At 35.1% G+C, this 288,358-nt stretch overlaps 5 protein-coding genes and 7 long non-coding RNA genes across 22 annotated transcripts; 5 read left to right on the top strand and 7 right to left on the bottom strand.

The window, feature by feature from the left end:
- Positions 1-12,974: 12,974 nt before the first annotated feature.
- Positions 12,975-17,678, bottom strand: LOC114261650 (uncharacterized). Its single transcript, XM_082886042.1, has 6 exons — positions 15,729-17,678; positions 14,952-15,598; positions 14,531-14,692; positions 13,861-14,424; positions 13,682-13,780; positions 12,975-13,454 (listed from the first exon to the last, which is right to left on the bottom strand). Exons 4-6 carry the CDS (start codon positions 14,131-14,133, stop codon positions 13,140-13,142), a joined length of 687 nt encoding a protein of 228 aa, XP_082742168.1. The 5' UTR covers positions 14,134-14,424; positions 14,531-14,692; positions 14,952-15,598; positions 15,729-17,678; the 3' UTR covers positions 12,975-13,139.
- Positions 17,679-45,368: 27,690 nt separating this feature from the next.
- LOC145798468 (uncharacterized) lies at positions 45,369-47,485 on the bottom strand. The gene is made up of 3 exons (XR_014339344.1): positions 47,363-47,485; positions 46,393-46,446; positions 45,369-45,627 (listed from the first exon to the last, which is right to left on the bottom strand). It is a non-coding gene; the product is annotated as an uncharacterized LOC145798468 (long non-coding RNA).
- Positions 47,486-62,253: 14,768 nt separating this feature from the next.
- Positions 62,254-73,669, bottom strand: LOC114261648 (uncharacterized). Its single transcript, XR_003629021.2, has 4 exons — positions 73,422-73,669; positions 72,422-72,557; positions 71,707-71,872; positions 62,254-63,169 (listed from the first exon to the last, which is right to left on the bottom strand). It is a non-coding gene; the product is annotated as an uncharacterized LOC114261648 (long non-coding RNA).
- Positions 73,670-89,499: 15,830 nt separating this feature from the next.
- On the top strand, positions 89,500-91,536 carry LOC114261647 (uncharacterized). The gene is made up of 3 exons (XR_003629020.2): positions 89,500-89,563; positions 90,024-90,266; positions 90,827-91,536. It is a non-coding gene; the product is annotated as an uncharacterized LOC114261647 (long non-coding RNA).
- A 15,393-nt stretch (positions 91,537-106,929) lies between these two features.
- LOC114319559 (uncharacterized) lies at positions 106,930-114,770 on the bottom strand. 4 transcript variants are annotated; one of them, XM_028266582.2, is made up of 6 exons: positions 114,581-114,770; positions 113,400-113,540; positions 112,558-113,037; positions 111,240-111,389; positions 108,709-109,151; positions 106,930-107,812 (listed from the first exon to the last, which is right to left on the bottom strand). In XM_028266582.2, the coding sequence occupies exons 4-6, from the start codon at positions 111,262-111,264 to the stop codon at positions 107,198-107,200; spliced, it is 1,083 nt and encodes a 360-aa protein (XP_028122383.2). In that variant the 5' UTR covers positions 111,265-111,389; positions 112,558-113,037; positions 113,400-113,540; positions 114,581-114,770; the 3' UTR covers positions 106,930-107,197. The 4 variants fall into 4 exon arrangements, with proteins under 4 accessions (XP_028122383.2, XP_082742157.1, XP_082742156.1 ...); XM_082886031.1 differs by lacking the exon at positions 114,581-114,770 and adding an exon at positions 113,790-114,138; XM_082886030.1 differs by lacking the exon at positions 114,581-114,770 and having other exon boundaries at positions 113,400-114,138.
- Positions 114,771-127,514: 12,744 nt separating this feature from the next.
- LOC145799025 (uncharacterized) lies at positions 127,515-129,548 on the top strand. The gene is made up of 3 exons (XR_014341012.1): positions 127,515-127,578; positions 128,039-128,281; positions 128,842-129,548. It is a non-coding gene; the product is annotated as an uncharacterized LOC145799025 (long non-coding RNA).
- Positions 129,549-144,901: 15,353 nt separating this feature from the next.
- LOC145798465 (uncharacterized) lies at positions 144,902-152,742 on the bottom strand. 4 transcript variants are annotated; one of them, XM_082886039.1, is made up of 6 exons: positions 152,553-152,742; positions 151,372-151,512; positions 150,530-151,009; positions 149,212-149,361; positions 146,681-147,123; positions 144,902-145,784 (listed from the first exon to the last, which is right to left on the bottom strand). In XM_082886039.1, exons 4-6 carry the CDS (start codon positions 149,234-149,236, stop codon positions 145,170-145,172), a joined length of 1,083 nt encoding a protein of 360 aa, XP_082742165.1. In that variant the 5' UTR covers positions 149,237-149,361; positions 150,530-151,009; positions 151,372-151,512; positions 152,553-152,742; the 3' UTR covers positions 144,902-145,169. The 4 variants fall into 4 exon arrangements, with proteins under 4 accessions (XP_082742165.1, XP_082742164.1, XP_082742163.1 ...); XM_082886038.1 differs by lacking the exon at positions 152,553-152,742 and adding an exon at positions 151,762-152,110; XM_082886037.1 differs by lacking the exon at positions 152,553-152,742 and having other exon boundaries at positions 151,372-152,110.
- A 12,749-nt stretch (positions 152,743-165,491) lies between these two features.
- On the top strand, positions 165,492-167,526 carry LOC145799024 (uncharacterized). The gene is made up of 3 exons (XR_014341011.1): positions 165,492-165,555; positions 166,016-166,258; positions 166,819-167,526. It is a non-coding gene; the product is annotated as an uncharacterized LOC145799024 (long non-coding RNA).
- Positions 167,527-182,878: 15,352 nt separating this feature from the next.
- Positions 182,879-277,920, bottom strand: LOC114261586 (uncharacterized). Of its 5 annotated transcripts, XM_082886035.1 has the most exons (6): positions 277,709-277,917; positions 277,350-277,490; positions 276,511-276,990; positions 187,189-187,338; positions 184,658-185,100; positions 182,879-183,761 (listed from the first exon to the last, which is right to left on the bottom strand). In XM_082886035.1, the coding sequence occupies exons 2-6, from the start codon at positions 277,450-277,452 to the stop codon at positions 183,147-183,149; spliced, it is 1,791 nt and encodes a 596-aa protein (XP_082742161.1). In that variant the 5' UTR covers positions 277,453-277,490; positions 277,709-277,917; the 3' UTR covers positions 182,879-183,146. The 5 variants fall into 5 exon arrangements, with proteins under 5 accessions (XP_082742161.1, XP_082742159.1, XP_082742162.1 ...); XM_082886033.1 differs by having other exon boundaries at positions 277,350-277,920; XM_082886036.1 differs by lacking the exon at positions 277,350-277,490 and having other exon boundaries at positions 277,709-277,893.
- Positions 231,478-233,298, bottom strand: LOC114319539 (uncharacterized). The gene is made up of 2 exons (XM_028266563.2): positions 233,092-233,298; positions 231,478-232,601 (listed from the first exon to the last, which is right to left on the bottom strand). Exon 2 carries the CDS (start codon positions 232,566-232,568, stop codon positions 231,615-231,617), a length of 954 nt encoding a protein of 317 aa, XP_028122364.2. The 5' UTR covers positions 232,569-232,601; positions 233,092-233,298; the 3' UTR covers positions 231,478-231,614.
- On the top strand, positions 258,195-267,845 carry LOC145798464 (uncharacterized). Its single transcript, XR_014339340.1, has 2 exons — positions 258,195-258,287; positions 267,523-267,845. It is a non-coding gene; the product is annotated as an uncharacterized LOC145798464 (long non-coding RNA).
- Positions 263,464-265,277, top strand: LOC145798463 (uncharacterized). Its single transcript, XR_014339339.1, has 2 exons — positions 263,464-263,579; positions 265,064-265,277. It is a non-coding gene; the product is annotated as an uncharacterized LOC145798463 (long non-coding RNA).
- Positions 277,921-288,358: the final 10,438 nt, after the last annotated feature.

Below are 288,358 nucleotides of genomic sequence, written 5' to 3'. Positions count from 1 at the left end.
TGGAGGCAGTAACCAAAGCCAAGGACATTTTTTCTAGCAATGGGTAATTTTGTTCCGCGCCTCTGAGAGTCCGACTGATGTAGTAGACCGGTTGTTGGACAAAGCTGTCTTCCCTAATGAGTGCTGCACTGCGGTGTTTGACACGGCTAAATAGAGGAAAAGGGGTTCGCCCGTGATTGCCTGAGAAAGTAGGGGGGATGGCCATGCACTGTTTCAACTGCTGAAAGGCCTCTTCGGATTCAGCCGTCCACGCAAAAGTTTGCCGAAGAACTTTGAAAAAGGGGAGACACTTGTCCGTTGTACGGGAAATGAAGCGGTTAAGGGCTGCAACTCGGCCAGTAAGCCTCTGAACCTCCTTAACCGTTCTAGGTGACTGTATTTCAATTAAGGCCTTGATCTTTTCGGGGTTATCCTCGATGCCCTGCTGACTGACCATGAAGCCCAAGAACTTCCCAGATCCTACGCCGAAGGCGTATTTCTCCGAATTAAGCTTCATTTGATGCTTTCGTAGGGTGGTGAAGGTCTCTCGCATGTCAGCCAGATGATCAATGGAGAGCCTACTCTTGACTAGCATGTTGTCGACATACACTTCCATGTTCCGGCCTATCTGGTGATGAAAGACGGCATTGATCAACCGTTGGTAAGTGGCTCCAGCATTTTTCAACCCAAATGGCATCACACGGTAATGGTAGGTCTCCCAGTCGGTGATGAAGGAGGTGTGTTCCTAGTCAGACGGGTGCATCAGAATTTGGTTGTATCCAGAGAAGGCATCCATGAAGCTGAGCATTTGATGACCGGCCATGGCGTAAACCAGCAGATCTATGCGAGGAAGATGATAGCTGTCTTTGGGGCAAGCTCGGTTAAGGTCGGAGTAGTTGACACAGAGTCGCCATTTACCATTGTTTTTACGAACCAGAACCACATTCGACAACCATCTAGGGTAGTCCACATTTGTGATAAACTGTGCCTCAAGGTGCTTTTCTACTTCAGAAGCAATAAGGTTATTGCGCTCCAGGTGAAAGATGCCCTGCTTCTGGCGGATGGTCAGAAATGAGGCTCAATGCTAAGACGGTGGGTGATGATGGAGGGGTCAATACCTGGCATGTCAGAGTGGGTCCAAGAAAAAACGTTGTTATGCTCAATCAGGAGGGCGGTGAGGTCGGCCTTGGCCTGAGAGGATAGTTGGCTGCCGATCTTGGCAGTTTTTGCCAGGTTGGTGGGATCGATGAGGACCTCGACGAGCTCTTCCACAGGTTCCCCTCTAACCAGCTCGTCCTCGTCTTTGACGTCGAGTCCTTCAATGATCATAGCCTCCTTGAGCTTGACTTCTTTAAGTGAGGCGACATAACATTCTCTGGCCACTGTCTGCTCGCCCCTCACTGTGCTGACCCCAAGATCAGTGGAGAACTTGATGGCAAGATGAAAAGTGGACGTGATAGCTTGGAAGGCGTTTAGGGTGGTGCGGCCAAGGATGATGTTGTAAGTAGAGGGGCAGTCGACAACAAGGAATGTGAGTAATTTTGTGGTCTGCCGCGGGTATTGGCCGATTATGATGGGAAGGTCGATGGAGGTCACCTGGTCTCCAGTGAAACCGACCAATGGGGTTTGGAGAGGAGACAGACTTTCCTCCCCTATCTTGAGCTGGCGAAAGGCATTTAGGAAAATGATGTCGGAAGAACTACTGTTGTCAACGAGAACCCGTCTGACTTTGTAGTTGGAGAGAGGGGCAGAGATGGTGAGATGGTCGTCATGAGGGTAATGGATGCCTATGCAGTCAGCCTCTGTGAAGGTGATGGGCTTCATCTACTGTTTGGGCTGTTTGGAAGGGCGGTCCAACGTGGCAACTTCTTTGTCTGAACCCTGCCATATTTTTCTGAGTTATGCCTGCTGGGCTGAGCGGGATAGTCCTCCACAAGCAAGCCCGCCAGCAATAACTTTGATTTCTCCAACAGATGGGGCGGGGTTACCTTGTGCTCGGGGTTGTTATGGAGGGCGATCATGGCCAGGGTTAGGTTATGCTGGTTGCCGGAGAGGAGTGCACCGGCGGTTGTTTCTGATGGGTTCGGTCCTTTGCCTTTGCTGAGGGCAGGTGTCCGTGAACCGACTGAGATGTCCCTGGCGTATCAAGCCCTTGACCTAATCTTTGAGGTTGACACACTCCTCAGTATTATGACCGTGGTCCTGGTAAAAACGGCAATATTTGGACTGGTCTCGTCGATTGGAAGGAGAACGTGATGGTTGGGGCCATTTCAGGGGGTAGTCTCGTTGGATCTGATTGAGGACTCGCTCCATGGGAGAATTGAGGGGTGTGTATCGTTCGAACCGGCCGAGCGGTCGGGCCGGTGCCGACCGGTCGACTCTGGGGGGTCGGTCGGTATATTGAGGTGTTTGGCTATTGTATTGGGTGTTTTTGGTTTCTGAGTCCTTTTTTTTCTCTCTGGGGGTCGGGTTTTTGGCTGTAGGGTCCTGGTGAGCGGCTAGGGAATCTTCTGCATTCATGTATTTTTGAGCTTTGGAAAGAAGGGTTGCCATGGAGGTTGGGGGTTTTTTGAGAGGGAGAAAAGGAACTCAGATGATCATAGGCCGGCCATGAATACCGTAAGGATGACCTTGTCATTGTTTTCTGCCACCTACAGGGCTTCGGTGTTGAAGCAGGTGACAAAGCTGCGCAGCGACTCCCCCTCAGTTTGACGGATGTTGAGGAGCTGGGTTCCCAGACGCCGTTGGCGCTGGGCTCCAATGAAATGGTTGAGAAAGGAGTCACTGAAATACTGGAAAGTGGAGACATAGTCTGTTGGCAGTTGACTAAACCAGAGTCGACCTGACCCCTTGAGTGTCACGAGGAAAGCCCGACACATGGTTTCATCGGGGATCATGAGGGTCTGGTAGGTCTCCAAGTGATCGACTGGGTCTGTTGTACCGTCAAAAGAGTCGATGGTAGGCATTTTGAACTTAGGCGATTGAGGTTTGTCCCGGATAGAGGCAACGAATGGTGAGTTGGCTGTGGTGGATGGTTTATTCAGTATGTTCTGCAGGACTCCTTGGAGCTGGAGCTTCATGGCTCGGAGTTCTGCATCCTAGAAAGGGACGTTCTCACCGCCGGAAGGGAACGGGGGTTGGACACTGCTGGCCTCTCCCTCGGGGGTGGGTGCATGGACTGATGGATGTGGGGCCTGGGGTGGTAGGTTCATATTCGGGGGGTGGTCGTAACCCCTCCAAGTTGGGGGGATGGGGCTGCTGGATAGTGTGGCTCAGGGCTCGTTCTTGGTAGGGTGGGATATCTGGAGGTGTTGGAGGAGGCATATGAGGGTTTCTTTGGAGTAGAGCAATAATCAAGGCTTGGTTTTGCTCGGCTAGGCGGTTAATGCTGTTGGTGAGCTCGGTGAAATACTGTGGTGGGTTGTTTGGATTGGGAGGGTCGGCTTGGTGGTCGGCAACATTGTGGTGAGAAGCCATGGATCTAGTCATAACCATACACCTTGGTAGGTGGTAGGAAAGGGTTATTGGGATAGGGTCTCCGGCGACAATGAGCACAACTGGTGTATGGAGTTAAGCTTTTTCCACAGACGGCGCCAACTGATAATACTGCGGGTTTCAGATGGAACGGGTCGGATTGATCCACGCTTCCCAAACTGGTATTCGGGTGACCAAGCCCACAGAGGAACCTGCACAAGAGTTCAACGGGGAAAGGGGAGTCTCCCAGTGAACCCTCCGACGAGCAAGTTAGAAAGAGAAGTGGAATGTAGAGATATATTAGAGATAGAAAGCTTAAACTTTTTCTTGTCTTTGACGTCTGCTTATATCCTCTGGTAATCATTTCGTTGTCCCTTCCGACCTGTCACCTTGGCCGAAAGTCTATGCTCTAGCTTACCTTGTTCATGGTGAAGGCGTTCTGTCCCGACAGAGAGGGGTTATCGCAATAAATGCTATAAGGGGCTTCATTAATGGCCATATGCAGTGGCAATAACTTTGCAGATCTTTGTCTGGTTATGTGACTTGCCATTCTCTTGCCATGTGTATTGATGTCATTGTTTCTTATTGCTACGTGGGGCTTCAGCAATGCTGGGCTTTAGTATTTGAGTTCTGTACTGGGCCCTAAATGGTGGGCTATAATCTTTATGGCCTTACCCATGTCATATCCTATTCTCAATTTTTTTTTATTTAGTAGAATTAATAAAAAAAAAGAAATTCCTAATTACTCTCGTACACAATAATAAAATTATTTAAATTGTTAATTGAAATATACTTCCGACGGCACTAAAAACTGTTAATTGACTTAATGATTCGTTAATTAAAGAGTTCATTCGGTATTCGATTAGAAAGTTGAAGAGACGAAATATAATTTTCAGAATCATATGGAGCAATATGTAAAGAAAATCTGGGGGAATGTATTCGTAATTTATCCAAGATGTTTGGTTGAGTTTTGTTTTCTAAAAATTTTTTCAAAAACTTGTTTGCTGAAAATAAATGGAACTCATTTCAAAAATATATTTTTTGGTATTTACTTTTGTCAAAATAAGTTATGCAAATATGATCAAATAATCAAGAGAAAAACTTTTCACAACTAAAAAAAAAAGTCCAATTAGTACACATTAATGTGTATTTGAGAGGAAAAAATTGAGTATACACCTAATTTTTGGTATAGTACATAAAGTGATTGCTTCGAGATTTGAACCCATAACATCAAGGTTATTAGGTCAATATTTTACCGTCGAACCAATGGTGACTCCTAAAAACTTTTTGCAACTAAGATGCAAAATTTATAGCATGTTTGGATTGAGTGATTTGAAAAAAAAAAATGAAAGAAATTAGATTTTATTTTTTTTTAGTCCTATTCATCTATTTGGATTACAAAAGAGGAGATGGAAAGAAATTGAGACAAATTCTTTTTAAATCAATCAAAAAATGCAGAGATTGAGAAAAAAAAGAAATGAGATCATAAGCTAACTTTTTATAATATCAAAATTGGTTGTCCCCGTACTAAAATAGACTGTATTAAAGGAGAATAATCAGTTTAAATATGTAAGTCACATACAGATTAATTGTATTAGACCAAACTATAAAAACACCCCAAAACATCATTGATTACATAAAAATAATGAGATCAATGTTGGAAAATAATGATTTTTTTTTTGTGATTTTAATGCAAAATTAAAATGCGTCTCAACCACTGGTTGATGTGGGTTCAAGTGGATATAGATTCTTTGTAGTAATATCTTTACACTATAAAAAAGAATAACAAAAATCATTAAAAATTGAATGAGAAATTGTCTCATAAAGTTAGTCTCATAAATAAGATGTTAAAGAGATGTAACCACCTATCTTACATAGATTATAGAGGAGATCATTAATAAATATTTAAATCCCTTGTTTAGCCTAAGGGTGTAAGTAGGGGTGTACGCAGTGCAATTTGAGTGCTTTGAGAGTAAAATTATAAATCAAATGGCGCATTAGATGATTGATAAATTGCGGGTTGAGTCGTTTTGGACGGATTGGCAGATTGAAGAATATTCTAAGGAATTATCAAGTCTTTGCATGATATATAAAATTAATTTGCATAATATTTTTCATATGTATAACACAAACTAATTTTACATAATATTTTTCATATATATAAGTAATAATATTTTGTAATAAATTTCACATCTTGAATGTTTTTCACACTCATTTTTATTTTGATATTTTATTATAGGTTAAAAAAAATATATATGTATTAACTATAGCGAAGCAAAGCGGTTTCGAAGGTGCATTATAATTTTTAAAGTTTGAACTATAGTTAACAGATAGATCGGTACAATTTTAGTAGATTAGCCAGTATTTTACACAGCCTTGGGTGTAAGTCCTTTGAGATAAGGTAGATTATAAATTTTAAAATTTAAACTGCGATTAACGGATAATGCGGTATAAATCGGTGTCGTTTTAATAGATTAAGCGATATTTTATACAATTCTAAATGTAAAACCTTTGAAATATCTAAACTTTCTGAACGAAGAGAGTTATGGACGTTTCATAAATTCCCTCAAAAATTCCTCCACAAAGTATATTCAATGGTCTTCTCTAGCGGATTTCTAGAGACTTTCCAAACTAATTGTCGTCAATTTTGAACTATGTTCATGCATTCTTATTTCTAGGAGCTTTCTAACCTAATTGTCGCATTCTGTTAGAAAATAAAATAATAAAAGTGATCCATGCTATCTTATTGGTCTTCTTTTGGATATTTTAAACCATTTGTCATTTTCTCTAATGTTTCATCCTTGTATGTTCATTGGTGTTCCATTTGGAAAGCCTTTAAATTTTAACTTTAGTTCTTACTTGAAGCTAATAATCTCAATAATTGGACAGTCATACCTAGTGAAGGTACATTCTTCAAGTTTTTCCACTTGACTATTTTATTTACACCTATATGGAATTTGTGAGTGTAAATGATTTTATTCACATTATAACAACTCGGCTCACCAATAATAAATGAGTAAATATTAATCGTTGTCATGTTTAAACAGTATTTGAATTTGTAATACCAAATGTGAATGATTAATATAAAGTTGAAGATTTTGTAATTTAAATTAGTAAATTATTAGTAAGATGGAGTTAAATATTAGGATAAATTACAAATATACCTTCTGAGATTTGCTTAAAATATAAATTGTACCTTATGAGTTGAAAAATTACAAATACCCCTCTATCAGAATTTTTTATTTAACAGAATTAATTAAAAAAATAAAATTCATAGTTACTGAATATGAGGCAATAGTAAAAACAATGATATAGAGATCCATCACCATCCAAGCAAAGCTAACGTGGTGGTAGATGCACTGAGCCGAAGGACGACCAGAAGTTTGGTGTGTACTCTTGTTTCCCGCCAGCTCAATGGATTGCTCGCCTACATAACCTTGGAACCTACCTCGATTGAAGAAATTAGAGCATGCCAATGTAAATATAAACTTTTAAAGAAAAAGTACGAGGAGCAAAGGAGTACACCTGATCCTGATTTCACTATAAGCAATGGGATACTAAAATTTCGAAATCGAATTTGCGTACCCGACATTCCGGAACTCAAGAAGAAGATATTGGTGGAAGCTCATAACTCAAGGTTTCTAGTCCACCTTGGCAACACAAAGATGTACCATGATCTGAAAGAACATTACTGGTGGACAAGGATCAAAAGAGACATAGCAAGCCATGTCTCCAAATACCTGCATTGTTAGCGTGTTAAAGCAGAACATCAGAGATCTGCAGGAATGCTGCAACCACTCCCTATTCCTGAATGGAAATGGGAGCACATTACCATGGACTTTGTGGTCGGGTTGTCTCAGTTAGTCTCAAAGAATGATGCAATATGGGTTGACATGTCTGGAATCGATCCCGAGACTGTACAACACTGGATCCCTCTTGACCCTGAGGCCCGACCTGTCAAGTAGAAGTTCCGGAGAATACGCCTGGATTGGGCTTTGAAGATCAAGGAAGAGGTCACCAAGCAGATAGATGCAGGGTTCTTGCTAGTATCTAAGTATCCTACTTGGTTAGCCAACATTGTTCCAGTGTCGAAAAAAGATGGCAGAATTCGGGTGTGTGTGGATTTCAGAGATCTAAACAAAACTAGTCCGAAGGACGACTTTCCTCTATCGCATATCGACGAATTAGTGGACTTCGCCGCGGGCCATGCTTTGCTCTCCTTTATGGACGGGTTTTTCGGGTACAACCAGATCTTGATGGCACTCGAGGATAGGGAGAAGACTGCTTTCACTACGCCGTAGGATACCTACTATTACAGGGTGATGCTGTTCGGTCTGAAAAATGCTGGGGCTACTTATCAACGGGCTGTGACTATGATCTTGCATGATATGATCCACAAAGAGGTTGAGGTGTACGTGGACGACATGATTGTCAAGTCCAAGGAAAGAGAAGGCCACTACACCACCTTGAAGAAATTTTTCCAACGGATCAGAGAATATCGATTGTGACTGAATCCTCAGAAATGCACTTTCGGTGTTACAGCAAGGAAAATGCTGGGGTTCTTGATTACACAAAGGGGCATCGGAGTCGATCCTTCCAAAATCAAGGCCATCTTAGAAATGCCACCACCAAGGACTAAAAAGTAGGTGCAAGGCTTTCTGGGTAAAGTGCAATTCATAAGACGGTTTATTGCAAAATTAACCTTAACTTGTGAACCACTGTTTGGTCTCCTGAAAAAAGGAAAGAAATTCCAATGGGATGACCGATGCCAGGTTGCTTTTGAGCAGATCAAACAGTATCTACAGAACCCACCCGTGTTGTCACCGCAAGAGCCGAGGAAGCCGTTGATTTTTTATCTGTCAGTAACCGACACGACAATGGGTTGCATGCTTGCAAAGGAATCTAAGGATATAGTGGAGAATGCCATATATTACCTAAGCAAGAAGATGCTGGAATATGAGACCCGTTACACTCCGCTTGAGAAGGCTTGTTTAGCCTTGGTATAAGCTACCAAGAAGTTAAGGCACTACCTGTTAGCTCACTCCGTAATTCTGGTTTCGATATTAGATCCCATCAAATATCTCTTCGAGAAACCAGCACTTACGAGTAGGCTAGCCTGTTGGTTGTTTCTTCTCTCCGAATTCGACTTGAAATATGTGACGCGCAAGTCTGTGAAGGGGAGAGCGGTAGCGGAGTTCCTAGCTGATCACGCAGTGGAGGGAGACGAAGCAGTAGAGTATTTGTTTCTAGATGAGGCCATTCTGCAGGTCGAAGAAGAGATTTGGACCATGTACTTTGACGGAGCATCTAATCAGTATGGGTATGGGATAGGAGTGTTGCTGATAGTGCCCAACAATTCCCACATACCTTTAGCTTTCAAACTTTGGTTCAAGGTATCAAACAACGAAGTAGAATACGAGGCATGTATCGCTGGCTTGGAAGCCGCCTTGGAAATAGGGGCAAAACGGTTGGATGTCATAGGGGACTCGAACTTGGTTGTGTCTCAAGCGAAAGGAGACTAGAAGGTTAAAGAAGAAAGGATGAAAACCCATCACCAAACGTTGGACGTTCTGATTCCTAGGTTTGAAAAGCTAACCTTCACGCATTTGTTAAGAGAGAGCAATAGGTTCACAAACGCTTTATTAACTCTATCTTCCATGATAGACATCCCTTTGGGAGTCCGGATGCATCTAATCATTATTGAACAGAGGTATGTGCTGGCCTACGAGTTGATCGCTACAATAGATGAAGTACAAGATCAAAACCCCTGGTACCATGACATTTGGAACTTCTTGGAAAATGAGGCTTATCCACTAGGGGCAAATGCCAAAGATAAAAGGGCAATAAGGCGAATGGCTGCTCAGTTTATCATCTGTGGGGTTAAATTGTACAAACGGGGTCATCTGGGAATGCATGAACGATGTGTTGGTGAAGAAGAGTCAAAGCGCCTAATGGAGGCCATCCACGGAGGAGAGTGCGGAGCGCACATGAGCGGGGTAATGCTAGCTCAGAAAATTCTCAAAGAGGGTTACTATTGGTCAACCATGGAGGAGGATTGTATTGGTTTTTTCTGTGATGCCACAAATGCTAGATCCATGCAAATCGCATGAATATCCTGCTGTCGAAGCTGTACAACATGACTTCGCCGTGGCTATTTTCAGTCTGGGGAATTGATGTTATTGGGGCAGTTACTCCGAAGGGGTCAAACGGGCATGAGTATATCTTGGTGGCAATAGACTATTTTACAAAATGGGTCGAGGCCCAATCCTACGCGGTGCTGAAAGCATCGTATGTAGCCAAGTTCATCAGGAATAATATCATCTGTCGCTATGGGGTCCTGAATGAGATCATTTCGGACATTGGTTTCCACTTCAAGAAAAAAGTGATTGACTTATTGGAGAAATACAACGTAACTTTTCATAAGCCATCCACATATCGGCCGTATACCAACGGAGCTGTTGAGGCCGCCAACAAGAACATCAAGCACATTCTACAGAAAATGGTGGAAACCTATAGGGACTGGCCAGATAAGTTGCCATTTGCTCTTTGGGGCTACAGGACATCAATTCGAACATCTACTGGGGCAACTCTGTATTCTCTAGTTTATGGGATGGAGGTTATTTTTCCGATTGAAGTTGAAGCTCTGTCGCTACGAGTTATGGCTGAGTGCCAGATAGTAGAAGCAGATTGGCAACAGAGTAAGTTTGAAGAACTAATGTTGTTCGATGAGAGGAGGCTGAAAGAACTGTACCACGTCCAAGGTTATCAACGAAGGATTGCCAGGGCTTTCAACAAGAAAGTTAAGTCCAGGAATCTGAAAAAAGGGGATCTGGTGCTCAAAGACAACCGAGTTCCCATCCATGACCCTATGGGCAAGTTCAAACCCAATTGGACTGGTCCTTACATCATCAAATCTATTTGGTCGGGTGGAGCTGTCATTCTTATGGGCTTAGATGGCCTCGAGTTCTCCCAACCAATCAACATGGACAAGTTAAAGAAATACTATCCTTAAGAGGCTTGCTAGGCCGAAAACCTGAAAGGGCGACCTAGGCAAAAATTAGAGCACAAAAAATTTGAAATAAGAAAAACTGAGCTCGCAAGGTTAAAAATCCAAAAAGGGTGGCCTTGACAAAAGTTAGAGTGCAAAAGGAGTGTTAATACCCGAGTGAACTTGAACTGAACTACGTAAGGCTTGATTCCCATCTTTGGGATATGTAGGCAACTTCATTCTGAAGTCCAGCCATAAACACTTCTAAATTAGTTGTGTCCATGAGATTGTTCTAGTCATCTTTGTCTTTTTTACATTCAAGAGTTCGGTTGTAATCTCCAGTGCAGTGCAGTGCAGTGCTATTCAAACAAGGGGCAACTTTTTAGTTATTGGATTCAGGGTTGTACATCTCAAGGATAGATTTTGGGTGTGTCCAGTTGTGATCCTTATCGAAAATGGTTTTGAAAAGTTTTAATAAAAGTAGATTTTGTTCAAATTAATCTTTTTACAACTTAGATCATTTTTGGACCAAATGGAAAACTTTCAGTACCCACAACCTTCAATTTCATTGATTTCAATACAGAGTTCTCTGACTCTTGATACAAATCGAAGTTGTTTTTTATTACATTCAAAGGAAAACTTGAAAGTACAGATCAAAGCAATAAACTCGGGGCATAGTTGAGTCAGGTGTTCTTCCATCCCCTCCCAGAGCTTGTGGAAGCTTCAGATGCTAAAGAAGGCTCAGTTTGCGCCTCATTTTCAAACCAAGCTATGCATTCGCCAGAAAGAGCGCAACTGAAATTGGGGAGGGGAGCCAGAAGTTCTCTTGTTCTCCATGCGGTGGGATATCGAGCTAGCTGTGTACCTCAGATTGGAAATGAAGTCTGGTACTCTACCCCCTCTTTTGGACAAGTCTGGTCGTGTTCGAACTGGCGCCGGAACCGGAAGGGAAAATAGAAGACACAGTATGTCAAGCCAATCAACTGAATGCCAGGCTATCGGGACATGCTATAGCTCGTCTCAGGCAGATCAAACCAGGGGCAATGCCAAACAATGTCAACAGCAGACCTATTGCACATCCAGTGGCACCACTACCCCTTGTTTGGGAAACCAACTAGCCGTGGGCGAAAGAAATAGCCGCGCGTTGAATATGCTGGGTAAGAGTCCACTACTTTCAACCTATCCAAGAGCCATATTTGGGGAGGGATGAAAAATAAGAGAGAATAAAGAATGTAGAGGTGTACGTAGAGAGAAAACTGAGAAAAGGGTTTTAAGAGAAAAACAGAGCATGAGGGCCGAGTGATGTGAGAAACACATGTGAGAAGGATGAGAAACATAACCTATAAGAGTAGTGGACTTCCTGCGAACTTGGTTGTCTCCTGGCGATGGAAAGCATCCAAACCCATTAAAATCTCGACTAGTGTCAAGCCGATGCAGCTCTTGCCCTCCTTCAAGCCTTGGGCAACTTCGATCAAGTGAATGCTAGACCCTCCGAAGCCAGGGACAAGCAGAAAATGAGCCAACATGCATAAGCAGAGGGCATGCTGCCGAAAACTTTGCCAAAGACGGTCACTGCGGTTACCGGTATCAGAAAATTTGGTGAATGAGATTGGGAATGTCCAACTCCCCGTTGCGAACCAAAGATCGGGCATCGTGTAAAGTGAGCCCACACATCCGTTCTAAAGCTTGGATATGGCCAAAATGTGACTGGGGCAAGATTTCCTCGTCACTCCGGGATTCCATCAAAACTTGAAACTCTTCGATTATTGGTCATATCTCTTGTCCCCTAAAGCTAAAAACATGCGTAACCGGGTTCCAACATCTAACCGCGACATGAAGGAACGGAAAACATAGTGGAGTATGACTTAGCAGGAATAGTGCATTTATCCCGAAATCTCAAAAATTCAGCTTTTCTGAGCCATCTAAATTCGCAATCCAATCGGAGAGTTTTTCGGTGAAGAATGGTTCCATTTGAAGCAAAAACAGAGCTGGAATGAAGAAACTACGTAGTCCTAACTTTTGTAGAAGATAAGGCACTGAGTGGAAGCCAGGTGGCAACAACCTGGAGACTCCCTGCATTACTGGCTGACCGACCAGTTAAGGTAGCTGACTGGCCACCTTAGTGGCCGATAATCATCACTAAGTGGCCGACAGCCACTGTTTGTCTTCAGCAGAATGTCTTTGGCCTTCCTATGTGTTGACAATGCTGAGAACCTGTGTTTTGTTCTACTCTGGATGCGTTCTGCTATTTTGTTTTAGTAGTTTTGTTGAGTCGCTCTCAAGTTTGTTTCAATTTGTTTACCGAGTTGTTGTAATTTGCTTATCGAGTTGTATTTGTTTCGTTTATTGAGTAGTTGTTTTGTTTATCGAGTTAGTTGTTCTTTGAGTTGTTTTACTCTGTTTGTTATGGTTTGGTTGGTTCATTACTTGACTAAGCAATTGTTAAGACAATGTACAAATATTTAATTTTCATCAAATCCAGTTTTTGTGTAAAATGGTGCAATGCGATGCTCAGAATGTAAAATACAACATGTTTTCATCAAAAAGGATGTTTTTATTCCAATCATGGTTTCTTTTTACAAAGAGTACAAGTTTTAAAGAAAATAAAACTGCCTAAGGCTGTACAATGTGCTAACACTACTAGCAAAAAAAAAAAAGAGAAACAAAGCAAAAAGCATCTAAATCAGTGCCACCTATCTCAAGATCGAGAGGCCCTCTTCGTCCTCTTCCTGGGCATGGACTCGGAGCTATCGCCATCGGCGCCACTGTCTGAATCTGAGCGGGAGCCTGAACCAGAGCTGCCTCCGCTCCCATCCTCAGAGCCCTCCTCAGGATCTTCACCACCTTCAGAACCCAAGCCGGTGCCGTCGTTTTCACCCTCAGATGACCCTGACTGGGGACTTGTTGGCTTCTCGTCCTCACTAGTCTCATCATCGTCATCGCGTATGATAAGCTCCCGACGTCTCCCTGTTGCTGGGGAAGGCTCTGATGGTCCTGTCTGTAGATGTGTGACCTGAAATGGCAGTTTGAATATATCAGCCATAGTATGTGTATCAGATGCAAGTATGGTGTGCATAATGAGTACATGCAGAAGTCAAATATAGTATGTGAATGTAATGTGTCAGGTGTGATCTATACATGCAGTGTATAAGTGTGGTGTAGGGAAATGTTCAGTTGAGATGTCAGTTTCAGTATATCAGCAGAAATATGATAACTGAAATGCAAGAAAACTGAAATTACCTGAATGCCGTGGGAGCCAAGCATCATCTCCCTCCTCAAGATCATGCCCTCGAATGAGGCCAACACCTCGAGTAACCCCTCGACATACCCGATGGAGGACTGCAAATACAAGTTGAAATGATCAGTGAATGAATGAATGTCTGAGTATTTGAGCGATAAATGAAAGCTGTAATGCATACCGATGGTGAATTGGGTGTCCTGACATATCTGTGACTAGGCAACGGAGGCTCAATCGGGATCTGATAAGGTACTCCGGAGTACCGCCAACCTGTCAGCTCAGTCGGAAGATCTGGCCATCCAAAACTCTGCCTAACATGGGGTATCCCTCGAGCCCTACCCCTCGGTGCTTGGGCCTTGCTTGTCGAAGGGGCATCTGTTGCTCGGGCCTTGCTCGACGGAGGAATATCAGGTGCCCTCCTCGTGTGAGCATGAACACCTATCAACGGAGGCATGAGGTACGTCTAGAGATAAGTCGTATAATCCCCCTCCCCAATGAAGAGGTCTGCATCTTCACCCCACATGAAGTCAATGATATCCTGAGGGGAGAGACTCTCTGTGGCTCGCATGGAAGGTGGAGATAGTAAGGGAATCGACTGTAATGGTAGACCCAGCGCCTAGTGCATGAAGCGCTCGCCTAGAAACCAGACTCGGCCTACTGGCCCCTCAAGCAGGAGTCGATATCGGGAAGCGCCCCAAGCTCCGGCAAACTAAAACCTGACACCCTTTGGCATCATCACTCAGGGCTGCCATGCGATTTGAAGACAGCAAATGCATAGATTGATGAGTTGCCATTAGATATGTAAAATGAATTGATGCTGAAAACAGAAAGAACTGTGAGTTTCGAATTACCTCTATCGCCCTCATTGTGTCGAACTACTGGCGAAGGAATAAGAGGGTCTCCCGGGTCCTCGGCTAGCACCGACCGTCGTATCGATGCGAGTATGGCACCTCAAGAGGTGTCTCAACCTCCGGCTCGGGAGCAAGCGCTGGGAAATATGTGTACACCCATAGCTGTACGAAGCAAGATAGTAGTAGTGAGAATACAGATAAACACAGATAATGTGGAAAGCAGAGTATGTGTGCAATGTCCAGAAAATGCAGAATGCAAAGAATACAGAACACAGAAAATGCAGAAAGCGAAGTGTGTAGTGCAATGTATAGAAAGTACAAATACAGAGATTAGACTATGTGTGTGTAGTGTGCAGTGTGCGGTGTGTGCAGTGTACAGAAAGTGCAAAGCAGAAAGCACAGCAGAAAATGTAAAGCATACCTCCCAGGCTCTCCAATAGCTGCCAACTCTATTCCTGCTCCTGCAGGAGGTTGAGCTCATGTAGCAGTATAGGGTAGCGAGGCCGGCGCCACCCTAATCATAATGCTGAACCTGAGATAGGTCCACTAAGGCGCTCAAAAGATATAGCCCGACTGTGGTCGCCTTGTCGGCGAACAAGGTAGTGTCGAAGAGGAACATCAGGAAACCTCGGGCATACTGCTCGGTCCCCTCTACAGTCGCTGGGTCTGTCCCTCTGAAGTGGTCTGCGAACCAGGAGTATCGGACCATCCCTAATCAGAAGATAGGCGGGTGTGCTCCCAGCAAATAGGTCTAGCAGCCTCCCACTCACCCATATTGGAGTCGTATGGGATCGGCTGGCCTCCCACCTTAAGGCCCGTTAACATGGCAAAATTATATGGGGTCATCGTCATATCCCCGGTGGAAGACAAATGGAAGGAGTTAGTGGTATCCCACCATCTTTCTACTAGTGTGCCCAAGAGAGTCTTGCTCACCATGAGATGCGACAGCCCCATGCAGAACAAACCGAACCCCGCCTCATCGATGATCTGGCGAACGCCGTCGGGGAGGTCCATATACCACTCTCTCCTTGTGGTGGACCCATATCCGCGGGTAAAACAGGAGTTTACCTATGTTCAGAATGAGTAGAAATACAGTGTGTGAATGTGTTCAGAATGAGTAGATGAAATACAGTGCAAAAGTGTGAGCTATACAAGAAATGTAAAGTACATCGCAGAAATGTAAGAATGTAGTACATACCTCGGAGGCACCTTGGGACAAGTGAGACTTTGGCTCTCGCAGCAGGAGATTTGCTGGTGTGTGTCATGCAAATCCGCTGAAGTGACGGATTGTCGGTACCTCTCCGGATTGAAAGGTCGCACTCTAGGCGGCAATGGTATGGACTCAGGCTCTCCCTCCATCCCAGGAGAACCCCCGTCATGTGAAACGTCGTCTGCCATCTGGAAAGAAGGTGAGAAAGCAGGCGACGATGAGCAAAATAGGTGAAAAGTGCCAAAAGTCAACGAAAGTCAACTCTCGGAGAGAGAAAATGGGAGAAAAAGTCAAAGCTCGGGAAAAAGCGCCAAACTCGAGATAAACTTGAAGGAAACAACCTCAAGTGGTGAAAATGGAGAAAAAAGCTCCGAAAACAAATTTCAATTGGTTTAAAATAGAGGAAACCGAAAGGTTTTAGCGAATCAACTTCGCGAGGGGCTTTGGAAAACGAGTGTAAAGCACGAATCTAGGAGGAAAAAGTGTCTAGGGATGAAGAGGAGAGAATTTCGGCACTGTAGGTGTGAAGAAATGTGATTTGGGAATGTGTTTTTAAAGATCTCCATGCAAAAAGACCGAAATAGCCCAGAATTATCACAACTGGTCGACTGGCCAGTTTTTGTGGCTGACCGGCCACTTAGGTGGCCGACAGAATTTTCAGGTTGCCGACATAGCTTCAGGGTGGCCGGCAGGTGTTCAGTGTTCTCCCTGTGTGTTTTTATGCTATTTTGTGTCCTTGTCTCTCAAGAAAGTGTAAGAAAAGTTCACTTTTCAACTCCAAGTGTCTCTGTGGAAGTTTCAACTCATGTCTTCAATGCATGACTCATTGTCAGCCGGCATGAACGAGGTGTATCCTTTTGAAATACATTGTAATTCCTCCGAGAGGTAAATCTGAGGTTGCAACTGAATTGGCCTTGTTAAGACGCGCATTTCTTTATTCAGTGTTTTGCATTTAACATGCTATTGATGTTGCATTGAATACGCATTGTTGTTGTGCACAGAATATGTATGTTGTGTTGCATTGCACTACACATGTTCTCATGTTTGCAAAGAATATGCATGTTACATTGTATTGCATTGTACATGCCCTTACATTCGCATAGAAAATGTCCGTACCTGTTGCATTGAACATGCATTTGGTGTTGCATAGAACATGCTCCATGTTTCGTTGCATAGAATATGCTTCTGTTTTCTTCCTCGCATGATGTGCAGGAAGAATGCCTCTGAGCGTTGTGTCGTGGTTATTCGTCTTGCATAGAATATGCATTCTTATTGTATTGTACCTGTCAAAGTTTCTTTCTTATGCAGGCACGATATTATATGTACGGTTTATTCAAAGTTGGTGCAACCAAACGATATTGTATGTGCGGTTCATTCAAAGCTGGTGTAACTAGACGATATTATATGTTCGGTTTATTCAGAAGAACTTCAAGTAAGATCATTCCTGTCCTTGGAGCCCCCTTTTGGTTAGAAACACTCGGGTATGCCCGGTGTTTACATCACTCATTTGTTTTGGTTAGAAACACTTGGGTTATGTGCCCGATGTTTATACCTTGTGTTGGTTAGAAGCATTGGGTTGTGTGCCTAATGTTTATACTACTCCTTGTTTTGGTTAGAAACACTTGGGTTTTGTGCCTGATGTTTATACCTTGTTTTGGTTAGAAGCATTGGGTTGTGTGCTTGATGTTTATACCACTCCTTGTTTTGGTTAGAAACACTTAGGTTGTGTGCCCAATGTTTATACCTTGTTTTGGTTAGAAGCATTGGGTCGTGTGCCCGACGTTTGTACCTTGTTTTTTGTTAGAAACACTCGGGTATGCCTGGTGTTTATACTACTCCCCTCTTTGGTTAGAAGCATTGGGTCGTGTGCTCGATGTTTATCTCTTGCTTTGGTTAGAAACATTGCGTTGTGTGCCCGATGTTTATACTACCCTTCTGGTTAGGAGCGTTTGGAATGTGTTTCGACACTTATACCACTTTGTTTTGGTTAGAAACATTGGGTTGTGTGCCCGATGTTTATACCACCATTCTGGCTAGAAGCGTTTGGAACGTGTTTCAACACTTATACCACTCTATTTTGGTTAGAAACATTGGAACGTGCTTTGATGTTTATACCACCCTCTGGTGTTTGCACCGCTCTCTTTTCCCTCTCGCGCGTGGCGCGTTAGGACGCTTTGGTTAAATGCATCTGGACAGATTCCAATGCTTATACTGCTCTTTGTTTTGGTTGCATAATGGTTGGATGTGTTTCGCCTGTTATCACTGTTTTCTGTGATTCGAAGCCTTAGGATGTGTTCCTAGGTTCACACCATCTCACTCCTCGCGTGTGCCACGTGTTGGGATCTTGTTTGCCGTCTCGGGTGTGTCCGACGGTTGTGGTTCTTTACCTTTCTCTCATGATGCGTAGTTAAGCTTGCATAATTTTCTTACATCCTTTCTGCATGAAATGTGGTTTGGTTCATGTTTACTCGCTTATGTACGAGTTTGCTATAGCGTTTCTTTGCATAACATTTGCATCTAGATGTTTCATTACAGCCCTCATTGCATCATCATAAGTTATGTTCTGTATTGTGCATATCATTTGCATCTTGCCCCAGAACTACGCTGGTTTAATTCCTTTCAAAGGGATATGTAGGCAGCCTGCGGGCGCAATCGTTCTTTGTTTTGTTTGCTTGTTTTTCTGAGTCTTCGGCCTTGTCAAAAATGGGTCGTCTTTAGGTTTTGACATTCACTCCCGTCATTTCATGACTTCTGAGTTCTGTCAAAGAGGGCAACTATAGACACCCCATTTTGGACTGACCTCAAGACTTAGACGTCATCATTTGTACACTCGATGATTGTGCTTGTTCGTGCTTGTTTTGAGTGCCTGAAGTTCTCGGTGGAATGCCTTGTCTTTGAGCCTCTAAACCCTTTTTGTTTTGTGCTTGTTTTTGGGCCAAACCTTGCTGCCTCTTGCCTGGAGGGGGGAAGGGCCTTGTCGGCCACTTTTTAGCCTTGTCGGCCACTTAAAGTGGTCGGTCGGCTAGGTGAGGTGGCCAGCCGGCCACCTAAAGTGGCCAACAGCCATTTTTCTCATTTTTTAGATATTTTCTTAGCCAGCTGTGCCAGCTGTTGTTCACTGAATGCCATCTCCATACACGTGTATGGAGGGATGAATGCAAGTCTTTGGCTTGGATTTCTATATAATGGGGGGTCTCTCCTCCATTTGAAGAGGTTAGATAATTTGTAAGCAAATTTCCTCTCTCTCTCTCTAGAATTCTCTCTCTCTCTCTCTCCCTATTTTGTGCTTGAAAGTGAGAATTCTCTACACTTTTGCACTAAGACCCTTAACAACCAAACATCTTCATCTTAAAGCTGAGGTTCTTTGAGCTTAGTTTGAGCTCCTAAGGGTGGTTTAAGCTCAGAATTGTGACTTATTTTGTGTTGTGCTTCAAGAGGTAAAGACTTACCTTGTAGGGTTTGTTTTAGTCAATTGAATTGCCATTTTTTACACTATTTTTGGCCTGGTTTTCAACTACAAAAAACTCTGATTTTTGTGCCTTACCATGTTGGTTTGAGGTCATTTTGTGCAAAGGGGTAGCCCACCATTCTTGTTGCCTAATTGTGAAGCTTCTTACATCATCTTTTAGCATATTCAAGCCAAACCTTTTGGCCCTTTAAACCACTAAAATTCAGAGTTATTTTAGTGGTAAAAAGTATGTTTTGAAGTCCAAAAATGGAGGGGGTTGCCTCTCCTCCTTGTGTCTCACTTGCATGCCTAGTTAGCATCCTATGGTAGCATGTTTTTATGGCTTAACCTAGCTTAATTCAGGCATGTTTTAGGCTCTGATTTGGCATGATTTAGCTCTGTTTTGGGCTGCTTTGATTATATGAACCATGTTTTACATAGTTGTAGTGCAAATGCCTTCACTATTTTAGTGTTTTAGGCCCCTAAACATGTTTTGCTTGAGATGATTGCATGTTGTAGTGTCATTTAGCATATAATTTCAATGTATATAGCTCTGTCACATGATCATTTATTTCGCTCTTTTATTGCTTTTGAGAGTTGTGTCTTGAGTCTTGTTTGCAAGCTAGCATGTGAGCATGTTTTTTAAGCACTTTATACCTCAATCTCAGCATGTTTTAGCCACTGTTTTGGCATATTTTAGCTCTGTCCAAAGTTGGTTTAGTTAATTGAGCTTTGTATTGCATGCCTATGGTGTTATGATCTTCACTAGCTTAATGAGTTAGGCTCTTAAACATGTTATGCATGTGTTGCTTGCATGATTTAGTGTCATTTTGCATGCCATTTCAGCACTGAAATACCTGTCACCTCCCTTATTTCTTCACTTTTCCATTTTCTTTGAGGTTGGTTAGCGTTAAGGTTCTGTTTAAGCTTGAGATTGAGACTTGTGCTTAATAGTTTTAATCCTCTTTTGAGGGTTTCTACTAACTAACGGCATGATCTCTCTCATGTCTTAAGTCATCCTTTGGTTAACCCTTCTCTCATTAGAGGACAATCACCTTGGAGTTAACCGGTTAAAAAATGATTTGGTAATGTAAAATGTGTAAACAAAATGAACCAAGTAAAACTTGAGCAAGTTAAGCATGTTGTATTGCATTGCATGTGTTTGGATCGGATGTTAATCCAAACACAAGAAAAATGGGACGTTTCATACTCAAAGTGATACACTACTAGAAAAAACACTTTCCGTGACGAACATGTTTGGTCGCGAAAAGTACCATATTTGGTCGCTAAAACCTTTTCGCGACCAAAATATGTTGGTCGCGAGTTGGTCGCTAAAGCCTCGTCACAGATAGTTTTCTGCGACCAAAAAAGCCTTTGGTCGCTAAAAGTGACCATTCGCGACCAACTTTTTTGGTCGCGAAAAGTCCAATTCATATTACCCAAAAGTAAACTTTTAGCGACCAAAGATAAGTTGGTCGCCAAAAGTCAGCGCCTTGACCCAAAAAAAATAATTCTTTTGTGCTCCCTGGGACTTGAACTCCTGACCAAGGAGTCACCATGCACCCAATCCACTCTGCCACTCTGCCAATAACATACTTATTGTTCTTATTTGACAAAAAAAATATATAACCCATAAAAATTGGGTTATATATTATTTTATAAAACTTTTAATGCCTAAATAGAAAAATAGCATGTAATTACTGTAGTATCATTTTTTTTTTAATTTATCCCGCCATAACTTTCCACGACCAACTTTTTTTTTGGTCGCCAAAGGGTAATCTTCCGCGACAAAAAAAGCCTCTGGTCGCCAATAGTAGACTTTTCGCGGCCAACTTTTTTTTTTGGTCGCCAAAAGGTGATCTTCCGCGACCAAAAAAGCCTTTGGTCGCCAATAACATACTTTCCGCGACCAACTTTTTTTTTTGGTCGCCAAAGGGTAATCTTCCGCGACCAAAAAAGCCTTTGGTCGCCAATAGTATACTTTCCGCGACCAACTTTTTTTTTTGGTCGCCAAAGGGTATACTTTCCGTGACCAACTTTTTTTTTAGTCGCCAAAAGTGGATCTTCCGCGACCAAAAAAGCCTTTGGTCGCCAATAGTATACTTTCCGCGACCAACTTTTTTTTTTGGTCGCCAAAAGGTGATTTTCCGCGACCAAAAAATTGTGGTCGCCAAAAGTTAAATTTTAGTCGCAGAAAGTCGACTATTTGCGACCAAAAAAAATAGGTGGTCGCCAAAAGTGTTTTTTCTTGTAGTGATAAAACGTGCCACTTTTCTTAGTCACCGTCACCCTTGATCATGCATGATAGAGTGGTGGTCCTTTGAGTCTTATTTGTGCATTCATTAAGCTTATACAAGCTTGACTCTTTGGCCATCATGCATTGAAAATACTTGATTGGTGGCTTGAGAGCCAAGTGTCATACTCCTTTGAGCTTGAGAAATGATAAGGAGGGTGGCAATACTTACATTTCTTGAAAAATGCATTGCTTTGCCTCTGTTGCTCTCTGTTGCAGCAAAAATAGAAGTCCAGAAAAGGGGTGGTCGATCGGCCACTTAGACTAGCCGACCGGCCAGTTAAGATGACCGACAGCCACTTTTTGTGGCCAACCGGCCACCAGTCAATTTTTGTGCAAATGTGTTCCTGTGTTGGAGTAGAGGCAATCTGGAAGTTGGTACAGTGTCCAGAGATCAAGGCAAGTGCAAACAGAGGCAGCCGATGGATTTTTTAGAGGAAGCCAACCGAGCATACATGTCTCCCTCATCTTCGAGGCCATTTACTTGCTTTGTTTAAATTGCTTTAGTTAGTTAGTGTAGCTAATTATTCGATTCAAGTGTTGTATTTAATTAGCTTAACATAGCTAATTATTCAATTGTGTTGTAATAATTAGTTAACTAGAATAGTTAATTAGTTTCGTTTTGTAATAATTAGCTTAGCTTAGTATAGCTTGACTTATTCATTCGGACCCTCCATCGTGAGGGCACAATGTTGTAATAAGTGTGCATGCGTGTGTGCATGTCTTCTAACCCCACGTCTTTCTCCTTTTTATTTAACCGCTTTCAATGGTTAGATTAGGAGCATTTTCAATTAGCATGCCTTATGCTTGCATGTTTGCATCATTCATTTGTATTGCATACACCAAGGCTCAGCGCATCATTCAAACTGGATCGTCATTTTTAATTCAATACTTTTTTGATACGTGTTTCAAAGCATGTTATCAAATTGTATCATATGCCATATTAGTAGCCAAGCCTATTAATTGCATCATTGCATGTGTTGCATTAGGCATTTTGTATACTTAGGATCATGCATTGTTTCTAACTAGCTTTTGTTTTGGCTTGGAGTACTCGGTAAGTTTTACGCTTTAGTATACTTACATGAGTGTGAGTGATGCCATGTTTCGCATGCTTGCCATGAGGCTATTTGCTTATATACTAAACTGAATGAATGCCTGTGGATGAAAGCTTTGTTGTTTGAATTGGAACAATTCAACGAATGTGTGTTTTAAGCCCACTTTGCGAAGTGGCAAATCATGTTTTAAAGCCCATTATGTTTGATGGCAAATCCGCGCTTTAGCCCACTTGAGAGTGGCAAATTCAAACTATTTTCGAAAGCAAACATGAGTTGAATTCGTTCCAAGTCTTGCGACTTAGTCTATACTTACTTGTGTGCGTCACATAGTAAAGTTGGCTAACAATTGGAATAAGAACACATGTGTTTATAAAACAACATATCATGATAGTAGAGGCCGATCTTTGATCGGGCAAGCGGGGGTGCTCATTTCAGGACCTTCCCCTCTCGTACCCAACTTCTCGAGCCGAGGCAACTTTGGTGATGACGGACACGTGGCCTTTGGCACGAGTCAGAGTTTCCTAAATTTCTCAAAACAAAATATTTAGGTGGCGACTCCGTAATCTGGAAAAGCAGTCCAGTTTTGGTATTATTTGATTCAAAATCAATTTTCCAAAATGATTTTCCGGATTGGACTCTTTGCTGTTTATCAGTCTCACATTGCACTTTATGAGATTAGATTTAGAACCGTGACATGAGTCCGAACTGTAGGAGCAATTCGAGCTCTCCGAAAGGGGGCGCGACGAAAGTCGAGTCTACAGGCACCAACTTGTTACGGGATGTAGGATAAGCTATGCTGTCATTCTCGCTGCTCGAAATTCGGATAAGCAGTGTCGATCTCCTCAGTCGTATCAATTGGGAGGCCATTCAGCTCGAAAAGAAGTGTGAGCAAGTTGGCAAATGGCAGGGGCTAAGTCAGGTTCTGCATAGGTTAAGGTTGAATGGCCTCCTGCAGAAATTTGTGCATATGCATCTAGATCACGTGCTCAAGCAATACCTGATAACCATGTTGATAACCGTGTAGGACCCGAACAATCTCCATTCGACGCTCAGCTTTATGCCCAAGTGAAAGGGCATTCTTATGTATCACTAAGCCAATGAATAATAAGCGGCCAGGTAGCTTGCTCTGGCCTCAAACACGTGTAACATGCGTCACCATAGGTCCTTAGGAAGTGCTTTTGGATAAGGTGGTGTATGGGTTGTCGACCCTTAACTTCCGGCAAGAGCTGGTGGTACGACTTGGAAAAGAACCCTAACACTTGGGCAATCATGGATTCTGTGATGCTGACAATGTGGGCATCAATAATGGACAGAAGTCCTACACTAGTGAGCAACTCGTACATGTTTTGGTAGAAGAGCCGTACCAAATGAGGATAAGTGGGCACTGTCACAGTGCAAACACCCAACAGTTGTTGGAGGTGGAGCTGCTCAACAGCCCAAGAGGTGACTGGGTCATTCTAAAAATAGTTGATGTTGAACTGTGTAAGCTTGTGAAGCGGGCTTGAAGCCCGCTCTGGTCGTGGCAACTCAACCGGTGGTGGTGGCAAGGCTGGTGGTGACGGTGGCACCAAGGAGGACGAATCTTTGGCCTTTTTGGAGGCCCGGGTAGATATCCATCGACTCATGTCCTGCACACACCAAAAACATACACATATACCCCTGGAACTAGCATGAGAATAAAGTAAGATATTAAAGCACAAGTCTGCCCACTGATGTACCACATGCAATTCTTAGTATTTTTCTTTTTCTTTTTCTTTTTTCTCTTTTTTTTTTTGTAATAAATGAAACCTAAAATAAAATTAAATAAATAAATAAATAAAGAACTAAACTAGACATATGCATGTAAGTTAAACTAGTTACTCAACTATGGTATAATAAAACACATTAACATTTTATTTAAATAGCTAATGACTAAACAAATAAAAATGAACTACACTAACAAGTAATGAATTAAACTAACAAGTAAAATATGAAATAATAGAATAAATAAACTAAATAAATAAATAAATAAATAAATAAATAAACAACCTATGAAATAAAAAGAATTAGAAAAGCTAAGCATTAGTATTTTTTTTTCTTTTTTTGGTGGGCCTCACGTGCGCCGGAGATGGCTGCATGTGCAGTGGTCGTTTTCTTGGCTACCCAGAATTTTTTTATTTTTATTTTTTATTTTAAGGATGAACAATGAATCTCTATTAAACTATTCCTAAACCTCACTACAAGAGAAGATTGAAAGAAGAAATACAAAGTTTAAACAAAAAGGAGGATGCACCTTGAGTTGGTGAAGAGAAAGAAAGAATGGAGATTCGCCAGAAAAAATGGTGGTCGTCGGAGATCTGCCGGATGGAGAGAAAAGGGCTGCCGGTGGTGAGGTGGTGGTGAGGAAGAAGGAGGGAATGTTAAGAGTTGAAGGGTTTGTGATGGTGGGGTGTGATGGGTTTGTGGGGTTATGGAGTGTAGAGAGAGAGAGAGAGAGAGAGAGAGAGAGAGAGAGAAAGAAAGATAGAGAGGGAAGAAGATGAGAGGTAGAGGTAGAGGTAGAGAGAGAGAGAGAGAGAAAATCTATAACAAAGAAATCTTTTTTTTTGTTGATAAATAAAATGGATAAAATAAAAATAATAATAAAGAAATCTGAAATTTTTTTTTTTAATATCGACGTCCTGCTGCACGTGCAAGAGTGCATGCTGCATGTGCGGAAGCACACCTGCACCACGTCGCCGCACCTGCATATAAAGCAGGTGGTGCAATTGTTTCAGAAAATTTCCCGCACATGCAAGACCCAGGCAGTACATGCGGCGACTGTGCCGCACCACCTCGCGCACCCGCATTTAAAGCAGTAACAAATTTGTGGATTGGAGTTTTTGCCGCACATGCGATGGGTTGTGCCGCACGTGCGGGATTTGTTTTTTTTTTTAAAACCCCAATTGCAATCCAAAAATTTTTCAAACCAATTCTACCTTCATCGTACATTTGAAATAAAAATAGCATTCCGAAAATATCTAAATGTTCAACAAATGTATAATCTTCATGCGAAAACCACGGGTACTATTTTTCTCCCTAACAATGTTTGTAACTTTTCCTATTCTCTAACAAGGTGACAGACTAGGTTGATTTGGTATCTAGAATCAAGGCGCATAAAGCTAACTCAACCGATGGGGCTGCCATACAAAGTTCAAGCTGGGGTGGTTTTGAAGCAATCTCTACACCATTGGGTATTTAAACCAGATTTTAGTCTCGGAAATTTCAAACCTTTGCATTCTAGGCTTTGCTGTTTGAACTCTAATTTCTACCGTCTCAGTTGGTCTCCTAAGAACTCACCACAAACATAGTTAGGTGGCTATACCAGACCATCAAATGTTGTTCGGGCACGACTAACACCAAAGGAATTACACCTTTAGAGGATTTAAAGTCTCCTAGACGTCAAATAAAGCACAACAAGAATAAAGAAAAATAGAACAGAATAGAAAGGAAAGAAAAGAGAACAAGACATCAATCTCTCAATCAGAGTAAAAAGGGTTCATCAAAGCAATGGACTCAATCATATCCTCATTCCCAATCCCCTCTATATACGGCTTCAGTCTTTCTCTATTCACTTTAAAAGTGTGGCCATTTCTTGGATCTTGCACCTCAACGGCACCATGAATAAATGCCTCTACAATCACAAAGGGACCATCCCATCTTGATCTAAGCTTACCCGGAAAGCATCTTAATTTTGAGTTAAAAAGCCATACTTTTTGGCTGGGTTCAAAAGATTTTCTATTAATGTGCTTATCATAGAATTCCTTAGTCCAAGCTTTAAAAACTTTCAAACTCTCATATGCATCATTTTGAATTTCCTCCAACTCATTGAGTTATAATTTCCAATTGAGCCTAGTCGCGGCCATGTCGAAGTTAAACTTCTTTATGGCCCACAACGCTAAGTACTCAAGTTCAACCGGGAGGTGGCAAGCTTTGCCAAACACCACCTTATATGGCGACATCCCAATAGGTGTCTTATAAGCAATGCGATAGGCTCATAATGCATCAAATGTTTTGACCAATCTTTCCTATCTGGCCTCCTCGTTTTCTCCATTATGTGTTTCACCTCCCTATTAGATACCTCTACTTGGCCACTAGTTTAACTGTGGTAAGGAGTGCCAACTTTATGAGTGATAGAATATTTCTTAACTACCGACTCAAAGAACCGGTTACAAAAATGTGTACCCTGATCACTTATTATGGCTCTAGGAAACACAAAACGACTAAAGATATTTTCATGCAAAAATTTTATCACTACTTTATGGTCGTTTGTTTGCGTAGCTATCGCCTCTACCCACTTAGAAACATAATCTACTACCAAGAGAATATACGCAAACTTGAATGACGACAAGAAAGGGCCCATAAAATCAATCCCCCAAACATCAAAAATCTCTACCACAAGAATAGGGGACATTGGCATCATATCACGACGAGATATTGAACCCATTTGCTGACAGTGAAAACAAGTTCTACAAAATTGATGGGCATCCTTAAAAATGGTAGGCCAATAAAACCCGCTTTGTAAAACCTTGGCGGCCGTTTTATGCCCACTAAAATAACCGCCACATGCACAAGAATGACAAAATGCAAGAATGCTATGCACCTCACTCTTCAGCATACACCGTCAGATCACTTGGTTGGAGCAATATTTAAACAACTCTAGATCTTCCAAAGATAATACTTGATCTACGAAAAGAATTGGTCTTTGTCTTGCTTAGACCAATTTTTAGGAACTTGTCCAATGGCCAAGTAATTCGTAATATGTGCAAACCACGGGGGGCTTGCTCGTGACACCACAGGAAGTTGTTTGTCTAGGAACGAATCATGCAAAGTTAAAGGGTCACTAGTATACTCAACAAGGACTTGGAAGAGGTGATCTGCCACCACATTCTCAAATCCTTTCTTATCTCGGATCTTTAGGTCAAATTTCTGAAGCAACAAAATCTATCTAAGGTTTGGTCTCTTTCTTTGATAGTAAATACCGCAAAGCGGCATGATCAGTGAAGACTATGACTTTGGAACCTATGAAATAGGACCGAAATTTATCTAAGGCAAAAACCACAGCTAGCAACTCTTTCTTAATGGTAGTGTAATTCAATTGTGCATCTGAGAGAGTACAACTAGCATAGTATATAGCATAGGGTGCCCTATTGACCCTTCAACCCAACACAGCCCCAACTTAATTTGAGGTATTACACATGATTTCAAAGAGAAGCGACCAATACGGTGATTTCATGATTGGGGCGGTAGTAAGGGCCACTCTTAGTGTTTCAAAGGCTTTCAAACATGCCTCATCAAAGATAAAAAGTGCATCCTTAGCAAGTAAACTACATAACGGACATGATATTTTACTAAAGTCTTTGATGAATCTACGACAAAAACCTGCATGCCCTAAGAAAGATCGGACTTGATGCACAGAAGTGGGTGGAGGAAGGCCTGCAATGAGGTCAACTTTAGCTTTGTCTACCTTTATACCTCGAGAGGACACAATGTGTCCGTACACTATACCCTCACGAACCATAAAATGGCTCCTCTCCCAACTCAAAATCAGGTTTGCCTTAGGACATTGTTCCAACACTCTAGTCAAATTGCTAAGGCATTCCTCAAAAGACGGTTCAAACACCGAAAAGTCATCCATGAAAATCTCTAGAAATTTCTCTAACATATCAGAGAAAATGGCCATCATACATCGTTGAAAAGTTGCCGGTGCATTACATAGCCCAAAGGGCTTGCGCTTGTAGGCAAAAGTGTCAAAAGGGCAAGTGAACGTGGTCTTCTTTTGGTCAGCGGGGTACACCGGGAATTAATTATACCCTGAGTAGCCATCAAGAAAACAATAAAAACCCCACCTCGTTAACCTCTCAAGAATTTGATCAATAAATGGCAAAGGAAAATGGTCATTCCTAGTCATGGAATTCAATCTCCTATAATCAATATACACTCACCACCCAGTAGTGGTTCATGTGGGAACTAACTCTCCTTGCTCATTCTCTATAACAGTGATGCCTGATTTCTTAGGCATCACTTGTGTGGGACTCACCCACTTGCTATCCGAGATGGGGTATATAATACCCGCATCTAGCAATTTCAACACCTCTTTTTTCACAACCTCTTTCATGTTAGGATTAAGCCTCCGTTGCATTTCACGAGAAAGTTTGATGTCCTCCTCTAGATGTAAATAATGCATGAACATGGAGGGATCAATCCCTTTCAAATCAGCCACCGACCACCCTATAGTACTTCGATGTGCCATAAGAACACTCATTAATTGACTTTCCTCATCTACAGTTAAGTCAGATACAATGATGACAAGCAAAGTATCCTTTGGCCCTAAAATGTATACTTGGGTGTGGCCGGGAGTGGTTTCAACTCAAGTATAGGTGGTGTGACTAGAGATGGTATGGCAAGCTCTTTAGACAGCAGAGGAATAGACTCAAACCGGGTTTTTCATGGGGGGAAATTCGGTGTAGAAGAAGAATTAAGTAAGACATTCACCTCCTTAATTGATCCATCAATATCAAAATCTTCGAACCCAAAATGAGCTAGACAAGCCTCTAGAAGGTCCTCTACAAGAATGGAGGGTAAAGCCTCCTTTACAATCCCATCCACAACATCCATAAATAAACACTCCTCTCTTTCATGGGGTTGTTGGAATGCTTCGAAAACATTGAGTTTCGCTTGCATATTTCCAAATGAAACATCCATAACCCCAATACGACAATTTATGCATGCATTAGCTGTAGCCAAGAAAGGTCGGCCTAAGAACACCTGGATTTGTTTCGTAGAGCTTACTACTGGTTCCATATCTAAAACCACAAAATCAACAAGAAAATAAAACCTATCGACCTTTGCTAGCATATCTTCAATCATGCCACGTGGCACTTTGAGGGACTAGTTAGCCAACTGGAGTGTAACAATAGTAGGCTTCAACTCGCCAAGCCCGAATTCTTTGTACACAGAGTACGACAGCAAATTGACACTAGCCCTTAAATCTAACAAGGTCATATCAATGAAATGATCCCCTATAATGCATGCAATGGTTGGGGCACCCGAGTCTTTAAGCTTAGGGGGTGTGTCACTCAATAAAATAGAGCGTACTTGCTCCGTGAGTATGATGTTTTGGGACACGTGTGTCTTAGATTTGCACTTTTATGTACAAAGGTCTTTCAAAAATTTAGCATATGAGGGTACTTACTTAATCGCCTCCAACAAGGAGAGGTTGATTTTCACCTGTTTAAAGGCCTCCATCATCGCTTCCATGGATGTTGTCTTCTTATTAAAAGGGGTCGGTGTATCAAGGCATTGAATAAAGGGTGTCTTAGGCACATATGGTGCTTTAGGCTCATGCGAAGTGTTAGGGACTAAGTCATCCCCCTTAGGTGTTTCTCCCTCACCCTTGGCCTCTTTGGGTTTACCACCATGGTCACCTTTCTTAGCCTTAGTTACATCAGATGCAACTGACTGAGGCTCTAACTCCTTCTCACTTCTCAAGCTAATCACCGTTTGCACCTGTTCATGGTGCTTTCCATTCCCACTCAACCCCTTTGCCCCATATTAACCCTTAGGGTTAGCCACAGTCTGACTCGGTAATTTTCTTTCCTCTCTCCTATTCATGTTGTTAGCCATTTGACCCAGTTGGGCCTCTAGCTTGGCAATGGAGTGAGTATAGGAGTGAACTACTAGTGCTAATCCCTTAAGTTCTGAAAAAACTTCCAACACCTGAGTCTCAAAGGTAGAATTGCCTTGAGGAACAAGTGGGGGTTGTGGTTGCCGGTAAGGTAATGGTGGTCGGTGGGAAGATTGGTTAGCAAAATTATCAAAATTCTGCCTTGGTGGTGGAGGATTGTAAGAAGTGCCTTGTGAAGGAGGTCTCTATGAAAAACTAGGGTGATTTCTCTATCCCAAATTGTATGTGTTGGAATATGGGTCATTACCCGGGTTGGAGAATCCTTGAGCTGCATTTACATGTGCTTGGACTAATTTTGGAAATTATGATGCCGAAGGGCACTCATTCAAGTCATGAACAAGACTCGCACAAATAGCACATGCCTCGTGAAATTGAGGCTAATCTTGTTATGTTGGGGCATGTCCCGCAACTAATAATTGGTCCATTTATGGGATAATGCCTCTACTTGTTAGGCTAACTCTAGGTTTTTTCCTACCTTATAAATGCCCCTCTTTTCAAGGCTCTAACTATCGGTTGCCGAACTTGCTGGGCTACGAAGGCATGGTGAAGGGAATTATCACTTAAGTTCTCAAATAATTGCCATGTCTCAGCATCATTTTAGACATGAATGTCTGACCACAAGAAGAATCCACCATTTGGCGGTGAGGCTCAGTTAAGCCATAGTAAAAGGTCTGAACAAATTGCCAATTAGGCACTTGGTGGTGGGGACACTGTTGGAGAAGGTTACGAAATCTTTCCCATGTTTCATGAAATTGCTCACCAACAATTTGAGCAAAATTGGTGATGGCTCGCCTAAGTTGGTTGGTCTTACCAATGGGAAAGTACTTCTCTAAAAACTTCTGCTATAATTGGTCCCATGTTATGACAGAATTAGTAGGTAAGGAGTTCAGCCAATGTTTGGCTTTATCCTTCAGTGAAAATGGGAACAGTCACAATATTAGGGCCTCATTGGTAAAATTCAGGATCCTAAATATAGAGCAAATTTCCATAAATTCATGCAGATGTTTATAAGGGTCATCATGAGCTAGTCCATGGAATGATGGGAGAATTTGGATGGTGCTAGACTTAATCTTATAATGGGCAGTAATGGTATCGGGGTAACTGGATGCATGATGGTATAATGTATATGCAGTGGGTGTGAAGTAATCCTTAAGGGTCCGGTTAGGCCCATTTAGGCCATTCAGGTTCGCCATCTCTAATGGCTCGAAGTATGGATATGGATATTCAAGCCTAGAAACACGGGCAAAGTCTCTAAATTTCCCAAAAGTCATTTCTAGTTCAAGGTCCAAACTCCATGATTCAGGGCGACAAGAACGGCGCCCATTCATACACTACTCATACACACACACTAAGTTCCGACTCTTGTGCACTAAGTTATGAAAGTAAAATACCAAAGAAGAAAATACTCACAGCGATTTAACAAAAACACTTTACTCGTCTTACGGGTGCTTGACGTGTAGACGATGTCCCTAATTTCCACTTAAGCTCTCTATTTTTAGCACTTTGATGCTTTGCTGCAGAGTATTTGTTTTTCTTTTTTTAAAAAAAAAGCACTTTGGTGCTGAGTTTTATTTTTAAATCTCGGTTGTGCTCCGCTTGCACTTCGGTGATTGCTCCATTTGCAAACACTCTGCATACTTAGCAATACTAAAATATAAAATCCTAAACTAAAAATTAAAATAAGAATATAACTTTAAATTAATTAGTTTCGCCAGAAGTCCTCGGCGACAGTGCCAAAATTTGATGGGTTGTTTCACGGACCAAAAATAAATACTAAACTATACCGAGTTCTTTAGAATAATGGTAAGTCCAGGTATCGATCTACAGGGATAAATGGGAAATTAAACTAATTTAATTGTTAAATTCCTAAATTAATTTTGATGAACGAAATGGTTGTTCATAACTTAATAATAATTAAATTAAACAAAGCGAATAAACTAGCAATTATAATAAAAGATGAAGTTACTGATTTTGAGAAAAACCTAGGGTAATGAATTCACCACTAGTTACATAAATAAGGCTTCAATTTGAGACTCAATTATGTTACGGTTCGAACTACATAATACTTCATAACTACAAGCTTGAAGTATTTATCAAGAAAATTAACACGTTCAATGTATAGGCACAAACCATCTCAAGTAGTAAGAGTCGTTCGCTCTAAATTAGGGTATTAACACGACTTGTCCCTCGTAGTATGGCCCGTCTCATACCTTAAACATGAAATAGTAGAAAACTATTTGTAACATGCCCGGGGGGTACCCGTGCAAGTTAAACAGTTTGGACTCCCTTAATCTCTTTGATCTAGTTTCATGAGTGCAATGTGAAACGTAGATGAGAGTCCACATTTGACAACTTTTAGAAAAATCCATTTTATTGCAAAAATATTTTCCAGAAATAGACTACGTCATCAGATCTCAAAGTCGCCACCTAATATTTTTGAAAAATTAGGAAACCCGTGACTCGTGCCGAGGTCACTGTTTGTCGTAACCAAAGATGCTTGGCTCAGAACCTTAGGTATGAGAGGGAAAGGTCAATAATGAGCACCCCCGCTAACCCGATCAAAGATCGACCTCTACTAAACCATGATATGGATTTTATTTTCTTTATATGCTCATGTTCTGATTATTTGATAAATCCTCAAAACTTATTATGTGAAGCATACAAGGTATAGACTAGTTTACTCAAATTGGAACAATTCGATTTCATATTTGTTTTTCAAAAAGGGTTTGAATTTGCCACCTCAAGTGGACTTACAGTTTGTGAATTTGCCACCACAAAGTGGGCTTAAACGTACATTCATCGAATTATTCCAATTCAAGCAACAAGCCTTCATCCACAAACATTCAAACAGTTATATCAAGTAAGCAAATAGCCTCATGGTAGGATGCTAAACATAATAAGAAAATCACATACAAATGGGATGCTAAAACATAAAAACTCACAGATTTACCGACGTCCCTTGAATAGCTACAAAACAAAATTAGTAAAATATGTATGATCCTATATATACAATCCTAATGCAATACATGCACAAAAATGTTCCTAAAGATCCGACTTCTAAAATATAACATGCGAAATATTGCAAAACATGTGATAATGCACAAAACCATGGGATAATCAATTAAAGCATAACGATGCAAATTTAGCCGAATCTTAATGTATGGAACATGGATGTAAAGTATGGATATGCATGGCATGTCAGATATATACATATGTACAATTATGAAAAGCGATTAAAGAATGAGTGGGAAAGAAGCGGGGTGGAGGAATTATTACAACACTTTTATATATTACAAGTCCAAATGAGAGAGAGGAGAGAATAATAAAATAAAACAAAACCTCACAAACACTCAAAAATAAAAATAAATAAATAAATAAGATCTCAAGCTCTCCCAGATGGTTCGGTTGTTAACGGTTTATTGTTTGACTTTGGTTTATGATTCTGGCCGTCGGATATGACCGCCCCAGCTCTATGATCATCCTACTGAAATTTCATGTCGGAGATGGCAGAGTTAATGCGGTCCATGGCCAATGCAGGTGTCAAGACAGTGGGAAAGGTGCGAGTTTCAGTGGTTCCAATGGAGGAGCAGCTCCAAGGTCACCTTAGCAATCATGCGTGGACAGTGAACAAAATTGATGTCTTTGATTAGAGAAATGGAGTGAAGAATGTCCAATAGAGAGTGGTGGGGTAGAGATGGTGCACTTCATTGATTCCAGGTCCATGAACCTTGCAGTGCAGCTCCCTGTGCTCACAGCCATCACAAGAGAGAGAGAGAGAGAGAGAGAGAGAGAGAGAGATTTTGGTGAGTGAATCAATAAGGAGATTGGTTATGCATGGAGAGCCGTCCTATGTATGTGTGTCTGTTGCTCTCTCCTCAGGACAACTTGCAACATGATCCTTATTTAGAGCAAAGGCACTGCCAGCTCGGCATAGCATTGCCCTGCAATCACCAGCATTAGCAACAAAAAAAAAAAGCTTATTTCTGACTATAAGAGCCACGATGGTTGTGCAACCAGGACGCCAGTCTTTCTGAATAACTCCCTTAGATTTACGATGGGAATCCAAGCCATTCCTGAATGCAACATCTGTCTAGACAAATGCTTTTAGTAATGCATCGGGCGGATTTTTTTTATGGAACCAAGACTTAGCAAAACTCCTTGTAGAGCTCGAGCAGAAAACTCAGCAGTTGCTGCACCTCGATGACCATCAACGGTTCTAAACACATGAATATCCTTCTCACAATCACTATCAGATTCAAGCCCTATTTCGTCTTCTATATCTAGGGCATCATTAGGTGGCTTAAACCTTGATGGAGGAGGGGGATTGGTGCGAGACGGCTAAGGCACCAGCGAAGGCGAGACAGTAGAGCTGCAGAACAGAGATTAGAGAGAGAGAGATTGAAGGCCAAGAAGCCAGCAAGGTTGAGGAATGGGTCTGGTTTTTGTGGTGTTGGTTGATGGCTTCTTCCCTCGAACAGCAGCAGCGTCCATGGCAGTTTTGAAGAGATTTGCTTGCATGTGATGGAGAGAGAGAGAGAGAGAGAGAGAGAGTCAGCTTTTTTTGGTGTATGCGTGTTTGGTATGCATGGTGAGTGTTGTGTGTGTGTTGTGTGCCGTGTGTGTGTTCAGCTCCAACCCAAAACTGCCGAGAGAGTGAGAGAGCCCGAGAGCAGATGCATGTGTGTATGCGTGTGATCTCTTCATCTCCGAACCAGTTCATGCCAGAGAGAGAGAGACCAGGTGCAGAGAGAGAGAGATATCATGCATCTCTTGTGTATATGAGCTGGCCTGTGGTCTGTGTGAATCGTGTGCATGTGTGTGCCTGGTGAATCGACTGTGTGTGTGTGTGGTGTGTAGCAGTGTGTCGTGTGTGATGTGTAGCAGTGTGTCGTGTGTGTGTGTGTATGAGGCTCTGTGTGTATGCTCAACTTCTCCTCTCAAAATGCAACCCGAGAGAGAGATAAGAGAGTGTGAGTGCGAGTGTGAGTGTGTGCCGTGTGTGTGTGTCTGCTGTGTGTGTGTTCCTCCCTTTTTCCACCCATGAGCCAGACTGTCCAAATTTTTTATTATTTTTCTTCTAGAGAGAGAGCCCGACCTTCAATGATATATTCCATTTCTTTTATTAATACCAAAGGTTAGGTATGATGAAATTTTTTTTATAATTATTAAATATTATAAAAAAAAAATTATGTAAATAATTATGAAAGGTTTGTGACATTACATTTAAAATAAAACATTACACATTAATCAAAGTAATTCAAGAATCATAAATTTTTCATAATTACTTTCATAAAAAAAATTTCATGATCCCTGTCTTTTTCTTTTCATTAATATTGTCCTCAGTACCATGACCCCCCTTTCTCTTTAGAGAAAAGTTAGGGATAATAAAAAAAAATTCATAAAAATAATTATGAAATAATTATGATTCTTAAATTATCTTGATTAATATATGATATTTTATTCTAAGCGTAATTTAAGGATTATAAAATTTTCATGATTATTTTCATAAAAGGTTTTTATGATACCTAATATTACTGTTACAACAATGCTAGATATCATGAAAAACTTTTCATGAAAATAATCATAAAAACTTTGTGATCCTTAAATTACACTTAAAATAAAATACAACACATTAATCAAGATAATTCAAAAATCATAAATTTTTCATGTACATTTTCATAAAAAAAATTTCATAATTCCAAACTTTTATGTTGCTGTTATCTTTATCATGCTATCTCTCTTTAAAACAAATATTCTCCACCCAATGACCATAATCATCTCCTCTATAATATATTCCACTACCAAAACATCATCATGCTGGCCATACACGCCCTGTTTAAAAAGAAAATCACCACCACCCAATTTTTTTTATTTTTTATTTTATATTCCTTATACCCCAGCACAAAAACATTTTAATCATCTCTCCCTCTCAAAATATTCTTGGTCACCCTTTTTTTTTTTTTTAATTATCAAAAACCATGCTCCCTCTGTGAGCTGTACAAAACACACATATACACCCCCACCTGGCCGAGCCTCTCTTTTTTCGTTTTTTTCACAAACAAAACATCATCTCTCATCCCTCCATCCAAAATTTCTTTTACTTCTCCCCAAAAATACCCTAACAATACCATATATTTCTTCTTCTTCTTTTTTTTTATTGTTTTTTTTTTTTTTGTTTTGATAAAAACACCTAAAATTATATACACACATAAAATTATAAAATATTATAAAATACTATAAATTAATAATTTGGCCAAAATAAGTAAGGTTTGGGATTAAAGCTAGAATTTGATTTTTCGGTTGGAAAATTTATAAAATAGCATATTCCAATTTTAATCATGGGTGTTTCAAAGAAAGTGTCCAAGTCTTAAAGTCAGTCAAAATGGAGTGTCTACACTATTGTATAAAAAGCATTCAACAATCACAGAAAACATAATACTCGAAGAAATAATGAAAAATTATATTTGAAACTTCTTAAACACCATACAATTTGTTCAAACCTTTATTGTAATGACCCGACCCTCTTATATGCTTTAGACTTTTAATTAAGACGTAATTATATGTATTGCCATGGAATTTTATATGAATTTATGTTTAATTGTGTGAATTTTATATGTTCATGACATCATATCTGTCGGTTATGGGAAAATCTGTTGGAATTAAGACATTTGGATTAGGAATAGAGAGCCTTAGAGGCGCGATAACTCAAAATTGACTTTACAGCTTTGATTAACATGATTTTTAAGCCATAATGTGAATTTTTGTAAAAAATTGATTCGTAAAAAATTAAATTGATTTAATTGGGCCCAATTCTCAATTAAGTTTATTTAGACTCATGACTTACGCAAGTTGATAGCTATAAGAATCTTAGAGGGCTTAGAATCAAAATAAAAAAAATATCTCTCGGAGGAAAGAAAGGAAGAGAAGAGAAAGAGAAAGAGAGAAATGGCAAATCAACTAAGAGCTTGGTGGATTTGAGGGAGAGTTCAAGGATTGGAACTCAAAGTAAGTGTAAAGCAACTTAATTACTCTAAAACTACCCTTAATTGATTGTTCTCAAGTATTTGAAGGAAGCTTTTCACTCTTATAAATTAGGGTTTTGGATTTGATTGAGAGGATACCCATAAGACTCACCAATTTTCATTGTATTTGCTTAATTCGAGGGTTAAATGTTAAAGTATGGGTTTACTTTGAGATAGCTTAAGGAGATTCATCTTCCAATCTCCAAGTTTTGCATATTATGGTCCTTCTATGTTGTATCTCTTTTCTATAGGTTTGCATCTCTTGTAGTTCACTATGAAAGGGACAAAAAGAAATATGATCAAATTGTATAAATTCCCTTTACATGAGTTATGAGTTAATTACTTATGAAATTCATGTTTAGTATGTTCACATGTTGTGGTGATGAAGGAATTTTTCTTATAATTTAGCCTTGAGATGCCTTTGGAAAGTTGAATTTTTGTTGAACTTCGGACTACTCAAAACAGAGCCTACGATCGCACATATGGGGCCCATGGCCGTACGTGCAGGACACAGCTGCACGTATGGAAAACAGGGGAGCCTGAAGATTGCATTCTAAAATAAAAACACGTGTGGCGCATCTTCCCGCACGTGCGGCTAGAGAGGAAGGATTCTGTTGACTTCTTTCACCCCTCTTGACCCTATAAATGTGTTAAAATGTCCATTTGATTCTTCTGTAATATTGATAATTAAACAGAACTTAACGAATCGAATCGTAAATAAAGAAGAAAAGACTAAGGAAGAAGGAAGTACTTACAAATGTGTGTTATGTGTAGGTCACCTACCGGAAGAGGCTGTCATACAACCACCCCACAGTGAGTAATAGTAGTGTAAAGTTATGTTTTGCTTATTTCTATGATCATGCTTTTATTTGTGAATAACATATGTTATCATACGGCCATGTGATTGGAATTAATTGAGAGAATTGCACAATGTCACTACCATGGACTCAAGGTCATCGACAACTTCATAATAAAGGTGGGCCCAAGGCCGTTATAATGTGAATTGTTTATGATTTATGACATACGACTCTAAGGCTGGAATAGATGGAGATATGGCGATGTTCCATCTACTTTGTAACGATATGGATCACATGTGACCAATGGCGCTAAGGCCAAGGGAGATGGGGACATGTCGATGCTCCATCTACCCTATATTGCTCTAGACAGCTGTTGCTTTGTTGAGCTCCGAGCTATTCCGTACTGCATTAGGCCTATGGCCATTTTGTATTCTATGTGGGCCTGAGGCCGTTCTGTATTAAATTATGGGCCCGAGGCCATTTTGATGTATGCTTATAGAAGAGGCCATCTCCTAGTTTACATATAGTCTCTAACTCTTATGTTTATTCACTTGCCTTCTCTACATTGCTGTTATTCATTGAGCCTTGCTCACTCCGTGTTTATGACTGTGTGTGTAGGTGATCAACCAGGAAGACAACCCTAGGTCAGCTTCAGGAGCCTTTTTTGCTGAACCTGTTTTGTCAAGTTGCCCGATTGGACTTTTATTTTATGATCAGGACCTTTTTGGTTTAATTTTGGAAGTCTCATATGTATAATGGCATGTTTTGCTAGTCTTCTGTGACTTGTCTTAGTTTGTTATTAATACTTAGCCTTTGGGTTGCTACCCTTTGTATATAAACATACATGTGTGGACTCGATGTATATAAATGGTATATAATGTGTCATGATCTTGGCATGTAGACACAACTCAATGGTTGTTTTATTTTGATATTATATTTACTTCCGTTCAGGCCCCGCAGGGAATATAGTTATGGAAGTTTAACTTCGAGGCTTAATTTCAGGCCAGTCATGCCTAAACTTTTAGGGGCAAGTTTAGGTTGTGACATTTACATAATCAAAAAACAAAGAGAAAACCCTATTTACTTGGCTAGGGTTTCATCAAAATCCTAGAAAGAGAAGCCTAGCCACTCATGGATGAGTGAGAAGAGGTAGATGGAGAAGAAGTCACCATGGGAGACATCCTTTACACTTCAAGTTTCTTTCTATTCAAAACCCTAGCCTCCCTTTGACTTGGAAAAATATCAGAACCCTCATCCAGCCTATGTTCTATATTTTTATACCTCTAGCCTTTTCCAATAGGTTCAAAATAGCAGGCTCATGTCTCGAGGTACGGCCGCACATGCAGAAATTTTCACCGCACGTGCGGCGAAGGTTCAACACGTGTGGGAATGGGCCTCCGTAAGTGTGGGAAGCACTTTTCTCTACAAGTTTTACATTTGTGCTCATTTTATGCTCCCACTATGTACAACCTAATTGACATTTAACACGTATAAAATATATAGTTTTACAAACAAGTAAGTTAAGAGATCCTAATTAACGGCTTCAATGTTGTACAATTTGGCCTCAATCAGGGATGTAAATCTTTTGTAACTCTTTTGGGATATAACTGTTAACTAACTATGAAGCATCAAATGTCACTATGAAGCATTGATATTTGAACTTGTTTATATACGTCTGAAGCACGCATAATTGGGACACATGTTTTGGGATTTGTCATGCTTTCATTCCAAGGGAAAACTAGTACAAGCTTGTTGTCTTACACTTAAATAGAACAGGGTTTACATATTTCATTACACAAAAACTACCACAAGTTTGTCATACTAGGATATCCTTGCATTGCATAACCCATAGAACAATCTTTACATATGATAAGTGGTTACTTCATAATGGCAACAAATAGGGCAAACAACTTATGACTAAACTTATGATTATCAATAGCATCATATATTCTTGGTTATCTTCAAGTACTTGCACTCTTGTATACACATCCTTGAAATTGCCTTGAGGTAGCGGCCTTTGAACAGTATCAATACTTTCATCAATTGAGTTAATAGGTTTGCACCAATCCCAGAATATGCATTTTCTTTCTGTACATGCATAGTACAACTTTTCTTTATTTTTTTTTCTTTCAGATTGTGTCACTTACCTTTTGACCACAAAGACATGTTTTGCTTCTATATGTCAGTATGTTTCTTCAATTGTTCGATAATGTCATACCACTGTACTTGTGTATGCATACAAATATATGTATATATATGTAAATACATAGTTCACCCAAAAACAAAAAATACATAGAACTAAGAGAGAGAAGAGAGAGAGCTCACATGAAATCTTCATCCATGTCAAGCAAGGTTGTAGAGAGAGAGAGAGAGAGAGAGAGAGAGAGAGAGAGTTTGGAGGTGTCACGACCCAAACCCGCTCCTATGGGTTTAGCACCGTAACCGGCCAGTAATCCGTGATTACCAAAGGCCTGCTTAACAGTAAAGACAATAATACAGAGTAAGGGGCTGGCGGAAGCCAAAACAGTAAATAAAAGGTGTCCAATGAGCTGTGACATGTTGAATGCAAAAATACTTTCCTGAACATATTCACATTCAAAACCAAAACAGTATATACATACATCATATACAGACATTCAGGTTAGGGACCAAATCTCTAACATAACAGTACAGTACAAGTCTCAACATTGATTACAGAACAGGGGCAAAAGGGGAAATCTAAAACACCCCAAACCAGCCTTAGCTTTGACGCACTCGGAACCTCGAAGTGAGGCACAATGGTTGGCTCTGACAAAACGGGAGCTTAGCCTGACGCTCCTAGCATCGGTCCAGTGCTTGGACACCTACATATATATATATATATATATATATATAAACAGTGAGTTAAAGCCCAGTGAATAATAGTTATGTAAAGAGGTTAAGAATGAATGTCCTTTCAGTAATTAAACAGTCATATCAGTCGTTTAGAAACCATAGCAGTCATATGTAGTACATCCCATAGCAAAACAGTACAGTAGGTCTTAATAGACCGAACAGTCAGTTGATGGCCATCATAACAGTAACAGTAGTGGTTCCAAACTTGGGAACCGATAAAAATTTCTGTGACAGTAGCAGTAACAGTATAGTAACAGGAAGTTGCTAAGGATGCCACGAATACAGTTTACAAATAGGACAAACATTCGTTCATTAAACAATAACGTTTCAGTAAACAGAACAGTTGATCATTCAGAAAATATTCATAATTGAACATATCTTTACAACATTGTTACTCACAGAGCACTGAGCTATAAGCAGCTAATGAGCGTCCTCGGATACCAACCCTACATAGTTACATAACAAACACACACTAAGTTACACACTTGGGAATCAACAACTTAGTCCCTATCTTGACTCGGTGTGGTTCTATATCAATATCCTCATTAAGATGCCTTAAACATCGCCTAGGAATGCCTAGGATGGAACGATGATGCAAAGATGCACTTTAAAACACTTTTCAAAATTTTCAGAAAACAAGGGTCTCGCTCGAGCGTGGCTTTCTACGCTCGAGCGGACATGCAGACAAAGGATCTCCGCTCTAGCGTGACTTCCTTCGCTCGAGCGGACTGTAGACTTCATGAAAAGTACTGGATGCATGCAATTCATGCTCGACGGACGCTCGACCTCCGCTTGAGCGTGAGACTCAGGTCCTCTCTCGAGCGTGAACTCTCTCGCTTGAGCAGACTGTAAAACACAAAAACTTCTGGGTACATGCATTTCATGCTCGAGCGCAACTGTAACAACCCTCGTTACTGTTTACTGAATAACCACCGATTACCGTTAAACTGGACTGATTATGACTGATGATTGAACTGATTAAAAGTACTGAACCGACTGACTGGAATTGAAACTGAATTAGCCAAGTATATCTATTGTGTTGCATATTCTATCTGTTTGATTGATTGATTAATTATCTGTTCATCTCTTTGTGTTTAAACCGCTAATTGAAGGCCTTATCGACGGCCGAATTAGAAACCGATTGGTGTCCTATGATCCTCATAATTAATGTGATTTTATGGTATAATTATTTGAAAACTGATTAGGTATGATTAAATTAGATTAAATATTGATAAAATACAGAGTTGGCCTTAATTACAACCTTGCCCTTGAGTGGGCCACTACCTATACACTTTTGAGTTCATTACACTTGAGCCAAAAACGTTTACCTCAGCCTTCTTCCTTGCCTTGCCGACTAGAGAGAGACTAGATGAGAGAATTGAGTTCATTTTGTTGAATTGGCTTGAATTGCTTGGTGTATTGCTTGCTAATTGAAGTGTGGATTGCTAAATTGAACCCCTAGACTTGCATTCAAGGAACTTAGGTATGAATTTCACCTTCTCATTCTTGTGTTTGAACTAATTCTTGCATGGTCCATGTTAAATTGTAGAGCTAAGTCATGTTTTAGTTCATACATGTTGATATAGAGCATAATTCATGCTTGCATGTGTTCTTGGTTGAATTTGGAGTTGAGTTCATGGCAAAATAGTGCATGCATGTCCATAATTTTGTAATGGTCCATGTTTTCAACTTGTTTTTGGATCAATTGGCTCCTTAGAGCATCAAATTGGAGCTTCAAAATGGTTTGAATTCATGCATGTTTGCATGTTCATCTTGTGCTTGAAAAATGGTTTAAATTGAGTTTGAATTAAACACCCTTGGGCTTTGATTTCTTAAAATTGAGCTTTGAAACATGTTATTCTATGTGTTTATAAATGTTTTCCAGAAAATGGGCCCAAGAGGATCGGTTTTGATGCATTTGAATGCGAGTTTGAGCTTGGAGGTGCAATCTGGAATTCCCAGATTCTGCACTTCCGCTCGAGCGGGGGAAGTGCCGCTCGAGCGTGGAATCCGAGCATCCAGTATCTCTGCACTGTTTTACAGTCCGCTCGAGCGGAGGATTGGGCGCTCGAGCGGAGTCATGTCTCAAGCTTGAGCGGGCGTCGAGCGGAGATTTCACCCATCCAGTACTTTTACAGTACGCTCGAGCAGGAAAGTTGACGCTCGAGCGTGTACCTTTGTCACATGACCGCTCGAGCGGGGAAACCTGCGCTCGAGCGGGACCCTATTTTCTGAAAATCTTGAAACAGTCTTCTGATCACATCTTTGCATCCTCATTCCATTCTAGGCATTCTTAGGCCTAGTTTAAGACATCCTGTTGAAGATAGATGTAGAACACACCGAGGCATTAGGGGTTAAATTATGTTATCTCCCAACTGTGTAGCTTAGTGTGTGTTCAATCTGTTAACTGTGTAAGGTTGGCGACTGGGGAGGCACGCTCTAGCATACTGTAACCCAAACTCTGTGAGTAACAACTGTGTAAAGATATGTTCAAAATTATTATCTTCTGAACAATTGAACTGCACTGCTTTCTGAACTGCTACTGTTAATTGAATGAATGTATGTCCTCTATTCTGAACTGTATTGTGGCATCCTTAGCAACTACTGTTACTGACTGTTACTGTTACAGAGATCTCTGTTGATTCCCTCGTGGAACCACTACTGTTTACTGATTGATGGCCATCATTTACTGTTCGGTCTTTTAAGACCTACTGTTTACTGTACTGTTATGCCAATGGATGTACCACATATGAATGTACTGACTGAAATACTGATTTAATGGACTGTTTTCATTACTGTAAGGACATTCATTCTTAAACCCTTTACGCATCATGCTATTCACTGGGCTTTAGCTCACTGTTTATATATATATGTAGGTGCTCAGCCGCCAGATCGGAGCTAGGAGCGTGGGTTAGACTCCAGTTTTGTCAAGCCAGCCTTTGTGCCTCACTGCGAGGTTCTGAGCCTATCGTGTTAAGGCTTCGAGGTGTTTTACAATTCCCCCTTCTGTACCGTCTACTGTTCTGTATAGACTGAATGTTTACTGTACTGTTATCAAGGGATTAGGTCCCTGTACTGTGTGACTGTAAATTATTGTATAGACTGTACTGTTGTATGTATGAATGCATGAAAAATCTTTTTGGCATGCAGACTGTCATAGCTCAATGGACATTATTTATTTACTGTATTGGCTTCCGCCAGGCCCTGTACTCTGTTTTATTATTCTACTGTTCTACAGGCCTTCGGTAATCTCGGATTACTGGCCGGTTACGGTGCTAAACCCATAAGGCCGGGTTTGGGTCGTGACAGAGTGGTATCAGAGCAATAATTAACCACGAGTTATACCGCACACACGTGTCCAAATGAGCTATAGGGTGTCCTAGAAAAGTAATTAGGGCATATCATGAACTTGAAAAGTGTGTGGCTATGTTATGACTGAATACATGTTGATGTGATAACTGTCTAAATATGCAACTGTTTATGTTACAATTTATAACTGTTATAACTGCTTATAGTGAAATGGACAATGCAAATGAACCTGAATCCTCATCTACTGAGGCAAGAATGGAAAGAATGATAGAACTGATAACCGCTAGACTTGAACAACAACATAACCAACAGCCCCCACCTCCTCCTCCTCCGGTACAGCCGGAACCTAATGCGAATGTGAATGATGGGGATATTATTGCTCTCACCCATAAATTCAGCAAGATGAAACCGCCGTCCTTTCAGGGAGGACTGGAACCGCTAAAGGCTGAAGCTTGGGTGCTTGAAACAGAAAAACTATTTGAGGTGTTCCCGTGCTCAGAAGCGAATAAAGTATTGCTAGCTACCTTCACCCTACAAGAAGAAGCTAGAAGGTAGTGGATGTTGATCCGCGATACAAATACTGTTATGACTTGGGCTCAGTTCAAGGAGTCCTTCTTTGAAAAGTATTTCCCTCAGTGTGTCAGGGATAGAAAAGTGACTGAATTTGAACAGCTGAAGCAGGGCACAATGTCCGTTGCGGAATATGAGACGAAATTCACCGAGCTTGCTAGATATGCACCGCATATGGTGGATACTGAATATAAGAAGGCCAGGAAGTTTGAAGGCGGCCTTTATGTTGCAATTCTCGACAGAATCAATGTTTTGAAGCTACCGAACTATGTAAATGTTCTTGACCGAGCCTTGATGGCTGAATCAAACATTGAAGCACTGAAAACTGAAACACCAACGTCGGAATGGCGTAGTAAGAGGCAGGGTTTCAAATTCAAGAAAGGCAAGCACAACCCGGCCAACAAGAAACAGAATACGGGGTCGACAACTAGCCCCAGCCAAGGGAGTGGTTGTCACACCCCAAATCCGGGCACGACCGGCCGTGGCCCACAGGGACTTAGCCCAAGGCACACGTAAGCCTAAACACGAATCCAATCACATTGAACAACTGAACAATAGTCCAATAATAAATAACCAAAACTCAATCCAGACATGCCACAATTATAAACGGCAAAATCAACCGTAATCAAAAGCCATCCAAACTTATGGGATATAAACAACCCACATATCAAAAATAATCGTAAATGAACTTCGATAAGAATAAATATAAATATGCACAAACTTGACATAACACTCTAAACTAAAGGAATGCCCTAGAGGTCCATGCAATTGAGTCCCCGCTACGCCATGAGTCCACTCTAAGTCCTTCTAACACCTGGAAATGGTAAACAACTAAGTCAGCTGATAGCTCAGTGAGTAGCAACATGGATAGTAAATACAATTTTGAAAACAGGGTTCAATTCCAAAATAAGATATATATCACAGAAACTAGATTGGCATACAGTTTGGTAAATACAATCTGTTTCAAAAAGAAGGTTCCACAATTCAACACTTAAAATACTCATGTCTCGCAAGAACATGATAAACGACATTTTTCACTTAAAACAGATTATAACATGAACACCAATAATTTTCTGGGTACCAATAAAAACAAATAATCTGCCACACATTTCTCAGGCTATAAGCCCCGTTGGATCCAATACCGAACTAAGAGTCATCCTCAGGGTGGCACCTGGGCCTTTTCTCAAAGACGATCCGATTGAAGGTCACCTAGTTGTTTTTAAAGGTCTGTTCCTTACAATCGTTGAGCACTAGAGTCATCACGGCCCAACCCGGATCTGTTCCCTAGCGGCCAGAGTCACCACACACAGTGGAATAATTTCCCTGGACTAAATACACACATGGTCCCAATAATCAATACACATCAGTTTCGTAAAACATGGTAGTTCATCATTATAAACATGAGACCAAAACAAATAATTTACAGTATGCCAAGTTCACACATGTTTCAAAAATAATTTGATTCAATTGATAATATAATAATTTATCAAAACAGTTTAATCATGAAACAACAATTTAATTTTCCAACAGTTCAGGGTAGGGGAACATTTATAAAAATATGTAGCATGAAACTACTCACCTGAAAACGAAATAATATAATCCTCGTATAGAGTGTAAAAGTCCAACTAGTGCCCTAAACCAAGTATAAAAACTACACGTCACAACTAATTTAAAAATACTAAAAAAAATAGGAACTAAGTAACCTCAAACTAAAACGCGCTAACACGGCTCAACCCAACTCACCGTTACTCTTAAATATTACCTAAGTTCATATTCTTCAAGGTCCAAAATCACCCAAGACATAGATTCCGATCGAAACTTAACTAAAAATAACTTTAAGATGAAACAGTGTTTTAAACAAGTTTTCCCAATCTATTCGCTAACTTTGAAAATTACAAAACCCACTCCACGCTATTCGAAAAATTCCAATAACCTCCAGATATAATCTAATATATCTTAAGTTTTAAACCCAATTGGTTTCACTTGATTTGCTTATCAAAATAATTTTCTACAATTTATTATATCCAAACAGGTTGTTTTCTGCAGCACTTTAAAGAAATTGACGGTTCTCTTAATATACACGAGCAATCAATGCAAGGCCAAAAAATTATGAAACTAGACTCGTAACCGGTTCTAATGACACTAATTTGATAATTTTTGGATTTATACCCAAAGAGAACAACAATCCCGAATTTACTGTTTCGGACTGGTTTCCTGGACAGATTTGAATACCTCAATTTATATGGATTTCGACTCCCAAAAATTATGAAAAAATTCAAATATGCAATTCAATGTGTATTTGATCTACTGTAAAAATTTCAGATTAAAATTCATCCGTTTGATATGGTTTCTTGATTTTTGAAGTTAGCGATTATGTGCAGAATTTTTTGGACTAAGATTCACACCGATTCTTTATACATGAATTTAACTCCTTAGATTTCTTAACAGCATATATATATACACAAAATGCATACACCTACAATCTCTCCATCAATGAATTAAATAACAATATTATTAGGATAAAGAACAAAGAAAGAAGAGAAGAAAACCTAGGAAGCCACACAGCACAACACACCCAAAGCTCTCCTTCTTGGCTACAACAATAATCTTGATGATTGAAAAACCCCTCTCTTTTCTTCATAAACCCACGGCTGCTAGGGTTGCTAGTGTTGTGGAAAACAATTATAACAAGAGTTAGAGTTTGTGTTTATTTTATTTTATACTAGTGGTGGGCACACTTAGGTCAAATAGATAGATAAATATACAAAATACATATATAAGTTACATGTAACTCAAATGTTAAGAGCCTAACTTATTAATTTTATGGTCTAGAGTTCAAGTCACACCCTCTTCTCTAATTTTTTTTTTAATAATAAATCTTGCTTCTAAATCAATGACTTTTACCATAAATTTATTTTATGTTTAAAAATTAATTAAAGATCCTCCAATAATATTTAATTTGCACCTTAGAATTCACCACCAAAATATTTGAGATTGTAATATTATTATTTAATTATTTACTTAATTTTTATATTTGGGTTCTCACAGTGGTTTCATACCACCCTGTTCTGAGTGTGGCAAGAAGCACAAAGGGGTCTGCTACAAAATATCTGGAGCCTGCTACAGGTGTGGTAAGGTGGGCCACATGGTTAAAGACTGCCCCTCAGCGCCACAAGCCAGTAGTAAAGCTGCACCAAGCGCAGCAGCATCAACTGTAGCACCAAAGCCTAACCCCAAAGCTACTGGGAAAGAGCCCATGAGGCAGGGCAGAGTGTTCGCCCTAGTACCGGGAGACGTGCAAACTACAGAGACCGTTGTGTCAGGTATCCTCTCTATCTGTACACAAAATGCATATGTATTGATTGATTCGGGGTCTACACATTCTTATGTATCGCATGCTTTCTCACGGAAATTGAATAGACCCTTAGAACCCATGAACTATCTGCTAGCCGTATCATCACCTGTAGGAGGATCCATGACATGTGCTTATATGTACCCCGCATGTGAAATCATTGTTGGGGATATGCATCTGTTTATTGATTTACTACCATTAAACATTGATCATTTTGATGTAATATTGGGGATGGATTGGTTACAAAAATATCATGCCACTATTGATTGTGTGACCAAGCAAGTTGTTTTCCGTCCACCTAGTTTGCCTGAATTCGTGTTTAATGGGAGTGGAGTAGTACCTCCTCCGTATTTGATTTCGTCGGTGAAAGCTGTTAAATTAATTAGAAAGGGGTGCAGAGGATATCTATGTTCTGTGTTGACTGTGTCTACTGACGATAGTGTTAAAACTGATGTGAATTGCATTCCTATAGTCAGGGAATTCCCAGATGTATTTCCAGATGATCTGCCAGGGGATTTGATTGACAGGGAGATTGAATTTACCGTTGATGTGATTCCGGGTACACAGCCGATATCAAAAGCTCCTTACAGAATGGCTCCAACTGAACTGAAAGAATTGAAAGTGCAACTGCAGGAACTGCTGGATAAGAAGTTTATCAGGCCTAGCACTTCACCGTGGGGCGCTCCTGTTTTGTTTGTAAAGAAGAAAGATGGCTCATTGAGATTGTGTATAGATTACCGTGAACTGAACAAGGTAACTGTGAAAAATAAATATCCATTACCGCGCATTGATGACTTATTTGATCAGTTGCAGGGTGCTCAAGTGTTTTCTAAGATCGATCTCAGATCGGGATACCATCAGTTGAAAGTTAAATCAGAGGACATGGATAAAACTGCTTTTAGAACAAGGTATGGCCATTATGAATTTTTAGTTATGCCATTCGGAGTCACGAATGCCCCTGCTGCATTTATGGACCTTATGAACAGAATTTTTAAACCATACCTTGACAATTTTATTGTTGTATTTATTGATGACATATTGATTTACTCCAAGAGCATAAAAGAACATGAATATCACTTGAAACTTGCCCTACAAACCTTAAGAGAACAGAAACTGTATGCTAAACTGTCTAAATGTGAATTTTGGCTTGACCATGTTATGTTTTTGGGGCATGTTGTTAGCAAAGATGGAATTTCTGTTGATCCGCAGAAAATTGAAGCTGTAGTGAACTGGCCTAGACCAACAAACGTGACCGAAGTCCGAAGCTTTTTGGGATTGGCTGGATATTACAGAAGATTTGTCAAAGATTTCTCCAAGATTGCTTTACCGTTGACTCAACTGACTCAGAAGGGGATACCATTTGACTGGACTGACCAAAGAGAATCTGCTTTTCAGGAGTTGAAAACTCGATTAGTGACTGCACCTGTTCTGACTTTACCTTCAGGTACGGATGGTTATACTGTCTTTAGTGATGCTTCTCATAAGGGTTTGGGATGTGTTTTAATGCAGAATGAGAGAGTAATTGCCTATGCTTCCCGACAACTAAGACCGCATGAAAAGAACTACCCGACCCATGATCTGGAACTTGCTGCAGTAGTATTTGCACTGAAAATCTGGCGTCACTATCTGTACGGGGTGACATGTGAAGTATATACCGACCACAAGAGTTTAAAATATTTCTTCACACAGAAAGAACTGAACATGAGACAGCGGAGATGGCTAGAACTGATTAAAGACTATGACTTGCAGATTTTGTACCATCCGGGAAAAGCCAATACCGTTGCCGATGCATTGAGTCGGAAATCAATTGGAAACGTGGCATGTTTGCTTACCGGACAAAAAGAGTTGCTTGGTGACCTTGAAAAATCTGAAATCGAAATTGTTTTGCAAGAACAATGTGGAACCTTAACTGCTATTTCTGCCCAACCGACACTGATTGAAGAGCTTAAAGAGAAACAGCAACTAGATGACTTCTTGAAGAAGATCATCGAAGAAAGAGAATCTAAACCGAGACCGGGATTCAAATTTGAGAACAATGTACTGAAATTTCATGAATGACTGTGTGTACCAAATGATACTGAACTGAAAAGAAGAGTTCTGCAAGAAGGCCACAATTCGAAATTGTCTATCCACCCGGGGAATACGAAAATGTACCAAGATCTGAAACAGAATTTCTGGTGGCCGGGGATGAAGAAAGAAATTGCCGACTTTGTGTCCAAATGTCTTCATTGCCAACAGGTCAAAGCTGAACATCAACGACCTGCCGGATTATTGCAACCCCTACCCATACCAGAGTGGAAATGGGAGCGTATCACGATGGATTTTATCGTTGGGTTACCTCGCTCCAGAAAAGGTATGGATTCAATTTGGGTTATTGTTGATAGACTGACCAAATCTGCTCACTTCTTACCTGTCAAAACAATCTATAATGCGGACAAATTGGCCGTTATCTATATTGATGAAATTGTGAGACTGCATGGAGTGCCTGTGTCTATTGTTTCTGACAGGGATTCGAAGTTTACATCGAGGTTTTGGCAAAGTCTACAGACCGCATTGGGTACTGAATTGAGGCTGAGTAGTGCCTATCATCCTCAGACAGATGGACAGTCAGAAAGGACCATCCAAACTCTAGAGGATTTACTGAGAATGTGTGTCCTTGATTTTCAGGGAGATTGGGAAAGTCATCTGCCATTAGTTGAATTCGCCTACAACAACAGTTACCATTCGAGTATTGGTATGGTGCCTTTCAAGGCATTGTATGGCAGAAAGTGTAGATCTCCGATTTGCTGGGCAGAAGTTGGAGATGGGCCTTTGCTTGGGCCCGAGATTGTTTATGAAACAACTGAGAAAGTGAAACTGATACAACAGAGATTAAAAATTGCACAGAGCCGTCAGAAAAGTTATGCGGATGTCAGAAGACGGGACAGAGAGTATGAAGTGGGTGATCACGTTTTTATGAAAGTGACACCAATGAAGGGCCAGACTCGTTTTGGAGTCAAAGGCAAGTTAGCGCCAAGATACGTCGGACCATATGAGATTATTGAGAAAATTAATCCGGTGGCGTATCAAGTCGCGCTTTCTCCTGAAATGGAGCACATGCATAATGTTTTCCACATTTCGATGTTAAGAGATTATCTCCGGGATCCCTTCCATGTGATTGAGCCTACTCGAGTAGTGTTGAGTGATGACTACACTTACGAGGAACGGCCTATACAGATTGTAAATAGACGAATCAAGAAGTTGAGAAACAAAGAGATCCCGTTGGTGAAAGTCGACTGGCAGAACCATGGTGGCGTGCATGCCACTTGGGAAAGGGAAGATGACATGGCCAAAAGATATCCTGAACTGTTTCCACTGAATCCTGTTTTCTTCCAGAATGAAGGTAACTCGAGTTTAGAGGACTAAACTCTTTATAAGGAGGGGAGACTGTAACAACCCTCGTTACTGTTTACCGAATAACCGTCGATTACCGTTAAACTGGACTGATTATGACTGATGATTGAACTGATTAAAAGTACTGAACCGACTGACTGAAATTGAAACTGAATTAGCCAAGTATATCTATTGTGTTACATATTCTATCTGTTTGATTGATTAATTATCTGTTCATGTCTTTGTGTTTAAACCGCTAATTGAAGGCCTTATCGACGGCCGAATTAGAAACCGATTGGTGTCCTATGATCGTCATAATTAATGTGATTTTATGGTATAATTATTTGAAAACTGATTAGGTATGATTAAATTAGATTAAATATTGATAAAATACAGAGTTGGCCTTAATTACAACCTTGCCCTTGAGTGGGCCACTACCTATACACTTTTGAGTTCATTACACTTGAGCCAAAAACGTTTACCTCAGCCTTCTTCCTTGCCTTGCCGACTAGAGAGAGACTAGAGGAGAGAATTGAGTTCATTTTGTTGAATTGGCTTGAATTGCTTGGTGTATTGCTTGCTAATTGAAGTGTGGATTGCTAAATTGAACCCCTAGACTTGCATTCAAGGAACTTAGGTATGAATTTCACCTTCTCATTCTTGTGTTTGAACTAATTCTTGCATGGTCCATGTTAAATTGCAGAGCTAAGTCATGTTTTAGTTCATACATGTTGATATAGAGCATAATTCATGCTTGCATGTGTTCTTGGTTGAATTTGGAGTTGAGTTCATGGCAAAATGGAGCATGCATGTCCATAATTTTGTAATGGTCCATGTTTTCAATTTGTTTTTGGATCAATTGGCTCCTTAGAGCATCAAATTGGAGCTTCAAAATGGTTTGAATTCATGCATGTTTGCATGTTCATCTTGTGCTTGAAAAATGGTTTAAATTGAGTTTGAATTAAACACCCTTGGGCTTTGATTTCTTAAAATTGAGCTTTGAAACATGTTATTCTATGTGTTTATAAATGTTTTCCAGAAAATGGGCCCAAGAGGATCGGTTTTGATGCATTTGAATGCGAGTTTGAGCTTGGAGGTGCAATATGGAATTCCCAGATTCTGCACTTCCGCTCGAGCGGGGGAAGTGCCGCTCGAGCGTGGAATCCGAGCATCCAGTATCTCTGCACTGTTTTACAGTCTGCTCGAGCGGAGGATTGGGCGCTCGAGCGGAGTCATGTCTCAAGCTCGAGCGGGCGTCGAGCGGAGATTTCACCCATCCAGTACTTTTACAGTATGCTCGAGCGGGAAAGTTGACGCTCGAGCGTGTACCTTTGTCACATGACGGCTCGAGCGGGGAAACCTGCGCTCGAGTGGGACCCTATTTTCTGAAAATCTTGAAACAGTCTTCTGATCACATCTTTGCATCCTCATTCCATTCTAGGCATTCTTAGGCCTAGTTTAAGACATCCTGTTAAGGATAGATGTAGAACACACCGAGGCATTAGGGGTTAAATTATGTTATCTCCCAACTGTGTAGCTTAGTGTGTGTTCAATCTGTTAACTGTGTAGGGTTGGCGACTGGGGAAGCACGCTCTAGCATACTGTAACCCAAACTCTGTGAGTAACAACTGTGTAAAGATATGTTCAAAATGATTATCTTCTGAACAATTGAACTGCACTGCTTTCTGAACTGCTACTGTTAATTGAATGAATGTATGTCCTCTATTCTGAACTGTATTGTGGCATCCTTAGCAACTACTGTTACTGACTGTTACTGTTACAGAGATCTCTATCGGTTCCCTCGTGGAACCACTACTGTTTACTGATTGATGGCCATCATTTACTGTTCGGTCTTTTAAGACCTACTGTTTACTGTACTGTTATGCTAATGGATGTACCACATATGACTGTACTGACTGAAATACTGATTTAATGGACTGTTTTCATTACTGTAAGGACATTCATTCTTAAACCCTTTACGCATCATGTTATTCACTGGGCTTTAGCTCACTGTTTATATATATATGTAGGTGCTCAGCCGCCAGATCGGAGCTAGGAGCGCGGGTTAGACTCCAGTTTTGTCAAGCCAACCTTTGTGCCTCACTGCGAGGTTCTGAGCCTATCGTGTTAAGGCTTCGGGGTGTTTTACAATTCCCCCTTCTGTACCGTCTACTGTTCTGTATAGACTGAATGTTTACTGTACTGTTATCAAGGGATTAGGTCCCTGTACTGTGTGACTGTAAATTATTGTATAGACTGTACTGTTGTATGTATGAATGCATGAAAAATCTTTTTGGCATGCAGACTGTCACAGCTCAATGGACATTATTTATTTACTGTATTGGCTTCCGCCAGGCCCTGTACTCTGTTTTATTATTCTACTGTTCTGCAGGCCTTCGGTAATCTCGGATTACTGGCCGGTTACGGTGCTAAACCCATAGGGCCGGGTTTGGGTCGTGACAGCAACTTTCCACGCTCGAGCGGAAGTGCACGACTCAGAGGGTACGCTCGAGCGTGGGTCCAAAATCTGGAATTTTCAGATTCATCCCTAAGCACAAAACTCAAGCATTTAAGCCTCAAAGTCGATCCTTTTGGGCTAATTTTCTAGAAAACACTTAAAAACCCATAATACAACATGTTTCAAAGATCAATTTTGTAAAATCAAGCCCACAGGTAAACCAATTGAACACGATTTCAAAGAAACTCTCATGAACTATGTAAAAACATAACATGCAAGAACTCTTATGAATTAAGTGCTCTAAAACTTGACCAAATACAAGATTAAGCTCAAGAACATGGTAAATTCATGGACCATAACAAAAACATGGACATGCATGTGGAAATTCATGAAGAACAATCTCAAAATGCTATGATATAAACATGCATGCATGAATTCACTCTCAAATTCTACTCTTTAAACCAATTCTTGAATCTAAACACTAATTTACCATGGACCATGCAAGATACAACTCAAATTCACAAATGAGATGATGAAATATCTACCTTAGGTCTTCAATTTCAAGTATGGAAGCTTAATTATGCAATTCCTCTTCAATTCTTCTAATTCTCTAAGCCAAATCTCAAGATGAAACCAATTTTCTCCCAACTCTCTAACTCTCTCACCAGGAGATGGAGAAATGGTGTAACAAATATGAACAAGGCTCCAAACATGTAATAACAAAGTGGCCCACTCAATGGTAATTTGGTAATTAACCTTGAATCAATAATTTAACATTATTTAATCTACTTTAATCATTCCAAATCAAATGTTAATTAAAGCTACCATAAAATCACATAAATCCTAATTAGCATAAAACACCAATCAATTTTATATTCGGCTGCCGATAAGGCCTTCAATTCGCAATTCAAAATTAAAACACGAACATATCGTTTAGTAGTCAAACAGATAGAAATGCATTTACAAACAATACAATCATGCAATCAGTTTAGGATTTCCTCCTAATCAGTTACTTATCATATTCAGTCACAGTTTAGCAGTAATCAGAGGTGAGGGTTGTCAGAGGAGGGAAACTTAACAAGTGTTAGAAATTTGAGGCAAATAGTTAGAAGGGTGTGTATTGTTTTATAAAGGACGAAAAGGGTATTTTGGGCACTTGCATGTTTGTTGTGGCTGATGTCACTGTTTTTGTTACTTTATTAACGTCCTTCTAACAGTAAAGGGAATCTGTGTATTATTTTCAAAAGTATAGACGGTCAGTGTTATTTTTTAAACTATAGGAGAGGTCCCTATAATTAAGGTAAACCTCAGAGGAGGTTAGTGTAATTTACCCATAAAAAATGATGTGACTTAAAAAAAATAAAAATAAAAGAATACACTTTTGTAAGGAATGCCAATAGTTTCTTTCGATCAAACATGCTTTTGCAAAATGATCAAACTAGCCGTGATCCACAATCACGTACCTCTTTATTTGTTTGGTTCTAGCTTCTCATCTATTCAAAATAAAACTCATTTTTTTCTCTCTCCTTCTTACCACATTCGTCTCTCTCATTCTCTCTCTTAAACTAACCATTTGTAGAGACTCTTCATTTCTCTCTTTTTTATCATCTTCGTGTCTCTCTCTCTCTCTCTCTCTCTCTCTCTCTCTCAAACTAACCATTTGCAGAGGCTCTTCATTTTTCTCTCCTTCTTATCACTTTCATCTCTCTATCTCTCTCTCTCTTCATCTCTAGAAAACGGTGAATGACGATCAAGATTCGACGATGAAAAGTGAAGGACGATAGACGATGAGTAGTAAATGGAGGCGTTTGTTCGTGGTCACTTCCTCGCCAACTTCGACACCAAGATCCAAGATTTGCCTCGTCTTCACTAAGATCCAAGGTTTGCCTCTCTGTCTCTCTGCCACCAACACTCTTGCCGTTGTCGCCCACCGCCATATCGCTATCACCATTGACCTTAACAACGGAAATGTCTTCATTGTCGCTCTGACAGTGCCGTCATCCTTCTCCACGCCACGATCTGAGGGAAGAAACGACTTTGAAACTCAAATTCTATTCAAGATCCATATAATTAAGGACCACGACATAAATGAAAGATTTTGAGAGAAATAGAGATGAAGAAGGAAACAGATATGAACAGATAAGCTGTTATTGTTGTTGTTGAAACAGGTTGCAACAAACAAATCTGTTCAACTTTTGAACAAATATTAGGATAGATCTATTCAAAATTTGAACAAATAGGGGTTGGTTTGGCTCTATAGTTTAACAAATAATAGGATTATTCTATTTGAACAGATAAATTTTTTAAACAAAAAAAAATTGAACAAAAAAATTTGAAAGATAAAAAAAAATTAAAATAAAAAATTTGAACAGTAGATTAGATTTTTGTATTTTTTAAATAGATAGAGGGAGAAACCCACTTATTTTGAATAGATAGGAAAAAAAAATTAACAGATGATATAAATTTGAATAGGTAGTAAAAAGAATTGAATAGATAAAAAATAATTTAAACAGATAGATATAAATTTAAACTGAGAGATATAAATTTGAACATATAGTAAAAAAAGTCAATAGATAAATTAAGGAATAAAATTAGAAACAAAATGACCTTCAAAATCAACAAAAAGATTTCTTATCAAACTATTTCACAAGAGGTAGACTTCTTACAAAAAAAAAAAAAAAAAAAAAATCTGTTGAACCTAATGTCTTATACCCTTCCCTTGATTGGATTTATCATCAATTTACTTTTATTTATATATTTTCATATTTAAAAAATAAAAAATAAAAAAATAATTACAAAAATTAATAAATTTTATAAATAGTTTCATTTATTTTAAAACAAATTTTTATTCTTCTTCTGCACTTTTTCTGGCCATCGGTATTGTCAATTACTCCTCATTTTTTACCGTCCGCTACAACCTTTAAATTGCTTTCTCCATTGTTATTCCTTTCCAGATGCTCTTTATTTATTTTAAAAATATGTTTGCAAAACATATATTTTATTTTTTTTAACAAAAAAATAAAATATGAACTATAATGATTATCAAATGGTACGCATTTGTGCATGCACATAATAATACTATAGTGTGAGAAAAAAATAAGTAGTTATCAAGTTATCTTAAATAATTATTGAGGAATTAAGGAGGGGATACTCTTTATTTATTTTAAAAATATGTTTGCAAAACATATATTTTATTTTTTTTAACAAAAAAAATAAAATATAAACCATAATGATTATCAAATGGTACGCATTTGTGCATGCACGTAATAATACTATAGTGTGAGAAAAAAAAAAAGTAGTTATCAAGTTATCTTAAATAATTATTGAGGAATTAAGGAGGAGAAGGGGATAACCCATCTAAAGTTATCTCAAGGGAACGACAAGCTAAAAAAAGATCCTGGGTAATGCTAGGGATACTAAATTTTCTACCAAATAAATGACCAAATGTCTCACATGGGTGTGGAGTCCGCAATTTTGTGGGCCCCACACCCATGTGAGACATTTTGTCATTTATTTGGTAGAAAATTTGGGACCTCTAGCATTTTCCAATGTATAATTTTATTATAAAATTTTGTAATATTAAATACAAAACACGTAATTTCGTTATAAATTGGGATAATAAAAAATGTCGTAATTAAGTTATAAATTTTTGCAACATTAATCACAAAATTTTAGACATTTTGTTACATCAATTTGTGATGAGATTATGCATTTTATGGTTGATGTTATGAAATTTTGTGATAAATTTACACATTTTGTGATAGAATGCATATAAACCTAAATAAAATTTATCTTAAGGTCATGTTTGTTTAAAGGGATTAGATAAGTGGGGATTGTAATCTATCGGACTATTAATCATATGATATATAGTCGCTAGACTATTTGGTTGAAAATGATGTATATCTCAAGTTTGTTTTCTCATCAAATTAGATGTCTGTAAAAGACTATTCTATTAAATACAAGATTTGATTAGAATATTATGAAGAATAACAAATGCTCAATAGATTATTTTCCGGTTTTCAATTGTTTACTAAGTAATAATAATACCAAATATGTCTTTAATATTTTAATTTTTTTTCTAGATTAAATAAAATTTTATTTTATTTTATTTTTTAAAATTAAATAAATTAAAATCAATAAAAATTTTATGTTATTTTTAAAATAAAATTATTTTTAAAAAATAATAAATATTAAATAATGAAATTAAATAAACAATTAATAAAAATTAAATAAAATATCAAAAAAAATTAAAATAAAACATTTATACAAATTTATTTAAAAAATTAAATAAATAAACATTAATAAAAATTAAATTAAATTATTTTATTTTATTTTTTAATTGAGATTTTTTATTTTATTTTACTAAATACAATACATAGTAAAATCAAATACTTGGGGAGTAAATATGTCATTTTACAACAATCCCACATCTCCTAGGACACAATAGTCCAATATATTTGCGATTCATAGGCTGGTAGAGCCTTAACTGGTAAGACAATGGAATTGGTAGATGTTTTGATTAGGAGGAGAATTGTATAGCTTGCGTACAAGAAATTAAGTGGACGGGTGAGAAATTTAGGGACATTGAAGATACCGATTTTAAACTGTATTATAATGGTAAGGATAGACGTAGAAATGGGGTAGGAATCATAATTGCCAAGGGTCTTGTGGAGAGTGTAGTGGCGGTCACTAGGAAAGGGGATAGGATTATGCTAGTTAAACTAATTATTGGAGGGAATATAGTGAACGTTGTTAGCTCATACGCCTCTCAAGTATGATTAGATGATTAGACTAAGAGGGATTTTTGAGAGCAAATGGATGAGATCTTATAGGAGATACCCGTAGGAGAGAACCTGGTTATTGATGGAGATTTTAATGGCCATGTAGGCATAGATAAACTAGGCTATAAAAGGGTGGATGGTGGATTCGATTTTGGTGACAAAAATGAGGATGGAGAGTGTATCTTAGATTTTGCGCTGGCTTCTGACCTAGTGATTGTTAATACTATGTATAAGAAGAGGGGGAAATATTTGATAAGCTTTAAGAGTGGGTTAGTTAAGAGCCAAATAGATTACTTCTTAGTAAGAAAAGTGGACCGCCTAAAATACAATGATTGTAAGGTGATTCTTGGAGAGAGTCTGGCCTCTTAACATAAGATTTTGGTACTAGATTTATGTTTTAGAAGGCAATACCAAGCTAGGAAGGATGGTGAGCATCGTAGGACGAGATGGTAGGACCTAAAAGAGGATAAACTAGATATATTTAAGAATCGAATGGATAAGGAACATACTTGGGACTTTGAAGATGATGCTAATACTATATGGAACTTAATGGCCAATTATATGAGGAGAATCTCAAAGGAAGTGCTTGGAGAGTCGAAAGGAACGGGACCCAGCTGTAGGGAAACTTGGTGGTGGAGGAAAGAGGTTCAAGCGATAATTAAGGCAAAAAAAGATTGATTTAAAAAGTGACAGAAGGATAAAACCAAGGAAAACCTTACACTACGCCAAAACAAGGCATTAACGGCGGTTTTTTTAACGGCGGTTTCATTACTGCCGTTTAAAGATACTATTAACGGCGGTAACGAAACCGCCGTTAATACCGCCATTAATGTATCTTTAACGGCGGTTTTTGTTACCGCCGTTAACAAAATCGCCGGTAATGATCCTTTAACGGCGGTAATGAAACCGCCGTTAAAAAACCGCCGCTAAAGCCATTTTTAAACGGCGGTAATGAAACCGCCGCTAAAGCCCTCTCATTACCGCCGTTAATGACGACGGTCTTTGTCGGCCGAGCTCCGGCGGAGCTCCGGTGAGTGGTGACCACGCGCGGCTAGGGTTGAACATGACCATCTACAATAAAGTAAAAGTAATGTTTAAATATTTATTTAGGAAATATATTTCATGAAGAGTAGCTGTGGTGGAGTGGTTGGTGTGGGTGGATGAGAGGTTGAGGGTTCAAGACTTGGGAAGTGCAAGAAGAAAGAATTATTTTTTGAAAAATTTGAACTTATTTACGGCAGTAAAGAACCGTCGTTTTTGGTCTTATATTACCGTCGTTTTTGGTCGACTTTTAACAATAGTAATTTACCTTTTTATGACGGTTGTACTTTTTTCGACACGGGCATAAACAGCGGTAACGAAACCGCCCGTTAATACTGCTGTTAAAGGCTTTAACGGCGGTTTTACAGCCTTTAACGGCGGTAAAAAACCGCCGTTAAAGCCCAATTTTGGCGTAGTGTTAAGAGCTATGGATTGGCTAATAAAAAGGTCAAGAAAGTAGTAAGAGAGGCAAAGTTGAAAGCTTATGATGACCTATACACTAGACTAGATAGTAAGGAGGGGGAGAAGAGTGTATACAAACTTGCTAAGATACGAGAGAGGAAAACAAGAGATTTTAATCAAGTTAAGTGCATAAAGAGTGAGGATTCTAAGGTATTGGTGAAGGATGAAGAGATTAAGAAAAATATGGAAGAATTATTTTGAGAAACTATTAAATGAGGAACATAGAGAGACGTCAATAGGGGAAGAAATAGCCAGTAATATGATAAACTAAGACTATAGGTTCTATCGCAGGATTAGGAACTTTGAAGTGGAAATTGCACTTAAGAAGATGAACTCAAATAAGGTTTTAGGACCGGATGATATCCCTATTGAAGCTTGGAAGGGAATTGCTTGGTTGACTAGGTTGTTTAGCGAAATTTTGTTGATAACATACCAAATGAGTGGAGGAAGAGTATTTTAGTACTAATCTATAAGAATAAAGGTGATGTCCAAAATTGCAACTATAGAAAAATTAAGCTAATGTGTCATATAACGAAAGTGTGAGAGAGAGTGATGGAACGTCGATTGCGAGATATAACAGAGGTGTCAGAGAATCAATTTGGGTTTATGCTTGGTAGGTCAACAATGGAAGCGATCTATCTTTTGAGGAGAGTAATAGAAAAGTATAGAGAAAATAAAAGAGAGATTCATATGGTGTTTGTCGACCTTGAGAAAACATATGATAAAGTGTCCTGGGATATAATATGGTGGACGTTAGAGAAAAAAGGGGTGACAAAAGGCTACATTGATGTGATTAGGGACATGTATGAAAGGGTGGTGACCACTATTAGATCGCCTGCTGGAAAGACAAATAAATTTCTATCACTGTAGAGTTACACCAAGGATCTACCTTAAGTCCTTATCTTTTTGCTTTTGTTTTGAATGAGTTGACGAGAAATATTCAGGATGACGTGCCATGGTGTATACTTTTTGCAGACGATATTGTGCTAGTGGATGAGACTAGAGAATGAATTAACCTAAAGTTGAAGATTTAGAGAAAAGCTCTTCAATCTAAAGAATTCCGGATAAGCAGAACTAAGACAAACTACATGAAGTGTAAGTTTAGTAACAATAACAATGAAAGTGGAGGAGAAGTGAAGATTGAGAACCAAGAACTGTCGAAGAGTGAACATTTTCGTTATTTAGGGTCGATTATCACAACAGCGGGGGAGATTGATGCGGATGTTGCCCATAGGATTAAGGCGGGATGGTTTAAGTAGAGAAGTACATCTGGGGTGTTGTGCGATAAACGAATACCCACTAGACTAAAAGGTAAGATCCATAGAACGGCTATTAGACCAGCAATGTTGTATGGGATTGAGTGTTGGACAATCAAGAAACAACATATAGATAAGATGAGTGTAACTAACATGAGGATGCTAAGGTGGATGTGTGGTAAGACTAGACAAAACAGAATTAGGAATGAGTGTATTTGGGAATGGGTAGGAGTAGCATCGATAGAAGATAAGTTGAGAGAGAATTGATTGAAATGGTTTGGTCATATTCAACGAAGACCAATAGAGGCAGTAGTGAAAAGATGCGATGCTGTAACGGCAGATGGAAGTTTTAGGGGCTAACGTTGTAAATAGAGATATGAATCTACTTAATTTGACTAATGAAATGGCCTTTAATAGGGTCGCGTAGAGAAGAAGGATTCATGTAACCGACCCCATTTGATAGGACTTAAGGCTTGGTTTGGTTTGTTTGGTTATAGGTTGGTGGAATTCCTAATCCGACATACAAATTCTTAATCAAACAATAGACTCCATAGTGGATTGGCCATGGAGTCTATAATCCCTCCTCTAATCCTTCCAAACAAACACCTCTAAGAAAATAAAGAGATCACTTCTCTATCATGACTCAAAAAGAAAAAGGAAAACGCAGCGCTCAATTATAACCAATAAGGAATACTATTAACAACATATCAAGCAGAAGTAAGAAAAAAAACATAATACAATTACATAATAATACCAATAATATAAAAACAGCTTTTGTCAAATGGCCAACGATAGAGGCTTATTCAAAAAAAATAATAATAAAAATAAAAAATAAAATAAAATAAAATTGTGAAACAAACAAGAGGCCAATGATAGGCTTATTCTTTCAAGCAAATACAGCAAACAGGGGCCAAGGATGGATGCTATATATATATATATATATTTTTTTTTTTTACTCTGCGAGGTGCTCATGGTTGGCCCTTTCTTCTGAAGGGACTTCACTTACTTATTATTTCCATTGTGCAATGAAGATACTTGCGTACTATTTTCACTGAGCAATTAACGCACTGAAGGTACTTGTTTCATATGTCCACTGCCTTCTTTTCATTTGCCATTAAAAATACTATTTGTATTTTTTAGGAGCAATGAAGGTACTTTCTTCCTATGCCCACTGCCTTCTTCTCCTTTGCCATTGAACATACTGTTTGTTTCTCCTTTGCCATTGAACATACTGTTTGTATTTTTTAGGAGCAATGAAGGTACTTGCTTCCTATGTCCACTGCCTTCTTCTCCTTTGCCATTGAACATACTGTTTGTTTCTCTTTTGCCATTGAACATACTATTTGTATTTTTTAGGAGCAATGAAGGTACTTGCTTCCTATGTTCACTGCCTTCTTCTCCTTTGCCATTGAAAATACTGTTTGTATTTTTTAGGAGCAATGAAGGTACTTGCTTACTACTTTCATTATCTTCTTCTTCTTTACAATTGAAAATACTGTTTGGTGTTTTTAAGAGCAACAAAGGTACTTGCTTACTACTTCCACTGCCTGCTCGTCCTCCACCATTGAGCATACTGATTGTTTTTGGGTGAATTGAAGGTACTAGGCCTTGTTGCGCTTTAGATTCTAAGGAACCTACAAAAATATTATTATCATGGTTAAAAGAATATAATAATGGAAAATAGATAATAAATCTAATGTAAGGAATGTATAAGGCAATAGATCTAATGAATATTTTTTATTAGTAAGAGGTTTACTTTTTGTGAAATAATTTGATAAAAAACATATTTTGTTTTTAATTTTACCTCTTAATTTATTTATTAACTTTTTTTTGACTATATGTTTAAATTTATATCTATATGTTTAAATTTTTTGTCTACCTGCTCAAAATTTTTTCTCTCAATTTGTTCAAATATCTATCCATATTTTATTATCTATTCAATTTTTTCACTTATCTGTTTAAATCTATCACTTCAAATACTTTATCTGTTCAAAACTTTATTCCCATCCTCCTCAAAAACAACAATCTGTTTCATCATTGTCGCCATCAACAGCAACTCCCTAAAATATACATAAATATATTTGGAGATATAAGAAATACACCAACAATGTGTTCAACAACTCAACCTATTCATCAACCTTGATGCCAACAATGGCACCACAGGTTCATCATCTTTTTTTTTTTTCTTTTTTTTTTTAATTTTTAATTTTTTATTATCTGTTGCAATAAGTTTCTCAACAATAACAATAAAAGAAAAAAAAAATTCCAGAGACAGAGGAGCCACTATTATTGATCTGTATTCGATTGGTTCAGAAAAGAAAAGAAATACACCAAGGTTGGGGTGTGCATTCGGACTCAGAAGGTGGGCCCACTCCATCGCCCAACCTCTGTCGCTTGATACTTCGATGAGTCACACCATCAACTCATCACCGTTGGTCTTGTCTGAACATGACCATGACTCCATCAACAATAACATTGGATTCGAATTCCCCAAGCTTCAAACCCTAACACAAGGTTGGAGAGTTAGGGTTCAGAATAGAAAAGAAATACACCAAGGTAACCACTACAACACTCGTCGTCTCCTTCCTTAGATCCACAACCCTAGATCTACTCGGCAGAGGAAAAAAAAACCACAGTGCCGCCGCTTTCCCCCGATCAGCCTCCATCTGGAGGCGCCGTCGTTGTCAACTCTGGTCATCTTCGTCTCTTCGGCAGCGCCGCCGTCATCGTCTTCGTCTTTTCGGTGTGAGAGAGAGAGAGAGAGAGGACAGAGTAAGACAGCCAGCTCTGCCTCGTCTCCTTTACCAAATTTGAACAGTGACGCAGAGTGGGGATCCCAACGAGGATGATGAAGATGATGAAAATGAAGATGGAGGAAGGTATGGTGTCGACGGCGTTCGCGAGATCGGCCGAGGAGATCTGCTGCGACGGTGATGCGAACAAGCCTTTGGCGATATGCTGATTCGATCGACGGTGGTTGTTTGAGTGGTGGTACGGAGGCTGTGGTGACGGCGAGGAGTGGAGGAGGTGACACAGCAGGTTTCGGCGAGGAGATCGGCGGAAACGGAGGAGATCGGCGGTGGAGGAGGGACGGGGAAACGGTGTGTGTGTGACAGAGAGATGAGAGAGAGAGAGAGAGAGAGAGAGAGAGAACCGCGGGGGGTGTTGTTTGAAGCCTTTTTTGGTTTGTTTTTTAAAAACAATTTTGAGAAAAATTCTCTACAAATAAATTTTTAATAGTAATTAAATTAAATAAATTTTTTTTAAAAAAAATTTAAAATTTTGTTTGGTTATCTAAATTCTAAATCTTTCTCATATACATCAAATCAATCACATTTTTTAAAAAAAAATTTTCAAAATAATTTTTTAAAATCATTTCTAAAAAAAAGCAAATTACACAAATTTTCGTATTTTTTATCTCAAAAATTATTCTACAAACACAAACTAAACATACCCCATATATATATATATATATATATATCTTTATGAACCTAATGTTTTAGCCTTTAGATCTTTGGAAAAAAAAATAAATAAATTTATCACCCGAATGTCCTTTTATAATCCCTTTGAAAAAATAATACACAAGGCTTTATTTTACAATTTTAATTCAATTTGAAAAGAAAATAAAAAATAAAAAAATTATGAATGAAATAAGACAAATTATATCAATAGTCTTGAATTTTATTTTTGTGTCATTTTAATGTATATCATAAAGTATTATGACGCGGCGGGAAAAAAAATTTCATAGTCATACCTTTTAGTAAAGCCTGCAGCGAAAAATCTTGTGGGTAAATCACGTGCTTCCAGGATGTGAACAACCAACCCAGCAGCGGAGTGATACTACAAAATGAGTATCACCCACACAAGTCACAGTGCAGAAGCTGGATCGTTCTCATGTAAAAGAGAGTCAAAGAGAGAGTCTAGAAAAAAAGGTTATGGGTAAAAACCACATAACATATCTGATATACGTATCTCCCATCATATCAAATATATATTATTAAATATATATCAACCAATATCTATCTATCCATCTATCCATAGCTATTGATATGATAGATATAGATATCCTGAATGATTATTCAAATAAGTTTTGAATTTAAATTCAAACTTACATAGATAAGGTTGAAAAGGTTCAAGTTCAAATGGTTCAAAGGGTTATGTCACATGGGCGCCCAATTTCTAACATCTCCCACTCACACATGAGTTGGCATGATACTGCCACATCTCTATCTCTATCTCAATCTCCCCAAAAATGAACAATCTCATACTAGCCAATGCACCATGTGACTACTGAGAACACCTGCATATGGGAGCTCTATACTAGAAAACTCAAAATGAGTCAGCATAAAGACATCAATCCAAAAAGAACAGAAATAGTGTCTCATATACCCTAGACCCATCTAATTACACCGGTCCAAAAAATATCTCTAATCCCTCAAAAAAAGAGCATGTTCGACCCTCTCAATTCTTGCAATATATTCACACTCAATCTGCGTCTCATACAAAGCGATGTGAGTTGCCGGCAGTGAATATACAATAGTGGTGTAATACTAGATAATCTTCCATTTGCCCTCATGCCATTTAGTTTAGGATTGACTGCTTTCCCAGTGATGTCCCTTAAGGCCGAATCATATATGACCGCAGGCAACATACCAAAGTAGCAGAACATCAACCCCTTACCTTATGACATAGTCAAAATTCACAAATGGGTACATAAATGAAAGTCATATCAATAATGACACGTAAGACTCACACGGTAAGGAAATAGGGATCCATTTTCTCACCTCATTACTCGGTTGCCAAACACATGTAGTATGAATACATGTTACGGTGGAGTAACTCTTCCAAAAGAGTGACGTCATACTCGATACACCGTATAGATCTTAGTCTAGTCGCTTTCTAGCGCCTAACCCGAATTCTCTATTTGCTCGCCTTCTAGGCGCCAAATGAGATCTTGCATCTGGCTAATCATAACAGGCACAACATGGAAAGTGGGTACTAACATTCATGTTTGGTCCTTAACACGACCTCATCTTGATTGTAACCAAGGCGACATACATAGTGGATAATTTAAACCTCTCTTGGCTCCAAATAAAAAATAAACCACTAGTCTCATCCTTGCTTGCTTCCAAGCGCCAAGGGCGATTGCTCGTGTGAGTGAGCCAATCTTGCCTGCTGAAATCATCATCTGCTAATCGTTATGACACAAACCATAATAGTGTCAACATCACATCATCTCATAACAAATAAGTGATCGATTTAAAAAACATGACCACTGCTTGCGCAATTCTAGATTCCAAACATAAGCCTTATCAGCACCTCTTGCGATAAGCATATACAACGGAATCCTCCATGCACACCTCACATGAGGTGATTCAAGATCACTACCTCTTGCGCAATAACCTCTCTAAAGATATTTTTGGTGACCAATTTGCGTTCATTCTTGATGCGCCCAACTAGCGCATTGAATCTTACAAGGAGCAAATTAATATACTACTAGTAAAGCATTCTATCTACAGTCTAATGAGTAAGGTCAATGTCTAAACAACTCAGTTGACCATTTACCAAAGATAACACTTTTTATGCTGAATACGCCCACATAGCGTACTTTAGGCTCCCACAACAAAGAAAAGATCAATGAATATAGGTCATCTGTTTCTCCCAAAGACAATCCGAGGATTCACTTAATAGCTAAGGCTTTGGCTTTTACCAATAGGTGAGTCAATGTGTTTGTAATTTTGCATCTAAAATCGTTCTAAGATATTCTTTATGTAAGTCATCGAAGACAAAACATGAATTCTCCCAAAACAATCCCTAAGGATCGTACATACGAGCATATAAATTACATCACCCATGTCCATCATATCTAAAATAGAGGACTGCCCACCCTAGGTGGCGACAACCCTATAAATTCTTGGCTCATAATGACTAAGTAAGGAAAAACTTCTTTTGGACCATTGATCATGCCTCAGTGGTCTTTATCGATCATCGTCGACCTATCATGGCTTGACGAAATCTAATAACCACTATTTGGATAACTGTTTTAGGCTGTAAAAGATTTATTGGAACTTAGCAACCTTTTTGCGCTCCTAACTTTTCACCATAAAAGCAGAAGGTAAATCCCTACGGATCTACTTATCCAATTCTCTAACGAGAAAGTTGGGTCACAATGTCCACAAATCAATGTTCCGAACTTACGTTAATCATAGCTTAAGTCAAAATAACCTCACTCCCTAGGAGAAAGTCTTCTCTTGGTCTACACCTTCCTCAATAGTGCGACTTTTCGGTATCTAGCGAGCCTTATGCCTCAACAATGACTATCCAAAATTTGCATAACTTTAGAACAGTTTCACGTCTTAATGGAAAGTCAACCAAATTATAGAAATGGTTAATCCTCAAAGACTTTGTCTTCAACTGCGCAACATTGATCCACTTTCTAAAAACATGGGACTAGAGCCTTTGGCATTATCCTAGGCTCTTTATCATCTTGCGGAGCAATCATGAATGTTTCCTTCTCAATCACCCAGTGATGACGTGAAAAATTTTCACATTCGCTACCACGCAACTAAGAATGTAGAGTATTCTTCTCTAATGGAGTAATCCATTAGTAGGCACATTGCTCCCACTATCCCTAGGGTATTGAAAATTTCTTTCCATTCTCAACTAGGCTACATAGAGCGCTATACTTAGAATTCTCTATCTTGTAGAGTTCCAAAACTCTATTTAGTCACCTTTACTAAGAAAACTTTATTTGATTTAGTTACACTCCCACAAAGCTGCTTCCCTATATGCACATGACCCGGAGGGTTTACATGACAGCATACAATAATGCGCTATAGAACCCTAGGTCTTAACTTCGTAACCTTATGAGAAGTAAAATAAAGATAAGCTGCTTAACGGTTACAGATCGCCCATAGATGGCTGTCCGCTAACCTATTACTCAAATGGAGTTTAAAATCTGATATGGAGGGCATTTAGTTAGGGCTACAGGCAACAAACTAAAGTGCAATTCCCAATTGGAAAACATTTTGCGCCATCATCTACCTAACATTAACAATACTTAATTCCTTATCTCTACTACACCATTGTGTTGTTGAGTATTAGGAATAATCAAATTTCTAAGCATCCATTTGTCTTGATAGAGCTTTTTAAAAAAAACTCAAATAGATACTCGCCACCTTGATCAAAACTAAAAGCACAAAAGCTCTTATCTAATTGATCTCGACCTCATATGTGCAATGTCAAAAATCATCTCAAAACTTTTGACTCATGGGAGATTAAATAGTCTTGACTCAGATGTGTATCGTAATCTATAAATGCGTCGAGATTGAGACTTAGCTATCATACCCTTACACATATCTAGTCACAAATATCATAGTGGACTAAATGCGCCAAAACAAATGACCTTCTACAGCTTTCCTACTTACTTGTGCACACCTATTGCGAACAAAGTTACACATTCACATGAGAGCAGGATGTCATAAGCGAGTGGGCCCGAGAAAGCCTACCTAAACCATCATGTCATCATCTCATTAATGTGATTAAGTATAATAAGCCACCGGTTCATGACCAATGTCATAAACTAATTCCAATTATCTTAATGTGTGAGTTCTCGAAGACAAGTTTTAAAGGTTTAGGCCCAACTAGGTAATGACTCACAATTAATTCATATTCACTAGATCATAAAAGGATGTCATGGAGATATCAAGTGCGCTTAAGTCACAAATTTAACTAGTAAGTGCTAATGCCCTGCACCTTCAAGTCAATTTTATTCTCCATACACTTTACTGCATCTAGTTAAAAAATGATGATACTCCTTTTTCCATTTTTATTTCTCACTTCATAGTTACTTGCAATTAATTCTACTATTCACAAGAAGGAGAGAATAAGCTATCAATCTATGACAGGTCCTGAAGTAACTTAAGCGCGAATTAGGCTAAAGAGTCTTATTCAACATAATGCTCTCACAAGCGATGCGTCAAATTCTTAGAGTCATAACAACCTTGTCGGCCTTGACCTTTTCATTACTATGTTGCAATGGTTGTGCTTAGTGGTAAACGTTATTAAAAAAAAACGTTAGCCTAGCTAAGGAATCATACAAAGAAGCACCTCAACATGTCTCACACTCAAGTGTGGAAACAGTAAGTGTCCAGATTTAGACAAGTTGGCAATGCTAATAGATTTTGCAGCCACTTGGCACTAATCTTTTTGCTTAGTGTTAATAGATTTTGCTGTTACTAAGCGCTAATCTTTTAACTTCAAGTGATACTTTAATGCATACTATTATAGTGCGTGAAATTTTGCTCCATCCACTCCAAATAGTTGGGTAAAGAGCAAAACACTGCTCATACTGGCTACTCGTCTTACATTTAGTGACTAACTCATTAAAACGCGCATTTCTTGGATGACGTGACTCTTGAATGTTACTTCACCCAATGATGCAACATCATTACAAGTCAAATTACAAAGTCAATCCGCGCAGCTCAATAGTCAAGATCATATAGAGATCTATTGAGGGCTTACTAATTTCATAACTCCAAAACTCGCCAACCAAAACTACGTAGCGTGCCGCTAATCATAGCGCACACATTAGTTTTTATTGTGCCAAACAAGGCAACAAAACCACGACGACTTTGAGTCATGTTTCCTTAGTTTGTCTCAATTAAGGTCTGATCTAAAGTCTCCAAGACTTTTGCTCATCTAAAGAATAGGATTACATTGTTCACATTTGAACATCTCTACTAAGTCTAGGTCAACCAATTAACTTCCATAAGCTAAGTCAATTTAGAGAGAAATTTGCATTGGGATTAATTTGATTAGCATAATATAATTTTGCCACAAAAATCTAAATTAAATAGTGACAATATTACACAAGTCACAAGATCGAAAATCCGCTATGCTCGTAATCATCTTTTGTGCCATAGGTGACAATTATCCAAAATTTAATTTAATTTATGCACAAAATATTAGTTTTCGGGAGTTAATCTACAAAAATTTCTCTCAACCGAATAACCTCCCACTGACTATGGCATGTCTAAAAGCATGATAAAAAAATTTAATTCCATACAATAGCATCATAATGTAGATTAACAACCAACTCATGTTATGTCACAATTAATAATGGAATTTAAACAAATAACAATTAATCATGCTATTCTAATTACAACATATTAGAAACTCTAGGCAAAAAACAACAATATGCTATATTTAATATTCAAATTATGTCATAACAGAAATTATATCACTTCTGAAAATTTCTGAAATTTTTTGATATTTTCTAGAATTTTAAATAACTAATAAACACACATAAAATTAGAAATAAATATTCCAGAATCAGGTAAAATGTAATAACTATACCAGTAAATAGTAAACTACAACAATAGTCTACAATAAAAAATTCAGACCCAGAAACTTAATCATGCAACACCAGATGCATTTTAAAGCAGAAATAATGAATTATTATTTCAGGAATTTTTTTTTTTATTTTCATAAAATTTTGAAAATTTTACAAAAGATAGAAATTTAATTCTGAGTCTAACGGTACCAACCATGCTTAAAACAAAGCTATAACGAATTAATTATGACCATTTAACGCGATTCAGAATTTAAAACAAAACAAACAGACCCTTAACATCAGCAGCCAAGCCGGCGTAGAAAAAACGGCGTGGCTCAGCGTGCGGCTTAGAGACGGCTCAGCACGTGGCTTAGAGGCGGCTCAGCACGCGGCTCAGTGCCCGGCTTAGCACGCGACTCAGCGCACGGTGCGCATGCGTGGACAACGCCGCTGACGCGCACGTGATGGCGTGTGGAAGTGCGTGAAAGCCGCTCACGGTGTCAGGTGGTGCATGAGGCCCACGCTCCGCCTTCCAGGGTGTGTTTTGGTCCAATTTCAGTACTACCGGACTCTATTTTCCAAAATAAATACATTTATGGCATTAAAAATGACATTTAATGAACATAAAAATGAGGTATTTTATGCTCTTAATCTAATGAGAGTGGACATCTTCCTCCTTTATTGATATTCATGCATATATCATGTATATATATTTATATAAAAATACACACATTTTAATGCATAAAAATAAACACGAAAATATCCATATTGGCTCTGATACCAATGTAAATTATAAAGTATTATGACGCAGAGGGAAAAAAAATTTCATAGTCATACCTTTTAGTAGAGCCTGAAACGAAGAATCTCGTGGGTAAATTACGTGCTTCCAGGATGTGAACAACCAACCCAGCAATGGAGTGATACTACAAAATAAGTATCACCCACACAAGCCACAGTGCAGAAGCTAGATCATTCTCATATGGCAGAGAGTTAGAGAGAGAGTCTGGGAAAAAAGGTTATGGGTAAAAATCACATAAGGTATCTGATATACGTATTTCCCATCATATCAAATGTATATTATTAAATATATATCAACTAATATCTATCTATCCATCTATCCATATCTATTGATATAATAGATATAGATATCCTGAATGATTATCCAAATAATTTTTGAATTCAAATTCAAACTTACATGGATAAGGTTTAAAAGGTTCCAGTTCAAAAGATTTAAAGGGTCATGCCACATGGGCGCCCAATTTCTAATAGTTTTTATCATTTTAATTATTTTAATTTTGATTCTTACTTTAGTCTAATTGATCATGTTAAGGTGTTTGAAAGAAATTGATTAGCGGACTTAACTTACTAGGTTGAACATGTTTATAATTTTGTCTATAAAAACATAACACGTGTTGTTAAGACAAAATGATAAATTCAAAATCAAAATTAAAATAATTGAAATTATAAGATATCACATAAAAACACTCAAAAAAAAAAAAAAAAAAAAGAAGCATTATTAATGGCATAAAAATAATGGAAGTCAGGACCTAACCTTGGGTCTCAAATCTCCCCTAGAGCACTTGTAAGTCCTTCTTCCCTCGGATTCAAAGTGTTTAGCTTCGGTATCTGCTAATTCTGGGTCAACACTTCAACCACCAGGTTCTAGGATTCAGAAAAATTCATAAGCTCTGGAAGAGAGACAAGAATGGGAGTGTATATTAGACTTCTATGTTTTCATATTTGCAAATAGTGGAAGATTATAGACACATGTATAGATCTACCAGAAGGCTACACATATGCGTCTGTAGAATAAAAAATTGAAAGGAAGATGGAAAAATAAATAAATAAATAAATAAAATGGGTGGTAATCATCATCATATCAAATATATATATTATTAAAAGTAGGTAGCACATTCTAAAAAAGCCACATATAAAGTTTTATACAAATTCAATTTGAATTATAATAATCAATTTTATATAAATTCTATTTGAGAAATACTTATTTTATATATATTTTTCATCAATTATTAAAAAAATTATCTCAATATACAAATAAATAAATAAATAAGACAGAATGTATTTAATTATGTGTGTCTTACAGATTAAATTAATTTTTATTTATATTTTTTATCTATTTTATTGATGTCTTAATATTAATTTATATTTAATTTTTTATTTAACATAAAATTATTTATTACAAAACATTTATATTTGACTTTATATACCTATACACAGTATGCATGAATAATTAAAAAAGAATATTAAAGAAAAAAATTAATGCTGTGGTGTATTTATACAAGATAAAAGAGAAATGAAATAATATATTTACTTTTCAATGTTTTTTTTACCCTTAAGCTTAATCAAATAAAAGGTAGAGAAAAATACAACATTTTCTTTTCCTTTCTCTCCTATATTCCTAAACAGTTCATATTAAAGAAGAATAATCATCTAAAATATACAAGTCACATACAGATTAATTGTATTCAACCAAACTATAAAAGCACCAAAAATTATTGTTGATTGCATAAAAATTAATGAAATCAAGACCTAACCTTGGGTCTCAAATCTTGCTTTCTTCCCTCGGATTCGAAGTGTCTGGCTTCGATTTCTTCTAATTTTTGGACAATGCTTCAACCACTGAGTTCTAGGGTTTAAAAAAATTCACAAGCCTTGGGTTAGGGGGCCTCAATTACAATCTTGCTGAACTTCTGTGCACTTCTGATCTTTTACTTATAATAATCGAATTAAACTGTTCCATATCCCAGAACCTCAGCGGATTCTTCCATGGTCCTTCCATTTTGAATTTTGGAATAATCAACATATATATATATTTTTATTTTTTTTATCAAATGTCATGTTTGATTTATAAGACTAATAGTGAAGGTATTAATAATCCCATCAAATTAGTGTGGTATTCACTATCTAATTGAATTAGTAGAATAACTTATTCCCTTATCTATTGTTTGATTTGCATTTGATAAGAAAACTTATGAAGGTAAAAGAGTCTTTTTATTTTATTTTTCAACTCAGGATATATAATCCTATCCCTACCCCATTATTAATAATCTTACAAATTTATTGGATTAATTATCTATTGGATTAATAATCCTGAAACAAAATTTTAAAATGAACACAGGATTATTGGGCCCATGATTAATAATTTCAATCTCATACTCTAATTCTGTCAATCAAACATACCTGCAATTGCCAACTGTCCAAGTCACAGAACAAAATATTATTGTTATTTTTATGGTGTTAAACAAAATTATATTAGAGATACAAAAATATAAAGGATGTTGAGTAAATTACAAATACATCTCTTGAAGTTTGCTTAAAATGCGAATTATTTGGAAATTATTACAAATATCCTATTGTCAAATTTTTTTTATTTAGTAGAATTAATAAAAAAAAATTCTTAATTACTCTCCTACACAATAATAAAATTATTTAAATTACTAATTGAAATATATGTCTAACAACAATAAAAAGTGTTAATTGACTTAATAATTTATTAATTAAAGGGTTCATTTGTTATTTGATTAGAAAGTTGAAGGGGTGAAATATAGTTTTTAGAATTACATGGGGCAATATGTATGTTAAGAAAATCTGAGGGGATGTGTTTGTAATCTATCCAAGAATGGCTGAGTTTTGTTTTCTAAAAAATTTTCAAAAACTTGTTTGCTGAAAATAAATGGAATTCATTTCAAAAATATTTTTTGGGTATTTACTTTTGTCATGCAAATACAACCAAATAATGAAGAGAAAAACTTTTCAGAACTTAAAAAAATAAAAAATAAAAAATAAAGTCAATTAGTACACATTAATATGTATTTAGGAGGAAAAAAATTGAGTATACACCTAATTTTTGGCATAGTGCACACAATGATGGGAGGAAAAATTAGGTACATACCTAACCTTTAACATAGCACACAAAGTGATTACCCGAGACTTGAACCCATAACTTCAAAGTTATTAGGTTACTAATATTTTACCATTGAACCAACGGTCACTTCTAAAAACTTTTTACAACTAAGATGCAAAATTTACAGCATGTTTGGATTGAGTGATTTGAAAAAAAAAAAAAAAAAAAAAAGAAGAAAGAAAGAAAAAAATAATTTTTTATTTTTTTTATAGTCCTAATCATCTATTTGGATTGCAAAAAGGAGATGGAAAGAAATTGAGAGAAATTCTTTTTAAATCAATCAAAAATGCAGAGATTGAGGGGGAAAAAATATATTCAATGGTCTTCTCTAGCGGATTTCTAGGGGCTTTCCAACTTAATTGTCGTCAATTTTGAACTTTGTTCATACATTCTTGTTTCTAAGAGCTTTCCAACCTAATTGTCACATTCTGTGAGTGACCTTGTTATCTTATTCGTCTTTTTTTTGGATATTTTAAATCGTTTGTCATTTTCTCTGATGTTTCATCCTTTCATATTCATTGGTGTTCCATTTTTAAAGCCTTTAAATTTTAACTTTAGTTCTTACATGCGGCCAATAATCTCAATAATTGGACAATCATACCTAATGAAGGTACATTTTTCAAGTTTTTCCATTTGACTATTTTATTTACATCTATATGGAATTTGTAAGTGTAAATGATTTTATTCACATCATAACAACTCGGCCACCAATAATAATAAATGAGTAAATATTAATCGTAGTCATAGTTAAACAGTATTTGAATTTGTAGTGCCACATGTGAATGATCAATATAAGGTTGAAGATTTTGTGATTTAAATAAGTAAATTATTAGTATGATGGAGTTAAATATTAAGATAAATTATAAATATATTTCTTGAGGTTTGCTTAAAATACAGATTATTTCTGTGATTTGAAAAATTACAAATACCCCCTATCATTATTTTTTATTTAAATTAACTATAAAAATAAAATTCATAATTGCTCTCCTATAAAATAATAAAATTATTTAAATTATTAATTGAAATATATTTTTAACATCATTAATAACTGTTAATTGACTTGATGATTTATTAATAAAAATGACGATTTGTTATGAAATTAGAAACCTCAAGAGGTGGATTGTAATTTTCAAAACTATAGGGAGCAATTCGTATTTTAATCAAATCTCAAGAAATGTATTTGTAATTTATTCTAAATATTATTGGAAAAGAACTAAATTGCAAACCTAGGGAAGCACAATGATAATTGTGGGGAATTATTCTAAATCTAACCTAACATGGTGAGAGGGAGGAAGGAAGGAAGTTGGTGGCGTTTGATAATTTAATTTAGTATTTAAAATTGAATGTATTCAATAAAAATAAATGGGCACTTGGCCCACAAATCTAAATTTGAATTTTGTTGGTCTAAAATCTATACTCTAAAATATTATGTCTATAAGGACAGTCTTGTACAAAATAATCAAAATAGCTATTCATATTCCTATGCATATCAACATGTGGAACCTATCTCTCTAAACCATTTCTTCAAACCCTCTCTCTCTCTTCCTCTCTCATTTTTATTTTCTTCCCTACGAATTTGAGATCAGATGTGCATTCACCGCCTACTTCCTTCACTCGTCAGCAGTGTTGCGACCACCTTCTCCTTATGGATTTGAGATTAGATCTGTGCTTCCCTCAGTCTCGTTTTTCTTCCCTCCTTTTCTTTTTCTTCATCTTTTCTTCCGCAAAGTCTCCGCCACAGGCGGAATTCCAAGGCCAAATCTCCGCAGTCGTGTTAGTCCAAGACAACCTCACTAGCTACCACTGTGGCAACAACACCACCACCACCACTAGGTCGGCCTCTAGAAAACACTTGGTCACCAACGAAAGGAAGCAAATTTAGGCCATCCTCAACTCTATACAAATCTCTTTCTGCTCAACCACTTTTCCTTTCCAAATCCGCGTTGGTTTTGGTTCCTTCACCCTTCTCGAATTCGACACTGTTTACCCCCATCTTCATCTTTGGGTGCTGAGTTTGGACAAAGAAAAGAGAGAAAATAGGTTTTGTTTGTTTTCATTGTGTTAGGGAAAATATGTGATTCCCCACAAGTAAATCAATCAATGGGAATAAAAACTAATGCGAAAAAATTAAATAAAAAACAACACAAGAATTTTACATGGTTCCCTCAATATGAGGTACGTCCACGGGATCGAAATCCGATTCCACTATCAACCAAATAAGTTTCCAAACGATTACAAACGTGACACGAATGGTCTCACAAATCACCCTTAGGTGAATTCCAATAATCACAAATAAACAAGAGAAAAGACCTCACCAAATAGATGAACTAAAATCTTCGAAACAAAATGTAGAAGACCCAAAATAGTGCACCCAAAATAGAACCGAAAGTTGAACCAAACGAAGCAGATCTGACCCAAACTTTTTGATTCCACCGAATTACTTTTTAACCCAAGCACTATCTCACCAATCAAAAAGTGTATGCTACTGCTGTTTTTCTTCACACACTCGGGGCAAAAACATAAACAATATATATATATATATATATATATTGTTTATCTAGGGTTTCAAACTGAATTTGGTTTCCACAAAATTAGATATAATATATAAAAATATATTATAACTAATACCAAACCAAATTAAACTCTTTTAATAAACCAATTGGGTCCCATACTCCAATAAGGAGGTATATCCCAACAATTCTCCCCCTACCGACTTAAGTGGAGACATCAACCATATCCGCCAAAGTTCGACACTTCAAATGTTTGTCCCGCAACAAAGTCTTTGTCAACATATCCGAAATATTATCGTCTGTGTGAACATTTTCGAGTTGTAATAATTTCGAATCTAACACATCACGAATCCAGTGGTATCTCACATCAATGTGTTTCGATCTCGAATGAAAAGTAGAATTTTTACTCAAGTGAATAGCACTTTGACTATCACAATAAAGCACATACTTTTCTTGCTTCAAACCCAACTCTTGCAAAAATTTCTTCAACCATAACTTTTCTTTGCAAGCTTCTGTAATGGCAATAAATTCAGCTTTGGTAGTTGAGATAGCAACACATTTTTGTAATTTAGATTGCTATGCCACAGCTCCCCCTGCAAAAGTCATCAAATACCCCGAAGTAGATTTCCTAGAATCAACATCACCGGCCATGCCAGAATCTGTGAACCCATCAAGCATCGGCTTACCATCCCCAAAACATAAACATACCTTCGAAGTCCTTCGAAGATACCTTAGAATCCATTTTACCGCTGCCCAATGTTCTTTACCCGGATTAGAGAAAAAACGACTCACCACACCAACGGCATGAGCAATATCCGGCCTTGTACAAACCATGGCGTACATCAAAGAACTAATTGCTGAAGCATAAGGAATTTTCAACATCTCTTCCTTGTCTTTCTCACTTGTCGGACATTGATTCGAACTAAGCTTGAAGTGACCTGCAAGTGGACAACTAACCGGCTTTGCTTTATTCATGTTAAACCTCTTAAGAACTTTCTCAATGTAGCTTTCTTGAGACAACCAAATCAGCCCCTCTTTGCGATCAGGAACAATTTTCATACCAAGAATTTGATTTGCCGGCCCCAAATATTTCATAGCAAAAGACTTGCTCAACTCCAATTTCAACCTATTTATCATGGTAGAATCTTGACCCACAATTAACATATCATCAACATAAAAGCAAAAGAATAATAAATTTACCATCCGGAAAATTTTTCACAAACACACAATGGTCCGAAGTGGTTTTAGAAAAACCATTATTCATCATGAAAAAGTTAAATTTTTTGTACCATTGCTGCGGAGCTTGCTTGAGACCATACAAACTTTTCTTCAATTTGCAAACAAATTTCTCTTTCCCTTTTTTCACAAAACCTTCTGGTTGCTCCATGTAAATTTCTTCTTCAAGGTCACCATGAAGAAATGCGATCTTTACATCAAGTTGCTCAACTTCAAGGTTCATACTTCCAGCCATGCAAAGTACAACCCAAATAGAAGACATCTTTACAACTGGCGAGAAAATTTCATCACAATCAATACCTTCCTTTTACCCAAAGCCTTTCACAACAAGACATGCCTTGTACCTCAGATTCTTGCCATCATTCTTCAATTTGAAGACCCACTTATTTTTCAAAATTTTCCTCTCCTTAGGCAACTTCACTAAATCATAGGTGTGGTTTTCAAGTAAGGAGTTCATCTCCTCTTCCATGGCCTTTTTCCAATCACCTTTCTTTACATGCTCAATTGCTTCTTGGTAGCTCTCGGGCTTTCCTTGATCGGAAATCAACACAAATTCATTGGGAGGATACTTTCTTGAAGGTTGTCGGTCCCTTGTAGATTTCCTCAACTCAAGTTGTGATGGCGGTTCTTGAGTTGTATGCTCTTCCTCAATTTCTGCCTCAACTTCATTAGGATTAACATTATCCTCCACTTTTTCAATAGGTGGCTGCACATCTCCCCCATTTTTATCATCAACTGAAGATGAAGGAGATGGATCTATGTCAATGAGATCACTAGTTTTTGGCTCCGGTTGATCACCTTTGCCATAGTCTTCAATTGTTTAGTCTTCAAGAAACACAACATCACAGCTTCGAATGACTTTCTTGTCGACCGAATCCCACAATCTATACTCGAATTCATCACACCCATAGCCAAGAAAAATACATTGTCTTGATTTACTATCAAGCTTGGACCTCTCATCCTTTGGAATGTGAACAAAAGCTCGGTAACCAAACACTCTCAAGTGCTCATAAGATACATCTTTACCGGTTCAAACTCTTTCTGGAACATCACCATTTAAAGGATATGAATGAGACAAATTGATTACGTCAACCACTGTCTTCATTGCCTCACCCCAAAAGGATCTTGGCAATTTAGCTTGTGAAAGCAAACACATTGTTCTTTCCACAATGGTGCGGTTCATCCTCTCGGCAACTCCATTTTGTTGAGGAGTCTTCTTAACTGTCTTTTGATGCCGAATACCTTGGCCGCGACAATACTCATCAAATGGCCCAATGTATTCACCACCATTGTCTGATCAGATGCACTTCAATTTCTGCCCTGTTTCTCTTTCAACCATGGCCTGAAAATGCTTAAATACTTCTAGAACTTGATCTTTAGTTTTTAGTAGAAAAACCCAAACTTTCCTTGAATAATCATGAATGAAAGTAACAAAATAAAGTGCATCACTATGTGTTCTAACTTTTAAAGGACCACAAACATCCGAATGAATCAACTCCAAAACATTTTCTTTTCTAGAAACACCATTTTTATGAAAAGAAACTCCATGTTGTTTACCTACCAAACAATGAACACAAGTTTTGAAATGTGTACCTTTCAAACCGGGTAGAAGCTCTTTCTTAAACAAAACTTGTAGCCCCTTTTCACTCATGTGCCCAAGTCGCTTATGCCACAATTTAGTAGAAGTATCATCTTCAAGTGCATTGACAACACCTTTACAAATTTTTCCTTGCATCGAATAAAGTGTATGAGTCTTCTTGCACTTAGCCACCACCAAAGAACCCTTTGTGAGCTTCCATATTCCATCACCAAATTTGTTGTTAAAGCCTTCATCATCCAGCTTTCCGGTAAAGATCAAATTGAGGCGAATGTCGGGAACATGCCTCATATCTTTAAGCAACAACTTGCAGCCCAAATTTGTTTCCAAGCAAACATCACCCATGCCAGTAATCTTGGACAAACCTTCATTACCCATTCGAACATAACCATAATCTCCTTTGGTGTAGGTAGTGAAGAAATCAACTCGAGAAGTCACATGAAAAGAATCACCGGAATCAATCACCCAATTGCTCTCTTGGCCCACAAAATTGATACAATCATCTTCACAAACGACCATGAGATCATCGGTAGTAACTGCTGTTATGTCTTCTTACTTCTTATCCACACTTTTGTCACACCTTTTCTCCTTATTCTTGAGCTTTCGACATTCTCGCTTCATGTGCCCTTTCTCATGGCAATAATAACACTCAATGTCTTTCTTTGAAAAGAACCATCTTTTGATTTGTCATTACCACCCTCAATGGGTCTATACAAATCTTTACAAAATAATAGGCCCTCCATTTTAGTTTTTCAAGTTACCCAATTGCTTCCATTGAACCTAGACATGCGACCCACATTCCCCTCCATTGATTTACACAAATAAATAAACCCCACTAAACCGTAAGCTCTGATACCAGTTGTTAGGGAAAATATGTGATTCCCCACAAGTAAATCAATCAATGGGAATAAAAACTAATGCGAAAAAATTAAATAAAAAACAGCACAAGAATTTTACGTGGTTCACTCAATGTGAGGTACATTCACAGGATCGAAATCCGATTCCACTATCAACCAAATAAGTTTCCAAACGATTACAAACGAGACACGAATGGTCTCACAAACCACCGTTAGACGAATTCCAATAATCATAAATAAACAAGAGAAAAGACCTCACCAAATAGATGAACCAAAATCTTCGAAACAGAATGTAGAAGACCCAAAATAGTGCCCCCAAAACAGAACCGAAAGTTGAACCAAACGAAGCAAATCTGACCCAAACTTTTTGATTCCACCAAATTACTTTTTAACCCAAGCACTATCTCACCAATCAAAAAGTGTATGCTGCTGCCGTTTTTCTTCATACACTCGGGGCAAAAACATAAACAATATATATATATATTGTGAATCTAGGGTTTCTTATCAAAACCTTAGTTGTTTCCAAACTAAATTTGGTTTCCACAAATTAGATATAATATAACTAATACCAAACCAAATTAAACTCTTTTAATAAACCAATTGGGTCCCACACTCCAATAAGGAGGTATATCGCATCACATTGGATCTGTAGGATTTCATGATTTCTACTTTTGAGAGTAAATACTGTGTGGATTGGAGTTGATTCACGAGAGATCATGTCTAAGTAGTTAGTTTCTCTCCCAAATTTCTACAGATTTTAGTAAGTTCGGTAGATGTTAACAGATAGAAAAAAATTGAACCAATACTTCTCTATTTTCTCTCTCTATTGGTCTATGAACAGATAAGTTAAAAATATTTAAGATTTGAATTTTAACAGATAGGGAAAATATTAGAGAGTAGGGTTTGTTGAAAAGCAAACTCCAAAAGGCTTAGATCTGTTCAAAAAATTGAATATATACATGTTAATTTGGACAGATAAGAAAAATATATTTGAATAAATAGTAAAAAAAATTAAACAGACAAAATATTTGAACAGATAGTCAAAAAAATTCAACAGATAGATTAAGGGGTAAAATTGAAAATAAAATGTCTTTCAAAATAATAAAATGTACTTCTCACAATAATATTTTACAAAGAGTATACTTCTCACTATAAAAAAATAATAAATAAATAAATAAGCCTTATGGGACCTAATGCTTTATACCTTTTTTAGATGAGACTTTTTAACAATTTTCTCAAAATAAATTTGGTAAACTACCAATAGATCCTAATAGTTAGATTCAATTCTCATTAAGTTCTATTGAAAATAAGTTCTAATAAAATCTTTGCTAAAAATAATTTTTTGTGACGATTTTTTGCACATGTCGCTAAAAATTGAAAATTAGTGACTTTTTTTGTCATGATTTTTTATAAATTGTCGCTAAAACTTACAATTAATGACTTTTTCTGTGACGAATTTTTCAAATTGTTGTTGAAAGTTGAAAATTAATGACTTTTTTTTAGACAATTTTTTAAACTGCTGCTAAAACTTGTAATTAGTGACATTTTTTGCAATAATTTTTAAACTGTTGTCAGAAATTAATAATTAGTAACGTCTTTTAATAGTGTTTGATGAAAAATGTCATTATTTATCACAAGACCTATTAGTACCTACACGTAAGTCCCCCAACTTCCTTTGATAATCATAATTCGTATTATTTACAATTTGGGTAAATTATACTGACACGCCCTGAGGTTTCTGTTTAATACAGATCTCCCCTCGTGTTTGAAAAATTACATTTCCCTCCCCGAGGTTTGTAATCTCATTACAAATTGTTCCCTAGATTGCTAATGTCATGCTCTAAAATTTTCTAAATGACCATTTTGTCCCTTTCCCTACCATTTATTCTTCCTATCAACATGACTACATTCTACAATTTTCCATCATTAAATTCTACCTAAACATATCCTTATTGAGTGATGATATACAAACATAAATTTTATATAAAATTTTCAAGCATAATGATGTAACTTAATGGTGACATTTCACTTTAAAATAAAACACCCATAAATATAATTTATATTTACAATAATATCACTATTATAACATTTTTATGATATTTTTTGTATAAAATTTTATGTACAAATAGAATTTTTCATTTTTATTTCCACCACCATTTTTTTCTGGTCTATTCACACACATTTATTATAGTATTACCAAACACAGTCATTCATATTTATTACAGTATTATTGAATTTTTGTATTTTTGTATTTAGTGAATTTAAAAAAAAATCACAAAAATATTATACTTCTTAAGTATATCTAGATTAGTAGTATCTAAAAAATAAAAAATAAAATAAAAATTGCTTAAAATATTAAAAAAAATTCAGTAAAAATAAAAATATACGAATAATGAAAAAATTAAATTTTTTGTATGAGTTACCAAAGAAAATGATTTTTATTTTTCTTGAAATGACATAAACAAAATATTAGTATTATTTTATTATTTTATATGTATAAAGACTAAGGGACAAATATGTCATTTTAATCTAACAGGAGGATAAGTGTAACTTTTTAAACGTGAGGGAGAGATCTATATTAAAGAGAAATCTCAAGAGTGTCAATGTAATTTGCCCTTAAAATTTTAAGCACTTTCTAAGAGCATCTCCAATGGTTCACTTTTTTTTCATCAAATCTGAATAAAAAAAGGATCATTTTCTCAATTTGATATTAGCTGCTCCAATGGTTGTTATCAAAGGCAGGGGTCGGCCAACGGGTCAACCGGCCAATCGACCGGTAAAACAAAAAAAAATATATTTTTTTCTTTTTGAACTTGTTTGAACCTACCTATTTGAACTGTTTGAACCTTTTTTCGATCGACCGGTTGGTCGACCGGGCGAATGACTGGTTGGTCGACCGGTGGGCCCATTTGCAATGTTACAGCACAGTGAATTTGTGAAAGCTCATGAAGATTCTCAGTTTGTTGAAAAATTTGTTCCGTTCTCAGTTTGATATCAGTTTGGTAAAACTATTAGAGCAAAAAAAGTGACTTCTTTCATCAAATTCAAATTTGATATTAAATCTGATGCAACGTTCACTACTACAAAAATAGTTAAAGATCATACTTTGACAAACAAAAAAAGGTCTCACTTTTATTGGAAGTGTGATAATATTTATTTTTTATGTCACTTTTCAATTAAGTGTGATTATATATATATTTTTTTAATCACACCTTCTAATTAAAGTGTGATTATATATACACTACTACTTTTTAATCACACTTTTTAAACAAGTGTGATTATATATATATTTTTTAATCACACATTCTAATTAAAGTGTGATTATTTATATATTTTTTAATCACACCTTCTAATTAAAGTGTGATTATATATACACTACTACTTTTTAATCACACTTTTTAAATAGGTGTGATTATATATATATTTTTTAACCACACATTCTAATTAAAGTGTGATTATTTATATATATTTTTAATCACACCTTCTAATTAAAGTGTGATTATATATACACTACTACTTTTTAATCACACTTTTTAAATAAGTGTGATTATATATACATTATTACTTTTTAATCACACTTTTTAAATAAGTGTAATTATATATATATATATATATATATATATATATATTTAATCACACTCCCTAAATAGGTGTGATTGTATAAAATATTTCAATTTGATTTTTATATAACATATAAAATTCCCAAATCTGCGCCTCTATTCTACCCATGAATGATAGAGACGACTCACTACTAGAAAATGAGGCTTTAGACACGGAACTTTTTCACCCATTTTTTCATCTTCCTATCTCTCTGTCTCTGTCTCTCTTCTCTCTCTCTCTCTCTCTCTCTCCCACTCTCACTCATCACTCTTCTCTGTCTGTCTATTTCTCTATGTCTCTATCTCTCTTATTTTTCTCTCTCACACTCATCACTCTTCTCTGTCTGCTGTCTGTCTCTCTCTCTCTTTCTCTCTGTGTCTCTCGTTCATCTCTCTTCTGTCTATTTCTCTCATCTCTCTTCTCTCTCTGTCTCTCTTCTCTTTATCTCTCTCTGTCTCTCTCTTGTTTTTCTCTTTTCGCTCTTTTTTTTTCTCTCTCTCTCTGTCTATATCTTTTCATCCATTTTTTCATCTTCGTCTCTCTCTTCTCTTTCGCTCTCTTACTCATCACTCTTTTCTTTCTATCTATCTATCTGTCTCTCTCTCTCTCACTCATCTATCTCTTCTCTCATCTCTTTTCTCTCCCTGTCTCTTCGCTCATCTCTCTTCTCTCTATCTCTCTCTGTCTCTCTCGCTTATCTCTTTTCTCTCTGTCTCTCTCTATCTTCTCTCTCTCTGTCTCTCTCGTTCATCTCTCTTCACTCTATGTCTCTCTCGCTCATCTCTCTTCTTTGTATCTCTCTCTCTGTCTCTTTCGTTCATCTCTCTTCTATCTCTATCTCTTTTTCTGTTTCTTACTCTCTATCTCTTTATCTTTTTGTCCCTCTCTCTCTCTCTCTCTCTCCCACTGTGTTCGCATTGCTCACTCTCTCCTTTCCGTCTTCTCTATTTACTGAGCTCCCTCTCGATTTATCTATCCACTACAAGAAAATGCACTTTTAGCAACCACTTTGTCTCTCTCTCGCTCATCACTCTGTCTTTATCTCTCTCTCTCTCCTCTATCTGTTTCTCACTCATCTCTCTCTCTTTTACCACTCATCTCCTTTACCACCTTCACCACTACTGCAAACGCCATTCCACTACCACCATTATTACCACTATCGCCATTTCACCTCTACGACTACCATTACTACTACCATTGCCACCACTACCACTACTGTCACTACTACTACCATTACCTCTCCTTCACCCTTGCCATTTCATCTACTCTACCACTACTGCTACCACAACTTCACCACTAATCTCCTTCGCTACCACCACTACCACCACCATCATCTCTTATCCATCACCTTCACCACTACTGCCACTACTACTACCATTACCTCTTATTCACCCTTGCCACTTCATCTACTCTACCACTACTACAACTTCACCACTAATCTCCTTCGCCGCCGCCGCCGCCGCCGCCACCACCACCACCATCATCTATTATCTACCACCTTCACCACTACTGCCACTCCCTCTCCTCTACCACAAAAAAATTAGTTCATGATTTTTAATAACAAAAAAAAAATGGGCCGTAAAAAAATATTTTTCATGGACCACAGAAAATTAACTTTTATTTTAGTGGAAAATGTTTTTCATTAAAATATTACCCCTACTTCTACTAAATAAAAAATAATAATATTTTTTTCATTAAAATAAAAATGAAACAAATAAATTGTCAATCTTAGTAACTAAAAAAAAAAAAAATTTTTTTAAAAAAATTCATTAACTACAAAAAATATATATATTTTAACAAAAAATAAATTTTTTTCACGACGGCAACCCCCGTCGCAAAAAAAAAGAAAGAAGTTAAACGACATTATTTTGTTATTTAAATTTCATTTCTGACAAAAAAAAAAATTCTTTTTTACCCCTACTTCTACCAAATAAAAAATAATAATATTTTTTTTCATTAAAATAAAAATGAAACAAATAAATTTTCAATTTTAGTAACTAAAAAAAAAAGATTTTTTTTTTAAAAATTCATTAACTACAAAAAAATATATATTTTAACAAAAAATAAATTTTTTTGACGATGGCAACCCCCGTCGCAAAAAAAAAGAAAAAAGTTAAACGACATTATTTTATTATTTAAATTTCATTTCTTACAAAAAAAAAATATATATATATATATATATTTTATTCCCGCTCCATTCCCACTCCCTTCCCCCACCTTTTTTGTTCCATTCCCCCCCTCCCAAAACAAAAAAATCCCCAATCTCAAACCCAAAAATCCCTCATCTCTTCTTACCCCGCCTCACTCTCTCGATCGACGGCAAGCGGCAGAGGAGCAGCCGAAAGGGCAAACGAGCCCTGGCCGTTCGCCATTGCACAGCTCGCAGTCTCTTTATTGGTTTTCTATTTTCACTTCTCCATATTCTACTTTACTGTCACTAAAATCATATTCCATATATTTTGTTTTATTTCTACTACCAAAATGAGGAAATTTTGAATTTATGTTTGCTATTGCAGGACATCAGTGTTGGATGATGTTGAATTTTCCAAGTTCCACTCTGGCGTGAAGCGTGGAGATATATTGTTGGTGTTATTGGGTATCCAGGTTTGGAATACTTCACATGTTACTAATTGACCACTTGCGTTGATATTTGATTATCTTGCATTGAATATTGGAAAGAGAAAGCACCGGATGCAATTAATAATTATATCTATTGAAGTTCACGTAAACCCTTTTTGCCGCCATATCTGGACAGCAAAATGTTCATCAGATTGTGGCTCCTTGCCTAAGTATTTTTAAGTTGGTTTAACAGAGAGTGATAGTGTATGGATTTAATTGTCCATTAACTTTGATGTAAGACTAAATTGATGTTTATTTTCTTTACTAGTAGAAACTTACGTATAAAAACTATTCAACATCTTGATTAAACATTCCAGTTTGGGTGTAAAGAGGTGTCAATTTCTTTGATAGGCCATAACCTTTTGTGCCACATAGAAGTAGCTATTATAAACAAGTTAAACTCACCAGGACCAATTTCTTGACAAGGAGGGGTGAGATCCTAATTGACCTTGATTTTGTTCTTTTTTTAATCAGCAAATTGACATTTAGTCTTGGCCCTTTGAAAAGAATTGAGCTGTGAGGTCATGAGCAGGGGTGGAACAAGAAAATTTATGTTCTCTAAAGTCTTTTTGAGTTGATTTGTGTATTAAGAACTTTTGAAACTACAACATAATTAGATATATTGGCATAAAGCACAAAATATTAAGAAAGAGATATTATTGTAAAGTTAAACGTACTTTGAATTGCTCTCCTTGTTTTTAAATTTTAGATTAGTATAAATTTAATATATTTTGATGTTTAAATTGATCTAATTGTAAAATTATAGACAACTGTAATGGATTAATAAAATTACTTTCTATGATTTAATTGATGTTTATATATATATTTTTTTAAATTTAAATTTTTTTGAAAAACGTTTGTTGTTGATAAAAAATGTAAAATATAGAATTTAAGAAATTCATACAGTTGATCAAACTTGGAAAATAAAGAATTTAAGCTGAAAGGTGAGATGTTGTATTTTTGTTTATGGAAATTGAAATTGAGTATGGGGGTCATGATGACATAGAAAAACCAGAGCTATGGCCAAAAAATACATATAGACTAACATTCTCTTTCTATGCCAAACCAGTGCTGGAGCACACTAATTTGAGTCAATATCTAAGCCTACTGGTTTAGAATGAGGTAGCATCATTTATTTGCATACATACATTGTTATCAAATCGTGAATCGTTTTGCTAAAATAGTGAATAATGAATTGTAAGATTCACTTTATTTATTATATTATAATTTTATATATGTTTATAAATATAAAAGTACATAGAGTGTTTAAAATGAAATAAATATCAATAGAACTAATTTGTATATCACATTGAACAATGTATATCAGTTAATTAATGTATATCAATATAATTAATTGATCTCCTTTTATTTCTTGATGAGAGGTGAAAACGATGGTTCATGCATTATGTAAACAAAAACATAACTGAATCATAGTGAATTCCAAATTGAATCACACAATTTACTCAATTTCCGATTACCAACACGATTCTAATCGTTTGTTTGAAACTCGTATTGAATCTTGTATGAACCAAATCGTTAATCATACGAATCTAACAACCATGCTTGCATATGTTACCTATATGCAGGCTTGGACATGTTATGCTCAGTTATAAATTTATTTTATTTTCAATAGGTAAGTTAAGGATACCTCACATACGAATATCTTTATTGGAGGAATGCAATCTAAGTTACTAGGGTGTTGCCTAGGGGGGATTTTTTAGAAGTTATAATTATAGGATTTGTTGTCCTTCATACAAGATTCACACTGAATTTGATTTGTTGGAAAACTCTATCTCTTAGGTGGAAGTATTTATTTTATTATTTTAAATTAAAATCTAGAAATGTGGTGATTAGTTGTTGCGTTTGTGCAACTAAATACTCAAAAACATTGAATAATAGGAGATATTATCAGTTTAGATTCATTTGATGAAACTGTGTAGTATGCCTCCTGACATTTCTCGAAATAGATAGACCACCTAGTGGCGATGCTGCTTGTGACTATTAAAGCAGTACTATCAGATTAAAAAATCTTCATCTAGAAGATAATTACTTGAATTATCATTTGTGTAGGAGAAAATAAATCTGGGTAAATTTACAGAAGCATTGAACATGTTATCTTTAGTTTCTATTTTCTTTGGGCGATTTAGAATTGTTGATCCCTGGATTGTAGTATATCCACTGGTAATATTATTCAATTTGTGTTTTTTATTTAGTTTTTTAATTGAATTGATTATAGGAGATTAACTAGTCGGGTAGCTTTACAAAAACTTCCTGAATATATATTCTCATTTTCACATTTCTGGCCTAACAAGGTAATCTTTGGGTTGGTGAATCTGGACATGAGAATGAAAAGGTATATGGACAAGCATGCACAATACCAACTCCTAACATGGCCATAGACATATAATTACCCAATACGTTATACTTTAGAGCCATGTTAGATTTGTGTGCTTATTGGCATGAATTCATAAACCTAAAAAGTTGGAATTGGCAAGGAAAGAATTTTAGTTTAAAACAACTGAATTGTAGAATTGTAGTGCTTATATCATGTATGCAAACACGTGTGAGGGGCGTTGGAAAATACAAATTTGAAAAGATAGGTAGGTTTTCAAATTTTGGTTTCTGGAATGAACTTTCCTTTTTGGTTTTATAGTCATGGAAATATTTGAACAATTCTTGGATTGAGTTTATTGGTGGATTCCTTTTTTTTTGGCCTTCATATTTAGCAGTGTGAACATCATATTGTCTTTATACCATATTTATGTGAACATGTTCTTAGCTTTTATGCTTATATTGTCTTGGTTGTGTTTCAGGGTGAAGAAATTATTGTGGTAATTCCATGGGATGAATGGTGGGAATTGTCTCTTAAGGATGAATCCAATCCATAGGTAGTGTTGCTGCCCTTACATCCAGATGTGCGTGCTAAATTTAATTCGACTGCAGCATGGGCATATGCTCGGAGCATGGCAGGGAAGCCATATGGTTATCACAACATGATTTTTAGTTGGATTGATACCATTGCTGACAACTATCCACCACCTCTTGATGCTCACTTGGTATGCTTAAGTTTGATATTTTTCTAATATATTGTATTAAAGTTTAAACTTGGCTTTCCATGATGCATATGCCATGCTACTAAATACTGTGCATTTCTTGACTATTTTAGTAGGTTTTCTTGGTTCAGAAGCCTTCTGGTTTGATTGGATTTGGTGATATGGTTCTATTATGGTCATTGCTTTGGAATTATAATAGTTTCATTACATAGGTAACATGTGGATAGTGTGTTGAAAGTGCACATGCATATAAATGTAAACAATGGGGTTTATAAATCCTCACTATTTTGAGTGAAATTCTTTTGGCTACAGTAATAACAAATGGATGAGTAGCTTAGCACGACTTGTACTGTGCATAGTTTGCCAGAATTATTAATTTTAGGAGTCACTTTTTTCGTTCCTGTTTTATTTTTTTGTGCTTTGACAGTCATGTTCACTGTTTCATTTTTGCCGGCGAAAAAATTCTATCTACTTGATACCATCATTCATTTGCATTACATGTGAATAAATGCGAGGATGTTGAGAACTTTGCTAAATTTCTAACTGGCAGACTCTATTCACAGGTCATTTCTGTCAAGTCTATGTGGACTAGAGTGCAGCCGACATATGTTGCAAATATGTGGAATGAAGCTCTAAATAAGCGACTTGGAACTGAGGTACTTTTCCTATTCTTGAATGCAAAAAACTGTTGTGCAATGACATAGAACCCTTTCATCTTTCCCAACACGCCAACCCTTCATCACCCAGTAGCGTGACGTTGATGAGAATATGTGTATTGTTGTATTGGTAAATTACTTCCATCTTTGTGATAGGCAGTTTAAGTTTCAATGGGTATTTATCATACAAATGGGACTTTTATCCTTTGAAGTGGGATAAAGTTGAAAAAATTGTGGTGTATTTAACTACGCATGTTGGCATTAGGAAGGGGGAAATGATTGAATAATACTTGATCTGAGACTCTGAGCACAATTTTGCACCCGGATTTTTATGTTCCTTGTAGAAGGAAGCAAGGGAAACACTCCCAGTTAGGTTTGATGCGAAGCTTGTGATGGGGAGAAACTGTGTTCACTTCCAATGATCTCAACCAAAGCAAAAAAGAGATTAAAATATAGTTATAATGTTAAAACCAACTTTGTTATGGGCAACATATATTCTGAACCACGTGTTGTACAATTTAGTATGGAAAACTGAAGCATTAGTAGCTGTTTAAGTTGATGTAGGATCAACAGTATGCCTTTTAATTTCTAATAGTAGTAATTATTTTTGTGATAATAATGTATTTTCTTTATGATTTTTCATATGCTTGTGCTAGCTGTTAGCGTTTGCACTTAGTCTTTGTAGACAGACATGCATGAAATGGGTAGCTGTTTTCTCTTCTTTTTCCTCCAAAGGTGCAAAAGAAAATGCAGACTGCAATGTATGTACTCTCCCTCCCCTACCAAAAAAAAAAAAAAAAAATGAAGTAAATTCTTGAGTTTTTATTTATTTATTTATGGGTATCTAGAATTATGGTTCAACAATAATAATAATATACATTCACAAAAAGATCATACACAGGCTGTATTGAGATTTATCATTTTAAATATTGTGCTCATTAGTGACCTCCTAATTACAATGTCATTGACACTGAGTTGTTAGGGCATCTAATTGTTAACAGGGAAGTTAATTCCAAAAGGATTAAGATCAAGCAGAAATGATTAATGTTCATATTTTGGTTTGCTGAATTAACTTTTTAGTTTATTCATATGAATCAACGGTTTCTGGATTAATTTGTGTTTTCATTTTTCAGGTCAGAAATTTTTTGGAGAGATGCAAAATATGGTTCAAGAATTAAAGAACTTAGTTTTTTAAGTTTTTTCATTTTTTAATATATGTAAGCACAGTTAATTTTTTTTTATTTAATTCTTTTGTATATACTTTTGAATATTTAATTTCCATTTATGAAATATATGACGTTATTCTATTCAATATGTAGTTATGATTCAAAATATAGTATATAGTGTATATTACATTCTTCAAATGTGCATACAAAAATAATATTGATTATTTTTCAAATATGTCGAATTCTTTTTTTATCACAGATTTTATTAGTTATTAATCACACTTAAAAGATATGATCTAAATGTTATTAATCACACTTAAAAGATGTGATGTAAATATTTTTAATCACACTTAAAAGATGTAATCTAAATGTTATTAATTACACTTAAAAGGTATGATTTAAATGTTATTAATCACACTTAAAAAGTGTGATTAAAAATGAACATTTTTAATCACACTTCCAAAGATCACACTTAAAAGATGTGATTAAAATATTTTTAATCACACTTAAAAGATGTGATCTAAATATTTTTAATCACACTTTTAATCACACTCCCAAAGATCACACTTTAATAAAACTTAAAAGGTGTGATTAAATAACATACATCACACAAAAAAAAACGTGATCTTTATTTGTTTTTGTAAAGTGGTTGGAGATGGTCTAAAAGTAGGCCAAAGTATTAAGTCACGAACTTCTTACTCAAATCTGAATGTTGAATGCTCAATTTTAAATATGTTACGATTATGCCATTGTTGTGACTGTTGAGGTGTATTGTCTTCATCCCTCCTACCTTTTCACATTATCACCATTACCGCCATCACCACCACCACCACTCTAATACCACCACTATTGTCATTGCCTCTGCCACATCCACACAATTAACAGGGTCGGCTCTGCCATTTTCGTGGCCTAAAGCAGACTCCTGATATGGGGGCTTTCATAATTTTTCCTTTCTTTGTTTTTGACAGTGACTTGATTTACTGATAGTATAGTATAATGGGTAGTGCTCTAGATCTTCTCTGAATTTGGACACAGAAAAAAACTCTTAAAAGTGAATTCTACTCATTTTGCTCTTTGTGATACTTTCGTTGGTTACGTGTAGTACCATGGTCTTTTTGTTAGTTTTTTTCGATGCTTGTAAAGGATTTGTTGGCTTCTCGGTGCCAATATAGTTGGGATGCAGTGATTTAGCCATGATGTAGATCGCATCATTGTTAACTTTTATTTGCAGGAATTAATTTGCTTTTAAAATTCTATTTCTGATTTTTTGCTTTTGGGGTGTCTTCTTTGGAAGGTTATTAATAAGTTGATGATTTGAATGCTGTCTTTATGTGCTTTTGATTGCATATATGAAAGCTATACTTGGCTTGGATCCATCATGTACTGAGTTTAGACTTGATATATGCTCTATTCATCATAAAAAGGTTTTGATTTCAATGTTGGGGTCTGATTTTGCTTGGTGTCTCACCAACTGTTTGGTGTTCCTTTTGGTGGTTGAATATGATCGGGCGAGTCTTATTAGGTGCCAATTTTATTGGGACACCGATTCACTCATTATGTTGCAGTTGTTGGTTTCACATGGGTGGTTGGTTTTTCTGTGTCTGTTTTTTCTTTCTCATGTTATGTTGTAATATTGGTGTTAGGAGGAGGTGGAGTTTTGGGGTTTTCCATTCTCTGGTTTGATGGGTTTTTTTTTTTTTTTTTTTTTTTTTGATGTCATCTAAAAGCAAAAGGATAATAACAACAGCATATATCAAACACAACAACAAATATATAAAAACTAACAACTTTTTTTGTCACACGACACGGCCAGGTTTATTCTTTCAAGCAATTATAACATGGAGCCTGGAATTTTGACATCAATTGGTAGTCTTTTTAACTCGGTTTTAGTCATGTCGGGGACGCATGAGGTTGGAAGTAGATGGCATTTGAGTAGGAGACCGTTGTAATAAAAGTAGTTTCTGGGAGGGATGAAGGAATCCATTTGCTTGTTTCTCATCATCAGCTTGCCCACTATTTCCACGGTCTTCTCCTCCTCCACCATTGTGAACAGTGGTTAGTGTTTTTTGGAGCGATGAAGACAATCTTTGTGTGGGACGATGGAATGCATTTGCTTGTTTCTCATCATCAACTTGCCTACTATTTCCACTGTCTTCTCCTCCTCCACCATTGCGAACAGTAGTTAGTGTTTTTTGGAGTGATGAAGATAATCTTTGTGTGGGACGAAGGAATGCATTTGCTTGTTTCTCATCATCAACTTGCCAACTATTTCCACTGTCTTCTCCTCCTCCACCATTGCGAACAGTGGTTAGTGTTTTTAGGAGCGATGAAGATATTCTCTGGGAAGGACGAAGGAATGCATTTGCTTGTTTCTCATCATCAACTTGCCTACTACTTCCACTGTCTTCTTCTCCTCCAATGCGAATACTGTTTGGAGTTTTTTAGGCACAATGAAGGTACTCGCTGGCACGGCCGGCCCTGACTTATTAGGGCATAAGGCGAATTTTTTAAATTGGGCCCTTCATATATCAATATCCAAAAAGAAATAAAAAAATTTGTTTGGATAAAAAAAAAAGATAAAAATTTATTTCTATTGCATTACAATTTAATAAAATTTAAATAACAAATATATATATATGTATATAATAGTTGAACTTCAATTAGTTGAATCGAATCTTTATTTTTTAACTTACCAATGCTATAAGAACAAAAATTAATTGGGGGTAAGGATGAGAATTTTCGATACAACTCAAGCAATATATAAAATTAGCAAGTTAAGGTTGACTATTTTCAACATGAATCCAAGTATGACACAACTCAATAACATGAATTATTAGTTATATATTTCAATGTTCACTAAGGGATGCCATGAGATTTTTTTAATCTTTTATTTAACTCTATCTAACTGAATAAAAAAGTATGTAAAATAATAATTAAAGCTAATATCTTTTTTTCATTTAAGATATATATTTTTTTGTTACCTATTTTAGAGTCAATCTAATAAAAAATAAATAGTAACAAGGTACAATTTTTTTAATTAGAAAAATGCAATTGAATTAAAATCAAACATTCTATGAATAATTTCATTTAGTTGAAATAAATTTTATAAAATTCAACTTATGAGAAAAATCTTAATCTCTCAATACGCTTGCTAAGTTATTTTTAACTAAAAGTGAAAGTTTTCATATTAAACATCAATCGAATACGAATCAAAATAACATCACACGACAACATAAAAATAAATAAATTGAGCTAATATTAAAATAATTATGAAATAACATGACATGATACACTCCCCTAATTGGGGGCCCTAAATTTTGTTCAAAATTGGGGGCCCAAGGCGACCGGCTCAATCGCCTCACCCCAGGGCCAGCCCTGCTCGCTGGGAGGGAGGAAGGTACTTCATGGTTTTGTTGTCTCGAAGATTCAAGTTATGCGAAAGCCATAGGCCTTGTTGAGCTTCAGATTCTGAACGGTTTTTCAATGTAATCCCTGGTTTTTTCTCCATTGCTTTGTTGGGAAATAATCTTTTATCTTTCAACTGCCAAGTAACGCACCAAAATATTATTATCATGGTTAAAAAATATAATAATCCCTTTGAAAAAAAAAAAATCCACCAGCCTCTGGAGTTTACCATACAATTTTAATTCAATTTGGAAGGGGAAAAGGAGTCATTTTGGTCTCTTTATCATTTTAATTAGTTCGATTTTGATCCTTAATTTTAAATTTTATGTCAATTTGGTTTAATTAATAAATTAATTAGGGTGTTTGAAGGAAATTAATCATTGATGTAGTTGAGCTTAACTTACCAAGTTGAACATGTTTATAATTTTATTTATGAAAGCATGACACGTATAGTTTGTGCTTATTTTTTTATTAAAAAAATAAAAATTATAATCTATTAAATTAAATTGAGACAAAATTATAAATTCAGTGTCAAAAGTGAGATAATTGAAATTATAAGACATCACATAAGAACACCCAAAAAAGCATTATTGATTGCATAAAAATAATGAAACTCGGGATAACCTTGGGTCTCAATTATTGCTTGGAGCACTTCTGAGTCCTTGTTCTTCACTCGGATTCAAAGTGTTTGGCTTCGAATTCTGCTAATTCTTGGTCAGCGCTTCAACCACTGGGTTCTAGGGTTAAGACAAATTCATAAGCCCTGTGGAGAGAGACAAGAATGGAAGTGTATATTACTTATTATTAGACTTATGTTTTCATATTTGCAAATAGTGGAAGATTATAGACATATTTATAGATCTACCAGAAGTGTATGTATACGTGTCTATAGAATAAAAAATTGAAAGGTAGAAAGAAAAATTGGTGAAAGAAATAAAGAAAGAAAAAAAAATCGAAATAAATAAAAAATTGAAATAAATAGTGGGCAGCAGTTGAAGAGAAAATTGGTGAAAGTCTATCCTAAAAGAGTGTGTCAGCTTAGATGCAGGAGAAAAATTTATTTGTCAGTGATGCTAGAGACCTCTAATTTAGAGGCTCTAAACACACCTCTAATGAGGTGGAAAAGGAAAGGAAAAAAAAAACAGACATAGCACTGACAGTGGCAGTGCATCATTAGTGGCATCTCTAATTAGAGGTCCCAAACATTTTTCTTTATTTGTTATAATGACGCACAGGAAAAGTGCAATGAAAAAAGTTAATAAAAAATTGGTTAGTGAAGTCGCCGGTGACAACAAGTAGTAGTGGGAAAAAGGAATGTGTGATATTTAAAAAATATAATGTTGAATGACGGACATGTTTCATATAAATTTCAATAGATAAAAAAATGAATTTTGTGAATTCAAAAATGAAGTTTAGTGAATTTCAAAATCTAGAAAACCAGGTTTGGTAAAATCTAATATATAGGTTATTTGGTGAATTTTAACATATAAGAAAATATTCTTGGTGAATTTTAACATGGAAAATGCTCCGTAGCTCGAGAAAGTGAGGCTCGAATGACTCGAATGGTACGGAAAATATTATCTTACCGGTAAGAGAATAAAAAAACATTCTAAAACGACGTCGTTTTGAGATTTCGAGCCATTCGAACCGTTGATATTCGAGCTACGTAACGGAGTTGTTTTAACATATAGGTTGTTTTGGTGAATTTTAACAGATATGAAAATAGGCTTGATGAATTTTCAACCGATAGACAAATTGGATGATTTCAAGAGATAGGTTTATTTGATTTCAATAGATAATGTCTTTTTAGACAAATTATGTTTTTTTTAATCCAAAAATATTAGAGTTTGAATCTGATGACTTAAAAGATTAAAAAATAGACTTATGACCTGAATACTCATAGTTTGAGTATAATTTCAAATTATTTTATCAGTTGTGCCTTGTATATAACAAATGAACAATAAACTAGATGTAGATGGAAGAAAAAATATATATATATATATATATATATAAATAAAAATCTGAATAGTGTACAGGGATAATTTGGATTATGAATAGTGTAACACTGCCACAAATTAATGTAAGAAAATATTCAAAATTTTGTGATCCATGTAACAAAGTTTGTGGTTTGATTATGATTTTTTTTTAACATCAATATGTGGCGAGATTACACAAATTTGTGATTGGGATGTCTGCTATAGAATTTTCCAAGTATAATACCTAAAAATGAAATTCTGAAATCTCAACCAGAGGCTAGTTAAACAACTCAATATGATCAAGTGTCTTTACAAAATGGATAAAAGACAAGAATATATTTCAGATGAAAGATTTAACATTATAGCTTATAAAATATAGAATCTTTCATAGTTTTTTTTTTTTTTTTTTGGGTAAATTAAATTTTTATAACTCAAACAACACAGACACAGTACAAACAAAATGTAGGCTGGCTATGCTTGAGGCTATTTGTAGATAAATATACTAGAAGGCTATAATACACGTATATATATTCATTCTTGAAAAAAAAAAGTATACGCATATATAGAAATGAATAACCATTAGGAGTTAGTTTAGTGATAAGCCCTTCGAATTTATCATTCATAATTTGCGTTCGAGTCTCCATAATTTATTGTGAGGGTTAAACATACTTTTTAGTATCCATAGCACGCGGAGAGCCTTAGCTTCGGTTCCGACGTAGGTGCGGTGGAGTTCTCTGTAGATGCATTGTGAGTTCTAAGGGGTAATACTTCCTGACGGGTATGTGGAGTAACCTATTTACATATCCATTTTGCAAATCGTGTATATAGAAATGAATAAAAAAAATTGAATGCAAATGAAAAAAAAAAAAAAAAAAAGAGAGAAAGAAATAAAAATTTTCAATAAGCTGTGTATAAAAAAGCGCTTGACATAATTTTAATATATGGTTTCAGTTGTGTGTTTCATATACTGAAACTAAAATTTAAAATAAAATTATAAAAATTGAATAGTTATAAAACAATAATATGGATATGAGAAAAATCCATGACATAATTGAGCCCAAAGAAGAGTGGCTACAGTGGTCAGTTAGCGTGTAGTACTATTGTCCAAGTGGTATTCTTAACCTATGATGTAGCTGAAATTTTTATAAATAAAACAATATTAATTTATTTTTATTAAATAATTAAAAGATAAAAGATGACACATTTAATATATTTTTTAATTTTATTTACGTAAAATATTGGACGAATTACAATAACGATTTCTGTAGTTTGAGATTTGTGTCACTTTGATTCATAATTTTTCAATTGTAATATATTTGATTTTAAATTTTGAATCTCATTTTAAATTAGAATAATTGAAAACATTGTTACTCCATTTGAAAGACAAAGTCATCAATTTGATAAAATATAAACTAATTTGATAAAAATAAATATCAAAAAATTATTTTTAATTTTTTAAAAATTATTTCTACTCACCAAAGGTAATATTATATAAAAATGATAAATATTTTACATTTTTATTTTAATTTTTTTTACAAAATTAATTTTTAGTATGTATTTGGATGATGATCATGTAATAAGTAGTTATTTTTATTGATATTTTTAGATGGTTATCATGCAATAGATGATCGTATTTGTTGTTAATAGATATTTTTGGATAATTATTATTGACGTGGCTAGGCCCACAAAGGTCATAACCCACTATGAACAACCCAAGCCCATCACTTAGAGCCCAACACATAACCCAACTGATGGGATCCTGAACAGTTGGAAGCCAACATGGCACGAAGAGCCAATGATATTCAGACATGTGGCAGGTAAAGGACAAGCCACATCAGCAGACAAAGATCTGCAAAGTTATTGCCACTGCACATCGTCATTAATGCAGCTCATCACAGCATTTATTACGACAACACCTCTCCGTCAGAACAGCACCCTCTCATCCTGAACAAGGTAAGCTACAGCATAGACTTTCGGCCAAGGTGGTAAGTCGGAAGGGACGGCGAAATGATTACCAAAGAATATAAGCAGACATTGAAGACAAGAAGAAGGTTAAGTTTTCTATCTCCAATTCATATCTCTACATTTTCACTTCCCTCTCTCTCTAACTTGCTCGTCGGAGGGTTCGTTGGGGGACACCCCGTTCCCCATTGAACTCCTGTGCAGGTTCTCAGGTGGGCTTGGCCATCCAGATAACGGTTGGAGAAGCGTTCTCAGGTGGGCTTGGCCATCCAGATAACGGTTGGAGAAGCGTGGACCAGTCCGACCCATTCCCTCTGGAACCCGTTGTATCATAATTGTATTATCAATTATTATGATTATTAGGCTTTTAATATATAGCCGATATGTTTATGAGAGGGTAAAATGTGTAAATTTGGGCCGAGCTAGGTGAAGTCATTGCAATGGGCCGGTTTGTGGGCCATAGTAAAAAGGACTTTGTGAATTGGACCTAGCTTTCTTAGCCCGATTTAAGTATGGTGACAGTTACCTCGATTGAAGAGATGGCTGTAAAATAGCTCGGTCCATATACCCTGGTCCAAGGTATAGTTGGACAGTAATCGAGCTAAGGCATCGATTGTGGACACGCCGAGCAGAATTGTAAGAGCAAGGTGGGACCGAGCTAGGTGAAGCAGGGTAAAAGCTGCCACCTAAGTATAGCGAAGTTAGCTCGGCTGTTTTTGTCATACTACCGAGATAAGACCATTTCACTTGGTTAAAGCAGTGAGGAGGGTGTTGAAGGGTAAACATTATCTTTCAGAAGTATGATTCCTAGGAGGACTCTACATTGAGGAATAAGAGTCCTAGTGGGATTGTGCCAGGCGAAATCCATAAAAGCTCATAACAGGACCTATGAACAGGTATCTCAATTCTTACTTTAGAATACACAGAGCTTTTGTCTACTTGCTGATTTAGGTATCGGAGGGGTTTCCGACACACATCCGCTGGCTAGTTCACATTTGTGTTTTCAGGAAGTAAAGCGACGATGTTTGGAGAAGCGCAAACTTAATCAACAGGATCATACGAGAAGAATTATTTCGTGCTCGTACAGTTTAATTTATGAAATGTTTTTAGTTTTGGATTTTTTGATTTAATGGATTGGTTTAATAATGACATTAATATGTTTAATATATAAAATGTTTTTAGTTTTGGATTTTTTGATTAATAATGACGTCAAAGTTGTCGTCATGTTTGATTTTTGAAAAAATAAAACTATTTTAACGAAAACAAATTTTAAAAAAATTATGTCTACCTTTTCAAAAGATAAAATTATATAAAAATGATACGTTTCTAAATTTTTTTTTACCAATTTAATTTTTAGTTTCTTAGAAAAATATTTTGAAAATAGATTGTGAAATCAAACCAAACACAACTTTACAACAAAAAAATTCCAACATCATTCATTAAAAAATGGCTATTATATTTCCTACAACATATAAGTTAACTAATACAAAAAAAATTGTATGATAACTTTGTACTTCAAATGGAGTAACAATGTTTTCAATTGTTTTTATTTAAATTATAAAGACTGTTAGTGTAATTCGCACTAAAACATTTACAAGCAACGTCATTACCTAATATTTTATTTTCCTCCAAAACGTCTAGCAAAATATATTCAAAGGTCTTCTTTACAGCGGATTTATAGAAGCTTTTCCAACTTAATTGCCGTCAATTTTGAACTTTGTCCACGCATTTTGTGAGAAAATGAAATAGGAAAAGTGGCTTATGTTATCTTATTTGAATTTTTGTTTGTATTTTAAACTATTTGTCATTTCCACTGAAGTTTCATCCTTGGAAGTGTGATCCCATGTTCATTGGTATCCCATTTTTAAAGCCTTTAAATTTAAACTCTAGCACCAACTTGAGACTAATTAATCTCAATAATTGGATAATTATACTTAAAGAAGGCTACATTCTTCAAGTTATTCCATTTGACTATTCTATATGGATTTATTTCGAACTGGTAAGTGTGAATGATTTTGTTCACACGGTAACAATTCTTGTCGGCACTAATAAATGATTAAATATTAATTGTAGATATATATATATATTTGAACAATAATTGAATTTCTCAATACCAAATGTGAATGACTAATGTAAAGTTGAAGATTTTGTGATTTAAATTAGTAGAATATTAGCGAGATATAGGAGTTAAATATTATTGGAAAAATAGAATTGAACTGCAGGGAAGCACGCATGGGGCAGTCACAATTATGAAAGACTATTCTAGCATGGCAAGAGGAAAGAAGTTGGGGGGTGTTTTACATATCAATTTAGCACATAAAATTAAATGTATCAAATAAAAATAAATTAAATTTATTTGATAATTATAATTCGTATCATTTGAAAAATTTAAGCACTTTTTTTATAAAAAAAAAAAAAATAGGCTAAAGTTTTAAATCATAGACGTTTTACTCAAATCTATAGGTTAAATGCTTAATTTCAAATTTGTTATGATTATATGCCACTATTAAGGTGTATTGTCATCACCCCCAATTTCATCACTATTATTACTACCACCATTCTTGTCACCATTATCCCACCATAAAATCACTCATACAAATCATCACTATTGTCACACTTTGAATATATTTGCTAGTCTTTTTGGAAGAAAAAAAATATTAGGTAATGATGTTACTTACAAATGTTTTACATAAATAAAATTATAAAATATATTAGATGTGTCATTTTTTATCTTTTAATTATTGTTTTCATCCCTCCTCCCCTTCCACGTCTTCACCATTATCGGTAAATCATCACCATCATCACCACCACTACTCCAATACCACCGCTATTGTCATTGCCGCCACTATCAGCACATAATTAACAGTGCCGACTGTGACATTTTCATGGCCTAAGGCATTACTCTTGATATGGGGCCTTCCATAATTTTAAAAAGAAAATGTGATCATAAGTTTATATATCTTTTTTTCATTTCTTTGTTTTTGACAGTGACTTGATTTGCTGATAATATAGTATAATGGGTAGTGCTCTAGATCTTCTCTGCATTTGGACAGGGAAAAAAATTTCTTAAAAGTGAATTTTACTCATTTTGCTCTTCGTGATTCTTTCATTGGTTATGTGTAGTACCATGGTCTTTTTGTTTGTTTTTTTTCGATGTTTGCAAATGACTTGTTGGCTTATGGGTGCCAACATAGTTGGGATGCAGTGATTTAGCAATGATGTAGATTGCATCACTGTTAACTTTCATTTGTGTGAATTAATTTTCTTTTAAGATTCTGCTTCTGATTTTTGCTTTTGGGGTGTCTTCTTTGGAAAGTTATTAATAAGTTGATGATTCAAGATGCTGTCTTTATGTGCTTTTGATTGCATCGCATGAAAACTATACATTGCTTGGATCCATCATGTACTGAGTTTAGACTTGATATATGCTCTATTCATCATAAAAGGTCCTGATTTCAGTGTTGGGGTCTGGTTCTGCTTGGGATTTGTTTAGTGTCTTGCCAACAGTTTGTTGTTCCTTTTGGTGGTTGAATATGATTGGGCCACTCTCATTAGGTGTCAATTTTATTGGGACACCAGTTCACTTGTTATGCTGCAGTTGTCTTGCCAACGAGATACAAATGGTCTCACAAATCACCCTTTGGTGAATTTTAAATAATCACAAATAATCAAGAGGAAATACCTTACCAAATAGATGAATAAAAATAACAGAAACAGTCCTCTGAAACTGAAGCAAATAGAGCGTTGAAACTAAAACAACAGCAACAAATCAAGCAAGAACCTTGGACCAATCTCAGCCACCAAAGTGAATACAAACAACATTATGATTCAATAAATTGAATTACCCACTGCACAGCCACCGAGGATCATCCAAATCATATAGCAGCCGTAGCACATCTTAGGGAAAAAAAACAATACTTTTTGGGCTTTTTTTTTTATTATCAAAACCCTAGCTGCTACCAAATTGATTATAAAATACTTATTGGGCCTCCAAAATTTAGATATCAACACCCAACCAAATTAAATATTTTAAGAAATCAATTGGATCCCATATTTCAATAAGAAGGCATACGCAACACTTTAGTCATCTCGGGAACATGTGAGGTTGGAAGTAGATGGCATTTGAGTAGCAGACTGTAGTTTCTGGGTGGGGCGAAGGAATGCATTTGGTTGTTTCTCATCATAAACTTGCCTACTATTTCTACTGCCTTTTTCTCCTCCACCATTGCAAACAGTGGTTAGCGTTTTTAGGAACGATGAAGATAGTCTTTGGGAGGGACGAAGGAATTAATGCATTTGCTTGTTTCTTATCGTCAACTTGCCTACTACTTCCACTGCCTTTTTCTCCTCCACCAATGTGAATACTATTTGGTGTTTTTAGGTGCAATGAAGGTACTTGCTGGGAGGGAGGAAGGTACTTCACGGTTTTGTTGTCTCGAAGATTCAAGTTATGCGAAAGCCATAGGCCATGTTGAGCTTCAGATTCTAAACAGGTTGTCAACGTAATCTCACGAGTTTACCATACAATTTTAATTCAATTTGGAAAGCAAAAACGAAACATTGTGATTGAATTGGACAAATTATACCTATAGTCTTGTATTTTGTCTTGGTGTCATTTTGCTCTCTATTATTTTAATTAACGAGATTTTAACTCCTAATTTTAAATTTTATTTTAATTTGGTCAAATTAATAATGTTGAATGCAGTGTTTGATGGAAAATGATCAGTGAGTGAGTTGAACTTAACTTACCAAATTAAACATGTTTATAATTTTGTCTGTAAAAATATAACACATGAGGGTTATATGCTCATTTTACATAAAAATAAAAATAAAAATAAAAATTGTAATCAATTGGATTAAATTAAAAAAAATTATAAATTCATAATCAAAATTGAACTAATTGAAATTAGGATTAATTGTTGAAAAAGTTCAAGTTCAAGAGGGTATAAGGCATTAGTCTAGTGTATATTTTTTATTGGTGAAAGGTCCACTATTTGTAAAATAATTTGGTGAGAAGTCCTTTTATTTAGTTTGAAGGACATTTTGTTTCTAATTTTATCTCTTAATTTATTTGTTGATTTTTTTTTATCTGCTAACTTTCATTAACTATCTGTGCAAATTTATATCTATCTATTCAAATTTTTATATATCTGTTGGAATATCTATGTGCTGAAATTCCCATATGTTGAAATCATCTATTCAAAAAAATCTATCTGTTGAAATTCACAAACTTATCTATTTAAATTTTTATATTATCTGTTAAAAATCTAACCCTTTCTCCTGTTCTCACCTACATATATAGGATATTTTAAGAAGTGAACATCTTTCTTAGTAGTAGGGTTCGGGGAAACAATAGGAAAGGTGATTTCACTATATTTCTGGTTAGGAATAGGGCCTATCACAAGAATATTTTTTTTATTTATTTGAGCGATAACTCTTAAAAGACAAATTATTCATCTTTTCTTTCATTTTGGGAAAAATACGATTAGGAGAGGCTAATTTAAAACCCTTAGGTAAAATAAGAACAATCCCCATTCGTTTGACAACTTCAATTTTAGTCAAAAAAATTAAAAGTCATTATAAATTTTCACATCACTTTTTTTATTTTTTAACACATCTTTTTACAAAAAAACTAAAAAAAATTGTGTTTGGTAAGGCTTTCAAAAATTAATTCTATCTTTACATCTGAATAATATGTTTGGTAAGAGTTTTCAAATCATGATTCCAAGTTAATTTCAAAACACATTTTGAAAACATATTTGATAAGAGTTTTAATTTTTGAATTTTGGATGTACCCGGTCGTCTACCCGGACGTCCCCCGAACGTCCAACTGGTTTTCTAGAACAGTGTAAAATTATTATTATTATTATTATTATATTTTATTTTTTGCAATTGCTAATCGTCACCTGTTATTTGGGGAAAAAATATTTATTTTTGATATTTTTTAAATATAGCAATTATTTTTTTAAAACCAAAATGACAAATTATTTTTTTGAATTAAATTTTAAAAAGAGTTTGGTTATTAATTTTGAAAAGAATTTTGAATAGAGTTTTGAGTTGTGTGTTTGATTATAAGTTATTAGTTTTTGAATTAAGTTTTGAAAACTTTTTTTAAAACTCATAATCAAGCAAATCTTCTCATTTCATGTCACATTAAAAATTTCAAAACTCAATTCAAAATTCTTTTCAAAACTCATAACCAAACAAATTTTCTCTTTTTAAATCATAATTTCAAAACTCACAAATTTAAAATATAACTCTATTCTCAAATCATAATTTTAAAATACTACCAAACACTACCTAGATTTCTCCCAAAAAATTGTCACATCACTCGGATTCAAAGTGTTTGGCTTCAATTTCTGCTAATTCTTGATCAACGCATCGGCCACTGGGTTTTAGGGTTTAGAAAAATTCATTAGCCTTGGGAGAGAGACTATTGACATATTTATAGATCCACCAGAGCGGTGCGCATACGTGTCTGTATAATAAAAAATTGAAAGGTAGATATGGAAGGGGAAAAAAAATTAATTAAAAATTAAAAAACTGAATAGTTGTATAGGGATAATTTAAATTATAGTGGTGCTACATGTGCTACTTAAGGTATTAATTAGTGTATTAGCATATATTATGAGATTGTCATTTCAAAACTATGATTCCACTCCCATAATACAAATTACAAAGATCCAAAACCTCTAAAATGATGTCACATAATCTGTAATATATTAATTGATATATTATTTAATATATATAACTTTATCTTTTAAATGATGAAAAATTACATGACATGAGTTTAAAATATATTTTTATAATTCAGACAATGATCACCCAATTTTTTATTTTATTTTTTGTATTTTAGAACCATTTGCCGTTTCAACCTTGCATATTTCTTTTTGTTTTTGGAACAGACCTTTCATATTCATTGGTACTCCATTTTTAAAGCCTTAAAATTTTGACTCTTAGCACCAACTTGAGATTAATTAATCTCAATGATCAGACTCTGAGGCCTTATTCTATTTAGAATTTTGTTCACTGTAATAATGAGTAAATACTAATTGTACACATGTTTAAAATGGTGTATAATAATTTAATTCAATACTTAAATTTGAATATATTCACTAAAAATAAATTAAGTATATAATTTACGTTACTTCAATTTTTAAGTATTTCTGAATTTTAAATATGTTATGTCACTGTTGAGGTGTATCTTCATCACTCACCAATCTCACCCTATTATCGCCACGTGCCAAAATGGGAAACCAAATAGAAAAAACTGTAAAATTTAAGTGGGATAAAATATAATTTACTCAAAAAAAAAAAAAAAAAAATTCTGAAAACTCAAGCAAGGCTAATTAAACAACTCAATATGATCAAGGGTCTTTACAAAATGGCTAAGAGACAATAATACGTTTCAGATGGAAGATTTAACATTATAACTTATAAAATATAGAATCTTTCATAATTTTTTTGGGTAAATTAAAATTTCATAACACAAACAACGCGGTACAAACAAATTGTAACAAGGTTCCAAATAGAAACATACACATCGAGAAAACAAACAAAAATCTGAGAAATACTTTGCCCTCACAACTAAAAAAAGGAAACAAACACAATTACTGAAACAATCAACTAAAAGTGTCCCAAGAGGTGACAATTCTCTTGAGAAAACAAAAACAAAAACAATCACAATAGAAGTACTATTCAAAATTAAAATACACAACTCATGATCCACAACTGCAAGTAGACACTACTTATATATGACTTGGATTATGCTAGTAGAGCATATGTTTCCTTGGCTGAAACAATAACCTGGAACCGTAGGTTGAATGGATCACATCTGCCAAAAGAGGATATTGGAGGGTAGCAAACAAAATGATAGGCACGCAGGCAAACAAGGCAACGGCGATTGGTACCCATACTGTATAACGGTCAAAAACAATGAAAAATGTCGCACCAAAAGCTACCATCATGGTAGTTATGGAGACGAAGAGTGCCGTGAGTCCAATCATGAGCTTAAAGGGCAATGATTCCAAGAAATCATTTTCAGCATAGCGTGAGGTGAGTATAGATAAGAACATGAGTATTGAAGTGGAAGAGGTGACTAATGCTATGGCATCTGATATTGCAAAAACCATGAAAGAACTATCCTTTCGAAACATTGGGATTCCTGTATTGTTATCATTGCCGCCTGGTACAGTAAAAGCTGCAGCAAACATTACGGTGGCTATAAGTGTTGCAACAACCATAGACTGGGAGGCGGTGTTCTTCATCCATGCCTCCCCTTTCTCAACTAAGTTTTTGTGCTCCTCAGTAAATAAAGCTTGAGGTGTTTTGCCTTTTGAGATTTTCTTTTCTACATATGAAGGTTGCATAATCTTTTCCACCTCCTGCAAGGACAAAAATGATAGATGTTACCCTTTCACTAAGCGGACAAAAATAAAAAGAGAGAAAAGGTAGAGTTATGCTATTCAAACTAACAAACTTTACAAACTACCACTTGTTGCTCTGATCACACTATTTTAGTGGGTCCTGTTTTAAATTCATAAATTTTTTTTTTTAATCTTTTTTTATCCACAAAAAGAAAGTAAAATTTTATTGGAGATAATAAAACACAACAAAAATGGGGAAAGAGAGAAGGTAAGAAACTGACGAGTAGAATAGCACTAGGTCATCTACACCTTACAACGAACAAAAACCAGCAAAATTTCTATTACTGTATGCCACGTCTGTGAGTAAGGAAAAATTTGTAAACTTTCTTAGTTTTGAGTTTTATAGTATTTTCTGAGAAGAAAATAGAAGGTAAGAGCGATAAACAAATTTTCGAACAATTGAAATGAGCATTCATTAAATCTTTCAGGACCATGACCATCACATTGACAAGGGACCATATTATGAAAAACTATAAAAATCAATTATTATGAAAATAGAATCTTTAAAACATTACAGCAATAAAGTTTGTTAGAGAAGGGCACAATAATGAAGTATAATCTGATTGACTTCTCATTTGAAATAACAAACAAAACCTATGCTAGAAACAAGAAGCTATTAGTGGCCTTTTTGCTCTTCATCATGATTCGTTCTTTGATGAACTATGATTTTATTCCCCAATGATATGGTTAGTCCATTGCAAACCCACCAAATTCAAGTGCCAATGTGGATGTCATGTTGGACTTAAAGAGTTCAATCATGTTTTTAGAAAAATATTGCCAACAGTAAAATTAGTTATGTAAAGCACTAGGAAAAATCAAAAATTTGAAATAACTAACCGAGTAGAAACATTTACCTTAAACCACACTAGCTCTCTTTGCATTTGAAGAGCTGCCCCTGACACAATATTAAGTTGATTTGGGGGTGCTATCTTCGCAGCCAAATGCAACATATTATTACGATCTTCATCTCTATATGCAGTAATTAAATCCTTAATCGAGCCTATCTCATATAAAATATTGAATATTCCTGCATGACGATGTAAAACGGCAACATGAAATATGCTTTGGTTCTGGCTATTTACTTTCCATATCAAATCAGGATAAGCTTCAATAAGCTCAATCAAGAACTTGGTGTTTCCATGCTCTGCCGCAACAAAGAGAAGTCGTGAAGGGCTTCGGATCAAGTCCGAAATCTCTGAATCATCTTGCTTTATCACCATTTTCCATAACAATCTAACTAGTTCAAATGCTTGGGCTTGCTTCAGACTTTTGTCATGTCCTACCTTCCTACCTGGAACTGAGAACAAAGCATTTCACCTGATCATGAATTTTCTAGAGAAAATTATTCAATAAAAACAGCAATAACAACCCACTAATTATTAGCAGTTTGAAGAATGTTTAAAATAAGAGCAAGAGAAGGCTCAAAAAGAGCAATTGGTACAATCTTCATATCATTTCCAAACATAAAAACAATATAATTATAAAATAAAACTTATTTTTCGTTTATTCTTTATAAAGTTGTGTTTTTCTACCAATAGTGGTTGACACAATCTTCATCATGGTTCTAAATCGTAGTATTGGGAGATGAATCAACAACAGTTTTGGTGTAACGGTATGAGAAGTACTGAGTGATATGTATTGAGAATCAGGTGATGTGGTTGTGAATTTCCAAAACTTAATGACATGCATTTTTCTTACTCTCTCAAGTTCAAATCTTGACATTTTAATCAGTATTATGATAGAGTAGCATTTTTTACTGTCTGGTAATCTACATGAAATTTAATTTATTCGTCATGATCTTTGATTTTCATCGAGAATACCTTGTTCTATTTACAAGAGAAATTTTTACCACAATACTTTCTTAAATAACAATGGTATGTTCCTTCTCACCCCATCTTGAACTTCTTAGAGAGATCTCAACAAGCGCCCACATGATGCAATCAATAGTAGGGGTGTACACAGTCTGGATTGATTCGGTTCTGAGAAAATCCAAGAACCGAACCAAACCAATCCTAATAGTTCTGTGATTTTGAGAACCAAACCAAACTATTACACTTGTAAAACCGGACCAGAACCAAACCAAAATAACGGTTAAGTTGCGGTTTGGTTCACGGTTCCAAAAATTTCTATTTACAAGAATAAATTGTTAATATTAGCAAAATAATTACTCAAACTGATTATATTTAACTCATGATTAATAAATAAAAATATTAAGGCATTACTCAACATTACATATATATATCATCCTAATATCATTAAAATTACAAAAAGCCAATTAATAAAAATAAAACTTGATATGATAATATTAAATATTATATATATATATATCTTATTAAATAACACTTACGCATTGTTCAAGGACTGCTGTTATTACTAAATATTATATATATATCTATATATATTTTTTAAAATTCGGTTCGGTTCGGTCCAATTCGGTTTGAACCGTGGTTTTTTCATAAAATCCATTAACCGAACCGTTTTTACGGTTCTCAATATTTCTTGAACCAAAACTGAACCGGTTCTTAATAGAACCGAACCAAACCAAACCGTACGGTTCGGTCTAGTTCGGTTCGGATTACCGATTTGAACGGATTTTTGAACAGCCCCAATCAATAGGTCCAGTATTTGATGGCTTCAAATGAAGATTCCAAAGCTCAACACATCAAAAGACAATCAGGAATTGGGAAAGAGGATACCATCATATATTAAATTCTTGTATGCAAACTATGAGGAGCCAACTCACTTAAAGTGAATGATCATGTAGGTCAAGCAGCTAAGGGAGTAACAAGTTAGGTATGATAGAAAGGTGTAAATCCTCCAAAATTATAAACTTATCAAATAAAGTATTTAAACGAAACAATATTCATAGGTGGAAAATTAGAAATTGGGGAAATGATGAAGTGTAGGAAGTAGAAACTATTTTAATCAGATCCATATGTAAATTTTCCAAAGGTCAAGAATTATGCACTACAACAAAAGCATTTATCAGAAAATGCAATTTATTCAATGGAGCCAATGACCTCTTTTAGTAAGTTTCAAAAGATAATATAATATTGTTGTCAAGATGTAGGCTGGGAAATATCATTTTGTACAATATGAAGTAGTAGACTCCATATTATACATAGGTGTGCTTCAAGTGTTCTCAATTGCTTCAGATCATTTTGTTCTGTATTTTTTTTTGGATAAATACTTCCCCGACCACTCCAAACTGAAAGAATCATTACTTATTTTTTACCGAGTCTAAACTCGCAATTTACTAGTCCTTTTCCATCAAGTTATCTGATGGAGCCTAGGCTTGTAAGAGAATGTCCCCCCCATTGAGCAGATCTATTCATGAGAAGCTAATAAAATACATGGATGAGAAGAGATGATTGGAGAAACTAACATGTGTTGATGAATCTTTTCCACATGCTAACCCGACTTCCACCAGTAAATGCTGAAGGTTTTCGAGCCAGTACATGCAATGCTGTCTCATCATTCCCATCTCGAGCCACTGCCAGCTGTGGGTGGTGTTTCAATATGTCCAATGCTACATCTACACAATTTAACAATACATATAATAGTTACACAACAAGAAGATGCAAAAGTTGTTTAGTCTTATTTCATTTAGCTATTTTTATTTTATTTAGTTAATTGTTTATTTTTTTTAAAAAAAATTCTTATTATTATTTTCTCTTTTCTTTTTTGGGAAATCTTGTCATAGTTTGTTTTATTTAGTGGAAAGCCATCTTCTTTTCCTTGTGTTTGACCAAAAAGCATTGAAGTGGAATAAGTGCATCCACCATTTTGCTAAACCAAAGGACAATGGGTCAGCAAGTTTTGTGTGTGTATGTGTGTGTGTGTGTGTTTTTTTTTTCAAAAGAAAGGTTTCACAACTATAAGATGAAAAGAAGTGTTGTATTTTTGTTGTGCCCACTTGTGTTTGATTGAAAAGAAATTATGGACACGATTTACTGTTGAATACTTCTAGCATTCTTCTAAACCAAAATATGACCGAATAAATTAAAAAATAAAAAAACGAGCCAATTTTGGCCTAAGAGAACAAGCAAAATGAAATGGCATGCTGTATTTCACCTACCTAATTAGAATTTAGGTTTTGCTAAAGATTCTCCAACCATTTAGGTTATTTGTATTTACTTCTTTCTGGCATGTACAATTTTTAGGATTCACACCAATAATGTATCGATTTTACCCTCAAATTTTTCACATTGTGTCAATGTAGTCCAATTGATAACGCCCTTCTAAAAATTGAATTGAAATTAATGCACAAAATAGTCCATTCACTCTCCTCAAAATGATTGAGGGGTTGGTGTCCAATTTGAAATGGTTCATTCCCTTTTGAATGGATCATTTTACCCTTGACTTTTGTTCAATTTCTTAACCAGTATTATCAATTGGATTAAATTGACACAATGTGAAAATATTAAAGGGTGTAAAATTCATACAATTAGAACTATAGAGACCAAAATTGACACAACAGTCGAATTAAAAAGACCACATATAACTTTCCCTAATTTTTCTTGTCCTTCATTGTTCCAATATATTTGTCAATCCATTAAATGATGGAAGGGAGTATTTTATGATGACAAGAAATGGGTTGGAGTTTGTTGCACTAAAAAATTGATGCATATCTTAATCAAGAAGTGACTCAAAGCAACTTTTTTTAGGCTGGCTGAAAAGAAAAGGTTTGAATATTTACTTACCCTACAAATCTGTGCTAACACAGGTATTGAGTATCCCAATTCGATCCTCGTCTGACAAATCTTCACTCTTAGTCTTTTGGTAGAGATACCATACCATGTCACTATGTCCTAACAAAGCAGCCATATACAGTGGTGTCATTCCCTGGCTACCACGGATCATTGGCAATCGTTCATTCTTGTTAATCATCACTTCAGCAATTCTCACAGTTCCAGCAGCAGCCGCAAAACATGGGGCAGTGTTCCCATTACTGTTTTGAAGTTCCAAGTCTTCAGGATTCATCAGTCCCACCAACTCCTCCACAAAGTGAATGCGCTTCGCGGCTGCTGCAATGTGAAGTGCAGTTTCCCACCCTTTTGTGATACTAGAACGTATCACAGTTGGAAATATTTCTATGACGCCATTAGCAGCTTTCCAGTCACCCTTCAAAGCAGCTTGGTAGAGGGGTAGACATATGGCAAGATACTGATCCCTAGCTTCTCCTGTGTAAAATTTGAAGCACATATCATCGTATCCAATTTTCCAAAACTTAATATCACAATTAACCAAAAATTAAGTCAAATAAACAAAAAAGCAGAGATAATGAAATCATTTTATGGCATAACTAAAAATTGGTCATTAAGATAACTACGACATAAACCCGCTTTTCTCGCCCTATTTTCAAGAAAATGCTAATCATACAAGATTTTTATAACAGGGACATTTTTATTCTTAATGATCAAACAAATGTTGTATGCCTTGTCATTTGTTTTACATAAAATACGAAGTTCATGGATACATAGTAGGATTTACCTCACTAAACACACACCTGAAAAAACAATGGGGAGAGAGAGAGAGAGCTTACGAGAGAGTAGATCACAAGAAGGAGCAATCAGCTGAGGTGAAGTTACAACCTGAATTTCAGGTCCATTTTGTATTCCCCCTTCCATTGGTGTGCCCTCTTCCATCAAATGCACACTACTACTTCACAGCTTTGCACTTAAATCTTTTGTGTAAAAGAATGAGACCAAATGTGAAATAATGGAAGCTTATACATATACAGATACATAAATGTATTTAGCACATTTATTAAATATAAATTATGCTGGAACAAATGATAAAACAATAATTACATATATATATATATATATAAATGTTGTCAGCACTGTACACAGGTGCAATTTGTGTAATTGCAATGCTCAAACACCATCAAAATTTTATTTTATTTTTTATTTTTGCAGAGATGAATAAAAACCTGAAGTGAACATTGTCAAATTCACTACAGAGGCTTTTTGCATCAGATTTATCTCTAATTCCAGCCCTCTCCTCCTGTGTACTTTGTGGAAATGCCTCAATTTGGTGCTCTGTTTTTTGCCTCAATTTCATCATTTTGAATAGTTCTGGTTGGGTTTTTGATGGTGCAGCAGACTGCTTTTGTAATGAACTCTCTACCTCTCTCCTCTTCTTAATTCTCTCTCTCTCTCTCTCTGGGTCGGAAAACAAACAGACCCTAAACCCCCCTCCAGCGCAGCGCCTCCCGCCACCCACCACCGTTGCCACTGCGCAGCCTCCGAAGGTGACGGCGGAAGAGAGAGAGGCAGAGACAGTGGTTAAGTTATGATGTGTAATTCACCCGGTTTAATTTGTTTTTTATTTTTCATTTTTTTACCAAATTATTTTTTATTTTTATAAAAAAAAAAAAAAATTGAATACTAAATAACATAATTAAAAATGTCATACAAATTAATAAGTTTTTGTTACCGATTGATTATTGTGCCTCCTTATCCGGTATGTTTGAATTATAAATTTTTGTTTAAGTTTTATTTTGTTCATATTTTTCTTTAAAAAAAAATTTATACTTGAATCCACAATTCAAATGGTAGTCTTATTCTATATGTTTAGAAAACTTACAAATATTACACATTATTTGTTACATGTATTTTTTAACAAAATGTTTAATTTTTTTAACTTTTTAATATGTATTCTAAGAATAATATTATCAAAATTTTAAGTATAAATATAAATTAATTAAGAGTCAATAATTACCTCAATTAATGATGATCCAAAGTTTTCTTCGATACTAGTTGATAAGCAAAGAAACTCCCACCTTGCTAAAACATCTCAAAGAGCGTTAATTGTCGAGAACAATGAACCACAACAATGGCAAGAATTAGTTGATGGAATGAAGGTACAAAAAAGATTTGTAGATGCCAAAAGATAAATGAATTAGGCATACAAAAACATATAGAAGGAGACCTCATGTCTTAAGCTAGTCAACCAAAAAAAAAAAAGCTAGTCAACAAGAAATTATTAAAAAAATTTGTATTAGTTGTTTAATCTCTCACTAAACCAAAAAACTATGGATGTTTTATATGTAGAGTATGATAAATTATGCTAACTTTTTTTTTCACGTTTGAAAAATATAGTAAATTTTATAATTTTGACATAATTATACAATTTTTTTTTATAATAAAGTTAAAAAGACTTTCAAATACAAACAGTATGAAAATATAAAAATGAATAAATTTTCAATGTAAAAAAAATGATGACAACATAATTTTTTTTTTCCCATTTATATAAGTAATGAAATATTAATAAAAATATGATTAAGTGTTAAATGAATTAAAATCTTAACATATAATTATGCCAAAGTGAAAAAACTTTTTCAAACCTTAAGAAAAGTTAATGTAATTTATACCTTTAAAGTAACAACAATGATTCATCCCCCCTTTTCCCCCACCCCCTTTGACCCCCTCTCTCTCTCATTGGTTACTTTTTCTTTTTCTTTTTCTTTTTTTCCCTGCTCCTCCAATCACCACCCACCACGTGACAAAGAGGGGTGAGGGGGTGACCCCCAAAAGGGGGTCCCAAGCATTATTCTTAAAGTAAACTATGTCAAGAGTCCTTGAACTTTGTATTTTTTTTTACGATTAAACTCTTTGACTACGGGGTGGTTTAGAGTGTCCTAAATAAGTATATTTTTTAACTTTTTAAACTAAAAAATTTAGGAAAAAAATGGTTGTTTGGGATAATTTTTTTGACTTTTTATTAAAAAAAAATATGTATTAAAAAATTGTATAAATTAGTGTATAGGAGAAGATTGAGATGGAATAGGCGGTACTGTAAGATAATTCAAGACAGTGTGTGGAGAGTGCAGCTTGGGATATGATTCCCTACTTTTCGGGCATTGAATTGGAGGTGTTGTTCGGCCCGTAGAGGCCCACTACGGGTCTTGTTTTGCTAATCAAAACCGTTCAATATGTAGAACTCGTCGAGTACTATATGCTTGTAAAAAAACACGTTGATTGGATATCGATAGTTATCTAATCGAATTAGTTTTTTTTAATCGTTAACTATAACACCATCTATTTTATAAATTTTAACTGATTTGATCATATATTTACCGATATTCGATCTACGTGATTTTTTACAAGCATATAGTACTCGACGAGTTCTACACATTCAACGATTCAGATTATTAAAATGGGAACTGTGATGGGCCCCTACGGACCGAACAGTACCGTGTTATTTGTGCACTTAAATAAGTGCAATTTTTCCAAAAAGGCAGCTTCGCCTGTGCGACGGCAGAGTTGTCTGAAATGTAATTATGTGTTAAATTAATTTTTTAATACTTTTTTTTGATGAATAGTGATAACTTTTAACTTTTTAAGTAACTTTTTAATTTTTTGTATTTTTTAAGACATGCCAAACCAGACCTAAGTTTTTGGTCAATAAGCTAATTAACTTTTTAAATGTGGAGATACATTTTAACGTAGTCATCATTACATTTTATTTTTATTTAGGATAAATTATAAATCTATTTTCTGAGATTTACTTAAAGTACAAATTGTCTCATGTGATTTGAAAAATTACAAATATTTCTCGTTAGAATTTTTTATTTAACAGAACTAATTAAAAAAATAAAATTCATAATTGATCTCCTATACAATAATAAAATTACCTAAATTATTAATTGAAACATATTTTTAACATCATTAAAAACTATTAATTGACTTGATAATTTATTAATAAAATAGACGATTTATTATGAAATTAGAAACTTTAGAGGATGAAATATAATTTTCATAACGATAGAGGGCGATTCATATTTTAATCAAACTTTAGGGGTGTATCTGTAATTTATGCTATTATTTAAATGAGTCAAACACTATTAGGGATGGGCACGAATCGGTTGCGGCCACGGAATCTCCAATCCGTCATCCATCCGCCAGATTGGCGGATTGAAAAAAATCAATCTGCATCTGTTCGCCAATCCGGCGGATGTGAATTGAGCGGATTGGCGGATGAATGCGAATCCTTTTGGCGATTTAAAATTTTATAAATTTTTAACATAATTCAACTCGTGCACTTCCTAAAAAAAAAAAAGTATTACAGTCATTGACTTAAAAAAGTATTACAATCACTGTATGGCCCCGTTTGGTAGAGTTGTGGGAAAGTGATTATAGCTTATAGTTTAACATTTTATAGCTTATAACTGTGAACATAAGCTGATTTTTTACTTATAAATTAAGCTTCTCCTCCCCCCACTCAAAGAATAAGTTGATTTTTAACTTACAAAAAGCTATAAGCTGCATTATTAAGCTGAACCAAACACATCAAAATAGCTTAAATTAAGCTAAAAGCTGAAATAAGTTGTAAATAAGCCCTACCAAACAGGGCCTATGTCTCATCCAAAGAAAGAAAGTTTAAAATTTTAGAATATTACAATCACTGCATGTCTCATCCACATAAAGTATTGCAATATGTGATTCTTAAAATATAAAACAATTCAAACCACCCAAACTATGAACACAGCAGTAGTAGAGATTGTATGTCTCTATATTGTTACATCTATATCTGTTTTTGAAAACAAAAACCAATCAGCATATATCATCTTTTTTATTTATTATTTTTAGAATTAGATTTAAACACCAAAAAATATAGATAAATAATACATTTATTCTTTTAATTCAAAAAATATATTCAAGTTGAAAACTCTTTTTCAACATAATATATTCAACAGAATTTTTAAACTCTTTTTTAATTGAAAATACAAACAGAATATTCAAACAAATTGAAAATACAAAGTTTTACAAATTACTAAGAGTGTCTGCGGTTTCACGGTTCGATTGCGGCAAAATGAATCTCAAATCTGTCATCCGTCCAAAACAAGGTGGATTGAAAAAAAATCAATCCATAACCGTTCGCTCATTGTCACACATTCATTCAAAATGTGACGGATTGGTTCAATTTAGTCGGTTTAGACAGATCGGAATATTTGTTACTCATTCCTAAACACTGGGGGTGAGCAGTGGATATAACTATCCGCCTAAACCAACCAAATCGAACCGGTCCGTCGCATTTTGGGCGGATGCGTGATGCCGAGCGGATGGTTGCGGATTGATTTTTTTTCAATTCGCCTAGTTTTGGACGGATGACGAATTTGAGGTATCTTTGTCCACAATCGAACCGCTAAATCACGAACACCCCTAGTAATTTGTAAGATTTTGTATTTTCAATTTGTTTAGATATTCTGTTTGTGTTTTCAATTGAAAAATAGTTTAAATATTCTGTTGAATATGTTCTGTTAAAAAAGAGTTTTCAACCTGAATATATTTTTTGAATTGAAAAAAATAAATGTATTAGTTATGTATATTTTTTGATTTTTAAATCTAACTCTAAAAATAATAAATAAATAAATGATATATGCTGGTTGGTTTTGTTTTAAAAAGCAAATATAGATGTAACAATATAAAGGCATACAATCTCTACTACTGCTCTATTCATTGTTTTTATATTTTAAGAACCACATATTATAATACTTTATGTGGATGAGGCATGTTGTGATTGTAATATATGAATGAAGCATGCAGTGATTGTAATATTCTAAAGTTTCAAACTTTCTTTCTTTGGATGAGGCATGCAGTGATTGTAATACTTTTTTAAAGTTATTGACTGTAATATTTTATTTTATTTTGTTTTTTGAGGAAGTGCACAAGTTGAATTTTTATAAAATTTTAAACTGCCAAACCGATTCGCATCCATCCGCCAATCCGCTCAATCCACATCTGCTGGATTGGCAGACGGATACGGATTAATTTTCTTCAAACCGTCAATCTGATGGACAGATAACAGATTTGAGGTTCTGTGGCTGCAATCGACCCACGCCGACCCTTATTAAACGCTATATAGTATTTACATAATTTTTTTTAATGATTTTCAAAAATATATAGATAAAGGAACATTCCAACAAACTCCTTGTCTTCATCCTGACAAATATGCTGGCGGCCACATATAATTGTTGGTTACTTTAATAAATAATATATAATTAATAGCCATGTGGAAAAATAAGAAGTGAAAAGAAAAAGACAAAATAAGAAAAGTTGCAGTGTCAAATTATAATAAAATAAAAAGAAGAGAACATTGATGTAGAAATTTAGAAAGGAAGCGAAAAAAAAAAAACAGGAGTATAGTCGTTGGTTATTATAATTGTTGGCCTTTTGGCTTTTGAAGGTTATTATTGTAATTGCGAGTGTGTCAGCAAGGATCAATCAGTTCTCACAGAAATTTAATTGCCAACTAATTATCAGACGATTGTGTTTTAGTTCTCTAAGCCTCAATGAAGAGGACTTTTACTGGTGGCTTGATTTAGGAGAATTAAGCAAAATATCAATCAAATAAAGAACAACTTAAGCATTTTCATTAGAATGAAAAAACTTACAATGATTCAAACTCAGCCTCGTAGAAGGTTTACAGTGACAATCTACTTGAAACTACTCCTATGAATGAAGTGTAGTGCAGAATTTAAAGTACTAGAATGTAAAGAATAGGAAATGTAAAACTAAGTAAAGTAGAATAAGACTGGTTTTTTGGATCTGAGTCTGGGGGTTTTTCTGGGGCCTTCTTTGCTATTTATACTGCTCAAGGATGACCATCGAATTGTATTTCCAACCGTCGAACTGCTCCTCCATGATCGCTGATCATGTTACCTCAAGATTGGCTCCATTATGCCATTATTTGCAGTTGGGTTTCCCTCCTAAATTTGAATTTTGAATGAGAGTAACCGCTGATGCCACATCACCTTGCATCTCTTTGTTGATCCACTGCTACTCAGATCTCGTAATAACCAATACTAACTGCCACGTGTATGATCAGGATCGAAGACTTGAATAGTCTTCCTATATTACCTTTATTTTGCCACGCGTCAAATTGTAATTGGCTTGTACAAAATATGTAGCCAACATTACCCCCCGCACTAATATACCCAATATTTTGTGATATTAGTGGATCAAGGTCTTTTTCCCACGTCTTAGAACGTGCATGGGTTTTGCATTTTCCCAGAAATGCAACTATCATTTACTATCTGCATTAAACTCTCCTTCAATCTTTTGAACACCCCCACTACCTTAGCATTCGAACAGACTGATACATTTTATGGCCTAATCAATTTTCTCCTCCAATGATTGAGCACACGAAGAGTCATATGACGATGTTGTTCCTCCTCGAAAGAACCTCTATGCATTAATTAGCCACCTTTACCCACCTTTCTATATTCAGGTCATGGATGCCTTTGCAAATTATCAACCCTTAGACTTCGAACATATTGCCCTTAATCCTTCGATTCAGAAACTCACAAATATGGACATGGGAAGTTCTTCTTCTAACTCACCCTTGGACTACGAACAAACTGCTCTCAATCTTTTGATTCAGAAAGTTGCAAATATGGACATGGGAAGTTCTTCTTCACAACCCTCTGCATGGGACAAGGCTGCGACTTCTTCCTCTTCTAGGGCTTCCGACTGGACAAGCTGGTCAAAACTTGAGGCCTGTGATCTGAGAGAACGAATTAACCATCACTTTGTCGAATTTACTGAACCTTTAGAATTTACTGGGAAGTTCTTCTTCTGACTCACCATTGGACTACGAACAAACTGCTCTCAATATTTTGATTCAGAAAGTTACAAATATGGACATGGGGAGTTCTTCTTCACAACCCTCTGCATGGGACAAGGCTGCGACTTCTTCCTCTTCTGGGGCTTCCGACTGGACAAGCTGGTCAAAACCTCAAGCTGGTCAAAACCTACACGTAAGTCCCCCAACTTCCTTTGATAATCATAATTCGTATTATTTACAATTTGGGTAAATTATACTGACACGCCCTGAGGTTTCTGTTTAATACAGATCTCCCCTCGTGTTTGAAAAATTACATTTCCCTCCCCGAGGTTTGTAATCTCATTACAAATTGTTCCCTAGATTGCTAATGTCATGCTCTAAAATTTTCTAAATGACCATTTTGTCCCTTTCCCTACCATTTATTCTTCCTATCAACATGACTACATTCTACAATTTTCCATCATTAAATTCTACCTAAACATATCCTTATTGAGTGATGATATACAAACATAAATTTTATATAAAATTTTCAAGCATAATGATGTAACTTAATGGTGACATTTCACTTTAAAATAAAACACCCATAAATATAATTTATATTTACAATAATATCACTATTATAACATTTTTATGATATTTTTTGTATAAAATTTTATGTACAAATAGAATTTTTCATTTTTATTTCCACCACCATTTTTTTCTGGTCTATTCACACACATTTATTATAGTATTACCAAACACAGTCATTCATATTTATTACAGTATTATTGAATTTTTGTATTTTTGTATTTAGTGAATTTAAAAAAAAATCACAAAAATATTATACTTCTTAAGTATATCTAGATTAGTAGTATCTAAAAAATAAAAAATAAAATAAAAATTGCTTAAAATATTAAAAAAAATTCAGTAAAAATAAAAATATACGAATAATGAAAAAATTAAATTTTTTGTATGAGTTACCAAAGAAAATGATTTTTATTTTTCTTGAAATGACATAAACAAAATATTAGTATTATTTTATTATTTTATATGTATAAAGACTAAGGGACAAATATGTCATTTTAATCTAACAGGAGGATAAGTGTAACTTTTTAAACGTGAGGGAGAGATCTATATTAAAGAGAAATCTCAAGAGTGTCAATGTAATTTGCCCTTAAAATTTTAAGCACTTTCTAAGAGCATCTCCAATGGTTCACTTTTTTTTCATCAAATCTGAATAAAAAAAGGATCATTTTCTCAATTTGATATTAGCTGCTCCAATGGTTGTTATCAAAGGCAGGGGTCGGCCAACGGGTCAACCGGCCAATCGACCGGTAAAACAAAAAAAAATATATTTTTTTCTTTTTGAACTTGTTTGAACCTACCTATTTGAACTGTTTGAACCTTTTTTCGATCGACCGGTTGGTCGACCGGGCGAATGACTGGTTGGTCGACCGGTGGGCCCATTTGCAATGTTACAGCACAGTGAATTTGTGAAAGCTCATGAAGATTCTCAGTTTGTTGAAAAATTTGTTCCGTTCTCAGTTTGATATCAGTTTGGTAAAACTATTAGAGCAAAAAAAGTGACTTCTTTCATCAAATTCAAATTTGATATTAAATCTGATGCAACGTTCACTACTACAAAAATAGTTAAAGATCATACTTTGACAAACAAAAAAAGGTCTCACTTTTATTGGAAGTGTGATAATATTTATTTTTTATGTCACTTTTCAATTAAGTGTGATTATATATATATTTTTTTAATCACACCTTCTAATTAAAGTGTGATTATATATACACTACTACTTTTTAATCACACTTTTTAAACAAGTGTGATTATATATATATTTTTTAATCACACATTCTAATTAAAGTGTGATTATTTATATATTTTTTAATCACACCTTCTAATTAAAGTGTGATTATATATACACTACTACTTTTTAATCACACTTTTTAAATAGGTGTGATTATATATATATTTTTTAACCACACATTCTAATTAAAGTGTGATTATTTATATATATTTTTAATCACACCTTCTAATTAAAGTGTGATTATATATACACTACTACTTTTTAATCACACTTTTTAAATAAGTGTGATTATATATATATTTTTTATTCACATATTTTAATTAAAGTGTGATTATATATACATTATTACTTTTTAATCACACTTTTTAAATAAGTGTAATTATATATATATATATATATATATATATATATTTAATCACACTCCCTAAATAGGTGTGATTGTATAAAATATTTCAATTTGATTTTTATATAACATATAAAATTCCCAAATCTGCGCCTCTATTCTACCCATGAATGATAGAGACGACTCACTACTAGAAAATGAGGCTTTAGACACGGAACTTTTTCACCCATTTTTTCATCTTCCTATCTCTCTGTCTCTGTCTCTCTTCTCTCTCTCTCTCTCTCTCTCTCTCCCACTCTCACTCATCACTCTTCTCTGTCTGTCTATTTCTCTATGTCTCTATCTCTCTTATTTTTCTCTCTCACACTCATCACTCTTCTCTGTCTGCTGTCTGTCTCTCTCTCTCTTTCTCTCTGTGTCTCTCGTTCATCTCTCTTCTGTCTATTTCTCTCATCTCTCTTCTCTCTCTGTCTCTCTTCTCTTTATCTCTCTCTGTCTCTCTCTTGTTTTTCTCTTTTCGCTCTTTTTTTTTCTCTCTCTCTCTGTCTATATCTTTTCATCCATTTTTTCATCTTCGTCTCTCTCTTCTCTTTCGCTCTCTTACTCATCACTCTTTTCTTTCTATCTATCTATCTGTCTCTCTCTCTCTCACTCATCTATCTCTTCTCTCATCTCTTTTCTCTCCCTGTCTCTTCGCTCATCTCTCTTCTCTCTATCTCTCTCTGTCTCTCTCGCTTATCTCTTTTCTCTCTGTCTCTCTCTATCTTCTCTCTCTCTGTCTCTCTCGTTCATCTCTCTTCACTCTATGTCTCTCTCGCTCATCTCTCTTCTTTGTATCTCTCTCTCTGTCTCTTTCGTTCATCTCTCTTCTATCTCTATCTCTTTTTCTGTTTCTTACTCTCTATCTCTTTATCTTTTTGTCCCTCTCTCTCTCTCTCTCTCTCCCACTGTGTTCGCATTGCTCACTCTCTCCTTTCCGTCTTCTCTATTTACTGAGCTCCCTCTCGATTTATCTATCCACTACAAGAAAATGCACTTTTAGCAACCACTTTGTCTCTCTCTCGCTCATCACTCTGTCTTTATCTCTCTCTCTCTCCTCTATCTGTTTCTCACTCATCTCTCTCTCTTTTACCACTCATCTCCTTTACCACCTTCACCACTACTGCAAACGCCATTCCACTACCACCATTATTACCACTATCGCCATTTCACCTCTACGACTACCATTACTACTACCATTGCCACCACTACCACTACTGTCACTACTACTACCATTACCTCTCCTTCACCCTTGCCATTTCATCTACTCTACCACTACTGCTACCACAACTTCACCACTAATCTCCTTCGCTACCACCACTACCACCACCATCATCTCTTATCCATCACCTTCACCACTACTGCCACTACTACTACCATTACCTCTTATTCACCCTTGCCACTTCATCTACTCTACCACTACTACAACTTCACCACTAATCTCCTTCGCCGCCGCCGCCGCCGCCGCCACCACCACCACCATCATCTATTATCTACCACCTTCACCACTACTGCCACTCCCTCTCCTCTACCACAAAAAAATTAGTTCATGATTTTTAATAACAAAAAAAAAATGGGCCGTAAAAAAATATTTTTCATGGACCACAGAAAATTAACTTTTATTTTAGTGGAAAATGTTTTTCATTAAAATATTACCCCTACTTCTACTAAATAAAAAATAATAATATTTTTTTCATTAAAATAAAAATGAAACAAATAAATTGTCAATCTTAGTAACTAAAAAAAAAAAAAATTTTTTTAAAAAAATTCATTAACTACAAAAAATATATATATTTTAACAAAAAATAAATTTTTTTCACGACGGCAACCCCCGTCGCAAAAAAAAAGAAAGAAGTTAAACGACATTATTTTGTTATTTAAATTTCATTTCTGACAAAAAAAAAAATTCTTTTTTACCCCTACTTCTACCAAATAAAAAATAATAATATTTTTTTTCATTAAAATAAAAATGAAACAAATAAATTTTCAATTTTAGTAACTAAAAAAAAAAGATTTTTTTTTTAAAAATTCATTAACTACAAAAAAATATATATTTTAACAAAAAATAAATTTTTTTGACGATGGCAACCCCCGTCGCAAAAAAAAAGAAAAAAGTTAAACGACATTATTTTATTATTTAAATTTCATTTCTTACAAAAAAAAATATATATATATATATATATTTTATTCCCGCTCCATTCCCACTCCCTTCCCCCACCTTTTTTGTTCCATTCCCCCCCTCCCAAAACAAAAAAATCCCCAATCTCAAACCCAAAAATCCCTCATCTCTTCTTACCCCGCCTCACTCTCTCGATCGACGGCAAGCGGCAGAGGAGCAGCCGAAAGGGCAAACGAGCCCTGGCCGTTCGCCATTGCACAGCTCGCAGTCTCTTTATTGGTTTTCTATTTTCACTTCTCCATATTCTACTTTACTGTCACTAAAATCATATTCCATATATTTTGTTTTATTTCTACTACCAAAATGAGGAAATTTTGAATTTATGTTTGCTATTGCAGGACATCAGTGTTGGATGATGTTGAATTTTCCAAGTTCCACTCTGGCGTGAAGCGTGGAGATATATTGTTGGTGTTATTGGGTATCCAGGTTTGGAATACTTCACATGTTACTAATTGACCACTTGCGTTGATATTTGATTATCTTGCATTGAATATTGGAAAGAGAAAGCACCGGATGCAATTAATAATTATATCTATTGAAGTTCACGTAAACCCTTTTTGCCGCCATATCTGGACAGCAAAATGTTCATCAGATTGTGGCTCCTTGCCTAAGTATTTTTAAGTTGGTTTAACAGAGAGTGATAGTGTATGGATTTAATTGTCCATTAACTTTGATGTAAGACTAAATTGATGTTTATTTTCTTTACTAGTAGAAACTTACGTATAAAAACTATTCAACATCTTGATTAAACATTCCAGTTTGGGTGTAAAGAGGTGTCAATTTCTTTGATAGGCCATAACCTTTTGTGCCACATAGAAGTAGCTATTATAAACAAGTTAAACTCACCAGGACCAATTTCTTGACAAGGAGGGGTGAGATCCTAATTGACCTTGATTTTGTTCTTTTTTTAATCAGCAAATTGACATTTAGTCTTGGCCCTTTGAAAAGAATTGAGCTGTGAGGTCATGAGCAGGGGTGGAACAAGAAAATTTATGTTCTCTAAAGTCTTTTTGAGTTGATTTGTGTATTAAGAACTTTTGAAACTACAACATAATTAGATATATTGGCATAAAGCACAAAATATTAAGAAAGAGATATTATTGTAAAGTTAAACGTACTTTGAATTGCTCTCCTTGTTTTTAAATTTTAGATTAGTATAAATTTAATATATTTTGATGTTTAAATTGATCTAATTGTAAAATTATAGACAACTGTAATGGATTAATAAAATTACTTTCTATGATTTAATTGATGTTTATATATATATTTTTTTAAATTTAAATTTTTTTGAAAAACGTTTGTTGTTGATAAAAAATGTAAAATATAGAATTTAAGAAATTCATACAGTTGATCAAACTTGGAAAATAAAGAATTTAAGCTGAAAGGTGAGATGTTGTATTTTTGTTTATGGAAATTGAAATTGAGTATGGGGGTCATGATGACATAGAAAAACCAGAGCTATGGCCAAAAAATACATATAGACTAACATTCTCTTTCTATGCCAAACCAGTGCTGGAGCACACTAATTTGAGTCAATATCTAAGCCTACTGGTTTAGAATGAGGTAGCATCATTTATTTGCATACATACATTGTTATCAAATCGTGAATCGTTTTGCTAAAATAGTGAATAATGAATTGTAAGATTCACTTTATTTATTATATTATAATTTTATATATGTTTATAAATATAAAAGTACATAGAGTGTTTAAAATGAAATAAATATCAATAGAACTAATTTGTATATCACATTGAACAATGTATATCAGTTAATTAATGTATATCAATATAATTAATTGATCTCCTTTTATTTCTTGATGAGAGGTGAAAACGATGGTTCATGCATTATGTAAACAAAAACATAACTGAATCATAGTGAATTCCAAATTGAATCACACAATTTACTCAATTTCCGATTACCAACACGATTCTAATCGTTTGTTTGAAACTCGTATTGAATCTTGTATGAACCAAATCGTTAATCATACGAATCTAACAACCATGCTTGCATATGTTACCTATATGCAGGCTTGGACATGTTATGCTCAGTTATAAATTTATTTTATTTTCAATAGGTAAGTTAAGGATACCTCACATACGAATATCTTTATTGGAGGAATGCAATCTAAGTTACTAGGGTGTTGCCTAGGGGGGATTTTTTAGAAGTTATAATTATAGGATTTGTTGTCCTTCATACAAGATTCACACTGAATTTGATTTGTTGGAAAACTCTATCTCTTAGGTGGAAGTATTTATTTTATTATTTTAAATTAAAATCTAGAAATGTGGTGATTAGTTGTTGCGTTTGTGCAACTAAATACTCAAAAACATTGAATAATAGGAGATATTATCAGTTTAGATTCATTTGATGAAACTGTGTAGTATGCCTCCTGACATTTCTCGAAATAGATAGACCACCTAGTGGCGATGCTGCTTGTGACTATTAAAGCAGTACTATCAGATTAAAAAATCTTCATCTAGAAGATAATTACTTGAATTATCATTTGTGTAGGAGAAAATAAATCTGGGTAAATTTACAGAAGCATTGAACATGTTATCTTTAGTTTCTATTTTCTTTGGGCGATTTAGAATTGTTGATCCCTGGATTGTAGTATATCCACTGGTAATATTATTCAATTTGTGTTTTTTATTTAGTTTTTTAATTGAATTGATTATAGGAGATTAACTAGTCGGGTAGCTTTACAAAAACTTCCTGAATATATATTCTCATTTTCACATTTCTGGCCTAACAAGGTAATCTTTGGGTTGGTGAATCTGGACATGAGAATGAAAAGGTATATGGACAAGCATGCACAATACCAACTCCTAACATGGCCATAGACATATAATTACCCAATACGTTATACTTTAGAGCCATGTTAGATTTGTGTGCTTATTGGCATGAATTCATAAACCTAAAAAGTTGGAATTGGCAAGGAAAGAATTTTAGTTTAAAACAACTGAATTGTAGAATTGTAGTGCTTATATCATGTATGCAAACACGTGTGAGGGGCGTTGGAAAATACAAATTTGAAAAGATAGGTAGGTTTTCAAATTTTGGTTTCTGGAATGAACTTTCCTTTTTGGTTTTATAGTCATGGAAATATTTGAACAATTCTTGGATTGAGTTTATTGGTGGATTCCTTTTTTTTTGGCCTTCATATTTAGCAGTGTGAACATCATATTGTCTTTATACCATATTTATGTGAACATGTTCTTAGCTTTTATGCTTATATTGTCTTGGTTGTGTTTCAGGGTGAAGAAATTATTGTGGTAATTCCATGGGATGAATGGTGGGAATTGTCTCTTAAGGATGAATCCAATCCATAGGTAGTGTTGCTGCCCTTACATCCAGATGTGCGTGCTAAATTTAATTCGACTGCAGCATGGGCATATGCTCGGAGCATGGCAGGGAAGCCATATGGTTATCACAACATGATTTTTAGTTGGATTGATACCATTGCTGACAACTATCCACCACCTCTTGATGCTCACTTGGTATGCTTAAGTTTGATATTTTTCTAATATATTGTATTAAAGTTTAAACTTGGCTTTCCATGATGCATATGCCATGCTACTAAATACTGTGCATTTCTTGACTATTTTAGTAGGTTTTCTTGGTTCAGAAGCCTTCTGGTTTGATTGGATTTGGTGATATGGTTCTATTATGGTCATTGCTTTGGAATTATAATAGTTTCATTACATAGGTAACATGTGGATAGTGTGTTGAAAGTGCACATGCATATAAATGTAAACAATGGGGTTTATAAATCCTCACTATTTTGAGTGAAATTCTTTTGGCTACAGTAATAACAAATGGATGAGTAGCTTAGCACGACTTGTACTGTGCATAGTTTGCCAGAATTATTAATTTTAGGAGTCACTTTTTTCGTTCCTGTTTTATTTTTTTGTGCTTTGACAGTCATGTTCACTGTTTCATTTTTGCCGGCGAAAAAATTCTATCTACTTGATACCATCATTCATTTGCATTACATGTGAATAAATGCGAGGATGTTGAGAACTTTGCTAAATTTCTAACTGGCAGACTCTATTCACAGGTCATTTCTGTCAAGTCTATGTGGACTAGAGTGCAGCCGACATATGTTGCAAATATGTGGAATGAAGCTCTAAATAAGCGACTTGGAACTGAGGTACTTTTCCTATTCTTGAATGCAAAAAACTGTTGTGCAATGACATAGAACCCTTTCATCTTTCCCAACACGCCAACCCTTCATCACCCAGTAGCGTGACGTTGATGAGAATATGTGTATTGTTGTATTGGTAAATTACTTCCATCTTTGTGATAGGCAGTTTAAGTTTCAATGGGTATTTATCATACAAATGGGACTTTTATCCTTTGAAGTGGGATAAAGTTGAAAAAATTGTGGTGTATTTAACTACGCATGTTGGCATTAGGAAGGGGGAAATGATTGAATAATACTTGATCTGAGACTCTGAGCACAATTTTGCACCCGGATTTTTATGTTCCTTGTAGAAGGAAGCAAGGGAAACACTCCCAGTTAGGTTTGATGCGAAGCTTGTGATGGGGAGAAACTGTGTTCACTTCCAATGATCTCAACCAAAGCAAAAAAGAGATTAAAATATAGTTATAATGTTAAAACCAACTTTGTTATGGGCAACATATATTCTGAACCACGTGTTGTACAATTTAGTATGGAAAACTGAAGCATTAGTAGCTGTTTAAGTTGATGTAGGATCAACAGTATGCCTTTTAATTTCTAATAGTAGTAATTATTTTTGTGATAATAATGTATTTTCTTTATGATTTTTCATATGCTTGTGCTAGCTGTTAGCGTTTGCACTTAGTCTTTGTAGACAGACATGCATGAAATGGGTAGCTGTTTTCTCTTCTTTTTCCTCCAAAGGTGCAAAAGAAAATGCAGACTGCAATGTATGTACTCTCCCTCCCCTACCAAAAAAAAAAAAAAAAAATGAAGTAAATTCTTGAGTTTTTATTTATTTATTTATGGGTATCTAGAATTATGGTTCAACAATAATAATAATATACATTCACAAAAAGATCATACACAGGCTGTATTGAGATTTATCATTTTAAATATTGTGCTCATTAGTGACCTCCTAATTACAATGTCATTGACACTGAGTTGTTAGGGCATCTAATTGTTAACAGGGAAGTTAATTCCAAAAGGATTAAGATCAAGCAGAAATGATTAATGTTCATATTTTGGTTTGCTGAATTAACTTTTTAGTTTATTCATATGAATCAACGGTTTCTGGATTAATTTGTGTTTTCATTTTTCAGGTCAGAAATTTTTTGGAGAGATGCAAAATATGGTTCAAGAATTAAAGAACTTAGTTTTTTAAGTTTTTTCATTTTTTAATATATGTAAGCACAGTTAATTTTTTTTTATTTAATTCTTTTGTATATACTTTTGAATATTTAATTTCCATTTATGAAATATATGACGTTATTCTATTCAATATGTAGTTATGATTCAAAATATAGTATATAGTGTATATTACATTCTTCAAATGTGCATACAAAAATAATATTGATTATTTTTCAAATATGTCGAATTCTTTTTTTATCACAGATTTTATTAGTTATTAATCACACTTAAAAGATATGATCTAAATGTTATTAATCACACTTAAAAGATGTGATGTAAATATTTTTAATCACACTTAAAAGATGTAATCTAAATGTTATTAATTACACTTAAAAGGTATGATTTAAATGTTATTAATCACACTTAAAAAGTGTGATTAAAAATGAACATTTTTAATCACACTTCCAAAGATCACACTTAAAAGATGTGATTAAAATATTTTTAATCACACTTAAAAGATGTGATCTAAATATTTTTAATCACACTTTTAATCACACTCCCAAAGATCACACTTTAATAAAACTTAAAAGGTGTGATTAAATAACATACATCACACAAAAAAAAACGTGATCTTTATTTGTTTTTGTAAAGTGGTTGGAGATGGTCTAAAAGTAGGCCAAAGTATTAAGTCACGAACTTCTTACTCAAATCTGAATGTTGAATGCTCAATTTTAAATATGTTACGATTATGCCATTGTTGTGACTGTTGAGGTGTATTGTCTTCATCCCTCCTACCTTTTCACATTATCACCATTACCGCCATCACCACCACCACCACTCTAATACCACCACTATTGTCATTGCCTCTGCCACATCCACACAATTAACAGGGTCGGCTCTGCCATTTTCGTGGCCTAAAGCAGACTCCTGATATGGGGGCTTTCATAATTTTTCCTTTCTTTGTTTTTGACAGTGACTTGATTTACTGATAGTATAGTATAATGGGTAGTGCTCTAGATCTTCTCTGAATTTGGACACAGAAAAAAACTCTTAAAAGTGAATTCTACTCATTTTGCTCTTTGTGATACTTTCGTTGGTTACGTGTAGTACCATGGTCTTTTTGTTAGTTTTTTTCGATGCTTGTAAAGGATTTGTTGGCTTCTCGGTGCCAATATAGTTGGGATGCAGTGATTTAGCCATGATGTAGATCGCATCATTGTTAACTTTTATTTGCAGGAATTAATTTGCTTTTAAAATTCTATTTCTGATTTTTTGCTTTTGGGGTGTCTTCTTTGGAAGGTTATTAATAAGTTGATGATTTGAATGCTGTCTTTATGTGCTTTTGATTGCATATATGAAAGCTATACTTGGCTTGGATCCATCATGTACTGAGTTTAGACTTGATATATGCTCTATTCATCATAAAAAGGTTTTGATTTCAATGTTGGGGTCTGATTTTGCTTGGTGTCTCACCAACTGTTTGGTGTTCCTTTTGGTGGTTGAATATGATCGGGCGAGTCTTATTAGGTGCCAATTTTATTGGGACACCGATTCACTCATTATGTTGCAGTTGTTGGTTTCACATGGGTGGTTGGTTTTTCTGTGTCTGTTTTTTCTTTCTCATGTTATGTTGTAATATTGGTGTTAGGAGGAGGTGGAGTTTTGGGGTTTTCCATTCTCTGGTTTGATGGGTTTTTTTTTTTTTTTTTTTTTTTTTGATGTCATCTAAAAGCAAAAGGATAATAACAACAGCATATATCAAACACAACAACAAATATATAAAAACTAACAACTTTTTTTGTCACACGACACGGCCAGGTTTATTCTTTCAAGCAATTATAACATGGAGCCTGGAATTTTGACATCAATTGGTAGTCTTTTTAACTCGGTTTTAGTCATGTCGGGGACGCATGAGGTTGGAAGTAGATGGCATTTGAGTAGGAGACCGTTGTAATAAAAGTAGTTTCTGGGAGGGATGAAGGAATCCATTTGCTTGTTTCTCATCATCAGCTTGCCCACTATTTCCACGGTCTTCTCCTCCTCCACCATTGTGAACAGTGGTTAGTGTTTTTTGGAGCGATGAAGACAATCTTTGTGTGGGACGATGGAATGCATTTGCTTGTTTCTCATCATCAACTTGCCTACTATTTCCACTGTCTTCTCCTCCTCCACCATTGCGAACAGTAGTTAGTGTTTTTTGGAGTGATGAAGATAATCTTTGTGTGGGACGAAGGAATGCATTTGCTTGTTTCTCATCATCAACTTGCCAACTATTTCCACTGTCTTCTCCTCCTCCACCATTGCGAACAGTGGTTAGTGTTTTTAGGAGCGATGAAGATATTCTCTGGGAAGGACGAAGGAATGCATTTGCTTGTTTCTCATCATCAACTTGCCTACTACTTCCACTGTCTTCTTCTCCTCCAATGCGAATACTGTTTGGAGTTTTTTAGGCACAATGAAGGTACTCGCTGGCACGGCCGGCCCTGACTTATTAGGGCATAAGGCGAATTTTTTAAATTGGGCCCTTCATATATCAATATCCAAAAAGAAATAAAAAAATTTGTTTGGATAAAAAAAAAAGATAAAAATTTATTTCTATTGCATTACAATTTAATAAAATTTAAATAACAAATATATATATATGTATATAATAGTTGAACTTCAATTAGTTGAATCGAATCTTTATTTTTTAACTTACCAATGCTATAAGAACAAAAATTAATTGGGGGTAAGGATGAGAATTTTCGATACAACTCAAGCAATATATAAAATTAGCAAGTTAAGGTTGACTATTTTCAACATGAATCCAAGTATGACACAACTCAATAACATGAATTATTAGTTATATATTTCAATGTTCACTAAGGGATGCCATGAGATTTTTTTAATCTTTTATTTAACTCTATCTAACTGAATAAAAAAGTATGTAAAATAATAATTAAAGCTAATATCTTTTTTTCATTTAAGATATATATTTTTTTGTTACCTATTTTAGAGTCAATCTAATAAAAAATAAATAGTAACAAGGTACAATTTTTTTAATTAGAAAAATGCAATTGAATTAAAATCAAACATTCTATGAATAATTTCATTTAGTTGAAATAAATTTTATAAAATTCAACTTATGAGAAAAATCTTAATCTCTCAATACGCTTGCTAAGTTATTTTTAACTAAAAGTGAAAGTTTTCATATTAAACATCAATCGAATACGAATCAAAATAACATCACACGACAACATAAAAATAAATAAATTGAGCTAATATTAAAATAATTATGAAATAACATGACATGATACACTCCCCTAATTGGGGGCCCTAAATTTTGTTCAAAATTGGGGGCCCAAGGCGACCGGCTCAATCGCCTCACCCCAGGGCCAGCCCTGCTCGCTGGGAGGGAGGAAGGTACTTCATGGTTTTGTTGTCTCGAAGATTCAAGTTATGCGAAAGCCATAGGCCTTGTTGAGCTTCAGATTCTGAACGGTTTTTCAATGTAATCCCTGGTTTTTTCTCCATTGCTTTGTTGGGAAATAATCTTTTATCTTTCAACTGCCAAGTAACGCACCAAAATATTATTATCATGGTTAAAAAATATAATAATCCCTTTGAAAAAAAAAAAATCCACCAGCCTCTGGAGTTTACCATACAATTTTAATTCAATTTGGAAGGGGAAAAGGAGTCATTTTGGTCTCTTTATCATTTTAATTAGTTCGATTTTGATCCTTAATTTTAAATTTTATGTCAATTTGGTTTAATTAATAAATTAATTAGGGTGTTTGAAGGAAATTAATCATTGATGTAGTTGAGCTTAACTTACCAAGTTGAACATGTTTATAATTTTATTTATGAAAGCATGACACGTATAGTTTGTGCTTATTTTTTTATTAAAAAAATAAAAATTATAATCTATTAAATTAAATTGAGACAAAATTATAAATTCAGTGTCAAAAGTGAGATAATTGAAATTATAAGACATCACATAAGAACACCCAAAAAAGCATTATTGATTGCATAAAAATAATGAAACTCGGGATAACCTTGGGTCTCAATTATTGCTTGGAGCACTTCTGAGTCCTTGTTCTTCACTCGGATTCAAAGTGTTTGGCTTCGAATTCTGCTAATTCTTGGTCAGCGCTTCAACCACTGGGTTCTAGGGTTAAGACAAATTCATAAGCCCTGTGGAGAGAGACAAGAATGGAAGTGTATATTACTTATTATTAGACTTATGTTTTCATATTTGCAAATAGTGGAAGATTATAGACATATTTATAGATCTACCAGAAGTGTATGTATACGTGTCTATAGAATAAAAAATTGAAAGGTAGAAAGAAAAATTGGTGAAAGAAATAAAGAAAGAAAAAAAAATCGAAATAAATAAAAAATTGAAATAAATAGTGGGCAGCAGTTGAAGAGAAAATTGGTGAAAGTCTATCCTAAAAGAGTGTGTCAGCTTAGATGCAGGAGAAAAATTTATTTGTCAGTGATGCTAGAGACCTCTAATTTAGAGGCTCTAAACACACCTCTAATGAGGTGGAAAAGGAAAGGAAAAAAAAAACAGACATAGCACTGACAGTGGCAGTGCATCATTAGTGGCATCTCTAATTAGAGGTCCCAAACATTTTTCTTTATTTGTTATAATGACGCACAGGAAAAGTGCAATGAAAAAAGTTAATAAAAAATTGGTTAGTGAAGTCGCCGGTGACAACAAGTAGTAGTGGGAAAAAGGAATGTGTGATATTTAAAAAATATAATGTTGAATGACGGACATGTTTCATATAAATTTCAATAGATAAAAAAATGAATTTTGTGAATTCAAAAATGAAGTTTAGTGAATTTCAAAATCTAGAAAACCAGGTTTGGTAAAATCTAATATATAGGTTATTTGGTGAATTTTAACATATAAGAAAATATTCTTGGTGAATTTTAACATGGAAAATGCTCCGTAGCTCGAGAAAGTGAGGCTCGAATGACTCGAATGGTACGGAAAATATTATCTTACCGGTAAGAGAATAAAAAAACATTCTAAAACGACGTCGTTTTGAGATTTCGAGCCATTCGAACCGTTGATATTCGAGCTACGTAACGGAGTTGTTTTAACATATAGGTTGTTTTGGTGAATTTTAACAGATATGAAAATAGGCTTGATGAATTTTCAACCGATAGACAAATTGGATGATTTCAAGAGATAGGTTTATTTGATTTCAATAGATAATGTCTTTTTAGACAAATTATGTTTTTTTTAATCCAAAAATATTAGAGTTTGAATCTGATGACTTAAAAGATTAAAAAATAGACTTATGACCTGAATACTCATAGTTTGAGTATAATTTCAAATTATTTTATCAGTTGTGCCTTGTATATAACAAATGAACAATAAACTAGATGTAGATGGAAGAAAAAATATATATATATATATATATATATAAATAAAAATCTGAATAGTGTACAGGGATAATTTGGATTATGAATAGTGTAACACTGCCACAAATTAATGTAAGAAAATATTCAAAATTTTGTGATCCATGTAACAAAGTTTGTGGTTTGATTATGATTTTTTTTTAACATCAATATGTGGCGAGATTACACAAATTTGTGATTGGGATGTCTGCTATAGAATTTTCCAAGTATAATACCTAAAAATGAAATTCTGAAATCTCAACCAGAGGCTAGTTAAACAACTCAATATGATCAAGTGTCTTTACAAAATGGATAAAAGACAAGAATATATTTCAGATGAAAGATTTAACATTATAGCTTATAAAATATAGAATCTTTCATAGTTTTTTTTTTTTTTTTTTGGGTAAATTAAATTTTTATAACTCAAACAACACAGACACAGTACAAACAAAATGTAGGCTGGCTATGCTTGAGGCTATTTGTAGATAAATATACTAGAAGGCTATAATACACGTATATATATTCATTCTTGAAAAAAAAAAGTATACGCATATATAGAAATGAATAACCATTAGGAGTTAGTTTAGTGATAAGCCCTTCGAATTTATCATTCATAATTTGCGTTCGAGTCTCCATAATTTATTGTGAGGGTTAAACATACTTTTTAGTATCCATAGCACGCGGAGAGCCTTAGCTTCGGTTCCGACGTAGGTGCGGTGGAGTTCTCTGTAGATGCATTGTGAGTTCTAAGGGGTAATACTTCCTGACGGGTATGTGGAGTAACCTATTTACATATCCATTTTGCAAATCGTGTATATAGAAATGAATAAAAAAAATTGAATGCAAATGAAAAAAAAAAAAAAAAAAAGAGAGAAAGAAATAAAAATTTTCAATAAGCTGTGTATAAAAAAGCGCTTGACATAATTTTAATATATGGTTTCAGTTGTGTGTTTCATATACTGAAACTAAAATTTAAAATAAAATTATAAAAATTGAATAGTTATAAAACAATAATATGGATATGAGAAAAATCCATGACATAATTGAGCCCAAAGAAGAGTGGCTACAGTGGTCAGTTAGCGTGTAGTACTATTGTCCAAGTGGTATTCTTAACCTATGATGTAGCTGAAATTTTTATAAATAAAACAATATTAATTTATTTTTATTAAATAATTAAAAGATAAAAGATGACACATTTAATATATTTTTTAATTTTATTTACGTAAAATATTGGACGAATTACAATAACGATTTCTGTAGTTTGAGATTTGTGTCACTTTGATTCATAATTTTTCAATTGTAATATATTTGATTTTAAATTTTGAATCTCATTTTAAATTAGAATAATTGAAAACATTGTTACTCCATTTGAAAGACAAAGTCATCAATTTGATAAAATATAAACTAATTTGATAAAAATAAATATCAAAAAATTATTTTTAATTTTTTAAAAATTATTTCTACTCACCAAAGGTAATATTATATAAAAATGATAAATATTTTACATTTTTATTTTAATTTTTTTTACAAAATTAATTTTTAGTATGTATTTGGATGATGATCATGTAATAAGTAGTTATTTTTATTGATATTTTTAGATGGTTATCATGCAATAGATGATCGTATTTGTTGTTAATAGATATTTTTGGATAATTATTATTGACGTGGCTAGGCCCACAAAGGTCATAACCCACTATGAACAACCCAAGCCCATCACTTAGAGCCCAACACATAACCCAACTGATGGGATCCTGAACAGTTGGAAGCCAACATGGCACGAAGAGCCAATGATATTCAGACATGTGGCAGGTAAAGGACAAGCCACATCAGCAGACAAAGATCTGCAAAGTTATTGCCACTGCACATCGTCATTAATGCAGCTCATCACAGCATTTATTACGACAACACCTCTCCGTCAGAACAGCACCCTCTCATCCTGAACAAGGTAAGCTACAGCATAGACTTTCGGCCAAGGTGGTAAGTCGGAAGGGACGGCGAAATGATTACCAAAGAATATAAGCAGACATTGAAGACAAGAAGAAGGTTAAGTTTTCTATCTCCAATTCATATCTCTACATTTTCACTTCCCTCTCTCTCTAACTTGCTCGTCGGAGGGTTCGTTGGGGGACACCCCGTTCCCCATTGAACTCCTGTGCAGGTTCTCAGGTGGGCTTGGCCATCCAGATAACGGTTGGAGAAGCGTGGACCAGTCCGACCCATTCCCTCTGGAACCCGTTGTATCATAATTGTATTATCAATTATTATGATTATTAGGCTTTTAATATATAGCCGATATGTTTATGAGAGGGTAAAATGTGTAAATTTGGGCCGAGCTAGGTGAAGTCATTGCAATGGGCCGGTTTGTGGGCCATAGTAAAAAGGACTTTGTGAATTGGACCTAGCTTTCTTAGCCCGATTTAAGTATGGTGACAGTTACCTCGATTGAAGAGATGGCTGTAAAATAGCTCGGTCCATATACCCTGGTCCAAGGTATAGTTGGACAGTAATCGAGCTAAGGCATCGATTGTGGACACGCCGAGCAGAATTGTAAGAGCAAGGTGGGACCGAGCTAGGTGAAGCAGGGTAAAAGCTGCCACCTAAGTATAGCGAAGTTAGCTCGGCTGTTTTTGTCATACTACCGAGATAAGACCATTTCACTTGGTTAAAGCAGTGAGGAGGGTGTTGAAGGGTAAACATTATCTTTCAGAAGTATGATTCCTAGGAGGACTCTACATTGAGGAATAAGAGTCCTAGTGGGATTGTGCCAGGCGAAATCCATAAAAGCTCATAACAGGACCTATGAACAGGTATCTCAATTCTTACTTTAGAATACACAGAGCTTTTGTCTACTTGCTGATTTAGGTATCGGAGGGGTTTCCGACACACATCCGCTGGCTAGTTCACATTTGTGTTTTCAGGAAGTAAAGCGACGATGTTTGGAGAAGCGCAAACTTAATCAACAGGATCATACGAGAAGAATTATTTCGTGCTCGTACAGTTTAATTTATGAAATGTTTTTAGTTTTGGATTTTTTGATTTAATGGATTGGTTTAATAATGACATTAATATGTTTAATATATAAAATGTTTTTAGTTTTGGATTTTTTGATTAATAATGACGTCAAAGTTGTCGTCATGTTTGATTTTTGAAAAAATAAAACTATTTTAACGAAAACAAATTTTAAAAAAATTATGTCTACCTTTTCAAAAGATAAAATTATATAAAAATGATACGTTTCTAAATTTTTTTTTACCAATTTAATTTTTAGTTTCTTAGAAAAATATTTTGAAAATAGATTGTGAAATCAAACCAAACACAACTTTACAACAAAAAAATTCCAACATCATTCATTAAAAAATGGCTATTATATTTCCTACAACATATAAGTTAACTAATACAAAAAAAATTGTATGATAACTTTGTACTTCAAATGGAGTAACAATGTTTTCAATTGTTTTTATTTAAATTATAAAGACTGTTAGTGTAATTCGCACTAAAACATTTACAAGCAACGTCATTACCTAATATTTTATTTTCCTCCAAAACGTCTAGCAAAATATATTCAAAGGTCTTCTTTACAGCGGATTTATAGAAGCTTTTCCAACTTAATTGCCGTCAATTTTGAACTTTGTCCACGCATTTTGTGAGAAAATGAAATAGGAAAAGTGGCTTATGTTATCTTATTTGAATTTTTGTTTGTATTTTAAACTATTTGTCATTTCCACTGAAGTTTCATCCTTGGAAGTGTGATCCCATGTTCATTGGTATCCCATTTTTAAAGCCTTTAAATTTAAACTCTAGCACCAACTTGAGACTAATTAATCTCAATAATTGGATAATTATACTTAAAGAAGGCTACATTCTTCAAGTTATTCCATTTGACTATTCTATATGGATTTATTTCGAACTGGTAAGTGTGAATGATTTTGTTCACACGGTAACAATTCTTGTCGGCACTAATAAATGATTAAATATTAATTGTAGATATATATATATATTTGAACAATAATTGAATTTCTCAATACCAAATGTGAATGACTAATGTAAAGTTGAAGATTTTGTGATTTAAATTAGTAGAATATTAGCGAGATATAGGAGTTAAATATTATTGGAAAAATAGAATTGAACTGCAGGGAAGCACGCATGGGGCAGTCACAATTATGAAAGACTATTCTAGCATGGCAAGAGGAAAGAAGTTGGGGGGTGTTTTACATATCAATTTAGCACATAAAATTAAATGTATCAAATAAAAATAAATTAAATTTATTTGATAATTATAATTCGTATCATTTGAAAAATTTAAGCACTTTTTTTATAAAAAAAAAAAAAATAGGCTAAAGTTTTAAATCATAGACGTTTTACTCAAATCTATAGGTTAAATGCTTAATTTCAAATTTGTTATGATTATATGCCACTATTAAGGTGTATTGTCATCACCCCCAATTTCATCACTATTATTACTACCACCATTCTTGTCACCATTATCCCACCATAAAATCACTCATACAAATCATCACTATTGTCACACTTTGAATATATTTGCTAGTCTTTTTGGAAGAAAAAAAATATTAGGTAATGATGTTACTTACAAATGTTTTACATAAATAAAATTATAAAATATATTAGATGTGTCATTTTTTATCTTTTAATTATTGTTTTCATCCCTCCTCCCCTTCCACGTCTTCACCATTATCGGTAAATCATCACCATCATCACCACCACTACTCCAATACCACCGCTATTGTCATTGCCGCCACTATCAGCACATAATTAACAGTGCCGACTGTGACATTTTCATGGCCTAAGGCATTACTCTTGATATGGGGCCTTCCATAATTTTAAAAAGAAAATGTGATCATAAGTTTATATATCTTTTTTTCATTTCTTTGTTTTTGACAGTGACTTGATTTGCTGATAATATAGTATAATGGGTAGTGCTCTAGATCTTCTCTGCATTTGGACAGGGAAAAAAATTTCTTAAAAGTGAATTTTACTCATTTTGCTCTTCGTGATTCTTTCATTGGTTATGTGTAGTACCATGGTCTTTTTGTTTGTTTTTTTTCGATGTTTGCAAATGACTTGTTGGCTTATGGGTGCCAACATAGTTGGGATGCAGTGATTTAGCAATGATGTAGATTGCATCACTGTTAACTTTCATTTGTGTGAATTAATTTTCTTTTAAGATTCTGCTTCTGATTTTTGCTTTTGGGGTGTCTTCTTTGGAAAGTTATTAATAAGTTGATGATTCAAGATGCTGTCTTTATGTGCTTTTGATTGCATCGCATGAAAACTATACATTGCTTGGATCCATCATGTACTGAGTTTAGACTTGATATATGCTCTATTCATCATAAAAGGTCCTGATTTCAGTGTTGGGGTCTGGTTCTGCTTGGGATTTGTTTAGTGTCTTGCCAACAGTTTGTTGTTCCTTTTGGTGGTTGAATATGATTGGGCCACTCTCATTAGGTGTCAATTTTATTGGGACACCAGTTCACTTGTTATGCTGCAGTTGTCTTGCCAACGAGATACAAATGGTCTCACAAATCACCCTTTGGTGAATTTTAAATAATCACAAATAATCAAGAGGAAATACCTTACCAAATAGATGAATAAAAATAACAGAAACAGTCCTCTGAAACTGAAGCAAATAGAGCGTTGAAACTAAAACAACAGCAACAAATCAAGCAAGAACCTTGGACCAATCTCAGCCACCAAAGTGAATACAAACAACATTATGATTCAATAAATTGAATTACCCACTGCACAGCCACCGAGGATCATCCAAATCATATAGCAGCCGTAGCACATCTTAGGGAAAAAAAACAATACTTTTTGGGCTTTTTTTTTTATTATCAAAACCCTAGCTGCTACCAAATTGATTATAAAATACTTATTGGGCCTCCAAAATTTAGATATCAACACCCAACCAAATTAAATATTTTAAGAAATCAATTGGATCCCATATTTCAATAAGAAGGCATACGCAACACTTTAGTCATCTCGGGAACATGTGAGGTTGGAAGTAGATGGCATTTGAGTAGCAGACTGTAGTTTCTGGGTGGGGCGAAGGAATGCATTTGGTTGTTTCTCATCATAAACTTGCCTACTATTTCTACTGCCTTTTTCTCCTCCACCATTGCAAACAGTGGTTAGCGTTTTTAGGAACGATGAAGATAGTCTTTGGGAGGGACGAAGGAATTAATGCATTTGCTTGTTTCTTATCGTCAACTTGCCTACTACTTCCACTGCCTTTTTCTCCTCCACCAATGTGAATACTATTTGGTGTTTTTAGGTGCAATGAAGGTACTTGCTGGGAGGGAGGAAGGTACTTCACGGTTTTGTTGTCTCGAAGATTCAAGTTATGCGAAAGCCATAGGCCATGTTGAGCTTCAGATTCTAAACAGGTTGTCAACGTAATCTCACGAGTTTACCATACAATTTTAATTCAATTTGGAAAGCAAAAACGAAACATTGTGATTGAATTGGACAAATTATACCTATAGTCTTGTATTTTGTCTTGGTGTCATTTTGCTCTCTATTATTTTAATTAACGAGATTTTAACTCCTAATTTTAAATTTTATTTTAATTTGGTCAAATTAATAATGTTGAATGCAGTGTTTGATGGAAAATGATCAGTGAGTGAGTTGAACTTAACTTACCAAATTAAACATGTTTATAATTTTGTCTGTAAAAATATAACACATGAGGGTTATATGCTCATTTTACATAAAAATAAAAATAAAAATAAAAATTGTAATCAATTGGATTAAATTAAAAAAAATTATAAATTCATAATCAAAATTGAACTAATTGAAATTAGGATTAATTGTTGAAAAAGTTCAAGTTCAAGAGGGTATAAGGCATTAGTCTAGTGTATATTTTTTATTGGTGAAAGGTCCACTATTTGTAAAATAATTTGGTGAGAAGTCCTTTTATTTAGTTTGAAGGACATTTTGTTTCTAATTTTATCTCTTAATTTATTTGTTGATTTTTTTTTATCTGCTAACTTTCATTAACTATCTGTGCAAATTTATATCTATCTATTCAAATTTTTATATATCTGTTGGAATATCTATGTGCTGAAATTCCCATATGTTGAAATCATCTATTCAAAAAAATCTATCTGTTGAAATTCACAAACTTATCTATTTAAATTTTTATATTATCTGTTAAAAATCTAACCCTTTCTCCTGTTCTCACCTACATATATAGGATATTTTAAGAAGTGAACATCTTTCTTAGTAGTAGGGTTCGGGGAAACAATAGGAAAGGTGATTTCACTATATTTCTGGTTAGGAATAGGGCCTATCACAAGAATATTTTTTTTATTTATTTGAGCGATAACTCTTAAAAGACAAATTATTCATCTTTTCTTTCATTTTGGGAAAAATACGATTAGGAGAGGCTAATTTAAAACCCTTAGGTAAAATAAGAACAATCCCCATTCGTTTGACAACTTCAATTTTAGTCAAAAAAATTAAAAGTCATTATAAATTTTCACATCACTTTTTTTATTTTTTAACACATCTTTTTACAAAAAAACTAAAAAAAATTGTGTTTGGTAAGGCTTTCAAAAATTAATTCTATCTTTACATCTGAATAATATGTTTGGTAAGAGTTTTCAAATCATGATTCCAAGTTAATTTCAAAACACATTTTGAAAACATATTTGATAAGAGTTTTAATTTTTGAATTTTGGATGTACCCGGTCGTCTACCCGGACGTCCCCCGAACGTCCAACTGGTTTTCTAGAACAGTGTAAAATTATTATTATTATTATTATTATATTTTATTTTTTGCAATTGCTAATCGTCACCTGTTATTTGGGGAAAAAATATTTATTTTTGATATTTTTTAAATATAGCAATTATTTTTTTAAAACCAAAATGACAAATTATTTTTTTGAATTAAATTTTAAAAAGAGTTTGGTTATTAATTTTGAAAAGAATTTTGAATAGAGTTTTGAGTTGTGTGTTTGATTATAAGTTATTAGTTTTTGAATTAAGTTTTGAAAACTTTTTTTAAAACTCATAATCAAGCAAATCTTCTCATTTCATGTCACATTAAAAATTTCAAAACTCAATTCAAAATTCTTTTCAAAACTCATAACCAAACAAATTTTCTCTTTTTAAATCATAATTTCAAAACTCACAAATTTAAAATATAACTCTATTCTCAAATCATAATTTTAAAATACTACCAAACACTACCTAGATTTCTCCCAAAAAATTGTCACATCACTCGGATTCAAAGTGTTTGGCTTCAATTTCTGCTAATTCTTGATCAACGCATCGGCCACTGGGTTTTAGGGTTTAGAAAAATTCATTAGCCTTGGGAGAGAGACTATTGACATATTTATAGATCCACCAGAGCGGTGCGCATACGTGTCTGTATAATAAAAAATTGAAAGGTAGATATGGAAGGGGAAAAAAAATTAATTAAAAATTAAAAAACTGAATAGTTGTATAGGGATAATTTAAATTATAGTGGTGCTACATGTGCTACTTAAGGTATTAATTAGTGTATTAGCATATATTATGAGATTGTCATTTCAAAACTATGATTCCACTCCCATAATACAAATTACAAAGATCCAAAACCTCTAAAATGATGTCACATAATCTGTAATATATTAATTGATATATTATTTAATATATATAACTTTATCTTTTAAATGATGAAAAATTACATGACATGAGTTTAAAATATATTTTTATAATTCAGACAATGATCACCCAATTTTTTATTTTATTTTTTGTATTTTAGAACCATTTGCCGTTTCAACCTTGCATATTTCTTTTTGTTTTTGGAACAGACCTTTCATATTCATTGGTACTCCATTTTTAAAGCCTTAAAATTTTGACTCTTAGCACCAACTTGAGATTAATTAATCTCAATGATCAGACTCTGAGGCCTTATTCTATTTAGAATTTTGTTCACTGTAATAATGAGTAAATACTAATTGTACACATGTTTAAAATGGTGTATAATAATTTAATTCAATACTTAAATTTGAATATATTCACTAAAAATAAATTAAGTATATAATTTACGTTACTTCAATTTTTAAGTATTTCTGAATTTTAAATATGTTATGTCACTGTTGAGGTGTATCTTCATCACTCACCAATCTCACCCTATTATCGCCACGTGCCAAAATGGGAAACCAAATAGAAAAAACTGTAAAATTTAAGTGGGATAAAATATAATTTACTCAAAAAAAAAAAAAAAAAAATTCTGAAAACTCAAGCAAGGCTAATTAAACAACTCAATATGATCAAGGGTCTTTACAAAATGGCTAAGAGACAATAATACGTTTCAGATGGAAGATTTAACATTATAACTTATAAAATATAGAATCTTTCATAATTTTTTTGGGTAAATTAAAATTTCATAACACAAACAACGCGGTACAAACAAATTGTAACAAGGTTCCAAATAGAAACATACACATCGAGAAAACAAACAAAAATCTGAGAAATACTTTGCCCTCACAACTAAAAAAAGGAAACAAACACAATTACTGAAACAATCAACTAAAAGTGTCCCAAGAGGTGACAATTCTCTTGAGAAAACAAAAACAAAAACAATCACAATAGAAGTACTATTCAAAATTAAAATACACAACTCATGATCCACAACTGCAAGTAGACACTACTTATATATGACTTGGATTATGCTAGTAGAGCATATGTTTCCTTGGCTGAAACAATAACCTGGAACCGTAGGTTGAATGGATCACATCTGCCAAAAGAGGATATTGGAGGGTAGCAAACAAAATGATAGGCACGCAGGCAAACAAGGCAACGGCGATTGGTACCCATACTGTATAACGGTCAAAAACAATGAAAAATGTCGCACCAAAAGCTACCATCATGGTAGTTATGGAGACGAAGAGTGCCGTGAGTCCAATCATGAGCTTAAAGGGCAATGATTCCAAGAAATCATTTTCAGCATAGCGTGAGGTGAGTATAGATAAGAACATGAGTATTGAAGTGGAAGAGGTGACTAATGCTATGGCATCTGATATTGCAAAAACCATGAAAGAACTATCCTTTCGAAACATTGGGATTCCTGTATTGTTATCATTGCCGCCTGGTACAGTAAAAGCTGCAGCAAACATTACGGTGGCTATAAGTGTTGCAACAACCATAGACTGGGAGGCGGTGTTCTTCATCCATGCCTCCCCTTTCTCAACTAAGTTTTTGTGCTCCTCAGTAAATAAAGCTTGAGGTGTTTTGCCTTTTGAGATTTTCTTTTCTACATATGAAGGTTGCATAATCTTTTCCACCTCCTGCAAGGACAAAAATGATAGATGTTACCCTTTCACTAAGCGGACAAAAATAAAAAGAGAGAAAAGGTAGAGTTATGCTATTCAAACTAACAAACTTTACAAACTACCACTTGTTGCTCTGATCACACTATTTTAGTGGGTCCTGTTTTAAATTCATAAATTTTTTTTTTTAATCTTTTTTTATCCACAAAAAGAAAGTAAAATTTTATTGGAGATAATAAAACACAACAAAAATGGGGAAAGAGAGAAGGTAAGAAACTGACGAGTAGAATAGCACTAGGTCATCTACACCTTACAACGAACAAAAACCAGCAAAATTTCTATTACTGTATGCCACGTCTGTGAGTAAGGAAAAATTTGTAAACTTTCTTAGTTTTGAGTTTTATAGTATTTTCTGAGAAGAAAATAGAAGGTAAGAGCGATAAACAAATTTTCGAACAATTGAAATGAGCATTCATTAAATCTTTCAGGACCATGACCATCACATTGACAAGGGACCATATTATGAAAAACTATAAAAATCAATTATTATGAAAATAGAATCTTTAAAACATTACAGCAATAAAGTTTGTTAGAGAAGGGCACAATAATGAAGTATAATCTGATTGACTTCTCATTTGAAATAACAAACAAAACCTATGCTAGAAACAAGAAGCTATTAGTGGCCTTTTTGCTCTTCATCATGATTCGTTCTTTGATGAACTATGATTTTATTCCCCAATGATATGGTTAGTCCATTGCAAACCCACCAAATTCAAGTGCCAATGTGGATGTCATGTTGGACTTAAAGAGTTCAATCATGTTTTTAGAAAAATATTGCCAACAGTAAAATTAGTTATGTAAAGCACTAGGAAAAATCAAAAATTTGAAATAACTAACCGAGTAGAAACATTTACCTTAAACCACACTAGCTCTCTTTGCATTTGAAGAGCTGCCCCTGACACAATATTAAGTTGATTTGGGGGTGCTATCTTCGCAGCCAAATGCAACATATTATTACGATCTTCATCTCTATATGCAGTAATTAAATCCTTAATCGAGCCTATCTCATATAAAATATTGAATATTCCTGCATGACGATGTAAAACGGCAACATGAAATATGCTTTGGTTCTGGCTATTTACTTTCCATATCAAATCAGGATAAGCTTCAATAAGCTCAATCAAGAACTTGGTGTTTCCATGCTCTGCCGCAACAAAGAGAAGTCGTGAAGGGCTTCGGATCAAGTCCGAAATCTCTGAATCATCTTGCTTTATCACCATTTTCCATAACAATCTAACTAGTTCAAATGCTTGGGCTTGCTTCAGACTTTTGTCATGTCCTACCTTCCTACCTGGAACTGAGAACAAAGCATTTCACCTGATCATGAATTTTCTAGAGAAAATTATTCAATAAAAACAGCAATAACAACCCACTAATTATTAGCAGTTTGAAGAATGTTTAAAATAAGAGCAAGAGAAGGCTCAAAAAGAGCAATTGGTACAATCTTCATATCATTTCCAAACATAAAAACAATATAATTATAAAATAAAACTTATTTTTCGTTTATTCTTTATAAAGTTGTGTTTTTCTACCAATAGTGGTTGACACAATCTTCATCATGGTTCTAAATCGTAGTATTGGGAGATGAATCAACAACAGTTTTGGTGTAACGGTATGAGAAGTACTGAGTGATATGTATTGAGAATCAGGTGATGTGGTTGTGAATTTCCAAAACTTAATGACATGCATTTTTCTTACTCTCTCAAGTTCAAATCTTGACATTTTAATCAGTATTATGATAGAGTAGCATTTTTTACTGTCTGGTAATCTACATGAAATTTAATTTATTCGTCATGATCTTTGATTTTCATCGAGAATACCTTGTTCTATTTACAAGAGAAATTTTTACCACAATACTTTCTTAAATAACAATGGTATGTTCCTTCTCACCCCATCTTGAACTTCTTAGAGAGATCTCAACAAGCGCCCACATGATGCAATCAATAGTAGGGGTGTACACAGTCTGGATTGATTCGGTTCTGAGAAAATCCAAGAACCGAACCAAACCAATCCTAATAGTTCTGTGATTTTGAGAACCAAACCAAACTATTACACTTGTAAAACCGGACCAGAACCAAACCAAAATAACGGTTAAGTTGCGGTTTGGTTCACGGTTCCAAAAATTTCTATTTACAAGAATAAATTGTTAATATTAGCAAAATAATTACTCAAACTGATTATATTTAACTCATGATTAATAAATAAAAATATTAAGGCATTACTCAACATTACATATATATATCATCCTAATATCATTAAAATTACAAAAAGCCAATTAATAAAAATAAAACTTGATATGATAATATTAAATATTATATATATATATATCTTATTAAATAACACTTACGCATTGTTCAAGGACTGCTGTTATTACTAAATATTATATATATATCTATATATATTTTTTAAAATTCGGTTCGGTTCGGTCCAATTCGGTTTGAACCGTGGTTTTTTCATAAAATCCATTAACCGAACCGTTTTTACGGTTCTCAATATTTCTTGAACCAAAACTGAACCGGTTCTTAATAGAACCGAACCAAACCAAACCGTACGGTTCGGTCTAGTTCGGTTCGGATTACCGATTTGAACGGATTTTTGAACAGCCCCAATCAATAGGTCCAGTATTTGATGGCTTCAAATGAAGATTCCAAAGCTCAACACATCAAAAGACAATCAGGAATTGGGAAAGAGGATACCATCATATATTAAATTCTTGTATGCAAACTATGAGGAGCCAACTCACTTAAAGTGAATGATCATGTAGGTCAAGCAGCTAAGGGAGTAACAAGTTAGGTATGATAGAAAGGTGTAAATCCTCCAAAATTATAAACTTATCAAATAAAGTATTTAAACGAAACAATATTCATAGGTGGAAAATTAGAAATTGGGGAAATGATGAAGTGTAGGAAGTAGAAACTATTTTAATCAGATCCATATGTAAATTTTCCAAAGGTCAAGAATTATGCACTACAACAAAAGCATTTATCAGAAAATGCAATTTATTCAATGGAGCCAATGACCTCTTTTAGTAAGTTTCAAAAGATAATATAATATTGTTGTCAAGATGTAGGCTGGGAAATATCATTTTGTACAATATGAAGTAGTAGACTCCATATTATACATAGGTGTGCTTCAAGTGTTCTCAATTGCTTCAGATCATTTTGTTCTGTATTTTTTTTTGGATAAATACTTCCCCGACCACTCCAAACTGAAAGAATCATTACTTATTTTTTACCGAGTCTAAACTCGCAATTTACTAGTCCTTTTCCATCAAGTTATCTGATGGAGCCTAGGCTTGTAAGAGAATGTCCCCCCCATTGAGCAGATCTATTCATGAGAAGCTAATAAAATACATGGATGAGAAGAGATGATTGGAGAAACTAACATGTGTTGATGAATCTTTTCCACATGCTAACCCGACTTCCACCAGTAAATGCTGAAGGTTTTCGAGCCAGTACATGCAATGCTGTCTCATCATTCCCATCTCGAGCCACTGCCAGCTGTGGGTGGTGTTTCAATATGTCCAATGCTACATCTACACAATTTAACAATACATATAATAGTTACACAACAAGAAGATGCAAAAGTTGTTTAGTCTTATTTCATTTAGCTATTTTTATTTTATTTAGTTAATTGTTTATTTTTTTTAAAAAAAATTCTTATTATTATTTTCTCTTTTCTTTTTTGGGAAATCTTGTCATAGTTTGTTTTATTTAGTGGAAAGCCATCTTCTTTTCCTTGTGTTTGACCAAAAAGCATTGAAGTGGAATAAGTGCATCCACCATTTTGCTAAACCAAAGGACAATGGGTCAGCAAGTTTTGTGTGTGTATGTGTGTGTGTGTGTGTTTTTTTTTTCAAAAGAAAGGTTTCACAACTATAAGATGAAAAGAAGTGTTGTATTTTTGTTGTGCCCACTTGTGTTTGATTGAAAAGAAATTATGGACACGATTTACTGTTGAATACTTCTAGCATTCTTCTAAACCAAAATATGACCGAATAAATTAAAAAATAAAAAAACGAGCCAATTTTGGCCTAAGAGAACAAGCAAAATGAAATGGCATGCTGTATTTCACCTACCTAATTAGAATTTAGGTTTTGCTAAAGATTCTCCAACCATTTAGGTTATTTGTATTTACTTCTTTCTGGCATGTACAATTTTTAGGATTCACACCAATAATGTATCGATTTTACCCTCAAATTTTTCACATTGTGTCAATGTAGTCCAATTGATAACGCCCTTCTAAAAATTGAATTGAAATTAATGCACAAAATAGTCCATTCACTCTCCTCAAAATGATTGAGGGGTTGGTGTCCAATTTGAAATGGTTCATTCCCTTTTGAATGGATCATTTTACCCTTGACTTTTGTTCAATTTCTTAACCAGTATTATCAATTGGATTAAATTGACACAATGTGAAAATATTAAAGGGTGTAAAATTCATACAATTAGAACTATAGAGACCAAAATTGACACAACAGTCGAATTAAAAAGACCACATATAACTTTCCCTAATTTTTCTTGTCCTTCATTGTTCCAATATATTTGTCAATCCATTAAATGATGGAAGGGAGTATTTTATGATGACAAGAAATGGGTTGGAGTTTGTTGCACTAAAAAATTGATGCATATCTTAATCAAGAAGTGACTCAAAGCAACTTTTTTTAGGCTGGCTGAAAAGAAAAGGTTTGAATATTTACTTACCCTACAAATCTGTGCTAACACAGGTATTGAGTATCCCAATTCGATCCTCGTCTGACAAATCTTCACTCTTAGTCTTTTGGTAGAGATACCATACCATGTCACTATGTCCTAACAAAGCAGCCATATACAGTGGTGTCATTCCCTGGCTACCACGGATCATTGGCAATCGTTCATTCTTGTTAATCATCACTTCAGCAATTCTCACAGTTCCAGCAGCAGCCGCAAAACATGGGGCAGTGTTCCCATTACTGTTTTGAAGTTCCAAGTCTTCAGGATTCATCAGTCCCACCAACTCCTCCACAAAGTGAATGCGCTTCGCGGCTGCTGCAATGTGAAGTGCAGTTTCCCACCCTTTTGTGATACTAGAACGTATCACAGTTGGAAATATTTCTATGACGCCATTAGCAGCTTTCCAGTCACCCTTCAAAGCAGCTTGGTAGAGGGGTAGACATATGGCAAGATACTGATCCCTAGCTTCTCCTGTGTAAAATTTGAAGCACATATCATCGTATCCAATTTTCCAAAACTTAATATCACAATTAACCAAAAATTAAGTCAAATAAACAAAAAAGCAGAGATAATGAAATCATTTTATGGCATAACTAAAAATTGGTCATTAAGATAACTACGACATAAACCCGCTTTTCTCGCCCTATTTTCAAGAAAATGCTAATCATACAAGATTTTTATAACAGGGACATTTTTATTCTTAATGATCAAACAAATGTTGTATGCCTTGTCATTTGTTTTACATAAAATACGAAGTTCATGGATACATAGTAGGATTTACCTCACTAAACACACACCTGAAAAAACAATGGGGAGAGAGAGAGAGAGCTTACGAGAGAGTAGATCACAAGAAGGAGCAATCAGCTGAGGTGAAGTTACAACCTGAATTTCAGGTCCATTTTGTATTCCCCCTTCCATTGGTGTGCCCTCTTCCATCAAATGCACACTACTACTTCACAGCTTTGCACTTAAATCTTTTGTGTAAAAGAATGAGACCAAATGTGAAATAATGGAAGCTTATACATATACAGATACATAAATGTATTTAGCACATTTATTAAATATAAATTATGCTGGAACAAATGATAAAACAATAATTACATATATATATATATATATAAATGTTGTCAGCACTGTACACAGGTGCAATTTGTGTAATTGCAATGCTCAAACACCATCAAAATTTTATTTTATTTTTTATTTTTGCAGAGATGAATAAAAACCTGAAGTGAACATTGTCAAATTCACTACAGAGGCTTTTTGCATCAGATTTATCTCTAATTCCAGCCCTCTCCTCCTGTGTACTTTGTGGAAATGCCTCAATTTGGTGCTCTGTTTTTTGCCTCAATTTCATCATTTTGAATAGTTCTGGTTGGGTTTTTGATGGTGCAGCAGACTGCTTTTGTAATGAACTCTCTACCTCTCTCCTCTTCTTAATTCTCTCTCTCTCTCTCTCTGGGTCGGAAAACAAACAGACCCTAAACCCCCCTCCAGCGCAGCGCCTCCCGCCACCCACCACCGTTGCCACTGCGCAGCCTCCGAAGGTGACGGCGGAAGAGAGAGAGGCAGAGACAGTGGTTAAGTTATGATGTGTAATTCACCCGGTTTAATTTGTTTTTTATTTTTCATTTTTTTACCAAATTATTTTTTATTTTTATAAAAAAAAAAAAAAATTGAATACTAAATAACATAATTAAAAATGTCATACAAATTAATAAGTTTTTGTTACCGATTGATTATTGTGCCTCCTTATCCGGTATGTTTGAATTATAAATTTTTGTTTAAGTTTTATTTTGTTCATATTTTTCTTTAAAAAAAAATTTATACTTGAATCCACAATTCAAATGGTAGTCTTATTCTATATGTTTAGAAAACTTACAAATATTACACATTATTTGTTACATGTATTTTTTAACAAAATGTTTAATTTTTTTAACTTTTTAATATGTATTCTAAGAATAATATTATCAAAATTTTAAGTATAAATATAAATTAATTAAGAGTCAATAATTACCTCAATTAATGATGATCCAAAGTTTTCTTCGATACTAGTTGATAAGCAAAGAAACTCCCACCTTGCTAAAACATCTCAAAGAGCGTTAATTGTCGAGAACAATGAACCACAACAATGGCAAGAATTAGTTGATGGAATGAAGGTACAAAAAAGATTTGTAGATGCCAAAAGATAAATGAATTAGGCATACAAAAACATATAGAAGGAGACCTCATGTCTTAAGCTAGTCAACCAAAAAAAAAAAAGCTAGTCAACAAGAAATTATTAAAAAAATTTGTATTAGTTGTTTAATCTCTCACTAAACCAAAAAACTATGGATGTTTTATATGTAGAGTATGATAAATTATGCTAACTTTTTTTTTCACGTTTGAAAAATATAGTAAATTTTATAATTTTGACATAATTATACAATTTTTTTTTATAATAAAGTTAAAAAGACTTTCAAATACAAACAGTATGAAAATATAAAAATGAATAAATTTTCAATGTAAAAAAAATGATGACAACATAATTTTTTTTTTCCCATTTATATAAGTAATGAAATATTAATAAAAATATGATTAAGTGTTAAATGAATTAAAATCTTAACATATAATTATGCCAAAGTGAAAAAACTTTTTCAAACCTTAAGAAAAGTTAATGTAATTTATACCTTTAAAGTAACAACAATGATTCATCCCCCCTTTTCCCCCACCCCCTTTGACCCCCTCTCTCTCTCATTGGTTACTTTTTCTTTTTCTTTTTCTTTTTTTCCCTGCTCCTCCAATCACCACCCACCACGTGACAAAGAGGGGTGAGGGGGTGACCCCCAAAAGGGGGTCCCAAGCATTATTCTTAAAGTAAACTATGTCAAGAGTCCTTGAACTTTGTATTTTTTTTTACGATTAAACTCTTTGACTACGGGGTGGTTTAGAGTGTCCTAAATAAGTATATTTTTTAACTTTTTAAACTAAAAAATTTAGGAAAAAAATGGTTGTTTGGGATAATTTTTTTGACTTTTTATTAAAAAAAAATATGTATTAAAAAATTGTATAAATTAGTGTATAGGAGAAGATTGAGATGGAATAGGCGGTACTGTAAGATAATTCAAGACAGTGTGTGGAGAGTGCAGCTTGGGATATGATTCCCTACTTTTCGGGCATTGAATTGGAGGTGTTGTTCGGCCCGTAGAGGCCCACTACGGGTCTTGTTTTGCTAATCAAAACCGTTCAATATGTAGAACTCGTCGAGTACTATATGCTTGTAAAAAAACACGTTGATTGGATATCGATAGTTATCTAATCGAATTAGTTTTTTTTAATCGTTAACTATAACACCATCTATTTTATAAATTTTAACTGATTTGATCATATATTTACCGATATTCGATCTACGTGATTTTTTACAAGCATATAGTACTCGACGAGTTCTACACATTCAACGATTCAGATTATTAAAATGGGAACTGTGATGGGCCCCTACGGACCGAACAGTACCGTGTTATTTGTGCACTTAAATAAGTGCAATTTTTCCAAAAAGGCAGCTTCGCCTGTGCGACGGCAGAGTTGTCTGAAATGTAATTATGTGTTAAATTAATTTTTTAATACTTTTTTTTGATGAATAGTGATAACTTTTAACTTTTTAAGTAACTTTTTAATTTTTTGTATTTTTTAAGACATGCCAAACCAGACCTAAGTTTTTGGTCAATAAGCTAATTAACTTTTTAAATGTGGAGATACATTTTAACGTAGTCATCATTACATTTTATTTTTATTTAGGATAAATTATAAATCTATTTTCTGAGATTTACTTAAAGTACAAATTGTCTCATGTGATTTGAAAAATTACAAATATTTCTCGTTAGAATTTTTTATTTAACAGAACTAATTAAAAAAATAAAATTCATAATTGATCTCCTATACAATAATAAAATTACCTAAATTATTAATTGAAACATATTTTTAACATCATTAAAAACTATTAATTGACTTGATAATTTATTAATAAAATAGACGATTTATTATGAAATTAGAAACTTTAGAGGATGAAATATAATTTTCATAACGATAGAGGGCGATTCATATTTTAATCAAACTTTAGGGGTGTATCTGTAATTTATGCTATTATTTAAATGAGTCAAACACTATTAGGGATGGGCACGAATCGGTTGCGGCCACGGAATCTCCAATCCGTCATCCATCCGCCAGATTGGCGGATTGAAAAAAATCAATCTGCATCTGTTCGCCAATCCGGCGGATGTGAATTGAGCGGATTGGCGGATGAATGCGAATCCTTTTGGCGATTTAAAATTTTATAAATTTTTAACATAATTCAACTCGTGCACTTCCTAAAAAAAAAAAAGTATTACAGTCATTGACTTAAAAAAGTATTACAATCACTGTATGGCCCCGTTTGGTAGAGTTGTGGGAAAGTGATTATAGCTTATAGTTTAACATTTTATAGCTTATAACTGTGAACATAAGCTGATTTTTTACTTATAAATTAAGCTTCTCCTCCCCCCACTCAAAGAATAAGTTGATTTTTAACTTACAAAAAGCTATAAGCTGCATTATTAAGCTGAACCAAACACATCAAAATAGCTTAAATTAAGCTAAAAGCTGAAATAAGTTGTAAATAAGCCCTACCAAACAGGGCCTATGTCTCATCCAAAGAAAGAAAGTTTAAAATTTTAGAATATTACAATCACTGCATGTCTCATCCACATAAAGTATTGCAATATGTGATTCTTAAAATATAAAACAATTCAAACCACCCAAATTATGAACACAGCAGTAGTAGAGATTGTATGTCTCTATATTGTTACATCTATATCTGTTTTTGAAAACAAAAACCAATCAGCATATATCATCTTTTTTATTTATTATTTTTAGAATTAGATTTAAACACCAAAAAATATAGATAAATAATACATTTATTCTTTTAATTCAAAAAATATATTCAAGTTGAAAACTCTTTTTCAACATAATATATTCAACAGAATTTTTAAACTCTTTTTTAATTGAAAATACAAACAGAATATTCAAACAAATTGAAAATACAAAGTTTTACAAATTACTAAGAGTGTCTGCGGTTTCACGGTTCGATTGCGGCAAAATGAATCTCAAATCTGTCATCCGTCCAAAACAAGGTGGATTGAAAAAAAATCAATCCATAACCGTTCGCTCATTGTCACACATTCATTCAAAATGTGACGGATTGGTTCAATTTAGTCGGTTTAGACAGATCGGAATATTTGTTACTCATTCCTAAACACTGGGGGTGAGCAGTGGATATAACTATCCGCCTAAACCAACCAAATCGAACCGGTCCGTCGCATTTTGGGCGGATGCGTGATGCCGAGCGGATGGTTGCGGATTGATTTTTTTTCAATTCGCCTAGTTTTGGACGGATGACGAATTTGAGGTATCTTTGTCCACAATCGAACCGCTAAATCACGAACACCCCTAGTAATTTGTAAGATTTTGTATTTTCAATTTGTTTAGATATTCTGTTTGTGTTTTCAATTGAAAAATAGTTTAAATATTCTGTTGAATATGTTCTGTTAAAAAAGAGTTTTCAACCTGAATATATTTTTTGAATTGAAAAAAATAAATGTATTAGTTATGTATATTTTTTGATTTTTAAATCTAACTCTAAAAATAATAAATAAATAAATGATATATGCTGGTTGGTTTTGTTTTAAAAAGCAAATATAGATGTAACAATATAAAGGCATACAATCTCTACTACTGCTCTATTCATTGTTTTTATATTTTAAGAACCACATATTATAATACTTTATGTGGATGAGGCATGTTGTGATTGTAATATATGAATGAAGCATGCAGTGATTGTAATATTCTAAAGTTTCAAACTTTCTTTCTTTGGATGAGGCATGCAGTGATTGTAATACTTTTTTAAAGTTATTGACTGTAATATTTTATTTTATTTTATTTTTTGAGGAAGTGAACAAGTTGAATTTTTATAAAATTTTAAACTGCCAAACCGATTCGCATCCATCCGCCAATCCGCTCAATCCACATCTGCTGGATTGGCAGACGGATACGGATTAATTTTCTTCAAACCGTCAATCTGATGGACAGATAACAGATTTGAGGTTCTGTGGCTGCAATCGACCCACGCCGACCCTTATTAAACGCTATATAGTATTTACATAATTTTTTTTAATGATTTTCAAAAATATATAGATAAAGGAACATTCCAACAAACTCCTTGTCTTCATCCTGACAAATATGCTGGCGGCCACATATAATTGTTGGTTACTTTAATAAATAATATATAATTAATAGCCATGTGGAAAAATAAGAAGTGAAAAGAAAAAGACAAAATAAGAAAAGTTGCAGTGTCAAATTATAATAAAATAAAAAGAAGAGAACATTGATGTAGAAATTTAGAAAGGAAGCGAAAAAAAAAAAACAGGAGTATAGTCGTTGGTTATTATAATTGTTGGCCTTTTGGCTTTTGAAGGTTATTATTGTAATTGCGAGTGTGTCAGCAAGGATCAATCAGTTCTCACAGAAATTTAATTGCCAACTAATTATCAGACGATTGTGTTTTAGTTCTCTAAGCCTCAATGAAGAGGACTTTTACTGGTGGCTTGATTTAGGAGAATTAAGCAAAATATCAATCAAATAAAGAACAACTTAAGCATTTTCATTAGAATGAAAAAACTTACAATGATTCAAACTCAGCCTCGTAGAAGGTTTACAGTGACAATCTACTTGAAACTACTCCTATGAATGAAGTGTAGTGCAGAATTTAAAGTACTAGAATGTAAAGAATAGGAAATGTAAAACTAAGTAAAGTAGAATAAGACTGGTTTTTTGGATCTGAGTCTGGGGGTTTTTCTGGGGCCTTCTTTGCTATTTATACTGCTCAAGGATGACCATCGAATTGTATTTCCAACCGTCGAACTGCTCCTCCATGATCGCTGATCATGTTACCTCAAGATTGGCTCCATTATGCCATTATTTGCAGTTGGGTTTCCCTCCTAAATTTGAATTTTGAATGAGAGTAACCGCTGATGCCACATCACCTTGCATCTCTTTGTTGATCCACTGCTACTCAGATCTCGTAATAACCAATACTAACTGCCACGTGTATGATCAGGATCGAAGACTTGAATAGTCTTCCTATATTACCTTTATTTTGCCACGCGTCAAATTGTAATTGGCTTGTACAAAATATGTAGCCAACATTACCCCCCGCACTAATATACCCAATATTTTGTGATATTAGTGGATCAAGGTCTTTTTCCCACGTCTTAGAACGTGCATGGGTTTTGCATTTTCCCAGAAATGCAACTATCATTTACTATCTGCATTAAACTCTCCTTCAATCTTTTGAACACCCCCACTACCTTAGCATTCGAACAGACTGATACATTTTATGGCCTAATCAATTTTCTCCTCCAATGATTGAGCACACGAAGAGTCATATGACGATGTTGTTCCTCCTCGAAAGAACCTCTATGCATTAATTAGCCACCTTTACCCACCTTTCTATATTCAGGTCATGGATGCCTTTGCAAATTATCAACCCTTAGACTTCGAACATATTGCCCTTAATCCTTCGATTCAGAAACTCACAAATATGGACATGGGAAGTTCTTCTTCTAACTCACCCTTGGACTACGAACAAACTGCTCTCAATCTTTTGATTCAGAAAGTTGCAAATATGGACATGGGAAGTTCTTCTTCACAACCCTCTGCATGGGACAAGGCTGCGACTTCTTCCTCTTCTAGGGCTTCCGACTGGACAAGCTGGTCAAAACTTGAGGCCTGTGATCTGAGAGAACGAATTAACCATCACTTTGTCGAATTTACTGAACCTTTAGAATTTACTGGGAAGTTCTTCTTCTGACTCACCATTGGACTACGAACAAACTGCTCTCAATATTTTGATTCAGAAAGTTACAAATATGGACATGGGGAGTTCTTCTTCACAACCCTCTGCATGGGACAAGGCTGCGACTTCTTCCTCTTCTGGGGCTTCCGACTGGACAAGCTGGTCAAAACCTCAAGCTGGTCAAAACCTACACGTAAGTCCCCCAACTTCCTTTGATAATCATAATTCGTATTATTTACAATTTGGGTAAATTATACTGACACGCCCTGAGGTTTCTGTTTAATACAGATCTCCCCTCGTGTTTGAAAAATTACATTTCCCTCCCCGAGGTTTGTAATCTCATTACAAATTGTTCCCTAGATTGCTAATGTCATGCTCTAAAATTTTCTAAATGACCATTTTGTCCCTTTCCCTACCATTTATTCTTCCTATCAACATGACTACATTCTACAATTTTCCATCATTAAATTCTACCTAAACATATCCTTATTGAGTGATGATATACAAACATAAATTTTATATAAAATTTTCAAGCATAATGATGTAACTTAATGGTGACATTTCACTTTAAAATAAAACACCCATAAATATAATTTATATTTACAATAATATCACTATTATAACATTTTTATGATATTTTTTGTATAAAATTTTATGTACAAATAGAATTTTTCATTTTTATTTCCACCACCATTTTTTTCTGGTCTATTCACACACATTTATTATAGTATTACCAAACACAGTCATTCATATTTATTACAGTATTATTGAATTTTTGTATTTTTGTATTTAGTGAATTTAAAAAAAAATCACAAAAATATTATACTTCTTAAGTATATCTAGATTAGTAGTATCTAAAAAATAAAAAATAAAATAAAAATTGCTTAAAATATTAAAAAAAATTCAGTAAAAATAAAAATATACGAATAATGAAAAAATTAAATTTTTTGTATGAGTTACCAAAGAAAATGATTTTTATTTTTCTTGAAATGACATAAACAAAATATTAGTATTATTTTATTATTTTATATGTATAAAGACTAAGGGACAAATATGTCATTTTAATCTAACAGGAGGATAAGTGTAACTTTTTAAACGTGAGGGAGAGATCTATATTAAAGAGAAATCTCAAGAGTGTCAATGTAATTTGCCCTTAAAATTTTAAGCACTTTCTAAGAGCATCTCCAATGGTTCACTTTTTTTTCATCAAATCTGAATAAAAAAAGGATCATTTTCTCAATTTGATATTAGCTGCTCCAATGGTTGTTATCAAAGGCAGGGGTCGGCCAACGGGTCAACCGGCCAATCGACCGGTAAAACAAAAAAAAATATATTTTTTTCTTTTTGAACTTGTTTGAACCTACCTATTTGAACTGTTTGAACCTTTTTTCGATCGACCGGTTGGTCGACCGGGCGAATGACTGGTTGGTCGACCGGTGGGCCCATTTGCAATGTTACAGCACAGTGAATTTGTGAAAGCTCATGAAGATTCTCAGTTTGTTGAAAAATTTGTTCCGTTCTCAGTTTGATATCAGTTTGGTAAAACTATTAGAGCAAAAAAAGTGACTTCTTTCATCAAATTCAAATTTGATATTAAATCTGATGCAACGTTCACTACTACAAAAATAGTTAAAGATCATACTTTGACAAACAAAAAAAGGTCTCACTTTTATTGGAAGTGTGATAATATTTATTTTTTATGTCACTTTTCAATTAAGTGTGATTATATATATATTTTTTTAATCACACCTTCTAATTAAAGTGTGATTATATATACACTACTACTTTTTAATCACACTTTTTAAACAAGTGTGATTATATATATATTTTTTAATCACACATTCTAATTAAAGTGTGATTATTTATATATTTTTTAATCACACCTTCTAATTAAAGTGTGATTATATATACACTACTACTTTTTAATCACACTTTTTAAATAGGTGTGATTATATATATATTTTTTAACCACACATTCTAATTAAAGTGTGATTATTTATATATATTTTTAATCACACCTTCTAATTAAAGTGTGATTATATATACACTACTACTTTTTAATCACACTTTTTAAATAAGTGTGATTATATATATATTTTTTATTCACATATTTTAATTAAAGTGTGATTATATATACATTATTACTTTTTAATCACACTTTTTAAATAAGTGTAATTATATATATATATATATATATATATATATATATATTTAATCACACTCCCTAAATAGGTGTGATTGTATAAAATATTTCAATTTGATTTTTATATAACATATAAAATTCCCAAATCTGCGCCTCTATTCTACCCATGAATGATAGAGACGACTCACTACTAGAAAATGAGGCTTTAGACACGGAACTTTTTCACCCATTTTTTCATCTTCCTATCTCTCTGTCTCTGTCTCTCTTCTCTCTCTCTCTCTCTCTCTCTCTCCCACTCTCACTCATCACTCTTCTCTGTCTGTCTATTTCTCTATGTCTCTATCTCTCTTATTTTTCTCTCTCACACTCATCACTCTTCTCTGTCTGCTGTCTGTCTCTCTCTCTCTTTCTCTCTGTGTCTCTCGTTCATCTCTCTTCTGTCTATTTCTCTCATCTCTCTTCTCTCTCTGTCTCTCTTCTCTTTATCTCTCTCTGTCTCTCTCTTGTTTTTCTCTTTTCGCTCTTTTTTTTTCTCTCTCTCTCTGTCTATATCTTTTCATCCATTTTTTCATCTTCGTCTCTCTCTTCTCTTTCGCTCTCTTACTCATCACTCTTTTCTTTCTATCTATCTATCTGTCTCTCTCTCTCTCACTCATCTATCTCTTCTCTCATCTCTTTTCTCTCCCTGTCTCTTCGCTCATCTCTCTTCTCTCTATCTCTCTCTGTCTCTCTCGCTTATCTCTTTTCTCTCTGTCTCTCTCTATCTTCTCTCTCTCTGTCTCTCTCGTTCATCTCTCTTCACTCTATGTCTCTCTCGCTCATCTCTCTTCTTTGTATCTCTCTCTCTGTCTCTTTCGTTCATCTCTCTTCTATCTCTATCTCTTTTTCTGTTTCTTACTCTCTATCTCTTTATCTTTTTGTCCCTCTCTCTCTCTCTCTCTCTCCCACTGTGTTCGCATTGCTCACTCTCTCCTTTCCGTCTTCTCTATTTACTGAGCTCCCTCTCGATTTATCTATCCACTACAAGAAAATGCACTTTTAGCAACCACTTTGTCTCTCTCTCGCTCATCACTCTGTCTTTATCTCTCTCTCTCTCCTCTATCTGTTTCTCACTCATCTCTCTCTCTTTTACCACTCATCTCCTTTACCACCTTCACCACTACTGCAAACGCCATTCCACTACCACCATTATTACCACTATCGCCATTTCACCTCTACGACTACCATTACTACTACCATTGCCACCACTACCACTACTGTCACTACTACTACCATTACCTCTCCTTCACCCTTGCCATTTCATCTACTCTACCACTACTGCTACCACAACTTCACCACTAATCTCCTTCGCTACCACCACTACCACCACCATCATCTCTTATCCATCACCTTCACCACTACTGCCACTACTACTACCATTACCTCTTATTCACCCTTGCCACTTCATCTACTCTACCACTACTACAACTTCACCACTAATCTCCTTCGCCGCCGCCGCCGCCGCCGCCACCACCACCACCATCATCTATTATCTACCACCTTCACCACTACTGCCACTCCCTCTCCTCTACCACAAAAAAATTAGTTCATGATTTTTAATAACAAAAAAAAAATGGGCCGTAAAAAAATATTTTTCATGGACCACAGAAAATTAACTTTTATTTTAGTGGAAAATGTTTTTCATTAAAATATTACCCCTACTTCTACTAAATAAAAAATAATAATATTTTTTTCATTAAAATAAAAATGAAACAAATAAATTGTCAATCTTAGTAACTAAAAAAAAAAAAAATTTTTTTAAAAAAATTCATTAACTACAAAAAATATATATATTTTAACAAAAAATAAATTTTTTTCACGACGGCAACCCCCGTCGCAAAAAAAAAGAAAGAAGTTAAACGACATTATTTTGTTATTTAAATTTCATTTCTGACAAAAAAAAAAATTCTTTTTTACCCCTACTTCTACCAAATAAAAAATAATAATATTTTTTTTCATTAAAATAAAAATGAAACAAATAAATTTTCAATTTTAGTAACTAAAAAAAAAAGATTTTTTTTTTAAAAATTCATTAACTACAAAAAAATATATATTTTAACAAAAAATAAATTTTTTTGACGATGGCAACCCCCGTCGCAAAAAAAAAGAAAAAAGTTAAACGACATTATTTTATTATTTAAATTTCATTTCTTACAAAAAAAAAAAATATATATATATATATATTTTATTCCCGCTCCATTCCCACTCCCTTCCCCCACCTTTTTTGTTCCATTCCCCCCCTCCCAAAACAAAAAAATCCCCAATCTCAAACCCAAAAATCCCTCATCTCTTCTTACCCCGCCTCACTCTCTCGATCGACGGCAAGCGGCAGAGGAGCAGCCGAAAGGGCAAACGAGCCCTGGCCGTTCGCCATTGCACAGCTCGCAGTCTCTTTATTGGTTTTCTATTTTCACTTCTCCATATTCTACTTTACTGTCACTAAAATCATATTCCATATATTTTGTTTTATTTCTACTACCAAAATGAGGAAATTTTGAATTTATGTTTGCTATTGCAGGACATCAGTGTTGGATGATGTTGAATTTTCCAAGTTCCACTCTGGCGTGAAGCGTGGAGATATATTGTTGGTGTTATTGGGTATCCAGGTTTGGAATACTTCACATGTTACTAATTGACCACTTGCGTTGATATTTGATTATCTTGCATTGAATATTGGAAAGAGAAAGCACCGGATGCAATTAATAATTATATCTATTGAAGTTCACGTAAACCCTTTTTGCCGCCATATCTGGACAGCAAAATGTTCATCAGATTGTGGCTCCTTGCCTAAGTATTTTTAAGTTGGTTTAACAGAGAGTGATAGTGTATGGATTTAATTGTCCATTAACTTTGATGTAAGACTAAATTGATGTTTATTTTCTTTACTAGTAGAAACTTACGTATAAAAACTATTCAACATCTTGATTAAACATTCCAGTTTGGGTGTAAAGAGGTGTCAATTTCTTTGATAGGCCATAACCTTTTGTGCCACATAGAAGTAGCTATTATAAACAAGTTAAACTCACCAGGACCAATTTCTTGACAAGGAGGGGTGAGATCCTAATTGACCTTGATTTTGTTCTTTTTTTAATCAGCAAATTGACATTTAGTCTTGGCCCTTTGAAAAGAATTGAGCTGTGAGGTCATGAGCAGGGGTGGAACAAGAAAATTTATGTTCTCTAAAGTCTTTTTGAGTTGATTTGTGTATTAAGAACTTTTGAAACTACAACATAATTAGATATATTGGCATAAAGCACAAAATATTAAGAAAGAGATATTATTGTAAAGTTAAACGTACTTTGAATTGCTCTCCTTGTTTTTAAATTTTAGATTAGTATAAATTTAATATATTTTGATGTTTAAATTGATCTAATTGTAAAATTATAGACAACTGTAATGGATTAATAAAATTACTTTCTATGATTTAATTGATGTTTATATATATATTTTTTTAAATTTAAATTTTTTTGAAAAACGTTTGTTGTTGATAAAAAATGTAAAATATAGAATTTAAGAAATTCATACAGTTGATCAAACTTGGAAAATAAAGAATTTAAGCTGAAAGGTGAGATGTTGTATTTTTGTTTATGGAAATTGAAATTGAGTATGGGGGTCATGATGACATAGAAAAACCAGAGCTATGGCCAAAAAATACATATAGACTAACATTCTCTTTCTATGCCAAACCAGTGCTGGAGCACACTAATTTGAGTCAATATCTAAGCCTACTGGTTTAGAATGAGGTAGCATCATTTATTTGCATACATACATTGTTATCAAATCGTGAATCGTTTTGCTAAAATAGTGAATAATGAATTGTAAGATTCACTTTATTTATTATATTATAATTTTATATATGTTTATAAATATAAAAGTACATAGAGTGTTTAAAATGAAATAAATATCAATAGAACTAATTTGTATATCACATTGAACAATGTATATCAGTTAATTAATGTATATCAATATAATTAATTGATCTCCTTTTATTTCTTGATGAGAGGTGAAAACGATGGTTCATGCATTATGTAAACAAAAACATAACTGAATCATAGTGAATTCCAAATTGAATCACACAATTTACTCAATTTCCGATTACCAACACGATTCTAATCGTTTGTTTGAAACTCGTATTGAATCTTGTATGAACCAAATCGTTAATCATACGAATCTAACAACCATGCTTGCATATGTTACCTATATGCAGGCTTGGACATGTTATGCTCAGTTATAAATTTATTTTATTTTCAATAGGTAAGTTAAGGATACCTCACATACGAATATCTTTATTGGAGGAATGCAATCTAAGTTACTAGGGTGTTGCCTAGGGGGGATTTTTTAGAAGTTATAATTATAGGATTTGTTGTCCTTCATACAAGATTCACACTGAATTTGATTTGTTGGAAAACTCTATCTCTTAGGTGGAAGTATTTATTTTATTATTTTAAATTAAAATCTAGAAATGTGGTGATTAGTTGTTGCGTTTGTGCAACTAAATACTCAAAAACATTGAATAATAGGAGATATTATCAGTTTAGATTCATTTGATGAAACTGTGTAGTATGCCTCCTGACATTTCTCGAAATAGATAGACCACCTAGTGGCGATGCTGCTTGTGACTATTAAAGCAGTACTATCAGATTAAAAAATCTTCATCTAGAAGATAATTACTTGAATTATCATTTGTGTAGGAGAAAATAAATCTGGGTAAATTTACAGAAGCATTGAACATGTTATCTTTAGTTTCTATTTTCTTTGGGCGATTTAGAATTGTTGATCCCTGGATTGTAGTATATCCACTGGTAATATTATTCAATTTGTGTTTTTTATTTAGTTTTTTAATTGAATTGATTATAGGAGATTAACTAGTCGGGTAGCTTTACAAAAACTTCCTGAATATATATTCTCATTTTCACATTTCTGGCCTAACAAGGTAATCTTTGGGTTGGTGAATCTGGACATGAGAATGAAAAGGTATATGGACAAGCATGCACAATACCAACTCCTAACATGGCCATAGACATATAATTACCCAATACGTTATACTTTAGAGCCATGTTAGATTTGTGTGCTTATTGGCATGAATTCATAAACCTAAAAAGTTGGAATTGGCAAGGAAAGAATTTTAGTTTAAAACAACTGAATTGTAGAATTGTAGTGCTTATATCATGTATGCAAACACGTGTGAGGGGCGTTGGAAAATACAAATTTGAAAAGATAGGTAGGTTTTCAAATTTTGGTTTCTGGAATGAACTTTCCTTTTTGGTTTTATAGTCATGGAAATATTTGAACAATTCTTGGATTGAGTTTATTGGTGGATTCCTTTTTTTTTGGCCTTCATATTTAGCAGTGTGAACATCATATTGTCTTTATACCATATTTATGTGAACATGTTCTTAGCTTTTATGCTTATATTGTCTTGGTTGTGTTTCAGGGTGAAGAAATTATTGTGGTAATTCCATGGGATGAATGGTGGGAATTGTCTCTTAAGGATGAATCCAATCCATAGGTAGTGTTGCTGCCCTTACATCCAGATGTGCGTGCTAAATTTAATTCGACTGCAGCATGGGCATATGCTCGGAGCATGGCAGGGAAGCCATATGGTTATCACAACATGATTTTTAGTTGGATTGATACCATTGCTGACAACTATCCACCACCTCTTGATGCTCACTTGGTATGCTTAAGTTTGATATTTTTCTAATATATTGTATTAAAGTTTAAACTTGGCTTTCCATGATGCATATGCCATGCTACTAAATACTGTGCATTTCTTGACTATTTTAGTAGGTTTTCTTGGTTCAGAAGCCTTCTGGTTTGATTGGATTTGGTGATATGGTTCTATTATGGTCATTGCTTTGGAATTATAATAGTTTCATTACATAGGTAACATGTGGATAGTGTGTTGAAAGTGCACATGCATATAAATGTAAACAATGGGGTTTATAAATCCTCACTATTTTGAGTGAAATTCTTTTGGCTACAGTAATAACAAATGGATGAGTAGCTTAGCACGACTTGTACTGTGCATAGTTTGCCAGAATTATTAATTTTAGGAGTCACTTTTTTCGTTCCTGTTTTATTTTTTTGTGCTTTGACAGTCATGTTCACTGTTTCATTTTTGCCGGCGAAAAAATTCTATCTACTTGATACCATCATTCATTTGCATTACATGTGAATAAATGCGAGGATGTTGAGAACTTTGCTAAATTTCTAACTGGCAGACTCTATTCACAGGTCATTTCTGTCAAGTCTATGTGGACTAGAGTGCAGCCGACATATGTTGCAAATATGTGGAATGAAGCTCTAAATAAGCGACTTGGAACTGAGGTACTTTTCCTATTCTTGAATGCAAAAAACTGTTGTGCAATGACATAGAACCCTTTCATCTTTCCCAACACGCCAACCCTTCATCACCCAGTAGCGTGACGTTGATGAGAATATGTGTATTGTTGTATTGGTAAATTACTTCCATCTTTGTGATAGGCAGTTTAAGTTTCAATGGGTATTTATCATACAAATGGGACTTTTATCCTTTGAAGTGGGATAAAGTTGAAAAAATTGTGGTGTATTTAACTACGCATGTTGGCATTAGGAAGGGGGAAATGATTGAATAATACTTGATCTGAGACTCTGAGCACAATTTTGCACCCGGATTTTTATGTTCCTTGTAGAAGGAAGCAAGGGAAACACTCCCAGTTAGGTTTGATGCGAAGCTTGTGATGGGGAGAAACTGTGTTCACTTCCAATGATCTCAACCAAAGCAAAAAAGAGATTAAAATATAGTTATAATGTTAAAACCAACTTTGTTATGGGCAACATATATTCTGAACCACGTGTTGTACAATTTAGTATGGAAAACTGAAGCATTAGTAGCTGTTTAAGTTGATGTAGGATCAACAGTATGCCTTTTAATTTCTAATAGTAGTAATTATTTTTGTGATAATAATGTATTTTCTTTATGATTTTTCATATGCTTGTGCTAGCTGTTAGCGTTTGCACTTAGTCTTTGTAGACAGACATGCATGAAATGGGTAGCTGTTTTCTCTTCTTTTTCCTCCAAAGGTGCAAAAGAAAATGCAGACTGCAATGTATGTACTCTCCCTCCCCTACCAAAAAAAAAAAAAAAAAATGAAGTAAATTCTTGAGTTTTTATTTATTTATTTATGGGTATCTAGAATTATGGTTCAACAATAATAATAATATACATTCACAAAAAGATCATACACAGGCTGTATTGAGATTTATCATTTTAAATATTGTGCTCATTAGTGACCTCCTAATTACAATGTCATTGACACTGAGTTGTTAGGGCATCTAATTGTTAACAGGGAAGTTAATTCCAAAAGGATTAAGATCAAGCAGAAATGATTAATGTTCATATTTTGGTTTGCTGAATTAACTTTTTAGTTTATTCATATGAATCAACGGTTTCTGGATTAATTTGTGTTTTCATTTTTCAGGTCAGAAATTTTTTGGAGAGATGCAAAATATGGTTCAAGAATTAAAGAACTTAGTTTTTTAAGTTTTTTCATTTTTTAATATATGTAAGCACAGTTAATTTTTTTTTATTTAATTCTTTTGTATATACTTTTGAATATTTAATTTCCATTTATGAAATATATGACGTTATTCTATTCAATATGTAGTTATGATTCAAAATATAGTATATAGTGTATATTACATTCTTCAAATGTGCATACAAAAATAATATTGATTATTTTTCAAATATGTCGAATTCTTTTTTTATCACAGATTTTATTAGTTATTAATCACACTTAAAAGATATGATCTAAATGTTATTAATCACACTTAAAAGATGTGATGTAAATATTTTTAATCACACTTAAAAGATGTAATCTAAATGTTATTAATTACACTTAAAAGGTATGATTTAAATGTTATTAATCACACTTAAAAAGTGTGATTAAAAATGAACATTTTTAATCACACTTCCAAAGATCACACTTAAAAGATGTGATTAAAATATTTTTAATCACACTTAAAAGATGTGATCTAAATATTTTTAATCACACTTTTAATCACACTCCCAAAGATCACACTTTAATAAAACTTAAAAGGTGTGATTAAATAACATACATCACACAAAAAAAAACGTGATCTTTATTTGTTTTTGTAAAGTGGTTGGAGATGGTCTAAAAGTAGGCCAAAGTATTAAGTCACGAACTTCTTACTCAAATCTGAATGTTGAATGCTCAATTTTAAATATGTTACGATTATGCCATTGTTGTGACTGTTGAGGTGTATTGTCTTCATCCCTCCTACCTTTTCACATTATCACCATTACCGCCATCACCACCACCACCACTCTAATACCACCACTATTGTCATTGCCTCTGCCACATCCACACAATTAACAGGGTCGGCTCTGCCATTTTCGTGGCCTAAAGCAGACTCCTGATATGGGGGCTTTCATAATTTTTCCTTTCTTTGTTTTTGACAGTGACTTGATTTACTGATAGTATAGTATAATGGGTAGTGCTCTAGATCTTCTCTGAATTTGGACACAGAAAAAAACTCTTAAAAGTGAATTCTACTCATTTTGCTCTTTGTGATACTTTCGTTGGTTACGTGTAGTACCATGGTCTTTTTGTTAGTTTTTTTCGATGCTTGTAAAGGATTTGTTGGCTTCTCGGTGCCAATATAGTTGGGATGCAGTGATTTAGCCATGATGTAGATCGCATCATTGTTAACTTTTATTTGCAGGAATTAATTTGCTTTTAAAATTCTATTTCTGATTTTTTGCTTTTGGGGTGTCTTCTTTGGAAGGTTATTAATAAGTTGATGATTTGAATGCTGTCTTTATGTGCTTTTGATTGCATATATGAAAGCTATACTTGGCTTGGATCCATCATGTACTGAGTTTAGACTTGATATATGCTCTATTCATCATAAAAAGGTTTTGATTTCAATGTTGGGGTCTGATTTTGCTTGGTGTCTCACCAACTGTTTGGTGTTCCTTTTGGTGGTTGAATATGATCGGGCGAGTCTTATTAGGTGCCAATTTTATTGGGACACCGATTCACTCATTATGTTGCAGTTGTTGGTTTCACATGGGTGGTTGGTTTTTCTGTGTCTGTTTTTTCTTTCTCATGTTATGTTGTAATATTGGTGTTAGGAGGAGGTGGAGTTTTGGGGTTTTCCATTCTCTGGTTTGATGGGTTTTTTTTTTTTTTTTTTTTTTTTTGATGTCATCTAAAAGCAAAAGGATAATAACAACAGCATATATCAAACACAACAACAAATATATAAAAACTAACAACTTTTTTTGTCACACGACACGGCCAGGTTTATTCTTTCAAGCAATTATAACATGGAGCCTGGAATTTTGACATCAATTGGTAGTCTTTTTAACTCGGTTTTAGTCATGTCGGGGACGCATGAGGTTGGAAGTAGATGGCATTTGAGTAGGAGACCGTTGTAATAAAAGTAGTTTCTGGGAGGGATGAAGGAATCCATTTGCTTGTTTCTCATCATCAGCTTGCCCACTATTTCCACGGTCTTCTCCTCCTCCACCATTGTGAACAGTGGTTAGTGTTTTTTGGAGCGATGAAGACAATCTTTGTGTGGGACGATGGAATGCATTTGCTTGTTTCTCATCATCAACTTGCCTACTATTTCCACTGTCTTCTCCTCCTCCACCATTGCGAACAGTAGTTAGTGTTTTTTGGAGTGATGAAGATAATCTTTGTGTGGGACGAAGGAATGCATTTGCTTGTTTCTCATCATCAACTTGCCAACTATTTCCACTGTCTTCTCCTCCTCCACCATTGCGAACAGTGGTTAGTGTTTTTAGGAGCGATGAAGATATTCTCTGGGAAGGACGAAGGAATGCATTTGCTTGTTTCTCATCATCAACTTGCCTACTACTTCCACTGTCTTCTTCTCCTCCAATGCGAATACTGTTTGGAGTTTTTTAGGCACAATGAAGGTACTCGCTGGCACGGCCGGCCCTGACTTATTAGGGCATAAGGCGAATTTTTTAAATTGGGCCCTTCATATATCAATATCCAAAAAGAAATAAAAAAATTTGTTTGGATAAAAAAAAAAGATAAAAATTTATTTCTATTGCATTACAATTTAATAAAATTTAAATAACAAATATATATATATGTATATAATAGTTGAACTTCAATTAGTTGAATCGAATCTTTATTTTTTAACTTACCAATGCTATAAGAACAAAAATTAATTGGGGGTAAGGATGAGAATTTTCGATACAACTCAAGCAATATATAAAATTAGCAAGTTAAGGTTGACTATTTTCAACATGAATCCAAGTATGACACAACTCAATAACATGAATTATTAGTTATATATTTCAATGTTCACTAAGGGATGCCATGAGATTTTTTTAATCTTTTATTTAACTCTATCTAACTGAATAAAAAAGTATGTAAAATAATAATTAAAGCTAATATCTTTTTTTCATTTAAGATATATATTTTTTTGTTACCTATTTTAGAGTCAATCTAATAAAAAATAAATAGTAACAAGGTACAATTTTTTTAATTAGAAAAATGCAATTGAATTAAAATCAAACATTCTATGAATAATTTCATTTAGTTGAAATAAATTTTATAAAATTCAACTTATGAGAAAAATCTTAATCTCTCAATACGCTTGCTAAGTTATTTTTAACTAAAAGTGAAAGTTTTCATATTAAACATCAATCGAATACGAATCAAAATAACATCACACGACAACATAAAAATAAATAAATTGAGCTAATATTAAAATAATTATGAAATAACATGACATGATACACTCCCCTAATTGGGGGCCCTAAATTTTGTTCAAAATTGGGGGCCCAAGGCGACCGGCTCAATCGCCTCACCCCAGGGCCAGCCCTGCTCGCTGGGAGGGAGGAAGGTACTTCATGGTTTTGTTGTCTCGAAGATTCAAGTTATGCGAAAGCCATAGGCCTTGTTGAGCTTCAGATTCTGAACGGTTTTTCAATGTAATCCCTGGTTTTTTCTCCATTGCTTTGTTGGGAAATAATCTTTTATCTTTCAACTGCCAAGTAACGCACCAAAATATTATTATCATGGTTAAAAAATATAATAATCCCTTTGAAAAAAAAAAAATCCACCAGCCTCTGGAGTTTACCATACAATTTTAATTCAATTTGGAAGGGGAAAAGGAGTCATTTTGGTCTCTTTATCATTTTAATTAGTTCGATTTTGATCCTTAATTTTAAATTTTATGTCAATTTGGTTTAATTAATAAATTAATTAGGGTGTTTGAAGGAAATTAATCATTGATGTAGTTGAGCTTAACTTACCAAGTTGAACATGTTTATAATTTTATTTATGAAAGCATGACACGTATAGTTTGTGCTTATTTTTTTATTAAAAAAATAAAAATTATAATCTATTAAATTAAATTGAGACAAAATTATAAATTCAGTGTCAAAAGTGAGATAATTGAAATTATAAGACATCACATAAGAACACCCAAAAAAGCATTATTGATTGCATAAAAATAATGAAACTCGGGATAACCTTGGGTCTCAATTATTGCTTGGAGCACTTCTGAGTCCTTGTTCTTCACTCGGATTCAAAGTGTTTGGCTTCGAATTCTGCTAATTCTTGGTCAGCGCTTCAACCACTGGGTTCTAGGGTTAAGACAAATTCATAAGCCCTGTGGAGAGAGACAAGAATGGAAGTGTATATTACTTATTATTAGACTTATGTTTTCATATTTGCAAATAGTGGAAGATTATAGACATATTTATAGATCTACCAGAAGTGTATGTATACGTGTCTATAGAATAAAAAATTGAAAGGTAGAAAGAAAAATTGGTGAAAGAAATAAAGAAAGAAAAAAAAATCGAAATAAATAAAAAATTGAAATAAATAGTGGGCAGCAGTTGAAGAGAAAATTGGTGAAAGTCTATCCTAAAAGAGTGTGTCAGCTTAGATGCAGGAGAAAAATTTATTTGTCAGTGATGCTAGAGACCTCTAATTTAGAGGCTCTAAACACACCTCTAATGAGGTGGAAAAGGAAAGGAAAAAAAAAACAGACATAGCACTGACAGTGGCAGTGCATCATTAGTGGCATCTCTAATTAGAGGTCCCAAACATTTTTCTTTATTTGTTATAATGACGCACAGGAAAAGTGCAATGAAAAAAGTTAATAAAAAATTGGTTAGTGAAGTCGCCGGTGACAACAAGTAGTAGTGGGAAAAAGGAATGTGTGATATTTAAAAAATATAATGTTGAATGACGGACATGTTTCATATAAATTTCAATAGATAAAAAAATGAATTTTGTGAATTCAAAAATGAAGTTTAGTGAATTTCAAAATCTAGAAAACCAGGTTTGGTAAAATCTAATATATAGGTTATTTGGTGAATTTTAACATATAAGAAAATATTCTTGGTGAATTTTAACATGGAAAATGCTCCGTAGCTCGAGAAAGTGAGGCTCGAATGACTCGAATGGTACGGAAAATATTATCTTACCGGTAAGAGAATAAAAAAACATTCTAAAACGACGTCGTTTTGAGATTTCGAGCCATTCGAACCGTTGATATTCGAGCTACGTAACGGAGTTGTTTTAACATATAGGTTGTTTTGGTGAATTTTAACAGATATGAAAATAGGCTTGATGAATTTTCAACCGATAGACAAATTGGATGATTTCAAGAGATAGGTTTATTTGATTTCAATAGATAATGTCTTTTTAGACAAATTATGTTTTTTTTAATCCAAAAATATTAGAGTTTGAATCTGATGACTTAAAAGATTAAAAAATAGACTTATGACCTGAATACTCATAGTTTGAGTATAATTTCAAATTATTTTATCAGTTGTGCCTTGTATATAACAAATGAACAATAAACTAGATGTAGATGGAAGAAAAAATATATATATATATATATATATATAAATAAAAATCTGAATAGTGTACAGGGATAATTTGGATTATGAATAGTGTAACACTGCCACAAATTAATGTAAGAAAATATTCAAAATTTTGTGATCCATGTAACAAAAGTTTGTGATTTGATTACAATATTTTTTTTACATCAATATATGGTGAGACACAAATTTGTGATTGGGATGTGTGCTATAGAATTTTCCATGTATAATATACCTAAAAATGAAATTCTGAAATCTCAACCAGAGGCTAGTTAAACAACTCAATATGATCAAGTGTCTTTACAAAATGGATAAAAGACAAGAATATATTTCAGATGAAAGATTTAACATTATAGCTTATAAAATATAGAATCTTTCATAGTTTTTTTTTTTTTTTTTTGGGTAAATTAAATTTTTATAACTCAAACAACACAGACACAGTACAAACAAAATGTAGGCTGGCTATGCTTGAGGCTATTTGTAGATAAATATACTAGAAGGCTATAATACACGTATATATATTCATTCTTGAAAAAAAAAAGTATACGCATATATAGAAATGAATAACCATTAGGAGTTAGTTTAGTGATAAGCCCTTCGAATTTATCATTCATAATTTGCGTTCGAGTCTCCATAATTTATTGTGAGGGTTAAACATACTTTTTAGTATCCATAGCACGCGGAGAGCCTTAGCTTCGGTTCCGACGTAGGTGCGGTGGAGTTCTCTGTAGATGCATTGTGAGTTCTAAGGGGTAATACTTCCTGACGGGTATGTGGAGTAACCTATTTACATATCCATTTTGCAAATCGTGTATATAGAAATGAATAAAAAAAATTGAATGCAAATGAAAAAAAAAAAAAAAAAAAGAGAGAAAGAAATAAAAATTTTCAATAAGCTGTGTATAAAAAAGCGCTTGACATAATTTTAATATATGGTTTCAGTTGTGTGTTTCATATACTGAAACTAAAATTTAAAATAAAATTATAAAAATTGAATAGTTATAAAACAATAATATGGATATGAGAAAAATCCATGACATAATTGAGCCCAAAGAAGAGTGGCTACAGTGGTCAGTTAGCGTGTAGTACTATTGTCCAAGTGGTATTCTTAACCTATGATGTAGCTGAAATTTTTATAAATAAAACAATATTAATTTATTTTTATTAAATAATTAAAAGATAAAAGATGACACATTTAATATATTTTTTAATTTTATTTACGTAAAATATTGGACGAATTACAATAACGATTTCTGTAGTTTGAGATTTGTGTCACTTTGATTCATAATTTTTCAATTGTAATATATTTGATTTTAAATTTTGAATCTCATTTTAAATTAGAATAATTGAAAACATTGTTACTCCATTTGAAAGACAAAGTCATCAATTTGATAAAATATAAACTAATTTGATAAAAATAAATATCAAAAAATTATTTTTAATTTTTTAAAAATTATTTCTACTCACCAAAGGTAATATTATATAAAAATGATAAATATTTTACATTTTTATTTTAATTTTTTTTACAAAATTAATTTTTAGTATGTATTTGGATGATGATCATGTAATAAGTAGTTATTTTTATTGATATTTTTAGATGGTTATCATGCAATAGATGATCGTATTTGTTGTTAATAGATATTTTTGGATAATTATTATTGACGTGGCTAGGCCCACAAAGGTCATAACCCACTATGAACAACCCAAGCCCATCACTTAGAGCCCAACACATAACCCAACTGATGGGATCCTGAACAGTTGGAAGCCAACATGGCACGAAGAGCCAATGATATTCAGACATGTGGCAGGTAAAGGACAAGCCACATCAGCAGACAAAGATCTGCAAAGTTATTGCCACTGCACATCGTCATTAATGCAGCTCATCACAGCATTTATTACGACAACACCTCTCCGTCAGAACAGCACCCTCTCATCCTGAACAAGGTAAGCTACAGCATAGACTTTCGGCCAAGGTGGTAAGTCGGAAGGGACGGCGAAATGATTACCAAAGAATATAAGCAGACATTGAAGACAAGAAGAAGGTTAAGTTTTCTATCTCCAATTCATATCTCTACATTTTCACTTCCCTCTCTCTCTAACTTGCTCGTCGGAGGGTTCGTTGGGGGACACCCCGTTCCCCATTGAACTCCTGTGCAGGTTCTCAGGTGGGCTTGGCCATCCAGATAACGGTTGGAGAAGCGTGGACCAGTCCGACCCATTCCCTCTGGAACCCGTTGTATCATAATTGTATTATCAATTATTATGATTATTAGGCTTTTAATATATAGCCGATATGTTTATGAGAGGGTAAAATGTGTAAATTTGGGCCGAGCTAGGTGAAGTCATTGCAATGGGCCGGTTTGTGGGCCATAGTAAAAAGGACTTTGTGAATTGGACCTAGCTTTCTTAGCCCGATTTAAGTATGGTGACAGTTACCTCGATTGAAGAGATGGCTGTAAAATAGCTCGGTCCATATACCCTGGTCCAAGGTATAGTTGGACAGTAATCGAGCTAAGGCATCGATTGTGGACACGCCGAGCAGAATTGTAAGAGCAAGGTGGGACCGAGCTAGGTGAAGCAGGGTAAAAGCTGCCACCTAAGTATAGCGAAGTTAGCTCGGCTGTTTTTGTCATACTACCGAGATAAGACCATTTCACTTGGTTAAAGCAGTGAGGAGGGTGTTGAAGGGTAAACATTATCTTTCAGAAGTATGATTCCTAGGAGGACTCTACATTGAGGAATAAGAGTCCTAGTGGGATTGTGCCAGGCGAAATCCATAAAAGCTCATAACAGGACCTATGAACAGGTATCTCAATTCTTACTTTAGAATACACAGAGCTTTTGTCTACTTGCTGATTTAGGTATCGGAGGGGTTTCCGACACACATCCGCTGGCTAGTTCACATTTGTGTTTTCAGGAAGTAAAGCGACGATGTTTGGAGAAGCGCAAACTTAATCAACAGGATCATACGAGAAGAATTATTTCGTGCTCGTACAGTTTAATTTATGAAATGTTTTTAGTTTTGGATTTTTTGATTTAATGGATTGGTTTAATAATGACATTAATATGTTTAATATATAAAATGTTTTTAGTTTTGGATTTTTTGATTAATAATGACGTCAAAGTTGTCGTCATGTTTGATTTTTGAAAAAATAAAACTATTTTAACGAAAACAAATTTTAAAAAAATTATGTCTACCTTTTCAAAAGATAAAATTATATAAAAATGATACGTTTCTAAATTTTTTTTTACCAATTTAATTTTTAGTTTCTTAGAAAAATATTTTGAAAATAGATTGTGAAATCAAACCAAACACAACTTTACAACAAAAAAATTCCAACATCATTCATTAAAAAATGGCTATTATATTTCCTACAACATATAAGTTAACTAATACAAAAAAAATTGTATGATAACTTTGTACTTCAAATGGAGTAACAATGTTTTCAATTGTTTTTATTTAAATTATAAAGACTGTTAGTGTAATTCGCACTAAAACATTTACAAGCAACGTCATTACCTAATATTTTATTTTCCTCCAAAACGTCTAGCAAAATATATTCAAAGGTCTTCTTTACAGCGGATTTATAGAAGCTTTTCCAACTTAATTGCCGTCAATTTTGAACTTTGTCCACGCATTTTGTGAGAAAATGAAATAGGAAAAGTGGCTTATGTTATCTTATTTGAATTTTTGTTTGTATTTTAAACTATTTGTCATTTCCACTGAAGTTTCATCCTTGGAAGTGTGATCCCATGTTCATTGGTATCCCATTTTTAAAGCCTTTAAATTTAAACTCTAGCACCAACTTGAGACTAATTAATCTCAATAATTGGATAATTATACTTAAAGAAGGCTACATTCTTCAAGTTATTCCATTTGACTATTCTATATGGATTTATTTCGAACTGGTAAGTGTGAATGATTTTGTTCACACGGTAACAATTCTTGTCGGCACTAATAAATGATTAAATATTAATTGTAGATATATATATATATTTGAACAATAATTGAATTTCTCAATACCAAATGTGAATGACTAATGTAAAGTTGAAGATTTTGTGATTTAAATTAGTAGAATATTAGCGAGATATAGGAGTTAAATATTATTGGAAAAATAGAATTGAACTGCAGGGAAGCACGCATGGGGCAGTCACAATTATGAAAGACTATTCTAGCATGGCAAGAGGAAAGAAGTTGGGGGGTGTTTTACATATCAATTTAGCACATAAAATTAAATGTATCAAATAAAAATAAATTAAATTTATTTGATAATTATAATTCGTATCATTTGAAAAATTTAAGCACTTTTTTTATAAAAAAAAAAAAAATAGGCTAAAGTTTTAAATCATAGACGTTTTACTCAAATCTATAGGTTAAATGCTTAATTTCAAATTTGTTATGATTATATGCCACTATTAAGGTGTATTGTCATCACCCCCAATTTCATCACTATTATTACTACCACCATTCTTGTCACCATTATCCCACCATAAAATCACTCATACAAATCATCACTATTGTCACACTTTGAATATATTTGCTAGTCTTTTTGGAAGAAAAAAAATATTAGGTAATGATGTTACTTACAAATGTTTTACATAAATAAAATTATAAAATATATTAGATGTGTCATTTTTTATCTTTTAATTATTGTTTTCATCCCTCCTCCCCTTCCACGTCTTCACCATTATCGGTAAATCATCACCATCATCACCACCACTACTCCAATACCACCGCTATTGTCATTGCCGCCACTATCAGCACATAATTAACAGTGCCGACTGTGACATTTTCATGGCCTAAGGCATTACTCTTGATATGGGGCCTTCCATAATTTTAAAAAGAAAATGTGATCATAAGTTTATATATCTTTTTTTCATTTCTTTGTTTTTGACAGTGACTTGATTTGCTGATAATATAGTATAATGGGTAGTGCTCTAGATCTTCTCTGCATTTGGACAGGGAAAAAAATTTCTTAAAAGTGAATTTTACTCATTTTGCTCTTCGTGATTCTTTCATTGGTTATGTGTAGTACCATGGTCTTTTTGTTTGTTTTTTTTCGATGTTTGCAAATGACTTGTTGGCTTATGGGTGCCAACATAGTTGGGATGCAGTGATTTAGCAATGATGTAGATTGCATCACTGTTAACTTTCATTTGTGTGAATTAATTTTCTTTTAAGATTCTGCTTCTGATTTTTGCTTTTGGGGTGTCTTCTTTGGAAAGTTATTAATAAGTTGATGATTCAAGATGCTGTCTTTATGTGCTTTTGATTGCATCGCATGAAAACTATACATTGCTTGGATCCATCATGTACTGAGTTTAGACTTGATATATGCTCTATTCATCATAAAAGGTCCTGATTTCAGTGTTGGGGTCTGGTTCTGCTTGGGATTTGTTTAGTGTCTTGCCAACAGTTTGTTGTTCCTTTTGGTGGTTGAATATGATTGGGCCACTCTCATTAGGTGTCAATTTTATTGGGACACCAGTTCACTTGTTATGCTGCAGTTGTCTTGCCAACGAGATACAAATGGTCTCACAAATCACCCTTTGGTGAATTTTAAATAATCACAAATAATCAAGAGGAAATACCTTACCAAATAGATGAATAAAAATAACAGAAACAGTCCTCTGAAACTGAAGCAAATAGAGCGTTGAAACTAAAACAACAGCAACAAATCAAGCAAGAACCTTGGACCAATCTCAGCCACCAAAGTGAATACAAACAACATTATGATTCAATAAATTGAATTACCCACTGCACAGCCACCGAGGATCATCCAAATCATATAGCAGCCGTAGCACATCTTAGGGAAAAAAAACAATACTTTTTGGGCTTTTTTTTTTATTATCAAAACCCTAGCTGCTACCAAATTGATTATAAAATACTTATTGGGCCTCCAAAATTTAGATATCAACACCCAACCAAATTAAATATTTTAAGAAATCAATTGGATCCCATATTTCAATAAGAAGGCATACGCAACACTTTAGTCATCTCGGGAACATGTGAGGTTGGAAGTAGATGGCATTTGAGTAGCAGACTGTAGTTTCTGGGTGGGGCGAAGGAATGCATTTGGTTGTTTCTCATCATAAACTTGCCTACTATTTCTACTGCCTTTTTCTCCTCCACCATTGCAAACAGTGGTTAGCGTTTTTAGGAACGATGAAGATAGTCTTTGGGAGGGACGAAGGAATTAATGCATTTGCTTGTTTCTTATCGTCAACTTGCCTACTACTTCCACTGCCTTTTTCTCCTCCACCAATGTGAATACTATTTGGTGTTTTTAGGTGCAATGAAGGTACTTGCTGGGAGGGAGGAAGGTACTTCACGGTTTTGTTGTCTCGAAGATTCAAGTTATGCGAAAGCCATAGGCCATGTTGAGCTTCAGATTCTAAACAGGTTGTCAACGTAATCTCACGAGTTTACCATACAATTTTAATTCAATTTGGAAAGCAAAAACGAAACATTGTGATTGAATTGGACAAATTATACCTATAGTCTTGTATTTTGTCTTGGTGTCATTTTGCTCTCTATTATTTTAATTAACGAGATTTTAACTCCTAATTTTAAATTTTATTTTAATTTGGTCAAATTAATAATGTTGAATGCAGTGTTTGATGGAAAATGATCAGTGAGTGAGTTGAACTTAACTTACCAAATTAAACATGTTTATAATTTTGTCTGTAAAAATATAACACATGAGGGTTATATGCTCATTTTACATAAAAATAAAAATAAAAATAAAAATTGTAATCAATTGGATTAAATTAAAAAAAATTATAAATTCATAATCAAAATTGAACTAATTGAAATTAGGATTAATTGTTGAAAAAGTTCAAGTTCAAGAGGGTATAAGGCATTAGTCTAGTGTATATTTTTTATTGGTGAAAGGTCCACTATTTGTAAAATAATTTGGTGAGAAGTCCTTTTATTTAGTTTGAAGGACATTTTGTTTCTAATTTTATCTCTTAATTTATTTGTTGATTTTTTTTTATCTGCTAACTTTCATTAACTATCTGTGCAAATTTATATCTATCTATTCAAATTTTTATATATCTGTTGGAATATCTATGTGCTGAAATTCCCATATGTTGAAATCATCTATTCAAAAAAATCTATCTGTTGAAATTCACAAACTTATCTATTTAAATTTTTATATTATCTGTTAAAAATCTAACCCTTTCTCCTGTTCTCACCTACATATATAGGATATTTTAAGAAGTGAACATCTTTCTTAGTAGTAGGGTTCGGGGAAACAATAGGAAAGGTGATTTCACTATATTTCTGGTTAGGAATAGGGCCTATCACAAGAATATTTTTTTTATTTATTTGAGCGATAACTCTTAAAAGACAAATTATTCATCTTTTCTTTCATTTTGGGAAAAATACGATTAGGAGAGGCTAATTTAAAACCCTTAGGTAAAATAAGAACAATCCCCATTCGTTTGACAACTTCAATTTTAGTCAAAAAAATTAAAAGTCATTATAAATTTTCACATCACTTTTTTTATTTTTTAACACATCTTTTTACAAAAAAACTAAAAAAAATTGTGTTTGGTAAGGCTTTCAAAAATTAATTCTATCTTTACATCTGAATAATATGTTTGGTAAGAGTTTTCAAATCATGATTCCAAGTTAATTTCAAAACACATTTTGAAAACATATTTGATAAGAGTTTTAATTTTTGAATTTTGGATGTACCCGGTCGTCTACCCGGACGTCCCCCGAACGTCCAACTGGTTTTCTAGAACAGTGTAAAATTATTATTATTATTATTATTATATTTTATTTTTTGCAATTGCTAATCGTCACCTGTTATTTGGGGAAAAAATATTTATTTTTGATATTTTTTAAATATAGCAATTATTTTTTTAAAACCAAAATGACAAATTATTTTTTTGAATTAAATTTTAAAAAGAGTTTGGTTATTAATTTTGAAAAGAATTTTGAATAGAGTTTTGAGTTGTGTGTTTGATTATAAGTTATTAGTTTTTGAATTAAGTTTTGAAAACTTTTTTTAAAACTCATAATCAAGCAAATCTTCTCATTTCATGTCACATTAAAAATTTCAAAACTCAATTCAAAATTCTTTTCAAAACTCATAACCAAACAAATTTTCTCTTTTTAAATCATAATTTCAAAACTCACAAATTTAAAATATAACTCTATTCTCAAATCATAATTTTAAAATACTACCAAACACTACCTAGATTTCTCCCAAAAAATTGTCACATCACTCGGATTCAAAGTGTTTGGCTTCAATTTCTGCTAATTCTTGATCAACGCATCGGCCACTGGGTTTTAGGGTTTAGAAAAATTCATTAGCCTTGGGAGAGAGACTATTGACATATTTATAGATCCACCAGAGCGGTGCGCATACGTGTCTGTATAATAAAAAATTGAAAGGTAGATATGGAAGGGGAAAAAAAATTAATTAAAAATTAAAAAACTGAATAGTTGTATAGGGATAATTTAAATTATAGTGGTGCTACATGTGCTACTTAAGGTATTAATTAGTGTATTAGCATATATTATGAGATTGTCATTTCAAAACTATGATTCCACTCCCATAATACAAATTACAAAGATCCAAAACCTCTAAAATGATGTCACATAATCTGTAATATATTAATTGATATATTATTTAATATATATAACTTTATCTTTTAAATGATGAAAAATTACATGACATGAGTTTAAAATATATTTTTATAATTCAGACAATGATCACCCAATTTTTTATTTTATTTTTTGTATTTTAGAACCATTTGCCGTTTCAACCTTGCATATTTCTTTTTGTTTTTGGAACAGACCTTTCATATTCATTGGTACTCCATTTTTAAAGCCTTAAAATTTTGACTCTTAGCACCAACTTGAGATTAATTAATCTCAATGATCAGACTCTGAGGCCTTATTCTATTTAGAATTTTGTTCACTGTAATAATGAGTAAATACTAATTGTACACATGTTTAAAATGGTGTATAATAATTTAATTCAATACTTAAATTTGAATATATTCACTAAAAATAAATTAAGTATATAATTTACGTTACTTCAATTTTTAAGTATTTCTGAATTTTAAATATGTTATGTCACTGTTGAGGTGTATCTTCATCACTCACCAATCTCACCCTATTATCGCCACGTGCCAAAATGGGAAACCAAATAGAAAAAACTGTAAAATTTAAGTGGGATAAAATATAATTTACTCAAAAAAAAAAAAAAAAAAATTCTGAAAACTCAAGCAAGGCTAATTAAACAACTCAATATGATCAAGGGTCTTTACAAAATGGCTAAGAGACAATAATACGTTTCAGATGGAAGATTTAACATTATAACTTATAAAATATAGAATCTTTCATAATTTTTTTGGGTAAATTAAAATTTCATAACACAAACAACGCGGTACAAACAAATTGTAACAAGGTTCCAAATAGAAACATACACATCGAGAAAACAAACAAAAATCTGAGAAATACTTTGCCCTCACAACTAAAAAAAGGAAACAAACACAATTACTGAAACAATCAACTAAAAGTGTCCCAAGAGGTGACAATTCTCTTGAGAAAACAAAAACAAAAACAATCACAATAGAAGTACTATTCAAAATTAAAATACACAACTCATGATCCACAACTGCAAGTAGACACTACTTATATATGACTTGGATTATGCTAGTAGAGCATATGTTTCCTTGGCTGAAACAATAACCTGGAACCGTAGGTTGAATGGATCACATCTGCCAAAAGAGGATATTGGAGGGTAGCAAACAAAATGATAGGCACGCAGGCAAACAAGGCAACGGCGATTGGTACCCATACTGTATAACGGTCAAAAACAATGAAAAATGTCGCACCAAAAGCTACCATCATGGTAGTTATGGAGACGAAGAGTGCCGTGAGTCCAATCATGAGCTTAAAGGGCAATGATTCCAAGAAATCATTTTCAGCATAGCGTGAGGTGAGTATAGATAAGAACATGAGTATTGAAGTGGAAGAGGTGACTAATGCTATGGCATCTGATATTGCAAAAACCATGAAAGAACTATCCTTTCGAAACATTGGGATTCCTGTATTGTTATCATTGCCGCCTGGTACAGTAAAAGCTGCAGCAAACATTACGGTGGCTATAAGTGTTGCAACAACCATAGACTGGGAGGCGGTGTTCTTCATCCATGCCTCCCCTTTCTCAACTAAGTTTTTGTGCTCCTCAGTAAATAAAGCTTGAGGTGTTTTGCCTTTTGAGATTTTCTTTTCTACATATGAAGGTTGCATAATCTTTTCCACCTCCTGCAAGGACAAAAATGATAGATGTTACCCTTTCACTAAGCGGACAAAAATAAAAAGAGAGAAAAGGTAGAGTTATGCTATTCAAACTAACAAACTTTACAAACTACCACTTGTTGCTCTGATCACACTATTTTAGTGGGTCCTGTTTTAAATTCATAAATTTTTTTTTTTAATCTTTTTTTATCCACAAAAAGAAAGTAAAATTTTATTGGAGATAATAAAACACAACAAAAATGGGGAAAGAGAGAAGGTAAGAAACTGACGAGTAGAATAGCACTAGGTCATCTACACCTTACAACGAACAAAAACCAGCAAAATTTCTATTACTGTATGCCACGTCTGTGAGTAAGGAAAAATTTGTAAACTTTCTTAGTTTTGAGTTTTATAGTATTTTCTGAGAAGAAAATAGAAGGTAAGAGCGATAAACAAATTTTCGAACAATTGAAATGAGCATTCATTAAATCTTTCAGGACCATGACCATCACATTGACAAGGGACCATATTATGAAAAACTATAAAAATCAATTATTATGAAAATAGAATCTTTAAAACATTACAGCAATAAAGTTTGTTAGAGAAGGGCACAATAATGAAGTATAATCTGATTGACTTCTCATTTGAAATAACAAACAAAACCTATGCTAGAAACAAGAAGCTATTAGTGGCCTTTTTGCTCTTCATCATGATTCGTTCTTTGATGAACTATGATTTTATTCCCCAATGATATGGTTAGTCCATTGCAAACCCACCAAATTCAAGTGCCAATGTGGATGTCATGTTGGACTTAAAGAGTTCAATCATGTTTTTAGAAAAATATTGCCAACAGTAAAATTAGTTATGTAAAGCACTAGGAAAAATCAAAAATTTGAAATAACTAACCGAGTAGAAACATTTACCTTAAACCACACTAGCTCTCTTTGCATTTGAAGAGCTGCCCCTGACACAATATTAAGTTGATTTGGGGGTGCTATCTTCGCAGCCAAATGCAACATATTATTACGATCTTCATCTCTATATGCAGTAATTAAATCCTTAATCGAGCCTATCTCATATAAAATATTGAATATTCCTGCATGACGATGTAAAACGGCAACATGAAATATGCTTTGGTTCTGGCTATTTACTTTCCATATCAAATCAGGATAAGCTTCAATAAGCTCAATCAAGAACTTGGTGTTTCCATGCTCTGCCGCAACAAAGAGAAGTCGTGAAGGGCTTCGGATCAAGTCCGAAATCTCTGAATCATCTTGCTTTATCACCATTTTCCATAACAATCTAACTAGTTCAAATGCTTGGGCTTGCTTCAGACTTTTGTCATGTCCTACCTTCCTACCTGGAACTGAGAACAAAGCATTTCACCTGATCATGAATTTTCTAGAGAAAATTATTCAATAAAAACAGCAATAACAACCCACTAATTATTAGCAGTTTGAAGAATGTTTAAAATAAGAGCAAGAGAAGGCTCAAAAAGAGCAATTGGTACAATCTTCATATCATTTCCAAACATAAAAACAATATAATTATAAAATAAAACTTATTTTTCGTTTATTCTTTATAAAGTTGTGTTTTTCTACCAATAGTGGTTGACACAATCTTCATCATGGTTCTAAATCGTAGTATTGGGAGATGAATCAACAACAGTTTTGGTGTAACGGTATGAGAAGTACTGAGTGATATGTATTGAGAATCAGGTGATGTGGTTGTGAATTTCCAAAACTTAATGACATGCATTTTTCTTACTCTCTCAAGTTCAAATCTTGACATTTTAATCAGTATTATGATAGAGTAGCATTTTTTACTGTCTGGTAATCTACATGAAATTTAATTTATTCGTCATGATCTTTGATTTTCATCGAGAATACCTTGTTCTATTTACAAGAGAAATTTTTACCACAATACTTTCTTAAATAACAATGGTATGTTCCTTCTCACCCCATCTTGAACTTCTTAGAGAGATCTCAACAAGCGCCCACATGATGCAATCAATAGTAGGGGTGTACACAGTCTGGATTGATTCGGTTCTGAGAAAATCCAAGAACCGAACCAAACCAATCCTAATAGTTCTGTGATTTTGAGAACCAAACCAAACTATTACACTTGTAAAACCGGACCAGAACCAAACCAAAATAACGGTTAAGTTGCGGTTTGGTTCACGGTTCCAAAAATTTCTATTTACAAGAATAAATTGTTAATATTAGCAAAATAATTACTCAAACTGATTATATTTAACTCATGATTAATAAATAAAAATATTAAGGCATTACTCAACATTACATATATATATCATCCTAATATCATTAAAATTACAAAAAGCCAATTAATAAAAATAAAACTTGATATGATAATATTAAATATTATATATATATATATCTTATTAAATAACACTTACGCATTGTTCAAGGACTGCTGTTATTACTAAATATTATATATATATCTATATATATTTTTTAAAATTCGGTTCGGTTCGGTCCAATTCGGTTTGAACCGTGGTTTTTTCATAAAATCCATTAACCGAACCGTTTTTACGGTTCTCAATATTTCTTGAACCAAAACTGAACCGGTTCTTAATAGAACCGAACCAAACCAAACCGTACGGTTCGGTCTAGTTCGGTTCGGATTACCGATTTGAACGGATTTTTGAACAGCCCCAATCAATAGGTCCAGTATTTGATGGCTTCAAATGAAGATTCCAAAGCTCAACACATCAAAAGACAATCAGGAATTGGGAAAGAGGATACCATCATATATTAAATTCTTGTATGCAAACTATGAGGAGCCAACTCACTTAAAGTGAATGATCATGTAGGTCAAGCAGCTAAGGGAGTAACAAGTTAGGTATGATAGAAAGGTGTAAATCCTCCAAAATTATAAACTTATCAAATAAAGTATTTAAACGAAACAATATTCATAGGTGGAAAATTAGAAATTGGGGAAATGATGAAGTGTAGGAAGTAGAAACTATTTTAATCAGATCCATATGTAAATTTTCCAAAGGTCAAGAATTATGCACTACAACAAAAGCATTTATCAGAAAATGCAATTTATTCAATGGAGCCAATGACCTCTTTTAGTAAGTTTCAAAAGATAATATAATATTGTTGTCAAGATGTAGGCTGGGAAATATCATTTTGTACAATATGAAGTAGTAGACTCCATATTATACATAGGTGTGCTTCAAGTGTTCTCAATTGCTTCAGATCATTTTGTTCTGTATTTTTTTTTGGATAAATACTTCCCCGACCACTCCAAACTGAAAGAATCATTACTTATTTTTTACCGAGTCTAAACTCGCAATTTACTAGTCCTTTTCCATCAAGTTATCTGATGGAGCCTAGGCTTGTAAGAGAATGTCCCCCCCATTGAGCAGATCTATTCATGAGAAGCTAATAAAATACATGGATGAGAAGAGATGATTGGAGAAACTAACATGTGTTGATGAATCTTTTCCACATGCTAACCCGACTTCCACCAGTAAATGCTGAAGGTTTTCGAGCCAGTACATGCAATGCTGTCTCATCATTCCCATCTCGAGCCACTGCCAGCTGTGGGTGGTGTTTCAATATGTCCAATGCTACATCTACACAATTTAACAATACATATAATAGTTACACAACAAGAAGATGCAAAAGTTGTTTAGTCTTATTTCATTTAGCTATTTTTATTTTATTTAGTTAATTGTTTATTTTTTTTAAAAAAAATTCTTATTATTATTTTCTCTTTTCTTTTTTGGGAAATCTTGTCATAGTTTGTTTTATTTAGTGGAAAGCCATCTTCTTTTCCTTGTGTTTGACCAAAAAGCATTGAAGTGGAATAAGTGCATCCACCATTTTGCTAAACCAAAGGACAATGGGTCAGCAAGTTTTGTGTGTGTATGTGTGTGTGTGTGTGTTTTTTTTTTCAAAAGAAAGGTTTCACAACTATAAGATGAAAAGAAGTGTTGTATTTTTGTTGTGCCCACTTGTGTTTGATTGAAAAGAAATTATGGACACGATTTACTGTTGAATACTTCTAGCATTCTTCTAAACCAAAATATGACCGAATAAATTAAAAAATAAAAAAACGAGCCAATTTTGGCCTAAGAGAACAAGCAAAATGAAATGGCATGCTGTATTTCACCTACCTAATTAGAATTTAGGTTTTGCTAAAGATTCTCCAACCATTTAGGTTATTTGTATTTACTTCTTTCTGGCATGTACAATTTTTAGGATTCACACCAATAATGTATCGATTTTACCCTCAAATTTTTCACATTGTGTCAATGTAGTCCAATTGATAACGCCCTTCTAAAAATTGAATTGAAATTAATGCACAAAATAGTCCATTCACTCTCCTCAAAATGATTGAGGGGTTGGTGTCCAATTTGAAATGGTTCATTCCCTTTTGAATGGATCATTTTACCCTTGACTTTTGTTCAATTTCTTAACCAGTATTATCAATTGGATTAAATTGACACAATGTGAAAATATTAAAGGGTGTAAAATTCATACAATTAGAACTATAGAGACCAAAATTGACACAACAGTCGAATTAAAAAGACCACATATAACTTTCCCTAATTTTTCTTGTCCTTCATTGTTCCAATATATTTGTCAATCCATTAAATGATGGAAGGGAGTATTTTATGATGACAAGAAATGGGTTGGAGTTTGTTGCACTAAAAAATTGATGCATATCTTAATCAAGAAGTGACTCAAAGCAACTTTTTTTAGGCTGGCTGAAAAGAAAAGGTTTGAATATTTACTTACCCTACAAATCTGTGCTAACACAGGTATTGAGTATCCCAATTCGATCCTCGTCTGACAAATCTTCACTCTTAGTCTTTTGGTAGAGATACCATACCATGTCACTATGTCCTAACAAAGCAGCCATATACAGTGGTGTCATTCCCTGGCTACCACGGATCATTGGCAATCGTTCATTCTTGTTAATCATCACTTCAGCAATTCTCACAGTTCCAGCAGCAGCCGCAAAACATGGGGCAGTGTTCCCATTACTGTTTTGAAGTTCCAAGTCTTCAGGATTCATCAGTCCCACCAACTCCTCCACAAAGTGAATGCGCTTCGCGGCTGCTGCAATGTGAAGTGCAGTTTCCCACCCTTTTGTGATACTAGAACGTATCACAGTTGGAAATATTTCTATGACGCCATTAGCAGCTTTCCAGTCACCCTTCAAAGCAGCTTGGTAGAGGGGTAGACATATGGCAAGATACTGATCCCTAGCTTCTCCTGTGTAAAATTTGAAGCACATATCATCGTATCCAATTTTCCAAAACTTAATATCACAATTAACCAAAAATTAAGTCAAATAAACAAAAAAGCAGAGATAATGAAATCATTTTATGGCATAACTAAAAATTGGTCATTAAGATAACTACGACATAAACCCGCTTTTCTCGCCCTATTTTCAAGAAAATGCTAATCATACAAGATTTTTATAACAGGGACATTTTTATTCTTAATGATCAAACAAATGTTGTATGCCTTGTCATTTGTTTTACATAAAATACGAAGTTCATGGATACATAGTAGGATTTACCTCACTAAACACACACCTGAAAAAACAATGGGGAGAGAGAGAGAGAGCTTACGAGAGAGTAGATCACAAGAAGGAGCAATCAGCTGAGGTGAAGTTACAACCTGAATTTCAGGTCCATTTTGTATTCCCCCTTCCATTGGTGTGCCCTCTTCCATCAAATGCACACTACTACTTCACAGCTTTGCACTTAAATCTTTTGTGTAAAAGAATGAGACCAAATGTGAAATAATGGAAGCTTATACATATACAGATACATAAATGTATTTAGCACATTTATTAAATATAAATTATGCTGGAACAAATGATAAAACAATAATTACATATATATATATATATATAAATGTTGTCAGCACTGTACACAGGTGCAATTTGTGTAATTGCAATGCTCAAACACCATCAAAATTTTATTTTATTTTTTATTTTTGCAGAGATGAATAAAAACCTGAAGTGAACATTGTCAAATTCACTACAGAGGCTTTTTGCATCAGATTTATCTCTAATTCCAGCCCTCTCCTCCTGTGTACTTTGTGGAAATGCCTCAATTTGGTGCTCTGTTTTTTGCCTCAATTTCATCATTTTGAATAGTTCTGGTTGGGTTTTTGATGGTGCAGCAGACTGCTTTTGTAATGAACTCTCTACCTCTCTCCTCTTCTTAATTCTCTCTCTCTCTCTCTCTGGGTCGGAAAACAAACAGACCCTAAACCCCCCTCCAGCGCAGCGCCTCCCGCCACCCACCACCGTTGCCACTGCGCAGCCTCCGAAGGTGACGGCGGAAGAGAGAGAGGCAGAGACAGTGGTTAAGTTATGATGTGTAATTCACCCGGTTTAATTTGTTTTTTATTTTTCATTTTTTTACCAAATTATTTTTTATTTTTATAAAAAAAAAAAAAAATTGAATACTAAATAACATAATTAAAAATGTCATACAAATTAATAAGTTTTTGTTACCGATTGATTATTGTGCCTCCTTATCCGGTATGTTTGAATTATAAATTTTTGTTTAAGTTTTATTTTGTTCATATTTTTCTTTAAAAAAAAATTTATACTTGAATCCACAATTCAAATGGTAGTCTTATTCTATATGTTTAGAAAACTTACAAATATTACACATTATTTGTTACATGTATTTTTTAACAAAATGTTTAATTTTTTTAACTTTTTAATATGTATTCTAAGAATAATATTATCAAAATTTTAAGTATAAATATAAATTAATTAAGAGTCAATAATTACCTCAATTAATGATGATCCAAAGTTTTCTTCGATACTAGTTGATAAGCAAAGAAACTCCCACCTTGCTAAAACATCTCAAAGAGCGTTAATTGTCGAGAACAATGAACCACAACAATGGCAAGAATTAGTTGATGGAATGAAGGTACAAAAAAGATTTGTAGATGCCAAAAGATAAATGAATTAGGCATACAAAAACATATAGAAGGAGACCTCATGTCTTAAGCTAGTCAACCAAAAAAAAAAAAGCTAGTCAACAAGAAATTATTAAAAAAATTTGTATTAGTTGTTTAATCTCTCACTAAACCAAAAAACTATGGATGTTTTATATGTAGAGTATGATAAATTATGCTAACTTTTTTTTTCACGTTTGAAAAATATAGTAAATTTTATAATTTTGACATAATTATACAATTTTTTTTTATAATAAAGTTAAAAAGACTTTCAAATACAAACAGTATGAAAATATAAAAATGAATAAATTTTCAATGTAAAAAAAATGATGACAACATAATTTTTTTTTTCCCATTTATATAAGTAATGAAATATTAATAAAAATATGATTAAGTGTTAAATGAATTAAAATCTTAACATATAATTATGCCAAAGTGAAAAAACTTTTTCAAACCTTAAGAAAAGTTAATGTAATTTATACCTTTAAAGTAACAACAATGATTCATCCCCCCTTTTCCCCCACCCCCTTTGACCCCCTCTCTCTCTCATTGGTTACTTTTTCTTTTTCTTTTTCTTTTTTTCCCTGCTCCTCCAATCACCACCCACCACGTGACAAAGAGGGGTGAGGGGGTGACCCCCAAAAGGGGGTCCCAAGCATTATTCTTAAAGTAAACTATGTCAAGAGTCCTTGAACTTTGTATTTTTTTTTACGATTAAACTCTTTGACTACGGGGTGGTTTAGAGTGTCCTAAATAAGTATATTTTTTAACTTTTTAAACTAAAAAATTTAGGAAAAAAATGGTTGTTTGGGATAATTTTTTTGACTTTTTATTAAAAAAAAATATGTATTAAAAAATTGTATAAATTAGTGTATAGGAGAAGATTGAGATGGAATAGGCGGTACTGTAAGATAATTCAAGACAGTGTGTGGAGAGTGCAGCTTGGGATATGATTCCCTACTTTTCGGGCATTGAATTGGAGGTGTTGTTCGGCCCGTAGAGGCCCACTACGGGTCTTGTTTTGCTAATCAAAACCGTTCAATATGTAGAACTCGTCGAGTACTATATGCTTGTAAAAAAACACGTTGATTGGATATCGATAGTTATCTAATCGAATTAGTTTTTTTTAATCGTTAACTATAACACCATCTATTTTATAAATTTTAACTGATTTGATCATATATTTACCGATATTCGATCTACGTGATTTTTTACAAGCATATAGTACTCGACGAGTTCTACACATTCAACGATTCAGATTATTAAAATGGGAACTGTGATGGGCCCCTACGGACCGAACAGTACCGTGTTATTTGTGCACTTAAATAAGTGCAATTTTTCCAAAAAGGCAGCTTCGCCTGTGCGACGGCAGAGTTGTCTGAAATGTAATTATGTGTTAAATTAATTTTTTAATACTTTTTTTTGATGAATAGTGATAACTTTTAACTTTTTAAGTAACTTTTTAATTTTTTGTATTTTTTAAGACATGCCAAACCAGACCTAAGTTTTTGGTCAATAAGCTAATTAACTTTTTAAATGTGGAGATACATTTTAACGTAGTCATCATTACATTTTATTTTTATTTAGGATAAATTATAAATCTATTTTCTGAGATTTACTTAAAGTACAAATTGTCTCATGTGATTTGAAAAATTACAAATATTTCTCGTTAGAATTTTTTATTTAACAGAACTAATTAAAAAAATAAAATTCATAATTGATCTCCTATACAATAATAAAATTACCTAAATTATTAATTGAAACATATTTTTAACATCATTAAAAACTATTAATTGACTTGATAATTTATTAATAAAATAGACGATTTATTATGAAATTAGAAACTTTAGAGGATGAAATATAATTTTCATAACGATAGAGGGCGATTCATATTTTAATCAAACTTTAGGGGTGTATCTGTAATTTATGCTATTATTTAAATGAGTCAAACACTATTAGGGATGGGCACGAATCGGTTGCGGCCACGGAATCTCCAATCCGTCATCCATCCGCCAGATTGGCGGATTGAAAAAAATCAATCTGCATCTGTTCGCCAATCCGGCGGATGTGAATTGAGCGGATTGGCGGATGAATGCGAATCCTTTTGGCGATTTAAAATTTTATAAATTTTTAACATAATTCAACTCGTGCACTTCCTAAAAAAAAAAAAGTATTACAGTCATTGACTTAAAAAAGTATTACAATCACTGTATGGCCCCGTTTGGTAGAGTTGTGGGAAAGTGATTATAGCTTATAGTTTAACATTTTATAGCTTATAACTGTGAACATAAGCTGATTTTTTACTTATAAATTAAGCTTCTCCTCCCCCCACTCAAAGAATAAGTTGATTTTTAACTTACAAAAAGCTATAAGCTGCATTATTAAGCTGAACCAAACACATCAAAATAGCTTAAATTAAGCTAAAAGCTGAAATAAGTTGTAAATAAGCCCTACCAAACAGGGCCTATGTCTCATCCAAAGAAAGAAAGTTTAAAATTTTAGAATATTACAATCACTGCATGTCTCATCCACATAAAGTATTGCAATATGTGATTCTTAAAATATAAAACAATTCAAACCACCCAAACTATGAACACAGCAGTAGTAGAGATTGTATGTCTCTATATTGTTACATCTATATCTGTTTTTGAAAACAAAAACCAATCAGCATATATCATCTTTTTTATTTATTATTTTTAGAATTAGATTTAAACACCAAAAAATATAGATAAATAATACATTTATTCTTTTAATTCAAAAAATATATTCAAGTTGAAAACTCTTTTTCAACATAATATATTCAACAGAATTTTTAAACTCTTTTTTAATTGAAAATACAAACAGAATATTCAAACAAATTGAAAATACAAAGTTTTACAAATTACTAAGAGTGTCTGCGGTTTCACGGTTCGATTGCGGCAAAATGAATCTCAAATCTGTCATCCGTCCAAAACAAGGTGGATTGAAAAAAAATCAATCCATAACCGTTCGCTCATTGTCACACATTCATTCAAAATGTGACGGATTGGTTCAATTTAGTCGGTTTAGACAGATCGGAATATTTGTTACTCATTCCTAAACACTGGGGGTGAGCAGTGGATATAACTATCCGCCTAAACCAACCAAATCGAACCGGTCCGTCGCATTTTGGGCGGATGCGTGATGCCGAGCGGATGGTTGCGGATTGATTTTTTTTCAATTCGCCTAGTTTTGGACGGATGACGAATTTGAGGTATCTTTGTCCACAATCGAACCGCTAAATCACGAACACCCCTAGTAATTTGTAAGATTTTGTATTTTCAATTTGTTTAGATATTCTGTTTGTGTTTTCAATTGAAAAATAGTTTAAATATTCTGTTGAATATGTTCTGTTAAAAAAGAGTTTTCAACCTGAATATATTTTTTGAATTGAAAAAAATAAATGTATTAGTTATGTATATTTTTTGATTTTTAAATCTAACTCTAAAAATAATAAATAAATAAATGATATATGCTGGTTGGTTTTGTTTTAAAAAGCAAATATAGATGTAACAATATAAAGGCATACAATCTCTACTACTGCTCTATTCATTGTTTTTATATTTTAAGAACCACATATTATAATACTTTATGTGGATGAGGCATGTTGTGATTGTAATATATGAATGAAGCATGCAGTGATTGTAATATTCTAAAGTTTCAAACTTTCTTTCTTTGGATGAGGCATGCAGTGATTGTAATACTTTTTTAAAGTTATTGACTGTAATATTTTATTTTATTTTATTTTTTGAGGAAGTGCACAAGTTGAATTTTTATAAAATTTTAAACTGCCAAACCGATTCGCATCCATCCGCCAATCCGCTCAATCCACATCTGCTGGATTGGCAGACGGATACGGATTAATTTTCTTCAAACCGTCAATCTGATGGACAGATAACAGATTTGAGGTTCTGTGGCTGCAATCGACCCACGCCGACCCTTATTAAACGCTATATAGTATTTACATAATTTTTTTTAATGATTTTCAAAAATATATAGATAAAGGAACATTCCAACAAACTCCTTGTCTTCATCCTGACAAATATGCTGGCGGCCACATATAATTGTTGGTTACTTTAATAAATAATATATAATTAATAGCCATGTGGAAAAATAAGAAGTGAAAAGAAAAAGACAAAATAAGAAAAGTTGCAGTGTCAAATTATAATAAAATAAAAAGAAGAGAACATTGATGTAGAAATTTAGAAAGGAAGCGAAAAAAAAAAAACAGGAGTATAGTCGTTGGTTATTATAATTGTTGGCCTTTTGGCTTTTGAAGGTTATTATTGTAATTGCGAGTGTGTCAGCAAGGATCAATCAGTTCTCACAGAAATTTAATTGCCAACTAATTATCAGACGATTGTGTTTTAGTTCTCTAAGCCTCAATGAAGAGGACTTTTACTGGTGGCTTGATTTAGGAGAATTAAGCAAAATATCAATCAAATAAAGAACAACTTAAGCATTTTCATTAGAATGAAAAAACTTACAATGATTCAAACTCAGCCTCGTAGAAGGTTTACAGTGACAATCTACTTGAAACTACTCCTATGAATGAAGTGTAGTGCAGAATTTAAAGTACTAGAATGTAAAGAATAGGAAATGTAAAACTAAGTAAAGTAGAATAAGACTGGTTTTTTGGATCTGAGTCTGGGGGTTTTTCTGGGGCCTTCTTTGCTATTTATACTGCTCAAGGATGACCATCGAATTGTATTTCCAACCGTCGAACTGCTCCTCCATGATCGCTGATCATGTTACCTCAAGATTGGCTCCATTATGCCATTATTTGCAGTTGGGTTTCCCTCCTAAATTTGAATTTTGAATGAGAGTAACCGCTGATGCCACATCACCTTGCATCTCTTTGTTGATCCACTGCTACTCAGATCTCGTAATAACCAATACTAACTGCCACGTGTATGATCAGGATCGAAGACTTGAATAGTCTTCCTATATTACCTTTATTTTGCCACGCGTCAAATTGTAATTGGCTTGTACAAAATATGTAGCCAACATTACCCCCCGCACTAATATACCCAATATTTTGTGATATTAGTGGATCAAGGTCTTTTTCCCACGTCTTAGAACGTGCATGGGTTTTGCATTTTCCCAGAAATGCAACTATCATTTACTATCTGCATTAAACTCTCCTTCAATCTTTTGAACACCCCCACTACCTTAGCATTCGAACAGACTGATACATTTTATGGCCTAATCAATTTTCTCCTCCAATGATTGAGCACACGAAGAGTCATATGACGATGTTGTTCCTCCTCGAAAGAACCTCTATGCATTAATTAGCCACCTTTACCCACCTTTCTATATTCAGGTCATGGATGCCTTTGCAAATTATCAACCCTTAGACTTCGAACATATTGCCCTTAATCCTTCGATTCAGAAACTCACAAATATGGACATGGGAAGTTCTTCTTCTAACTCACCCTTGGACTACGAACAAACTGCTCTCAATCTTTTGATTCAGAAAGTTGCAAATATGGACATGGGAAGTTCTTCTTCACAACCCTCTGCATGGGACAAGGCTGCGACTTCTTCCTCTTCTAGGGCTTCCGACTGGACAAGCTGGTCAAAACTTGAGGCCTGTGATCTGAGAGAACGAATTAACCATCACTTTGTCGAATTTACTGAACCTTTAGAATTTACTGGGAAGTTCTTCTTCTGACTCACCATTGGACTACGAACAAACTGCTCTCAATATTTTGATTCAGAAAGTTACAAATATGGACATGGGGAGTTCTTCTTCACAACCCTCTGCATGGGACAAGGCTGCGACTTCTTCCTCTTCTGGGGCTTCCGACTGGACAAGCTGGTCAAAACCTGAGGCCTGTGATCTGAGGGAACAAATCAACCATCACTTTGTCGAATTTACTGACTCTTTAGAGTTCCCTTCTTATGCGCGAAGCTCGGTGGTCTATCCCTACGTGCCCATTGACCATCGACGCAGTTTGGAGGAGAATCTGCGTGTGGCATGGTATACGTCCTCCATACCTACAAAGATAGTGCACACCGCCCGACACCTAGAAGAGGCACAAGGGTACAATCCATCATTCTTAGCCCAGAAGGCAAAGATTTGTTCTTCTGACTGACTCGATTATATTAATGCCCTTGTTCCTTCTACCCTTGTTCCATCTCCTGAAATAGAAGCATCCACACCTTCCCTTCCACTAAATCCTTACTGGACAGAGAGATTGAGGCTTGCCCTTTCCGCAGATAAGATCTTTCCACCTTCCCCTACTCCAGTTGAGCGGAAGCAAGCTCAACTTCTGCTCGCGGCTTTTTCTCACTTGCCATTCAATATTCTTGAGGACGAAGTCCCTTTCAAGAACCTTCGATGGGCTTGCGATATTCTGAGTCGGGGTCAAGTCCTCAATCCCCTCGTCCAAGCAGAGCTTCACATGTTTTTGGACCAACTTCTATTGCTTCTCCACTAGCATCGGACCTCTATGGCCACCACACAATCTTTAGACTAACTTTCGTCCCTTCGAATTCATGCCCAGTACAAAGCAGAGAACTTCATTGAAGAATTCGATGATTTCAAGAATAAAGATTCTGCGTACTGGGATGATTTAGAGATAGACGAATTGGAACAAGGATTGAGAGAAACAACATTCGAAATAAAGGCTGAAGAGCTCTTTTACGAAGTGAGAGCACATCAACTCATGCAGTCAATGTTAGAAGAAATAGAGGATAGAATAAAGAAGAACAGAAATTCATTGATCATTATTGGACTAAATTTCATGATCTTGTTATTTATTCCATTCCCTATTTTTATGAGCTTGAGTTTGTACCCAAATAGGGCCATCCGATGTAATTGCTTTGGTTTTTAATACCACTAAGACTTTTTCTTTGTTTGGTATGGTTTGATCTTATCTCTATTTGTCTTTTAAAAGCAAATTCAAAGCTTCGAACTGAACAAGCTTATGTTTCGAACTTGGACTCAATTGTTTTAAATGAAACACTAAAAGAACCAATAATGAACCTGTCCAATTTATGGAATATAGTTAACAATTTTTGTTGATTCTTATTTAAAATTGGTGCTTCGAACTTAACAATCTTACCCCTTAAAGCTTGTTTCGATCATAACCAACATATGGTCATGGTCAGTATAATCAATCATTTTTCCTTAGAATAACAGTCCATACTTTCAAAAATATGAAAGCTCCTTTTAGAGCTGCACTGTTTTAGTCTAGAAAGAGCTTCTTTCTCGAATACAAACCAATTATTGGTTTTGATGTTTCGAACAGCAATTCACACCCTTAAAGGATCTCAAGTCTTGCTTCGAAGAACATTACTTTTATTGAGAAATCTAAAACAGGTCTTTAATCCCTTTGAAGTAAATGAATACTTGAGCATTCTTGCATCCATTAGGTATGGAATGTGCTTCGAAGCCGGCTTCATAGTTTCGAAGCTGTTGTTATTTGACTTTTGGCGCCAAAATTTGGTTTCGAAGCCAAATATTTTATTTCGAAGCCGGTATTATCGTCTGGGCTGTGTTTTTTCCCTCCAAAAGTATCAATATTGAAGGAAACTCTTCGTATTCGTACCTTTAGTACTTAACAAATTACGCGATATATTTTCCAGACACAAAGGCTTTTAAAATTCTTTTATTTCGTGCTCTGAAATCACTCGCTCGTTCAAAACACAAACCCTTATCCTCTGTTAACCCTCTCTTCCTTGCCTCTTCCTTGTTGCTTGTTACCAATGGCTTCTTCTTCTCTCAAAGTGTTTGCTGGTGATCGTATAAGCCCAACCATGGCTTTGAAAAAATGCATTGATGAAGAGATCGCTAAGTTAACAACTGGTGAGTCAAGCGCCATAGACGGCTGTCTCTTCGTCCCTTGCTACAGCAACAAACAAGAATACGTCTTGGGCCCCATCTTTCGAGAGGCTCCTGCTCAACTTCCGACTTTATACCCTCAGCTGGAGGACCATTTTCTTCTCTACGAAGGAGGGCTCGATTGGGGAAATTGGAGGGTGACCCGACCTCATCCCTGCTGGCCAACATATAGAGCTGAATGGGAAGAATGATATGATAGAGTTGTACCTGCGCGAGAAGACGACCTGCAAGAGCTCTGTATTCTCGATGCCCTCTGTCTTTCTAGGTTTATCATTCCTGAAGACCCTTTCTTGATTCTTGTTGTTCTTTGTTTTTGGAACATGGCCTTCAATTTTTTCCAATTTTGGTGTGGCATGATGGCTCCCACCGTTCTTGATATTTTCCATCTTTTAGGGCTTTCACCCCTTGGCTCTCCCTTCACTCCCAATTATCCAGACCTATCTGTTAAGTTCTCCCTTCTACCCTTAAACTCCTCCTACAGTGATTTTGTAAAGGCCGAAAATAAAAGGGTAGGTCCTGTGAGTGATAGAGAACTTTTTTCCTTCATTTTGTACTGATTGTGTAAATTCCATTTTTGTACATCATCAAAGAGGATTATGCCTGAGTTCGCTCCACTTGCGAAGGCACTTGTTTTAAAAAAACGTATAACCCTGGCTTCTTACCTCTTAGGCCATGTTTATAGAGCCTGTTCCCAATTTTGTAAGAAACCTCTCGATGTGAACCAAGGGGGTCCCATTTGGGTGCTCCAACTTTGGCTCTTCGCCTATTTCACTGATTTGCATCCCAAATGCTTAAGATTCCTTGTTCAGGACCCTAGCACTTATGGGGAGAAGTATGCTAGGATTGTTCTTTATCCTGCTTCCTTTGCTTATTACCTCACCTTTTTTTACTAACACCCTATTTCTCCATCTTCTACCTTCTTTTGTCCCTTTGATGCCAGCAAAGGACCTGCTTGGCTGCAAACCTTTTTGGCTGATAAAGAGTGTTCCACCTCACCTCACAAAGATATGTGGGCTTCTATTTTGTTACCAAGGGAGCTGTTTATTGGTACTTTAAACCCTCGAGCTTATAAATGTATAGCTGAGGTGTACTGCCCTTCTCAGTTTGCCATGCAATTTGGGTTCACTCAGGGGATTCTTGTTCCACTTTGCAGTCTCTCGAATGTCCATCTTACGACCAGAGACCTGAGAATACCCAGATTAAAGCTAGAGCCAGCTACATTCAGACTACTGAAAGAATTATATGAGTTCATATTTGTCCCCTTTCTTCCCTATGACTTAGTTTTGAAAAGATTCCAAAACTGGTGGTCAGTTAACATGGAAGTGCGCCTATCAGCGCACCCTCACGATTTACTGATAGGGTTAGGAGTGCCTTCTAGGGCTAAATCAACAACAGCTGAGAACATGCCTTCTCTTTCCACAGTTGCCCAAACTGTTCCTGGAGCCTCACCCCCTCCAGCTAGAGTCACTAGAGCTGCTTCAAAAAAGGGTAAGTAATTTTAGATCACTTTTCTTTTCGACTCTTCTGTTTGCTTCCTTTACACTCATACATTTTGGTGCAGGGTCTCCACAAGAAGAATCTCCTAAGAGGACTAAAATTCTAGCTGCTCTCAAGGACAAACAACAGCAGAAAAAGAAAAGAAAGCTGGTACTTACTCCTAAAGAATCTGAATCCCACACTAAAGAGAGGGAGATTGAGAAGGAACATAAGGTACCATTGCAGAGGAAAAAGAGGAAGCAGATGACTGCTTCTTTTGTTGATTCAGTCGAAAACCCTGCTCCTGGGACAGCTACCAAAGCAGCAGAAAAAGAACTTGCCCCTGAAGAGTCTAAGTCCCATCTTGAAGAGAGAGAGGTTGAGAAAGAATAGGAAATGCCAGCACCAATAAGGAAAAGAAGGAAAATGACTGTCTCTCCTTCTGACTTCGTCGAAGACCCTATTTATGAGGCGGCTGCTAAGGCAGTGGAACAAGAACATTCCAGGGCCATAATTGTCTTTGAGAGAGCTGAGAAGAGACGGCAGCAGCAATTCTTAAGAGATGAAGCTGCTGCTGCTGATGCAATCCAGAGAGAGGTTGCAAGAAGGCAACACATTGCTGGGCACTACTCCCTTCGAAGCTCTCCCATTGCTGCTATCACTTTTGAAACAAGTAACTTCTTTCAAGCCTTTACTGTTTCCCTCTTATCAAATTTTGGTGTTGAACTTGACATTACTGAGCCTATTCTTGGTACTTCTCTTCTTTTGCAGCAACAACTACTGAGTCTATTCTTCCAACGAGGACTCTCTTAGTTTCAATTGAAGTTGAACAGATGCAAAATGTGAGGATTCTTCAGATAATGCTCTCACTTCTTAGGCTTACATTCAATGTATCCTCCTTGAGGCCAAGCATTCCTGCATCTCTTTCTTTTGGATTAAATCCATATCTTCCTTACTTGTCTTTGGATCTACCTCAATTCATTTCTCATTTGAGCCTTGCTCTTCCCCCTCCTCCTAAGGAAGTTCCACCTGTTGCTCCATCTCTAATGGTAGCTGATTCCCCTACAGAGGGTGCTGGCAGCTCTCCAACCCATATTTTATTACCTTTGCCTGCTTCCAGCCCTTCTTCTCCTGACCTATTGGTGGCTAGGACCATAGAGATTGCTGAAGATGCTCCACCTATTTCTCCTATCCCTATGCAGTTCTCTGTGCCTTCCACCACTACCCTTTCTGCACCCCTCATGTCTATGGTTGAGGTAGATATCGTTGAAGCGAGACTAGCCAGTTTTTTTGACATGCCCTCTACCTCTCTAATAGCCAATGATGAAGCTAAGCCATTAGTTTTGGCTGACTCTTTACTAGAAATTTTTCAGAGTCCTTCTTCCAGTAGTAAGTCTTCTACACCTTTGATAGATTTGGATAACTGCCTGGAACTATTGGCATCTTTTACAAGGATTCCTTTCGAGGCCCTAGAGAGACCTGTAATAAGGAATGGCTTCCTTCAGTGCTGCAAAATTGTTGAGCAATCCAGCATGTCTGTCTCAAGTCATCTATCTCAGGCAACAGTTACTATTGACTTCTACATCAATATTTGCTGTGCTGTCAAAGCTGCAGAGGAGAAATTGGTCAGAGATCAGGACTTCGTTTTAACAGTACATGCTGAGATATCAAAGTTGAAGGGACAACATTCCTCTGTCTCCCAATTTCGCACTCAACTACTGGAGAGGAAGGCTCAACTTAAGGAGGAGTTATCTGTAGTCAACCAGTCCTTAGCCTGAGCTGATACCAAGTTGTTGATCACCAACCAAGGACTGGCCGATCAAAAGCAAGAAATGACTACAGCCATTCAGTTGTTTTCATCTTTTAAAACTAGAACATCTGTTGTAAAAGAACAACTGAGGCATTATAATGATTTTTGGGCCAATTTATGGCAGAATGTATTCAACTCTTTATGAAAGATAAATTCTTATTTATCATTTGAGTATTTTTGTGTTCTTGTACTTGTCATTTATTTTTCTCCTTGTGTTTTCCATATAGTTGGAAAATAAGGCTTCAAATACCTGCCATTAATCTTTTTGGATGTACATACCCATTCAAATTTCTCAAATGGTATGCTCCAAAAGGAAGGACTCTATGGACTTGGTATGGCCCCTCCCAGTTAGGTGACCATTTGCCAAACTTATGACTTTTAATCCCTATTGGGAGTATGGTTTTCCACACCAAATCACCTTCATCAAAGCCAATGTGTTTGACTTTCTTATTATAGTTTTTGGCTGCTTTTTTCTTTTGAAAAAGAATGCTATTTAATGCCAGAATTCTAGCTTCATCTATTCCTTCTAATTCTAAGCACATACTCTGATGGTATTGCTCAGGATCTAGCTGGTCTTGGCATCTTACCCTCAAAGACTTAACATTAATTTCCACAGGCAACACAACATCATGCCCATACACCAAGGCATAAGGAGTAACTTTTGTGCTTGACCTTGGGGAAGTTCTATAAGCCCACAATACATCCAACAATAAGTTATGCCAATCTCTAGGATTGTCTTCCACAACCTTTTGTATTCCTTTCTTCAAGGACTTATTGGATGATTCAGCCTGGCCGTTGGCTTGTGCATAATAGGGGGTGGAATTAACAAGGCTAATTCCAAACTCTGCTACAAAAGACTTCACCATTTTTCCATCGAACACAGTCCCATTATCAACAGTTATAGTTTGTGGGATGCCAAACCTATGGATTAAATCCTTAATGAATCCAATGATCTCAGTATGGTCTACAGCCTTGTATGGCTTAGCTTCGACCCACTTGGTGAAGTAATCAGTAGTCAGTAAAATGAAACAATGATGCTTCGAAGAGGGTGGGTGTATTTTTCCCATCATATCCATGGCCCATCCTCTGAATGGCCAAGGCTTTACTACTGTATGCAGGTCAATTATGGGCACATGCCTTATTGTGCCATGCTTTTGACATGCCCGACAACCCTTTGCATATTCTATGCAGTCTTTAAGGATAATTGGCCAATAGTAGGAATGCCTTCGAAGCAGCCATCTCATTTTCACACCAGGCTGATGAGCACCACAGATGCCTTCATGAACCTCAGCCATAGCTGTTAATACTTCTTTTGGGCGTAAACATTCCAGCAATAAACCATCTCCCCCCCTTTTGTAGAGAGCATTGTTATATATGATGTATTGCATAGATTGCAATTTAATTTTTCTGCTGACCTTTGAGGATGGGCCAGCCAAGTACTACATTATTGGATGCCTCCAATCTTATTCTTGTAAGTCATTATGATTGACTTGCAGGACCACATTCCTTTTATTTAAGGGTGGAATAGATTTCTGGTATGTTGTTTGGCTTATGTCCCTTTGAGTATTATCCCTCCTCTTGAAATTCGAAACTTTTTGAGCCACATCATTAGTTCTATTATTCAAGAATCTTGGGACATGAGTTACATTTGCTATTTGAAATTGAGAAAGCAGATGTAATGCAATAACATAGTATGGCAACATGCTTATACTTTGACATTTGAAAATCCTTTTCACTTGGTTGACCACCAATTAAGAATCTCCAAATATGTCAACTGCATGTACTCGTAATCCAATAAGAATTTCCAATCCAACTATCAAGGCTTCATATTTAGCTTGATTATTAGAACAAGTAGTTTCGTCCACTCTGAAACCATGTGTGGTTTCTATTCCTTGTGGTGACTTAATCACTATACCAATTCCAGTTAGGCCATTGGCTTTCGATCCATCGAACCACATTTGCCACGGCTCAACACTAGCCATACCAAGTTCCATTATCTCTTGGCTCTCTATTTGCGATGGATAGTCTGCCAAAAAGTTGGCTAAAACTTGTCCTTTCATTACCTTTTGGGGAACATATTCTAAATGAAATTCTGACAAGGCTAATACCCATTTGCCAATTCTTCCCCTCAACATAGGTCTAGATAACATATACTTAACCAAATCTGTGGTTGCAATTACCAAGACAGTTGTAGGCAAAAGATAATATCTTAATTTCATTGTAGCATAATACAATGTAAGGCATAGCTTCTCTACAGCTGAATATTTACATTCACAAGAATTTAAAAACCTACTAAGGTAATAAATAGCTTGCTCCTTGCCTTCTTCATTGTCTTGGGCTAAGAAAGCTCCCAATGAATCCTCTGCTGCACCTATGTACAACTTCAAAGGCTTATCGCATTTTGGTGGCATCAGCACTGGAGGGTTGGCTAAGTAGGCTTTGATTTCTTCGAAAGTAATTTGATGCTCTGCTGTCCATACAAATTCCTCTTCATCTCTTAACCTTAGCAAGGAAGAAAATACTTTAGTTTTTCCTGCAGTGTTAGAAATGAATCTTCGAAGAAAATTAACCTGCCCAAGGAATTTTTGTAATTCCTTCTTACTTGATGGGGGTCTGGCTTCAATGATGGCTTTGGCTTTATTCTGGTCAATCTGTATTCCTTTCTTGTGTACTACATAGCCCAAGAAATTTCCAGATGATACGCCAAAAGCACACTTAAGAGGATTGAGTTTTAACTTGAACTTTCTTATTCTTTCGAAAGCTGCTTCTAAGTGAAACAGATACTCCTCCATAGATTGGGATTTAACTACAATATCATCAATATAACACTCTAAATACCCTCTAATGAGGTCGTGAAAGATAGTGTTCATAGCCCTTTGATATGTAGCCCCAGCATTCTTCAGACCAAATGTCATTTTAACCCATTCGAATGTGCCAATATTTCCAGGACATCTGAATGCTGTTTTGTGAACATCTTCCTCTGCAATGCAGATTTGGTTATAACCAGAGTGCCCATCCATCATTGATAAAATTTGATGCCCTGCTGAACTGTCTACCAGTAAATCTACTATAAGCATAGGATACTCATCTTTTGAAGTTGCTAGATTTAAGTTTCTAAAATCAATGCATACCCTCATTTTTCCATTCTTCTTAACCACAGGCACAATATTAGATAGCCATTCAACATACCTGGCTGTCCTAATAAAGCCTGCCTTGAGTAGTCTAAGAATTTCTTCCTTAACTTTCTGAATCACTTCTGGACCCATTCTTCTTGGTTTTTGTTTGTATGGCTTAAAGTTAGGCTTTATAGGGAGCCTATGTTCCACTAATGATTTATCCAATTCTGGCAGTTCATTATAAGACCATGCGAAACAATCTTTGTATCTCCTCAGAATAACCAACAACTGGTTCCTGTCAAGAGCATTCAACCAAGCACTTATATAAATGGGTTGTTGTACAGAACCTTCCCCTAAATTTATTTCTTCTAAAGGGTCTTGTATCTGAGAACTTACTGGAGCTCCTTCTTTGATTCCTTCTGGCTTCGAAGCAATCTCCTTGCTGTGTTCTGTTCCCAGGTTCTTTGATTCAACCTCTTTACCCTCCTCCTCATAGACAAAGTCTGTCCACAAGGCTTCTTCTTCCTGTATTTCCTGGACTTTTGTTTCTATGTCCAATGCACAGTATTTATCAAGGGCCAAAACTCTGGCTTGTTGCTGCTCCTGCTTGTAGCCAATTATCATGGCTTCTTTCTCTTGCTCCAGCATTTTCTGGACTATTGACTTTACATCCAATACTGAAAACTCAATTAGAGCCAAAGACTTGGCTTCTGGTGCTTCATCTCTTTGCCTACAACCAGGCATCATTGTCATCTTTAACGACAACTTCTTCATCAGCACTCTCCTGGACTAAGTGCTTCAGGTGTGTCACTTCCTCATCAGCCGTCACTTCGACTGAGCCATCAGATTTCCTCAGTATACTGAGTGGTGTCACTCCCTCAATATACAACTTGGCCTCTGCGAAGTCTGCGCAGGCTATGAAAGGTTGAGGATCTGCATCAATTTCCTTTGTCTCTCCGTTGCCCAGGGCCATCATTATTTTTTGATGCAAAGAGGAAGGCACACATTTATTAGTGTGGATCCAATCTCTACCAAGTAAAGCATTGTACTTAGCATTACTGTCGATCACGAAGAATGCCGTCATGCAATCCCTAGTTCTCACACTCAGGTTGATGGGTAGAATTCCCTGAGCCATCTGTCTGTCTCCAGCGAAACCAACAATGGTTGTACTGGTTGGGATTAACTTGGGATTCCTCTTCCCTAATTTCTTCAAGGAAGATTTTGATAGTAAGTTCATTGCTGCCCCATTATCCACTAAGACTCGGTTCAATTGTATCCCATCGAAGAAAGCTTTAATATACAAAGGCTTAACATGCTGTGTCATAGAATTCGAGGGATACTCAAAAGGATATGAGAGGTTGACACTCACCACTTCTTCACTCTCATATTCAGTTTCCATTGGGGTAACTATTCCGGAATTATCTTGCGCCATACTCACTTGTGAGTCTTCACTAGAGATTGGAATTGGGTCAATTTCTTGCCCCTCTTGATTCTCATCTCCAGCTTGGAATTCATGCGGTAGTATGTGTACCATATTCACTGACACTGAGCCAAATTGGATAGCTGGCTGTGTCTGTTTCTCCTTTTGGCCGCCTTGTTCAGTTACTCCAGAAGCATCCTCCATGCTGCTCTCTGGCACTTCATCCTTCGAATGGTCTGTCATGACTGGTTTTTCAACCAGAAATGTTTGTTCAGCCATGAAGGCTTCGAACATTTCTTTCTCAACCATTTCTTTCTTTTGGCCTAAGCCAACTTCTGTCTCTGCCTCGCTGTCATTCTCCATCAATGCCTTCTCCAATCCTGCTAAACTGGACTTCTCTCTGGCTTTTAGTTCAGAGTGAACTTTGGCCAACTGTTCTCTGCTGCAACCCATTTTGCCTTGTAGAGTTGGTTTTGGAGTATGGTCGGACTTTGGATTCTTCTTTCCTTCTGTCTGTACCAATGAAGAACTCTCTCCATTCTCTTTCAGGTCTCGCTAGTACTGAGTGTAACTACGCTAAATTTTTCTCCTTTGTGATCTAGAAATTACAGGGACCATATCTGGTTCCTTTGTTTTTGGGTGCTTAAGCAACACCCAATTGTTTGGAGCCACCAAAGGAAGCTTAACCATCCTGCTTTGGTTTCCAATTACATCTCTTTGGGTAAACCCTTCCCTAGGTTTATTCTCAAACCAATCTGGGACCCTAGGTACCCACGAACCTACTGACCCTGCCGTTGAACTGCTTCTTTCCTCTTTTGAAGTCATCTTCGAAGCTAGCTGCGAAGGCCACTGCTTGGTCCTGACTTCATGCTTTGGGCCTAACTCAAGCCTTCGATGAAGGTGTCCACTTTCTGTCCTGCGTGAGGCTGATCTAGGGGGCCAATCTCTAACTTTGATCCCATAAACTGAACCTTTCTCCAATCTCCTCTCAGAATGACTGCTCTCCATTCTGTAATAATTAGCTGGCCTGGATTCATGTAAAGGTCTCTTCCCTTTGGAATGCATCCTATCAGCTGTTGGTTCAACCCTCAATGGCTGCTGCCTGACACCAGATGGATATGGCCTTTTATTGTAAGCATTGGTTGGTTTAGGACGTCTCTGCACATCTTTGTAGTATTGCTTCCCATCAATTAGAAGTCCTTTCAACCACTTGTAGCTTAGTTTGCACCTAGGACACATCCTCTGCATTACAGCTACTTCTGCACTACATCCTCTGGTGTGAGAAACCTTGTCCAATAGCTGGTAGATTTCTAGTGTCTTTCTTGATAGCTATCTAGTTGGCCACATGCATCTGCACATTGACTTCTTCCAATTCTTTCAAAGACAGGTTCTGAAAATCTGGCATAATGACATTGGTTGCCACCTCTCCAATTTCTGGAAATAGATTACTGTTGATCCCCATGGCCTTTTCAGCTTTGGCTGGGAATTTCAAACTTCCTTTCCGAATTTGTTCTTGGATCCTGTCTCGAAAAACAACACAGTTTTTAGTCGAGTGAGACCACGAATTATGCCATTTACAATATACTTTTCCTTTAAGTTCATCAAGAGATGGAATTTTAATCCCTTTTGGTAACTTAAGGAAGTTGGCTATGAGCAAATGATCAAAAATGTCATCTGCCTTAGTTAAATAGAAAGAGTATTTCCTGTGAAGGTCTTTCTTTTTAAACTGCTGATCAATTGTTGTATCCTTATGAATTAATACTTCACAGATCACAGGTTCTTTCCCCACAATCTCTGCTGCATCAATCTCATAGTTAGGATCTTTGTAGTATGTCTTGTATGATGCATTATTTCGATCTTGTTCCTCTTCTAGTAATGCTTCATACCTAGATACCTTATAAGTCAGTTCCATTAAGTCCCTGAACTCTGTTGAGTCAAACTTCTTTCGAAGCCTAAACTCTAAGATATTTTGAGCCAATCTTACGAATTCTAGCTCTGGAAAGATGACTCTACAATTATTTTGAGCCCTTTTAAATCTGATAATAAACTGAGTAGGGCTTTGACTCAATCTTGCCAGGTCTGCCATGGAAATCTCTGGCTCTGATTGGAAGAATTGGGCATGAAATGCCTCTTTCATTTGTTGCCAAGTTTGGATTGAGCCAGGTGTAAGGTTAATGTACCATACAAATGCTCCTCCAGTTAGAGAGTTTGGGAACAGTCTTAGCTTCATATAGTCATTATTAGTAAATTCACCGCATTGAGCAGCAAACCTAGCAATATGCTCTACTGTTGATTGGTTTCCACTCCCATAGAAAAGGGCAAAATCTGGTGTCCTGAAACCTCTTGGGTATTCATGTACCTTATCTACCCATTCTGGATATGGTTTTCTGTATACAGGAGTCTGGACCCCCCGAGCCATTGGTCCACATATCTCCCTAACGATGTTAGCAATTTGGTCCCTAGGGACCATATTTTGTGCCTGCTGAACTACTACTAGAGGAACAAATATAGGATTTGGTGGACAAACTTGTGCTTGTGGTCCTCTTGGTCCATAAGGTGGTATGTTCGGGACTGGTTGTCCCTGTAGTGCAGGTTGCTGTTGGGGGTGTGGGTAATCCTTTTGAGCCTGTCCTGCGAAAGGACCTGGGAAAGGTGCTAGAACTGGTGTTGTGTCTCTTCCATTTGTAGGAAAACCTTCCAACCCCCCGGGTAAAAATTTGAACAAGGGATTAGCGAAACCCCTTGTGCCAGGTATGGCTTCGAACATGGGATTTGGAACCATTCTTACGCCATTTTCTTGTACTGGGCCAGATCCACCAAATTGCATGGCTTCACTGTTAAGTACTGAGACATTTTGACTTGCTACAGGCCTTGGAATAAGTTCGTACCAAGACTGAGGTGATGGCCTTTCATAGTTCTGATTACTAATTTGACCATTAGAATGCCCATTAACTTGCATAGGCTGTTTATCTCTAGCCAATCTTTGCTGAGGGACATTCGACATTTCCTCCGTGTGTCTTACGTTCGTTAGTTGGTGGTTATTCATTCGATTCAAAAAGGATATTGCCCACCTTTCCATTATGTTCATTAATTGCTTCCCCATAGTATCTACTAGGCCACCCCATGGATTTGGCTGAGTAGATGGAATAGTGGATGGTCCAATTCCTTGGTCTCGTCCAATATTATGAACATGTGGTACTTGTTCTGAAGTGCTGGTCTGTTCGACCATAGGTTCTGATGAACTGGGTGCCTCCACAGGATATGTTATCACATTATCCTCTAGATTAGGTACTTCTACCTCTCCTTCTATGCCTTCTTCCAGGCGTTCATTTTCTCCTTGTCTCCTATGTCTAGCCATTTCAATTAGTCCCACTGGGCGTGTCAAAAATATATGTTAGCTTTTTGGCTTTCGAAGGTTATTATTGTAATTGCGAGCGTGCCAGTAAGGATCAATCAGTCCTTACAGAAATTTAATTGCCAACCAATTATTAGACGATTGTATTTTAGTTCTCTCAGCCTCAATGAAGAGGACTTTTACTGGTGGCTTGATTTAGGAGAATTAAGCAAAATATCAATCAAATAAAGAACAACATAAGCATTTCATTAGAATGAAAAAACTTACAATGATTCAAACTCAGCCTCGTAGAAGGTTTACAGTGACAATCTACTTGAAACTACTCCTATGAATGAAGTACAGTGCAGAATTTAAAGTACTGGAATGTAAAGAACAGGAAATGTAAAACTAAGTAAAGTAGAATAAGACTGGTTTTTTGGATCTGAGTCTGGGGGTTTTTCTGGCGCCTTCTCTGCTATTTATACTGCTCAAGGATGACCATCGAATTGTATTTCCAATCGTCGAACTGCTCCTCCATGATTGCTGATCATGTTACCTCAAGATTAGCTCTATTACGCCATTATTTGCAGTTAGGCTTCCCTCCTAAATTTGAATTTTGAATGTGAGTAACTGCTGATGCCACATCCCCTTGCATCTCTTTGTTGATCCACTGCTACTCAGATCTCGTAATAACCAATACTAACTACCACATGTATGATCAAGATCGAAGACTTGAATAGTCTCCCTATATTACCCTTATTTTGCCACGCATCAAATTGTAATTGGCTTGTACAAAATATGTAGCCAACAGTAATATACATTAATTTTGGAAGTACAATTTTCAAAGGGTTGTACTATATGCACTTTATAATTTTAAAAAAATGACATAATTTTAAATTTTTGAGTCGTAATTAAAAAAATAAAAAATATCATAATTAAACACAATATGAGACATAATTAAAGAATTTATGTGTCATAATTAAAAAAATGTTATAACTAAATTTTTTTTAATCATAATTAAAAAAAATGACATAATTAAAGATGCATATAGTACACCTGAATGTATATTAAAATTTCCCATACATTTTTTCTTGCAATGTGAGATTGTGGGACAATTTGAGAACTAGTTGAAAAAGTTAATTTTTTGACTTTTTTACACAAAAAAATCCAAAAAAAAAAAAAAAAAAAAAAATTAATTTTTTTTACACAAAAAAGCCATTAAAAAGTTAAAAAATAAAAAAATAATTTTTTTACCAACTTCTCAAAACACCGCTGCATTTATAGGAAGTTGGCCATCCGTGAGTGAAAGGGCTATTTAGTGCAATAATTGAAGTTCTTTATAATTATTTGTTTTTTCATTTTGAAATATGTATCAAATTATTTTGTTGCAATTTCTACTTTCAATTTATGAAGTAAAAATAACTAAAATAATTTTTTTTAAAAAAACTAACATATGACCCATATAGGCGCATATATATATATGGGCAAATTACACTAATAGTCCCTACAGTTGAAGATTTGGTGGAGGTACGCGTCGACGAGAATGATCCAAATAAGTTCTTTCTTTTGGGCTCATCTCTGTCCAGCGCCGAACGGCTCGATTATGTTGACTTTTTGGTTTCTAACATGGAGGCCTTTGCATAGACGTCTTACGATATGCCTGGCGTCGACTCTAGCTTCATTTGCCACCAGTTGAATGTCTTTCCAAATGCACGGCCGGTCATCCAGAGGACACGACATTCGGCCTTTCACCGTGCCGAGATAATGGCGAAAGAGGTCAAGAACTTGTTAGAAGCAGGGGCAATAGAAGAAGTACAATATCCTAGATGGATTTTTAACACTGTGGTAGTGTCGAAAAAGAACGGTAAATGGCGGGTGTGCGTTGATTATAAGACGGTCAACCGTGTATGCCCAAAAGATAGCTTCCCCTTCCCAAGAATGGACCAGCTGGTAGATCTAACCACTAGCCATCAGAGGTTTAGCTTCCTGCATGTGTATCGTGGCTATCACCAGATAGCCATGTATGAATCAGACCGAGAGATCACTTCGTTCACCACTCTACGAGGCCTGTACTGCTACAAAGTCACGCCATTCGGACTAAAAAATGTCGGGGCAACTTTTCAAAGGATGGTAACCAAGATGCTCGCTCCCCTTCCTGGCCGCACTATGGAGGCTTATATCGATGATATGGTGGTAAAGAGCAAGGAAAAGTCTCAACACCTCGCCGACCTAGCAGAGATGTTCACCATACTTAAACATCACAAAATGCCTCCAAGTGCGCCTTCGGAGTTGGCACCGAAAAATTTCTAGGTTTTTTGGTCACGAACTGAGGAATTGAAGCCGACCCTTCCCAGATCAAGGCAATACAAGAGCTGGAGCGTCCAAACTTCACGAAGGACGTACAACATCTCACGGGGATGGCAGCCGCGCTGAACTGATTTATCAGCCGATCTTCAGATCGTTGTAGGCCCTTCTTCAAAACTTTGAAGGCCAAGTTCTTCTGGGATAATGAATGTGACCGTGCGTTGGCGAATCTAAAAATATACCTTTCCTCGGCCCTAATCCTGGTCACACCGAAACCGAGGAAAGAGCTGTATCTCTACTTGGCCGTCTCTCAACACGCGGTAAGCGCCGTCCTTGTCCGTGCTGAAGGTACCCAACACCTCCCCATCTTCTACGTAAACAAGACCATGCTCCCAGCTGAATCAAGGAATCTGCCGCCACAAAAATTTGCTCTGGCACTGATGATAGCTTCCAGCAAGCTAGCACACTATTTTCATGCCCACACAATAGTTGTAACCGACCCCATTTCATAGGGCCGCGTAGAGAAGAAGGATTCATGTAACCGACCCTATTTCATAGGACTTAAGGCTTGGTTTGGTTTGTTTGGTTATAGGCTGGTGGAATTCCTAATCCGACATACAAATTCTTAATCAAACAATAGACTCCATAGTGGATTGGCCACGGAGTCTATAATCCCTCCTCTAATCCTTCTAAACAAACACCTCTAAGAAAATAAAGAGATCACTTCTCTATCATGACTCAAAAAGAAAAAGGAAAATGCAGCGCTCAATTATAACCAATAAGGAATACTATTAACAACATATTAAGCAGAAGTAAGAACAAAAACATAATACAATTACATAATAATACCAATAATATAAAAACAACTTTTATCAAATGGCCAACGATAGAGGCTTATTAAAAAGTAATAATAATAAAATAAGAGGCTTATTCTTTAAAAAAAATAAGCATAATAATAAAAAATAAAATAAAATAAAATTGTGAAATAAACAAGAGGCCAATGATAGGCTTATTCTTTCAAGCAAATACAGCAAACAGGGGCCAAGGATGGATGCTATATATATATATATATTTTTTTTTTTTTTACTCTGCGAGGTGCTCATGGTTGGCCCTTTCTTCTGAAGGGACTTCACTTACTTATTATTTCCATTGTGCAATGAAGATACCTGCGTACTATTTTCACTGAGCAATGAACGCACTGAAGGTACTTGCTTCCTATGTCCACTGCCTTCTTTTCATTTGCCATTGAAAATACTATTTGTATTTTTTAGGAGCAATGAAGGTACTTGCTTCCTATGTCCACTGCCTTCTTCTCCTTTGCCATTGAACATGCTGTTTGTTTCTCCTTTGCCATTGAACATGCTGTTTGTATTTTTTAGGAGCAATGAAGGTACTTGCATCCTATGTCCACTGCCTTCTTCTCCTTTGCCATTGAACATACTGTTTGTTTCTCCTTTGCCATTGAACATACTGTTTGTATTTTTTAGGAGCAATGAAGGTACTTGTTTTCTATGTGCACTGCCTTCTTCTCCTTTGCCATTGAACATACTATTTGTTTCTCCTTTGCCATTGAACATACTATTTGTATTTTTTAGGAGCAATGAAGGTACTTGCTTCCTATGTTCACTGCCTTCTTCTCCTTTGCCATTGAAAATACTGTTTGTATTTTTTAGGAGCAATGAAGGTACTTGCTCACTACTTTCACTATCTTCTTTTTCTTTACAATTAAAAATACTGTTTGGTGTTTTTAAGAGCAATGAAGGTACTTGCTTACTACTTCCACTGCCTGCTCTTCCTCCACCATTGAGCATACTGATTGCTTTTGGGTGAACTGAAGGTACTAGGCCTTGTTGCGCTTTAGATTCTAAGGAACCTACAAAAATATTATTATCATGGTTAAAAGAATATAATAATGGAAAATAGATAATAAATCTAACGTAAGGAATGTATAAGGCAATAGATCTAATGAATATTTTTTATTAGTAAGAGGTTTACTTTTTGTGAAATAATTTGATAAAAAAAACACATTTTGTTTTTAATTTTACCCTTTAATTTATCTATTAACTCTTTTTTGACTATCTATTTAAATTTATATCTATATGTTTAAATTTTCTATCTATCTGTTAAAAAATGTTTCTCTCAATTTGTTCAAATATCTGTCCATATTTTATTATCTATTCAATTTTTTCACTTATCTGTTTAAATCTATCACTTCAAATACTTTATTTGTTCAAAACTTTATTCTCATCATCCTCAAAAACAACATGTTTCATCATTGTCACCATCAACAGCCATCAAGGATCCTCTAGAGTGAAATTTCCCTAAAGTTTCCTAGAGTGTTATATTGTGTGGTTGAGATTTACTGGCAAGTCACATCAGAAAAATTGATGTGACTTACCAGTAAATCTCAACCACACAATGTAGCACTCTAGGAAACTTTAGGGAAAAATCACTCTAGAGGATCCTTGCTCATCAACAGCAACTCCCTAATATATATATATATATATATATATTTGAAGATGTAAGAAATACACCAACAATGTGTTCAACAACTCAACCTATTCGTCAACCTTGATGCCAACAATGGCACCACAGATTCATCATCTTTTTTCTTTTCTTTTCTTTTTTAATTTTTAATTTTTATTAGTTGTTGCAATAAGTTTCTCAACAATAACAATAAAAGAAAAAAAAAATTCCAGAAACAGAGGAGCCACTATTATTGATCTGTATTCGATTGGTTCAGAAAAGAAAAGAAAAGAAATACACCAAGGTTGGGGTGTGCATTCGGACTCAAAGGTGGGCCCACTCCATCGCCCAACCTCTATCGCTTGATACTTCGATGAGTCACACCATCAACTCATCACCGTTGGTCTTGTCTGAACACGACCATGACTCCATCAACAATAACATTGGATTCGTATTCCCCAAGTTTCAAACCCTAACACAAGGTTGGAGAGTTAGGGTTCAGAATAGAAAAGAAATACACCAAGGTTGCCACTACAACACTCGTCGTCTTCTTCCTTAGATCCACAACCCTAGATCTACTTGGCAGAGGAAAAAAAAAACCACAGTGCCGTCGCTTTCCCCCAATCAGCCTCCATCTAGAGGCGCCGTCGTTGTCAACTCTAGTCTTCTTCGTCTCTTCGGTAGCACCGCCGTCATCGTCATCGTCTTTTTGGTGAGAGAGAGAGAGAGAGGACAAAGTAAGACAACCAGCTCTGCCTTGTCTCCTTTACCAAATTTGAACAGTGACGCAGAGTGGGGATCCCAACGAGGATGATGAAGATGATGAAAATGAAGATGGAGAAAGGTATGGTGCCGACGGCGTTCGCAAGATCGGCCGAGGTGATCTGTTGCGACGGTGATGTGAACAAGCCTTTGGCGATATGCTGATTCGATCGACGGTGGTTGTTTGAGTGGTGGTACGGAGGCTGTGGTGACGACGATGAGTGGAGGAGGTGACACAGCAAGTTTCGGCGAGGAGATCGGCGGAAACAGAGGAGATCGGCGGTGGAGGAGGAACAGGGAAACGGTGTGTGTGTGTGTGTGACAGAGAGATGAGAGAGAGAGAGAGAGAGAGAGAGAGAGAGAGAGAGAGAAAGAACCCCGAACACAATGGCCTTGTTTGGTTTGTTTTTTAGAAAAAATTTCGGGAAAAATTCTCTACAAATAAATTTTTAAGAGCAATCAAACTAAATAAATTTTTTCAAAAAAAATCTCAAAATTTTGTTTGGTTACCTACTTTCTAAAATCACTCTCTCTCTCTCTCTCTCTCTCTCTCTCTCTCTCATACACATCAAATCAATCACTTTTTTTAAAACTCTCTTTCCAAAATAATTTTCCAAAATCATTTTCGAAACAAAGCAAACCAAACAAACTTTCGTATTTTTTATCTCAAAAATTACTCTACAAACACAAACCAAACATACCCAATATATATATATATATATATACATATCTTTATGAACCTAATGTTTTAGCCTCTAGATCTTTCGAAAAAAAATAAATAAATAAATTTATCACCCGAATGTCCTTTTATAATCCCTTTGAAAAAATAATACACGAGGCTTTATCTTACAATTTTAATTCAATTTGAAAAGAAAAAAAAAATTATGAATGAAATAAGACAAATTGTATCAATAGTCTTGAATTTTATTTTTGTGTCATTTTAATGTAAATCATAAAGTATTATGACGCAGCGGGAAAATTTTTTTCATAGTCATACCTTTTAGTAGAGCCTGAAGCAAAGAATCTCGTGGGTAAATCACGTGCTTCCAGGATGTGAACAACCAACCCAACAGTAGAGTGATACTACAAAATAAGTATCACCCACACTAGTCACAGTGCAGAAGCTGGATCGTTCTCATATGGGAGAGAGTTAGAGAGAGAGAGTCTGAGAAAAAAAGTTATGGGTAAAAACCATATAACGTATCTGATATGCGTATCTCTCATCATATCAAATGTATATTATTAAATATATATCAACCAATATCTATCTATCCATCTATCCATATCTATTGATATGATAGATATATATATCCTGAATGATTATCCAAATAAGTTTTGAATTCGAATTCAAACTTACATGGATAAGGTTCAAAAGGTTCAGATTCAAAAGGTTCAAAGGGTTATGCCACATGGGCGCCCAATTTCTAACATCTCCCACTCGCACATGAGTTGGCATGATACTGCCACATCTCTATCTCAATCTCCCCAAAACTGAACAATCTCATACTAGCCAATGCACCGTGCGACTATTGAGAACACCTGCATGCGAGAGCTCTATACTAGAAACTCAAAATGAGCCAACATAAAGACATCAACCCAAAAAGAACAGAAATAGTGTCTCATATACCTGAGACCCATCTAATTACACCGGTCCAAAAAACATCTCTAATCCCTCAAAAAAGAGCATGCTCGACCCTCTCAATTCTTGTAATATATTCACACTCAATCCGCGTCTCATACAGAGCGATGCGAGTTGCCGACAGTGAATATACAATAGTGGTGTAATACTAGATGATCTTTCCCTTGCCCTCATGCCATTTAGTTTAGGATTGACCGCTTTCCCAGTGATGTCCCTTAAGGCCGAATCATACATGACCGCAGTCAACATACCAAAGTAGCAGAACATCAACCCCTTACCTTATGACATAGTCAAAAGTCACAAAATGGTATATAAATGAAAGTCATATCAATAATGACACGTAAAACTCACACGGTGAGGAAACAGGGATCCATTCTCTCACATCATTACTTGGTCACCAAGCATATATGGTATGAATACATGTTACGGTGGAGTAATTCTTCCAAAAAAGTGATGTTATACTCGATACACCGTACAGATCTTAGTCTAGTCGCTTTCTAGCGCTAAACCCGAATTCTCTATTTGCTCGCCTTCTAGGCGCTAAATGACATCTCGCATCTGGCTAATCATAACAGGCACAACATGGAAAGTGGGTACTAACATCCATGTTTGGTCCTTAACACGACCCATCTTGATTATAACCAAGGCAACATGCATAGTAGATAATTTAAGCCTCTTTTGACTCCAAATAAAAAATAAACCACTATTCTCATCCTTGCTCGCTCCCAAGCGCCAATGGCGATTGTTCGTGTGAGTGAGCCAATCTTGCCTGCTGACATCATCATCTGCTAATCATTATGACACAAACCATAATAGTGTTAACATCCCATCATCTCATAACAAATAAGTGATCGATTTAAAAAACATGACCACTACTTGCGCAATTCTAGATTCCAAACATAAGCCTTATCAGCACCTCTTGCGATAAGCATATACAACGGAATCCTCCATGTGCGCCTCACATGAGGTGATTCAAGATCACTACCTCTTGCGCAATAACCTCTCTAAATATATTTTTGGTGACCAATTTGTGTTCATTCTTGATGCGCCCAACTAGCGTATTGAATCTTACAAGGAGCAAATTAATATACTACTAGTAAAGCATTCTATTCACAGTCTAATGAGCAAGGTCAATGTCTAAATAACTCAATTAACCATTTACCAAAGATAACACTTATTATGCCGAATACGCCCACATAGCGTACTTTAGGTTCCCACAACAAAGAAAAGATCAAGGAATATAGGTCGTCTGTTTCTCCCAAAGACAATCCGAGGATTCACTCAATAGCTAAGGCTTTGGCTTTTACCGATAGGTGAGTCAATGGGTTTGCAATTTTGCATCTAGAATCGTTCTAGGATATTCCTTATGTAAGTCATCGAAGACAAAACAGGAATTCTCCCAAAACAATCCCTAAGGATCGTACATCCGAGCATATAAATTACATCACCCATGTCCATCATATCTAAAATAGAGGACTGCCCACCCTAGGTGGCGACAACCCTATAAATTCTTGGCTCATAATGACTAAGTAAGGAAAAACTTCTTTTGGACCATTGATCATGCCTCAGTGGTCTTTATCGATCATCGTCGGCCTATCATGGCTTGACGAAATCTAAGAACTACTATTTGGATAACTGTTTTAGGCTGTAAAAGATTTATTAGAACTTAGCAACTTTTTTGCGCTCCTAACTTTTCATCATAAAAGCAGAGGGTAAATCCCTACAGATCTACTTATCCAATTCTCTAACGAGAAAGTTGGGTCACAATGTCCACAAATCAATATTCCGAACTTATGTCAATCATAGCCTAAGTCAAAATAACCTCACTCCCTAGGAGAAAGTCTTCTCTTGGTCTACACCTTCCTCAATAGTGTGACTTTTCGGTATCTAGCGAGCCTTATGCCTCAACAATGACTATTCAAAATGCGCATAACTTTAGAACAGTTTCGCGTCTTAATGGAAAGTCAACCAAATTATAGAAATGGTTAATCCTCAAAGACTTTGTCTTCAACTGCGCAACATTGATCCACTTTCTAAAAACAAGGGACTAGAGCCTTTGGCATTATCCTAGGCTCTTTATCATTTTGCGAAGCAATCATGAATGTTTCCTTCTCAATCACCCAGTGATGACGTGAAAAATTTTCACATTCGCTACCACGCAACTAAGAATGTAGAGTATTTTTTTCTAATGGAGTAATTCATTAGTAAGCACATCGCTCCCACTATCCCTAGGGTATTGGAAATTTCTTTCCATTCTCAACTAGGCTACATAGAGTGCTATACTTAGAATTCTTTATCTTGTGGAGTTCCAAAACTCTATTTAGTCACTTTTACTAAGAAAACTTTATGTGACTTAGTTACACTCCCAGAAAGCTGCTTACCTATATGCACATGACCCGAAGGGTTTACATGACAGCATACAATAATGCGCTATAGAACCCTAGGTTTTAACTTCGTAACCTTATGAGAAGTAAAATAAAGATAAGCTGCTTAACGGTTACAGATCGCCCATAGATGGCTCTCCGCTAACCCATTACTCAAATGGAGTGTAAAATCTGATATGGAGGGCATTTAGTTAGGGATATAAGCAACAAACTAAAGTGCAATTCCCAATTGGAAAACATTTTGTGCCATCATCCACCTAACATTAACAATACTTAATTCCTTATCTTTACTACACCTTTGTGTTGTTGAGTATTAGGAATAATCAATTTTCTAAGCATCTATTTCTCTTCACAGAGCTTTCTAAAAAACACTCAAATAGATACTCGCCACCTTGGTCAAAACTAGAAGCACAAAAGCTCTTATCTAATTGATCTCGACCTCATATGTGCAATGTCAAAAATCGTCTCAAACTTTTGACTTATGGGAGATCAAATAGTCTTGACTTAGATGCGTATCGTAATCTATAAATGTGTCGAGATTGAGGCTTAGCTATCATACCCTTACACATATCTAGTCACAAATATCATAGTGGACTAAATGCGTCAAAACAAAATGACCTTCTACGGCTTTCCTACTTACTTGTGCGCATCCATTGCGAACAAAGTTACACATTCACATGAGAGCAGGATGTCATAAGTGAGTGGGCCCGAGAATGCCTACTTAAACCATCGTGTCATCATCTTATTAATGTGATTAAGTATAATAAGCCACCGGTTCATGACCAATGTCATAAACTAATTCCAATCATCTTAATGTGTGAGTTCTCGAAGACAAGTTTTAAAGGTTTAGGCCCAACTAGGTAATGACTCACGACTAATTCATATTCACTAGATCATAAAAGGATGTCATGGAGATATCAAGTGCGCCTAAGTCGCAAATTTAACTAGTAAGTGCTAATCCCCTGCACCTTCAAGTCAATTTTATTCTTCATACACTTTACTGCATCTAGTTGAAAGATGACGATACTCCTTTTTCCATTTCTATTTCTCGCTTCATAGTTACTTGCAATTAATTCTACTATCCACAAGAAGGAGAGAATAAGCTATCAATCTATGACAGCTCTTGAAGTAACTTAAGCGCGAATTAGGCTAAAGAGTCTTATTCAACATAATGCTCTCACAAGCGATGCGTCAAATTCTTAGAGTCATAACAACCTTGTCGGCCTTGACCTTTTCATTACTATGCTGCAACGTTTGCGCTTAGTGGTAAACATTATTAAAAAAAAACGTTAGCCTAGCTAAGGAATCATACAAAGAAACACCTCAACATGTCTCACACTCAAGTGTGGAAACAGTAAGTGTCCAAACTTAGACAAGTTGGCAATGCTAATAGATTTTGCAGCCACTTGACGCTAATCTTTTCACTTATTGTTAATAGATTTCGCTACTGCTAAGCGCTAATCTTTTAACTTCAAGTGACACTTTAATGCACACTATTATAGTGCGTGAAATTTTACTTCATCCACTCCCAATAGTTGGGTAAAGAGCAAAACACTGCTCATACTAACTACTCGTCTTACACTTAATGACTAACTCATTAAAACTCGCATTTCTTGGATGACGTGACTCTTGAATGTACTTCATCCAATGATGCAACATCATTACAAGTCAAATTACAAAGTCAATCCGCGCAGCTCAATAGTCAAGATCATATAGAGATCTATTGAGGGCTTACTAATTTCATAACTCCAAAACTCGCCAACCAAAACTACGTAGCGTGCCGCTAATCATAGCGCACACATTAGTTTTTATTGTGCCAAACAAGGCAACAAAACCACGACGACTTTGAGTCATGTTTCCCTACTTTGGCTCAATTAAGGTCTGACCTAAAGTCTCCAAAATTTTTGCTCATCTAAAGAATAGGATTACACTGTTCACAGTTGAACATCTCTACTAACTCTAGGTCAACCAATTAACTTCCATAAGTTAAGTCAATTTAGAGAGAAATTTGCATTGGGATTAATTTGATTAACATAATATAATTTTGCCACAAAAATCTAAATTAAATAGTGACAATATTACACAGGTCACAAGATCGAAAATCCGCTATGCTCGTAATCATCTCTTGTGCCACAGGTGACAATTATCTCAAATTTAATTTAATTTATGCACAAAATATTGGTTTTCGGGAGTTAATTTACAAAGATTTCTCTCAACCGAATAACCTCCCACTGACTATGGCATGTCTAAAAGCATGATAAAAAATTTTAATTCCATACAATAGCATCATAATGTAGATTCACAACCAACTCATACTATGTCACAATTAGTAATGGAATTTAAACAAATAATAATTAATCATGCTATTCTAATTACAACATATTAGAAATTCTAGGTAAAAAATAACAATATGTTGTATTTAATATTCAAATTATGCCATAACAGAAAGTGTATCACTTCTGAAAATTTATGGAATTTTCTGGTATTTTCTAAAATTTTAAATAACTAATAAACACACATAAAATTAGAAATAAATATTTCAGAATCTGGTAAAATGCAATAACCATACCAGTAAATAGTAAACTACAACAATAGTCTACAATAAAAAATTCAACTCCAGAAACTTAATCATGCAACACCAGATGCATTTTAAAGCAGAAATAATGAATTATTATTTCAGAAAAAATATTTTTTATTTTCATAAAATTTTAAAATTTTTACAGAAGATAGAAAATTGAATTCTGAGTCTAATGGTACCAACCATGCTTAAAACAAAGCTATAACGAATTAATTATGACTATTTAACGCGATTCATAATTTAAAACAAAACAAACAGATCCTTAACATCAATAGCTAGCGGCGTAGAAAAAAATGTGCGGCTCAAAGGCGGCTCAGCAGGAGGCGCAACGTGCGGCTCAGCACGCGGCTCAGTGCGCGGCTCAGCACGCGACTCAGCACACGGAGCGCGCGCGTAGCGCAGACGGCGCGCGCGTGATGGCGCGTGGAAGCGCGTTGGATGCGCATCTGGCACGTGTCAGTGCGTGGAAGCGCGTGGGAGCGCGTGAAAGCCGCTCGCGGCGCCAGGTGGCGCGTGAGGCTCACACTCCGCCTTCCAGGTGTGTTTTGGCCCAATTTCGATATTACCGGACTCCATTTTCCAAAATAAATACATTTATGGCATTAAAAATGACATTTAATGAACATAAAAATGAGGTATTTATGCTCTTAATCTAATGAGAGTGGACATCTTCCTCTTTTATTAATATTCATGCATATATCATGTATATATATTTATATAAAAATATACACATATTTTAATGCATAAAAATAAAAATGAAAATATCCATATTGGCTCTGATACCAATGTAAATCATAAAGTATTATGATGCAGTGGGAAAAAAAATTTCATAGTCATACCATTTAGTAGAGCCTAAAACGAAGAATCTCGTGGGTAAATCACGTGCTTCCAGGATGTGAACAACCAACCCAACAGTGGAGTGATACTACAAAATGAGTATCACCCACATAAGTCACAGTGCAGAAGTTAGATCATTCTCATATGGGAGAGAGTTAGAGAGAGAGAGTCTGGGAAAAAAGGTTATGGGTAAAAACCGCGTTAGATCATTCTCATATGGGAGAGAGTTAGAGAGAGAGAGTTTGGGAAAAAAAAGTTATGGGTAAAAACCACATAACGTATCTGATATACGTATCTCCCATCATATCAAATGTATATTATTAAATATATTTCAACCAATATCTATCTATCCATCTATCCATATCTATTGATATGATAGATATAGATATCCTGAATGATTATCTAAATAAGTTTTAAATTTAAATTCAAACTTACATGGATAAGGTTCAAAAGGTTCAGGTTCAAAAGGTTCAAAGGGTCATGCCACATGGGCGCCCAATTTCTAATAGCTTTTATCATTTTAATTATTTTAATTTTGATTCTTACTTTAGTCTAATTGATAATGTTAAGGTGTTTGAAAGAAATTGATTAGCGGGGCTTAACATACTAGGTTGAACATGTTTATAATTTTGTCTATAAAAACATAACACGTGTAGTTAAGACAAAATGATAAATCATAATCAAAATTAAAATAATTGAAATTATAAGATATCACATAAAAACACTCAAAAAAAATAAATAAATAAATAAAAAAGCATTATTAATGTCATAAAAATAATGGAAGTCAGGACCTAACCTTGGGTCTCAAATCTCCCTTAGAGCACTTGTAAGTCCTTGTTCTTCCCTCGGATTCAAAGTGTTTAGCTTCGACATCTGCTAATTCTTGGTCAACGCTTCAACCACCAGGTTCTAGGATTCAGAAAAATTCATAAGCTCTGGAAGAGGGACAAGAATGGGAGTGTATATTAGACTTCTATGCTTTCATATTTGCAAATAGTGGAAGATTATAGACATATTTATAGATCTACCAGAAGGCTACACATATTCGTCTGTAGAATAAAAAATTGAAAGGAAGATGGAAAAATAAATAAATAAATAAATAAAATTTGAAATAAATAAAATGGGTAGTAATCATCATCATATCAAATATATATATATATATTATTATAAGTAGGTAGCACATTCTAAAAAAGCCACATATAAAGTTTTATACAAATTCAATTTGAATTATAATAACCAATTTTATATAAATTCTATTTGAGAAATACTTATTTTATATATATTTTTCATTAATTAATAAAAAAATTATCTCAATATACAAATAAATAAATAAATAAGACAGAATGTATTTAATTATGTGTATCAAACGGATTAAATTAATTTTTATTTATATTTTTTATTTTTTATCTATTTTATTGATGTCTTAATATTAATTTATATTTAATTTTTTATTTAACATGAAATTATTTATTACAAAACATTTATATTTGACTTAAATTTTATATACCTATACACAATAAGCATGAATAATTAAAAAAGAATATTAAAGAAAAAAATTAATGCCGTAGTGTATTTATACAAGATAAAAGAGAAATGAAATAATATATTTACTTTTCAATGTTTTTTTTTACCCTTAAGCTTAATCAAATAAAAGGTAGAGAAAAATACAACATTTTCTTTTCCTTTCTCTCCTATATTCCTAAACAGTTCATATTAAAGAAGAATAATCATCTAAAATATACAAGTCACATACAGAATAATTGTATTTAACCAAACTATAAAAGCACCAAAAAATATTGTTGATTGCATAAAAATTAATGAAATCAAGACCTAACCTTGGGTCTAAAATCTTGCTTTCTTCCCTAGGATTCGAAGTGTCTGGCTTCGATTTCTTCTCATTTTTGAACAATGCTCAACCACTGAGTTCTAGGGTTTAAAAAAATTCACAAGCCTTGGGTTAGGGGACCTCAATTACAATCTTGCTGAACTTCTGTGCACTTGCAGCAATAGCTTCTGATCTTTTACTTATAATAATCGGATTAAACTGTTCCATATCCCAGAACCTCAGCGGATTCTTCCATGGTTCTTCCATTTTGAATTTTGGAATAATCAATATATATATATTTTTATTTTTTTATCAAAGGCCATGTTTGATTCATAAAACTAATAGTGAAGGTATTAATAATCCCATCAAATTAGTGTGGTATTCACTATCTAATTGAATTAGTATAACTTATTCTCTTATCTATTGTTTGATTTGCATTGGATAAGAAAACTTATGAAGGTAAAAGAGTCTTTTTATTTTATTTTTCAACTCAGGATATATAATCCTACCCCTACCCCATTATTAATAATTCTACAAATTTGTTGGATTAATTATCCATTGGATTAATAATCCTGAAACAAAATTTCAAAACGAACACAAGATTATTGGGCCCATGATTAATAATCCCAATTTCATATTCTAATTCTGTCAATCAAACATGCCTGCAATTGCCAACTGTCCAAGTCACACAGCAAAATATTATTGTTATTTTTATGGTGTTAAACAAAATTATATTAGAGATACAAAAAATATAAAGAATGTTGAGTAAATTACAAATACATCTCTTGAGGTTTGCTTAAAATACGAATTATTTGAAAATTATTACAAATATCCTATTGTCAGAAATTTTTTATTTAGTAGAATTAATAAAAAAAATTCTTAATTACTCTCCTACACAATAATAAAATTATTTAAATTATTAATTGAAATATATGTCTAACAACACTAAAAAGTGTTAATTGACTTAATAATTTATTAATTAAAGGGTTCATTTGTTATTTGATTAGAAAGTTGAAGGGGTAAAATATAATTTTTAGAATTACATGGGGCAATATGTATGTTAAGAAAATCTGAGGGGATGTGTTGTAATTTATCCAAGAATGGTTGAGTTTTGTTTTCTAAAAAATTTTCAAAAACTTCTTTGCTGAAAATAAATGGAATTCATTTCAAAAATATTTTTTTTGGTATTTACTTTTGTCAAAATAAGTTTTGCAAATACAACCAAATAATGAAGAGAAAAACTTTTCAGAACTTAAAAAAATAAAAAAATACAAAATAAAAAATAAAGTCAATTAGTACACATTAATATGTATTTAGGAGGAAAAAAATTGAGTATACACCTAATTTTTGGCATAATGCACAAAGTGATGGGAGGAAAAATTAAGTACATACCTAACCTTTGACATAGCACACAAAGTGATTACCCCGAGACTTGAACCCATAACTTCAAAGTTAGTAGGTTACCAATATTTTACCATTGAACCAACGGTCAGTTCTAAAAACTTTTTACAACTAAGATGCAAAATTTACAGCATGTTTGGATTGGGTGATTTGAAAAAAAAAAAAAAGAAAGAACGAAAGAAAGAAAAAAATAAATTTTTTTTTTTTATAGTCCTAATCATCTATTTGGATTGCAAAAGAGGAGATGGAAAGAAATTGAGAGAAATTCTTTTTAAATCAATCTAAGATGCAGAGATTGAGGGGGAAAAAATATATTCAATGGTCTTCTCTAGCGGATTTCTAGGGGCTTTCCAACTTAATTGTCGTCAATTTTGAACTTTGTTCATACATTCTGTGAGTGACCTATGTTATCTTATTCGTCTTTTTTTGGATATTTTAAATCGTTTGTCATTTTCTCTGATGTTTCATCCTTTCATATTCATTGGTGTTCCATTTTTAAAGCCTTCAAATTTTAACTTTAGTTCTAACATGCGGCCAATAATCTCAATAATTGGACAACCATACCCAGTGAAGGTACATTCTTCAAGTTTTTCCATTTGACTATTTTATTTGCATCTCTATGGAATTTGTAAGTGTAAATGATTTTATTCACATTATAACTACTCGGCTCACCAATAATAATAAATGAGTAAATATTAATCGTAGTCATGGTTAAACAGTATTTGAATTTGTAGTACCAAATGTGAATGATCAATATAAAGTTGAAAATTTTGTGATTTAAATAAGTAAATTATTAGTATGATGGAGTTAACTATCAGGATAAATTACAAATACACTCCCTGAGGTTTGCTTAAAATACAGATTATTTCTGTGATTTGAAAAATTACAAATACTCCCTATCATTATTTTTTATTTAAATTAACTATAAAAATAAAATTCATAATTGCTCTCCTATATAATAATAAAATTATTTAAATTATTAATTGAAATATATTTTTAACATCATTAATAAACTGTTAATTGACTTGATGATTTATTAATAAAAATGACGATTTGTTATGAAATTAGAAACCTCAGGGGGTGGAATGTAATTTTCAAAATTATAGGGAGCAATTCGTATTTTAATCAAATCTCAAGAGATGTATTTGTAATTTATTCTAAATATTATTGGAAAAGAACTGAATTGCAAACCTGGGGAAGCACAGTGATAATTGTGGGGGATTATTCTAAATCTAACCTAGCATGGTGAGAGGAAGGAAGGAAGGAAGTTGGAGGCGTTTGATAATTTAATGTAGTATTTAAAATTGAATGTATTCAATAAAAATAAATGGGCACTTGGCCCACAAATCTAAATTTGAATTTTGTTGGTCTAAAATCTATACTCTAAAATATTATGTCTATAAGGCCAGTCTTGTACAAAATAATCAAAATAGCCATTCATATTCCTATGCATATCAACATGTGGAACCTATCTCTCTAAACCATTTCTTCAAACCCTCTCTCTCTCTCTCTCTCATTTTTATTTTCTTCCCTACGAATTTGAGATCAGATGTGCATTCACCGCCTACTTCCTTCACTCGTCAGCAGTGTTGCGACCACCTTCTCCCTATGGATTTGAGATTAGATCTGTGCTTCCCTCAGTCTCGTTTTTCTTCCCTCATTTTCTTTTTCTTCTTCATTTTTTCTCCCGTAAAGTCTCCGCCACAGGCGGATTCCAAGGCCAAATCTCTGCAGTCGTGTTAGTCCAAGACAACCTCTCTAGCTACCACCACGGTAACAACACCGCCACCATCACTAGGTCGGCCTCTAGAAAACACTTGGTCACCATCGAAATGAAGCAAATTTAAGCCATCCTCAATTCTATACAAATCTCTTTCTGCTCAACCACTTTTCCTTTCCAGATCCGTGTTAGTTTTGGTTTCTCTACCCTTCTCGAATTCGACACTGTTTACCCCATCTTCTTCTTTGGGTGCTGGGTTTAGACAAAGAAGAGAGAGAAAATAGGTTTTGTTTGTTTTCATTGGATCTGTAGGATTTCATGATTTCTACTTTTGAGAGTAAATACTGTGCGGATTAGAGTTGATTTACGAGAGATCATGTCTAAATAGTTAGTTTCTCTCCCAAATTTCTACAGATTTTAGTAAGTTTGGTAGATGTTAACAGATGGAAGAAAAATTAAACCAATACTTCTCTATTTTCTCTCTCTATGGGTCTATGAACAGATAAGTTAAAAAAAAAATTAAGATTGGAATTTTAACAGATAGGGAAAATATTAGAGAGTAGGGTTTGTTGAAAAGCAAACTCCAAAAGGCTAAGATCTGTTCAGAAAATTGGACATATAGGTGTTAATTTGGACAGATAAGAAAAAAATATTTGAATAAATAGTAAAAAAAAATTAAACAAACAAAATATTTGACCAGATATTCAAAAAAATTTAACAGATAGATTAAGGGGTAAAATTGAAAATAAAATGTATTCCAAAATAATAAAATGTACTTCTTACCATATAATATTTTACAAAGAGTATACTTCTCACTATAAAAAAAATAATAAATAAATAAATAAGCCTTATGGGACCTAATGCTTTATACCCTTTTTACATGAGACTTTTTAACAATTTTCTCAAAATAAATTTGGTAAACTACCAATAGATCCTAATAGTTGGATTCAATTTTCATTAAGTTTTATTGAAAATAAGTTCTAATAAAATTTTCGCTAAAAATAATTTTTTGTGACGATTTTTTGCACATGTCGCTAAAAATTGACAATTAGTGACTTTTTTTGTCATGATTTTTTTATAAATTGTCACTAAAACTTGCAATTAATGACTTTTTCTGTGATGAATTTTTTAAATTGTCGCTGAAAGTTGAAAATTAATGACTTTTTTGGGACAATTTTTTAAATTGCCGCTAAAACTTATAATTAGTGACATTTTTTGTAATAATTTTTAAACTGTTGTTAGAAATTAACAATTAGTGACGTTTTTTAATAGTGTTTGATGAAAATGTCATTACTTATCACAGGACCTATTAGGACCTACACGTAAGTCCCCCAACTTCGTTTGATAATCATAATTCGTATTATTTACAATTTGGGTAAATTACACTGACACTCCTTGAGGTTTCTGTTTAATACAGATCTCTCCTCGTGTTTGAAAAATTACATTTCCCTCCCCGAGATTTGTAATCTCATTACAAATAGTCCCCTAGATAGCTAATGTCATGCTCTAAATTTTCTAAATGACCATTTTGTCCCTTTCCCTACCATCTATTCTTTCTATCATCATGATTACATTATACAATTTTTCATCATTAAATTCTACCTGAACATATTCTTATTGAGTGATGATATACAAACATAAATTTTATATAAAATTTTCAAACACAATGATGTAGCTTAATGGTGACATTTCACTTTAAAATAAAATACTCATAAATGTAATTTATATTTACAATAATATCACTATTATAACATTTTTATGATATTTTTTGTATAAAATTTTATGAACAAATAGAATTTTTCATTTTTATTTCCACCATCATTTTTTTTTTCTTGTCTATTCACACACATTTATTATAGTATTACCAAACACTGTCATTCATATTTATTACAGTATTATTGAATTTTTGTATTTAGTGAATTTTAAAAAAAATCACAAAAATATTATACTTCTTGGCCATGTTTGATTCACAAGATTAATAGTGAAATATTAATAATCCTATTAAATTAGTGTGGTATTCACTATTCAATTGGATTAATATCCATTGGATTAATAATCTCACCCCTACCCCATTACTAATAATCCTACAAATTTGTTGGATTAATTATCCATTGGATTAATAATCCTAAACCAAAATGTTAAAACAAACATAGGATAATTGGGCCCACAGATTAATAATCACAATCTCATGGTCTAATCCACCCAATCAAACATGCTCCTTAAGTATATCTAGATTAGGAATATCTAAAAAATAAAAAATAAAATAAAAATTGCTTAAAACATTAAAAAAATTCAGTAAAAATAAAAATATACGAATAATGAAAAAATTAAATTTTTTGTGTGAGTTACCAAAGAAAATGATTTTTATTTTTCTTGAAATGACATGAACAAAATATTAGTATTATTTTATTATTTTATATGTATAAAGGCTAAGGAGCAAATATGCTATTTTAATCTAACAGGAGGATAAGTCTAACTTTTTAAATGTGAGGGAGAGATCTATATTAAATAGAAATCTTAGGAGTGTTAATGTAATTTGCCCTTAAAATTTTAACAATAATGCTAGGTATCATGAAAACAATGTCATGAAAAGTTTTCATGAAGATTCTCTACCCTTGGATTAGATTATAGTGTTTATAGTGTTTTATTGTATATTATGCATTCACCCTTAGATTAGTTTCATGAAGTTTTTCATGATATTTATTTCATGATACGTAGCATTACCCAAATTTTAAGCACTTTCTAAGAGTAGGCCAAAGTATTAAGTCACGAACTTCTTACTTAAATCTGAATATTGAATGCTCAATTTTAAGTATGTTACGATTATGCCATTGTTGTGACAGTTGAGGTGCATTGTCTTCATCCCTCCTACCTTTTCACATTATCACCATTACCGCCATCACCACCACCACCACTCCAATACCACCACTATTGTCATTGCCTCTGCCACATCCACACAATTAACAAACAGGGTCGGCTCTGACATTTTCGTGGCCTAAAGCAGACTCCTGATATGGGGGCTTTCATAATTTTTCTTTCCTTTGTTTTTGACAGTGACTTGATTTACTGATAGAATAGTATAATGGGTAGTGCTCTAGATCTTCTCTGAATTTGGACACAGAAAAAAACTCTTAAAAGTGAATTCTACTCATTTTGCTCTTTGTGATTCTGTCGTTGGTTACGTGTAGTACCATGGTCTTTTTGTTTGTTTTTTTCGATGCTTGTAAAGGATTTGTTGGCTTCTCGGTGCCAATATTGTTGGGATGCAGTGATTTAGCCATGATGTAGATCGCATCATTGTTAACTTTTATTTGCACTAATTAATTTGCTTTTAAATTCTATTTCTGATTTTTGCTTTTGGGGTGTCTTCTTTGGAAGGTTATTAATAAGTTGATGATTTGAATGCTGTCTTTATGTGCTTTTGATTGCATATATGAAAGCTATACTTGGCTTGGATCCATCATGTACTGAGTTTAGACTTGATATATGCTCTATTCATCATAAAAAGGTTTTGATTTCAATGTTGGGGTCTGATTTTGCTTGGTGTTTGTTTGGTGTCTCACCAACTGTTTGGTGTTCCTTTTGGTGGTTGAATATGATCGGGCGAGTCTTATTAGGTGCCAATTTTATTGGGACACCGATTCACTCGTTCTGTTGCAGTCGTTGGTTTCACATGGGTGGTTGGTTTTTCTGTGTCTGTTTTTTCTTTCTCATGTTATGTTGTAATATTGGTGTTAGGAGGAGGTGGAGTTTTGGGGTTTTCCATTCTCTGGTTTGATGGGTTTTTTTTTTTTTTCTTTGATGTCATCTAAAAGCAAAAGGATAATAACAACAGCATATATCAAACACAACAACAAATATATAAAAACTAACAACTTTTTTTTTGTCACACGACACGGCCAGGTTTTTTCTTTCAAGCAATAATAACATGGAGCCTGGAATTTCGACATCAATTGGTAGTCTTTTTAACTCGGTTTTAGTCATGTCGGGGACGCATGAGGTTGGAAGTAGATGGCATTTGAGTAGGAGACCGTTGTAATAAAAGTAGTTTCTGGGAGGGACGAAGGAATCCATTTGCTTGTTTCTCATCATCAGCTTGCCTACTGTTTCCACGGTCTTCTCCTCCTCCACCATTGCGAACAGTGGTCAGTGTTTTTTGGAGCGATGAAGATAATCTTTGTGTGGGACGACGGAATGCATTTGCTTGTTTCTCATCATCAACTTGCCTACTATTTCCACTGTCTTCTCCTCCTCCACCATTGCGAACAGTAGTTAGTGTTTTTTGGAGGGATGAAGATAATCTTTGTGTGGGACGAAGGAATGCATTTGCTTGTTTTTCATCATCAACTTGCCTACTATTTCCACTGTCTTCTCCTCCTCCACCATTGCGAACAGTAGTTAGTGTTTTTTGGAGCGATGAAGATAATCTTTGTGTGGGACGAAGGAATGCATTTGCTTGTTTCTCATCATCAACTTGCCTACTATTTCCACTGCCTTCTCCTCCTCCACCGTTGCGAACAGTGGTTAGTGTTTTTTGGAGCGATGAAGATAATCTTTGTGTGGGACGAAGGAATGCATTTGCTTGTTTCTCATCATCAACTTGCCTACTATTTCCACTGTCTTCTCCTCCTCCACCAGTGTGAACAGTGGTTAGTGTTTTTAGGAGCGATGAAGATATTCTCTCGGAGGGACGAAGGAATGCATTTGGTTGTTTCTCATCATCAACTTGCCTACTACTTCCACTGTCTTCTTCTCCTCCAATGCGAATACTGTTTGGAGTTTTTAGGCACAATGAAGGTACTCGCTGGGAGGGAGGAAGGTACTTCATGGTTTTGTTGTCTCGAAGATTCAAGTTATGCGAAAGCCATAGGCCTTGTTGAGCTTCAGATTCTGAACGGTTTTTCAATGTAATCCCTGGTTTTTTCTCCATTGCTTTGTTGTGAAATAATCTTTTATCTTTCAACTGCCAAGTAACGCACCAAAATATTATTATCATGGTTAAAAAATATAATAATCCCTTTGAAAAAAAAATTCACAAGCCTCACGAGTTTACCATACAATTTTAATTCAATTTGGAAGGGGAAAAGGCGTCATTTTGGTCTCTCTATCATTTTAATTAGTTCGATTTTGATCCTTAATTTTAAATTTTATGTCAATTTAGTCTAATTAATAATATTAATTAGGGTGTTTGAAGGAAATTAATCATTGATGTAGTTGAGCTTAACTTATCAAGTTGAGCATGTTTATAATTTTATTTATGAAAGCATGACACGTATAGTTTATGTGTTAATTTTTTTATTAAAAAAATAGAAATTATAATCTATTAAATTAAATTGAGATAAAATTATAAATTCAGTGTCAAAAGTGAGATAATTGAAATTATAAGACATCACATAAGAACACCCAAAAAAGCATTATTGATTGCATAAAAATAATGAAACTCAGGACCTAACCTTGGGTCTCAATTATTGCTTGGAGCACTTCTGAGTCCTTGTTCTTCACTCGGATTCAAAGTGTTTGGCTTCGAATTCTGCTAATTCTTGGTCAGCGCTTCAACCACTGGGTTCTAGGGTTAAGACAAATTCATAAGCCCTGTGGAGAGAGACAAGCATGGAAGTGTATATTACTTATTATTAGACTTATGTTTTCATATTTGCAATTAGTGGAAGATTATAGACATATTTATAGATCTACCAGAAGTGTATGTATACGTGTCTATAGAATAAAAAATTGAAAGGTAGATGGAAAGAAATAAAGAAAGAAAAAAAATCGAAATAAATAAAAAATTGAAATAAATAGTGGGCAGCAGTTGAAGAGAAAATTGGTGAAAGTCTATCCCAAAAGAGTGTGTCAGCTTAGATGCAGGAGAAAAATTTATTTGTCAGTGAGGTGGAAAAGGAAAGGATAAAAAAAACAGACACCGCACTGACAGTGGCAGTGGGTATCCACTGCCACATCACTAATAGCACCTCTAATTAGAGGTTCCAAGCATTTTTTTTATTTGTTATAATGACGCACAGGAAAAGTGCAGTGAAAAAAGTTAATAAAAAATTGGTTAGTGAAATCGCCGGTGACAACAAGTAGTAGTGAGAAAAAGGAATGTGTGATATTTAAAAAATATAATGTTGAATGACGGACATGTTTCATATAAATTTCAATAGATAAAAAAATAAATTTTGTGAATTCAAAAATGAAGTTTAGTGAATTTCAAAATATAGAAAAATAGATTTGGTAAAATTCAATATATAGGTTATTTGGTGAATTTTAACATATAAGAAAATATACTTGGTGAATTTTAACATATAGGTTGTTTTGGCGAATTTTAACAGATAAGAAAATAGGCTTGATGAATTTTCAACCGATAGACAAATTGGATGATTTCAAGAGATAGGTTTATTTGATTTCAATAGATAATGTCTTTTTAGACAAATTATGTTTTTTTTAATCCAAAAATATTAGAGTTTGGACCTAATGACTTAAAAGATTAAAAAATAGACTTATGACCTGAATACTCATAGTTTGAGTATAATTTCAAATGATTTTATCAGTTGTGCCCTGTATATAACAAATGAACAATAAACTGGATGTAGATGGAAGAAAAAATATATATATATATATATAAATAAAAATCTGAATAGTGTATAGGGATAATTTGGATTATGAATAGTGTAACACTGCCACAAATTAATGTAAGAAAATATTCAAAATTTTGTGATCCATGTAACAAAAGTTTGTGATTTGATTACAATATTTTTTTTACATCAATATATGGTGAGACACAAATTTGTGATTGGGATGTGTGCTATAGAATTTTCCATGTATAATATACCTAAAAATGAAATTCTGAAATCTCAACCAGAGGCTAGTTAAACAACTCAATATGATCAAGGGTCTTTACAAAATGGATAAGAGACAAGAATACATTTCAGATGAAAGATTTAATATTATAACTTATAAAATATAGAATCTTTCATAGTTTTTTTTTTTTTTTTTGGGTAAATTAAATTTTTATAACACAAACAACACAGACACAGTACAAACAAAATGAAGGTAGGCTATGCTTGAGGCTATTTGTAGATAAATATACTAGAAGGCTATGCTATGTATACACGTATATATATTCATTCTTAAAAAAAAAAAAAGTATACGCATATATAGAAATGAATAACCATTAGGAGTTAGTTTAGTGATAAGCCCTTCGAATTTATCATTCATAATTTGCGTTCGAGTCCCCATAATTTATTGTGAGGTTTAAACATACTTTTTAGTATCCATAGCACACGGAGAGCCTTAGCTTCGGTTCCGACGTAGGTGCGATGGGTTCCCTGTAGATGCATTGTGAGTTCTAAGGGATAATACTCCCTGACGGGTATGTGGAGTAACCTATTTACATATCCATTTTGCAGATCGTGTATATAGAAATGAATAAAAAAAATTGAATGCAAATGAAAAAAAAAAAAAGAAAAAAGAGAGAAAGAAATAAAAATTTTCAATAAACTGTGTATAAAAAAGTGCTTGACATAATTTTAATATATGGTTTCAGTTGTGTGTTTCATATACTGAAACTAAAATTTAAAATAAAATAAAAAAAATTGAATAGTTATAAAAAAATAATTTGGATATGAGAAAAATCCATGACATAATTGAGCCCAAAGAAGAGTGGCTACAGTGGTCAGTTAGCGTGTAGTACTATTGTCCAAGTGGTATTCTTAACCTATGATGTAGCTGAGATTTTTATAAATAAGACAATATTAATTTATTTTTATTAAATAATTAAAAGATAAAAGATGACACATTTAATATATTTTTTAATTTTATTTATGTAAAATATTGGATGAATTATAATAACGATCTTTGTAATTTGAGATTTGTGTCACTTTGATTCATTCAATTGTGATATATTTAACCTTAAATTTTGAATCTCATTTTAAATAAGGATAATTGAAAACATTGTTACTCCATTTGAAAAAGTCATCAATTTGATAAAATATAAACTAATTTGACAAAAATAAATATCAAAAAATTATTTTTAATTTTTTAAAAATTATTTCTACTCACCAAAGGTAATATTATATAAAAATGATAAATATTTTACATTTTTATTTTTATTTTTTTTTACAAAATTAATTTTTAGTATATATTTGGATGATGATCATGTAATAAGTAGTTATTTTTATTGATATTTTTGGATGGTTATCATGCAATAGATGATCGTATTTGTTGTTAACAGATATTTTTTGATAATTATTATTATGATTATTAGGCTTTTAATATATAGCCGATATGTTTATGAGAGGGTAAAATGTGTAAATTTGGGCCGAGCTAGGTGAAGTCATTGCAATGTGCCGGTTCGTGGGCCATAGTAAAAAGGACTTCGTGAATTGGACCTAGCTTTCTTAGCTCGGTTTAAGTATGGTGACAATTACCTCGGTTGAAGAGATGGCTGTAAAATAGCTCGGTTCATATACTCTGGTCCAAGGTATAGTTGGACAGTAACCGAGCTAAGGCATCGATTGTGGACACGCCGAGTAGAATTGTAAGAGCAAGGTGGGACTGAGCTAGGTGAAACAGGGTAAAAGCTGCCACCTAAGTATATCGAAATTAGCTCGGTTGTTTTTGTCATACTACCGAGGTAAGACCATTTCACTTTGTTAAAGTAGTAAGGAGGGTGTTGAAGGGTAAACATTATCTTTCAGAAGTATGATTCCTAGGAGGACTCTTCATTGAGGAATAAGAGTCCTAGTGAGATTGTGCCAGGCGAAATCCATAAAAACTCATAACAGGACCTATGAACAGGTATCTCAATTCTTACTTTAGAATACACAGAGCTTTTGTCTACTTGCTGATTTAGGCATCGGAAGGGTTTCCGGCACACACCCGCCAGCTAGCTCGCATTTGTGTTTTCAGGAAGAAAAGCGACGACGTTTGGAGGAACGCAAACTTGATCAACAAGATCATACAAGAAGAATTATTTCGTGCTCCTACAGTTTAATTTATGAAATGTTTTTAGTTTTAAATTTTTTGATTTAATGGATTGGTTTAATAATGACATTAATATGTTTAATATATAAAATGTTTTTAGTTTTGAATTTTTTGATTAATAATGACGTCAAAGTTGTCGTCATGTTTGATTTTTGAAAAAATAAAACTAATTTAACGAAAACAAATTTAAAAAAAATTATGTTTACCTTTTCAAAAGATAAAATTATATAAAAATGATATGTTTTTAAATTTTTTTTGCCAATTTAATTTTTAGTTTCTTAGAAAAATGTTTTGAAAATAGATTGTGAAAATCAAACCAAACAGAACTTTACAACAAAAAAAATTCAAACATTATTCATTAAAAAATGGCTATTATATTTCTTACAACATATAAGTTAACTAATACAAAAAAAAATTGTATGATAACTTTGTACTTCAAATGGAGTAACAATGTCTTCAATTGTTTTTATTTAAAACGAAATTCAAAATTTAAGATTAAATATATTACAATTAAAAAATTAAAGACGAAAATAAAATAAATTTTAAATTATAAGAACTGTTAGTATAATTCGCACTAAAACATTTACCAGCAACGTCATTATCTAATATAGTTTTTTTCCTCCAAAAGTGTAATTCGCACTAAAACATTTACAAGCAACGTCATTACCTAATATATTTTTTTTCCTCCCAAAAAAAAAAATTTGCCAAAGGTCTTCTTTACAGCGGATTTATAGAAGCTTTTCCAACTTAATTGCCGTCAATTTTGAACTTTGTCCACGCATTTTGTGAGAAAATGAAATAGGAAAAGTGGCTTATGTTATCTTATTTGTATTTTTGTTGGTATTTTAAACTATTTGTCATTTCCACTGAAGTTTCATCCTTGGAAGTGTGATCCATTGGTATCCCATTTTTAAAGCCTTTAAATTTAAACTCTAGCACCAACTTGAGACTAATTAATCTCAATAATTGGATAATTATACTTAAAGAAGGCTACATTCTTCAAGTTATTCCATTTGACTATTCTATATGGATTTATTTCGAACTGGTAAGTGTGAATGATTTTGTTCACACGGTAACAATTCTTGTCGGCACTAATAAATGATTAAATATTAATTGTAGATGAGAGGGTAATTTTGGTGAAAATTGGGCCGAGCTATGAGATGGACATTATGGCCTCAGTATAAAGGACCGAAGTGAAATGGCCATGGAAGATACTCCGGTCGTGCGATATTTTGGAGTTAGTCCGGTCGTAAGACTGCAGAGATAGTCCGGTCCGACGTAAGAACGAAGTTAGATCGGTCTAACGGTACCTTTGAGTTAGACCGGTCTTGGAGTTATACCGGTCACAATTCGTTAGTTCGGTCCGACCATGCCATGTGCGGTGCATGAGAAGCTGACGTAAGAGAAGTAAAAGGAAGAGCTAGTTCGGCTCATTCTACGGCTTTACATAGTCGTGTTTTACTTCGGTCGTATTGGAGTTCGGCCATGATAAAACCATCTCACTTGGTTTAAGCAGTGAGGGGGGTGTTGAAGGATAAGCATTATCTTTCAGGAGTATGAATCCTAGGAGGACTCTGCATGGAGGAATAGAAGTCCTACTAGGATTGTGCCACACAAAACCTATAAAAGCTCACAAACATCACCTTGGAGAGGTAACACACAACTTTGCTTTCTGAATTCACAGAGCTTTGTCTATTTGTCAAGTTTACTGACTTAGGCATCGGATAGGTTTCCGGCACATACCCGCCGGCTAGCTCACGTTTGTGTTTTCAGGTGATAAGGCGACGTCGTACGGAGGAGCGCAGACTTGGTCAACAGGATTATACGAGGAAGTATATTTCTTTCCCGTAAAATTGGCGCCGTCTGTGGGAAAAACAGATAGAACAAAACCTCTTGATCAAGCTTCTCCTCTTTTCAAACAATGGCACACATAGAAGAATTGCCGCAGTCCGCCGTCGACGGGCTAACTCCAGATGGGGGTGCAAGGCGTGAAGGATTACCCTCTGTCCCTCCCATGGCGGACTTGGAGTCCCAGCGACATAACCCCAGGAGAGATACTAGGGGAAAGTGGACTCACAACCCCCATCAATCTCATTCTCAAAGTCCTGACAGGCAAAGGCGGAGGGTTGATCCTCAAGTTCTGGAGGACCGCGTGAAGGAGCAAGATGAATTAATAAGGAAGATGTCGGCGGACATGGAGGCCTTGAAACGCCAGATGAAGAGAAAAGAAGTGACGACAGGAGAGGGGCACAAAAACAAGATGCCCCCTCGCCACTCAGAAAATCGTAATAGGAATACTACACCCTCGCAAGGAGAGAGTAGAAGCCTCAGGACAGGCGATACTCAATCCTGGTCTTCCAGAACTCGTCACTCCAGGTCTGAAAGGACGAGATCTGAAAGATCATACACAGAAGGAAGCACGTATTGGCCTTCGCATTCGCACCAAACCAAATCTAGACAGACGGAATTACCCAGATCATCCGACTTACGAACCGTGCTCGAAGCAAAGGCACGATGCAAGGAGGATGCCAGGACAAGGGATCCACACAGAGTTTCGGCCTTATAACGGTTGGCTCCTCGGACGCATGGAAGCGTCGAGGTTGGAATGCCAATACCGTGCCCTACCTACGAACCAACGGACAAAGCATTAGCAAGGCTATAGACTTCGCCGTTTGTTCCGGCGATTGAAAACGCGCCCCTACCATCAGGCTTCCTTCAGCCCAAATTCACTACATATGAAGGGAAGACGGATCCCTACTCACACTTGAGCCACTTTCGCCAGGTCATGGCTGTGTACAGGCGAAACGAGGCCTTAATGTGTATACTCTTCCCGTCAAGCCTTGGCGACCTAGGCTTGACTTGGTTCGAGAAACTTCCAGAGGGCAGCATAGCCTCTTGGGCATAATTGGCAGAAGCGTTCGTAACAAGGTTCCGAACAAACACTAAAACCCCGGTGGAGATCGACCAGCTACTCTCCATCGACATGGGCGATAAAGAGACCCTAAGATCCTACAACAGTCGCTACTGGGAGACATTCAATCAGATTGGGGACTGCCCCACCAATCTCGCCATTGCACAGTATAAAAGAGGCCTTCCAGTCGGGAACAGACTAAGGGACTCGATCACTATGACGTCACCCCTCACCATGGAAGCCCTGATGGAAAGAGTGCATCAGCACATCAGGGTAGAAGAGGATGGCGCACGTGCCAAAGCAAAATCAGGTGCAACCGCAGTACCAGAAAAGAAAACCTCAGCAAAGGTCAATGCAGTAGATCGTCAGAACAGAAACGGACGTGGCAGACGAGATAACGGAGAAGACCCGGATAAAAGATGGTTAAGAATCCGCACTGCCATAACCACGGTGTTCAAGAAACCGATATATCAGATTCTTAGCGAAATAAGAGATGAGCCTTTCGTCAAGTGGCCAGCCAAATTAGGGGAAGCGCAGAAGGACTATGACGAAAGATCACGGTGCACCTTCCATAAAGAAAAAGGACACCGCACTGAGAATTGCCCACCATTGAGACAACACCTGGAAAAGTTGGTGGCAGCAGGCCACTTGGACAAGTACATTGAAGGAGGGACGCAACCAGCCCCCCAGGATCACAATAACCCCAACGGGATGCCAGTCGACGCCCCACCTCAAGGCGTTATCAATGTGATACATGGAGTCTTTGAACCTGAGCGTGTATGCGAGCTCAGAGGATCAATCAAAAAGGCTGAACATTTAAGAGAGGTGCTAAGTGCCCAACCTGCCACAAAGAAAGGGAAGACAGAGGCAACAAACGTCATGTCTTTTTCAGATAAAGACTTAGAACGGATATATTGCCCTCACAATGATGCCCTAGTCGTCACTCTCCGAGTCAAGGATTTTGACGTCAAGCGGATTCTGATTGACCAGGGTAGTTCATGTGAAATCATGTACTACGAAACATTCAAACAACTGAAACTACAGGACAGAGACTTGGCGCCTGCTGTATCACCCCTAATTGGATTCAACTCTATGCCAGAATGGCCCGTCGGCAAAATTATTCTTCCAGTTAGAGCAGGAAGCATGACGAAACAAGTGAAGTTCTGGGTACTGAAGGTCCCCTCCACTTACAACATCATCTTGGGCAGAACATGGCTGCATGCCATGCGATCGGTGGCGTCATCCTACCACCAAGTGATGCGATTTCCCAACGACACCGGAGTAATTAAAGAAGTCTATGGAGATCAAATCATGTCAAAGCAATGCTTCATCACGGTAAATGGCAGCCGCGCTGCCAAAGGATACGTTCATTCGGTAGAAGAACTTGAGAGTAATAAGCTATTTGCAGATGTCGGCAAAGCGGCGGATCAGAAAGTAGTGGAGGACTTGGTAGAGGTAAAAATAGATGAAAAGAACCTGGATAAGTTCTTTTTGCTCGGTTCGTCGTTGTCCAGCACTGAGAGATTAGAGGTCTTGGAATTCTTAACCTCTAACATCGAAGTGTTCGCCTGGACACCCTACGACATGCCAGGCATTGACCCAAACTTCATCTGTCACCAACTTAATGTCCACCTATCTGCCAGACCAGTCATTCAGCGCACACGCAGATCGGCACTTCACCATACCGAAATAGTGGCAGAGGAAGTAGGAAACCTGCCGGAGGCAGGAGCAATTAGAGAGGTACACTACCCAAAATGGATCTCCAACACAGTCGTAGTGCCAAAGAAGAACGGCAAATGGTGTGTCTGCGTCGACTACAAAACAGTTAACAAGGCGTGCCCAAAAGACAGCTTTCCTCTACCACGGATAGATCAACTGGTGGACCTAACGGCGGGACACAACCGACTTAGCTTTCTGGATGCATACAGAGGCTACCACCAAATCGCCATGCATGAGCCAGATCAGGAGGTCACATCTTTTACAACTCCAAGAGGACTATATTGTTACAAGGTCATGCCCTTTGGCCTGAAGAATGCAGGGGCAACATTCCAACGGATGGTCACCAAGATGTTTGAACCATTGTTAGGCAGAACAATGGAGGCTTACATCGACGACATGGTGATCAAGAGCAAGGATGAGAATGACCATCTTAAGGACCTAGGCGAGATGTTTGAGATCCTGAAGAAGCACAAGTTGCGCCTCAATGCGTCCAAGTGTGCATTCGGAGTAGGATCTGGCAAATTCCTGGGCTTTCTTGTGACCAACCGGGGTATAGAAGCAGACCCCTCTCAGATCAAAGCAATCCAGGATTTGGAGAGACCAAACTCAGTAAAAGAAGTGCAGCATCTCACCGGCATGGCAGCTGCACTCAACCGATTTATCAGCCGGTCGTCAGACAGATTACGACCATTTTTTCATGCCTTAAAGGCCAAGTTTGAGTGGGATGAAGAATGCGACCAAGCTCTGGAAAGCTTGAAGGAATATATGTCTTCCCCACCACTGCTTGTTACCCCAGTACCTAGTGAAGAACTCTTCTTGTACCTGGCAGTCTCTCAGCACGCAGTTAGCGCAGTGTTGGTTTGTACAGAGGGAATTCAACATCTGGTCATCTATTATGTCAGCAAGACATTGCTGGGAGCCAAAACAAGGTATTTGCCACTGGAGAAACTGGCATTAGCCTTGATGATGGCCTCCAGGAAATTGGCACACTACTTTCACGCCCACACCATAGTCGTCCTCACAGCTTTCCCACTAAAAGCTTTGTTTGAGAGGGTGAACTTTTCTGGGCGAATTTTGAAGTGGGCAGTAGAGTTAGGACAATTCGACATCATGTTCCAACCCAGGACCGCAATAAAAGCCCAATCTTTGGCAGACTTCGTCGCAGAGTTTACTCCTGGAAGTCATCATATCTGCCCAGTCGACCTAACTGACACAACCGAACTAGGGATGGAAGATGACGCCGGAATAGTGCAATCCCTATCAGAAGGTACTCAGTCAGACTCCAAGGCAGACCAGACTAAAGACAGCAAGGTAGAAGCTACACCAAACCAAGGCTCTCCAACAAATAAAGACTTGGTACAATCAGATAGCGAGGGGCAGACAGCAAGCATAGACCTTGAAGAAAACACCAGCAACATTCTTGACCCCACGACATCATCTGATCCCTCCACTTGCTGGAAGTTGTTCGTTGGTGAGATGTGGAAGCTCTTTGTGGATGGAGCATCCAACCGGCATGGTGCAGGACTCGGCATAGTCCTCATCTCACCAGATGGCCTGGTTGTAGAACAAGCAATCAACCTTGGCTTCCCAGCGTCAAACAACGAAGCGGAGTATGAAGCGCTTCTCGCAGGACTCAAATCAGCATACTACATGAAGGCCACCGAATTAATGATCTACAGCGACTCACAACTGGTGGTAAACCAAATTTCTGGTGACTATGAAGCAAAGGATGATAGGATGGCCAAGTACCAAGAGTTGGTCAGAACAGAGATCAAGAAATTTGAAGTAGTAAGGATAGAACAAATTGGCAGGGAGGAAAACAGCAGAGCAGACGAACTAGCAGGCTTCGCCTCAATGGCAGACTCCTCCATACCTCATCCACTACTAATCGACTACCTACCTAGACCAAGCATAGAAGACCCCGAAGCAGAAGAGGTATGTTGCGCAGAACTAGGCCCCTCTTGGATGGATCCCATCATCCTGTTCTTAAAAGACGGCATCCTACCAGAAGAGAAAAAAGAAGCCAACAGAATAAGAGCGAAATCGCAGCGATTTTGGCTCTCCCCATCCTTGGCATTATACAAGAAGTCATTCTCAGGACCTTACCTAAAGTGTGTTCATCCCAGCAAAGTGGAAGCATTCTTGTTTGAAATACACGAAGGGGTGTGCGGAAGCCATCAAGGAGGAAAATCGCTAGCTTACAGGGCCATTTCGCAAGGATACTGGTGGCCATACATGCAGGCAGACTCAGAGAAATATGTAAAGAAGTGCGAGAAATGCCAGAAATTCGCACACCAAATACATCAACCAGCCAGAGAACTCCTACCATTGACTAGCCCATGGCCTTTCGCAATGTGGGGCTTGGACATAGTAGGACCACTTCCAACAGCACCCGGCAACAGGAAGTTCTTTCTCGCAGCAACAGACTACTTCACAAAGTGGGTGGAAGCAGAAGCATTGGCATCAATCAAAGAAAAAGATGTGAAGAAGTTCGTTTGGCAGAATATCATCACTCGGTTTGGCATACCAAAAGCCCTAATCTCAGACAATGGCACTCAGTTCGACGGCAGAATCTTCAGAGGCTTTTGTGAAGAGTACAAGATAGAGTTCTACAATTCTACACCGGCATATCCTCAAGCAAATGGCCAAGCAGAAGCATCAAATAAAGTCGTCTTGGATGGATTGAAGAAAAGGTTAGAGAAGGCAAAAGGCAAGTGGGCGGACGAACTTCCTCATGTTTTATGGGCTTACTGCACCACACCTCGACGATCAACAGGAGAGACACCATTCTCCTTAACCTATGGAATGGAAGCAGTAATCCCACTCGAAGTTGGCCTCCCCACAATTCGAAGCGAAAATTTTGATCCAGACTTGAATGGAGAAGCTATAGCGTTGGAACTCGACCTTGCGGAAGAAAGAAGAGAAAGAGCACTGGTTCATATTGCCTCATACCAACAAGAGTTATCCAGAAAATACAACAAAACAGTGCATCCAAGACAATTCAAGATCGGAGATTGGGTACTGCGCAAAGTAATGGGAAACACCTTGATACTAGGAGATGGCAAGTTAGGGCCAAACTGGGAAGGTCCTTACAAAGTGGTTGGGTTAGCAGGCAAAGGGGCATACCACCTAGAAAACAAGGACGGCAAGGCAATCCCTAGGCCATGGAACACGGCCAATCTCAAGTTATTTTACTTTTAGCTTTTCTTTTTCAAACATGTGTAATTTTTTCTTTCCTCAATAAAACAAGCAATTCTTTTCAGCATGAGTTGTTCTCTGTAAAAGTTAGCTTTAGTAAAGTTTAGGTACATTGCAAACATTTTATTCTAAGTTGGCTGGAAAAACTAACTTAGAGGTTGGCTGGAATAAACCAACACCCCTCCTAAGCCCAGGATAAGGATCCAGGCTGCACGACGTTTGGTCGGAATAACCAAACATTATTCTAAGTTGGCTGGAAAAACTAACTTAGAGGTTGGCTGGATTAAACCAACACCCTTCCTAAGCCCAGGATAAGAATCCAGGCTGCAGGACGTTTGGTCGGAATAACCAAACATTTTTCTAAGTTGGCTGGAAAAACCAACTTAGAGGTTGGCTGGATTAAACCAACTCTTTGTACTCTTCAGCCGAAGTAAGGGTATGGCTGAAGAGTGGTTGGCTGGATTAAACCAACTCTTTGTACTCTTCAGCCGAAGTAAGGGTATGGCTGAAGAGTGGTTGGCTGGATTAAACCAACTCTTTGTACTCTTCAGCCGAAGTATGGGTATGACTGAAGAGTGGTTGGCTGGATTAAACCAACTCTTTGTACTCTTCAGCCGAAGTATAGGTATGGCTGAAGAGTGGTTGGCTGGATTAAACTAACTCTTTGTACTCTTCAGCCGAAGTAAGGGTATGACTGAAGAGTGGTTGGCTGGATTATACCAACTCTTTGTACTCTTCAGCCGAAGTATGGGTATGGCTGAAGAGTGGTTGGCTGGATTAAACCAACTCTTTGTACTCTTCAGCCGAAGTAAGGGTATGACTGAAGAGTGGTTGGTTGGATTATACCAACTCTTTGTACTCTTCAGCCGAAGTAAGGATATGGCTGAAGGGTGGTTGACTAGATTAAACAAACACTGAGTACTCCTCAGTCGAAGTAATTATGTCGGCTAAGGAGTGGTTGGCTGGTAAGCATAGTTAGTTTGAGCAGCAAAAAACCGAGATAACAGTTGAAAGTACAAAGATCATGAAAAAATCATAAAGTACAATGTACAGATCAACCGAAGTAAGAGTTCAAGCAAATTTTCATTCATCAAAAGGCAATCACAAAGGAGGGGCATAGCCCGGTTACAAAGACAAAAAGTGACAAAGAAGAAAAATACAACATCAAGTGAAAAGATCCTCAATTTCGGCATCAAACGCAGCATCGGCATCAACACGAAGACCGATTTCAGGCGGGATCTCACTCTTGGTCACAAGGGTGGTTTCGGTCGGAACCACGGTTTCACCTGGTAGTTCAATAGTCAGGTCTTCCACCGTGGGCTCCAACCGAGCTGACTGTTCCACATTAACAACCGGAGTATCCTCAGAGGCAGAGTCTTCATCAGAGTCTGAGCCTTCAAGAAATTGTTGCTGAATGGCATCAGCATACTCCACTAGGGAGTTCGGTATGAAGTAGGATGGAGGATTGAAAACCTCGGTCTGTGGATCGTGACCGAGCTTCTCAACAACTGCCCTCCAGCCGCACTTAAAGAAGAGTTCCTTGGCGGCTTCGCACTGCTTGATATAAGCATCCTCTGCCTTCTTGAAGCCTTGCTTTTCGGCTCCTTTTACGCTCTCTTTCAGCTGGGTTATCTCGGTATCTTTCTTCTTTTCAAGCTTCACCAGCTCGCGTAGATACTTATCCTTTAGCACAATGGCAGCCTTTTGCTTTTCTGCTTCGGCTGAACTAACCAGTCCGACCAGTCGGCCATTCTCAGCTCGTAGCTCGGCCATTTGCTTTCTGGCCTCCTCTAGCTCGGCCGTCTTCGCTTCGGCTTCTGCCACGGCTTGCCTTGTTGTTTTCCTCAGCTCTAACACTTTCCGGTGAGTGATGTTGTTTTTCTGAATAGCCTGACAAAACATAGACTTCCCTTGAGCTGAGGTGAAAGTTGAAAAAATTAGACGGAAAAACGGACAGAGCTACTTACCAGGATCATGGATTTTGTTGAAGACCGGATGGCCTTCAGCTCGGTGTTTAGTTGCTTTCGGTGGTGCTCCATATCTTTGGGGAGGCACATACTCTTGGCCAGGTTGAAGGCCAATTGGTGATCCTTCTCAGCAACAACCGAGTCAGAGTCTTGGATATCTCGGTTGTTGAAGGTAAGTTTTGGTACCCAGCTAGTGGTAGTTCGGCAAGAAGGCTCCGGTTGGGGGCTCGGTGGCAGGCTCGGTGGAAGAGCAGTTTCTTCTTCATCAACCAAATTTTGTTCAGTTTCGGCAGTCTGGGCGCGCTTGGTTCGGTGGGATGAGGACGGTTGTTGAATAGGAAGGGCCACCACCGTTTCTTGGGTTTGACTTGATGGTGGTACTTCGGCCTTGTTGGTCTCGGTCAAGAGGGCCCTTACTCTGTTCTTTTTAGCCATCTCCTCTTCAGTTGTTAGTGGGATTAGTCTGATTTCCGGTAAGGTTGGATCCGGTTCTGGTACGTCTTCAAGTAGAAAATCAGTCACTCTGGCTTTTCGGCGACCGTTGTATCTGTAGGTCGGCTTGAACTTTAGCATTTTGGCCCAACTACGTTCTGGATACCGTAGTGCGGCGCGCAAAATAACTAGATTTGGGTAGCTGTATAATGAATGGAGGTGGGCAGAATCTGCGAAAGAAGACAACTGTTAGTTCGGCTGAAAGATTGAAAAATCGAAATATAATAAAGCAAGCAAGAAAACCGAAGTAAGTATACCGGGTTCTCCTTTTTTCCAGTTTATACGTCGGCCAGGAATTTGGGCTTGATGATCCTCAAAGTTCCCAGACACCCAGAAAAAGTTGTCGTCGTTTAAGTCTTTATCCGGTGTATATTTTATTATCTTCTCTCGGCGACGACGTATTCTTAAATAGTAGACCCACCCATCTTCTTTTGAACCAATGGAGTACTGGTGGAAGATTTCGGCCAGGCCAAGGTTTAGTCCGGCTTGGCGGTTTAGTTCGGCTATCCCCATTATTATGCGGTATGAATTGGTGGATAGTTGGGTAGGGCATAATCTAGTTTGCCTAAGAAACTCACAGATTAAAGGTTGGACTGGAAATCGTAGTCCGATTTCAATAATTGACAAAAATGTGAAGGGGACAAAGCCTTCATTACCCCAAGGAATGACATCCTTTCCGGCTAAAATCAGGTGAATGTCATCAGGTATATGGTAGTCTTTTCTGAATTCGGCTAGGCCGCCCGGAGTATCTACTAAATACCTATACTTCCTCATTTATTGTATAAATTATTAATAAATTAGTTCGGTCGGAAGAATGTGCTCAGTAGCTCGGTTGAGCGCGCAGAAGAGTGCTTGGGCAACCTAAGTCTGCGAAGTAGAAAACAAAGGTATTAAGCACAGATCGCAGACCGTGCTACAAAATCAAAGCAAAGTTAAAAAGTCCTACTTCGGCCTATGGGGATGCTGTATCTCGGTTCGGCAAAGTGCTTGGTAGCTCGGATTGAGCATAAGTTTCGCGAGATCGGTTTTCGTATGAGGCTGGTTATCTCGGTTTGATCTTTGGGTTTAGTTACTTCGGTTGAGCCTCTAGGGGCAGCTTTCTGAGTTTGGTTTAGGAACTAAGAAAGCTGGCTTAGCCCCAAAGGCTTAGCTCGGTTGAATGCCGAGGTTACTAGTTTACTGAGTTCAAAACTTCGTTCGGTGAGCTTATCTCGGCTAAAGTGAATCAGGATTTGGTAACTTACTGAAACTACTATTATTTCTATGAGTTCTAGTTCGGTTATTGTCTGAATTGATCTACATATATAGCACAAACAGTCTCCTGGTTCGGTTGGGACAAGATTCTGGATCAAAAGCTAGTTTTCTATAGGATATATCATATACTCATGGGTTCTACTGTTAAAGTTTTTTCCATAAAAGTACAGAAGCAAAACAGAAATGGACAAATATGTTTCGCAAAAACATAGAAAGCAAAATACGAAAACAAACAGAGCAAGAAAGAGGGATTTGCTTACCAGGTTGAAGTAAAGGATCTGGAAATGGATGCAACGGCAGTAAAAGATGAACGCAAAGCAAGCTTCAGCGTTGCAAAAAGTTGAGAGGCAATAGATGCTCAGAGAGAGAAGCTGTAAAGTGTACCAAGACGAAGAGGTGCGTTTTAGGCAAAGGGAAAAAAGGGCGGGACTGTTCAAATTTCACGATGTACGAAGACGGCGTGACAGCCGTCCTCAGTCAATCAGAGCGTGCCACGTGCCCTGGGAAGGAGAAACGATTTAGTTGCTGTGATTGAAGAGACGTTTTGACCGGACTAGCAGAGCCCGGTGTGAAATTGGCTCGACTGGAAAAGCTAAACTGTTTTTAGCTCGGCTGGAAAGGCTAAAAAACTTCAGCTCGGCTTATAGACAGGTAATCCTAATCATGCTGTGCAGATGGAATTAAGGGGCAATTGAGAGGGTAATTTTGGTGAAAATTGGGCCGAGCTATGAGATGGACATTATGGCCTCAGTATAAAGGGCCGAAGTGAAATGGCCATGGAAGATACTCCGGTCGTGCGATATTTTGGAGTTAGTCCGGTTGTAAGACTGCAGAGATAGTCTGGTCCGACGTAAGAACGAAGTTAGATCGGTCTAACGGTACCTTTGAGTTAGACCGGTCTTGGAGTTATACCGGTCACAATTCGTTAGTTCGGTCCGACCATGCCATGTGCTGTGCATGAGAAGCTGACGTAAGAGAAGTAAAAGGAAGAACTAGTTCGGCTCATTCTACGGCTTTACATAGTCGTGTTTTACTTCGGTCGTATTAGAGTTCGGCCATGATAAAACCATCTCACTTGGTTTAAGCAGTGAGGGGGGTGTTGAAGGATAAGCATTATCTTTCAGGAGTATGAATCCTAGGAGGACTCTGCATGGAGGAATAGAAGTCCTACTAGGATTGTGCCACACAAAACCTATAAAAGCTCACAAACATCACCTTGGGAGAGGTAACACACAACTTTGCTTTCTGAATTCACAGAGCTTTGTCTATTTGTCAAGTTTGCTGACTTAGGCATCGGAGAGGTTTCCGGCACACACCCGCCAGCTAGCTCACGTTTGTGTTTTCAGGTGATAAGGCGACGTCGTACGAAGGAGCGCAGACTTGGTCAACAGGATTATACGAGGAAGTATATTTCTTTCCCGTACAGTAGATATATATATTTGAACAATAATTGAATTTCTCAATACCAAATGTGAATGACTAATGTAAAGTTGAAGATTTTGTGATTTAAATTAGTAAAATATTAGTGATATATAGGAGTTAAATATTATTGGAAAAATAGAATTGAACTGCAGGGAAGCACGCATGGGGCAGTCACAATTATGAAAGACTATTCTAGCATGGCAAGAGGAAAGAAGTTGGGGGGTGTTTTACATATCAATTTAGCACATAAAATTAAATGTATCAAATAAAAATAAATTAAATTTATTTGATAATTATAATTTGTATCATTTGAAAAATTTAAACACTTTTTTAAAAAAAAAAAAAATAGGCTAAAGTTTTAAATCATAGACGTTTTACTCAAATCTATAGGTTAAATGCTTAATTTCAAATTTGTTATGATTATATGCCACTATTAAGGTGTATTGTCATCACCCCCAATTTCATCACTATTATTACTACCACCATTCTTGTCACCATTATCCCACCATAAAATCACTCATACAAATCATCACTATTGTCACACTTTGAATATATTTGCTAGTCTTTTTGGAAGAAAAAAAATATTAGGTAATGATGTTACTTACAAATGTTTTACATAAATAAAATTATAAAATATATTAGATGTGTCATTTTTTATCTTTTAATTATTGTTTTCATCCCTCCTTCCCTTCCACGTCTTCACCATTATCGCTAACATCATCACCATCATCACCACCACTACTCCAATACCACCGCTATTGTCATTGCCGCCGCTATCAGCACACAATGAACAGTGCCGACTGTGACATTTTCATGGCCTAAGGCATTACTCTTGGTATGGGGCCTTCCATAATTTAAAAAAAAAAATGTGATCATACGTTTATATATCTTTTTTTCAATTCTTTGTTTTTGACAGTGACTTGATTTGCTGATAATATAGTATAATGGATAGTGCTCTAGATCTTCTCTGCATTTGGACAGGGAAAAAAATTTCTTAAAAGTGAATTCTACTCATTTTGCTCTTCGTGATTCTTTCATTGGTTATGTGTAGTACCATGGTCTTTTTGTTTGTTTTTTTTCGATGCTTGCAAATGACTTGTTGGCTTATGGGTGCCAACATAGTTGGGATGCAGTGATTTAGCAATGATGTAGATTGCATCACTGTTTTTTTTTTTTTTTTTTTTTGATCGGCAAAGAAAATTTTCATTAAAAACAAGACATTACAGGTACAAGGAAATAAAACGCATTGAGAGAGATTCGAAGAGTAAAAACTCACTCTCCTACTATTGCTACTCGCGTTCTTACAACCAATCCCTAAGCCTCACGAATTTAAATTTTAAAATACAACTAAAAAATAAAAACCACACTTGAGCCCCCACCTAAACACCCACATTGCCAACCCACGCTACCCATCTGCTACAGCCCACACCACCTACACTGCCAACCCACGCTACCCATCTGCTAAAACCCAAGCTCTTCTTCTTACACACACCCACTGCAGCTCCCCTGCTGCTAATTTTGAAACTGAATCTTTACACCTAAGCTGCTAGCCCACCTGCTACACTCCCCTACGCCTGACAATACCCATCGCCCAACACCCACCTGCTACTGCTGCTAAAACTTATCACCAACTTGCTGCACGCTCCTCTCTACACTTGACTCTTGGAACACCCAACGCCTCTTGAGCCCCACGCCTGATACACGCTTCATACACTGATACACGCTTGATACACCCAACCTCCATACTTGCCGGACACTCAGACGCCATTCCCGTCGAGGACCACCCGTGGCCGAACCTCCTTTGCTTCACCTCCATACTTGACAGCCTCTTCTTGCACCATTCACTCACCTCTTCTTGCTTCCTTCACCTCTTCTCCGTGACCCGAACAACACCCTCCACTGCAAACACCGAGCACCATCGGCAGCCTCTTCTTGCTTCACCATCGAGAACCACCCGAGACCAAAACTACTTTGCTTTGCCTCTGAACATCGACAACCTCTTCTTGCTTCACTCTCCTCTTCAAGCTTAACCGAACACAAACATCGACCACCATAGGATTGAACGGAAATCACCCCTCAAACTCTCACTCGCACGGAGCGCTCGAATGAAGATCCTAAACTACTCTGGAACCTCCACCCCTCAAACTCCCTCTTCGCAGCGAAGTGCCCGAATGAAGATCCTAAACCAACCCACCCATGGCCGAAACTGAAACCCATGGCCGAAGCACTACCACCGAACCACTTCAATTGAGAAAAGAACCCACCAAAACCACCCAACAAAGCTTCCAAAACACCAAAACCCAAGGAATAATCAGCTAAAAGCCCCAAAGAAAACCTGCGAACACAAGCAACCAAGACAAAAATGAAGTGATAAACCCTTAACAAATCTAGAGATTAGATCCGAAAAAGGAGGAAAGCGAAATACAAATGGGGGCTCAAGATTATTAAGAGAGAAAACAACAACACAAAGAGAGGAAACTAGGCCAGCCAACCGCCATGGCCAAAGGCGGCGGCCGACTGGCCAACGGTGAGGCCCGAGATGGAGTTTTTTTTTTTTAGAGAGAGAGTTTTGAGGTTAGTGTCACGACCCAAACCCGGCCCTATGGGTTTAGCACCGTAACCGGCCAGTAATCCGAGATTACCGAAGGCCTACAGAACAGTAATACAGTAAAACAGAGTACAGGGCCTGGCGGAAGCCAATACAGTAAGTAAATAATGTCCATTGAGCTGTGACAGTCTGTATGCCAAAAAGATTTTTCATACATTCATACATAAACAATACAGAACAGTATGCAATATTTACAATCATTCAGATTAGGGACTCAATCCCTACATAACAGTACGGAAACATTAAATCTATACAGAACAATAAACCAGTACAGAAGGGGTAAGTGTAAAACACCCCTAAGCCTTAACGCAATAGGCTCGGAACCTCGCGATGAGGCACAATGGTTGGCTTGACAAAACAGGAGTAACCCTGACGCTCCTAGCTGCGGTCTGGTGCCTGAACACCTACATATATATATGAGCAGTGAGCTAAAGCCCAGTGAATAGCATAATGCGTAAAGAGGTTGAGAATGAATGTCCTTACAGTAATGAAAACAGTTCATTTAAACAGTAGTTCAGTTGTTCAGTCAGTACAGTCATATGCGGTACATCCATTAGCATAACAGTACAGTAAACAGTAGGTCTTAAAAGACCGAGCAGTAATGATGGCCATCAGTCAGTAAACAGTAGTGGTTCCAACAAGGGAACCGACAGAGATTTCTGTCACAGTAACAGTAAACAGTAGGTGCTAAGGATGCCACAATACAGTTTAGAATATAGGACATACATTCATTCAGTTAACAGTAATCAGTTCAGAAAACAGTACAGTTCAGTTGTTCAGAAGATAATCATTTGTGAACATATCTTTACACAATCGTTACTCACAGAGTTTGGGCTACAGTATGCTAGAGCGTGTCTCTCCAGTCGCCAACCCTACACAGTTAACAGATTGAACACACTAAGCCACACAATTGGGAAAGATAATAACTTAACCCCTAATGCCTCGGTGTGCTCTATGTCTATATCCTCAACAAGACGCCTTAAACTAGGCCTAAGAATGCCTAGAATGGGATGAGGATGCAAAGATGTACATTTAAAAGCATTGTCAGAAAAACAGAGTCCCGCTCGAGCGCAGGTTTCCCCGCTCAAGCGGTCATGCAACAAAGGTACACGCTCGAGCGTAAACTTTTCCGCTCGAGCGTACTGTAAAAGTACTGGATGGGTGAAATCTCCGCTCGACGCCCGCTCGAGCTTGAGACATGACTCCGCTCGAGCGCCCAATCCTCCGCTCGAGCGGACTGTAAAACAGTGCAGAGAGATGCTGGATGCTCGGATTCTCCGCTCGAGCGCCAAGTTCCCCGCTCGAGCGGAAGTGCGAAATCTGGAAATTCCAGATTACACCTCCAATCTCAAAACCAAGTTGTTAACAACTCAAAACCGATCCTCTTGGGCTTATTTTCTGGAAAACTCTTATAAACACATGGAATAACACGATTCAAAACTCAATTTGAGAAATCAAAGCCCAAGGGTGTTTAATTCAAACTTAATTTCAAACCATTTTCAAGAACATGAAGACCATGCAAACATCCATGAATTCAAATCAATTCAAAGCTCCAATTAGATGCTCTAAGGAGCCAATTCTTTTCAAAACATGGTGAAATCATGGACTATTCTCAAAACATGAACATGCATGTAACATTTTTGCCATGAAAACAACTCAAAACTCAACCAAGAACACATGCAAGCATGGAATGAGCTTCAATTCAACATGTATGCACCAAAACATGGCTTAACTCTACAATTAAAGCATGAATTGTGCAAGAATGGATTCTAAGACAACAACAAGAAGATGAATGTCCTACCTTAGTCTTGTGTTCAAGGTCTAGGAGCTCAAAGTAGCAATCAACACTCCAATTCCAAGCAAGATCAAGTAAATCTCTCAAGAACAACTCAACTCTCTCTCACTCTCTAACTTGGGTCGGTTGAGGCAAGAAGAGGAGAAGAAAATGTTTGTTTGATCAATACGTGGAGTGTATACAAGGTTCAAGAGATAGTGGCCCACTAAGTGGCGGAACGGTAATTAAATCAAACTATGCGATTAATCGATATTTAATCTAATTTCATCATACCTAATCAATTTTCAGATAATTATACTATAAAATCACATTAATTCTAAGGATCATAGAACACTAATCGGTTTCGGATTCGGCCGCCGACAAGGCCTTCAATTAGCAGTTTAAACATATGAACATGAACAGATAATTATACTGTCAACAGATAAAATGCAATTAACTAACATGTACTCAGTCAATTCGTTTTTCAATTTCAGTCAGTCAGTTCAGTACTTATAATCAGTTCAATTATCAGTAATCAATGTTTAACGGTAATCAGTGGTGAGGGTTATTACAGTTAGATTGTGTCACTGTTAACTTTCATTTGCGTGAATTAATTTTCTTTTAAGATTCTGCTTCTGATTTTTGCTTTTGGGGTGTCTTCTTTGAAAAGTTATTAATAAGTTGATGATTCAAGATGCTGTCTTTATGTGCTTTTGATTGCATCATATGAAAACTATACTTTTCTTGGATCCATCATGTACTGAGTTTAGACTTGATATATGCTCTATTCATCATAAAAGGTCCTGATTTCAGTGTTGGGGTCTGGTTCTGCTTGGGATTTGTTTAGTGTCTTGCCAACGGTTTGTTGTTCCTTTTGGTGGTTGAATATGATTGGGCCAGTCTCATTAGGTGCCAATTTTATTGGGACACCGGTTCACTTGTTATGCTGTAGTTGTCTTGCCAACGAGATACGAATAGTCTCACAAACCACCCTTTGGTGAATTTTAAATAATCACAAATAATCAAGAGCAAAGACCTTACCACATAGATGAATAAAAATAGCAGAAACAATCCTCCGAAACTGAAGCAAATAGAGCGTTGAAACTAAAACAACAGCAACAAATCAAGCAAGAACCTTGGACCAATCTCAGCCACCAAAGTGAATACAAACAACATTATGATTCAATAAATTGAATTACCCACTGCACAGTCACCGAGGATCATCCAAATCATATAGCAGCCGTAGCACATCTTAGGGGAAAAAAACAATACTTTTTGGGATTTTTTTTTATTATCAAAAACTACCAAATTGATTATAAAATACTTATTGGGCCTCCAAAATTTAGATATCAACACCCAACCAAATTAAATATTTTAAGAAATCAATTGGATCCCATATTTTAATAAGAAGGCATACCCAACACTTTAGTCATCTCGGGAACACGTGAGGTTGGAAGTAGATGGCATTTGAGTAGCAGACTGTAGTTTCTGGGTGGGGCGACGGAATGCATTTGGTTGTTTCTCATCATAAACTTGCCTACTATTTCTACTGCCTTTTTCTCCTCCACCATTGCAAACAGTGGTTAGCGTTTTTAGGAACGATGAAGATAGTCTTTGGGAGGGACGAAGGAATTAATGCATTTGCTTGTTTCTTATCGTCAACTTGCTTACTACTTCCGCTGCCTTCTTCTCCTCCACCAATGTGAATACTATTTGGTGTTTTTAGGTGCAATGAAGGTACTTGCCGGGAGGGAGGAAGGTACTTCACGGTTTTGTTGTCTCGAAGATTCAAGTTATGCGAAAGCCATAGGCCATGTTGAGCTTCAGATTCTAAACAGTTTGTCAACGTAATCCCTAATTTTTTTCTCCATTGCTTTGTTGTGACATAATCTTTTATCCTTCAACTGCCAAGCAACGCACCGAAATATTATAATCATGGTTAAAAAAATATAATCCCTTTGAAAAAAATTCACAAGTCTCACGAGTTTACCATACAATTTTAATTCAATTTGGAAAGCAGAAACGAAACATTGTGATTGAATTGGACAAATTATACCTATAGTCTTGTATTTTGTCTTGGTGTCATTTTGCTCTCTATTATTTTAATTAACGAGATTTTAACTCCTAATTTTAAATTTTATTTTAATTTGGTCAAATTAATAATGTTGATTGCACTGTTTGAAGGAAAATGATCAGTGAGTGAGTTGAACTTAACTCACCAAATTAAACATGTTTATAATTTTGTCTGTAAAAATATAACACATGAGGCTTATATGCTCATTTTACATAAAAATAAAAATAAAAATTGTAATCAATTGGATTAAATTAAAAAAAAATTTAAATTCATAATCAAAATTGAACTAATTGAAATTAGGATTAATTGTTGAAAAAGTCCAAGTTCAAGAGGGTATAAGGCATTAGTCTAGTGTATATTTTTTATTGGTGAAAGGTCCACTATTTGTAAAATAATTTGGTGAAAAGTCCTTTTATTTAGTTTGAAGGACATTTTGTTTCTAATTTTATCTCTTAATTTATTTGTTGATTTTTTTTATCTGCTAACTTTCATTAACTATCTGTGCAAATTTATATCTATCTATTCAAATTTTTATATATCTGTTGGAATATCTATGTGCTGAAATTCCCATATGTTGAAATCATCTATTCAAAAAAATCTATCTGTTGAAATTCACAAACTTATCTATTTAAATTTTTATATTATCTGTTAAAAATCTGACCCATTCTCCTGTTCTCACCTACATATATAGGATATATAGGATATTTTAAGAAGTGAACATCTTTCTTAATAGTAGGGTTCGGGGAAACAATAGGAAAGGTGATTTCACTATATTTCTGGCCAGGAATAAGGCCTATCACAAGAATATTTTTTTTATTTATTTGGGCGATAACTCTTAAAAGACAAATTATTCATCTTTTCTTTCATTTTGGGAAAAATACGATTAGGAGAGGCTAATTCAAAACCCTTAGGTAAAATAAGAACAACCCCCATTCGTTTGACAACTTTCAATTTTAGTCAAAAAAATTAAAAAGTCATTATAAATTTTCATATCACTTTTTTTATTTTTTAACACATCTTCTTATAAATTATAAGGACTGTTAGTGTAATTCGCACTAAAACATTTACAAGCAACGTCATTACCTAATATTTTATTTTCCTCCAAAACGTCTAGCAAAATATATTCAAAGGTCTTCTTTACAGCGGATTTATAGAAGCTTGTCCAACTTAATTGCCGTCAATTTTGAACTTTGTCCAGGCATTTTGTGAGAAAATGAAATAGGAAAAGTGGCTTATGTTATCTTATTTGAATTTTTGTTGGTATTTTAAACTGTTTGTCATTTCCACTGAAGTTTCATCCTTGGAAGTGTGATCCCATGTTCATTGGTATCCCATTTTTAAAGCCTTTAAATTTAAACTCTAGCACCAACTTGAGACTAATTAATCTCAATAATTGGATAATTATACTTAAAGAAGGCTACACTCTTCAAGTTATTCCATTTGACTATTCGAACTGGTAAGTGTGAATGATTTTGTTCACACTGTAACAATTCTTGTCGGCACCAATAAATGATTAAATATTAATTGTAGATATATATATTTGAACAATAATTGAATTTCTCAATACCAAATGTGAATGACTAATGTAAAGTTGAAGATTTTGTGATTTAAATTAGTAAAATATTAGTGAGATATATGTAGAGACCCTAATTTTTGGTAATTACACGTGAAACTCTGAGCCTTAGTTTAATAGCATTTCAGCATCTAGTTTCGTAAAAGTCTGCAAAATGGCCCAATAAAGAATAATTTTCCTGAATATTATCAAAATTAAACCGAGAACACCACCTTACAATTGGAAATACCCTAAAACTTGGTTTTTATTTATTTACCTCTTAGTTTATAAATTAATTCATACATTTTATTTTTATTTTTATTTTTGTTTTTGTTGTTCTTTTATTTATTATTTATTTGAATATTTATTATTTATTTGAATAGAAAACTATTGTGTATAAACATAGTTTAAATATATATATATATATATATATAATATGTTGGTGGAAGAGTTGGTTGGATAACAACAAAAAATAAATAATAATAATAATAAAAAACAAATATCTAGATATTTATTTAGTTCCCTTAGCAATTAAGCTACCTTATACTCTATAAATTGAGGGCTTGTCTAAATCCACTCCCACGTTTTTAAAAAGCCCAAGGAGAGGGTAAGAGAGGGAGAGTTGGCTCAAGGGAAGTAGAGAAGTAAGAAGAAGAAGAAAAAAAAAAAGAAGAGAAAAAGAAGAAATTCTTGAAGGTAAGAACAAACCATAGGGTTTTTGGTGTGTGTGAAAGTATGGGTATGATATAGTGTCATTGTCTTGCAAATTTGTGAAATTAGGCACTGCTGAAACTTCTCTAATTTAAAAGAAATATCAAATCTATCTAATTCTCAAATCTTAATTTATTGTAGGATATTTTATGTGTTTAGAGCTTGTGACAATTTTATTAGCTCCTAATTGTGTGTTTTTAGGGCTTGGGTAATTTGTTGAAAAATCTGGTCCAGAGTCACTGAAAAATAGTCCACTTTTAAAAATTTTATAAAATTCTAGAAAAATTATCTCATGTTGGTTCTACTGTCAAAATTTAGAACTCTGAGTCCTGTTTCCAACAGATTTTATTTGAGTGAAAACCGTCGGGTAGATTGAGAGAAAAGCTAGTTTTCCCAAAAGGTGACAAATCTGGATAGGTTTTCGAATATAGTTTGTAGATAAATTTTTGGAGGTGCTGTGCAACTTCTGAAAATTGGAACTGAAACTAGACAGATTGAATATTATTTCTGTGCAATTTCAGCCTCTAATTTGACCTATAAGTATTTTTACCAAAGCATTCTTGTTAGCCCTGCAGAACCGAACTGTGATCGAAATGGTGTTTTATTGTGTTATTTGTCTCTAAGTATTTCAAAGCATGCCTAATGTTATTTGCTTGCCTTACCATACTTATGTATGCGTATCATGGGCTATATTTCTTCTCTTATGTTTGTCTCATGTTCTTTTATATTACCGAATTACCGAATGTGACTAACTTGCTCGGCAAAAGATCCAATAAACGGGAAATGATAAGGGGTTGACAATGGGTGACGTTCACATTAGTGTTGGAATAATTTATACATATGAATGGCATGAATTATGATGGGATTAAAACCAAATGAGTTATGTCTTGCGCAAGCGGTCTAAGCGAGCCCTTAGGTTGACATGGATGTATTCAGACTCTATGCGGTGGTTTCGGGGTGTAAGCGAGCCCTAGGCATGATTTGGTATGGTATGTGCAGGGTGTAAACGAGCCCTAGGCACGATTTGGGTGTAAGCGAGCCCACTTGTTTGGCCGTCCCTTTTGAGGTCCATCAATGTCATTGACTGGTAAATAACCAGGAGGTGGGCATAGGTGGTAAGGTCTGCAAAGCAGCAAAAGGGGGAGTTCTGAATAGTCCGGTGTTCAATCCGTGTGGTTGGGTAGAAGGATCTCTTTGGGGGATTCTAGATGCCCAGTCTAACTACTAATTCGTAAAACCTTATTGTAAGTACGTTATGTATTCCGATTTGTTCTATGTATGGTTGATTGGTTGATAGAAGATATGGGGGTGTGTGTGTTTTTACTGGGCATTCCAAGCTCATGGCGTGTCATGCCAGGTGATGAAGCAGTTTACAATGGTGAAGGTTATTTCAAAGGCAAACGAGATGAAATGTTCGAGCTGTGGTTCATTTGAAGACTTAGACTAGTTGTTTTTTTTTTTCCTTTTGACTTTTGGTTTGGCAATGTTTTGGTAATCCTGTAATGGAACATAAACGAATTATCTGTGATATTAACTCTAGTTATATATGTATATTAAGATGTTATGGTCATCTATCCTACTTGTGTTGTATTATTGTGCATATTTAACGGCCCGGAAGTTCGGGCGTTACAGAATGGTATCAGAGCTTAGGTTCAACCCTTACCCACGCGTTTCGACTTCAAACAATTTGACGATAACCTACAAAGGGAAGTGGTTTTAACTTTGAATAGGGCAACATGTTTAACATTAGACGCAATATAGAAGTAGGAGATACTATTATTTCTATGAGTCTTCTATCGATCGTCATACCCTCATTTCATATTTGTAACCTTGTTTGATGTTGTTCACTCTCAAGATTAAGTCCTTACCATTTGGTCTTACTTTGTATTTTTCAATTATACCATTTGCTAGATTGGCAACCTTGTGCCTTGATTATGCCATCTTGTACGAGAATTTTTCTGCAAGTTGCAATTTCTTCATTCGGTGATGAATCTTGGATATTCAGTTTGAAACGCGGATGGCCGACGCAGTTTCAAGTTAAATATCTAGTTTAGTCACTATCTCTATACCTTGACCACATAAAAATCTTAAATCATAACCCATCCGTATTTCCGACGATCCTTGTATTAATTGATGCAATTACTATAATATTATTTCATCTCCACTTCATATTTTCCTTTTATTAATCCAGTGTTCAAAGTCTTGTAGTTATTATTTTGCCTATATGTATATATGTGAAGTTGTGTTGTGTGCTTCCCTAGATTTGTTATTCACTACTTGACCTTATTGCTTTAAACACCGTAGGATAATTAAACCATAACTTTAAGATTAGTTAATTACCCTTGAGAATTGCCTCCATAATTAGACTCAAACTTATGCCTCACCTTGTACTATGAACAGAAAAAAAAAAAAAAAATAGTGAACCACACTCGAGCCAACGACTACACCGAGACAAGCGATAACACACAAGCTCGCGAGCAATAACGCAACAAGAATGAAGTATCATGTAATTGAAACCCTGAGGATGGACCAATACCCACAGCTGAAATCTTGAGCTGCATTGGAAACCAGATTCTTGATCAATTGGATCAATTAAGAGGGAAAATGCAAGAAAGTTTGAATGAGAGCTAGACCCTACGATCAAAGGAAGAGGGCGAAAACCCGTTAGTAATTAGAGATAACATCGCACTCTATAATTCTTGGGTTCACGCTCTATCCGATTATGGCGCACCATTTTTTTTATTATAAAAATATCATGTGTTAAATCGTTAGGTCTTACATGTGAACCTTTAAAACTACATTAAGTATCACATCACCTTTGGGAGGAAGTGTCAATGCGAATTAGAAGTGTCAGGTTTACACTTGATTTGCGACATTGTGGCCAAGGACATATTCGATTTTGACATAATCTTAGGTATGAAATGGCTATCTGCCCATTGAACAGTGATTGACTGCTACCAGAAGAGGGTGACGACTTACACACCTGATGGGAGGTGTTTCCAATTTAAGGGGGATAGAGAGGAGGGTCTGAGCACGACAATGCGGTGGCATGATCAACTTGCTGCGAGTTCTGGTTGAAGGAAGTCAAAATTTGGGACATGTATTATCTGAGCATAGGATTGGAGTGGACCTGACCAAGATAAAAGTAATATTAGATTGGAAGCATCCAACTCAGTATTTGAAGTTCATAGTTTTTTAGGGTTGGCCAATTATTACCGATGGTTTATTCAAGATTATTTTTTAGACTGGCAAAGCCGATGACTCGTTTAACGCAAAAAAGGGGTAAAATATGATTGGGATGAAGCATGTGAATGATCCTTTCAAGAACTCAAAAGGAGATTGACTAGTGCCCAATACTCATCATTTTAGCGATGCATCTAAGGATGAGCTGGGCGGTGTGTTAATGCAAAATGGGAAGTTGGTGGCTTACGGCTCCACGTAACTGAAACCGCATGAAAGGAATTATTCGACACATGATCTGGAGTTGGCAGAGATGGTTTTTTTTTTTTGCTAAAACAATGGCGTTAATATGGTGAATAGTTTGAGATTTTCACAGATCATAAGAGCTTGAAGTATTTGTTCACACAGAAGGACTTGAAGATGAGACAAAGACGGTAGATGGAATATCTCGAACATTACCATTTTACTATATCTTATTATCCTAGCAAAGCTAATGTGGTGGAAAATGCCCTAAGTTGCAAGAACCAGGGGATTACTATTAGTTTGGCACTTAAGGAATGAAACATGGTCGGAACACTTAATGAGTTTGGAGTACATATGAAAGCTTACGACGAGAAGGTATACCTTGGTGCTAAAATCGCTATGCCTAAATTACTGAACGAGGTAATAGAGTCACAGAAGTATGATTAGGAGGTGGTCTGCATAAAAGCGCGAATAGCATCTGGCGATCCTATACCTGATTGGACGATTCACTTGGATGGAAGTTTGAGACATCAAGGCAGTGTGTTTGTGCCATAAGATGAGTCACTTAGAGAAAAAGTTCTGAAAAAGTTCCATCATTCGATGTTTACAGTGCACACAGGAGGGATGAAAGTGTACCAAGACTTAAAACACCAATACTGGTGGAACAGAATAAAGAAACTACAGAAAAGGTGAAACTTATTTGACAAAGATTGGTGGCAACTCAAGATCGCCAGAAGAGTTATGTAGATAAAGAAGACCTCTAACTTTCATTGTCGGTGATGTTGCCTTGAAAATTTAGCCCTACCGAGGTATCATTCGTTTTGGAAAGAAAGGAAAATTATCACCTCGATATATCGGACCCTTCGAGATAATTTAGAAAATTGGAGAGGTTACGTACAAATTGGCTCTACGCCCGCAATTGGCTGGAGTACATGATGTTTTCCACGTATCTATGTTAAGTACACAATGCACACTTCTCACATTATCAACTAGGAAGAAATCCAACTCAACGAAGACGCTACCTTTGAGGAGGGACCAGTAGCAATTATGGATAGATAAGAAAAGAACTTGCGAGGAAAGACAATTCAACTTCTTAACATACTCTGGCATCACCATGATATTGAAGAGTTCACCTAGGAATTTAAAGACATGATGTGGGTAAACTATTCACAACTATTTGAGACGTTAAGTACGATTTAATTTTGAGGATGAAATTTATTTAAGGGGGATAGGTTGTAGAGACCCTAATTTTTGGTAATTACACATGAAACCCTGAGCCTTAGTTTAATAGCATTTCAGCACCTAGTTTCGTAAAAGTCTGCAAAATGGCCCAATAAATAATAATTTTCCTGTATATTATCAAAATTAAACCGAGAACACCACCTTACAATTGGAAATACCCTAAAACTTGGTTTTTATTTTTTTACCTCTTAGTTTATAAATTAATTCATACATTTTATTTTTATTTTTATTTTTGTCTTTGTTGTTCTTTTATTTATTATTTATTTGAATATTTATTATTTATTTGAATAGAAAACTATTGTGTATTTGAATATATACATAGTTTAAATATATATATATATATATATAATATGTTGGTGGAAGAGTTGGTTGGATAACAACAAAAAATAAATAATAATAATAAAAAAAAAACAAATATCTAGATATTTATTTAGTTCCCTTAGCAATTAAGCTACCTTATACTCTATAAATTGAGGGCTTGTCCAAATCCACTCCCACGTTTTTAAAAAGCCCAAGGAGAGGGTAAGAGAGAGAGAGTTGGCTCGAGGGAAGTAGAGAAGTAAGAAGAAGAAGAAGAAAAAAAAAGAAGAGAAAAAGAAGGAATTCTTGAAGGTAAGAACATACCTCTCCCTTAATTTCTCCAATCCTTTCATCATCTCATTCTATTGTCTAGTATGTCTCTTGTGTTACAAATTAATGGTCAATAGGGTTTTTGGTGTGTGTGAAAGTATGGGTATGATATAGTGTCATTGTCTTGCAAATTTGTGAAATTAGGCACTGCTGCAACTTCTCTAATTTAAACGAAATATCAAATCTATCTAATTCTCAAATCTTAATTTATTGTAGGATATTTTATGTGTTTAGAGCTTGTGACAATTTTATTAGCTCCTAATTGTGTGTTTTTAGGGCTTGGGTATGTTGAAAAATCTGGTCCAGAGTCTCTAAAAAACAGTCCACTTTTAGAAATTTTATAAAATTCTAGAAAAATCATCTCATGTTGGTTCTACTGTCAAAATTTAGAACTCTGAGTCCTGTTTCCAACAGATTTTATTTGAGTAAAAACCATCGGGTAGATTGAGAGAAGCTAGTTTTCCCAAAGGGTGACAAATCTGGACAGGTTTTCGAATATAGTTTGTAGATGAATTTTTGGAGGTGCTGTGCAACTTCTAAAAATTGGAACTGAAACTAGACAGATTGAATATTGTTTCTGTGCAATTTCAGCCTCTAATTTGACCTATAAGTATTTTTACCAAAGCATTCTTGTTAGCCCTGCAGAACCAAACTGTGATGGAAATGGTGTTTTATTGTGTTATTTGTCTTTAAGTATTTCAAAGCATGCCTAATGTTATTTGCTTGCCTTACCATACTTATGTATGCGTATCATGGGCTATATTTCTTCTCTTATGTTTGTCTCATGTTCTTTTATATTACCGAATTACCGAATGTGACTAACTTGCTCGGCAAAAGATTCAATAAACAGGAGATGATAAGGGGTTGACAATGGGTGACGTTCACATTAGTGTTGGAATAATTTATACATATGAATGGCATGAATTATGATGGGATTAAAACCAAATGAGTTAAGTCTTGCGCAAGCGGTCTAAGCGAGCCCCTAGATTGACATGGATGTATTCAGACTCTATGCGGTGGTTTCGGGGTGTAAGCGAGCCCTTTGGTATGGTATGTTATGTCCAGGGTGTAAGGGAGCCCTAGGTATGATTTGGTATGGTATGTGCAGGGTGTAAGCGAGCCCTAGGCACGATTTGGGTGTAATCGAGCCCACTTGTTTGGCCGTCCCTTTTGAGGTCCATCAATGTCACTGACTGATAAATAACCAGGAGGTGGGCATAGGTGGTAAGGTCTGCAAAGCAGCAAAAGGGGGAGTTCTAAATAGTCCGGTGTTCAATCCGTGTGGTTGGGTAGAAGGATCTCTTTGGGGGATTCTAGATGCCCAGTCTAACTATTAATTCATAAAACCTTATTGTAAGTACGTTATGTATTCCGATTTGTTCTATGTATGGTTGATTGGTTGATAGAAGATATGGGGGTGTATGTGTTTTTACTGGGCATTCCAAACTCATGGCGTGTCATGCCAGGTGATGAAGCAGTTTACAATGGTGAAGGTTATTTCGAAGGCAAACGAGATAAAATGTTGGAGCTATGATTCATTTGAAGACTTAGACTAGTTGTTTTTTTTTTCCTTTTGACTTTTGGTTTGGCAATGTTTTGGTAATCCTGTAATGGAATATAAACGAATTATCCGTGATATTAACTCTGGTTTTATATGTATATTAAGATGTTCTGGTCATCTATCCTACTTGTGTTGTATTATTGTGCGTATTGAACGGCCCGGAAGTTGGGGCGTTACAATATAGGAGTTAAATATTATTGGAAAAATAGAATTGAACTACAGGGAAGCACGCATGGGGCAGTCACAATTATGAAAGACTATTCTAGCATGGCAAGAGGAAAGAAGTTGGGGGGGTGTTTTACATATCAATTTAGCACATAAAATTAAATGTATCAAATAAAAATAAATTAAATTTATTTGGTAATTATAATTCGTGTCATTTGAAAAATTTAAACACTTTTTTTTATAAAAAAAAAATAGGCTAAAGTTTTAAATCATGGACGTTTTACTCAAATCTATAGGTTAAATGCTTAATTTCAAATTTGTTATGATTATATGCCACTATTAAGGTGTATTGTCATCACCCCCAATTTCATCACTATTATTACTACCACCATTCTTGTCACCATTATCCCACCATAAAATCACTCATACAAATCGTCACTATTGTCACACTTTGAATATATTTGCTAGTCTTTTTGGAAGAAAAAAAATATTAGGTAATGATGTTACTTATAAATGTTTTACATAAATAAAATTATAAAATATATTAGATGTGTCATTTTTTATCTTTTAATTATTGTCTTCATCCCTCCTCCCCTTCCATGTCTTCACCATTATCACTAACATCATCACCATCATCACCACCACTACTCCAATACCACCGCTATTGTCATTGCCGCCGCTATCAGCACACAATTAACAGTGTCGACTGTGACATTTTCATGGCCTAAGGCATTACTCTTGATATGGGGCCTTCCATAATTTTAAAAAAAAAATGTGATCATAAGTTTATATATCTTTTTTTCATTTCTTTGTTTTTGACAGTGACTTGATTTGCTGATAATATAGTATAATGGATAGTGCTCTAGATCTTCTCTGGATTTGGACAGGGAAAAAAATTTCTTAAAAGTGAATTCTACTCATTTTTCTCTTCGTGATTCTTTCATTGGTTATGTGTAGTACCATGGTCTTTTTGTTTGTTTTTTTTCGATGCTTGCAAATGGCTTGTTGGCTTATGGGTGCCAACATAGTTGGGATGCAGTGATTTAGCAATGATGTAGATTGCATCGCTTGTTAACTTTCATTTGCGTGAATTAATTTTCTTTTAAGATTCTGCTTCTGATTTTTGCTTTTGGGGTGTCTTCTTTGGAAAGTTATTAATAAGTTGATGATTCAAGATGCTGTCTTTATGTGCTTTTGATTGCATCGTATGAAAACTATACTTGGCTTGGATCCATCATGTACTGAGTTTAGACTTGATATATGCTCTATTCATCATAAAAGGTCCTGATTTCAGTGTTGGGGTCTAGTTTTGCTTGGGATTTGTTTAGTGTCTTGCCAACGGTTTGTTGTTCCTTTTGGTGGTTGAATATGATTGGGCCAGTCTCATTAGGTGCCAATTTTGTTGGGACACCAGTTCACTTGTTATGTTGCAGTTGTCTTGCCAATGAGATATGAATGGTCTCACAAACCACCCTATCACAAATAATCAAGAGGAAAGATCTTACCAAATGGATAAATAAAAATAACTGAAACAGTCCTTCGAAACTGAAGCAAATAGAGCGTTGAAACTAAAACAACAGCAACAAATCAAGCAAGAACCTTAGACCAATCTCAGCCACCAAAGTGAATACAAACAACATTATGATTCAATAAATTGAATTACCCACTGCACAGTCACCGAGGATCATCCAAATCATATAGCAGCCGTAGCACATCTTAGGGGAAAAAAACAAACTTTTTGGGCTTTTTTTTTTTATTATCAAAACTCTAACTGCTACCAAATTGATTATAAAATACTTATTGGGCCTCCAAAATTTAGATATCAACACCTAACCAAATTAAATATTTTAAGAAATCAATTGGATCCCATATTTCAATAAGAAGGCATACCCAACACTTTAGTCATCTCGGGAACACGTGAGGTTGGAGGTAGATGGCATTTGAGTAGCAGACTGTAGTTTCTGGGTGGGGCGAAGGAATGCATTTGGTTGTTTCTCATCATAAACTTGCCTACTATTTCTACTGCCTTTTTCTCCTCCACCATTGCAAACAGTGGTTAGCGTTTTTAGGAACGATGAAGATAGTCTTTGGGAGGGACGAAGGAATTAATGCATTTGCTTGTTTCTTATTGTCAACTTGCCTACTACTTCCACTGCCTTCTTCTCCTCCACCAATGTGAATACTATTTGGTGTTTTTAGGTGCAATGAAGGTACTTGCTGGGAGGGAGGAAGGTACTTCACGGTTTTGTTGTCTCGAAGATTCAAGTTATGCGAAAGCCATAGGCCATGTTGAGCTTCAGATTCTAAACAGTTTGTCAACGTAATCCCTAATTTTTTTCTCCATTGCTTTGTTGTGACATAATCTTTTATCCTTCAACTGCCAAGCAACGCACCAAAATATTATAATCATGGTTAAAAAATATAATCCCTTTGAAAAAAATTCACAAGCCTCACGAATTTACCATACAATTTTAATTCAATTTGGAAAGAAAAAACGAAACATTGTGATTGAATTGGACAAATTATACCTATAGTCTTGTATTTTGTCTTGGTGTCAATTTGCTCTCTATTATTTTAATTAACGAGATTTTAACTCCTAATTTTAAATTTTATTTTAATTTGGTCAAATTAATAATGTTGATTACAGTGTTTGAAGGAAAATGATCAGTGAGTGAGTTGAACTTAACTCACCAAATTAAACACGTTTATAATTTTGTCTGTAAAAATATAATACATGAGGCTTATATGCTCATTTTACATAAAAATAAAAATAAAAATAAAAATTGTAATCAATTGGATTAAATTAAAAAAAATTATAAATTCATAATCAAAATTGAACTAATTGAAATTAGGATTAATTGTTAAAAAAGTCCAAGTTCAAGAGGGTATAAGGCATTAGTCTAGTGTATATTTTTTATTGGTGAAAGGTCCACCATTTGTAAAATAATTTGGTGAGAAGTCCTTTTATTTAGTTTGAAGGACATTTTGTTTCTAATTTTATCTCTTAATTTATTTGTTGACTTTTTTTTATCTGCTAACTTTCATTAACTATCTGTGCAAATTTATATCTATCTATTCAAATTTTTAGATATCTGTTGGAATATCTATGTGCTGAAATTCCCATACGTTGAAATCATCTATTCAAAAAAATCTATTTGTGAAATTCACAAACTTATCTATTTAAATTTTTATATTATCTGTTAAAAATCTGACCCATTCTCCTGTTCTCGCCTACATATGTAGGATATTTTAAGAAGTGAACATCTTTCTTAGTAGTAGGGTTTGGAGAAACAATAGAAAAGGTGATTTCACTATATTTTTGGCCAAGAATAAGGCCTATCACAAGAATATTTTTTTTATTTATTTGGGCGATAACTCTTAAAAGACAAATTATTCATCTTTTCTTTCATTTTGGGAAAAATACGATTGAGAGGCTAATTCAAAACCCTTACGTAAAATAAGAACAACCCCCATTCGCTTGACAGCTTTCAATTTTAGTCAAAAAATTAAAAAGTTATTATAAATTTTCACATCACTTTTTTTACTTTTTAACACATCTTTTTTACAAAAAAACTAAAAAAATTTGTGTTTGGTAAGGCTTTCAAAAATTAATTCTATCTTTACATCTGAATAATATGTTTGGTAAGAGTTTTCAAATCATGATTCCAAATTAATTTCAAAACACATTTTGAAAACATATTTGATAAGAGTTTTAATTTTTGAATTTTGGGTGTATCCGATCGTCTACTCGGACGTCCCCCGAACGTCCAACTGATTTTCTAGAACAGTGTAAAATTATTATTATTATTATTATTATATTTTATTTTTTGCAATTTCCAATCGTCACCTGTTATTTCGGAAAAAAATATTTGTTTTTGATATTTTTTAAATATAGCAATTATTTTTTTAAAACCAAAATGACAAATTATTTTTTTGAATTAAATTTTAAAAAGAGTTTGGTTATTAGTTTTGAATAGAATTTTGAATAGAGTTTTGAGTTGTATGTTTGATTATAAGTTATTAGTTTTTGAATTAAGTTTTGAAAATTCTTTTCAAAACTCATAATCCAGCAAATTTTCTCATTTCATGTCACATCAAAAATTTCAAAACTCAATTCAAAATTCTTTTCAAAATTCATAGCTAAACAAAATTTCTTTTTACAAATCATAATTTCAAAACGCACAAACTCAAAATATAACTCTATTTTCAAATCATAATTTTAAAATACTACCAAACACTACCTAGATTTCTCCCAAAAAATTGTCACATCACTCGGATTCAAATGTTTGGCTTCAATTTCTGCTAATTCTTGATCAACGCTTCGGCCACTGGGTTTTAGGGTTTAGAAAAATTCATTAGCCTTGGGAGAGAGACTATTGACATATTTATAGATCCACCAGAGCGGTGCGCATACGTGTTTGTAGAATAAAAAATTGAAAGGTAGATAGATGGAAGGGGAAAAAAAATAAATTAAAAATTAAAAAACTGAATAGTTGTATAGGGATAATTTAAATCATAGTAGTGCTACATGTACTACTTAAGGTACTAATTAGGGTATTAGCATATATTATGAGATTGTCATTTCAAAACTACGATTCCACTCCCATTATACAAATTACAAAGATACAAAACCTCTAAAATGATGTCACATAATCTGTAATATATTAATTGATATATTATTTAATACATATAACTTTATCTTTTAAATGATGAAAAATTACGTGACATAAGTTTAAAATATATTTTTAATTGAGCCCAAGACTGGCTAATTATTCGATGTTCTCCAATATAATATAATAGTTCAAGTGGTACTCTTAATTATGATGCAGCAAAAAATGTGTGTAATTCAGACAATGTTCACCTAATTTTTTATTTTATTTTATTTTATATTTTATTTTTTTGTATTTTAGAACCATCTGCCTTTTCAACCTTGCATATTTCTTTTTGTTTTTGGAACAGACCTTTCATATTCATTGGTACTCCATTTTTAAAGCCTTAAAATTTTGACTCTTAGCATCAACTTGAGATTAATTGATCTCAATGATCAGACAGTGAGGCCTTATTCTATTTAAAATTTTGTTCACTGTAATAATGAAAAATGTCGCACCAAAAGCTACCATCATGGTAGTTATGGAGATGAAGAGTGTCGTGAGTCCGATCATGAGCTTAATGGGCAATGATTCCAACAAATCATTTTCAGCATAGCGTGAGGTGAGTATAGATAAGAACATGAGTACTGAAGTGGAAGAGGTGACTAATGCTATGGCATCTGATATTGCGAAAACCATGAGAGAACTATCCTTTGGAAACATTGGGATTCCTGTATTGTTATCATTGCCGCATGGTACAGTAAAAGCTGCAGCAAACATTACGGTGGCTATAAGTGTTGCAACAACTATAGACTGGGAGGCGGTGTTCTTCATCCATGCCTCCCCTTTCTCAACTAAGTTTTTGTGCTCCTCAGTAACTAAAGCTGTTTTGCCTTTTGAGTTTTTCTTTTCTACATATGAAGGTTGCATAATCTTTTCCACCTCCTGCAATGACAAAAATGATAGATGTTATCCTTTCACTAAGTGGACAAAAATAAAAAGAGAGAAAAGGTAGAGTTACGCTATTCAAACTAACAAATTTTACAAACTACCACTTGTTGCTCTGATCACACTATTTTAGTGGGTCCTGTTTTAAATTCATAAATTCTTTTTTTTAATCTTTTAAAACACAACAAAAATGGGGAAAGAGAGAAGGTAAGAAACTGACGAGTAGAATAGCACTAGGTCATCTACACCTTACAACGAACAAAAACCAGCAAAATTTCTATTACTGTATGCCACGTCTGTGAGTACGGAAAAATTTGTAAACTTCTTTAGTTTTGAGTTTTATAGTATTTTCTGAGAAGAAAATACAAGGTAAGAGCGATAAACAAATTTTCGAACAATTGAAATGAGCATTCATTAAATCTTTCAGGACCATGACCATCACATTGACAAGGGACCATATTATGAAAAACTATAAAAATCAATTATTATGAAAATAGAATCTTTAAAACATTACAGCAATAAAGTTTGCTAGAGAAGGGCGCAATAATGAAGTATAATCTGATTGATTTCTCATTTGAAATAACAAACAAAACCTATGCTAGAAACAAGAAGCTATTGGTGGCCTTTTTGCTCTTCATCATGATTCATTCTTTGATGAACTATGATTTTATTCACCAATGATATGGTTAGTCCATTGCAAACCCACCAAATTCAAGTGCCAATGTGGATGTCATGTTGGACTTAAAGAGTTCAATCATGTTTTTAGAAAAATATTGCCAACAGTAAAATTAGTTATGTAAAGCACTAGGAAAAATCAAAAATTTGAAATTACTAACCGAGTAGAAACATTTACCTTAAACCACAGTAGCTCTCTTTGCATTTGAAGAGCTGCCCCTGACACAATATTAAGTTGATTTGGGGGTGCTAGCTTCGCAGCCAAATGCAACATATTGTTACGATCTTCAACTCTATATGCAGTAATTAAATCCTTAATCGAGCCTATCTCATATAAAATATTGAATATTCCTGCATGACGATGTAAAACGGCAACATGAAATATGCTTTGGTTCTGGCTATTTACTTTCCATATCAAATCAGGATAAGCTTCAATAAGCTCAATCAAGAACTTGGTGTTTCCATGCTCTGCCGCAACAAAGAGAAGTCGTGAAGGGCTTCGGATCAAGTCCGAAATCTCTGAATCATCTTGCTTTATCACCATTTTCCATAACAATCTAACTAGTTCAAATGCTTGGGCTTGCTTCAGACTTTTGTCATGTCCTACCTTCCTACCTGGAACTGAGAACAAAGCATTTTACCTGATCATGAATTTTCTAGAGAAAATTATTCAATAAAAGCAGCAATAACAACCCACTAATTATTAGCAGTTTGAAGAATGTTTAAAATAAGAGCAAGAGAAGGGTCAAAAAGAGCAATTGGTACAATCTTCGTATCATTTGCAAACATAAAAACAATATAATTATAAAATAAAACTTATTTTTCGTTTATTCTTTATAAAGTTGTGTTTTTCTACCAATAGTGGTTGACACAATCTTCATCATGGTTCTAAATGGTAGTATTGGGAGATGAATCAACAACAGTTTTGGTGTAACGGTATGAGAAATACTGAGTGATATGTATCGAGAATCAGGTGATGTGGTTGTGAATTTCCAAAACTTAATGACATGCATTTTTCTTACTCTCTCAAGTTCAAATCTTGACATTTTAATCAGTATTTTGATAGAGTAGCATTTTTTACTGTCTGGTAATCTACATGAAATTTAATTTATTCGTCATGATCTTTGATTTTCATTGAGAATACCTTGTTCTATTTGCAAGTGAAATTTTTACCACAATACTTTCTTAAATAACAATGGTATGGTCCTTCTCATCCCATCCTAAACTTCTTAGAAAGATCTCATCAAGCGCCCACATGATGCAATCAATAGTAGGGGTGTACACAGTCCGGATTGGTTCGGTTCTGAGAAAATCCAAGAACCAAACCGATCCTAACAGTTCTGTGATTTTGAGAACCAAACCAAACCATTACACTTGTAAAACCGGACCAGAATCAAACCAAAATAACGGTTTGGTTGCGGTTTGGTTCACGGTTCCAAAAATTTCTATTTACAAGAATAAATTGTTAATATTAGAAAAATAATTACTCAAACTGATTATATTTAACTCATGATAAAAACTAAAAACATTAAGGCATTACTCAACATTACATATATATATCATCCTAATATCATTAAAATTACAAAAAGCCAATTAATAAAAATAAAACTTGATATGATAATATTAAATATTATATATATATATATATCTTATTAAATAATACTTACGCATTGTTCAAGGACTGCTGTTATTTATTAAATATTATATATATTTAAATATATTTTTTAAAATTCGGTTCGATTCGGTTCGGTTCGGTTTGAACCGTGGTTTTTCCATGAAATCCATTAACCGAACCGTTTTTACGGTTCTCAATATTTCTTGAACCAAAACTGAACCGGTTCTTAATAGAACCGAACCAAACCAAACCGTACGGTTCGGTCTAGTTCGGTTCGGATTACCGGTTTGAACGGATTTTTGAACAGCCCTAATCAATAGATCCAGTATTTGATGGCTTCAAATGAAGATTCCAAAGCTCAACACATCAAAAGACAATCAGGGATTGGGAAAGAGGATACCATCATATATTAAATTCTTGTATGCAAACTATGAGGAGCCAACTCACTTAAAGTGAATGATCATGTAGGTCAAGCAGCTAAGGTAGTAACAAGTTAGGTATGATAGAAAGGTGTAAATCCTCCAAAATTATAAACTTATCAAATAAAGCATTTAAACGAAACAATATTCATAGGTGGAAAATTAGAAATTGGGGAAATGATGAAGTGTAGGAAGTAGAAACTATTTTAATCAGATCCATATGTAAATTTTCCAAAGGTCAAGAATTATGCACTACAACAAAAGCATTTATCAGAAAATGCAATTTATTCAATGGAGCCAATGACCTCTTTTAGTAAGTTTCAAAAGATAATATTGTTTTCAAGATGTAGGCTGGGAAATATCAGTTTGTACGATATGAAGTAGTAGACTCCATATTATACACAGGTGTGCTTCAAGTGTTCTCAGTTGCTTCAGATCATTTTGTTCTGTATTTTTTTTTGGTATAAATACTTCACCGACCACTCCAAACTGAAAGAATCGTTACTTATTTTTTACCGAGTCTAAACTCACAATTTACTAGTCCTTTTCCATCGAGTCTAAACTCACAATTTACTAGTCCTTTTCCATCGAGTTATCTGATGAAGCCTAGGATTGTAAGAGAATGTCCCCCCCATTGAGCAGATCTATTCATGAGAAGCTAGTAAACTACATGGATGAGAAGAGATGATTGGAGAAACTAACATGTGTTGATGAATCTTTTCCACATGCTAACCCGACTTCCACCAGTAAATGTTAAAGGTTTTCGAGCCAATACATGCAATGCTGTCTCACCATTCCCATCTCGAGCCACTGCCAACTGTGGGTGGCAAGGTTCTGAAAAGCGGTTGCGGTAGCTGTAACGGTGGCGGTGATGCGGTTACGGTTGCGGTTGCGGGGTGTAAAGGTCGTAGTGTAACGGTTGCGGTAACCGGAACCGTGAATTTTTTTATTTTTCGCACAATTTGAAAAAAACTCACCGATACGCATATTTTTTTTCCATGATCATATTTATTGGGTTAAAAATAAATATTGATAAATTTTTATAAATTTTTAAGTATGATCCAATATATTTCATATTTTTAAATCACTATAAACTGAATTTTTTACATTTTATTTTAATAATTAATGACTTTATATTTTACAAAAAATCAATCACTAACTATTATATATAAGATAAATAATGACAAAAGTAAGAGAATAAATAAGAGCCTAAATATATATATATATATATATACATATTTTAACTAAGCCAAATAGATAATGACCACTTATTATTATTATTTTCAAACAATATATAGATAGACACACACAAACAAAATGGTTTAGTGATAGCAGCTGAATAGAATAACATAGGTCTTATAGTTTCAACAAATCAATAACATGTTCTTCATCTTCCCTCTTCTCTCTCTCTCTCTCTCTCTCTTGCTTCTCTATTTTCTCTCTTTATCTTCCCTCTTCTCTCTATCCCTCTTCCCCCATTTTCAGCTTTTTTTTGTATGTTTTTTCGAAAGAAACAGTTTGGAACCGCTACGTAATGGTGCGCAACAGGCCGTTACTGCTATTACGGCACCATTACGACCGCTACGGTAGCCGCTACAGCCGACACACCTGTGAATCTCAATCACACTGCAAAAGCGGCCGTAACGGGTGGCGGTAACCGCCAAAACCGTTACGTAACGGCGTTACGTAACGGTTGCAGCCGCTTTTTAAAACCTTGGTGGGTGGTGTTTCAATATGTCCAATGCTACATCTACACAACTTAACAATATATATAATAGTTACACAATAAGAAGATGCAAAAGTTGTTTAGTCTTATTTCATTTAGCTATTTTTATTTTATTTAGTTAATTGTTTATTTTTAAAAAAAAAATTCTTATTATTATTTTCTTTTTTCTTTTTTGGGAAATCTTGTCGTAGTTTGTTTTATTTAGTGGAAAACCATCTTCTTTTCCTTGTGTTTGACCAAAAAGCATTGAAGTGGAATAAGTGCATCCACCATTTTGCTAAACCAAAAGACAATGGGTCAGCAAGTTTTGTGTGTGTGTGTGTGTGTGGGTGTGTGTGGGTGTGTGTGTGTGTTTTTTTTTTTTTTTTCAAAAGAAAGGTTTCACAACTATAAGATGAAAAGAAGTGTTGTATTTTTGTTGTGCCCACTTGTGTTTGATTGAAAAGTAATTATGGACACGATTTACTGTTGGATACTTCTAGCATTCTTCTAAACCAAAATATGACCGAATAAATTAAAAAATAAAAAAACAAGCCAATTTTGGCCTAAGAGAACAAGCAAAACGAAATGGCATGCTGTATTTCACCTACCTAATTAGAATTTAGGTTCTGCTAAAGATTCTCCAACCATTTAGGTTATTTGTATTTACTTCTTTCTGGCATGTACAATTTTTAGGATTCACACCAGTAATGTATCGATTTTACCCTCAAATTTTTCACATTGTGTCAATGTAGTCCAATTGATAACGCCCTTCTAAAAATTGAATTGAAATTAATGCACAAAATAGTCCATTCACTCTCCTCAAAATGATTGAGGGGTTGGTGTCCAATTTGAAATGGTTCATTCCCTTTTGAATGGATCATTTTACCCTTTACTTTTGTTCAATTTCTTAACCAGTATTATCAATTGGATTAAATTGACACAATGTGAAAATATTAAAGGGTGTAAAATTCATACAATTAGAACTATAGAGACCAAAATTGACACAACAGTCGAATTACAAAGACCACATATAACTTTCCCTAATTTTTCTTGTCCTTCATTGTTCCAATATATTTGTCAATCCATTAAATGATGGAAGGGAGTACTTAATGATGACAAGAAATGGGTTGGAGTTTGTTGCACTAAAAAATTGACGCATATCTTAATCAAGAAGTGACTCAAAGCAACTTTTTTTAGGCTGGCTGAAAAGAAAAGGTTTGAATATTTACTTACCATACAAATCTGTACTAACACAGGTATTGAGTATCCCAATTCGATCCTCATCTGACAAATCTTCACTCTTAGTCTTTTGGTAGAGATACCATACCATGTCACTATGTCCTAACAAAGCAGCCATATACAGTGGTGTCATTCCCTGGCTACCACGGATCATTGGCAGGCGTTCATTCTTGTTAATCATCACTTCAGCAATTCTCACAGTTCCAGCAGCAGCCGCAAAACATAGGGCAGTGTTCCCATTACTGTTTTGAAGTTCCAAGTCTTCAGGATTCATCAGTCCCACCAACTCCTCCACAAAGTGAATGCGCTTCGCAGCTGCTGCAATGTGAAGTGCAGTTTCCCACCCTTTTGTGATACTAGAACGTATCACAGTTGGAAATATTTCTATGACACCATTAGCAGCTTTCCAGTCACCCTTCAAAGCAGCTTGGTAGAGGGGTAGACATATGGCAAGATACTGATCCCTAGCTTCTCCTGTGTAAAATTTGAAGCACATATCATCGTATCCAATTTTCCAAAACTTTAATATCACAATTAGCCAAAAATTAAATCAAATAAACAAAAAAGCAGAGATAATGAAACCATTTGATGGCATAACTAAAAATTGGTCATTAAGATAACTATAACATAAGCCTGCTTTTCTCGCCCCATTTTCAAGAAAATGCTAATCATACAAAATTTTTATAGCAAGGACATTTTTATTCTTAATGACCAAACAAATATTGTATGCCTCGTCATTTCTGTTACACAGAATACGAAGTTCGGGGATACATAGTAGGATTTACCTCACTAAATACACACCTGAAAAAACAATGGGGAAAGAGAGAGCTTACGAGAGAGTAGATCACAAGAAGGAGCAATCAGCTGAGGTGAAGTTACAATCTGAATTTCAGGTCCATTTTGTGTTCCCCCTCCCATTGGTGTGCCCTCTTCCATCAAATGCACACTACTACTTCACAGCTTTGCACTTAAATCTTTTGTGAAAAAGAATCAGACCAAATGTGAAATAATGGAAGCTTATACATGTACAGATACAGAAATGTATTTAGCACATTTATTAAATATAAATTATGCTGGAACAAATGATAAAACAAGAATTACACTGTACACAGATGCAATTTGTGTAATCGCAATGCTCAAGCACCATCAAAATTTGATTTTTGTTTTTTTTTTGGCAGAAATGAATAAAAACCTGAATTGAACATTGTCAAATTCACTACAGAGGCTTTTTGCATCATCTTCATCTCTAATTCCAGTCCTCTCCTCCTCTGTACTTTGTGGAAATGCCTCAATTTGGTGCTCTGTTTTGTGCATCAATTTCATCATTTTGCATAGATCTGGTTGGGTTTTTGATGGTGCAGCAGACTGGTTTTGCAATAAACTCTCTACCTATCTCCTCTTCTTTTAATGTTGGAAAAAATGGTTTTATATAGGCATATTTTTTAACCCAATTTGAGTGGATCCCAAACGTCTTTTGGGGTGGGTCCGAAGAGGTGAAGTGGTGAAGATGGAACGTCAAAACCATTTATGAGTGAATGGGAAGATGACGTCGTTTTCGGGTTTAACATTAATTTTTTAGGTAAAATTCTTTTGAATTTTTTCAATAAATTATTGTGGGAATTTAATTTAATTCTAAATTTAAATTTTGAATTCCTAAGTGGTTTCTTAAAATGTGTAATTTTAGAATTTAATTTAATTCTAAATTTAAATTTTAGATTCCTTAAGTGGTTTCCTAAAATTTATACCTCTTACTTTATTTATTAAACTATTCAATTTGTTTAATATATATATATATATATATTCAAATAGTTTATTTAAATTAAGTTCCAACTGGTGATAAGTGCTTCTAACAGGTCACTTTTTTTAATAATGTTTTAAAAGTGCTCCGATTTTGCCAAACGAAAACTTTTCAAAAATATTTGAATATTTGGTGCGACTGTTCACTTTTTTGAGAAACCTGTTCGGGGCTTAGGATTTTGCCTATATATACTGTCTTATTTCCAGCGTTTTGGGTCGGGAAAAAATCAGTCAAAATAATCTGGAAATTGAGTCTTGGTAATCCAATTTCCATCCGAGATTTTTAGTCTAAAATTTTTCTCTTTGCTGTCCATTTCTTTTAGTGCATTATTCCTCATATTTAGTTTTAAGAAAAAAAATATTCAGAGAGTATAGATCACAGGTTTGGTTCGCCGAACAAATTTATTTGAAGTGCTTCTATAAATTTGTGAAGATCATTGTATTCTGGGAGATAGACGCCACTCAACCGTAAGCACCATAGCGGGGCGAATCTGTCTTAAGGACAGAGTGTCACACACTCGACTTGGACTTGTAATTTTATTTGGTTCGACAAAATAAATCCGGTATGTTATTTATTTATTTTGTTTGAATTTATTTCTAGTTATTTTATTTACACAGAAGATTGTTCCAACAATCTTAAGACAGATTCGAATTATTCTGTTTACAGAATTTTTCGTTTGTTTTCCGTTTTCATTCTTCGTAAATGATTTCGGAAGAAAAATTATTTTCTGTGAATTTACAAAATAATATTCTGGTTGGAAAAACAAATAGTGATTATATGCTATTTGATAGATAGTAGTAATATACTGTCTCTTTTCTTTGACAACAACTAGTAGTACGATACTGGTGTCATTAACAATTCAGAATATATTTTTGTGGAATTTTGTCAGAAAACTAATTTTGGTTTTTAGAAATTATTTTCTGAGTTTTCTTTAATTAAAATTCTGTTTCAGTATTTTAATTATTGAAGTGTTACAGAAATTTAATTTTCTGTGTGGAATTAATTTGGTTAAATAAAATTTTATTTTATTTCCAAATTAATTGAAAAATAAAAGTTATAGTTTTTATTTCTTTTATTTTACAGAATTAATTTTCTTGTGTGGAATTAATTTGGTTAAATAAGATTTTATTTTATTTCCAAATTAATTGAAAAATAAAAGTTATAGTTTTTTATTTCTTTTATTTTTACAGAATTTATTTTCTTTTGTGGAATTAATTTGTTTAAATAAAATTTTATTTTATTTCCAAATTATTTGGAAAATAAAAGTTATAGTTTTTTATTTCTTTTATTTTTACAGAATTTAATTTTCTGTGTGGAATTAATTTGTTTAAATAAAATTTAATTTTATTTTCAAATTAATTGGAAAATAAAAATTACATTCTTGTTTCTTTTATTTTTACAGAATTTAATTCTGTGAATTTGGTTTAATTTTCTGTGTAGTGTAAATTCTAATTATACTTTTGTTTTATATATTAGAATTGATGGCTACTGAAACGAATGCCCAAACAAGTACTACTGTGGTGGCTGCAATGACGCCAACCCCCTCTCCTGTTGTAACAGTACCGGTAAATCACGGTGAAAAGCCAGAGAAGTTTTTAGGAACTGACTTTAAAAGATGGCAACAGAAAATGTTGTTCTATCTTACAACTCTGAACCTGGCTCGTTTCCTCCGTGAAGATGCTCCTATCCTGAAAGAGGATGAAACCGATCAGCAAGTGGTTGCTGCGGTTGATGCCTGGAAACATGCCGATTTCCTTTGCCGGAATTACGTCTTGAACGGACTTGACAACACATTGTACAACGTCTACAGTCCAATCAAGACAGCAAAGGAACTTTGGGAATCGTTGGAGAAAAAGTACAAAACGGAAGATGCCGACTCAAAGAAATTTGTGGTTGGCAGATTCTTAGATTTTGTAATGGTTGATTCAAAAACTGTGATCAGCCAAGCTCAAGATTTCCAACTCATTCTGCATGACATTCACGCAGAAGGTATGTCTCTCAGTGAATCCTTTCAAGTTGCAGCCTTAATTGAAAAATTACCAAAAGGCTGGAAGGAATTCAAGAACTACCTCAAACATAAGCGCAAAGAAATTTCTATGGACGAGTTGATTGTGCGTTTGAGGATTGAGGAGGACAACCGCAATTCTGAAAAGCGGGCTGGTAAGCTTCCTATGGAGTCTAAGGCAAATGTGGTGGAACATGCTTCAAAAACCAAGAAACGAAAGTCTTCTGGAGAAAGTTCATCACAAGGCTCTAAAGGGGGGGATAATAAAAAGTACAAGTTTAATGGCAAATGTTACATCTGTGACAAAGAGGAACATCGGGCCAAAGATTGCCGTAGCAAAGGCAAAAACAAAAGAAGAACGAGCAAGAAGCCTGCTCAAGCCCACATAACCGAAGTGGATTATATTTCCAATGGTGTCGATGACATCAATCTTTCTGCAGTTGTTTCCGAGGCAAATCTTGTCGGAAATCCTAAAGAATGGTGGGTGGACACTGGTGCTACTCGCCATATCTGTGCCGACAAAAAGATGTTCACATCTTATTCTTCAGTGGATAATGGTGAACAACTCTTTCTGGGCAACTCCTCAACTTCCAAAGTTGAAGGACAAGGAAAGATTGTACTCAAGATGACATCTGGAAAGGAACTCACCCTCAACAATGTGCTGCATGTACCGGACATTCGCAAGAATCTTGTTTCCGGATCTTTGTTGAGTAAGAATGGGTTTAGGCTAGTATTTGAAAGCGATAAATTTGTACTTACTAAGAATGGGATGTATGTAGGAAAAGGTTACATGTCTGATGGCCTTTTCAAGTTAAATGTAATGACCGTTGTACCTTTAGTTATTAATAATACTACATCTTCTTCTTACTTGCTTGAGTCTTCAAATTTATGGCATGGTAGATTAAGACATGTTAATTATGGATCTTTGCGTAGATTAATTAATATGGAATGTTTACCTAAATTTAACATTGATTCAAATCATAAATGTGAAGTTTGCGTTGAGGCAAAATTATCTAAAACTCCTTTTCATTCAATTGAAAGAAGTACAGAACCACTTGAATTAATTCATAGTGACATTTGTGATTTTAAATCAATTCAAACTAGAGGTGGGAAAAAGTATTTTATCACTTTTATAGATGACTATACTAGATATAGTTATGTTTATTTAATTCGAACCAAGGATGAAGCTTTGGAAACTTTCATTCAATATAAGAATGAAGTTGAAAATCAACTTGGTAAGAAAATCAAGAAACTTAGAAGTGATAGAGGTGGTGAATATGAATCACCTTTTGGTGAATTTTGTAAAGAACATGGAATAATTCATCAAACCACAGTTCCTTACTCTCCTCAGCAAAATGGAATTGCTGAAAGGAAAAATAGGACTTTAAAAGAAATGATGAATGCCATGTTAATAAGTTCCGGTTTACCTCAGAACTTGTGGGGGGAAGCAATACTTTCTGCTAATTATATTTTAAATAAAGTACCCCGAAAGAAAATAAATCAAACACCTTATGAATTGTGGCATGGAAGAGTACCATCCTACAAATACTTAAAAGTGTGGGGGTGTTTGGCTAAAGTGGCTATTCCTAGTCCCAAAAAGACTAAGATAGGTCCTAAGACCATTGATTGCATTTTCATTGGTTATGCCAAGAATAGCAGTGCATATCGGTTTTTGATTCATAAATCAGAACATTCCGAAATGCATGTAAATACTATTATTGAATCTCGGAATGCATCTTTCTTTGAACATGTATTTCCAAAGAAGATTGGACAAGAGACTAGTAATCAGAAAAGATCTTTTGATGCTATTACTAATAATGATCAAGAACATGATCAAGAACAAGAGTTAGATCAAACTGAAGAAGAGGAACCTAGGCGTAGTAAACATGCTAGAACCTCAAAATCTTTTGGTCCAGATTTTCTAACATATTTGTTAGAAAATGAGCCTTTAACTTTTAAAGAGGCTATGTCCAGTCCTGAAGCTCCTTTATGGAAAGAAGCTGTCAACAGTGAAGTTGAATCCATCATGCAAAATCACACTTGGGAACTAGTGGACTTACCACCAGGTTGTAAACCTCTTGGATATAAATGGATTTTCAAAAGGAAAATGAAAGCGGATGGATCAATTGACAAATACAAGGCAAGACTTGTAGTCAAAGGATTTAGACAAAAAGAAGGTCTTGATTACTTTGACACGTACTCACCGGTTACTAGAATAACATCCATAAGAATGCTAATTGCCATTGCATCTCTATACAATCTAGAAATTCATCAAATGGATGTTAAGACCGCTTTCTTAAATGGTGAGTTAAATGAAGAAATTTACATGGAACAACCAGAAGGGTTTTCTGTTCCAGGGAAAGAAAAGAAAGTGTGTAAATTGGTTAAATCATTATATGGTTTAAAACAAGCGCCAAAGCAATGGCATGAGAAATTTGACAAGGCAATGATGTCAAATGGATTTAAAATTAATGAGTGTGACAAATGTGTTTACATTAAAAACACAGACAAAGGTTATGTTATTGTATGTCTCTATGTAGATGATATGCTCATCATTGGTAGTAATAATGATATGATTAAAACTACTAAGAAAATGTTGAATAAACATTTTGACATGAAGGACATGGGCATTGCTGATGTAATTCTTGGTATGAAAATTATCAAAACATCAGAAGGATATGCTTTGTCACAATCTCATTACATTGAGAAAATACTTGATAAATTCAGCAAAGATGATGATCATCTTGCTAGAACTCCTGTAGATGTTAATTTGTATCTTTCTAAAAATGTACAGGAAAGTATTTCTCAATTAGAGTATGCCCAAATTATTGGAAGCTTAATGTACTTGATGAACTGCACCCGCCCAGATATGGCTTATGCAGTAAGTAAATTAAGTAGATATACGAGTAATCCGGGAGTAGAACACTGGAAAGCAATGATAAGGATTCTAAGATATCTTCGATTTACTCGTAACATTGGGCTTAACTATACTAGATATCCAGCAGTACTTGAAGGATACTGTGATGCAAATTGGATATCGGATACTAGAGACTCGAAGTCCACCAGTGGGTATGTCTTTACTCTTGGTGGGGCGGCTGTATCTTGGAAATCTTCCAAACAGACTTGTATTGCTAGGTCTACTATGGAATCTGAATTCATAGCTTTAGACAAAGCTGGGGAAGAGGCAGAATGGTTTCGCCACTTCCTTGAAGATATTCCAATTTGGCCAAAACCGGTGCCTGCTATATGCATACATTGCGATAGTCAATCAGCAATAGGTAGAGCACAGAGTCATATGTATAACGGTAAGTCTCGACACATTCGTCGTCGACATAATACCATAAGATAACTACTCTCTAATGGAATTATTTCCATAGAATATGTTAAGTCTAAAGACAACATAGCGGATCCACTAACCAAAGGGTTAGCAAGAGAGTTAGTTGAGAATTCATCGAGGGGAATGGGACTAAAGCCTATTAAATAAGGGTTACCACAACGGCAACCCAACCTAGTTGACTGGAGATCCCAAGATCTAGGTTCAAAGGGACAACCGAGTTGTGATTGACTCAGAAGGATCACTGTGGAGTCCAACTCCTACCCATTTCTATGATAAAATAAGTGATGTCTGCAGCGTTTGAGGTTAAGTAAAATTTTAATGATTCTTATATCTAGGTAAACCTAGTGGAGTATGGCAAAATACTTTTCATAAGAATCACCTATATGAGTGTGAACTGGGCCGGTTCTATGAGATTTGTGAAGGGCTACAATTCTCTAAAGCACTCATGAAGACCAGGTTGTTCAGGGCCAAAATGAACACAATAGTGAGAACTAAACTGTGTCTGAGAATATACTGTGTGGGTTCTATTGTCTTGGTTTACACAAACGGCTGAACAGTTCAAGACATCATGTTCACTGGTTAGCTAGTAAATCCGATAGTGTCTCACAAGGGAAGGTTCAAAGCCAAAAGCTACCTATCCTTTGCAGAATATTTTCAATTTCTGTACTCTCTGTAATTAGATCATGTTGTTGCATTTTCTCTTCGTCAAATTCCATTCATGTGGGGGATTGTTGGAAAAAATGATTTTATATAGGCATATTTTTTAACCCAATTTGGGTGGACCCCAAACGTCTTTTGGGGTGGGTCCGAAGAGGTGAAGTGGTGAAGATGGAACGTCAAAACCATTTATGAGTGAATGGGAAGATGACGTCGTTTTCGGGTTTAACATTAATTTTTTAGGTAAAATTCTTTTGAATTTTTTCAATAAATTATTGTGGGAATTTAATTTAATTCTAAATTTAAATTTTGAATTCCTAAGTGGTTTCTTAAAATGTGTAATTTTAGAATTTAATTTAATTCTAAATTTAAATTTTAGATTCCTTAAGTGGTTTCTTAAAATTTATACCTTTTACTTTATTTATTAAACTATTCAATTTGTTTAATATATATATATATATATTCAATAGTTTATTTAAATTAAGTTCCAACAGGTGATAAGTGCTTCTAACATGTCACTTTTTTTCATAATGTTTTAAAAGTGCTCCGGTTTTGCCAAACGGAAACTTTTCAAAAATATTTGAATATTTGGTGCGACTGTTCACTTTTTTGAGAAACCTGTTCGGGGCTTAGGATTTTGCCTATATATACTGTCTTATTTCCAGCGTTTTGGGTCGGGAAAAAATCAGTCAAAATAATCTGGAAATTGAGTCTTGGTAATCCAATTTCCATCCGAGATTTTTAGTCTAAAATTTTTCTCTTTGCTGTCCATTTCTTTTAGTGCATTATTCCTCATATTTAGTTTTAAGAAAAAAAATATTCAGAGAGTATAGATCACAGGTTTGGTTCGCCGAACAAATTTATTTGAAGTGCTTCTATAAATTTGTGAAGATCATTGTATCCTGGGAGATAGACGCCACTCAACCGTAAGCACCATAGCGGGGCGAATCTGTCTTAAGGACAGAGTGTCACACACTCGACTTGGTCTTGTAATTTTATTTGGTTCGACAAAATAAATCCGGTATATTATTTATTTATTTTGTTTGAATTTATTTCTAATTATTTTATTTACACAGAAGATTGTTCCAACACTTAATTCTCTCTCTCTGGGTCGGAAAACAAACAGCCCCCTGAACCCCCTCCAGCGCAGCGCCTCGCACCGCCCACCATCATCGCTGAAGGTGACAGCGGAAGAGAGAGAGAGAGAAAGAGAGAGAAGTGGGGTAAAAGTGATGATGTGTAATTCACCTGGTTTAATTTGTTTTTTATTTTTTATTTTTTACCAAATTAGTTTTATTTTTTAAAAAATAAATACTCAATAAAATAATGAAAATTGTCACACAAACACAAACTAATAAATTTTTGTTACCGGCTGATTCTTGTGCCTTTTTATCCGGTATGTTTGAATTATGAAAACTTGCAAATGTTAAAGTTTGTTTGAATTGTGAATTATTAGTCTAAGGCCATGTTTGATTGGGTGGATTAGAGCATGAGATTGGGATTATCAATCCGTGGGCCCAATTATCCTATGTTTGTTTTAACGCTTTAGTTTAGGATTATTAATCTAATGGATAATTAATCCAATAAATTTGTAAGATTATTAGGGGTGGGATTATTAATCCAATGGTTATTAATCCAATTGGATAGTGAATACCACACTAATTTAATAGGATTATTAATACTTCACTATTAATCTTGTGAATCAAACATGACCTATAAGTTTAGAAAACTTACAAATATTATGTATTATTTGTTACACGTATTTTTTTAATGTATAATTTTTAAAAAAAATTTATATGTATCCTAAAGAATATATATTAACAAAATTTTAAGTATAAATATAAATCAATTAAGACTGAGTAATTACCTCAATGAATGATGACCCAAAGTTTTCTGAGATACTTGGATGCTAGGATTTTTTTATTTTTATTTTTTTGGAGGAAAAACTTGGATGCCAGTTGATAAGCAAAGAAGCTCCCACTTTGCTAAAACATTTCAATAACTTGGATGCTAGTTGAGAGCAATGAACTACAACAATAGCAAGAATTAGTTGATGGAATGAAGGTATAAAAATGATTTGGAGATGCCAAAAGCAAATGAATTAGACATAAAAACATGTTGAAGGAGACCTCATGTCTAAAGCTGTTCAACCAAAAAAAAAAAAAAAAAAAATGCTAGTCAACAAGAAATTATTAAAAAAAAAATTATTAGTTGTTTAATCTCTCACCAAACCAAAAAATCTTTTATATGTTGAGTATGATAAGTTCCATTAACTTCTTTTTTTTTTTAACATTTGAAAAATATAGTAAATTTTATAATTTTGATATAACTATACAATTTTTTTTTAATAAAATTAAAGAAACTGAAACTAATATAAATAATATAAAAACATAAAGATGAATAAATTTTTAGTATAAAAGAAATGATGACAACATAGATTTTTTTTTTTTTTTTTTTTTTCATTAAGTGTTAAATGAATTAAAATCTTAACATGTAAATATGTCAAAGTGGCAAAACTTATTATATTTTTTTCAAACCTTAAGAAAAGTAAATGTAATTTATACCTTTAAGTCATATTTGATTCATAAGACTAACAATGAAAGTATAAATAATCCCATCAAATTAGTGTGGTATTCACTATCCAATTGGATGAGTAGGATAAATTATTCTCTTATCCATTTTTTGATTTACATTAGATAAGAAAACATATGAAGGTAAAAGAGTTTTTTTATTTTATTTCTCAACTCTAGATATATAATCTCACTCCTACTCCATTACTAATAATCTTATAAATTTATTGAATTAATTATTCATTAGATTAATAATCTTGAAATAAAATTTCAAAACAAATACAAAATTATTAGACCCATTAATTAATAATCTCAATTTCATACTCTAATCATATCAATCAAACATACCCTTAGAGTAAATTATCAAAGAGTCTTTGAACTGTGTATAATTTTTCCTTTTAAACTCTAAAACTAAGTTTTTGTTCAATAAGCAAATTAACTTTTCAAATGTGAACATACCCATTACGTTTTACTTTCATAGTCACTATATAGAGTATCAATAATGATATAGAATTCTAATTTTGAAATTTTAAAAAGAGTTTTAATAATATGATAAGGAAAAATAAAAAAATAAAAATAAAAACATAAACACATAAACACATACATCATATCACATGCGGATCTCATTTCGTGCCACGTCACTAAAATTCTCTTTAGAGTTCTGAAAAGGTAATTTATGAGTAAATTGGGCCAAGTTGGGTAATGGGCCGCTCCGTGGGCCGTGGTAAAAAGGGCCCAGTGAAAGGACCTTGCAGTTAGCTCGGTCCAATTGTGGTTGTGGTTACCATGATCGGTATGATAATATTTAGCTTGGCTATGGTATTCAGAACTGAGGTATTTAGACTTCTTGTGACGGACCTTACTCTCGTTAGCTCGGTCTAAGCTTACTGCGTTTAGCTCGGTCTCAGCGGACCAAACCGAGGTACAAGCAATGAAGGGAAGAACCGAGCTAGTTGGAGCTCGGTCATTTCTGCCACTTTAGCATGGCCATGTTAGCTAGGTCGTTTTGTCATACTACCGAGGTAAAACCATCTCACTTGGTTTAAGCAGTGAGGGGGGTGTTGAAGGATAAACATTATCTTTTAAGAGTGTGATTCCTAGGAAAACTCTACATGGAGGAATAAGAGTCCTACTAGGATTGTGCTACGCGGAACCTATAAAAGCTCACAACATCACCTATGGAGAGGCAACACAACTTTGACTTTTGGAATATACAGAGCTTTTGTCTATTTGTCTATTTTGCTGACTTAGGCATCAGAGAGGTATCCGGCACACGCCCGTCTGCTAGCTCACGTTTGTGTTTTCAGGGAGTAAAGCGATGACGTACGGAGGAGCGCAGACTTGATCAACAGGATTATACGAGAACATTATTTCATGCTCGTACAATTGGCGCCGTCTGTGGGAATTCCAGAAAGAACAAAAACCTTTTGATCAAGTTTTTCCTCTCTAATTGGAAGTAATGATGCACAACGAAG

The sequence above is a fragment of the Camellia sinensis genome, chromosome 9 (genome assembly GCF_055761805.1).
Source record: "Camellia sinensis isolate YWXY chromosome 9, ASM5576180v1, whole genome shotgun sequence".
NCBI classification, from domain to species: domain Eukaryota; kingdom Viridiplantae; phylum Streptophyta; class Magnoliopsida; order Ericales; family Theaceae; genus Camellia; species Camellia sinensis.
Note: the sequence above shows the minus strand (reverse complement) of the source record. Positions and strands in the feature narration are given on the sequence as shown.

What these genes read in the sequence shown, in the direction of transcription:
- LOC114261650 (XM_082886042.1), bottom strand. Translation starts at nt 14,133, where the DNA reads ATGCCTCCGTTGATAGGTGTTCATGCTCACACGAGGAGGGCACCTGAT. An exon ending in GGACACCCAATTCACCATCG is followed by an intron (nt 13,781 to 13,860) that starts GTATGCATTACA and finishes TTGTATTTGCAG; the next exon opens with TCCTCCATCGGGTATGTCGA. An exon ending in TTGGCTCCCACGGCATTCAG is followed by an intron (nt 13,455 to 13,681) that starts GTAATTTCAGTT and finishes CTGCCATTTCAG; the next exon opens with GTCACACATCTACAGACAGG.
- LOC114319559 (XM_028266582.2), bottom strand. Translation starts at nt 111,264, where the DNA reads ATGTGGAAAAGATTCATCAACACAT. An exon ending in GAAAAGATTCATCAACACAT is followed by an intron (nt 109,152 to 111,239) that starts GTTAGTTTCTCC and finishes CTTTGTTCTCAG; the next exon opens with TTCCAGGTAGGAAGGTAGGA. An exon ending in GAGAGCTAGTGTGGTTTAAG is followed by an intron (nt 107,813 to 108,708) that starts GTAAATGTTTCT and finishes TTGTCCTTGCAG; the next exon opens with GAGGTGGAAAAGATTATGCA.
- LOC145798465 (XM_082886039.1), bottom strand. Translation starts at nt 149,236, where the DNA reads ATGTGGAAAAGATTCATCAACACAT. An exon ending in GAAAAGATTCATCAACACAT is followed by an intron (nt 147,124 to 149,211) that starts GTTAGTTTCTCC and finishes CTTTGTTCTCAG; the next exon opens with TTCCAGGTAGGAAGGTAGGA. An exon ending in GAGAGCTAGTGTGGTTTAAG is followed by an intron (nt 145,785 to 146,680) that starts GTAAATGTTTCT and finishes TTGTCCTTGCAG; the next exon opens with GAGGTGGAAAAGATTATGCA.
- LOC114319539 (XM_028266563.2), bottom strand. Translation starts at nt 232,568, where the DNA reads ATGGAGAAAAAACCAGGGATTACATTGAAAAACCGTTCAGAATCTGAA.
- LOC114261586 (XM_082886033.1), bottom strand. Translation starts at nt 277,452, where the DNA reads ATGGAAGAGGGCACACCAATGGGAGGGGGAACACAAAATGGACCTGAA. An exon ending in TTCTTGTGATCTACTCTCTC is followed by an intron (nt 276,991 to 277,349) that starts GTAAGCTCTCTC and finishes AATTTTACACAG; the next exon opens with GAGAAGCTAGGGATCAGTAT. An exon ending in TGTTAGTACAGATTTGTATG is followed by an intron (nt 187,339 to 276,510) that starts GTAAGTAAATAT and finishes TAAATTGTGTAG; the next exon opens with ATGTAGCATTGGACATATTG.